Here is a 231,409-nt window from a genome sequence, read left to right as displayed (position 1 = left end):
GGACACTCTCAGCGTCGCACACACGTGAGTCTACAGTCTCCAGGACGCAGATCCCTGAGTCTGCAGACCCTGCTTACCTGGATGAAAACTTCGGTGACACCCACTTGGCTTCAAAGAACTGACTGGTTCGCTGCTGCCAAGCGATGGAATTATTGTGACAGAACAGGACGGTAGGAGGCATGCGAGGGACAGGAGTCTGAAAAAAGAATGGCAACACTCATGTTTTTATATAAATCCCTTTTATTTCTGTAGCGTACAAAAGGTATAAATATGATTCATGTGAAACCGGTCACCTGCACGATCAAGCAAGAAGGATGTGAAGCCGGGGTGTGTGTCTGCACCAGAGCGGGTAGGAGGAAGCAGGGCCAGATCCAGTCCCCCCCGGGCCCCCTTCCCCAGACACTGCATATTCTCCAACAGGAGACGAGTGAACAGCCTTCCATTTTCAGTGTCAGGCCGGTGGTCCCGCGCGCCTGGCGGGCACCTGATGAGTGAGGCACTTGAGGGGAAGCAGCCGTGTCAGGGCAGAGCGGGTGGGACTTACCCGTGGGGTGAGCCGCGGGTCTGCTCATCCCCCGGGTCTCTCTCCTTCCCGCTGCTATTTGATGTGGAGCAGGGATAGGAAGCAGGGACAGAAAGGAAGTCCACAGAAGGGACGGGACGAAGTGCAAGGCGCCGATGCCTGGCCCCAGGCTGGCAGACAGCTTGGCTGGCCACAAGGCCTGGGAGGTGACCGACGCCAATGCAGAGCTCGCAGTGTTCCTGGATCCTCAGGACTCGGATGCACGCGGAGGCCGGGAGCTAGCAGCAGAGCCGTGTGATTTGTGGGGAGAGGCTAACAATCGGAACGACTTAGCAAAACTCTTACAGTCTGTGAGGAAAAGTGACAGGACGTGATCCGCCAAGGATGAACCAGGCCTCAGGGGCTGATGACACTTAAGCCAAGAAGAGAGGCCCGAGCTCTGCCAGCCAGGCCCGGTCCTCAACGCTCCGGGCAGCGACAATGGCAAGTTGCACACACACTGTTCTCTCCCCTCCCACGCGGGCTGCAGGTGAGTCTGCACTAACGGCTCCACAGTAACCCAGCAGGGACGCACTCCTGGGCTGAAGGTGGTGAAGGCCTCTGTCAAATCCCTCAGTCGTAAGCAGACTAGGCCACCTCTAGAGGTTATGCTTGCAGCCCACCCTGCGATTAAGACAAGTACGTAAATTGCTCGCATCACTGATCACAAACTGGGCCAGAGCCACTCTGAGCCTGCAGCCAGCCAGCCGGCCCTCAGGGAAGGGGGACCGTGACACGGTGCCTCCCGAGCTGAGGGACGGTGGCTGGCTCTGGGGAACGGGCACCACACTCCCCCACAGAGACGGCAGAGAGGAGCGCTTCTCCCAGGGCCCCCCCCACCATGGGTGAGGAATGATCACCAACGGTAAATGACACTCTGGAAACCACCGTGGCCAAAGCAAAGACAAGGCTACGTCACAGTGCATGAGGCCGGGTGCCGCTTCAGATCCGACCTACAGGCCTGCACTTCCTGGAGGCACCGTCCCCACTCAGGTGCTCTCATGACACGGCCGTTCTGGAAGATGGCCAAGCCCACAGGGGGCAGAGATACCCTACAGCCGGGACCGGCCTGCCGCCCACTTACAGAAAAACTCTGCACACCTGGAGACTAAAGGTAATTCAGGGAACGTCCCTCTCTGAAAAGTTCTGCAAAAAAAGCGACCCAAGTACTGAAGTGTGAGAAGCTGCCTCTGGCTGCAAGTCTCCAAGCACAGGATTCTGACCGCTGGGCGGCGCCTTCACAGTCACCGTGAGCTCTGGACAGGCTCTCACCCGAGTCAAGCTGTGACCCCGACCAGGGCCGTGAGACCCTGAGAAGGGTGTGTGTGTACAGATATGTGTACACACATGTATGTGCATCCGTGCACGGGTACATACATACTCTCAGGGACCATTCCAAAAGGGGGGCCTGTCACTCTCCGTGTCCTGGGCAAGCGCAAGAGCGGCGGCTACGTGCTCCAGAAGCTCTGCAGAGAGAAGGCCCAGCGCCTGCTCGGCCGTCATTCACAGGCCAGCTTGCTGTCGAAGCTGGAGAGCCCGATGGCAAAGGCCTGGAGCGCGCACAGCGGGTAGCTGTAGTCCAGGGTGAACACGTCGTCGGCCACACGTCCAAACTGCATGACTATGTAGTCAGCTAGAGGCAGAGAGAGATCGGGACGTCAGGAAGTAAGGAAGACATCCTCCAAATAGGTCTCTTTAAAATGGGAAACCCTTAGAAAGATGGAAAAAGGCCTGACCGAGAGTGCCTACCGAGCACGACCAAGGCTCTACTGCGACTCCACTCAGCTCCCTGCACGGACCAGCAGGAAAGGGCAAGTTGGGGGGCAGCGCAACCTCGGGGGGGGGCCGGAAGGGCAAGGAGGGGCAGCACAAGCTCGGGGGAGCCGGAAGGGCAAGGGGGGGCAGCGCAAACTCAGGTGGGGGGCCGGAAGGGCATGAACCTTTCCTGAGGAAGGGCCTCTGCCTCTGCCTCCCCGAGCAGCACCCCCAGGACTCCTCCGGTTGCCACAAGAGACCTCACACGCTCCTGCCCTCAACTCAGCGGCTCAGACGGCTGACTGCAAGACTGTAGCTCTGTCTTTCCGAGGAGGTCATTTCTTCCTTAAATCATGCTCTCCTGAGTATAACTTCCTACCAATGAAGGGCAATGCTCATTTCCGAATCCTGTCAGAACACCTCTCTTCCTGGGGCTTACGGTCATTTTCGTGGACTATCTGGAAGTTCTTCACAGAGGCCTGAGTGACCCGGCCGTGGAAGTTCAGGACGTAGGACTGGGTGTCATCGTTCCAGACGGGGGACTTGTTGTGCAGCTCGATCAAGTTCTCCATGGCTTTGTCCTGCCACTTTGAAAGCAGGCTCTCGCGGTCCTGTAGGAGAGGGGTGTGTGCTGAGGACCATCGCAAAGCGCTCACCCTCAAGGCTGCTGAGGCGGGAAGGAGAGCAGGGGCCTATTTCCTCCGTTTCAGCAAGTAAAACAGAAACAGAGCCCAAACTAAGCCGGCTTTGTTGGATTCTTATAGAATAACTAGCGTTTCTCTTTGCAGACCCAGTGGTTGCAAATCAACCACGTCAGCAACAGCACCTACCCCGAGGTCTGGAGGGCTGGCTCTCCTGAGGAAGAGTGGCCACTCCAGGCTGGGCTCGGGAGGAATCAACACTGTTTTCTATTCATCTTGCCTGTGTCGCAGTCTTGTTGTTAGAGTCCTCTGTTGATGAAATATGCTCTTACTTACATTTCGTGGCTGAAATGGGATTCGTTCATGATTCATATTCATCCCTGGGATGATCACAGACATTTTCCTCGGGCCTTTAAATCCGAGTACATTTGTTTCCTGGAAGAGAGGGAAATAAACAGGAACTTGAAACAGAAATGAAGATGAGGCCTCATTCTTTTTTTCTTAATACCATGCATTGCCTTTCTATCGATCTACCTATCTATCTATTTATGGCTGCGTCTATCTATCTGTCTATCTATCAATCTATTTATTTATGGCTGCACTGGGTCTTCGTTGCTGTGCGTGGCTAGTGGGGGCTAGTGGGGGCTACTCTTTGTCGTGGTGTGTGGGCTTCTCATGGCGGTGGCTTCTCTTGTCGTGGAGCACAGGCTGTAGGCACACGGGCTTCAGTAGTTGTGGCACAAGGGCTCAGCAGTTGTGGCTCGCAGGCTCTACAGTGCAGGCTCAGTAGTTGCAGCGCATGGGCTCAGTAGTTGTGGCTCGCAGGCTCTAGAGCACAGGCTCAGTAGTTGTGGCGCATGGGCTTAGTTGCTCCGTGGCATGTGGGATCTTCGCGGACCAGGGATCGAACCTGTGTCCCCTGCATTGGCAGGCGGATTCTTAACCACTACGCCATCAGGGAAGCACACAAGACCTCATTCTTAATGCAAGGCCCTCCTGGGCATGTAAAACGGGGACAATATGGAGAGCGCTCAACACTATTCTATTACTTCACTGTAGTTAAACAAAGAGAGACGGAGAATCAAGCCCAGGAAAATAAGACTGTTTCCTCTTTTTAAACCTAATTTGAACATTTGAATTTAAAACACTCTCTAGGCTTGAAACCCTACTCTTACTCTTTAGCTTTAAGTGAAATTTCAGAAAATTATAAGCAAACTGTCCAATTTTGTCATCTTCAATAAATATATATTTCCCAGTGAGGACACGGCACTATATGATATAGAGTGAGAATTACAGTGTAAATTAAATAGGACCTGTATCTGGAGATAAAAAAAATCAAATGCCCGTCAAACCAGGCAGATTATATATGAATAAAATAACTACATTAAATACATGGATATATGTGTATTCATATACATACACACAAAGTCATGCATAGGTAAAATATTTAATTGATTCTGAAGCTAAGAGAAAACATCTATACATTATAAAGTGTTAAGTCAAATGATTCTCAGTCACTTAGATAAAATCTCATGGGAATCAAGTGATGAGATTAATTCCAACCGATGGAAAGCTGAGACTTTGGGATCAAAGGAACAACTGAGTCGGGTTAATTCCTTCTTGCTTCTTTGACTCCACAACTTCACATGCCCACTACGCGCCAGGTCCGTGTTCACGTGGACAGCAGTGAATGGGACTTTACAAACTGGTAGAGAAGGATGGTGCTGAAGAAGCAGTCTGGGGCACTAGAGAAAGCGCGGGGAACCGAGGGGAGCATCAAGCACATCTAGTGTCGGGAGAGACCCCTCTGCTGACGCTGGTGGACAGGCAGAGGCAAGGAGGGGCAGGGCAGGCTCTCAGGTGGGGCGCAGGGATGAGAGGAGCCGCTAGAATGACGGGAACGCACAGGAAGCGTGCCCCCGGGGAGCCGGAAGGGAAAGGTGCAGTGTCCAGGCTTGATTCTGGACTCAAGGGGCAGCCTGAGAGGATTTGGAGCAGGACAAGAGCAGCACGAGCTGGAGCTGGACCGCTCAGCAGCGGCTGTACAGGATGAACCAGGTCGAGAGGGCAGAAAGCAGAGACCGGCTTCCAATTTACGGTAACCGCTAGCCAACGGGTGAGGGGTAACAAAGGCCTGCGTTAACATGGCGGCATTGGGAAAAGAGAAGAGGAGATGAGTGAGGGCCGGCTGAAACAGTAAATACAGCTAAACCTGGCAATTCGTAAATAACTCGAGTATACAGAAACAAGCTTGGGAGGGGGACTGCAAGCCCAGGGCTGGGACGCCAGGAGGCTGAGGAAACGGGAGGCGGCACTCACGTAGCAGACGGCGGCCAGCTCCTGCCGCACACAGGCCTTTTCTACCAGACCCTGGGCCTTGGCCGGGCTGACACCATGGTCATAAACTGTAAACTTGGTCCCCATGAGGTTGGACCTAGAATCAAGAGAAAAAGCCACCACAATGATCTGTATTTTTCTCCCTTACAAACACAAGCTAGGAGAGGTATGGGACAGCCTCTCAGCCCACTCTCCAAAGGTCAAGGGGTCATCATCGCTTTCTCAAAGATCTAGCCTTAAAACAAGGAAGGGCCTTAGACTTTCTACTAACTTTATTTTTTTAGATGACATCGACCGGCTCATTGTAAAACCGATATGGACTGTTCTGAAACTACAGGAGTCAAACCACCAGAGGAGCAGGACAGGATGCAAGGCTGCTCTCACCTGAGTTTGCCAACATAACTTTCCCCCTCACGAGACAGATCTGTTGGGTCAGTGGAGATGAGGTAGTTGGATGTTTTGCTCTTTTTCCGCTTTCTACCTGCAAGAAGAAATATCTAGAAAAGGAAAAACATTTTCAGTAAAAAATGCACTCAAGAGAACTGCCATGTTTGTCCTACCTATTTAGTTAGCAAATATTTAGCAACTGCCTATCATGTACCAAGCAGTCCATCTCTGGGTCTTGTTTTTTAAAAAAACAGGTTTAATTCACTTTGACTTTTCTTGCAGAAAAACGATGTGGTGGCCACAGCTGGAGCCTGGGTCTCCCGCACGCAGACTTGGTGTGGGTCATTACAGGATGCTCAGTGAACCCGTGACAGGGACAGTCAGTGAACATGGTCTCCCTCCAGAGCTCGGGGGTGAGGCAGCCTAGGTCTTGGAGACAGCACAGAGGTGGCCTTGGCAAAGCTGCCCAGGGCAACGGTGCAACCCCTGGCCAAGGTGCAGCATCGTCCACGCCGGCCAGCACCAGCTTCTCGGGCACAGCGGCTGGGATGACGCCAGTATCCAAGGGCAGTATGAGAGGCACCGGCCCAGAGCCACAGTGGCTGGTCAGCCTGCAGGGATGGTCTGGGGCTGACCGATCCTGTTCCCCCAGTAGCCTCACCACATGAGGACTACGGAGAACTTGGCCAGAACGATGGCCTCACGATGGCAGTGGTGATCTCCTTGAAGCACTGAACACCCAGACCAGCATCTGTCCACTGCAATCCCCAATAGCAACAAATGCCTTGACGCTGGGCCGCAGGGCAGAAGGGGTTATGCTCTCATCATTGTCAAAACCTCATCCTTGAAGGAGGGATGCTTCCAGGGAAGAGTCAGTCGTCTCGGATTCCCGGATGGATGAGCAGAAGAGAAGGGTCTCCTCCAGAGCCCTGACCAGGCGGCCCAGATGGGTGAGGGGTAGCCAATCCTTGCCCCCGGCCCTGACCCCGCGAGCTCTGTGGCCTCGGGCCCGAGGGGCCTCCATGCCCTATCGTAGCACCAGTGTACCTGCCATTTGGGGTTCTCTGGGAGAAGACCAATCTCTGGGTCCTCATCACTTTTTCTAATCCTCATAATGCTTCTCAGAATTCACTATCAAGGTTTCCCTCCTGCACAATTTTTCTAAATTCACTAGCTTGATTCTCCATATCATTATTTACAACTTTATCCCTAAAGCCTCCAGTGACTTTTTTAAAAAGCTTCATCCAATTTCATGAGTAAGAGTCTTTCCACCTTTGGAAGAGGCAGGACCCTGGACCCTGTGCTTCCCATCCTCCCTTCAACGGCTTTCCTGATGCTTCTTGCTGCATTTTGTATGTTGTTGTTCTAAACTCCTGTGACTTCCGTGATATGAGTACTGTCGTATTTATGCATCCTTCCCAGACACTCCTAAACTTGGACAATAATAAGGAAGCAGGAGAGGGCGGTAACTAAGGGGAGGGGGCACTTTGGAATCCAACAGATACAGGTTTCAATCTGGCTCTGCCACTTCTTAGTGTGTTCTGGGGAACACACACTAGTGTGTTCCCTAAGCTGGGATAAGAAATCCTATCTTACAGCGTTGTCATAAGGGTTGTAGGTAATAATATACATAAAGCACTTAGCACACACCTGGTAATTGTAAACACTCAGTAGACAGTGGTTATAACAACATTAATATCTACTATCATCATCTCATTTCTAGGCTCTTTTTTTTTTTTTTTTTTTTGCGGTACGCGGGCCTCTCACTGCTGTGGCCTCTCCCGTTGCGGAGCACAGGCTCCGGACACGCAGGCTCAGCGGCCATGGCTCACGGGCCTAGCCGCTCCGCGGCATGTGGGATCTTCCCAGACCGGGGCACGAACCCGTGTCCCCTCCATCGGCAGGCGGACTCTCAACCACTGCGCCACCAGGGAAGCCCACATTTCTAGGCTCTTAAAATCATCCACTTAGACCTGGTATTATAAAATACATTGTTCATTAGCAAGTATTAACTGCCTCAAATTTATGTATAAAGTAAATTAGAATTTCTAGGATGAAAAACAAGACATTCCACTTGCATGTTTTCTGTTTTTCCAATTCCTTCTATTCCCTAAACGCTTCTTTCTTCCACACTGTCATAATCAAAATCAAAATCAAAGAGCACATGGGAAACTCCCCCACCCCAAAAAAGGGATGGAGGTAAAAATAATTACATTCAAATAGTCTCTTCCATCTTCTTACCTTCTGGATAAAACTTTCTCTTTGCGGGGTGGGTAGGTTTTGACTATTAGACTATGACCTCTTTGAAGACAGTGAGAACACAGCACTTGGGAACTAGTAAGTACAACCTAGTTCCTGTCGAATACCGGTGCTCCTCCATCCCCACCCCCCATCGTAAGACCATCAACGATCCAGCCCACAGAACTCTTCCCTCCATCTCAAGATCTGTCTTAAGAACCACTTCTCAGGACTTCCCTGGTGGTCCAGTGGTTGCGAATCCACCTTCCAATGCAGGGGATGCAGGTTCGATCCCTGGTCGGGGAACTAAGATCCCACATGCCTCGGGGCAACTAAGCCCAGTGCCTCAACTACTGAGCCCACACACCCTGGAGCCCACGTGCCACAACTAAGACCTGACACAGCCCAAAAAAAAAAAAAAAAAAAAAAAGACCCACTTCTCATACCTTCCGATTTTCATCCTTTTCCAAGTGCATATAGTAGGTAGGGAAAAGCCCCCGATCCATTCCTTTTTTATCCCGAGTTATCCGACACTTCACTGTGACACCTCGAGGGGCAGGACTGTATGCGAAGCCCTCTAAATTCTCTATTTCTCCCAGCTGATTATCAGTGTGCTGGGCTGCAGTTCCGGAAGCTCCTGTATCCTGAAAGAACAGCCACATGTGAGCAGTAGGCGGCTGGGTCAGGAAACCTCATATTCTCTTTGAGAAACACTTAAAGGACAAAATAGCTTACTGATTCACCCATATGTCTCAGTCTTCTGACAAGGTAGGGAAGAACTCTGAGAAGTTAAATAGGTATACGAATACTGGGAGTAATGAAGCAGCAAAGTATGAAAATGGGATACGGCTTCACAGAAGCTGGTTCAAGACACAAGAAATTAGGGAGTCGTGTACTTTAAGTGTAACTTCCAGCTTAACTCTTTGAAGCAGCCTTCATCCAGTAATGGCATTTAAATTCCGGAGATGTTTAGGAAGCAGTGAAATTAGCTCAGAGGAGGAAGTTTCAGAGCTACATACTGTGGCTGGCTTCTGGCTGGATGCAGAACTGGGTCTCTCTGCCTCTGAAGAGGATGAATGAGATCTTAGTTTTTTCCCTTCTCCTTCCTCCCCATCAGTCTCCTCCTCATCAAAGTTCAAACTCCCTGAGATCCCTGGCAGAAAGGGAGAAACTGTCAAAAAGGGCCAGAGACCTTTGAACCAAATATAATTTTAACTTCCTTGCTTAAAAATTCCAAGCTGTTCTGACTTAAAACATGGCTATTTAATCCAAATTTTGACAATTCTTCCTTCATATTCTCACCTAGATCCATCCCTTGTTTTCCCTTCCTGCTGTTCCCTTCCCTAATTTATCCTCTTTTGCAAATCATATATCTGATAAACAATTAATATCCAGAATATATAACTCAACAGCAACAAAAACAAACCCAATTCAAAAATGGGGGAAGAGGGCTTCCCTGGTGGCACAGTGGTTAAGAATCCACCTGCCAATGCAGGGGACACGGGTTCGAGCCCTAGTCCGGGAAGATCCCACATGCCGCGGAGCAACTAAGCCTGAGTGCCACAACTACTGAGCCTGCGCTCTACAGCCCGCAAACCGCAACTACTGAGCCTGCGTGCCATAACTACTGAAGCCCGCGCTCTGCAACAAGAGAAGCCACCACAGTGAGAAGCCTGCACACCACAGCGAAGAGTGGGCCCCGCTCGCCACAACTAGAGAAAGCCTGTGCACAGCAACAAAGACCCAACGCAGCCAAAAATAAATAATTTTTTTTAAAAAATGGGTAAAGGACTTGAACAGACATTTCTCCAAAGAAGATACATAAATGGCCAATAATCACATGAAAAGATGCTCAACATCACTAGTCATTAGGGAAATGCAAATCAAAATCACAGTGAGAAACCAACTGACAATCACTGGGATGATTATTATAAAAAACAAAATCCAAAAAACAGAAAGTAAGTGTTGGTGAGGATGTGGAGAAACTGCTGGTGGCAAATGCAAAATTATGCAGCCACTGTAGAAAACAACATAGTGGTTCCTAAAAATATATATACAGAATTACCATATAATCCAGGAATTCCATTTCTGGGTGTACACCCAAAAGAACTGAAAGCAGAGGCTCAGACAGATACTTGAACAACCAATGTTCACAGCAGCATTATTCACAGTTTTCAAAAGGTGGAAACAACCCAAATACCCACCAACTGATGAATAAACAAACTGTTGTATATACATAAATAGAATGTTATTCAGCCTTAAAAAGGAATGCAATTCTGACACAGGCTACAACATGAATGAATCTTAAAGACATTATGCTAAGTGAAATAAGCTAGACACAGAAAGGACAAATACCTTATGATTCTACTTCTATGAGGCCTAGAATAGTCAAATTCATGGAGACAGAAAGTATAACAGAGGTTGCCAGGAGCTGGGGGTGGGGCGGGGGACGAGGAGTTGGTGTTTGATGGGGACAGAGTCTCAGTCTGGGAAGATGAGAAGGTTCTGGAGATGACGGTGGTGATGGCTGCACAACAACGTGAATGTACCTAATGCCACTGAGCTGTGCACTTACGAACGGTTAAAATGGTAAACGCTACACACACTTTCCCGCAATAGATGTCTCTATCAGTTACTTCTTTGTTTTCCTACATCTTTTTCATGGTTAGTCTTGTGAACTAATTTGAGTTGGGAATGTTGTTGTTGTTGTTGTTTTGCGGTATGCGGGCCTCTCACTGTTGTGGCCTCTCCCGTTGCGGAGCACAGGCTCCGGACGCACAGGCTCAGCGGCCATGGCTCACGGGCCCAGCCACTCCGCGGCACGTGGGATCTTCCCGGACCGGGGCACGAACCCGTGTCCCCTGCATCGGCAGGCGGACTCTCAACCACTGCGCCACCAGGGAAGCCCCTGAGTTGGGAATGTTTGAAGTACTACCACCTTGGACCTTTTAAAGAAAACTTCAAACTATCTGATTAAAAACTATTTTTCATTTTATCCTCACATTTATATGAGTTTGAGGAGGAGGGACTGGCAAGTCTTATTTTTTGTTTTGTCTCTTGCTTGTTTATGGGACACAAAGTGTGCTGTGTGTTATAAAAGAAGCACGACACTCAGATTTACACGTGCGAGGATGATGCTCCAGGAGAAGCACTTCTGCCCAGGAGAAAGGGGCAGAGCTATGGGCGAGGCCCACCTCGCTGTTCTCTGAGGTCTACAAGGTAAAGCCACCCCTCATACAATAGCTGGAAGAGCCCCCAAGTCACACATGAAGGAGACTGAACAACAAGCAGTGCTGCCCACATTCATCCACCTCAGAGGAGGGACAATGATGGTCTGTTTTACATAGTTCACAAAATAAATGGTATCAAGTTTTTCCCAAGGACACCCAAGGATAAGACTAAGGCTAGTTAAAAAATTAATCTCAAGTGAAAACATATGTCCATACAAAAACTTATGCGTAACTATTTATAGCAGCATTATTCATAATAGCCAGAGTGGGAACAACCCAAATGCCCATCAACTGATAAAGGGAGGAACAAAACGTGGCTTATCCATACAAGGGACTATGATCCAACGACAGAAAAGAACGAAGCACTGACACAGGCTACAACGTGGATGAACTCTGAAAACATGACGCTAAGTGAAAGCCAGGCATAAAGGGCCACACAGTGTATGACTGATTCTGTTTATACGAAACACCAGAATAGGCAAATCTGCAGACAGAAAGTAGACTGGCGGCTGCCCAGGGATGGGGAGTTGGAGGGAAATGGGAAGTGACTGCTAACAGGTATGAAGTTTCTCTGGCGTCAGACAACATTCTAAAATTGATTGTGCTGATGGCTGCAGACCTCTGTGAATATACTAACGAACCAATCAATTGTTCACTTTACATGGGTGAATTGTACGGTGTGTGAATTATATCTCAATAAAGCTATTATTTTAAAAATTCTTTGGTTTGTGAAGGATATTTCTTTCTTTCTTTTTTCTTTCCTAAAACGTTAACTTTTGGGGACGGGTAGCAAAACGCATAAAACTCTAGGGATCTCACTCTCATATGGATACTCAGTCCTACGTTTTCTTCTTTTTTTTTTTAAATTGAAGTATAGGTGATTTACAATGTTAGTACTATGCTTTCAAATGCCATATTTGTACCAAGAACTCAGTTCATGTGAATACATGTTTTAAGATGGAGATCAAGGATTTCTCCCAAACTTGTAAGACAAGCAAACTGGATCCCCACTTGAGGAACGTTATCTTCCAAACTGACACTTCTTAAGTCTTAGTCAAGAGAGCACTTCATGGCTTCTATGGTCCAGATGCAACTTGTTCAGACTCAAAAAGGCATTAACCCATCTGGTCCTGAAAGGCCAATTCTGAGAAAGAACACAGCGGTCATTTAACAGGGCAGAGTACAAGGGACAGCTTGGTATTTACATTAAGGGATCAAGAGCTAGACTAAGACTCAGAAAATCTAGGTCTGCCGCTATTCAGCTCGATGACCTGGGGTAAGTAATCTAGCTTTTGGTTAAACTGAGAGTTCTCCTTGCTCTGGCTCCTCCACATCTTTCACTGTCTCTTGTTATAATAACGATAGGAAAGTAACAGAATTACCACGGCCACATTCATGTTACAGACAGGGAAACTGAGGCAGAGAAAAGCTGTGCTGCTTTCCCCTTTACCAGCCAGAGGTGGCAGAGCTGAGACTCCAAACCACGCTGGCTGGCCCCAGAGCTGAGCTCTAAAGCACGCCACACCCTGCCCCAGTTTCCGCAAATACATCATGCTCTATACACCTGATGCCTCTGCTAACGTCATTTCTTCTGCCCAAGTTTGCCACCTAACCAACTAGCGGTGTGATCTAGAACGAATTACTTAGCCTTTCTGAGAGCCAATTTTCTTACATGTGAAAAGGAGAGGCTGACACGTGTAACCCCTCACAGTACTGTCACAAACACTGAGATAAGGTATGTCAAGTGCCTGACAAGCAAAAGACATTCACAGTGTCAGTCTCCAGCCACTCCTGGGCTGACAGCTGTGCACAGGAGCACACGCACCCCTCACGCCTCAGCTTAGTCGCCACCTCCTTCCATGTGGTTCTTGTCCCTCTCACTGCCCCGCAGTGGAGTTGTATTTCTCCTGCTTTCTACTCTATACACCAAAATACAGCTCGAGATCAGGCCATCAGCCAAACTATCTCATTAGCCTTCCTGCTTCCAGACTTGCCCACTCCAATTCATTCTTCATAGTGCAGATTAATTTTTCTACAGCCCAAATCTGCTATCATTCCACCTTAAAATCCCACATAGGTTCCTGTTACTCTTCACAGGAAGTCCACACCCTAGCTCGGCCTGTAACACCCAATGTAATCGGAGCCCGCCCACCCCTCCAGCCCACGTCTCTCCAGGCCCCTTCCCACCTGTCACCTCGCGCTCCGCACTCCAGCCCTTCTGAGCTGCCAGCTCGTCTTCCCGCATCACACTCTGGCTTAGATGTCACCTCTGGATCAACTCTGGTTGGGCACCCCTCTCCACACTCCCTTGGCTATTTAGGTCCATGAAGCCTCAATTTAGGTGCACGAAGCCTCAATCAGAATAATTGCTCCATGAGGGCAGGAACCTCGTTCACAATTGTATCCTAAGTGCCTAGAACAAGGCCTGATATATAGCGTATCCTCAATCGTGTTTTCTAAATGAATGAATATACGAATCCATTTGAATGTGCATCTATCCTGCCAGTCTGTGGTAGAACCTCCTGACTCACATATCCCAGTACCCAGCAATGCCTATGACAAAGCAGGTTCCCAGCAAACATCCAGGCATTACTGGCCGTCAGTCTTCTCATCTGAAAAGGGGATGCTTAATTCCTTCTCGCTATAAAATTAGTTTTCTAGGAAGGAGAAGACTACAGAGGACCTCTGAAACGTACAGGAATATTTATGAGAATAACTCCAACTGGCAGAAAGCAGGCTCTCATGGAAAAAGTATTATTAGTTTAAGGATATTCTGATCCAATCTGTGTTTCCACTAAGCTGGCTATTTATCTCTCCCTTATCACTAGAGGAATATAAACCGTGAAACAGAGGCAGGGTAGGGTGCTGAGGGGCAACTCAAAGGAACAGGGTGGGGATGACAAAAATAAAATGTCAAAAGGAAGGAAATAGCCGTAATAGTAGCTAATGCTGCTGACATTACACACACACACACACACACACACACACATATATTTATATATGTATTTTGGCTGCATCGTGCAGCTTGTGGGATCTTAGCTCCCCGACCAGGGATCAAACCTGGGCCCTTGGCAGTGAAAGCGCAGAGTCCTAACCACTGGACCGCCAGAGAATTCCCTGTTTTATGTAACTAACTCACTGCCTGAAAACTGTCAGCAATGCTCACCATGTTTCTGGAGAATCTCCTGGAGATCTGGCTTGGAAGCAGGGTCCCAGGTGCCATCTCCATCAGTACCTCCTTCAGCATCCTCCTCCGCGGCAGGAGATCCTACTGAGAGGACGTGAGGTCTGGTCTCCACGTCCTGAGCATCTGGCTTCAGGAAGGCAGCGGGACCATCAATGCCTAGGGGCCCAACAGAAAGAAGAAAGAAGAAAGCGTTGTCCACTATTTGGCCGGATGGTTTTGGTGTATGTGATCTAAGAAGCGCCAAACCGTTTCACTCCTTCTTTAACATCCACGAGGACATCTGTTAACAGCGGAATCCATTCTACGATCTGGTGGTCATTTTATCAACACGCCCTGACTGCCACTAAAGTAAATGTACCTGATGCTGTGCTTTAGAAACTTAAGAATGAGACTGAAAGCCAAGTAGGTCCTCCGAAGTCCATCCAGATCTCGTCCAAACCAGGAGCCGAGGGGGCTAGTTTTAGAGTTGTTTAACCTGGTTCCTCCTTTACCCCGTCGCTGACTCAGATGTCCCTCTGAGTCCGGCTACTGGAAGAATGCATGCTCTCTACCTGCTCCTGGCTTCATGGTTAACTCTGCCAGGAGGCAACAGTCGAGCCTGGAAGCTCCTCAAGTGGGCAGTTCCGGACACTTTCATTTTGCATCTAAAACAACAGTTCCAGGACGGCTGTGAACTTTAAGGTATCCTCCACTGATCAGACCACTGCTTTTATTCCAACTCAAAGGCCCTGAATGGGATTATAAAGATAAACGAAGGTACCTGGTAACGATGCTAATATTGTCCCTTTGGTCCACCTGAGAGTCCTCCTGCCTCCCCCAGGTTTGTGAAAACCACGCAGCAGCAGGCAGAGATGCTGCCTGAGTACACACCGTGCAGGATGACGCCGCTGCGCGGGGCCTGAGGCTCCACCAGCGGAGCGCGCTCCTCGCTTCCCCTCGGCTTTGACCGACGTGGCCGGGCTTCTGGGTTCGGCTGCACCATGAGTGGCTCCAGGCGCTTCTTTCTCTGCTTCTTCTCCAGCAGCGCTCTCTGGGGAAAATTGTGATAGTACAGCCAGGAGGGTGATGATGAGATCTAGCTACTTCAACACATACAGTCTTTCATGGATCCTTACAAAACCTCTTGTAAATTAAATTTTCCCACTTAAGAAATGGGAAAATTGAGACACAGAGAGAGGTAAGGATTCATTCACTTCATTTAATAAATACTTACTAAACACCTATAAAAGATCTAAAATTATACAAATGTATTTCTAGCAAAGCTGAGACCATGATCTAAGTATATTAAAAAGATATAGTAATTAACATATTATGATCAAAGCACAATCAAGTTTAAAATATATGAACACATATGAATAGGAGAAAAGATGAAGGAATGGTGATTTCTCTGGGTGGTAGAATATGGATGATTATTTTTCCTTTTCCTAGTTTTCTAAATTTTCTTACTTTTGTAACTGGAAGAAAAAGATAAAACTTGTTATCAAAAACAAAAAAAACTTGTTATCCACCGGGTGTGGAGAAAAGGGGACCCTCCTGCACCGTTGATGGGAATGTAAATTGGTGCAGCCACTATGGAGAACAGTATGGAGGTTCCTTAAAAAATTAAAAATAGAACTACCATATGATCCTGCAATCCCACTCCTGGGCATATATTTGGAGAAAAACGTGGCTCGAAAGAATACATGCACCTCAATGTTCATTGCAGCGCTGTTTACAATAGCTAAGACATGGAAGCAACCTAAATGTCCATCGACAGATGAATGGGTAAAGAAGATGTGGTACATATATACAGTGGAATATTACTCAGCCATAAAAAAGAATGAAATAATGCCATTTACAGCAACATGGATGGACCTAGAGATTATCATACTAAGTGAAGTCAGAGCAAGACAAGCATCATATGATATAGCTTGTATGTGGAATCTAAAAAACAATGATACAAATGAACTTATTTACAAAACAGAAATAGACTCACAGAGAATGAACTTGTGGTTACCAAAGGGGAAGGACTGGGGTTGGGGGGAAGGATAGAATGGGAGTTTGGGATTGACATATACACACTACTCATATTTAAAATAGATAACCAACAAGGACCTACTGTATAGCACAGGGAACTCTGCTCAATATTCTGTTATAACCTAAATGGGAAAAGAATTTGAAAAAGAATAGACACATGTATATGTATAACTTAATCATTTTGCTGTACACCTTAAACTAACACAACATTATTAATTGACTATACTCCAATATAAAATTAAAAATTAAAAAAAACTTATTATCCTCTAAACCCCAAACTATTTTCATGTTTTTGTTTTTGTTTTTTTTGCGGTACGCGGGCCTCTCACTGCTGTGGCCTCTCCCGTTGCGGAGCACAGGCTCCGGATGCGCAGGCTCAGCGGTGGCCATGGCTCACGGGCCCAGCCGCTCCGCGGCATGTGGGATCTTCCTGGACCGAGGCACGAACCCACGTCCCCTGCATCGGCAGGCAGACTCTCAACCACTGCGCCACCAGGGAAGCCCTATTTTCATGTTTTAATCAGCTAAAAAGCAGTAAGTTTTGCTTTCTTGCTCATTTTTACAAAATTAATAATCCAAAAAATTAGCGCCAAGGATAAGATGGGAAAAAAATGGCAGTTGGAAAATTCCAATTAAAAAACAATCAACTCTATGGATAAAAGCAAGAAAGAAGAGTAGGGTAGCAGGAAGTCAGGAAAAAAGCATGAGAGACTATCAGAAAAAAATCCAATGAGATGAAAAGGAAGGTACCAGCATATATATTATTTTTAAGCCTTGGCAAATAAGAGCTTATAATACATAGAAATTAACTATGGATCTGGGACGTCTCAGAACAGGAGAGTGTCAAGCCCCAAGCTAAAAAATTAAGCCATGATTTAAAAGCAAAGATATATAACCTACTTTACTGTTTCTCAGGCAAAAAGCCAACTGTTTACTTTTTTCATTGATACTGCTTTTAAAAAGTGCCACTAGGAAGAAGAGTTAATCTAAGGGGTGAGACTATTAGTAGGAAAGGAACCATTTTTTTCCAAAACTGGCCTGATGAAAGCTTGCAGATAAATTCAGAAGACAGAAGAAATATACCTATTCTTTTTTACCCAACCTTGTGCATAAGGAAAAAGACTAGGGATGCTAAAATAATATGCCAAAGGGACTATACTGTCAAGAATGAAAAGAGAGCTTAGAGCAAGTTGGGAAAGAATAATTCGGGTTTTTGAGGTTATTTTGAGATCCATAAATTAATACGCACAGGTGGACCTTAATGTCCCAGGAACACTAAACACAGGAGGTTATAACGAGGTTCTCCCCCTGGAACTTGCTGATAAGATTCTTCTAGCAACTAAGAAGTCTGTATAATGGATAAGAAGTAAACTAACTGCCTCAAAGAGATGGTAAACATGAAGTATAAAGACATGAGAAACTGTCGCATATTATCCATGTGGCCACAGCTATTTAGTCTCAAATAGTCTCATAACTGTGAAACAACTGGGACTTCCCTGGCGGTCCAGTGGTTAACACTCCGCTCTCCCACTGCAGGGGCACAGGTTTGATCCCTGGTCCAGAAACTAAGATCCTGTATGCCGCGTGCTACGGCCAAAAAAGTGAAATAAAATAACTGTGAAACAAGAACACGAGCTACAGCGAATCCACTTTATTAAGATATGTAAAGAAAAAACTGTTGTACAGAAAAGGAGCATTCTGCTTGTGGTCTAGAAAAAAGCGGCCAAAGAGCAAGAATCTGACAGAATATGTCCATCGTGTCCGAGAAAGAGAGATACCGACTCTGGCAGACAAGCGCACCCTATCTACTGGGAAAGCTCCCTCTCTCTGAGGACAGGAAACTATCCAAGGCTTCTTCATGGTCTTGTTGAGTGAGCCCTCAGGACTATCTCCTTCTCTTTCCTCTGACTCCTTGCTTACCAATCAGCCTTCTCACTTTCAGTCTAACTTCTTGTTCTTCCCAAGAACAGAGCATCATAAACAGTAGCAATGAATACACACTGCACGAGTACAGAGTCCTCACTGTAAATGAGTAAACTGGCATCTGGCTTCATGACTGAGTGCTGTAAGTTTGACTGGTGTGCATCTGTTCCAGAGGACTATGCTGCCTGTGGTCTAGAAAAGGGGAACCAAAGAGCTAGATGTTACATCTGGGCTCACTGACAAAACCAGGTTCTGAGACCTGCAAAGGGTAGACTAGATCTGTGGCCACAGTGATCCTATTACGGTGTCTGGTGAAGCCCTTCTCTATCCAAGTCAACGCTAGTCACACCCATTCAGATCAACAACTTAAGAAAAAACAACTCTAGATTCAAACTGTGAACCTCAGGGACACAGCTGCTATATTACTGCACTGAACACACCCTCCTATTGTCCAAGTTTGTAAATAAGAAAAAACCCCACAAAAGGGCCAACTGCCATCTTGGTCAAAGCTGCCACCTCACTTAGCATTCTAATCAGCCTCACATAACTCGGACGGAGGAGGAGAGATGTGGTGGAGTTTCAATGTAATGGTGTCAACTTATTTATGCTTTACCCTCCCTGAAAAGCTAAGAGTGCTTTAGATGAGGCTATGTAAACAAAGGACTCCCTACCTTTGTAAGGGGAAGGTCAGGGCAGTCAGAAAAAGAGCCAAAGGTGACTGTTTGATGCCTAAATACAATGAAAAATGTTGACTTCAGGACTTTTAAGTATCACATAAACTAAACCTTTAAATTTCCCAGCTCCCTGGAAACTGAGCAATAACTCAAAGAATCCATCTTCTCCAGAATCTGGTGGTAGGTCCTACTATCATTCCCTGAAGCAAAATATTGAATGGTAATACCAAAATAAATGAGGAAATAAAGGAGATTATCTTCGGGGGGGGGGGTTCCATCGAAGGACTCTCTATCCAATAAAATAATAAATCCCATGCAAGCCTCAAATTAATGATAGCTTGAGACTCCACTGATTCTCAATTTTCTAAGGACTCCCAGAGATAATGGTTGGTTACTTTATGACATTCTTGGAATGGACTGCGTAACCGCAGGTACAACCACCAAGATCACAATGGTTGCCAGAGGTCTATCGGTTTGGCTAAAAATAATCAACCTTCCTGGCACACAAACAGAGATCATGGGAGGATGAAACTAAAAGTTTAAAATTGGACTTTTTTTTTTTCCTGTTGCGGAGCACAGGCCCCGGACGCGCAGGCTCAGCGGCCATGGCTCACGGGTCCAGCCGCTCCGCGGCATGTGGGATCCTCCTGGACCGGGGCACGAACCTGCGTCCCCCGCATCGGCAGGCAGACTCCCAACCAGTGCGCCACCAGGGAAGCCCAAAATTTGACTTTTTTTTTGGCCACACCAAACGGCTCTGGGTATCCTAGTTCCCTGACCAGGGGTGGAACCCGGGCCCCTGCAGTGGAAGAGCCGAGTCCTAACCCCCGGACCGCCAGGAGTCCCTGAATCAGACTTCTTCAAGGACCGATTTGACGCACTGATGGCTGCCTCCCTTCGAAGGGTACTATCCATAGATGGGGACCCAGCCCAAAGGGACTGTGCTACACTCTGATCCACTGACTGCCAGATGGCATAAACATTCTCCACCTAATGTGCATTCCTGTCTGAGTAACATCCCTGAACCAATCTGAAACTCTTTACACTCTGGAGGTAGCTAAGGTGTCACATAGCCCGAAAATATGAGTATCTAGTGACAGTAGTAAAAATAAAAGAAAATATACTCAGTGGGAATAAATAGTGGTGGGACAACTGGATATCCACGTGCAAAAGAGTGATTTTGGACCCTGCCTCATACCATATAAAAAGATTAACTCAAAACAGATCATGGCAAGTGTAAAACTCTTAGAAAACAACACAGGAGCAAGTCTTTGTAACCTCGTTTAGGCAATGGTTTCTTAGATGACACTCCAAGTGCAAGTGACAAAAGAAAAAATAGATAAAACTTTTGGGCTGAAGATGATACCATCAAAAAAGTAAAAAGACAACCCTCAGAATTGGAGAAAATGTTTACAAATAATATTTCTGATAAAGAACTTGGATCTACACTATATAAAGAACTCTTACAACTCAAAACCAAAAAGAAAGTAACCCAGTTTAAAAACGGGCAAAGGATCTGGATGGACATTTCTCCAAAGAGAACATACAGATGGCCACTAAAAGTGCTCAACATCACTAGTCATTAGGGAAACGCAGATCAAGACTATAATGAGACTCTACCTCAGACTCACTGAAATGGCTCTAATCAAAGACAGACAATAATAAGTACTGGCAGGAAAGTGGGGAAACTGGAAGCCTTATACACTGCTGGTGGGAGTGTAAAATGGTCAGTGACTGTGGAAAACAGTCTGGCGGTCCCTTGAAATGTTCAACACAGAGTTACCATATGACCTGCAAAGCCACTCCTGTTACCCAAGGCATATTACGTATATCTTGGTATACCTATACTTGGGTAGATCACCCAAGAGAAATGAAAACACTTCCACACAAAAACTTGTACACAGATGCTCAGAGAAGCATAATTTGTAATGTGGAAACATCCCAAATGTCCATCAACTGATGAATGGAGAAACATGGTCTGTCCACAAAACAGAATGTATTCAATAGTAAAAAGGAATGAATTCCTGATACATGCTACAACATGGGTGAGCCCTTTGCTAAGCCAAAGAAGCCAGGCACAAAAGACTGTATATTGTATGGTTCCACTTACACAAGATTTAAAAATCATTTGTACACTGTAACTGAGCATTAATAATATGTGAATTACATTTCAATAAATCTGTTCAAAAATCTGTATAGGACAAAAACAGCCATGTGTAAATTATCTGAAAGTCTAGGGTTTTTAAACATTCAATTCTAAGATGAACTATCAGAAAAACAGCATAGATATGAAGGAAGTGAATTTAATCAAATCAATAACACTGTAGTGGATGATAAAAGAATACACTGAGAGAAGGGAAGTGGTCTCTGTGGAAATAAGGTAAGTAGAACTGAAGAACAGGATTCACCCTGAGTCTCTAGTACGAATGATCCAAGGCAGGGAGTGTCCTGGCCAGATATCATGTATCTCATTCTGGGCAGGTACATCCCTTTAGTAGAGGTGAATTAATTACACCACCACACAATGATATTTACAATAAAGCTCATTTTACAAACTCCACTTGCTCTGATTTCGAACTCACCAGACTCTTCTAATGGGAAACCGATGACCTGATGATTCTGGTATATGGTTCACTAGCAATTAATAAATTAATCCCGACTTAGATTCACTGCTTATGATACTGGTTAGTATGAACCAATCCTCACGAGACTGATTAACTCTGGTTGCTCTCAGCAAACTACTTCTCAAGCTCAGACCAGTAACTCTCAACCACAGGGACATTCCCACAGCAGAATTCCCACACCGCAGGCGGGGTGGGGAGAGGGAGGGTCCCCAGCCCCTCCCAACTCCACTGACACTCACTGTCACGGATGGGAATGCTCCGTACCCCTCAGAGGTGGGGGGGTGGGGGGTGGGGACTGGCATGCCCTGGACTGTGAGCCTCCCACCAAGAGGCTGCCAGCCTGGAGGCCACAGTGAGAGCTACCGAGCCCTCCTCAAGGCACCGCCATCCACCCCAGCCCTAACTCCCACACTCTAAGATCCTCCCCAACAACCTGTTATTTTACCCAGTCTGACCTCGCTCCACACACGAAATAACTGGGGTTCACAGAGTTTGAGGACCTTCCTTAAAATCACACCGCTAATTAAAGGCACAGCTAGAACGGGAACCAAAGTCTGCTTCCGGGCCCAGCGCTGTATTCAGTATGTGGCGCTGCCTTTCCTGCTATAGGCTGTCTGACGGTGAAGTCCCTGACCCCCTGCTCTTCTGTTCACGGCAGCATTTCAGGGCTCTCATAGGATTCTCATACACTATTTAGCAACAAAATGTATACATCAGGTCCAAAGAGATCGCTTTGAATCTTTAAAAATTCCCATAAAATTTTACGTCTTTATATTCACTGACTATCTCTGGTAAAGAACTAGCCAAGTAGAGGGAGAAAGACTTTTCACCAAATACCTTTTTTGTATTATTTGAATTCTTCTTATTTTATTATTTTTTTTATTTTTTTGGCCATGCGGCAGGCGGGATCCTAGTTCCCCGACCAGGGGTAGAACCTGTGCCCCCTGCAGTGGAAGCACTGAGTCCTAACCACTGGATTGCCAGGAAAGTCCTTCATATGCTTTTATTAACTATGTAAAACCATAACTTAAAAATGTTTGTACTACAGAAAGGCTCACAAAATCCCCAAATCCCAAAACACCACACACATACCACACCACATGCAGCATTCTCACTGAAAAGAATAAAAATTACAAAATAGCTGGGCCGTCTTTTTAAAAATCCAGAAAATTTACCTATACACAAAACTCAAAAACTACACAAAATTTAAATCTTACGTCTTATTTCATTACTTGGTAGATGACCATAGATTTCATTTCACGTTAGTAAGGGATGTACCCCTGAGCCTTATAAAAATAAATCAAAGATCTAAACAAAAATCTAAAATCTGTGGTGTGTCTCCCTAAATACAGTCTGCCATGCAATGGAATGTAAAAGATAAAGGGCTCATCGAAATTATTCTGCTCTTGGGCAGGGGCGCCAGAGCGCCGGGGCGCCCCCCCCCCCCCCGGCTGATAAATCTCTATCTAATCAGGATCTCCCTCACAATCCCAGATTCATTTCCTTCCTGTGTTTATCTGTTTTCTCAGTACTAGGAAGAATTGTTTGTTTCACAGGCTCGGCAGCAGTTTTACGCAATCAGGTGCACAACCCGAGCTGGCTCCTCTGCTTAGAGGCCACACGCCCTGCGCAGGGAGATGCAGGCAGCCTCCTGCAACTGCTGAGACGTTTGTGGCCGCTTCCTACCCTGCTGTGCAACGCCAGATTTGCTTAAAATGTGCCCCGGTCTCCTTAAAGGATGCCAGCAGTGGTTGTGAGAGAGCCTGCCTGTCCGTGAAGCTGCTACTGCCGGGCTCCCTGGGCCAGGACACCTGGAGGTGGGCAGGGCGAACAGCGCGCACCACCACCGAGCCTCGTCCAGAGGCGGTGAGGCTGAGGCCATGATCCAGGCCCGGGAGGCCGAGCCCAGCCAGGGAGGAGGGCAGTGGGCAGAGCAGGGTGAGTGGTGCTGACCACCAAGGCGACTGCCATCACCTTGAAGCGGAGGGTCCCTGAAGACCACTGGGCCACGCTCCGTTCCAGGCGCACATGAGAAGGCCTCCCAGGTGGTGGCCTGAGAGGCGGTGGACTTGGTGACAGGCCCCACAGAGGCACCATGGACACCAAGGGCTTGGGAGGGGCCCTGGAGGCCAGATGGTCCCAGGCGCGTCCCCGTGGAGACCTCATAACTAGTTTGTAGTGATTCCACCTTTAAAGTAATTTACTACACTCCAAGTCCTGTTACGAGGTCCAACAGCAACATAAAAAAGCAAGACAAAACTTTGGAGGTATTTTTAGTCACCCACCACTCTAGACACTGACTGTTAAGGATCCTGCATCACAGCCTGGACCTACGGAATTTCCTGAATTAGAAAACATTCATATGGAAGTAATATATGTTGGGTGTAGGTTTTAAACTGACTAATCATTATGATCACATCATGTAACAGTACAAAACTGTTTATTTATTCCTTCCTTCATTCAAACATTTAATGAAGGATTACTATGGGCCCAGCCCTAGGCCAGGAACTTCTGATACAATGGTCATCATTAACAGACTCAGTTCCTGTTCTCATGGAGCTTAGTCTAATGGAGGAAATGAACATAAGTCAAATCAGTGCAAAAAAAAGATAATAATAATGCGTAAGTGAAAAGTGGGACCAGTGCTGTGAAGAAAAGTATTCTGTAGACAACAGAGGCTTTTAAGCAGCACAGTACCATTTTCAGATTTGCACTTTAAGATAAGGAAAAGGTCTTGTAGCTACATGAAATTACAGTGCAGAGAGGTGTTTAAGGCAGCAGGATCAAATTAACTACACAGAAATACAACACTAACGTTTTCCTAATTCTTATGACAGCTGCCAAGGGAGCTTCAGTGATTGTAAATCCAAGGCCAGTGTTAATGCTGATGTCCTCAAGGCATGTGGGTCTGGCCAGAGCCCGAAGTCCAGACCATCAGCTTCATGGTCAGTATAGCTGTCCTCGCCTTTCAAGAGAGGAGACTCTGCTCACCTGATTATCCAGTTTCAGCTGCCGAAGCTTCATGGTCTCATCCTCAAAGGCACTGTTAAAAAAAACATGAAAAAAAAGCATGTAAAGAGAAAATCCTTATACAACCATGTCAATCTCATCTTTTCCATGTATCTAGTCCTTGGGGCTATTTGGAACCAATTAATTCTACCTTAGGGAGAGCACAGGTTTCTAGATGCTGCCCACACTGACTGCAGGTGGACATGCCATCCTTAATGCCACACATAGTCCACAGAGGACCTGAGGAGACTGAAATACCCAAAGGATAAGAAAAAGGCAGAGCACAGACCCCCATGCATGTGGGGATTTTTTTTTTTCTCTTTAAAACCATATACTGGGGACTTGCCACAACTACTGAGCCTGAGCTCTAGAGCCCGCGAGCCACAACTACTGAGGCCCGCATGCCTAGAACCCATGCTCCACAACAAGAGAAGCCACCACTACGAGAAACCCGTGCACTGCAAGGAAGAGTAGCCCCCGCTCGCCGCAACTAGAGAAAGCCCGTGTGCAGCAATGAAGACCCAATGAGACCAAAAAATAAATAAATGAATAATCTATAAACAACAAATGCTGGAGAGGGTGTGGAGAAAAGGGAACCCTCTTGCACTGTTGGTGGGAATGTAAACTGATACAGCCACTATGGAGAACAGTATGGAGGTTCCTTAAAAAACTAAAAATAGAATTAACATATGACCCAGCAATCCCACTACTGGGTATATACCCAGAGAAAACCATAATTCAAAAAGACACACGCACCCCAATGTTCACTGCAGCACTATTTACAATAGCCAGGTCATGGAAGCAACCTAAATGCCCATCGACAGACGAATAAAGAAGTTGTGGTACATATATACAGTGGAATATTAGCCATAAAAAGGAATAAAATTGAGTCATTTGTTGAGACGTGGATGGATCTAGAGACTGTCATACAGAGTGAAGTCAGAAAGAGAAAAGCAAATATCGTATATTAACGCATGTATGTGGAACCTAGAAAAATAGTACAGATGAACCGGTTTGCAGGGCAGAAGTTGAGACACAGATGTAGAGAACAACGTATGGACAGCAAGGGGGGAAAGCGGTGGGGGGTGGGGATGGTGGTGTGCTGAATCGGGTGATTGGGATTGACATGTATACACTGATGTGTATAAAACTGATGACTAATAAGAACCTGCTACATAAATAAATAAATTAAATTATTTAAAAAAGATATAAGCAACAAGGATATATTGTATAGCACAGGGAATTATAGTCATTATCTTGTAATAACTAATATAATATTGTAAATCAACTATACTTCAATAAAAAAGGAATATTAAAAGTTAAAAACATTTGCTAATTTGATAGGTAAATTGGCCTCTTGATTTAATTTATGGTTTTGATGACTTTAAACAATTTCTAAATAATTTTTCATGTTTATTAATTACTTAATATAGTGAGTTTAAGCAATTTTTCATATTTATTAATTACTTAATAAAGTGTAGTTAAATAGGGACATTACAGTCTTGCATTTTCAGAAATAATGCTGAAGGGAATTCAGCACTATCTAGCCTCAATCTTTCATTTCATAGATAAGGACTAGTAGTTAGTCCAGGGAGGTTATATGGTTTGACCAAAGGTAAGACAGAATTATCACTGATTAAAAAAAAAAAAAATACTTAGCACTGTGTCTGGAATATAATGAGTTTTCAGTATATGTTTTTTTTTTTTAATTATTTATTTATTTATTTATTTTTGGCTGCGTTGGGTCTTTGTTGCTGTGCACGGGCTTTCTCTAGCTACGGCGAGCACGGGCTACTCTTCATTGTAGTGTGCAGGCTTCTCATTGCAGTGGCTTCTCTTGTTGCAGAGCACTGGCTCTAGGCACGCGGGCTTCAGTAGTTGTGGCACACGGGCTTAGTGGCTCCGCGGCATGTGGGATCTTCCCGGACCAGGGCTCGAACCCATGTCCCCTGCATTGGCAGGTGGATTCTTATCCACTGCGCCACCAGGGAAGTCCCAGTGCTAAGTATTTTTAATGTATTATTTTATTTATTCCTCAAAACAGTCCTATGAATTAGGTACTATTATCTTTCACACTTTGAAGATAAAGAAACAGACCTGGAGAGCCATGCAGAAGCAGACACTAATCCTGGTCCCTTTGCAAAGTCTAAATTACACCTAAAAATCAAATATATTCTACTTCTTTTTTGAAGCTAGCTCTAGGAGACAGAAAGTTAGATAGTCTATAGCATCTTACTAAGGCCACTGACTTCCTTTAGATCTAGCAAGTCATTTAACTTCCTCTTCAATAAAAGAATTAATAAAACACTATGCCAGGGAATTCCCTGGTGGTCCAGTGGTTAGGACTCCACACTTCCACTGATGGGGGGGCGGGGGGGGCCGTGTTCGATCCCTGGTTGGGGAACTAAGATCCCGCAAGCTGCGTGGCCTAGCCAAAAACAAAACAAAACAATACAAAACTCTATGCCAGTCATCACAGTAGACTGCAAGTACGGATGAACAGACAAGATTTAATACCGTCAGGAGACAGATTTGCTTGACTGACGGAAGTCCACAAAAATGGAATCAAATGACTGTCTTCAACTGATAAACCAAACCCTTCTGAATGTCTTTAAGCTCTCTCTAAAGTCTTTTCTATTTCTGACAATTTCCTAATTTAAGATTTTGTGACTCTTCATTCTTAGAAACAGTAAAGTATAAAACAAGGCAGAAGTGGTTCTCAATTATTTGTACTATAAATTTTTTACTAGGAGTTGATTGCCAGAAAAAAACTATAAATACAAAATCTTATTTAATAAGACAAATTCCATGGCTACAAAGGGAAGAATGGCTTTCCAGCATTTGTGGTAAACACCCCAAAGCACTTTCGTTTAACGGTTAACCACCACATTCCTACATTTTAGAGGTTTTATGCATTTTAATAATGCATTGCAACCTGGAATTTGTATACGACGTCCAAGGCTCTTCCTGACTACTAACGTGTAAGCAGATTTAATAACCCCTTAGATATAGATGTGGAGGTGCATTCTGGTTCTCTGACAGTCCCCTCTATTAATTCCTTTATAACCTTTACGTTTTAGAATAACAACAACATGGGCTTCCCTGGTGGCGCAGTGGTTAAGAATCCACCAGCCAATGCAGGGGACACGGGTTCAAGCCCTGGTCCAGGAAGATCCCACACGTCACAGAGCAACTAAGCCCATGTGCCACAACTACTGAGGCTGCGCTCTAGAGCCCATGAGCCACAACTACTGAGCCCGCGTTTCACAACTACTGAAGCCTGCGTGCCTACAGCCCATGCTCCTCAACAAGAGAAGCCACTGCAATGAGAAGCCCACGCACCGCAATGAAGAGTAGCCCCCACTTGCCATAACTAGAGAAAAGCTCACGTGCAGCAACAAAGACCCAACGCAGCCAAAAGTAAAATAAATAATAAATTTTTTAAAAAAAGAATAGCAACAACAACATTGAGTGTTAAATAAATCTTCTCGTTTTTCTCCCTAATTTAAAAGAGTGACAAACGACAAAAATATCAGATATGTTATGTTTCGCCTCGACTTTGTGGGCCCCTATCTAGATATGCTCCGGATTTACTTACTGTTTTTAATCCTCATTCACGTATTTTTAAACCAAGCTTTATGTATACAGTGATAGATTATTAGTATCCAGTGAACATTAGTATACACTTGAAAAAGTCCTACATAAAATAACTAAGACAAAAAGTAAACTCACTGTAATGGATTAGTATTTTCAACAGCTACTGCTATGAATCTGCTTTTCCTCCAACTCACTTGGTCCTCTTCACTAAACCAGAACTGTGAGACCCTCTAGCATGGAAAAAAAAATCATTCTATCCCCCCTTAAAATGCTAAAACCTCTTCAATAACTCTAAAATCTGAAACACAACTGAAGTTCTCAAACATTTCTCTTAAGACCTCTAACAGTGAAGAAAACAGGTGTGTCTTTAATGCCTTATCCTGACACCACTAATTCCTTTCATCAAGCCTGGGCAAGATGAACAGTTTACATAAACAGGGTGGTACAATCAAAGCATCTGACCGGAACAGAAGAGGCACTAAAAAGATGCTATATAACTGTTGCACTTAGGTACCTCCTCTAGATCAAAAGTTACACTTTCTCTGTGCTCTAGTTTTAAATTATAACTTAGCAGAAATAATAAAGATATTTTATGTACTTATAATAAATCTGAACTAGCATTTCTAGTCAGACTGGAATATGATCTTACTAAACTTGCATTTTTTCCTCTAATAGTGTCTTTCCTTCATTTGAAACGAAGTTGTTGAATAGCAAGCCTAAACAAGCCTGGTTAGTAAATCCACACAAAACAAAAAGCAGTCCTATAGAGTAAAAGAAATGAAATTACTGTTTTTCCTCCCATTTTTCTCATAGAAAATTTCCTGTTTAATTGGTACAGGAAAAACCTTAAACATGTATCTTTGAGGAACACAGATCTATCACACAAGTGTGGCCCATGGGAATGCCCACAGAACACCATTCTCTTGGACTGCTCTCCAGTTGCTGATTAGCCACAATCTAAACTGAAGATACCCACAAGGCTCTGCTGCAGAATACACACAGAGAAGTTTCCGAGAACGTGCTCGACCTGCCCAACTTTGTTTATGGGCACCAAGCTCAAAATGGATCAAAGACCAAAACGTAAGAGCTACAACTATAAAACTTAGAAGAAAACATAAGAGTAAGTCTTCATGGGACTTCCCTGGTGGTGCAGTGGTTAAGGATCCGCCTGCCAATGCAGGGGACACGGGTTCAAGCCCTGGCCCGGGAAGATCCCACATGCCGCGGAGCAACTAAGCCCGTGCGCCACAACTACTGAGCCCACGTGCCACAACTACTGAAGCCCGCGCGCCTAGAGCCCGTGCACCGCAACAAGAGAAGCCATCGCCATGAGAAGCCCGCGCACCGCAACGAAGAGTAGCCCCTGCTCACCACAACTAGAGAAAGCCCGCGCACAGCAACAAAGACCTAATGCAGCCAAAAATTAATAATTAATTTTTTTAAAAGGCAATGAATCTACGTGAAGGGCACAGGTTATCAACTGTACTTTTCTTGCAACTTTCCAGAGTATTTAAATTTTTTCAAAATAAGAAATTAGAGGAAAAAAGAAAACAGACATTTTGCTAGACGTCTATTTCACAGTCATGTACTGAGTACACTTAAAATCCACACGTCCTTTATTCTAGCACCTAAATTACATATGCAGTATTTCTAAGGAAGGCGGATGATATGAAACAATAAAGAAATGTGCCCAAGATCAAATATGTGAGAAACTCAGAGCCTACCTTAAAACATTACTCATTCGATTGCCGGTCCACAGCTGTACCTAACAGACCATGCTGCCAAACAATTTGAAGCATTTAGTAATGTATCAGTGACCTGCTAGATTCCACGATTATCCTACACTTTTAACATTCCTGTCAAGTTCTCTCAGCCTGCAAAAAATAAATAAATTTTTCTAGCTGCCAATAACAACATTCATTGCTGCTCTACAGTCAAGGAGTACTTCTTGCTGTATCCTACACTGTGCCAGATAATAGGGATGCTGTAACCAGCACCTAGCTGCAATCTGGCCCCTGATGCGGGGAGCTGAACAGGCTTCTTCTGTGGTTCTGCAGGAAGTCAACACTAATCCTACCAGGAGTGCAGCAGGAAAAGACTTGCCAGATGAAGGCTGTGCGCAGCCCATGGCTTTCCTAACAGCAGCTTGAGTGAACACTTCTTTCGCTGACTATAATATTGCTTCACAACATGACAAATGATACTTTTCAGTCTCAGAAACTAGTTACAAGAACTTCCCTGGTGGTCCAGTAGCTAAGACTCTGCGCTCCCAATGCAGGGAGCCTGGGTTCGATTCCTGGTCAGGGAACTAGATCCCACATGCCGCAACTAAAGATCCCACGTGCTGCAACTTAGACCCGGTGCAGCCAAATAAATAAATATTAAAACACTTCTAATACTCAAAAGAAAAGCAAAATTACCAAAGAAACTTACAAACCTCAGCACTTTCTAATGTCACCAACATTACTAAGGGCGTGTGGTGCCTAGAATGTGGAGGATGTAAAATAAATGTCTGATGGATGAACTTTATAAATTATTTACTTATTATTTATTTTTGGCTGCATTGGGTCTTCGTTGCTGCGCGCGTGCTTTCTCAAGCTGCGGCGAGCGGGGGCTTCTCTGCATTGCAGTGCGTGGGCTTCTCATTGTGGTGGCTTCTCCTGTTGTGGAGCACAGGCTCTAGGTGCACAGGCTTCAGTAGCTGTGGCACACGGGCTCAGCAGTTGTGGCTCACGGGCTCTAGAGCGCAGGCTCAGTAGTTGTGGTGCACGGGCTTAGTTGCTCCATGGTATGTGAGATCTTCCTGGACCAGGGCTCAAACCCGTGTTCCCAGCACTGGCAGGCAGATTCTTAACCACTGCATCACCAGAGAAGTCCCGTGATGAATGAATTTTAAAGGTACATGAAAAACATTCCTCTTACTTATGACTTAATGAAATACTCTAACTAATCATCCCTTGATTTGACTTTGAAGTAGGTAAAAGATATTATCATCCCCATTTTATAGCTGTATGACTATGGAAAATAATTAATAAAATTTTAAAGAATAACCCGTTACCTTGCCTAATTATGAGAAATAATTTCAACAGTGGTTACTGTAAGCCTAAAATGATTTTTTTAAAGGAAAAAACTGTTACTGTTTTTTAGTTTTAAGCCTCAAATGAACCTTTCACAGATTTAATAAAATAGAACCTACACTACTGGCTGAACACGTACCGTAGTCTACTATCAGAAAGGTAAATCTCTTAGAGGCACAATCAATCCAGTTGCTGGGATGATAGAGCCTTCTGCTCTGTTCTTTTGTTTTCTCATTTATTTTCCTCTGTCAGTTATGCGTTTCATTGGGACAAAGTTTCAAACTATACTGTAGTATTGGTTATATCATATAACAGACCTTTAGTCTGTTTGCTGGCCAGAAATAGTCAGTCTGAGATCATTATTCTATATGACAAAAGCTGGCAGCAATGATTTTTAAACACATCCTCAAATTTGAACTCACTGCACTGTTCATTTCTTTATCAAAATGCATTTGAGAGCCAAATGATTAATAATTGTAGCACCTCCAAGGTGGCATATCGTCCCATTACACATTCAACTATATTTTTCTAACCAGATCTCTTGCACTTGTCAATCAAAATTTATTTTATTATATACTTCCGATAAAGTTTTTGTGGCAACTCCCTATTACAATTGCCAGAAAATCTTGGACTCAACAAACAATAAGCTTTGTTTCATCTACAAAGAATGATGCTCTGTTTGCTACATAATCTTGGCTACCATTGTTCCTACTTTGATACATCAATTTGCTGTTAGCTGTTGAATACTGCTTTGACCCTTGAAGGATGTGAGGGTTAGGGGTGTCGAACCTCCTCAAGTCAAAAATCAGTCCCAAATCTGACTACAACCTTACAGCCGGCCCTCTGTATCTGAGGTTCCCCATCCTAGGATTCAACTGACCAACCAACCACAGATCGTGTAGTATTGCAGTACATATTTATTGAAAAAAAGTCTGCAAGTAAGTGGACCCACTCAGTTCAAACCCATGTTGTTCAAGGGTCAACTGTATATTCTTGCCTTACGTGATCAGCTTAAATTGACTCTGATCCAAATTGCAAATAGCCCCTACGTTTTACACTCATCTTTATCACCTGTAAATATTTACTAGGCGCCTACCTTGCACTAATTTTGTACATACAAGGGACGGAGCAACAAGAATGGACAATTGCTCCACTTCAAAATGGGCATTCATCATCTGTTAAAGAAAAACTTTATAACCTTTTTGGAGGGAAATTTAGCAGCCTTAACCAAAATTTAAACTCTGCATCTCCAAACATACTAAATTTACAAAATACTCGGCCAAACATACAAAGATACATGTAACAACAAAGATACATATAACAAGCATTACTGTCTGTTTTCAAAAGGAAAAAACTGAACATGATATTCATGTCTGTCAACAGGTGAGCAATTAATAAGATACATTTATGAAAAATGATACTTTGTGGTCATTAAAAAGAATAAGGTGAATCTAAAGTACTGAGTTGTAAAGCAATCTACGACACCTGCCTGACACCCTGCTCAGGCAGGGCTTCCCTGGTGGCGCAGTGGTTGGGAGTCCACCTGCCGATGCCGGGGACGCGGGTTCGTGCCCCGGTCCGGGAAGATCCCACATGCCGCGGAGCGGCTGGGCCCGTGAGCCATGGCCACCGCTGAGCCTGCGTGCCCGGAACCTGTGCTCTGCAACCGGAGAGGCCACAACAGTGAGAGGCCCGCGTACCGGAAAAAAAAAAAAAAAAAAAAAAAAAGGCTCAGGCAGAGACGCGGAGTGAGGAGCCCTCAGCGACTCCAGTCCAATCTCGGCCCGGGGTACCCTGGAGGAGGGTCGAAGGCTGGCCGAGGACTCTGCCCACCGCTGGCGCGGGGAGGAGAACGAGAACCGCCTGAGCCGGGTGTACTTTTCGCGCCCTGCGTTCCCAGGCTGGCCCTCAGCCCGCAGCGCTGAAAAAAGGGGCAGGGGATCAGAGTTGGAGGGGAGATCCAGGTGAAGCAGGTTCCTCTGCAGATCCAGCGCTGTTAAACCCTGCCAACGCACACTTTTTAAAACATGCAGAAATTAAGGCTTAGGGAACTAGACAGTCACCTGCAACAAGTGGATGGATTCGAAAAGTCCAAGCTCCTTCTAGAACAGCATCCAACCAGGCCGCACACTGCAGCATGTATGCTCTATACAATTCATAACACACATGATGACACTGAAAATAAAGTGGTTGCAGATCTAGGATGTGGCTGTGGAGTGCTTAGCATCGGAACTGCAATGCTGGGAGCAGGGTTGTGTGTTGGATTTGACATAGCTGAAGATGCACTGGAAATATTTAACAGGAATGTAGAAGAGCCTGAGTTAACAAATGTTGACATGGTTCAGTGTGATGTGTGCTCATTATCTAACAGAATGTCCAAGTCATTCGATACAGTAATTATGAATCCTCCCTTTGGGACCAAAAATAATAAAGGGACAGATATGGCCTTTCTGAAGACTGCTTTGGAAATGGCAAGAACAGCAGTATATTCTTTACACAAATCCTCACTAGAGAACATATTCAAAAGAAAGCTGCAGAACAGAAAATCAAGATAGATATTATTGCGGAGTTAAGATATGACCTGCTGGCATCATACAAGTTTCATAAAAGAAAATCGCTGGACATTGAAGTGGACCTAATTTGGTTTTCTTTTTAAAAGCCTCCAAAGAGAGAAGCAGCTTAAAATCTAATTAAAATGAATAAAAAATGTTTACTAAAAAAAAAAAGGCTCAACAGTTTTTCAACAAACGGTCCTAGGGCAACTGGATATCCACATGTAGAAGGATGAATCTGGACCTCTACCTCACAGCATACATAAAAATTAACTCAAAATGGATCAAAGACCTAAATATAAGAGCTACAACTTTGAAACCCTTAGAACACAGGAGTAAATCTTTGTAGGCTTGGGCTAGGCACTGACGTCTTAGACACGACACCAAAAGCAAAAGGAATAAAGAGAAAAATTAACTAATTGGACTACGTGTACATCAAAATAAAAAATATCCACATGTCAAATGACACTATCAGCAATTGAAAATACTATCTATAGATGAGAGAATGTTTGCAAAACGTTTATCTGATAGGCACTTGCATCCAGAATATATATACAACTCTTACAATTAAGTAATAAAAAGACAAATAACCCAATTAAAACTGGCGAAGTAAATGAATAAACATTTCTCTAAAGATATAGGAGTGACCAATAAACACATGAAAAAAATGCTTCATAGGGACTTCCCTGGTGGTGCAGTGGTTAAGAATCCGCCTGACAATGCAGGGGACACGGGTCCGAGCCCTGGTCCGGGAAGATCCCACAAGCCACGGAGCCCGTGCGCAACAACTACTGAGCCTGCGCTCTAGAGCCCGCGAGCCACTACTGAGCCCGCCTGCCACAACTACTGCGGCCCGCACACCTAGAGCCCAAGCCCTGCAGCAGGAGAAGCCGCCGCAATGAGAAGCCCGCGCACAGCAAGGAAGAGTAGCCTCCACTCGCCGCAACGAGAAAGCCTGCGCAGCCACGAAGACCCAACGCAACAAAAATAAATAAATAAATAATTTTAAAAACCCTTCATATTATTCATCGTTAGGGAAACAAATCAAAACCACAATGAGATGCTATTTCACATCCACTAGGACAACAATAATGAAAAAGACAGATGATAACAAGCATTGGTGAGGATGCAGAGAAACTTGGTGGTGGTCCCATAAACTGCCGCAGCCATTCTGGAAAGCAGTCTGATAGTTCCTCAAGCTGTACAACAGTCACCACATGACCCGACAGCCCTACTTGGATGTATACGCAAGAGAAGTGAGAATACATGTTCTCACAAAGACCTGGACACGAGTGGTCATATAGCAGTATTACTCGGTATAGCCAAAAAGTGGAAACAACTCAAATGCCCATCAATTAACTGAATGGATAAACAAAACGTGGCGTAGCCATACAAGAGAATATTATTCAGCAATAAAAAGGAATGAAGTACTGATATATGCAGCACATGATAGCATGAATGAACCGCAGAAACATTTTGCTAAGTCACAGTCACAGAATCCAGTCACAAAATACCACGTATCGTACAATTCCACTTAGATGAAATGTCCAGAGGAGGCAAATCCGTAGAGGCAGAAAGTACATTAGTGGCTGTCTTGGGCTAGGAGTAGGGGAGGGGACAAGGGAATGGCTGTAAATGGGCAGGTTTCTTTGGTGGGGGTGTATGATGGGAATGTTCTAAGATTAGATTTTGGTAATAGTTGCAAAACTCTGCAAACACGCTAAGAACTACTGAATTGCATACTTAAAATGGGTGTATTTTTCAGTATGTAAATTATACCTCAATATAGCTATTAAAAATAAGGTACAGTAATATATACTGTATTTTCAGTATATAAAGATTATATTTTTCCAAGTGGGGGAAAAAAAAAAAGATGTGTGTGATGTCCACAGGCACAGAACTCCAGGATATACACAAACTGTCAACAAGTCGCCTCAAAGGTAGGGTATCAAAAAACCCTTCTTTTCCAAACCAGACATTTTTGAGAGTAAAAGAGTATGAGTAATTATACATTTATAATTATAATTAGTAATTACAACAGCAGCTGTAATCAGAGACAAGAGTAGTGAAACAGGAAAGCTTTCCATCCCCCACGTTTTACTTTTGTGATTTCACAGAACCAGTCACTAGTCATTACTTCCCTCCAACTTATGGACATATAAATAGCCTTTAAAGTCTAATTTTATATCTAATAATCTATTATTGGCACACTGATGTTTATGTCGCTTTGTTCAGGCAATATTTCCATCAAAGTGCCTCTAACAGCCAAAGAGAGTGATTTCATAGGGAAAGTAGGGGAAGTATAGCCCAAAGAAACCATCTACAATACTCTATCTTTAGAACCTCAAGTTTTACCCTGAAAATTAATTTAACTTTGCATTCTACATTACATTATTACTGGCTCTATTTTAACAAAAACCCCACTTCTGTCTTATAATAATATTCATAATATGAATAAATATGACTGTCCAGGAAGAAACATCCTTATCTTGTGACTCAGCACAGGGGTCTGCAAACTACAGCCTCTGGGCCAGATTCGGCCCACTGCTTATGTCCGTATTGCCCGTAAGCTAAGAATGTTTTTTTCATTTTTAAAAGGTTAAAAAAAAAATCAGAATAATAATATTTTATGACATGCACAAGTTATATCAAATTCAATTTTACTGTCTATAGCTAAAGCCTTTCTGAAACAGCCACACCCTTTCATTTACTGCACATTCCTTTATGTATTCCCTACAGCTGCTTTTACCCTAGAACAGCAAAGCTGAGTAGCTGGGACAGAGCCCGTATGGCCCACAAAGGACAAAATATTTATCATTTGGTTCCTTACAGGATAGGTTTGCTGACCCCTGGCGCAGACCAAACGAAAGGGTCAAATTTCCCATTTAGGGAAGCACGGGTCTGTGGTTAGAGTGGTTTCTAACACAACTTAACCTCATCTACAAAATGAGGATAACTGAGCACTAAATCAGAAAGTTACTGTGAAGATTAAATGAGATTTAGCCCATATAAGCACTCAATAAATGCAACGACTGCTATCAATAAGATTTTTGCTCTACAACTTTTTTTTTTTTTTTTTTTTTTTTAGCCACACCACATGGCATGCAGGATCTTAGTTCCCTGACCAAGGATCCAACCCGTGTCCCCTGCTGTGAAAGCGCAGAGTCTTAACCACTGCACCGCCAGGGAAGTCCCTACATTACAACTTTTTTAAGCCTACAAACAAATGTATTACCTTAATCTTGTCTTCACTGACAGGACTTTAAATAATTTCACCATGATATTACCACCTCTTTAAAACTTCTTCATAGCCTTTCTAATGCTGGAAACCTAAACATTTCTAGATTTCTCCTTGTATTAAATAAATCTTCAAAATTTTGAATTTTTATTGATATTGAAACATTAATACGTTGTCACATTGCCAGGTGCAGTACAGTTCCATTTAGTAAAGAACTACTGCGTGCCAGAAACTACATTAAAAACTCTACATACCGTCTCATCTAATTCTCACAATAAACCTACAATCCCATTTCACAGGTATCAAACTCAGAGCGGGAGCTATCTGCTCAAGGTCAGACAGCAGATGAGTGGAAGAGCTAGAATTCAACCACAAGTCCCAGTGCCACCCGCCTCAGCCTGCAGACCTGCACCTCTGGACCACAAATATTCAAATGGTCAGCAGAGAGTCTGGGATTTCATTATTATGGTATTTCAGTAAGTCTACCAAGAATCTTTTCAGTCAAAATGCCAGTTCACTGGTATTCCCCCCCACACACACTGGTATTTTTAGGCAGCAGAATTTCGAAGCTAGTGAATGGATTTTGAAGAAGCCCTTGGGAGCAGTTGATTACAGTATAAATACTATTGGAAAAGAGTCATCAGATTTCATTGTGTCTGAACTGATTACAGTGTCAGGTAGTTGGGTCAATAGCTATGAATAAAGGAATTTTCTCTAAGTCAACTGACAAATAGATTCACCTTGTCCAAATCCCAAATGTCAATATAGGAGGCCATATTTTCACATGCACTGAGACTTAAGAGCACATCTGGCTGGAACAAAACATTGCTTCTGGGAAAAGGCACATAAAGATCAATTAGAACTGCCAGAAAGACTCCTTAGAAATCTAACCTCCCGCATCAGCAGAGAATTGTTAATATTCTAGGCTCAGCTGTCTTCTACTTGAATGACTGCCACAATCTGGAGCTAACTTAATTGAAGCTAGAGAATGAAGATCCATTTCCGAAGAAGCCCATTCAGTAGAGACAATCAGAGAGAAGGGAGAATTGCTTGGGGAGAGAGAGGCAATGAGAAGGAAAACTTGGCAACCGATCAGATGATTCATTTGGCCCCAGAGAATGCAGCAAGGAAAACTGCTTTACATGAAGCCCTCTCCATTTTGCATGTCCCACGGAGCAAAAGCAAAAAGCATTCTTTTAAGCGAGCCAAACAGAAAGGTTATTTAAAATGAATGACTTGATCCAGAAGTTCAAGAACCCATTTATTCTTTTTTTTTTCTTTTTGGCTGTGTTGGGTCTTCGTTGCTGCGCATGGGCTTTCTCTAGTTGCAGCGAGTGAGGGCTACTCTTCGTTGCAGTGCGCAGGCTTCTCACGGCGGTGGCTTCTCTTGTTGCAGGCTCTAGGCGTGCGGGCTCAGTAGTTGTGGCACGTGGGCTCAGTAGTTGTGGCACGTGGGCTCAGTAGTTGTGGCACGTGGGCTCAGTAGTTGTGGCACACGGGCTTAGTTGTTCCGCGGCACGTGGGATCTTCCCGGACCAGGGCTCAAACCCATGTCCCCTGCATTAGCAGGTGGATTTTTAACCACCGAACCACCAGGGAAGTCCCCCCATTTATTCTTTATAGATTTAAAAAAGGACATTACTCAGAATCACAGTGCACTCCACCTTTTGCTGGATTCTCCTTTCCTCAGGGGTTATAGTTTCTCTCCAGTAATGTTACTTATTTCCCTTCTCTCTTGTGTAAAGATGAAAGTACACTTTTTTGCCTAACAACACCAAATAAATATTTCCACTCCCATTCCATTGGATGAAATTAATACTCATTTGTACTTTGCTAAAATGTCCAATTTCTTCAACTGTTTGCCCTAAAAATAATTACTAGGATATAATCAGTATCAGTTGCTGTCATTTATGTGCACAAATGGCATCCAGAAATATCTGGAACATATTTTGATAATAATTGAGAAAAAGAAGAGAGGAGACTAGAAGTCAAAAGCCCAGTTTTACTTCTAGATTTTAGTTTTGATTACATCATTTACTTGTCTTGTAACTTAGCTATATCACACCCTTTCCCAGCCTTAATTTCCCTATCTATAAAACAAAGATAACGACAGGGGCCGTGCTCTCTTCAGAGTTGTGAAGCTCAAAAGAGATCATGTACATGAAAGCTCTAAGAACACTGCGAAGGATACACAAATGTAAGCCATCATTATTGATCGTTTCATCTTGACAGAGCTCCCTTTTTAAAAGCACAGCTTGCCAACTGCACTCAGTCAAAACATCTCCTTCTACTTTGCCCCTGGCTTATATGACATATCAAATTGCCGTAACAAAATTACACTGAAGTTCAATTGGAAAACAAGTCAACCCTCTATAAACTTGCTTCATTCTAAAACCTAAAATCAAAGGCAAACTATATATTTATTGACATTTCTTCCAGCAAATCTAAGAAGCAATGATTTATTTTTCAGGAAGGTTGGCTGAAAAATAATTCTTGTTTTCTTCCTACAAGGCTTATTTTCTACACATTAATTATCACAGGAAAAAAAACCTGAAGGAACTATAGTTCACAGTCTAAAAATATATCTTGCCATGACGAATGCAGATATCAGAGTTTAGATTATCGTATTCTACCCTAAAACTCAAAATCATCACTTTTTTTTTTCCCGGTACGCGGGCCTCTCACTGTTGTGGCCTCTCCCATTGCGGAGCGCAGGCTCAGCGGCCATGGCTCACAGGCCCAGCCGCTCCGCGGCATGTGGGATCTTCCCGGACCGGGGCACGAACCCGTGTCCCCTGCGTCGGCAGGCGGACTCTCAACCACTGCGCCACCAGGGAAGCCCTCAAAATCATCACGTTTTAAGAAGAGGAAAGGAAAATGAAGAGATTACTTAATATACAGAATACCTTTGGAAGATCCCCCTAAGAAACCTGCCAACGAACGAACTAAGTGACACAAAGACAATGAGAAAAGACATACTTTCCACTGAATATCATTTTGTACCTTTTGACATCTGAGCTATGTGCAGTTAAAAATATGTTATTTTATTAATTCAGTATAAATCATGGAGGGAATCTGAAGAAGCCCTATTATTCCAGAGGAGAAAACTGAAGCCAAAGAAGTAGATGAGTGCTTCAACATCGCACTGCTGGACAGTGGAAAAGCTGGGACGAGAGCTCAGGAACCCAGTGGAAGCCTCCAGCGCTTCCCCCTCGCCACAATGCCTTGTGGTAAAACAGCAAGGGACCTGATAAACAACTCAAGTACTAATGCAATCCCCTTCAGAACTGTGGCCTCCCAGGGGTCCTCGCGACTTCTGTGATACAACGATAATCATTAATGTTGTCACAGAAGTTCTACAGCAAAGGGTCAGAGATGCCAATCCTCATTACCAAGACTCATAACAAGTACTAAGAGTTAATAAAGACAGCACAGCCATCGCAATGTGGACAGTGTGTCTCTTCTCAGGCATCAGCAGATTCAAGCTCTAACCGGGACAGGAAAATGGCGCAGCCTTTACTAACAGTAAGAAAGTCTGATGAGGCAGCACAGATTTAGTACAAAGAGCTTCTTCCTAGTGAACTGCCTCAGAGGAAGTAAAAGCAGACCACAGGAAATTTTAGCTGGAAAGAAGCCTTAACAATTCCACTGAGAACTACTCTTGAATAGAACTAAGGATTATCAAGGCCCCTTCCAGTCCTAAAATCCTCAAACACGGAGAAGCAAGGCAGCTTCAGCTCCTCTTCTGAGTAACTCAAGCATACTTTTCCTCTTGGGAAGAAGAAATGTTAACTTCTTCTTTCAGTGGGCACAAAGGCAGGGAAAACAGCAGCATTTCCATAGGAAAGAATAAGAGAAGCCAGAAATGAAAAGTATTCCAAAAACGTCTGAGTCTGTCTGCATGGAAAGGAAATTTATTACAGGGATTCTTCTTTCCTTCCTAGGTCTCTATGTAGCCTTCATATTTGAAGAAATACATGCATGTTAGACGTTATTAGGCTTTTACTGTAGCTTTTGATATCTGCCAAACATACTGTAGTCACGTATTAGTTAATCTAAGTATTTTTAAGCACTGGGTAAGTCTGTCTGCCAACAATTAGTTCATCTGATGAAGCCTTTGAAAAAGAGAGAACTTGAGAGAGGATAACAAGCCTGGCCAAGACATAACCTCCAGCCATCACTGCTGTTTGTATTTCTGAAGAAAAATCAAAGCATATGGACAAACCATACACTAGGACTTTCTCAGTCAACCCTGGGTCACAAGGTCACATCACGCGGAGAAGTCTCTCTCATCACATCTTCAATCCTGTATCAGGAACAGAAGGCCAGAGAGGCTCAAGTTCCGGCAACTAGCCGACCACTGTCATCTCCAGGGGAATCTACAATGCAAGCACCTAACCTCAGCAAGCATCTGAGAGTGCTGTTTCAAATTCCATCTCCAATTTCCACTAAATATTTCAGATACAGGAAAAAGGTCTGAAGTAGTGTTTGTTCATAATTTTTCTACTTTGTTGAAAATAACTCTGCCTCATGGGAAAATGGTCTCATCATTCAAAGAAGGAAAAAAAAAAAAGTCACGGGAAACTTGAAAGTCAGATGCTATCCTTCACACTGAAAGGTACTAATACCAAAAACTCTATCCATGTATTTCATCAAAAACGTCCTAAACACACAACCGGAAGCCAAAAAAGTCAGAGACATTAATTCCACTCCCTCTCGGCAACAAGTCAGTTAACCAGTGACTGAACCTACAGCAGAAGAAACACTTGGTGACTCACACATTCCCCTTTGAGGTCCATTTTAAAATTAAAGAGCAGGTTTCTTTGGGAAGAAAAAGAGGGACAAACTTTAAAATTATCCATTGAAACTTCAGGTCCAAAAACTTAAAAACCTCTTTGCCTCCTGGTCTCAATTTCAAAGTCAATTCCATTTTTCCTTCCAAAAATCATGAGTCACACCATACATCTGGTAGCCGGGAAGTTTACTGCCTTAAATTCACTCACTTAAGACTGACCGAATGCCCACAAGTGAGCGAGCACCATCCGAATTCAACGAGGATGCTGAATTTTAACGGGATCTCCTCCTGGCGCTTCCATATTTATACCTGGAAACGCAGATTCTTCTTCTCTTGACTTCAGGGAAAAGAAAAAAAAAAAAAAGCAGTAAACCAACTTCACAGAGCGCTGCTCTCACGTAAATAAAACCCGATGAAAGAGAAAAACGGGTCTTGTCCGCGGCAAGGCCACCTGGGCGACAAGCTTTAGAGTGGTTTTCAGCTGCTGACCCGCGACCAGGCGGTACCGGGCAGCAGGCGGGCGTGGGCGGCGTGTACGGGCTCGGGTCCAGGCGAAGCCGTGATTCCACCCCACCCGCCCGCATCCACGCTTCGGGATCCCGGCCGAACCTACAGGCCCGGCCCGGCCCGCGCTCACCCCTCCGGAGCACCGGCCCTGGGGCGGGATGCCGCCACCACCACGGCCGCTCCGCTGGCCCCCGGAACCACCCTGCACCCCCGGCCCAGGCGGAGCAGCCCCTGACGGACACGTTCTGACGAGGCCGGACCCACCGCGCGGGTGACGGCGCGACTGGACACGAGCCGGCCCTCGACGCGGGCGGCCGCCTGCCCGCACGCCGCCCCCACTCGTCTCCCGCCGCCCAGCCGCCCGCACTCCCCTCGGCTCCCAGCCCGGACCGCCACGGCCCCCTTCAGCCTTCGCTCGTCGCCACCGCTCCTGACCTGTCCCCGCGGGGCGCCGGGTAGCGGCGCGACGCCTCCATCCCGCTGCCCCGAGAGCAGCGACCTTGTCCACACCCTCGCGGCGGCCGCTGGGGGCTAGCCTGGCGCAGCGGCCCAGCCCCGCAACAGCACTTCGCACTGTCGCCGCCGCCCATTGGCCATCGCGCTCCCGCCGCTCCGCATCCATTGGTCCGCGCGCCCGCTGCTCCCCACCGCCCCCGCGGGTGGGTTGCTAGGGGCGGTGGCGGCGCCGCGGGAGGGTTGCTACGGACGGGTTGCTGCGCACTGCTTGCTGCGCGCTGCTTGCTACGCGCAGCTGGGTTGGAGGAGCCGCCCAGCCCCCAGTAACCGCCGCGCGCCCAGGCTGCCCTCACCCAGCGGTCCATACCCGGAGGCCTCCCAGGGCGCTTCATGGGGGCCGCCCCCTCCCAACCCCGAGGACTTCCCGGAACCACACTTGCTCGCCCGGCAGCCCTTCCCAACCAAGTGCGTGTGCGCCCCCTCCCCTAGTCCAGCCCAAGCTTTTAGGGCGTCCCCGGACCTGTCCTGCACACCCGCCTGACGACCTTTTCCGTCTACCGCCCTCGGCAGCCTACCGGCCGTCTTCGAGCATCAGTATCTCATAAAGAGATCCGCTGTCGGATCCAGTAAATCTTGTCCCCAAGTTATATGCAGCATTACAGTCCCTACAGAACATCCCGTCAAAACTCATCGCGTGTTGACTTTGCGGCGTTCCATTCCGAGGCCAAAGTTGTCCCCACACTGGTTTTGAGCCTCTAAAAGGCAGAAAATTTGGCACAAGCTAGGAGAGCCGAGCACTGCTTTCTCTGGTCAGCCTCCACTCACTGCGTGACCCCGAACACGGTCATCTGTGTTTCAAATCCCCGTCTTTAAAATAATCCCTGCTTGTCTAGCTCGGGCTGGACCTGACACAGACTAGGTTCTGAAGGCTGACGGAATGGAGTTGAATGAGATGCTACTTATATGGGTGGAAGGAAAATTGAGATATTTTGTTGACCAGGCAGTCCTTCTACATGAATTCCAATAAAAAGTAGTATTTGAAAAGATTATATATTTATTTACATACATTTTAAACAGTTACAAGAAATCGTTTTCCCACCCTATTTAATATTTACAGATTACTACAGTTGGAAACAAAAATTCAAAACATAGTAACTCTAAGTAACCTATGTCCCCTTTATCTCCCTTGGTCCCACTGACTCATTAAAACAGGCTTGCTGCCCTTTCTTCATCCAGCCCTCTCAGCAGATGAGCCAAGATTGCAGAGACAGCAGCTCAACTACAAAAAGTCACAGTTTGCTTCGAGTTTTTCCGTGCATCTGGTCACAGAGGAAGCGGTCACTGAGTCGGTACTCAGACATGTGGAATGAATTAGTTTGAATGAAGTGTTTAAAAGGATGAATAAGCAGTGGTTAAAGGGAACAATTAAGAAAGACCATTTGTAGAGGGGGCAGTACTGCTGCATTAGTGACAGAAGCAGGGTTCTCTAAAAACTTTCTGCAGCCATTTATTTACAGACTTTTTAAACAGTTACAAGATATTTAAAATTTTTTAACAGCTAATACAAGGAAAATACAAAGTGAACTGTTTATGACACTAAAACTGTTTATGACACAAGATATTTTAAAAAGCAAATCTGGGAATTCAATTCCCTTTTGACTCCAGCAATCAATTTCTTGAGACCACGGATGTCCGAGAAACCCAGTCAGTTTTTCACAAGGAACTGGTTTCTGCTCAGCTTCCCCCTCTCCCTGAGGTAAGTGAACAGGTGTCGCCGCCTCCTCCATGTGACCTTTATCCCGTACTTCTCCTCAGGAGTGTCTTTAACCAGAACAGGCCCGGGCTCTGGGCTCTTGGGCGTGCTTGTGTGAAGGGAGCAGCTGGGAAGGCTGTTTTCCCTCTGCACCGAGGGAATGGGCCCTCCCTGCCCTGAGGACTCTGGGCTCTGGATATCCGGTGGAATGAAGACATAAGGGAAGTTCTGAAGTGCATGTGCTGACAGCTCCCCGCAGCTTTGGGGGCTGAGCATGGGAACCAAGGGCCTTCCAGAAATGTCCTTTTCTGGTTGACCGGGACAGTCCCTGATTAGGGGGATCCCAGGTCTGGCTGAACTGGCAGAAGGCTGTGGACTCTCAAATGTTAGGTGTGGAAACCTGGAGCTGGTAGACTGTCGACTTGAACGCCTTGCCTGGTCTCGGCAATGACGTTTCCTGTTGACCGGGAACCAGCCTTCTGCTGTTGTATCAAACTGAGGTGATACCTAAGGATTCCAAAAGAAAAAAAAAAAAAGTGAAGAGCGCCAACTACCAAATACAAACCTAAGGAAACTGCATCCCATGACCAGAATCCTAAATGGGGGCCCATAACAGCAATGGACACAAAACAAAAGCAGCTGTCTATTTGGATAACAGTATCCAAGGGATACGGGCTTTGGGCAAGTTACTCAATCTCCCTGGCTTTCAGTTCCCTCCTGTGCACGAACGGGGACAATGCCTCTTTCGCTTCATCATACCATATGGCTGCAACACGCTTAACTGTCTATGTTTCAACTCTGAGAGCGGGCCCAGCAGTCTTATTCACCATCGATCCCCAGCCCTAGCAGAGCACCTGGCACCAAGAAGGCCCCAGTGAAGGACGAAGGGCTGAAGGAAAGAACGGGGAGTGAGATCAGGCACGGAAAGCAAATAGCAGGGGGCGTGGCACAGTGAGGACTCGATACATGTTCACATGTTCATTCCTCCTCATCAACAGGGTTCTAACACGTATGTTTCTTCCCCAGTCCTGAAGCCAGGGCTCTGGTTCTCCCCAGCAATCGTGGGCAAAGCGCACTTACTAAGCTCTCTCAGGCTTTTGTCTGGCTCTTTGGCTACACTACTTCCCTGACATGCGGTAGCTGTGTTCTCTTCCCAGGGCTTTTAAACTGTCAAAATAGAACATATGCCATTTCTGAGGATTCTTCTTCAACGTTTGGTCATTTAAACAGTAAATAGAGTACTTAGCTAAAAACTCCACGTCTCACGGGAAGCTCAGGGAACAATCTCATTTTTTACTCATTCTGACATTTCTCTGGCTTTCTCACCCAGCTACTGGATAGTGAAACTTTTATACTGAACTCTTACAGAGGAATGTGGGGCACGGGAAAGAATCCAATTCCAATCAACCCACGCCTCAGTCTGAACTCAGGAAAAAAGGTAAACCAGAGAACATGGCTGAGGACAGACAGAAGGAGTACACCACCTCCTTGTCCCTGCGCCCACGAGTCTCCACGTGGCAGCGTGAGAAGCCTGGTAGAGGAAAAGTCAAGGCAAGAATCCCATGGCCTACCCAGGAAGTGATGGTGCTGTCGTCAACGGGCTTGCTGGGCACCTGTCTAGTGTGGGTGATAGGAAGCTGGGGAGACCCATAGCAGTGTTTGGGGCCCTCCAGTGGTTGTTGGCAGAATAGCAGCTGGGGTTTCTGGGAAATTTGGCGGCGTTTTTTCCTGGGAGGCATCAATGGGTGAGGGTAGGGCAGTTAGTAACTGCATGATGCTGGTTGTGGTCAGGTCCAGGGAGAGACTCCACTTCCAACCCATGCCTGTGGAGAAGAAACAAAAGCTGGGAGAAAAAAATCTGCTGATTCCCCAGCTCTTCCTCACACTCTGCCAGCCGAGTCTGCTAGCAGCCAGCAGCCCTACCCCAAGATTGTGGGGTGGTACACCTACACCACCAAGGCAATACACACTAGTTTCACACTCAACGACATTCGTTCAATGAACACTTATCGAGCACGTGTTAAGCACCATGCTGGGTGTTGGGAGTTTAAAGATGAATAACCAACCACTTATCCCATGATCATTTACTGGGTGCCAAGCACTTGTAGAGACACAGACTGCCCGTCTTCAAAGAGCTGAGAGGCTAACAGAGGGAGACAGACAATTACAATAATGAGAGCAGTGCTCCCTTGCACTCCCCCCAGGGGAGGCCTTCTGGAGAGGGTGATACCTGATCTAGGTATAGAAGGGCTAGGAAAAGCCAAAGAATGGGGAGTGGGGGGGGGGGGGCGTTCCAGGCTGAGCAGCAGCACACACCAGGGCAGAGACAGGAAGGAGCACTGCGAATCCAGGCACTCAGCCTCCACGGAGCTGGACACAGGCATGAAAAGACAAAAGGCAAGACCTGAGGAGCGACGTGGTGTCAGGCTCAGGGCAGAAAACCAGGCGGACCATCTGAGTTTGGACTTTGGCCTAAGTAGTCACTGAAGATTTTCCAGCGGACGGATATGACCAGACTTGGATTTTTTTTTTTAACTTTTACCCCAGATAATTTCGAACATACAAAAAAATAGTTAATAATATAATGAGCTCCCATGTGCCCATCACCCAGCTACAACCATCAACCCACGACCGATCACATCCCATCCACACCCCATCCACTTCCCCTACCCCTTTATTATTTTGAAAATACTATGTTCCCAGTCATGATATCATTCCTAGTAACACAACTAACATATATAAATATACATATTTATATAATATACATTAATATATATTTATATGTGTAAATTCCTTAAATAGTAAATATCAAATATTCAGGGTTGAAATTTTCAGTTGTCTCCTAGGTGCCATGCTTGGTTTTTGTTTGCTTTTGTCTTTTAGACAGGTCATCCAGGCAACAGTGTGAAAGGCGAGATCAAGTGCCCCGGAAGCAGGGGGACCAGTGAGAAGGTAACTGTGTTGCCTGAGAACCGATGAAGCCGTAACCTGGGCAGTGTCAGCAGAGGTGGGAGGCGGGAGGCAGAGGCAGGGCCAACAGGACCCACAAAGGAATAACAAGTCTGAGAACGCGTCCAGTGGGTCTAGCCCCCAGATCAGTTTTAATAAGGGTTCTGTCAGTGGGTTGGTGGGACGGAAGTTTGAGTCGAGAGGTGAACGGGTGGTGCCGGCATGCTGGAGGGAGAGGCACAGCAGGGCAGACTGGTTCCGTTATACAGCGTGATTCCTTCATTCAGTCAACAGCAGCAAAGCAACATACTCTGATTTATGTCACTGGGCAGTGGAGATACATGTAAAGAGAAATCAGGACGAGGTCTCTACCCTCAAGGAACAAACATTTTAGGGAGAACACAGGTAATGAATACATCCATTTGTTCATTCATTCATTCAGCAAATATTTACTGAGTGCCCACTGTGTTTTGGGCACCGTTACGGGTGCTAGAAATATATAGCAGATTACAAAATTAAATCCCTGACCTCATGGCGCTTACATCTAGTTGGGAAGTGATTAGAGGTACAGAGAAAAGTGAAGCAGTGTAAGGGGTTGAGCTGACCCAGTGCTACTTCAGACAGGGTCGTCGGGGAAGGCCTATCTGAAAAATGATATTTGAGCAAAGACCTGAATGAAGAAAGGAGAACAAGCAGACAAGAGAAAGATGTGAGAAAGAATGTTCCAGACTGAGAGAACAGTTAAGTGCAAAGACCACAAGATGGGAATGTGTCTGACTTGTTCAAGAAGCAGTAGGGTCAGCATGGCTGAACTGGAGAGTGGTAGGAGGTGAAGCCAGTTCACGTGACACAGGGTTAAGGCAAGGGTAAGGACTGGGCTGAATTATGCTTAGTGCAAGAGGAAGTCACCGCAGGGCTCTGGACAGGGAAGTAACACAGTCCGATTTATACTTTTCAAAGATAGCTCTAGGTGCTTTGTAGGAAAGGTGGGTTGGGAAGAGGGGGGACAGAGAAAGGAGGCAGAGAAGCGAGTTGGGAGGCTCTTGCAGGAGCCCAGCGGGGAGATGACAGTGGTAACAACCGCTCCAGGGAGAAGTGCCGAAGTTCACGCCTTGCTCAAAGTCCCCAGCCTCTTGGGGACACCACATTGTTCAGCAGTCCTACTGTGTCCTTGATCAACTCATTTTCCACAAAGGTTATCTTAAAACTTTCCCACTGTCTTAAAACTTCGGAACTCTTCTTCTCTCCAAACCAACCGCCTTACTTCCTACTTCACAAAGAACACAGGAGCCATCAAAGGAAACACTCTCATCTTCCAGAAGGCGAGCTCACAAACCTCAGTACATCTGCATCCATCCTCTTCCTTTCTGCTGTAACTAGAGGTCAGTCCCTTTTGCTACTGTGGCCTCTCCCTCTGGCTGGGCTTTGGAGCCTTCCTCACTCCACACGCCTTTCCCAGGCAATCGTCTGCTGACATGTCAATAACCACCTGGAAGTACACGAGTCAAGCATTTCTATATTTGGCTTAGAATTCTCCACACTCAGGACCCAAACATTCCACTGCCTACGCGATAGCAACTAGATGTCTCAAATGCACCTCAAACTCAAAGCATTTACACCCGAATTCATGCTCGTTTCCCCTGCACCCCCCTCCGTAAAAGTGATCATCTTCCAGGGCCCTTGCTCAGGAAATGGTATCATCATTCATCCAGCTATGCCACCAAAAACCTTGACATTTACCTTTTCCCTCTACCATCCAACCCAACATCAAGCCCTGTCAATCCTATCTCTTAAACATGTCTTCAAAAATACTCCTCTCTTGGGCTTCCCTGTTGGCGCAGTGGTTGAGAGTCGCCTGCCGATGCAGGGGACACGGGTTCGTGCCCCGGTCCTGGAGGATCCCACATGCCGCGGAGCGGCTGGGCCCGTGAGCCATGGCCGCTGAGCCTGCGCGTCCGGAGCCTGTGCTCCGCAACGGGAGAGGCCACAACAGTGAAAGGCCCGCATACGGCAAAACAAAAACACAAACAAAAAAAAATACCCTCTCTCGAGGAGGGCAGTTGGGGGGAGGTCGCAAAATGGATGAAGGGAGTCAAGAGGTACAAACTTCCAGTTGTGAAATAAATACGTCATGGGATGTAATGTACAGTGTGGTCACTATAGGCAATATTGTATTTCAAATTTGAAAGTTGCCAAGAGAATCTTAAAAGTTCTCATCACAAGAAAAAAAAGGTTTTTGTCACTCTGTATGGTGACAGATGGTAACTAGACTTACTGTGATCATTTTGAGGTGTAAATAGGTAATCATTATGTTGTACATCTGATACTAACATAATGTGTTATGTCAATTATACTTTGGGGGGAAAAACAGATTTGTGGGTTTTAGCGACAGTTCAGTATTAAATGTGGGATCAGAATCAGTGGCAATTTTTGAGACTTATTCAACTCAAAATTTGATAAAAGCATTCCTCCTTTGTGAAAAATAATAATCTTACCCTACCCCTCTTTCCCTCTCTCTCCACCACCCTTCAAGTCCCAACAGTTCTGACCCAGGGGTAATGCAATAGCCTAACTGGTCTACCCTAACCTCTGGCACCCCCTGCAGGGGGACCTTTTTAAATTGCAAATCTGATCTTGACTCACACTCCTGCTTAAAATTTTTGAGTTTTGGGTAAGGACCAAACTCCTAGTGGTGGCTGAGGTCCTGTGGCTCTGGTTCCAGCTTCATCTCACACACCCTCCAGTGCAGGTCTCTTAGCTCAAATCCCTCAGATATTCTTCAGCCTTTGTGCCGCCCACGCTTCCTCCTGCGGCTTGGCCCTGCACACCTCATTCCCTTGGCTTGGAGGGTCTCCCTCCCGTGTTTGCATAAAGGCCTCAGATCTCAGACGAAGCTTTAGTTCATCAGAAATGCCTTTCTCTTGGGAATTCCCTGGTGGCGCAGTGGTTAAGAATCCGTCTGCCAGTGCAGCGGACATGGGTTCGAGCCCTGGTCCAGGAAGAGCCCACATGCCGCGGAACAGCTATAAGCCCGTGTGCCACAACTACCGAGCCTGGCTCTAGAGACCACAAGCCACTACTGCTGAGGCCATGCGCCTAGAGCCCGCGCTCCGCAAAAAGAGAAGCCACGGCAATGAGAAGCTCCCGCACCGAACCGGAGACTCCGTAGCCTTTGCTCGCCCCAGCTAGAGAAAATGCCCCAACGCAGCCAGATTAATGAAATGCCTCTCTCACCTACCATAAGGCAAGATCCCCTTATTTACATACTCAAAAGTTATCCCTGAGCTCTAAGTTATCACTTCGCAGCTGTAATTCTCCACTTGATTAAATAAGCAATTCGCTGCGAATCTGCTCCCATCAGACCGTAAGAGCAGAAGAAAGACCCCGTCTTCCACTGCATCCCAGCGCGGCCCGGCACACGGTAGGTGCTCAACTAAACGTGTTAACTAAGTTAGTAGATAAAGTCCTTTACTACAAAGAAAAGACTGCGGGGGGCGGGAGGAGATCAAAACTCGAAGATTCAGGGTGGAGGCGGGGTTCACCGTGTAAGAATAATTTTTCAGGAGGGAACCTGAACGAGGTCGTAACTGCGCTCCAGGAGCCCTCAGGCCGCTCGGGGGCCCGCGGGCCCGCGACGGTCGCTGGTCGGAGGTCAACGGAGGACAGCGCCCCCAGCGAGGGGGGAAGAGCCCGGGGCGGCGGGCGCATCGCAGCCGGGCGGGGCGGCCCGGGGTCCCCACTGTCCCTGGGGTCCCCCGCGCCCCGCCGCCCTCCTGCGCTCTCCCCACGAGCCGCCCGCCTCGTCCGCCTCACCCGCCCGCCCGCCCGCCAGGCCCGCACGCCGCTCTGTCTGCCTCACCCGCCGCAGACCAGCCCGCCCGGCTCGCACGCTGCTCCGCCCGCCTCACCCGCCCAACGAGGCCGCCGTTCCGCCCGCCTCACCCGCCCGGCTGGGCTGCCTCGCCAGCCGTTCCGCCCGCCTCACCCGCCCGGCTGGGCTGCCTCGCCAGCCGTTCCGTCCGCCTCAATCGCCCGGTCGGGCTGTCTCACCTGCCCTTCCCGCCGCCGCCCCGCCCGCCTCAACAGCCAGGCAGGGCCCACCCGCCCGCCGCCGCCGGCGGCGTCCCGGCTGAACGCGGAGACAGGGCCGGCGCTGATTGGCCACGCCCGTCACGTGACCTCAACGCTCCGCCGGCGCCAATTTCAAACAGCGGAACAAACTGAAAGCCTCAGAGCGGGACCCCACCCCCGGCCCCGGCCCCGGCCCGGGACCCCCCCTCCCTCCCGGGATCCCGGGATTCCCCGCCCCGCAGCCGGGGTCGCTACCCGGCCTGCCGGTGGGAGCAGCGCGGAGCCGCCCGGAGCCGGCGTGTCCGGCGGTGCAAGCGAGGTGAGTGGGCGGCGTGCGAGAGGCCGGGGCCGGGAGTACGCGGAGAGCTGGCTCCGGACGGGGCTGGCGACGGTGCGCGGCGCTGCTGCATTCAGCCTCCCGGCCCTCCTCACCTCTCCCGCTGAGCGCCCCCGGCCTTCCCCCGGGAGGAGGGGCGGCCCGCTTGCTCTGGCAGACGGCGGCTGGGGTCCCTCTGAGCTTACTGCGCTGGGAGCCGAGGCCGACCTGCTCGCACACTCCCCTGAACCCCGTTGCTCTCACCTCTAGGCCTCCACTCCGCCCTTTCCCAGGACCCTCCTCCGGGTTCCGGAGACCCTCGCAGCCTAGCCCTGGTCTGGATGTGGGTGAGTCCCGGGAGCCGCTCCGGAAGTCTCCGGGCTAGAAAGTGTTGGCAGTGGTAGCAAGAGGCTGGTCAGAGTAGAAGGGAAAATTAAGCTTTAGACCAGGAAGTTATCTTTTGCGGGTGGGGAGCGACTACTAGTATCTACTGATTGATGGGTGGAGGGAGGGAGGCCGGAAGAGATAGGAGGTGGAAGTAAAACTGAGATTTGAAGGTAGAGGAAACCTAGATATACAGGAAAAGGAGGCAGAGTGGAGAGGGTCTGTGGATTCTAAGCAGATGGCAAATGTCAGGCGAGTGTGACAGTCAGTTTTAGGGAGAAGGCAGATATCCTAAAAAAGGGACAGCACATTCCTCTGTCGCTCAGAGTACCTCTCACTAGAATTTCACAACTTTACACAATGGTAGAGTATTCCACAGATCTGTTAAAATCAAAAAACACAACTTTTAAAAGATAAAACAGTTTTCCTTAACACTACAAAACCACCTTAGCACACTGAAGATAGCACAGTCTGTTAGTCAGAAGACAGGGATAACAGTCTTGGTTCTGGAAGAGAAATTAAGCGATAACAGTCACATGCTTAGAAAGTCAAAATATGAATAAGCACATGCAAGTACTAAAATGTCACTATATAAATAGTTTGCAAACTGTAAAAGAAAAATGTATTTTTTTTTTTTAAGAAAGGCAAGGATAATAGCCTGTGAAATGATGTCACCCCTTAGCGTTACCCTGGGCCTTGAGTAGAGCAGTTTCCCCCTTATCTGAGGTCTTGTGAGCTGGAAGATGATTTCTTCAGTGGTGTGACAATAATGGTACAATCTGCCTTTTTCCTCTGATTTTGTGGGCTCAGATCCTTTAATTTATAAAGTAAGTTGGTATAAAAAATATGTGGTCTACGCTAGAATGGATTATGGGATCAGAGTCTTGTCAGGATGTCCTATTCCATCATTCCCGTCCCAATAGTCACTGCAAGGGATCTGTGTTACAGTAGGAAATAAGAGACATTTCCACATTTTTGTAGCTTCCCTATTTATTTCTGTAGCTAAACATTCTTTTTTGGCCACACCGCGTGCCATGTGGCATGTGGCATCTTAGTTCCCTGACCAGGGATTGAACCCTCACCCTCGGCAGTGAAAGCACCAAGTCCTAACCACTGGACCGCCAGGGAATTCCCAAAACATTCTTAAGCTCCTAGAGCTTTGACTATGTTGACCTACAGCCAACCTAATCCCACTTTCCCCCTTTGAATTTCTTCTGTTTGCTTCAGTTTTAACTTTTGTCAGTAGAACTCATCTCCTTATTGTCTGTGGTCTTTACAGAGCCCCAAGGAGTATTCACCTGGGCCTGTGGGCTTATGCTCCTGGTCATGTGATGAGGAAGACCCCTCCCTAACAGAACCTCCTTCTCAGCCTAATAAACCTCTGACCTCCTGCTGCCCCTTGTGCTTTCCAGGGTCCATGCTTGTCATTCTCAATGGAGAGTGAAAGCACAGATTCATAATGAAAACCAGCCCCCGTCGGCCATTGATTCTCAAAAGACGGAAGCTGCCCCTTCCTGTTCAGAATGCCCCAGGTGACACATCAGAAGAGGAGCCTAAGAGGCCCCCTGCCCAACAAGAGCCTGCTCAACCGCAGGCCTCCAAGGAGGTGGCCGAGTCCAACCCCTGCAAGTTTCCAGCCGGGATCAAGATGATTAACCACCCGACCATGCCCAACACGCAAGTGGTGGCCGTGCCCAAGAATGCCAATGTCCAGAGCATCATCACAGCGCTGACTGCCAAAGGAAAGGAGAGTGGCAGCAGTGGGCCCAATAAATTCATCCTCATTAGCTGCGGCGGAGCCCCCACTCGCCCTCCAGGACCCCAGCCTCAAGGCCAAGCCAGCAATGATCCCAAGAGGACAGAAGTGATCACCGAGGCCCTGGGACCAAAGTCTGCATCCAAGGACGTGAATCTTCCTAGACCAGCTGGAGCCCTTCCCGGGCAGAGATGGGAGAACTGTGGTATGTGGTCTGTAAGGCAAAGGGCTGGGGAGCTAGCCTTCCCTCTCTGGTGGTGAGGACTGCAGTCCGCCACATTGACGCTTAGGGCACACAGGCGTCTGCCCGAACCGGGGAAAAGTCTTGCCTTTCTTCATCCTAAAACCTTGACCCGGATCCTTTGGGCACTGTCAAAGGGGTTGCAATGTAATTTAGCATTTCTACTCCCTTCTTTACATTGGAAAAGGATTTGTTTATCGTTTCTAGTTATCCCCTGCATTGACCACATAAGGAAATAGGAATCTTTCTCCATCTTAATGAAGGAGAAAGCATAAGGAGGAAAAGTGACTTTCCTTGTTGAGATGCTCAGTCTTGCTTTTATAAGGTCGCCTTGACTGAGCTCTAAGGCTCAGTGTGGCTCAGACTGAAATGCAACTTGAACCGTGCTCCTGAATTTCTCCCGACATCCTAATGGGGCGGAGTACCCGGGATGTGTTCCCTGTCCCTCAGGGCAGAGGTGATCCCTAACTGCCAGCTTCACCGGGCCTGCTGGGCTCGGGACCAGGCAGCTAAGCGGCGTCTTGGGTTGTTTCCCCCGTAGCTGGCGGCGAGGCAGCCGGCTGCACGCTAGACAACAGCTTGACAAACATCCAGTGGCTTGGAAAGATGACCTCCGATGGGCTGGGCTCCTGCAGCATCAAGCAAGAGGCGGAGGAGAAGGAGAATCGTCACCTGGAGCGGAGTCAGGCTAAGGTGAGCTGTCCCGTCACTCACTAGGGCAGTCAGAGCTGGTGCAGGGAATTTCTAAGACGGGAAATCAAGCGGCCTGTGGAGTAGAATTTCCAAGTTCTGATATTAGCACTCACTTAGTGTGACTCTATATAATTTGGAGCTCCCTTTCTACCTGGGATCTTCCCCCCCGCCCCCGCACCTCCCTCGCTCCTACCTGTGAAATTTCCTTGAGGGCAGACTCCTGTGGCTCGCTCTGTACCCCGTCAGCACGGGGTTTAGTACTGTGCCCTTAGTAGGTATTGAGTAAGTATTCAGGAAATAATGAAGAGGTCTCAGTTTGGAAAGCCACTTGAACTTTAAAGAGGTATCCCAACAGTATGAAAGGAATACAGCATTTTTAACAAGATTGTTTTATTAGAAGATAACTTAATAGCAAATAAAATGAGTTAGTTGTGAATTTTAAATACCTCTCCAGCAATCAAAATTGATTTGACCCATTTGTGTAGCCTGGGTTTGTTCTTCATGGTTGCCCTTTGTATATACCCTTTAATCCATCATTCAACAATATTTATTTTTTTATCTTTTTATTTTTTCCTTAAATAATTTTTATTTTTTTAACATCTTTATTGGAGTACAGTTGCTTTACAATGATGTGTTAGTTTCTGCTTTATAACAAAGTGAATCAGCTATACATATACGTATATCCCCATATCTCCTCCTTCTTGCGTCTCCCTCCCTCCCACCCTCCCTATCCCACCCCTCTAGGGGGTCACAAAGGACTGAGCTGATCTCCCTGTGCTATGTGGCTGCTTCCCACTAGCTATCTGTTTTACGTTTGGTAGTGTATATATGTCCACGCCACTCTCTCACTTCATCCCAGCTTCCCCTTCCCCCTCCCCATGTCCTCAAGTCCATTCTCTACGTCTGCGTCTTTATTCCTGTCCTGCCCCTAGGTTCTTCAGAACCCTTTTTTTTTTTTAGATTCCATATATATTTGTTAGCATACGGTATTTATTTTTCTCTTTCTGACTTACTTCACTCAACAGTTTTTAAAAGGGAAGATTTACGTGGATGTGTACATAGGTGAAAACTGAGCTGTTCACTTAGAACTTGTGTACTTTACAAAGTTATAGCTCAATTTTCTAAAACATGGATGATCAGATCTTTGCCTGCGACTTAGCCAGATGTGTGCCCTGCTGACATTTGTCTGTCCCATACCCTTGGGAATATTTCTCTTGTACAAACATTGAAAGGAGGTGGGTTTATTCACATCACATCAGGAGTAGAAATCAGACTAAGACCTAAGTCCCTCGACGCTCAGGTCTGAAAAATGGGTGTAGTTTTAACATACAGTTGATGCTTTAAGAGTCATAACATGTACCCAGACTTTCCTGAGAGGTTTCAACTGACAAAGACTGGACTTCTAATTATTATTGGGCAATATCTTCAAAAAAATGACTGACGACAGAGAAGTGGTTCTATGTTTGGAGACTGGATTAGATCACCTCTAAGATTCTCCCTAACTCTAAAATTTTATTCCATGGAATAGTGGTCTCAGGTGATTTGTTTCCAGTACAATTCTATGGGATAAAATGTTTCTCTAGGGGATGTTCTTTGGGGTGGGGTGGGGCGGGCGAGGTCTTGTGAACTCTCCGTGTCATCGCCTTTTCTCTTTCCCTTTGGCTTCTCAGAACGCTCAGGTTGAGGGGCCCCTGGGAGCATCGGCAACCTGGCCGGACTCCGTGTCTGAGCGGCCACCCTACTCTTACATGGCCATGATACAGTTTGCCATCAACAGTACGGAGAGGAAGCGCATGACCCTGAAAGACATCTACACTTGGATCGAGGACCACTTCCCCTACTTCAAGCACATCGCCAAGCCAGGCTGGAAGGTACCGTGTCCTGTAACAGCCACAGTCAAGGTCAGTCCGGCCCAACAGTTTGTCTACACGGAAGGGCAGTGGTCTGTGTCAGGTGCAGAGGGAGCAGTTAAGTGCCAAGGATGCTAGAACCTTCAACAACCATATCTTTTGGATTGGGACTCGATCCTGCCGAATCCAGACAAAAGCATCACTAACAGCCCTGTAACCACGTCACCTGTCGCTACCCTGGGTTGATGGAGACTCCAGTACAGCACAGAGCCCACTTCTGTGCTACACTGAACAGCAGCTGGAGTGACTAAGTAGCTTTGTGAAAATATATTAATGAAAAAAAAAATCTGTAGGCCTCACGATCCAAAGATTCACCTTCTATAAAGTCACATTTCTTCTCCAGAAGGCGGGGATCTTTTCCTCCCGCTCACGGGAACACAGATGCCTGGGAGCCATAGCTCACACGGGACTCAGAGCCGCAGCGTAGGTGCCCCAACAGATGCTCTGTCCCAGGCCAGCGGGCTTTTGTATTGTTTTCCCCACAGCAGGACAGTTAACCTCACACTCACCTCAACTGAATTCCCCAGCAGCATAATTTTTCTTTTTTTTGGCCACGCCACGTGGCTTGTGGGATCTCAGTTCCCCGACCAGGGATTGAACCCGGGCCACAGTAGTGAAAGCCCAGAATCCTAACCACTAGGCCCCCAGGGAGCTCCCTGGCATCATAATTTCTTCACTCGCCTCTCTGGCTACTGGTTGCCACCCACAGCCTCACTCCTCTTTCCCAGCCCCTGACAGCTGTCCAGGTCTCTGCTTTATCGCCCCCTCAGGAATGGCCCCAGTCTCTGTCCCTACTGGGCAGACGGGTTGATGGCTCCGGTTGCCAGCTCTGCCACGCGGAGTGTCACAGGAGCTGCCAATAGGCACGGTTACGAGGACACAAGGCCTGGGCCTGATTTCCTTGGGGGACGTCGGCGGTGGTGTTTGCAAAGCCAAAGTAGCTGATGAGTGGCATCCTCTACTTTCAGAATTCCATCCGCCACAACCTCTCCCTCCACGACATGTTTGTCCGCGAGACGTCAGCCAACGGCAAGGTCTCCTTCTGGACCATCCACCCCAGTGCCAATCGCTACTTGACGCTGGACCAGGTGTTTAAGGTAAGCATACAAATAGGCCAGTGTTGGAGGTCATGAGATCCATCGCGAAAGGAAAGAAGTCCTCTTGGGACGAGCTCATCCGATCAGGGTAGAGTTAAAGGCCAGCCAGCCCGTAAGGGATGGTACACTTCTCTGCTAGACCAGGCCACAGAGAGGACTCTCTGATCCAAACACGGGACCTCCTGGGGCAGTGTTGCCCTGTGATAAGAACTGCCTGGAACACTTGTTAAAATACAGCCTCCTGGGCCCCTCTCTTGGGGCTTCTGACTCAGTAGGCCTGGGATGGGCCCAGGAATATGTGTTTTTAGCAAGAATCTCAGGTGATTCTTACAGAGGAAGTCTGGGAAACCTGGTTTTTAAAAAACCCTTCTTTAGGCCGGAGAGCAGAAACGAAGCCCCCTGAATCTCTCATCAGAAGCGACTGCTTTGGAGTTTCAGAGCGCCCACAAGGGCGCCGCTAGCTGCCCTCGTCCTCCCGGGAGGGACCGTTGTTGAGGGTGGCCCTCGGCGTCCATCAGGAATAGGTTTACCCGGTCTGGTCAGCTTGACTGCACTGGTGGTAACTCCGTCTTGTTTCTCTCCCACGATGCCTGACCACCACCAGCCACTGGACCCAGGGTCTCCACAATCGCCCGAGCACTTGGAATCAGTAAGATTCTTTCCCTCCCGCTCGGGGCTCGGCCTTGCCTCCTTTCCACGCTCAGCATGGCTTCGGTGACAGGGACAAGACATTAGCAGGAAAGGGAGCCTGTGGCTGTGTGCCTGCCAGCCCTGAACGCAGGGCACCTGAGCTGCTGGGTGTTCAGGACACGTGACCTCCACCTCCTTCTGCTCCCGTGGGCTCATCACGGTGCCCCAAGCAGCGCGGCGCGTGGCAGGAGAACCCACCATAGTCTCCCTGCAAGATGGTGACCACGGTGCATGGCACGGGCCTGGAGGGCGGCCGTCTTTGCTCTCACTTCTCTACCTGGCTTTTCTCTGCCCCTCATAGAGCTCCGTGCTTTGCATCCCGGGGGTGAGGACACCTGGATGAGGTGGTAGGACCGCCCACTGCCGTGTGTCTGTGCCACCACCTGCCCAGGGCCAGGCGGTCGGTTCGCTCCATGCCCGGTACCGGAGCAGCTGGTGGGGTCGCCTGCCTCGTCCCCCTGCGTCTCTGACCTGGTCTCTTTCTCCCCCTCTCTGCCCCAAACAGCAGCAGAAACGACCCAACCCTGAGCTCCGCCGGAACGTGGCCATCAAAACCGAACTCCCCCTGGGCGCACGTTAGTATGGGGGAGCCTGGTCCCGGGGGGCGCACCTGTAGGGAGCAGACTCGGGGGTCCCAGCCCAGGGAAGGAGAGCAAAGATCCCATAGCCTGGAAGGGGCCTGTCCCTGGGTCCTGCTCCTGACCCCTCCCGGTCCCCCCCAGGGCGGAAGATGAAGCCTCTGCTGCCGCGGGTCAGCTCGTACCTGGTGCCCATCCAGTTCCCAGTGAACCAGTCCCTGGTGCTGCAGCCCTCGGTCAAGGTGCCGTTGCCCCTGGCAGCCTCACTCATGAGCTCAGAGCTCGCCCGCCACAGCAAGCGAGTCCGCATCGCCCCCAAGGTCAGTGCCTCGGGTTCTCTCTGAGCAGAGAGTCCAGTCAATTAGAGATTCTGCCAAGTGACCCTTGAGAAGCTTATACGTCTAGTTGGGACAAGGCACCGGCGCATAGGAAAGTGCAACAGCATCATAAGAGCTAACAAGGAACCTGCCGTAGGACGTAAGGGATGTTGGAGGGCCCACCCATGCCTGATGAGTTTACAAGAGCTCAGACAAGGGTGATTATAACAGATGGGCTGGGACGGTTCAGGAGGAGTTCACAGGGAAGGAGGTTTTACAAAGTAGATTTGGGCAGCAAGCAGGTGTGGAGAGGGCCTTTATTTTTTCTTTTTTAAATTTTTATTTATTTATTTTTGGCTGCACCACGCAGCCTGAGGGATCTTAGCTCCCCGACCAGGGATCGAACCCTCACCCGCTGCACTGGAAGCTGGAAGCGCGAAGACTCAACCACTGGACCGCCAGGGAGGTCCCTGGAGAGGGCTTTATAATGGGCATGCCCTGGAGGCCCCCAGTAACCATGGTCTAGTGATGGGCCAGTCTAGCTCTGGGTTTCTCAGCCTCCATACAGCTGACATTTAGGGCTGGATAATTCTTTGTTGGGGGTGGAGGGGTGCTGCCCTGTGCACTGAAGGGTGTTAGCAGCATCCCTAGTCTCTCCCCACTAGATGTCGGGGGCACCGCCTGGTGTGACAATTAAAATGTCTCCAGGTGTTGTCAGATGTCCCCTGGGGGGAGTTGCTCCTGGTTGAGCATCAGTGGTCTAGCCTCGAGGGCTGAGGACAGTGAGTGAGGACCGTGCCGTGATGCAGAGAAGGATTTGCGAGCAGGAGCTGGCCGGTAACAAGTACAGGAAGGGCCCCTGTGCCCCTTTCTCTGAGATGGAAGTAGCGGGGGCTCCAGATAAAGAGCCTTGGGTTTGCTCTTGTTTTTTGTTTTCGTTTTGTTCTGTTGTTTTTGGTTTTTTGGTTTTGGGGTTTTTTTGGCCGTACCACACAGCATGCGGGATCTTAGTTGCCGGACCAGGGATCAGACGCCTGCCCCCTGCAGCGGAAGCATGGAGCCTTAACCACTAGACCGCCAGGGAAGTCCCTGTTTTTGCTTTTGTTTTTTTAATTTAAAAAATATCATTTTAGGGCTTCCTTGGTGGCGCAGTGGTTGAGAGTCCGCCTGCCGATGCAGGGGACACGGGTTCGTGCCCCGGTCCGGGAAGATCCCACATGCCGCGGAGCGGCTGGGCCCGTGAGCCATGGCCACTGAGCCTGCGCGTCTGGAGCCTGTGCTCCGCACCAGGAGAGGCCACAACAGTGAGAGGCCCGCATAACGCAAAAAATATATATATGTATCATTTTAATATACATAAAAGTATACCTACGAGCATAGATAATTTTACATAAATGCATTCCTGTGGTTGTAGCATGTACACTGTTTTCGTTTCAATGCAGTCTTTTCCATCTCCTTTTCTTCTTTTTGCTTCCCCTCGCCTCACCTTCACCCATGTCGCCCCTGCTCCCCGTGATAAGCCATGTTGACAGTTTAGCATGCTTTCTCCCACTTGTTCATGCTCTTAGTATACTCTGCATACACCGATCGCCACAGCCATGTTATACACGCACACACCACACACAGCGTTGAAAATGGGATCGTATTACACTTTTTTTTTTTTTAATTTATTTTTGGCTGTGTTGTCTTTGCTGCTGTGTGCAGGCTTTCTCTAGTTGCGGCGAACGGGGGCTACTCTTCGTTGTGGTGCGCGGGCTTCTCATTGCAGTGGCTTCTCTTGTTGCAGAGCACGGGCTCTAGGCGCGCGGGCTTCAGTAGTTGTGGCTCACGGGCTCTAGAGCTCAGACTCAGTAGTTGTGGCGCACAGGCTTAGTTGCTCCGCGGCACGTGGGATCTTCCCGGACCAGGGCTCGAACCTGTATCCCCTGCATTGTCAGGCGGATTCTTAACCACTATGCCACCAGGGAGGCCCTACACACACTTTCTGCCCCAGGGAAATTCTCCCAAGTCACTTGGCATCACTTTAATTTATTGTTTTTTGTTTTTTACTTTTTTGAGGGGTTTTTTTGTTTTTTAATTTTATTCTTTGGCCGTGGCAGGCAGCATGTGGGATCTCAGTTCCCCAACCAGGGATAGAACCCGTGCGCCCTGCAGTGGAAGCGCAGAGTCTCAACCACTGGACCACCAGGGAACTCCCTAATGCATTTTTTTTTTAATTTATTTATTTTATTTATTTATTTTTGGCTGCATTGGGTCTTTGTTGCTGCACGCGGGCTTTCTCTAGTTGCGGCGAGCAGGGGCTACTCTTCGTTGCGGTGCGTGGGCTTCTCACAGTGGTGGCTTCTCTTGTTGCGGAGCTCGGGCTCTAGGTGCGTGGGCTTCAGTAGTTGTAGTACACCGGCTCAGTAGTTGTGGCTTTCAGGCTCTAGAGCACAGGCTCAGTAGTTGTGGCGCATGGACTTAGTTGTTCCGCGGCATGGACTTAGTTGTTCCGCGGCATGTGGGATCTTCCCGGACCAGGGCTTGAACCCGCGTCCCCTGCATTGTCAGGCGGATTCTTAACCACTGCACCACCAGGGAAGCCCTGCATTGTTTTTTAATGGCTACATAATATTCCATGGTGTGGCTCTGCTGTACGTTTTCCAACCATTCCGCTTTCACGGGCACATTATGTTTCTAGGTCTTTTTGCCCTATGGCGAACATTGCAATAAATATCTTTGCAAGTATCTTTCTTACTAGTGTTTTTATTTCTGTGGGAGAACCAGACATGAGATTGCTGAGTGAACAGTTATTTTAAAGTTTATTAAATATTGCAAGATTGGCTTCCAGAAAAATCTGTGATAATTCACACATCCACCAACAAGACCTATGTTTGCCAGCCATGGGTGTTATCAGTCTTTTTAATATTTGCCCCTCTGTGGTGTATGAAGGACAGCTCCTTGTTTCATTCTATCATCCTTTGCTTATCGGTAAGTCAGCACCTGCTCACTGCGTTTGGTCACTGGGAATTTTTCACTGTGAGACGATTATTTATGGACATGGCCCATCTTCCTATAGGGTTTTGCTAATAATTTGTGATTTCTTTGTTATTAAAATATTAACCTGTCTTTTAAGATTTTTTTTTTTTTCTGTACGCGGGCCTCTCACTGTTGTGGCCTCTCCCGTTGCGGAGCACAGGCTCCGGACGCGCAGGCTCAGCGGCCATGGCTCACGGGCCCAGCCGCTCCGCGGCATGTGGGATTCTCCCGGACCGGGGCACGAACCCACGTCCCCTGTATCGGCAGGCGGACTCTCAACCACTGCGCCACCGGGGAAGCCCCAATTTTACATTTTTATGGAGTCAAGTATGTCTCTCTTCTCTTTTACAGCCTCTGGGTTTCCAGTCTTGGTTAAGAAGTTCACCCCCCGCCCCTCAGATTGTACATGTAGTTTCCTAGATTCTCTTTCAGGATTTGTGTGGTTTTAATTCTTCTGTTTAAGTCTTTGTATATGGTATGAAACAGCCATTTATTTTCTCTCAGATGGATACTAATTATGCCAGCACCACAGGAAACGCTGTCTTTTTTTTTTTAATTTTATTATTATTTATTTAACTTATTTATTTTTGGCTGCGTTGGGTCTTCGCTGCTGTGGGTGGGCTTTCTCTAGTTGCGGCGAGCGGGGGCTACTCTTCACTGCGGTGCGCGGGCCTCTCATTGTGGTGGCTTCTCTTGTTGCAGAGCACGGGCTCTAGGCGCCAGGGCTTCAGGAGTTCTGGCACACGGGCTTAGTTGCTCCGCGGCCTGTGGGATCCTCCCGGACCAGGGCTCGAACCCGTGTCCCCTGCATTGGCAGGCGGATTCTTAACCACTGCGCCACCAGGGAAGCCCAGGAAACGCTCTGTGTTTTACCCCCAGAATTGACCTACCACCTTCATCATCTAGTCTCATGTCTAATAGTCTTGAAGACTTTAGAAAGACAAAAGAGGATGAGTACCCGCATGTCACTTGTCTTAGTCATGAACTTGTGTCCCAACCGCTGCCTGGTTGAATCTCCAGACCTGGCTTTCACCTTAACCTGCTTCCCTTCCAGGTGCTGCTCGCGGACGAGGGCGTCGCCCCTCTGCCCACGGCAGGACCAGTGAAAGAGGAGAAGCTCCTCCTTGGAGAAGGGCTGTCTCCTCTGCTTCCAGTCCAGTCCATCAAGGAGGAAGAAGTGCAGCCTGGGGAGGAAACGCCACACTTAGGGAGACCCATCAAAGTCGAGAGCCCGCCCCTGGAAGAGTGGCCCTCGCCCTGCCCATCTGTCAAGGAGGAATCGTCCCCCTCCTGGGAGGATTCGTCCCACTCCCCCATCCCCAGGCCCAAGAAGTCCTACAGCGGGCCCAAGTCCCCAGCCCGCTGCGTCTCTGACCTGCTTGTCATCAAACGCAGGGAGAGGAGGGAGATGAGCCGGTCTCGAAGGAAACAGCACCTCCTGCCCCCCTGTCTGGACGAGCCGGAGCTGCTCTTCTCTGAGGGCCCCGGGACTTCCCGTCGAGCCACAGCAGGGTCCTCACAGCCTGCCTCCCAGCTTGGCTCCTCCCAGGAGGAGGGCGGGCCTTTCAAGACACCCATCAAGGAGATGCTGCCCATCTCCTCCACCCCGAGCAAATCTGCCCTCCCCGTGACCCCCGAATCCTGGAGGCTCACACCCCCGGCCAAAGTTGGGGGGCTCGATTTCAGCCCCGTACGAACCCCCCAGGGTGCCTTTGGGCCCCTGCCGGACTCGCTGGAGCTGGCGGATCTCAGCGCCACCCCGCTAAAAAGCGTCCCCCTCTTTGACTCCCCCCGAGAGCTCCTCAATTCCGAGCCCTTTGACATCACTGCTGACCCCTTCAGCGGCTGTCCCTCCTCAGATATGGAGGTCCCCAAGCCAGGCTCCTCCGAGCCGCAGGTTGCCGGCCTCTCGGCCAACCGTTCTCTAACAGAGGGCTTGGTCCTGGACACGATGAATGACAGCCTCAGCAAGATACTGCTGGACATCAGCTTCCCCGGCCTGGAGGAGGACCTGCTGGGCTCCGACGACGTCGGCTGGGCTCAGTTCATCCCCGAGCTGCGGTAGAGACAGGACCGCACCGCTCAAGCCGGCGGCTCTCCGGGCGCTCTGCGCCAGGACAGCAGGCGGGGGCCGTCTGCTCCTCCAGCCCACCTGGCCTGGTGACGCCAAGGCAGGCATCACGCCAGAGCCGCCACTGGGCCTTCTGCAAGCCGCGAGGTCCTGGTGACCAGTCTCCGTGCCACCCACTCCCCAAGAGAATCTGATTCCTCCCTCCCTACTAGGAGCTGCGGGTGGGAACAGCAAAAACAAGGGTGAAAAGAGATGAGGAGCCCCCCCCCCCGCCCCCGACTGTTTGTGCCTGTGCCCAGCCACCCCCCACCTTCCCTGCTGCGGGCAGGGTGGCCCTTGTAAATGGTGTATATGTTCCTAATTATCCTCTAATTATAAACGTAAACCTATCTCCTTAGATCATTATCTAGAGACTGCCAGAAGGGGGTCACGATAACCAGGAGGTTCAGTTCGCTTCTGTTACTTGCTTTTGGTTCCTGCAGTAGGAAGGGCTGCAGTGCACAGTTCCTCCCAGGTCCCTCCCTCAAGGGTTCCTCACTGTAGGTGCCCCGATACGCGAGTCAGCCTGCCAGGATCCCTCCTACTGCCACTGCCTCCCACCTGCCCACGTTTCCAAGTCAGCTTTCCTGCAAAAAGAAATCCTGGTGAAAGGGTCTCTTATTATGGGTCAAAAGTGGGGCGGGGGCAGGGAGGCACCTGGAGCAGAGTGGGTGCCCAGATGTGCCCGAGAGACGTTTCTCTGATAAGGTCCCTGATCATGCCAGAGAGACGAGTTAGGAGGCGGAGGCCGGCTGGCCTGTCTGCCTGCCTGTCTGCGCTGGTGCCGCAGCTTTGCAGAGAACCCAGCTTTGCAGAGAGCCGCCCTGGGCCCCAGCTGACCGCGTGCACAGCCCCCAGCTCCAAAACACTACTGTAACTACCTACTCAATAAAGCCCAGGGGCACATGCTGGTCTGTGGCGCGCTGGTGTCTGGTCCCTACGGTGTGAGGGGGCTTGGGAAGGAAAGTGGGTGACGATGAAAATGGTTGTGACAGGGAAGATGCAAGGCTTGAAGCCAACACGGAGCCCTGGAAGGAGAGTGCAAAGGGCTGTGGCCCGGTCACCTCCCTCCTCCGCCCTGGCACGTCCTCCCAGCTCAGCAGTCAATTGGCAGTTTTCCCAGTGCCGGGCCTGCACAGCCAGCCTCTTTGGGGGACCTCTGAACCTGCTGGGTCACTTAGGCCTTCCAGGGCTCCCTGAAGAAAGGCCTACCCAGGGGCACGCTCCCACCAACATTAGGGAAGGATGGGCCCAGTTACAGGCGCCTCATGACCACTTCCACCCCCAACCGGAGGCCTGGGAGCCAGCCCGCCCTGCTTTTCTGCCTCCCACCTCGAAGCAGCTCCTGTTACGAGCCCTATTCCCCACCTGCCTCACCTGAAAGGCAGCCAGGGCCCAGGGACTGGTGAGCCCTCCCAGGGAGAGGTAAGGGCCTCCTCCCTGCGTCTCCACCCAGGAAGCATCACCATAGCAACCCCAGCAGCAAACAATGCTGGCAAGAAGGTCTTCCCTACAAAGCTGCCCCTCCTGCAGGGAAGCCCAGGAAAATGGCCAGCAACCGGCAGAGATCGCCCAGGGGGCAGCGTGACCCGCCCGCATCAGAGAACCTTTCCTGAAGGCGGTGGGCGGGGCCGCATCTCTGCAGCTGCCTTTCTGTACCACACTGGGTGAGGGGCTGTCCGCAGCCCCACCCCCCGCCTGCCCCCTGCCCGCCCTGGGGTGGGCCATGCTTTCTCCCCTCCGGGCCCGTGAACGCTTGTCCTACGACCCTGTGAACACGGAGCTCAGGGCAGAGGAGAGGAAATGTCTGGTTTTGACATCCAGACCCACCCCCGCGGTGTGCGCGTAGACATGGCTAAGGGGACTGGGCCCAAGCAACATGGCTAAGGGGACTGGGCCCAAGCAACAGGTGAGTTTTGGGGACAGAAAAGTCCTAGCGGCTTCCCTGGCGGCGCAGTGGGTGGGAGTCCGCCTGCCGATGCAGGGGACACGGGTTCGTGCCCCGGTCCGGGAGGATCCCACATGCCGCGGAGCGGCTGGGTCCGTGAGCCATGGCCGCTGAGCCTGCGCGTCTGGAGCCTGTGCTCCGCAACGGGAGAGGCCACAACAGTGGGAGGCCCGCGTGCCGCAAAAAAAAAAAAAAAAACAAGAAAGGAAAAGAAAAGTCCTAGTGGGACGCAGAGGCATTTGGAGGAGCCTGGTGTCCTGAGTGGCACAGACTCAGTGCCGGCTCTGCTGCCCTCACTCTGTGCCGTGGGCAAGTTATTCACCCTCACGTGCCTTGCTTCTTGCATCTTTGAGATGCAACAAGAACACTTACTCGCAAGGTGTGAGGGTTAAATGAGATGAGGATAAGTATTTCGCAAAGTGTCAAGTATATATCTGCCACTGTTTATTTCACGGGGGGTGGAGGGGCGCCAGAAAGGAAAGGAACCCACATCTGGATGCTTCCTACACGAGGGGGATGCACCAATGACAGAGCAGCGGGGGACGGGAGGGGCGGGGCAGAAAAGCTCCAGCCCCATTCCCTGGAGAATGGTTTCCCTTCTGCACTCTGCTTGGAAGGGGCGTTTTCCCTCACACTACCTCAGGTCCAGTGTGCCTGGAGAGGAGCACCAGACCCCAGGCAGGAACGGGGGCCCCAGGATGGGGGGATGGTGAAGGCAGAGTGAGGAAAGAGAAAATGTCAGCTGAGGAAAGAGCCTGGGAAAACACAACCTGATAGATGGACAGAGGACAGTCTATGAGGATGCGTGCAAATCATACCAAGCGGCCACTCGCTCTAGGCAAGAACCGAGAAAACGTCCCGTCCTGTCCCAACCCCCCTGCCCCTGGCCACCCGGTCCCGATGAGAATCTGGGTCTGGAGACCGCGGGCAGCTTGTCCGCTCCAGCCGAGGAGAGGCAGAGGGCTCCCAGGCTCCCTTGTCTCTCCCTAGATGGTCCACGCCCATGAGACCCTCCCGACGCCCCACACGTGGGCTCAACGCGAGTTCGTCCTCCCCAGGGAGTCCTCAGAGCTGCCCGGCCTCACCTGGCAAGCCTACCACCAGCTGGCCCTGAAGCTGCCACCCTGCGTGGAAATGAAGGCCAAGGTGCGTCATCGACTGGCCTGCCCCGGAAGGATGCGGCCCAGCACACCTGGGGCTTCCACAGGTGGCTGCATGTGGGACGTCTGCCGGCCACCTTCCCCGCCAGGCCTGACAGGCCCTATGACAGCAACGTCTGGCACTGGTTGACGGATTCCAGGGCCCACCGCCACCCCCGGCAGAGCCCCCGGTGCCCCCTCCGTCCTGGATGGGTCAAAACAGCTTTCTGACCTTCATCTCCTGTGCTCCTCTCTTTCTGGACGCACAGAGGAGGCAGCAGGTGATTCTCAGGACAGTGAAGGAGCTGAGAGAGGTGGGGAAGCTCACGCTGAGGAGTGAGGTCAGGGCACCCCTGCTCGATGCCAACGGCAATGTCCTGCCCCCGAAGAACTTCAAGAAGTAAGAGGAGCTCCCTCCTCGGGGAGCCCACCCAACCCACCCGTGCCCAGGGGACCCCTCCCTCTTTCCGATTCCTGTTTCTGACGTCTTACCGTCCCTCCTCTGGTCACCTGAAAACTCAACTCTGTCCAAACGTAGCTGGAGGGACCGGGTAGAGGCCAGGGAATGACAGCCAGGGGCGGGGCTTGATTACTTAACGAAAATGTAGGGGAGACAGCTGTGTATTGATACGTGATGCCTGCCAGGCCCCAGGGATACAGAGAAATGTCATTCAGTCCCTGCCCTCAAGGAGCTTCTGAAAGGCAGCTACCAACACACGTGCATGGAAAGACAGCTCTCAACACCAGCCCACGTGTGCCAAGTACCCAAAGCGTGAGACAGACAACGGGTGTTGTGAGGACGTCAATTATTAATAGAAAGAGCCGAGAGCCCGAGGCAGAAGCTTGGATTAAACTCCAGACTGTGTCACTTTGGCAAATGGCTTAGTTCTTCCAGACTCAGTTCCACGGTTGCTGAAAGATGGGTGGGGAAGGGGGGAGTGGTGAGTGCCATGCCCACCTCACTGCGTGAAGATAAAGTGGGTGAACGGGCACATTAAGTCACCATAGCAAACACAGACGTTATTACAGAAATTCAGAAGGGGGGGGGTGTCGTCTGGAGCACTGCCCCAGGAAGGCTTCGTGAGGCGGGCTAGAGGGGTAGAGGCTGGGAGGGGAGGAAGGCTTCGGAAGCGTCGAGAGGAGGGGTGGCTGGTGTGAGCAGAGGCAGGAGTGTGGAGGGACTCTCCCTCCCTGCCCATCGTGGGCATGCACGGGGCATCTCCACTCCGCTGCCCTCTAGGCTCTGGGCGTGGGTGGCAGGAAACAGGGAGAGGAATGCAAAGCGTGTCTCAAACTCCAATCCCATTGACAGAAGCCCCAAGGGACTGGAGTGGGAGGCTGCGGAGGTGTTTAATCTTTAAAAGAAAAAGCCAACAGTTGGTGATTTTGAGAGACGATTACTAGGACCTCGACTTCTCTCTGCTGTCTCGCAACGCTGACCACTGACGGCTACTCCGTACTAACTCTGGACACACGGACGTGGGGAAGACTCAGATCGCTGCTCAAACACCTCACAGCCAAATGGTTCTAATCACTTTACTATATTACTTAATCCTCCCACTACTCCCTGAATAGAAACTACTATTATCAACCCCCTTTTACAGATGGGGCATCTGAAACACAGAGAGGTCAAGTATCTTGCCCAAGTTTGCACAGCCAGTAAGAGCAGAGCTGGGATTTGAACCCAGAGAGCACAGCTCCAGGGCTTCATTCTTTTATTCTTTTTTTTTTTTTTTGCCGTACGCGGGCCTCTCACTGCTGTGACCTCTCCCGTTGCGGAGCACAGGCTCCGGACACGCAGGCTCAGCGGCCATGGCTCACGGGCCCAGCTGCTCCGCGGCATGTGGGATCTCCCCGGACCGGGGCACAAACCCGTGTCCCCTGCATCGGCAGGCGGACTCCCAACCACTGTGCCACCAGGGATCCAGGGCTTCATTCTTAACCACCACGCTCCACCTCCCCTCCTGTCGGACCCAGGAATCAGACAAGTTCACAGCCAACATAATGCTCTATAAAGGTAGCAGGAGAGAAATACAGTAGCATCCACAGAGAGCTCGGCCCAGTGCTCTGTGCACAGGGAATATGTGTGTATGCTGGCAGAAGCGGCCAGGCCCTGGGAGTCGAACAGAACTAGGCTGGAATCTACCATCGCAAAGTTGCGACACAACTTCAACATTCTTAAATTCCTTGAGCTTCACTTTCCCCAGGTGTGTATTGGAGATGTACCTGGTACCTTTCGGGGTATGGCGTCTGGCAGGGAGAAGGGGCTCAATAAATCATCTCTGTGCGAGAAGGGTCCTGGTTTCGCTGGCTTCCTGCTGTAGCCCGCCCCTGGAGCAGGAATAAAGGAGGAGGTGGCATTGGAGCTGCACCTTGAAGGGCATGTGAAGTCCACCAGGTGGCAGCAAGAGAGAGTGAGAGGGGAGGCCCGCCCAGTCTTGTGGCCCCTGCGGAGCAGCTCTGGAGGGGCTTCAGATGAACCCCGTCTAGGAGATGAAACAGCACATTCTGAGCAAGAGGACCACACAAGGCTTCCAGACGCCCATGATCATGGGGAAGCAGGACATTTACCTGCAAACCCTGCCTCCCTCCAGTCCGACAGTATGTTAGAATCACCGGGCCCACTTCAGAAAAATGTTGAGGTTTGAGCCCCACCCGGGAGAGTCTAACTTGCTTGGCCTGGGGGAGAGTCCAGGCACCGGTGTTTCTAAAAAGCTCCCCAGGGTGATTCTAACAGGCAGTCAAGCCTGCGAACCTCTGATCAGCAAACGGGAGGATACCTGCTGGGCCAGGGCAAAGCACGTTGAACGATCTGCCAATATTCAACCCTGTTGTATTGAACCAAATACCGCAGGTCTGCAGAAGAGTGAGCCATGAGACCGGTGTCACAGGGCAGCAGGGCAGAGTGGGAAGGGCTCCTGGACTGCGTTTGTGGAGAAGGTGGAGCTTGGAGGACAACTGGAATCTGGACGACCCCCTTACAGGCTACGTGTCCGAAGGATGGAAGACTGACCCACCAGATAACATGATTTCACCAGCCTAACGCCAAAACGCACACACAGGGTGCAGGCCATTGGGCACAGGTCAGTATCCAGGTGGGGAGAGAGCTAGAAGGGGCCTCCACAGTCTGATGGCTGACAGCTGGCGGAAGGCAGCATCTCCTCCTCTTCTGCCCCCTCCATCATGCCCAGGTCTCTCCTTTGACCTCTGTCCTCTCCACACCCCTTCCCCCCCACAGGTACTGGCACATCTCAGCTGGTGGAAGGTGTGAGGCTGGAGGCCTCCAGCTCATGCCCAACCCACTTCCCAGTGATTTCGCCAGGAGCTGGCCCTGCCCAAACCCGCTGCCTCATTACCGGGAGAAGACGGTCAAGTTGGCCTTGCTGCCCAGGGCGCCTCTGAGTCAGGACCTGGTGAGGAGTCACCAGACCCTGCTAGTGGACCGGGTGGTCTTGCCCCTCCATTATCTCTCCAGGGCCCATCCTGGCAAAACCTTAGCGAGAAGGAGAAAACCTGGACACATCTAGAAGAGTCTCCAGATGGGTGGAGACTGCAGTGGGCATACAGACCCCCAAGCCCTTGTGTTCTCAACCAATGTACCTTCAGCAAGAAGGCTTGGGTGGCTGAAGGGTGCAGGCTTCTGCAGAACCGAGCCCCTGCACCATCCTCCCAACTTCATCTGTACCCTAGGCTCCTGAAGATTCTACTGAAATTCTAATTTGTTCTGTCACCCTCAGAGGACCCCTCGCGGCAGGTAGGAGCACGGGTGTGGTGGGGAGAGCAGAGGGGGATCCAGTTCCTGCAGACTGCCGAGGAGTGGGGAAGGAGAAGGGGTGTGTGTGTGTGTGTGTGTGTGCGCGTACGTGAGTAGGTGTGGAGGGGGAGAGGCGCTGTAAGACATGTGGCTCTCGTAACCCATTTGGAATAAGACTGGGATTGGTCAGGATACAGAAATCTTCTCCCTGGACAACTTGACGCCTGGACAAATCTCAGAAGCAAGTCTGCTGGGCTGCAGGTCCCACACAGGGTTTGGGGGAGCAGAGGTCAGGCCAAAGCTGTGCTGGAGGATGGAGAGTCAGGTCTGAGGAAGGCTGACCAGGCTTCGGTGGAGGGACAGGAGCAAAGTGGGGACTCAAGGTAATGGTGGGAGCAGTCACCCCAGAGCATCATCTTGGGCCTGGGCCCGTGCTGCTGACCCCTCGTGCCACAGCTTTTGCACTGGGGGGTAGCGGCAGAGACACGTGGCCTCAAGTGGAGGCAGGTAAAGCGCGTGGGTCCGCAGGGTGCTGGCCGGCTGGGGCAGAGAGTGGAGGGGGAGGGGCAGCGGGGAGTGGCCAGAGAGGGAGAAGCTGCAGGTGGGGCCCACCTCACCTCCCCTGGCCCCTGGCCCACGCCATGTCGGTGACCTTCCCCATCGGGGCTGCTCTTGGCTTCTGCTCACTGCCCTCTTTGCCCACTTTCCTCAAGCTGTCAGCACCTGGGAATCAAACACCACTGGGGTTCCAGCCCTGGCATAACCACTAACCAGCTGTGTGCCCTTTGGGAGGGTCCTTTTTCCCCTCAAGCTCTCAGCTTCCTCCTCTGCACAGCGGGAGCCACTAGGGCGAAAATAAATGGAATAAATTAAAGAAACAAGTGACGCACCTGCAAAGTGCCTGGCACAGCGTTGGCCCTCCGTACCTGCAGCTGTCAATCATTACCTGTAGAATAAAAGTAATAAGTGGGTGGGACACGATTCAGCCTTATGGAGGAGTGAAGCACTGACACACGCAAAAATGTGGAAGAACCTCGAAAACATGAGTGGACGACTCCAGACACAAAAGGGTGCATATCGTACGATTGCATTTCCAGGAAGAGTCCAGAGGAGGCGAATCCCTAGAGACAGAAGGTGAATCGGTGGTGGCCAGGTGCTGGGGAGGGGGATGGGGGCTGAGTGCTTCATGGGTACAGGGTTTTCTCTTGGGGCGGATGAAAATATTTTGGAACTAGATAGAAGTGCTGCTTGCACAACATCATGAGTGAACAAGATGCCACTGGATTGTACAATTTAACATGGTAAATGCTGGACTTCCCTGGCGGTCCAGCGGTTAAGACGCCATGCTTCCAATGCAGAGGACGCGGGTTCGATCCCTGGTCAGGCAACTAAGATCCCACGTGCCACAGGGCAACTAAGCCCATGGGCCACAACTAGAGAGAAGCCTGTGCACTGCAACAAAGGACCCCACGTTGCCACAACTAAGACCCAATGTAGCCAAACATAAATGAATAAATATTTTTAAAAGGTAAAAAGATGGTAAATGTTATGTGAATTTCATCTCGATTAAAAATAATTATATAGGACTTCCCTGGTGGCGCAGTGGTTGAGAGTCCGCCTGCCAATGCAGGGGACAAGTGTTCGTGTCCCTGTCTGGGAAGATCCCACATGCCGCGGAGCGGCTGGGCCCGTGAGCCATGGCCGCTGAGCCTGCGCGTCCGGAGGCTGTGCTCCGCAACAGGAGAGGCCACAGCAGTGAGAGGTCTGCGTACCGCAAAAAAAAAAAAAAAAAAAAAAAAAAATATATATATATATATAGGGTATGTATAGAGAATTTCCAAAATTCCTTCTAGTTCCAAATCTACAATTCCACCATGGTCCTTCTCCTGGCCGCCTCTCCCTGTGGTGGGGTGGCCCAAAGCCAAGGGAGGAAGGAGAGTTTCCTGAGCTCTCTAGGGGAGGGTGGGGCTCGGGGAACGGGCGTTCTCCCCGCTCTGGATCAGGAGTGACGGTGGAAAGGACGAGGTCCCTTGACTCTGATCCTGGCATGTCAGAGCGGGGAAGGCCTCTGGGAAACAAGCGTTTGCATGGTAAACCGAGGCCCAAGGCCGAGGCGATTTGCTCCGGGCCACAAAGCCGGGTTGTCCTTGCCCTCCTGGTACAGCCAGGGCTCCAGGGCCTGTGCTGTCATCCTGCTTCTCAGCCTACTTGCCCATCATGCCTGGGTTTCGTCACCTCCAGCAAGAGAAGCCCAGGGCACACTTAGAGGGTTAATAGGAAGTTCTGGGGAGTGAGACGGAGGAGAAAGCCTCCCACTCTCCAGCCCGGAGCTGGGAGGGAGGGTAGAGGGGTGAGCTGTGCTTCCACAGACGCCCGCCTTGCAGACCCAGACCCCCTCCCCAGGCTGCCGGCCTCACGAGGGACTTCCACCCCCGCCTCCACCCTCGGCTCTGCTCTCTGGGTGGCGGCCTCCTTCCTGCTGGCAGCACTGCCAGGGGCTCCCTTGTCTATCACCAGCCAGAGATGCAGAAGCAGGATTCCTGGAATTCCTGAACTCCACCAGGCCATGGAGCTCTGGGGACAACGGCCTCCGTAGATCCTCCTGGGCCTGGGGACTCTTCAAGGCAACCCTCAGCCCAGCCTGCCCGCAGCCATGGGTATCACCCCTCCCCCACGCTCCCCCAACTGCTCAGTATGGAGTCCTCGGAAGCCTCTGCGGGGGTCTGGGGGACCCCTGCAGCCTGGGCCCACCTTCAGGACCTACTCTCTCACTGCAGCTTTCTCAAGCAGATCTGAGAGGGAAGCAGGGCTGGAGCCCGCTTGCCCCATACCTCGCACCCCTCCCCAGGGCACCCCGTGCTCTGCTGAACGACGCCAGCTTCAGGACGCGAATTGATCCCAGCACAGAGGTTTCAGAGCCGCTTCTGGGTCCTCCCCTCCCCTCCGCAGCCTGCCTCTCCCTCAGCCGGGCTCCAGCAGAGTGGGCAACTGAGACCAGGTCAGGTTGCTGAGCCACTAGGGCCTCAGGAAGGGCTGGGGCCCATAAGGCTGGAAGCTGGGGGGCTGGGGGCCCCTGGGGGAGATGCAGAGCCAGCCAGTCTCCATCTCACCTGCCCGACTGCAAGGCTGTCCCATCTAATTGCCCTGCCTCAGAAAGCCCTGCCACTGGGGACTTCCCTGGTGGTCCAGCAGTTAAGACTCTGTGCTCCCAATGCAGGGGAGCCGGGTCTGATCCCTGGTGGGAGAACTAGATCCCGCGTGCTGCAACTAAAGGCCCGCATGCCGCAACTAAAGACCCAGCACAGCCAAATAAATGGAAGGAAGGAAGGAAGGAAGGAAGGAAGGGAGGGAGGGAGGAAGGAAGGAAGGAAGGGAGGGAGGGAGGGAGGGAGGGAGGGAGGGAGGGAGGGAGGAAGGAAGGGAGTCCCGCCGCTGCTCCGCGACGACAAGTCAGAGCACGATTCCCTGCCCAGGCCGCCCAGACCCACCTCTGGCCTCCCCGGGACGCACTGGCCTTTTGTTTCCACCCCGCGCTGACCCACCTGCTCAAGCCCTTTGCCTTGTTGCGTCTCTTCCACCGCTGAGCTTCTGCTGGTCGTGCTGTCCCCTGAGCCACGTCACTTACTCTTTTCATTACACAGTATACATAATTGCTGTTTCCGGTTTATCGTTATATTTAGTGGTTCCTGTGGCTCTTCACGGAGTTGCCCATCTCATGTTAGTCTCAAGCCAACACACTGTCTGTGGGTCCCAGGGCAGAACCTCCCAAAGGCCCACCTGGAAGACACAGCTGCTGCATCCTGGCATTGTTCAGATTCCAAGGCAGGGTTTGGATGTGTGGCTTCCCCTAGGCCACCATCGTTTCCACTGGACGGTCACTGAGCACTGACATGAGACAGCATGACAGGCTTCCCGGACAACAGTCAGTGGCTTCTTCAGCAGGAGTATCACTAGAGAGCGGTGCCAGGGGTGCCCAGGGCAGGCCCGGAGCTTAGGCCAGGAGGAAACGGAGGTAAATGGAAGCAGGAAAGAAAGTCTCTAAACACAAGGCGGGGGGAGAGAAATGCTGAGGCCAGAGGGAGGGTGAAGCAGGATCCCCGCTGGCACTCGACGTTCAGGATGTCTGGAAGCAGGTGGGCAGCTTGCCAGATTCCTGAGGATCAAGATTTGGGTGCATGGCCCAGGGGTGGGGGCTGGCAAATGAGTCCCATGGGTACCAGGGAAAGGGGAGGAGTAGAAAGGGATCTGGAGTGACCGCCTATGCTGTCAGCCGGATCCTGGAAAGATCAGGTGGGCGCTCACCAAGCTGGTCTAGTGTCTCAACACCTGAGTCGTTGGTGGTAACAGCGCGTTTCCTCTTGTGTCCTGGAGTCCTGCTGGACAATTCAGCCAACGAACTTTGTGTATAAGAAGAGAGAGAAGGGAGCAAAAACAAGCAAACAAACAAGACCCTGCCCTTATAAAGCCTAAGACCTGGTGGGAAGATGGACAAGTAAACAATTTTAAATAGTGTGAGAAGTAAGGTGAGAGGTGCCTGACCCGGCTGTACTATGAGAGCAGAGGGGAGAGGCAGCTAGGGCAGAGCCTGTGTGTGTGTATGTGTGTGTGCGCGCGTGTGCACACGCTCACGCAAGAACACTCCTGTGTACGTGAATGTCAGCTCCCAGATAACAGCAGGCAGGTACCCGGGACTCACTGTGTGCTGGGCAAGGGGTTGCAAGCTCTGCATGAACCAGCCCGCCTAATCCTCCCAACACGATGAGGCCCCACGTGCTCTCCATTTTAGAGACGAGTCAACTAAGGCCCCCAGAGCTCTTAACCAGTTTGCTGTTGGGCTTCTCATTCATACTTCACAGAGATTCTGCAGATGACACGTTATTTCAGTTTTACAGATGAGAAAGTGGATTCCAAACGATTAAGCACTCCACCCAAAGTCACCCAGCTAGTAAGTGAGCTGGGAAACGTGACCAAGCTTGTCCGAATTCAACATCCTGTGCCTCGTCTGCTTTCATCAATAGCGACAAGTGCTCCTCCACCTTTCTGTGTCTTGGTGTTGTGTTTTGTTCTGTTTTTTGGTCACGCCACGCGGCTTAAGGGATCCCCTTTCCCTGACCAGGGATTGAACCCGGGTTACAGCAGTGAAAGCCCGGAATCCTAACCACTAAGCCACCAGAGAACGCCCTGTGCCTTGGTTTTGCCACCCATGAAATAGGAGCAAAGCATCCTAGTCTCAAATGTAAAAAGTGGTCCTAGCCCAGGGCTTCCCTGGTGGCGCAGTGGTTGAGAGTCCGCCTGCCGATGCAGGGGACACGGGTTCGTGCCCCAGTCCGGGAAGATCCCACGTGCCGCGGAGCGGCTGGGCCCGTGAGCCATGGCCGCTGAGCCTGCGCATCCGGAGCCTGTGCTCCGCAACGGGAGAGGCCACAACAGTGAGAGGCCCGGGTACCACAAAAAAAAAAAAAAAAAGTGGTCCTAGCCTGGCAGTCTTTGGAAGATCTACCTCTTTGGGGTGGAGGTAGGGTGAAAAATTTCAAAACTGGCCCTGGCCTTCTAGGACCCTTGCTGGAGAATTGTGGAAAACAGCTTCATTCCTGTCTTAAGCAGATCTGACAAGGCCAGAGGAGAAAGCCTGAAATAGAGCTGGCTGGCCTCACCCTCCGTGGGATCAAGGGTGCTGCTTGTCTAGCTCTGAATAACCCACTCTATGGGGAATATCCTGGGAATTTCCTTATGTGGTAGGGCTGGATGATTTCACTACATCAGATGAACTCTCCTCTCTGTCCCTAATATCAGTGACGAGAAATGGCACAATTTCACTTTCTTCTTAAAAAGAAAATGTAAAAGATATTTAAAGGCATGGAAGGTTATTACAAGGAAAGTGGGAACCAGTTCATCTCCATCTGTACTGAGGTTTGGACAAGAGGGCAGGGATTTTGAATACAGCGACAGGGGTTTAGATTAGACATAAAGAAGAACTTCCTGATGAGGTGGAGGGATGCTGGAATAGCTTATGCCAGGTTCCAGGGAGCAAGCTGTGAATCTATTTAGACCAGTGCTGTCCAAGAGAAATATAATGGAGCCATGCATGCAAGTTTAAATTTTTTAGTTGCCATATTAAGAAAGTAAAATTAAACAGGTGATGTTAATTTTTATAACACATTTTCCCAAAAAAAAAGAAAAAGGGACTTCCCTGGTGGTCCAGTGGTTAAGAAAGACTCTGTGCCACCAATGCGGGGGGCACGGGTTCGATCCCTGGCCAGGGAGCTAAGATCCTGCATGTCACTGCCACACGGCATGGCCAAAACAAAAAACAAAAACAAAACAAGCAAAGAACCAAACAAAACAAAAAGCACGTTTTACTGAACCCAACAGATCCGAAATATTATCAATATAAATAATGTGATCAACATAAAAATAATTAATGAGATATTTCACGTTGCTTTTGGTATTGTTTTCAAAATCCAGTCCGTATTTTACACCTATAGGACATCTCAGTTCAGACCGGCCACATTTCCACTGCTCAATGACCATGTGTGGCCAGTAGCCATGGCATCAGTCACCCCATGGCAGATATGAGATGTAGTCTGGTTTTACCTCAAGGCAGAAGGTTCTCCAGAAGACCTGAGGGCCTATGAGGGTGAAGGCCAAGATAGCGGTATCTCCTGGAGCCCTCTCAGCCTTCCTCGTTGCTGGAAACACAAAGACCCATCGCCCTCTGCCAGTTCCGAGAACCCACTAGGCAGGGCTCTGGGTTCCCTTTCAGTAGAGGAGCCCCTGACCCCCTGTCAGATGCAGGCTTTGGTGACTTGTTAACGCCAGTGAGTTAACGCTGTCCGGGAGAGCAAGGAAAAGGGTTCTGTCCTGGGTGGGTGAGTAGCTCTGCTCTTTCCACGTCTTGCTGGTGTGAATGACTAGTCATGGGGTGCGGGGGAGCCGGGCCGGACAGGGGGGATGGAGATCTACCCCGTCTGGGGTACAGTGTGGGAACGTCAGCCCAGGCCCAGGCTAGCCCATCTTGCCCCCGTCCGCGGCATCTCCTCCAGGTACCAGCATGGCCCTCCACCTCACCTTGTTCTCATCCTGCACGATGTCATCTGTCCCCTCCCCCGGCACTGCTCTCCCCTGCTCTGTCCCCCGGCACTCAGCACTACCCAACATCATAAATGGTCTAGAGTCTGCCTTTCTGTTTTGGATGTGAACTCCATGGGGGCAGGGGCTCCGTCCGACTCCCCACTGTACCCCCAGGGCCTCGCTCAGTGCCTGACACACACAGTAGGGGCTCCAAAAATATTTTTTGACTGAGTGAAAGGAAAACTTGTTATAATTCAGAGGAGGACCAAAGCAGTGAGGGAGCCGTATCTCACACTTCCATTTTTTTCTCACAAAATTTCTCACTTTGGATCCATTCTCTTCAACATGGACGTGAACCGCAAGATGAAATAAATGAGAAAAGTTACAGATATTTCCCAAGCGTCTCGGAAAGGAAAACCTCCAGTCCTTCTCGTCCTAAGAATGCAGATGGTTTAATCTTCCTGAATACTGTCCTGGGGAGTTTTCTCCCTACGTTTCACGATTAGAGCTCAGTGTAGTTATTCCTTGTGAACGAATCGGTTTGTTGAACTACACAACGGTTAGGTTAGAAAACGATGAGGGGAAGGAAGAGAGGTGAGTTATTGGCAAAGACACAGACAGTCCAGCCGAGGATATAAATGGGCCACAAAACATTCCCGGCATTCTGACAAAGAAGAGGTCAGAGCTCTGTATTGCCAGAACGTTCCCCTCGCAAGAGCTCCCTGCAACCTGGGGGAAAGCACAGATTAACAAAGGAAGCAGCCAAGGAACACAAAAAGCAAGAGTCTCCTTACCCCTGAGCGTGTGGGATGATGAGACAGCAAGCGAGACAATATTAGTCTGAGTCACAGACACGGGGACCAGCTGGGCCTCTTCTGCAGCTGCGTTCCAGAGGATGGCATTTCCTGAGCACGGCTGGTTCCCAGGCCTTCTCAAACCCACTGGAAAAGAGGTGATGCTGTCCCCAAGCTCACCCCATCCAAACCGCAAACACCCAGGTCTCCCTTCTACACCGCAGGAGCACCTGCTCTCCCCTTGGGTGCAGTCCATGTGCTGGGACACCCATCCAGGTGGTCAGCCCGGCCCGAGGCAACGTGGCTAAGGGCCCAAGAGTTGCCTCATTCTTGTTCACCGACAGCGGCACTCCTCCAGAGAGTGCATTAATAAAGGACTCTTGAAGATCTTGAAGACTTTTCAAGCCCAAGGAATGGCTGGCTGAGAATAAGGTTGGAGGAGATGCCTTTGGGCATGGGGCCTGCCCAGCATCCTGGTACGCAGGGCACTGGCTGATCGGTCCACGCACGTGGTTAATCCTACTGAAACAACCAGGGAACCCAGTACATGGCAGTGGGTCCTCTTCGACCTCTATCCCAGGCAAATATGCAGGTAATAGGTGTCAAGGCACAGGGGTGGAAGGCAGCTGGAATATTCCACTGAAACTGACTCTAAAGGAAGCCAGGACCAGGGGGTGCTGAGCTCGGTCAGTGGAATCACACTAGTGTTTGGTTTTCAGTCCACGTTTACCTTCTACATCGTGCTCTCGCTTCGGCATAACGGAGACCGAGCAGGACTCGGGAGACAGAACCGGAGGCTTTGATTCCTAGCTCTGCCACCCGATACCTGAATCTGGGGCGAGTTTTCTAAGTCTTGGTGTATTCGCTTCCTGGGGCTGCTGTAAGAAAGCACCGCAACCTTGGCTGCTTAAACAAGACAGATGTGTTGTCTCACAGCTCCAGAAGCTGGAAGCCCAAGATCACGGTGAGGGCCGTGAGGCAGGATCTGTTCCAGGCCTCTCTCCCGGCTGCTGGTGGTTTGCTGGTGACCTCCGACCCTCCTTGTCTTGAGAGGCACGGCCCCATCTTCAGCTTTCATGCTCACGTGCCACTCTTCCTGCGTGCATCTCTCTCTGGGTCCAGATTTCCCCTTTTAATAGGGACACAGTCGTGCTGGAGTAGGGCTACCCTGATGACCTCGTCTTAACTTGATTATCTCTGTAAAGACCCCATGTCCAGATAAGGTCACATTCTGAGGTCCTGGTGGGTGGGACGTTAACATATGAATTTGGGGGGACACAACTGAACCCCTGCCACTGAGCTAGTTTCCTCTTCTGTAAATGGGGATCATAACACAGTTGCAGTGGTTGTAAAATACCTCAAGAAGGCATGGGGTCCGCAGGAGGCCAGTGGGTGTCTGCCTTGTCTGACTGAATGTGCAGGGGCCTCCGAGCCTCCTGGATCAGACCACGCCCCGGGGGGCGGGGCCCAGGCCAGGACTCACCCTGTGAGTGTCCAACACACGTCAGCAGAACCGTGGCCAGTGCTCGCTGATGACGGTCAGGACGAAAGGCTGGAGTGGAAAATCTGATGGCAGACACGCCAGGGCTATGAAAATCTGATAGCGAGTGTTGGCGAGGACATGGGGCTGAGGACCCCTGGACGCTGCTGGTGGAGCGCACGTTAGTACAAACACTTCGCAGGGCAAGCTGTGTTGAAAGGAAGAAGGTGCATACCCGATGCCCCAGCAATCCCACTCCTAGGTATACACTCTCGAGGAATGCTTGCACGTGCGCCCCAGGAGATGGGTGCCAAAATGTCCACAGCAGCATTGTCTGTAAGAACAAAGCCTGAAAAATACCCCAAATTTCCTAAATGTGTTGTATTCACTGGAGAAATTATACTATATTGCGCCGAAGTGAACTAACTCGAGCTACGCGTAGCTCACGGGTGAATCTCACTAACAAAATATTGAGCAAAAAAGAGCAAATTGCAGGAGAACCTCTACAATGGGGCATGCAAGACGAAACGACACACTGCATAGAATACACACATATGTATGTGCATAAAGAGAGGTATGAGGGAATTCTCTGGCGGTCCAGTGGTTAGGACTCTGAACTCTCACTGCTGAGGGCGCGGGGTCCATCCCTGGCTGGGGAACTGAAATCCCACAAGCCAAGCGGTGAGGCCAAAAAGAAAAAAAAAAGAAAAGAAAAAGATGTGAGAAATACCAGATTCAGGAGGGGATGTTAGCTGGGGAGGAGGGGCCCACAAGGAGCTTCAGTTATATTTGTAGCAGTTTTTTTTTTCTTTTCTAATGAAAAGAGAAAAAAAAGTTATAACTTTCTGCATGCTTGAATTATAACTTTTTAAAAAGAAGCCAGGACTCGATGAGCCTTACATAAAGGAGAGGAGGAAGCTGGGGCCCTAACTGCGGGGAGATTCACAGCTGTTCTTAGCCAGCCCTGGAACCCAGAACCCAGCGTAAACAAGCAAAGGATGCTGAAAGGTTGAGGCCCAGGAAGGGGGGAGGCTCCTGCTGAGAGGGAGGAAAGGAGCGGGGACACTGTGATGCTGCCCCTCTCTGTTCTGAACCTAGTGTTGGCCTGTGTCCCAGCCCCGGGGCTGCGGAGAACCCCAGGTGGAGAGCACGGCGGGGCAGCCCAGGAGACACGCGCACAGAGATATGCGCCCTGCATCCCACACACGCCCCGAGCACGCGGGCTGCCACCTCCGCACAGTGACACACACTTCCTCTCTAACAACCTGGCACGGACACCTTGACAGTTTACAGCACAGATACACCCACCCTCTCAGCCACACACACACACACACACACACACACACACACCCACACCCACACCACACCCCACTCCGCGGCCGCCCACTCCGGCCAGGACCCAGGAGCTGGCGAGGCTGCAGAGCCTACCAGGGCTGGGTTTTTCCAGCCGGAGCCCCGCTCCCTCTACTGCAAGCTCTGGAAATTGGTGTCTGACGTCGCCGCTCCTTCACGTTATTTATTTACTTCCTCTTTTCTTCCCTCCGCTGAGGCCCTCCGGTTGGGAGAGCTGCAGGCAGAAAGCTGCCGGGTGGAGGAAGCAGAGAGGACGGTGGGCAAGACCGCTCAGGAGCCCCCGGCCTGCCCGCGGGGGTCATGAGCATCCGGCCGGACGCCCCGAGGGAGGAGGGAGATGCCGGGGACAGGGGACAGGAGGCAGAGCTGCGGGGCCGAGCCAGCAGCCGGCAGCGCCAGCACAGACAGGCCACCCGGTTCCTGCACAAGGACTCGGCCGACCTGCTCCCCCTGGACGGCCTCAAGAGGCTCGGCACCTCCAAAGACTGGGTGAGGCTGCCCTCCCCCCTCCCCACCCCCGGGGGGCCGGGGTCCCTTCTCTCCTCTGCCGGAGGGTGCAGACCCCAGCCTCCAGCTGCCCCTCCCTGCCCACGGGGAGGGGAGAGGCAGCCCTGACCTGTGGGTTCACCTTGACCGTTCCCGGCTCTTCACTGGCGTGTTCCCACGGCTTGGTGGCTCTGGGGGACCCTATCTATTGCTCAGCTTCCCCAAAGAGCCCCAGGCTTGTCTTAGGGGGGCAGAGAGGAGCACTTGTTAGAGCAGAGGTTTGTGGGGCCCGGGAGCCCCTGGAGCAGTCGTTTGCCGCTGGGCCCAGCGGGTTCAAGGTCGCGATTCCCTCCTCTGCCTACGCCACAGGTCCTCTCACACTGGGACTGGACCTTCGGTGCCCCCCCGCCCCATCCTCGCCAGAACACCAGGGCTTCCCGCGGCTTTTGCCTGGGCGTCGGGCTCCTGAGGGCCCCCTTGCTCCCTGCAGGTGCAGTGGCCCTTCCAGCCTCCTTTCCTTCCACTCCCCTGCAGCAGCGTGGCCTCCCGAGGGAACGGGGTCAGGGAGCGACACCGAGGGGAGGGTGAGTCAGGGGACAGCTGCATATACTCACTCCCCTCTGACAGAGGGAGGGGCTGAGAGAGTGGCCTTCCTCGGAGCCGGGATGCTTGGGTTCAGATCCTGGTTCTGGCACTTAGCAACTCAGCCAAGTCTCTTTATGTCTCTGAGCCTCAGTTTCTTCATGTGTTACATGAGGATCAAATTAACAGGATGTACCTCACAGGGATGTAAGCGTTACATGAGCTAATACCTGTAAAGGACTTAGCAGAGTGCCTGGGTAATTGGGAGCTCTGTCTAAAGGCTGTTGTCCCTCCAGCTACTCATACTATTCCACTTAGCCTGAGAGAGAAAGTAAGACCCACGAGGTCCGGAGAAGATGCGATGGCTCTGGCTCACAGAGGACGAGAGGGCTTCTGTAGAAAGGCTGCGGTACTCTGTCCTCTCTCATCTCTTGGGCAGGGGGTCTGAGAGGAGGGACTCCTGCAACCTGAGGTGTATGGGGCCATTTCCAGGCTACTCTGGCGGCCCCTTCTCCCCGGAAACCTGGAGCCAGATGCAGCCCCTCGCTGCATTTCCTGAAAGAGCCCTACCTTTCCACATTCCTCCCAGCCAAATGTTCACCCTCCAGGAGCCCGGCCCAGCAGCGCCGCAAGGGGAAAGGCGACCAGACTGAGACTTCAATTCAGAGAACCTCCTTGCAAAGAGCCAGCAGAGCTGAGACACAGATGGAGCAGGGAAGCAGGCTCTTTGGATCTCGGTGGCTAGGAAATCACAGCCTCTGCCCTCTGCGGCCCATCCCTCATCTGTTCGGCCCTGGCGAAGAGGCTCTATTGACACTGCCGCCCCAGCGTGGCAGGTCCAGCCTTCTGCCCTCAGGACCTCCCAGACCAACATGGAGCAGTTACCTTGCATGGCTTTGGGAGTGAAGACACAGCATTTGGGGGCCTGAGCCTGCATCCCTCGTGGGACAGGTGGGAGGAGAGCTGGAAGCCACAGAGCTGCCCTTCCCAGCCGCTCCCAGAGCTCGCTGCTGCCCTTTTCCCAGAGCTAGGTCTCCTGCTGGCAGCCTGTTGGCGGGAGCAGCCTCAAGGGCCTCATTAAGCGAAGGGTAGGAAAACAATCCCAGGCTCCCAAGGAGAGAGGGCAGGTGGGGAAGCAAGTGTGGAGCCCGGAGGGACACAGCCATTCCTCGGTGAGCATTTAGGGAATGCCTGCTGTATGCTGAGCTGAGCCCTGTGATGCAAAGAGGAATGAGATACAGACCTGACCTCAAGGGCAGATAACAGCTTTGAGACACGTGACAAAGGGGGCCATGGGACAGGACGCTGCCCCCGCCTGGTGTGTGGAGGGAAGAGTGGGAAGAAGTCAGGCAGGGCTTCTTGGAGGAGGTGGACCCTGCGTGAATTACAGCATGCCCTTGGAACCCCAGACATAAAATAAAAGCCTCTGTCCAAATAAAGAGTAGTTCCTGAGCCAGTGGCCCAGTCTGGCCTAGAGAAGCGTGAGAAGAGGAGTTTCAGAAGGAGGGGCGTGCAGGAGCAGAGGCATGGAGGTGACGGGCAGCCTGGTCCAGGTGGCCAGAGGGGGCGCTGGGGCCGATGAGCACAGCGGGGGTGGGGGGTGGGGGGAGATGAGGCAGTGGCCGGGTCACCTGGGCTGTCACCGCCACGTAAGCACGGCGGGGAGGGGAGGGCTCTGATGGATTTTAGGCAGGGGAGTGACAGGCTTAGTTTGACATGTCGCTTTGTGCTTTTCAGACTTTACTGTGCACACAGGTCATCTGGGCATCTTGTTAAAACAAGGCTCCAGTTCAGTAGGTCCCGATTCTGCACTTCTAGGAGCTTTCTAGTGGTGGTAAAGCTGCTGATCTGAGGACGGCACTTGGAGTAGCAAGAGTTTCAGAGACTCCCAGGCTTTGAGCAGGTGGATTTGAGAGACATGTCCTTACGGACTTAGGGAGGCGTCCCAGGGACTCAGGAGAGCCGTGCTGAGGTGTGAACGAAGCAGTAACAGAAAGAGAGGTGGACCGTGAATACAGGAGGCGAAGCTGGCAGAATCTAGACGTGACTGGACGTGGCGGGGTGGCTTCAGGTGAAGGACAGTGAGGATGACGCCCAGCTTCCTAGGCTGTTTGTTTGGCCCTGCCTCACAGCTTGCAGGATCTTAGATCACTGACCAGGGATGGGACCTGGGCCCCGGCAGTGAGAGCACCAAGTCTTAGCCACTGGACCACCAGGGAACTCCCCCAGCTTCCTAGTTTAGATTTGGACTTTTTTTCTTTTTTGTTTGTTCTTGCTACTTTGACTTCTTTTCATCACACCATCAACTCTGGGATCTGCGACCCACAGAAGGATGAGGTCAGAGGAAGAAAAAAAGAAAAAGTTTCCCCAAGAATATGTGTTGTAGACTTGAGACAGAATTCCCCCCCAGCATCACGCGAGTGCCTGAAATGTCCCGTCCGTCTAACCGAGGAGAGACCCTTCCCCCCTCCCCATCTCTCCATTACTGAGCAATACATTGGGGTCCTGGAGAACGGCATGATTTGATACTGGGACTAGCTCTGCTCTAATGATCTGACTGCTGGGATCCTTGGGGAAGCTCTCACCCCTTCTCACTCCCAGGAGACTCAGGAGCGGGGCGGGGCTGGGGAGAACGGCCTGGGATTTGTAAAGTGAGGGAACTGAGCATCTGCACGTTTTGTGATGGAAGCAGCAACCGCACAACGTGATCCAGAGGCGTCTGGTGGAGGGGAACCCGAGCCGGCCTCAGGGGGAGCACCCCTTGGTGCAGGCCGCGATCCACAGCCAGGAGGCCAGGAGGAAGACCAGCAAGACAGAGAGGCCAGCTCTTCTGGTCAACTGCAAGGTGAGACCCCCCTCCCGGGCCTGCTCCCCTCACCCACTCTCCCTTCTGCCCCAGTGGTGAGGGAGGGATGGGGGAGCCCTCTTCCCAGGCTGGGCCATAGACTGGGATCCTCCATGTCCTTTGCTTCCCGCCCCTCGCCGCCCCGTCTTTCCGAGGTGTACACGACTCCCTTTCCTTGAGCGAAGTATCACCTTTAAATGTGAGTGTGCTCCACACACACACGGTGCGCACGTGTGGGTAACGCAGCCCTCCCGCGAAAGCGCAGGTGCTCCGGATCACAGCCTTGTCATCCCCAGAGCCAACGCCGAGCCGTGCCCTCCCTTCCGCCCATCCTTGCTCCATGCTTCCTCTGCCTGTCATCCTAGGTCCACGTTCTCCGATCCTTCCAGCCTCAGCTGTCACTGCCTCCGGGAAAGTTCCCCTGACTTTCCCAATGGAAGAGCCTTTCCTCCGGCTCAACATCTAAGGCTCTAGACTCACAACCCACAGCCTTAACACTCTCCGTGCACTGGCGACCCTCCACTCCCCTGCATGCTGGGGAGCGGCCTCCCCTGCTGCCCCTGCCACGTGCCCACGCACAGCAGACCTCAGCAAACAGCGTGGAAGGAGAAAACAATGTGTTTTGCGGTATCCAAGTGCAAACCCAAACGTCTGTTTTTATCTAAGAGGAAGCGACCTTGTCTTCCTTCGCCTGCGGTGGCGAATCTGTTCCCCACATCTAATTTCCTAACCAGGTATCCCTCCTCATCCCCACCCCCGATTCCTCTAACGGGAGGCCCTCGGCACCACTGTCAACAAGCACAGGCACAGACCTACACTTGGGGCGAATCCTCCCCAAAGGACACTCTCACCGCCTGCGGCTTTACTTCCTTTCTTGATTCCGTATCTGACCAATTTCTGCTCAACTGTACGAGTCCCAAAAAAAACACCCTTAACTCACTTTTTGTGGCCCGGAGGCCGCACTCAGCGGCTTGTGGGATGTCAGTTCCCCGACCAGGGATTGAACCCGTGCCCTTGGCGGTGAAAGCGTGGAGTCCTAACCACTGGACCGCCAGGGAATTCCCAGCCCTTCACTCATTTCTGAAAGGGACCCATCAGGGGCTGGGAAAGGTGACAGAGCCAGTCCCAACCCTTTCTCCCCACTACCCCCTGGGGACTCACGGAGTCCCCTCCCCTCCCCCTTTTCTCAGTGCCAGGACCAGGTTCTTCAGGTGGCCGTGGACACGGGCATCCACTACAATCAGATCTCCGCTGGATGCCTCAGCCGCCTGGGGTAAGACGGGGGCCCAAAAGAATGGGTAGGGAGGGGGCTTCTTTTTGGGGTGATGAAAATATTCTGAAATTAGTGATGGTGGCAGAACTCTGTTGTCTACTTTATTTTTATTTATTTATTTTTGGCTGCGTTGGGTCTTCGTTGCTGCGTGTGGGCTGTTTCTAGTTGCGGGGGCTACTCTTCGTTGTGGTGCGCGGGCTTCTCATTGCGGTGGCTTCTCTTGTTGCAGAGCACGGGCTGTAGGCGTGCGGGCTTCAGTAGTTGTGGCACATGGGCTCAGTAGCTGTGGCTTGTGGGCTCTAGAGTGCAGGCTCAGTAGTTGTGGCACACGGGCTTAGTTGCTCTGCGGCGTGTGGGATCTTCCCAGTCCAGGGCTCAAACCCATGTCCCCTGCATTGGCAGGCGGATTCTTAACCACTGCGCCACCAGGGAAGTCCCTCTGTTGTCTACTTTAAAAGGGTGACTTTTGGGAGTTCCCTGCTGGTCTAGTGGTTAGGATTCAGAGCGTTCACTGCCGTGTCCTGGGTTCAATTCCTGGTCCAGGAACTGAGATCCCACAGGCCACGTGGCACAGACAAAAAAAGAAGAAAAAGGGTGTCTTTCACAGTATATGAACTGTATCTCAATAAAGCTGTTACTTTTTTAAAAAAAATTATTTATTTTAATTTATTTATTTTTGGCTGTGCTGGGTCTTTGTTGCTGCGCACAGGCTTTCTCTAGTTGCGGCGAGCGGGGGCTACTCTTCGTTGCAGTGTGTGGGCTTCTCATTGCGATGGCTTCTTTTGTTGCAGAACACAGGCTCTAGGCACGTGGGCTTCAGTAGTTGTGGCTCATGGGCTCAGTAGTTGTGGCTCGTGGGCTCTAGAGCGCAGGCTCAGTAGTTGTTGCACACGGGCTTAGTTGCTCCACGGCATGTGGGATCCTCCCAGACCAGGGCTTGAACCCGTGTCCCCTGCATTGGCACGTGGATTCTTAATCACTGCACCACCAGGGAAGTCCCAAGCTGTTACTTTTTTGAAAAGAGGTGACAGGGGCTCTGGCAGAGAAGACAGGACTTAGACCCCACGTGGGTCCAGGGTTGGCTGAGAACCCAAAGCATGGCGGGGAGGGACACTAGCGGACTAGCGGCATGGGGGGCTGTGGTGGCCATAAGCCTTGCTTCCCAACCACAGGTTAGGGAAGAGGGTCCTAAAAGCCCCATCTGGGGACCTGGCGCCTGGGCCCCCAGCCCAGGTGGAGCAGCTGCAACTACAGCTGGGCCAGGCAACCGTGGCGTGCTCGGCCCAGGTGGTAGGTAAGTCCCCTCTCCGTCAGCATCCCCGCGTCTCTGCTCTTACAGCTCTCCCTCCTGGGCGGGGCGAAGGCAGAGCCTGTCAGCTCCTGCCAGCACAGACAAGGTACCCCCAAAGATGCTCTGATTATCCCCAAGGTTCTCTGGCCTGGGGTGGTGGGGGGAGCAGAGAAGGGGCGAGTGCTGACAGGAGGACAGCAGCATTCTCAAACGGTTCCCGCAGATGTGGAGAGTCCTGAACTCTGCCTTGGCCTGCAGACTCTGCTCTCTCTCAAGGTAAGGAGGATGCTGACACCCACACCCAGGGCCTGACCCCGAGCGCTGGGAAAAAGAAGTAGGGGGCACGGGTGTGGAAGCATGGGCCAGGCTCCGATGAGACGGACTTGGAGATGTGGAATTTCACCCTCGATGCTTAGAGGTTCCTTATTTGTGAAAAATATGGAGAACTGGGTCCCTCCATGATAGTGGTCCAGGTGAGTGGCAACAGGGAGGAGAAAAGAGCAGGGTGCTGTGGGAAGGCGGAGGGGAACAAAGCAGCGTGGCTGGGAGAGGGGTTACCTGCCCAGGTGAGCTCACTGTCCCCCAACCCCACAGTGCTGCATTGACCTGGAGCATCGCGTGCTGCGGCTGAAAGCCCCCCTCCCTGAGCTGCCCTTCCTGCCTTTGCACCAAGAGCCGGACCAGTGACCGCTGCCCCAGATGGTCCCCAGGGGAAATCTCCTTGCCTGAAGGGAAGAGCCATGGGGGGATGGGGCATGACTAGAGCCAGGTAGCTGGGACAGCTGGGTCTGACCCTCTTGTCACCACCCTGGCCCCTTTCCCGTTTCCCAGTCGGCCACACTCCTCTGCTTCTCAGCACCTGCCCCATCCCGCAGGAGGAATGTTCCCTGGAGAGGGCCCGCGATCTCAGGGTTCTGGTTTCCCCATCCTCTCTCATCCCCGCCGTCCCAAGAAGAGCGGAGCTAAGTCAGGACTCAGAAAAGGACACCAGCAGAGCGGGGTCCTGGCTGGGCCCCTGGCACAGCATGGGGTGGCCCGAGTCCAAGGCTACAGGCTGCTGCTGGCCCCTGCCTGCCCCGTCCACCCCGCACACCGTCGAGGCCTTGACTCCGCGTGGCTCGCCTCACAACTAGTCTGCCCCCCTCCCCGGCCCGGGCCCCTGGCCCTGCTGTGTCCACTTCTCTGATCTGCGCACAGCTGAGCGGGAGAGAAACGGTCACCACAACAGTAGAGGAATGCCTAGCCCATGAGGGCCGGGGGTTCCTTCATCGGCTGCCTCTTCTGGGGCTGCAAACGTCTGAAGCCAGTTATTAGTCGATGCCCTGCGCAAACCTTGGGTAAACCTCTACTATTTACTCCAGATACGTACCCTCCACCTGCTTCCTCACCCACTGGGCATGTGTGGACAGCCCTGTGGGGAACTGCCCCCCAAGGCAGACAGGAATGGTGACGTTGCCAGGACCCAGACTTAACCTGACCAATATTCCTTCTTATTTCTAGAACTATCCACTTCATTAGACCTTCTTCCCACCCCTCATCTCTGGCCTCCTGAGCTTGAGCTGGTTTTTTCTGGCATCAGTGGCTACCCAACCCCCCCACCCCGGCCCTGAGTCCAGCAAAGACACAAGGAGGCTTTGCTACTTTCCCTGTGAAGAGCACAAACCTCAAAGGGCCAGGCCCCCGGGTGCCTCTCTGGCTGGTTTGAGTCTCTCATATGTTGGATTGCGGGAGAGGAAGACAGTGGTGTAACTAACCCGACCAGGGGACTAGGACACTCAGCTCGGAGTCAAAACCCTGAGCCTGGAGTAGATTAGATCTGAGCAGAATCAGGATCTGCCGTGAGCCCTGGCCATACCTTTCTCAGCTGAGTCCTCTGCACCCAGAGGAGAGGAGAGGGGCTCACTGGCACAGGTGTGAGAGTGCGCTGGTCCCTCTGGCCCTGCTCCTCGACCCCTGCTCTCCCGGGCCTCTCCCTGTCCCCCTCCCTTCTGCCTCCTTTGCTTCTGCAATTGCAGACCCAGGCCCAAGGAGGCCCTCAGCTCAGTGGCTTCCCCATTTGAATAAACACCTGTTTGTCCTAGCTAGTGTCCTTCTCTGCTTCTCAGACACTGAATGATCACTCTGCCCTTGTTCCCTTACAGAAGGAAATGTGAAGGGGGACATTCCCTCGGGCTGACCCCTCTGGCTGGGGTCACTATAACTGACAGCAGTGGCTTTCCAACTCCTCTGAACACAACTCAGCAGGAAGTGTATTCTACGTTGCACTCACTACACACACGTGCACGGACACACACAAGTATAACAAAACAATCCTTCCCTACACGTGAGCAACATACTCCCATATTTTTTGTCCTACTTAGTCTATTCTATCTCATTTATTTAAAAAAATTGCCGACCACAACCCAACAAAGGATCGCAACCTACAATTCGAAGACCACTGATTCAGAGCACAGGAAGCAAGAGAAGAAGGGATATAAGTGGCCCAGGGTATCGTTCTGATCGTGGCCTGGACTGTAAACCTGCATCAGACTTTAAAATCATGAGGGTGAACAACCAATACACTTACAACCATCCTGCTTCTCACTTCCAGTGCAGTGTTCAGTTTATTAGGTGAGATATCCCTCACTTTACTATAAAGTAGGCTTCGCGTTAGGTGACCTTGCCCAGCTAGAGGCTGATGTAAGTGTTCTGAGCACATCTGTCACAGGGTAGGCTAAGCTGTGACATTCGGTAGGTGAGGTGTGGGAAATGCATTTTCAGTTTACAATATTTTCAACTTACGATGGATTTATGAGAGTGAAACCCATCATAAGTCAAAGATCTGTGGTTCGCCATTCGTGTAACAATCACTGACGTCAGTGACCTGGAGCCGTGCCACAAAAGATGGAACTTGGGGGTGGGGCCTCACTGCCATCGCGCCACTGGCCCCAAAGTCTGGCTGGGGAGCAGCGAGAGATCTGTAGTCCCTCCTCACAAACAAGTCTGTTTCCCACACAACAAGAGTGGGGAGCTCTGGGGAGGGGGCAGTGCCTACCGGTGTGATGGGCCAGGCACACGAGGAAAGGGGCAGAGGAGCAACTCGTCTCCTCCTTCACCAGAAAGACCATGAGGTCTACAGTTCCCAGTCCCCCAGGGTTGCCGCCATCCCTCCTCTATAATGTGCGCTCCCTGTCCTGCAAACACCGTGGACAGCTTGCGGGGTGGGGAGGTTCGGAAGGGTCCCGTTTAGCCAAGACGGCGGTCCAGCTAGGAGGCATCGCGGAGGCCTGGGGGGGCACGCTGTGGCGGCCCATCGGGATGGTAGAGGGTTTGGTGAAGCAGGGCCCGGGCGGCGGGGAGGTCGTCAGGGTCTGCGGGCAAGAGGGGCTGGTGGGTCTGCTGGGACCTGGCCTCCCGCAGCAGCCCCGCCCCCAGGACTCCCCCACCCCCAGCTCCTGCAGCAGCCCCGCCCCCAGGACTCACCCACGCCCAGCTCCCGCAGCAGCCCCGCCCCCAGGACTCACCCACCCCCAGCTCCCGCAGCAGGCCGCAGAACTCCGGCTCAGCCTCTAGCACTTTGAGCAGGTTGGTGGACTCCATCCGCTCCAGCTGCACCTCCCAGTACACGTAGATCTTCTGATTGAAGGTGACGTACACGAGGCAGGGGCTGTTGCAGCCCCCTTTGCAGGCGTAGAGGCCTGGGGGAGGGGTGGCGGGGGTAGGAGAAAAAGGTCGGGGAGGTTTATGCCCGGCGCGGGCGGCATTCGTGTCAGCAGTTTCTATCCACCCGTGGACGCCAAGCAGAAAACTAAAGGCCCTCTTTCTATTTCTTCCTTGCTGGGAACTCAGTAAAGCAGGTAAAACGTAAAATATCTGGCCCATTCCAGATACGGAGAACCACAGTAACAAAGCCCAGGCAGGACAGTGTCCTAGGAGGTGACACGTGGTTTCCCATCTCAGTGACAGCCCCAGGGTAACGCGGGGCGGCTTCTCCTGGGTGGTGATCCCTCTTCCCAGGTCACTGCAATGTGGCACCAGCACGTCGTTCAAGTGTTACCATTTTAGTGACCAGAGACACCCCCAAAGGAGTTAACGCTGCTTCCCAAGGTCCCCGATTTGGAACTAAGAGAATGGAACTTGGAGAACAGTCTTCAGAGTCTTGACATGTTCAGATGGGGAGGAACTTTCCCATATCTCCACACAGCAGGCAGACAAGAACTCATCCGACTCTTTCTTTTTCTGAACAACCCGCCCCCCATATCTGATTCTTTAAAATATCCAAAGATAGACACCTCACTGTCTTTTATCTCCTCTTAGTTAAAACTGTAAAGATGGCAATCTGGTGCCCACTCACACCCTCTAACCGAAGAGCTGAAGAACTCGTTTGTTTACGAAGACTTGTGTCAGGGGCCGCAGTGAGAGTGGAAGCAAGGGGGACAGGTGTGCTTAGCAAGGGGCGCAGGGCAGGGTCCCACCTGCACAGAAGGCACGGATGTTCTCGTCCACCTGGAAGCGCACGACGGTGCGGTTGTGATCAATGATGTACGTCTGTCCATCCCAGGCACAGGCGACCACCTCCTCGTGCCCGTTGCCCTGAAAAAGGCCAGAGACAGGGATGCAGGGGTGGCCAGGAGCCGTTTTATTTTATTTTTATTTTTTCAATTTATTTATTTTTCACTGCGTTGTGTTTTTGTTGCTGCGCGCGTGCTTTCTCTCTAGTTGCGGCCAGCGGGGGCTACTCTTCATTGCGGCGCGCGGGCTTCTCATTGCGGTGGCTTCTCTTATTGTGGAGCACAGGCTCTAGGCGCGCGGGCTTAAGTAGCTGTGGCTCGCGGGCTCTAGAGCGCAGGCTCAGTAGCTGTGGCGCATGGGCTTAGCTGCTCCACGGCACATGGGATCTTCCCAGACCAGGGCTCGAACCTGTGTCCCCGGCTTTGGCAGGCGTATTTCTAACCACTGCGCCACCAGGGAAGTCCCCAGGAGCTGTTTTAGAAAGGCTTCCTGACCGGGTGGATGAAATTACGGGAGCTGTGGACTCGGCTCCGGGTGACAAACAGCTGGGAAGGCAAACCCCCTGCGTTTCTCACCGAACATGTCCCGGCACCTGGCACCAGAGGGGGCTGCTGAATGAGCCGCTCCCCCGAAAGTGCTCGCGACAACCCTAAGTAGTAGAGGCGATGCCACTCCCATTTTATATTGAGGAAGTGACGTCACTCCCATTTTACATTGAGGAAGCGCCAGCTTACAGAGACAAGCTCACTCACCCAAGGCCACCCGGCCGGGAGGTGGCAGAACTGGAACTCAGAGCCGGGCCTGTCCTGACCTGACCTCAGAGCCTCACGCCTCTTCTCCTAGACCCTCAAACAGGCACAACGGCCGCATCAGCGCAGCCTCACCTGCCGACCCAGGGGCCACAGCTCTGGTGAACACACACTCATGTGCGGACATCTGCAGATGGGCGAGCAACTCAGTTCTGGACCCTAAGAACAAGGTGCTTCTCTTTGGAGCCATCGGCTCTGCTGAAATAGGAGCTTCCCCAGCGGCACAGAGAACAGCGCTGAGCCCGTGGAGTGAGCGGAGCTCGGGGGCCAGGCCTGTCTAGGGAGCCTTGCGGTAAAGGCGCAGTCGGCGGAGAAGGGAGAATGGCCCCCAAGGGCCCCCACTCACCGTGACGTCCAGTTTCTCGAGGGCGAAGAGCTGGTGGTCCACCTGCACCGACCACAGCAGCTTGTCCGCCTCCTCCGTGAGCTTCAGCGTCCCTGCGGGGAGAGGCGGCCAGGCTGGGGGCAGAACCCTGCGCAGACCCCGGGCACACCGCTGCCCACCCTGCACGGCCCATGGCTGACCCGAGGGACTCACCATCCAGGGTGCAGAGGGCAAAGAGGCCCGAGGCGCCGCTCTTGGGGCTGCGGCCTGCGGACGCAGAGGGAGGGGCGGTAGAAGGACCGGAAGAAGGAAACGCGAAAGGCAAGGCTGTACCTCCCCTCCCCCCTCCCCCCTGCACCTCCCGCCCCGCCCCGCCCCACCTCGCTTGATGTTGCCGATGAGGTGAGTGGAGACGTTCTTGTTGTGGATGCGGCCGGACGTCTGGTGCAGCACAACGTCTCGGGCAGCGGGGGTCTCCCTGTGGTGGGGGACGGCGGCTAAGTGGGAGCCCAACAGAGCTTGGCTCTCCGGACCCGCGTGGGCCCCATCTCTGTGCGAGTTTCCAGGACGTGAATCAGCTGGGAGACCTATCGCCCACCCCACCTGGGCCAGTGGGCAAGTCGAGAGAGAGGGACGGAGCTGCCAGGCTGGAATCTCAGAACCTCTTCCAGTTGCTGCGTCAGGGTCAGGATTCCCTGAGTCCCGAAATAATCTTCCTTCATGGGGCAGAGGTGCTTGTGTCGGGACCCAGCTGAAGCTGCTCCAACCACAGACCCATCCACGGCTGTGGGCGCCCACCTCGCTGCCAGGCACCCCACCATCCACAGGCCCGCCCCCCTTACCTGGTACCCTCCTCGGGCCCCTCAGAGGTGGGAGGCGGCCCAGGGTCTGTGTTCCAGGTACACAGCAGAATCGCGTAAGCACAGCCTGGCTGAGATACCATTAGCTCAGGAAGACCCATGGGCCCTGGAGTCACCGAGAGACTGTCCACCTGCACCAGAGAATGGGGGCTTAAGGGAACTGCTGGCGAGAGAAAGGGGAAAGCCTGCAGAAGACGGGGGTAGGCAGGGGCCCTGGGACATGTCCTCAGCCTTCCAGGGCAGCAGCAGGGGGACATGCAGCGTCCACGGGGCTCCTGCTGGTGCCACCCTCTCCACAGGGAGCACCTGCGCTCCCGCGGCGCGGATCCCGACGCGACACACCCACCATCACATCCCTAATTCTTAGCGCAATGTTCCTTCCTGTCGGCCTGTTACTGGTCATCTCCCCTAAGACCCTGATTCGAAGTGATCTCCTCTGGGTCTCTGTCAACAAGGTGTTTTTCCCTCCTTCCCACCCTGAGCCCCAGCCCCCGCCTGTTCTCCCACAAGCCCCCTCCAGGAGGGAGGCCCGTCCTGCTCCTGGGCTGTGGCCCCCATGCTCAGCCTCTCACCTGACCCTCCAGCATCCACTTCTTGAGTGACACCAGCTGCCCTGTCAGATGCTCGGTACCATCACCCAGGTCCTCCCAGCGGAAAGCCCGGACTACGCGGTCTGTGTAACCCACCACCAGCTCGCAACAGCCATCGCCATCTGTGGATCCAGAAAATGAGACGAGTTTGGAGCCAAACCTGTCTTCGCCAGCTGCAGTCCTACAAGCACGCCCTCCTCCCCGCCCCTCTAGCACCACCGCCACTGGCACTTGTTATCAGGTTCGACCTCAGGCCCACCTGCCGACCTGCCACGTCACCCCTTGAGCCAGGCACCCGCTCCCCTGCCTGCTCTTGCACCCAGAGCCACACAGCTGCCTCGCAGGGCCTGTCGCTGCTTCCCCGGGTACACAACTCGAGTGCCCTGGGGCACCCATATCCCTACCAGCACCTTTGAGACAGCCTCTGGCCCAAGTACCAGCCCCATATCCAAGCGGCTCACTCTCTTGCAACCCGGAGCTGTTGATCAGCTGTCCCCTTCTCGGCAGGGACTCCCCTGACAACTCCACTTAGAACAGCCAACTCGACCTCAACGCCCTCCAGCCCCTTTCCGTGGGCGATGTCCACGGCACTCACTACTTCCGAATATACTATTTAATTTTCTTACCACATTGCTAGTGTTTATTTTCTGTCCCTTCCTAGTAAAGGTCCAAGAGGGCAGTCACTTTTGTCTGTTTTATTCACTATTGCAATCCCAGTGCCTGGAACGATGCCTGGTTTATAACGGGAGCTCAGCAGCCTGGCGTTAAATGCACGACAACTGCCCAAACACTGACGAGACCCCTGGCTCCCTCGAGATCTGCTCTGTTGCCCCTTGACTCCTATTCCCTGGCTGCCTGCAAGACAGCCATGCCCACCGATGTCGCTGATCAGCATGACCTTGGTGTTGGCGGGGATGTGCTGCTTGAAGACTGGGCGCTGCTCCTCCCCGCCGAGGGTCTCGTGGTGCCCAGAAGCATCCGGGGCCTTAGTGGGCGTAAGGTCACACAAGTGAAACCAGCCCTCGGCACTCACGGCCACCACCAGGTTCTAGGAGGGACAGAGGCAGAGGAGGGGCCGGTCGTCAGAGCACAGGAGTCGGGGACGGGCCGAGGGAGACCCGCAGCGCCCTGGGCTTCCTACCTTTCCCTTGTTACACACATCTCCAACCCCGACGCACGTGAGCTGCAAAAGAAGAGAGAGGGCTCAGGGGGGCACGCTAAGGGTCCCCAGTGCTCCCTAACCTCTGTGAAGCACGGAGCGGGCTTCTCATCACCGTCATTCACTGAAAACTCCTGCGCACGCCCCACGTCGAGAGGCCGGGCTAATCCCGTTACTGTGCTCTGGGTCCAGTTCACCAGACAGCAGTGTAAGGACCTGGGGTAGTGAAGACAAGTTGGGCTTAAACAAAACAAAAACTGCATCAGTAGAGCCGGACTCTCACACTTCTGCAAGTATTCAAATGGCTGCCCCCATTTGCTACTACACTTCGTGCGATCAGACAACCTCAGCAGATCCACGAAGAGCGAAGGGAGTCACTGCACCACGTAAAATGAAAACCAGCCCGGCTGCGTGTGCGCATGACATCTGGGAAGCCTGGGGCTTCCCTCCGATTCAAATGAACCCTTAACCAGTAGCTGGCGACCTCGGACACGCTGGGGAGCTCATGCATGCGGCCCAGCCTCGACAGTCCCTGGGCAGGAGGGGTCCCTTGCCCCTGGAGACCCAGGGAGCTGAATACTGACCATTCCCTGGCAGGAGCAGGTGAGCCACGGCCGGCTGTCATCGTTCTTATACACGGACAGCTTTCCACTGGTGTCTCCCACCACCAGTTCATTTAACTTCAAATGGAGAGAGAAGAGAGGGTTAGGCTGGGGTCCTGCTGAGCCACTCAAGCCCTTCTCGACTGGGCCCACTCTGCGGAAGTCACAAGACCTCAACCTGCATCTTCATCAACTTTATTAGCAAGATTTCGAGACCAACACAGTCACAGTCTCCCAGGTTCTTTATCTCCAGTTAGGGGTATGTGTGTGTTGAGGGCAGGGCAGGTTAGAGACGGGCCAATACAGAATCTGTGCTCCGTCTCAGAAAAGTCTGACATCTGAACAGCTCAATGCCCCACATGCCTGCTTTCGGCGTTTCTAATTTGTCCTTACACATGGGATACGTTAGGAAAATGACCCCAAATACGTAACCTTTGGAGAATTTAACTTCAGAGCTCATATTTAATCAGGGACCAAATAAAGACAACGTCAGCTCTGGGGTCCTCCCTCCCCTGGCAAGGCCTTTCGACGTTGGTGCGTCTGAGTGAACACGGTTGGTGGAGGTGCCGGAGGGGCAGCATCCCAGCTCTGGGCCTCTGGTGCCCCCTAGTGGTGGCTAAGCTCCCAGGAGGGTCTGGAGCCTCTTCGCCGTTTACATGTGGGCTCCCCATTTCCCAGTGGTTCCTCAAAGGCTGGCCGCCCTTTCAAGGGGATAACGATGATAGCCAGCTGGCTCCAAATGCCATTTCCAGAAATACTTTCATGATTCCTTCTTGGGGGGACATCTAACACCCTTTCCTGTCCTCAGAGTGAATATTAGATTCTCAAGAGATTTAATTTTAAAGGCAACAAAAACATAACAGATCAACAGTAAGAAAAAATGAGAAACAAATTGGGGTTTATTAATAATGATTTGAAGCTTACATTTATTATATTTTAATAGTTATGGCAGTTTCTGGTGGGGACATTAGATAATAGAAGCATAAAACAAGTTTATCTATTTACATCAAACCCTCTGCACCCTGGACTTCTGCAGACACACAGGAGAAAGGCTGAATAGCGCAGAGCCTCCGAGCGCAGCTGCCTGAATTTGAATCCAGCTCTCTATGCCTGAATCTTTTCATCTATAAAACGAGGATCACAAGACTATCCACCTCATAAGGTTGCCGTGAGAACCGAGCTAACGGAGGGAAGCATCTAGAAAGGTGACTGACAAATAGCAAGGATAACGGGGGTTTTCAGCTTCCAGTTAAATGCCTCCAAGGCTTGGGGATCTTGGCATCTTTCACACAATTCACTCTTTTTCTATACATTCATTCAATAAATGCCACAGTCCATGGTAGGCCCTCGATAAATGTTTACTTAATGACAAATTAAAGATTTTTTTTTAACAAAGAAAAATCAGAATGAAAGGGAATGCCCAGTCAACCCTTGAGTTTTCAGGGAAAGCTGAACAACCCGTTAGGGGCCCAAAGACAAATGCCACAGATCCACAGTTGTACAGCTGCTGAGAAGGACCTCAGTTTAACAAGGGCACAGACGAAGGAATAAAACTGTAAAACAGTGTGGTGAGTGCGGTGAGTGAGTAGATACAACTCAGTAGGTGACCTGGATGAGCACAATTCCGGGGTCGCCCATCTGCTCCCCAGCACTTCTGCTCCTCTGTGGTCCATCCTGGCTCTGGCCTCTGGAGGTTACTCAGTGACACTAAGGAACCCCGGCTGCAGAGTACACCTTCAGTCAGAAATGCTACCAGAGAAAGGAAGTGTGCTCTTTCTGTGACCTGCGTCCCCCTTCTAGACACCGTCTCCCCACTGGTTCTGTGGGGTTCTCGAGGGTGTGTATTCTATCCCTGGCTTCTCCCTCCGACTTAGCAGGAAATAAATTACTCGCAAATAACTTTAGGTTACTGGTTTAATGGGATGAAATAAGTATTTTTCCTGCCCCAAATCTCCAAAGGCTGGCCTGGAGAATCAGTACCAAATTTCTATCCATACTCATGCAGGCTGAGTGTACCACACCTGATTAGTAGCCAACTACCTCACCTACTTGCCTTTCTTTCAATTATATTTATTAATAACAGGCAAAACCCTTCAAACTGCTTTGAGATACATAATGACATTTGCCTTTAATAACAACCCTCATTTATTCAACAAACATTTACTGAGTGCCTACTATGTCCCAGGCACTATCCTAAGTATTGGGAATACAGCAGTGAAAAAAAGTTTTAAAAATTCCTATCCTTACAGAGCTTACAATGCTTACAACTAAGGTTTAAAAAAAAAAGAGGTAGGGAATTCCCTGGCGGTCCAGTGGTTAGGACTCCATGCTCTCACTGCCGAGGCCCAGGTTCAATCCCTGGTCGGGGAGCTAAGATCCCACAAGCTGCACAGCACACCCACGCCTCCCCTCCCCCCCCCAAAAAAAGTAGTGTGATATACCTAATATTGCAGAACTGAGTGTGCAATTCACTTAGAAAAGTACAATTGCCAAAAAAAGCTGACACTGTGAAGCTAGGGAAAAAAGGCACATGTGCCCTTTTAAACAATCAGGTAAAATAGAAAATAATGCACATCTAACGTCACTCTGTTAATGTACTATTTTAAAATGCCTCCCTTGATTGTCTCATAAAATTATACTGCTGAGCATATGAAGAAACGAGAGAGCCCAGAAAACATAACACAAATTTATGGGAATAACTTTTTCCTCCCTAGACAGGATAGAGCCAAGAGGCCTCATAAAATACTTTTTCCATCACAGCGCAAAGGAGGCTGGGGGCGGGGTTGGGGGTGAGTGATGGGGACGTTTTAGCCCGAATTTTTTTCCCTGGGAAGAGAGCACAGACAAGTTAGGGAGGTGAGGATGAGATGTGAGGGAGGCAGAGAAGCGACGGGGTCAGAGGGTAGGAGAGGACAGCAACCATGTGCTTTGCATACACACCCTCGAGGACCCCACGGAAGCCTGGCGACACCAGTGGGGAGACAGTCTCTAGAAGGCGGACGCAGGGCACAGAAAGCGCACTTCCTTTCTGTTAGCTTTTCATATGAAACTGAGATTATGGAAAAAAGTGTCCTACACCATCAACGGCCACCGTTCCCTTGGATGCTTCACCCCAGAACCCTCTACATCTTGTAATCAATGGGCCTCACTACATTTCCCTATTCTTCTATCACCCTTCCCCCGCCCCACGCTGAGCTACCTGCGGGATGGGGCTTTTGAATTCCCAGAACGCAGCAGAGCCCTCGGCCCATAATCAAACGCTACCGACGACGCTAACGCGTCCTGAGCGTTAACCGAATGCCAGACACAGTTCCACCTGCTCTACCTGTATTAAGTCACTTAACCGACGGGAAAAGGAAGGACCGCTGGGGGAGGAAAGGGACATGGACACTGAGCCAGTAACTCAACCGAGGTGGGCCCGCCGGGCGGAGACGCCCCGGCCAAGCGCCGAGAGCAGTCCGGTGGGCCGGGCCGAGCCGGGTGGTGCGGAAGGTGCTCCCGCAAGAGCCGCACGCGCGCTCTTAGCCTACTTCCGACGCTCTGAAAGGGAAGGCGGCCCCGGAGGAGCTGGGAACTCGGCCATCACAGTTCACAGACTCCTCTTGGGAACAAGTGACTGACCAGGCAGTGCACCCGGTACGCGAGTCCCTAGAAGGACACTGGAGCAGGGCTCCGGACCAATCCAGCCAGGATGCCGGGTACCCCAGGCGCCCACACAGCCCTTCCCGATCCAGCTCTCAGCGCCGTGCCCGCACCGCCCGCCGTGCAACGCACGCCGTCCACGCCCACACCGTACGCACTCGCAGCACGCACACGCCGCCGCGGGCGGCCTCCGCCGCTCCGCCCCACCCCGCCCCACCCCGCGGTCGCAGACGGGCTGCGTCTCTCCAGTGCGCATGCACTGACCGTGTCGTTATCAACGTCTCCGAGGCAGATGGCGTGTGGGAAGAGGCTTCCGCTGAACTCCAGGGCCACGCGCTGTACGTAGCTAACCGACCTCATCGCAGTTCCCAGGGCTCAGGGACCGGGGAGCCCCGCTAAGTGTTCCCCGAGCCCCTCCCGACGGCCGCCCGAGCGGAAACCCACCCACAGCGGGAGCTTACGTCACCCCCTGCGCCTCCAATCGCTGCCTTCCTCGCCTAACCTGAGAGGAGGCGGGCCTTCCGGGCGCGCCTGGCGTGGGGGCGGGGCTGAGTGACAGGGCCTCGGGCCGTTCCTCTTCTCCGCAGTCTCTGCGCGCCCAGGTCCGCCGACGCTGGCCTGGCCGAGCCGTTTCCTTGGCAACAGGGCTTTCGCGGCCTTGACCTAATAACCTTGACCTTGTCCTTTGTTGCCCTGGCAGTGAAGATTCCCAGCCGTCAGACCATACCTGAGAATCATAATAATCGTAATAACCGATGAGTGTGTGGTTTCCAACAGTGTTTAAAAAAAAACTGCGTAGCTCCCCATTATGAGTCTTGAAATGAGGGTAGTGAATCGGACCAGCTTTTTAAAAACCGAAATAGAATAAATGCAGGGCTTCCCTAGTGGCGCAGTGGTTGAGAGTCAGCCTGCCAATGCAGGGGACACGGGTTCGTGCCCCGGTCCGGGAGGATCCCACATGCCGCGGAGCGGCTGGACCCGTGAGCCATGGCCGCTGAGCCTGCGCGTCCGGAGCCTATGCTCCGCAACGGGAGAGGCCACAACAGTGAGAGGCCCGCGTACCGCAAAAAAAAAAAAAAAAAAAAAAAAGAAAATGCCAAGTAATCTCGAGTAGTTAAGGTAAGTATTATTTTTGTGAAACCTTTGTTTCAATTGTATATATTTATACGTGTATATACCGGCTTATCAAAAAAATATTTTTTTTGTCCCACGGTGGGTGTGCCCTGTGGGTAAAAGTTTGAAACTCACTTGTAAAGCACATTGCACAATTATTGTTTCATGTAAATAGTGCAACCACCCTGTGACCTTGTCTCCTTATTCCAGTTTTTTGGATGAATAAACGGGTTCAGCAAGATAAAGCAACAAGGCAGAAAGTGATGGAGGTGGGGCTCAGACCAGAATTGTTCGAGCCAAAACCCCACGTCCTTTCTGTCATTGACTGCCAGAGTTCCTAGCAAAGTCCTCAGGCTAGAAATCGGGGTCGCTGGGATTCTGGGTCTGCTCTGGTCCCCCCAGCACAAAACTCTTGCTTCCCTCCCTCGGGGGCCCCCCTCGGTAGCGTAAATGGGACATCGCCATCAAGGCTGGCCTCGGGGAAACCTTCCATGTTGAATCCAGTGCAGCCTTGCTTTGGGCCTCATCAATCAGGATATCAAAAGTATTATTTGTGAGATTCTACAGGTGTTCGGTATATTTTTAGGTTTAGGTTTGCAGGCCCAGACTGATCTACACGTTGGTCTTTCAGGGGTCAACATTGTAAAAATAAGGACGTCTACCTCACCTGGGGATGTTGGATCAGGGCTGGCCTACTTTCTACATCTGAACATAGTGGGAGAAGGCCCTGGAGGGCAGGACCTTTTTGTCTGGGGCCGGGGAGGGGACCGTGATTTCTAGCCTGAGGACTTTGCTAGGAACTCTGGCAGTCAATGACAGAAAGGACGTGGGGTTTTGGCTCAAACAATTCTGGTCTGAGTCCCACGTCCATCATTTTCTGCCTTGTTGCTTTATCTTGCCGAACCCGTTTATTCATCCAAAAAACTGGAATAAGGAGACAAGGTCACAGGGTGGTTGCACTAATTGCATGAAATAATATACGTGCAACATGCTTTACAAGTGATAGCTAGGGAGGGGATGGCCCCTAGAGATCCTGTGGCTCTTATGGCCAGATAAGATGGGAACAGGAAGCAGTAGGTCAGAACGGCAAAGAGGAGATAGTCTGGACAGACGCTGGGGACTGTAGGTACCCTTAGGTTTCTGTTTCTTGTGGTGTATTGTGGGGCTGGCCAGGTCCATTCCAAGGCTCTGGGTCCCATGTGTGTACCTGGTGCTTTAAATCCATCTGCGTACGGAGGAGTTGCAGCTGCTTTGTACCGCACTACCACATGTTCTCTCATCCTGGCTCAAACCCTAAGCTTCATACTAGGGTTAAGGGGTGGAAAAACAATCAATTTTAAAATGTTTCCCTCTAATAAGTATAAACTTATTTAGTTCTGAATTGTTTCTTTTCACTGTATGTATGACTCCATTGTTTTCTCTTTTCCCAGCCCTGTGAATGAAATAGTAAAATAAAATAATTAATAATCCAGGACAAAATAGATGAGGATCACCTTGCTCCTGTCTCCCAGGGCCCTGGTCTGCCCCAGCTCTCTGAAATGGGACCCTGACCCGGCGCCTACCGTGCCTTGGTTTATCCTCCTCATAACTTGGGCTTCTTGTTCTTGACCTTCCTGTGCCAGGGTGCCTGTTTTTGTTTGCTCTGTGTTTGTCATTTCATGAAGGTCATGTCATTATGACTGCAACTTGGATACAGTGCCTTTTGGCTTTTGTCAAGAGGGCCAAACAAAGTTAGAAAGGAAGGAAAGATAGGTCTCCGAGAAACATGGCGAGAATCAAGCCTCCCTGCCCCATGCCTCTGCCCGCTGCGCCAGTTACTTTAACTGCAGTGAGTGTTACGGTCCCAGTGAGTGGAACACAGGCCCAGGCATGGCAGAGCCACGCAGACAGAGCCCTGGCTCCGCAAGGAGACCCCTGTTGGCCCTTTTTAGTGAGATGGTTGGCGGGTCTCCAGCGGCACTATCTAGAGCTCGTCTCATTTAGGCCAAGCGCTCTCTCAGCGTGGATTTTGGCTTCCTCCCCAGCACTGCCTAACCAGGCGGTCTTCCTGGTGAGATGACTTGGATACGGTGTTTGTGTGGGCGTAGCCGAGCAATAGCTTCAGTAGAAACGTGCGAATGGCCGGGGAAGGGGAGGTGTGTTAAGCAGAAAGCGTTTCTAGGGAGGTTCTTCGTCCCCCTCTTTCTGCACGAGTAGACAGGGTGGGCCTGTTCAGGGTGTCGGCCTATGGTGCCCAGGGGGGAGACAGGACCTTGAAATGAATCTCTTTCTGCCTGTGAGGCCCAGAGCCACTCACCATCCTGAGGGTGGGGCCAGAGCTTCCAGTGGGCTCAGAGTGAGACTTCCACAAGTGTGGTTCACAGTGCACCTTAGCATGCTGAAGGTTCTGGAGGTCGCGAGGCGCAGAAAGCTGTCCTCACACTTGCCTGACGCAGCCGTTAGGCAGAACAGCAGTGCGGGCCCTGCTCTGAGCGAGATGGTCATTCAGAGCCCACTGCACTTTCGTGGCGTTTCCCCCGCCCGCCCCCATCAGAACCCGTCAGAGCTGTTGCCTGTTCAGGACTCTACTGGCCATTAACTGAAGCATGGACAGTCGTTCTTGTCACCGAAGCCCAAACATCAGGACATGGGCTTGAAGCGCGAAGGGCGGTGAAAATGTTTCGGGAGCGGCTAGAGGTGGTGCTTATGCAACATTGTAACCGGACTAAAGGCCACGGAATTGTTCGCTTTAAATGGTTAAAACCATGTGAAATTCACCTCAATAAAAAAAAAATACAAACGTAACCATTTTATGTGTGAGGCACTTCTAACCGTGGAACCAGAGACTGGAGATCTGAAGGGAACGTGCTTGTCTTCGGTTGGGGGACAGCGTATGGCTGGTCCTCTCTTCTAGGCAAGGAACTCTCAGTTCACTAAGGCACTGCTTTTTCTTGACCATTCGTCCCTAGAACCACTTTGTGAGTCTTTCACGTTCTCACTTTGCCCCCCACAGTGGTATATTGAGTGTTCATTACGTGCTAAATAAGGTTTTGTTGTGTTTTATAATTAAGGATAGTTGGTGCGTCCGAGTTATCTGAGGTTGGCGAGCAGCTGGGGAACTGCAGCCGTAAAGTCAGCAATAACGATTTCCAGAAAGAGGACAAGACTGTCTTCTCACACTTGCATTGGCTTTTTTTCAGCACTGCCCTAAGCCCACTGTCCTTTCAACCTAAGGGTTACAAGGCTTTGAGGAGTGCTGGTTTGGGACCGGGAAGGTTGGTCTTTAAGACAGAAGGGATAAGGCATCGAAGGTTCCACTGTTTCTCTATTTACAAGCAATAGTTTCCTAAAAAGGGACTGCCTGGTACTAGTCCTGGCTAAAATGTCTTCCACGTGTTATTTCTCCAACTGAAATGAGAGTCACAGTTCACCCTCTCACTCAGACTGGTGTGGCTGGTGGAGTCCAGTGCACCGATGCTGGGACGGCAGGCTGGCCCAGGCCCGCGGGGTGTGACCTGCAGCCCAAACGGGCTGGGAAGGTGCAGTCAGCGCTTAAGCGGTCGGAAGGAGTCGACTGGGACGCAGCACACGGTGACCCGCAGGGGCGCACACGGGAATGCGGGGGAGCCTTTCACAGGACAGGCGGATGGGGTCGGGGCACGTGGGGATGCTGGGAAAGGGCTGCTGGAACGGGGACTGCAAATACCCGGGAGATAAAAATCTATAGAACTTGACGTTTGGACCAGCACTAGGACAAGATAAACCCCATTTAAGATCTTCCAGAGACCACGTGGTAGTCTGCAGGAACAGCTCAGTTCTGGTTGCCACTGGTTCTCTTTACTCCACACATTCTCTGCATATGGAAAGATTTAAGGGTTGGTGAGGAGGGTGTGACTGACTGGGAAATAAGACTTGCACCCGACCCAAAGCAGAGTGGAGTAGGTAGTGCATTTATTTTTAACCTTAAAGACTTCTGGCCACTGTACCAAAACTTTTTTTTTAAAATGAGTATGTTGAAGTCCTAACTCTTAATTTTTGCTGTATTGTATCTTCGTTTCTGTGCGAGGGCTTTCTCTAGTTGTGGCAAGCGGGGGCCACTCTTCATCGCGGCGCACGTGCCTCTCTTGTTGTGGAGCACAGGCTCCAGACGCGCAGGCTCAGTAGTTGTGGCTCACGGGCCTAGTTGCCCCGCGGCACGTGGGATCCTCCCAGACCAGGGCTCGAACCCGTGTCCCCTGCATTAGCAGGCAGATTCTCAACCACTGTGCCACCAGGGAAGCCCAGAAGACAGTTTTAATGGTACATAAACCAAGGCTTGTGCAGTTTCCAGGGTTCTACAGATGTGCAGTTATGGTTTGGGTTTTTTTTTTCGCTATGTTTCCAATTCTTGGAATCCTACAGAAGCATCCAGAGGGGAGGGAATCTCAGGCATGCTTTTTGTCTGTCTCCATTTTTGCAGATGAGCAAAGAGGCTCAACTTGCCTAAGGTCACATGAACCTCAGGGCAGTTTGGATTTGTTCAAGAGGTCATCTCACATTCCAGGCAGGTCATCTTTCCATTTAAGTTCTGACCCTTGGTTTCCTCATCTGTAATATGGGGCAATACCTTTTTTGTAGGATAGTTACAAGATTAAGATTAAGTTAATCTGTGTGAGGCTGGGCTTACATCAGAAGTGCTCAGTGAGGGTTAGCTATTATCATGGGCTGCAGGGGCAAGTCTAATCCTGAAGTACCAAAGAGACCCAGACACAAACCCTAAGCCCAGGGCTATGATGTGAACCCAGCAGAGAGCAAGCAGTGGCACTGGGAGAAAAGAACACCCAAATTTTAGTCCTGGCTCTAGCACCAGCCATGCTGTACGACTTGAACTTTTTCCACAGAAATTCATCTTCCAGTGAAGTATAGAGAAATTTCTTCTGGAAGGAACTGTACAGGCATGTGGTGGGCAGGCTAACCGTATCACCGAGCAGAAAGGACTAGACAGCCCCCACAGACGAGGGAGAAGGGCAGACACAGGCTCTGGCCGGCAGTCAAGACCATCCGAGGCTCAGCGTGATTCACTCACGCCCCTTGGCTTCTCTCCCAGGGCCCCAGAATGCTATAGAAGCCAGGGGTCAAAGCGCGGTGAGGAAAAAGCATAAGCTTGTCCCCACTAAGGCCAAGGCGCAAGCTGGACAGTGGGCCTGAGGGGCTGCTGGTGCTGCCGGGCTTGACGACTGTTCTTCCCTCTTCCCTTGTGTAAAGGGCAACAGGCGTGGGTCACACCAGGGGTCTCACTGTTAGGAAACCAAGACAGCTTGAACTTGCCACTGGATCGGTTGGGCAGAAGTAGACAAATATAACCTCAAAGCAAGCTCAGCCGCTTGGTCCCAATGTAGTTTAGATGTTTACATATCTTCCTCTTCCCAAGTGCCAGGGAAGAAAAACCTGCCAGGCTGCTGGGGGGTGGAGTGTGGGGGACCCACGGGCAGGCTTTGAGCACAGGCCCCGCTACAGCCCGTGTGGTGCGCAGGAGGCCCTGCTCGGGGTGGGCGACTCTCTTAGTTCTGCCCCCTGGTGTAGCCGCCCACGCCCCCCACTCCGAGGCCAAACACAAAGGGCTGCCCAACACCCAGGTTTTATTGTTTCCACTTTATTGCTCAAGCACAGAACTTGAGGCGAGCCTGTACCTTCAGCAAGTGCAGGGAAGAGGCTGAGGGGGTGGGACACGCCTGGCTGAGGAGGGACACTGACGGGAGGGGGCACAGGGGTGGTCACCACACCAGCCACACCACCTGGGGCGAGGAAAGGAGAGAGTAACGGGCACAGCAGTGCTTCCCATGCCCCTAGCACCCACATCCGCGAGGAGGAACTGGGGGGGAAGGGGCTGTCCAGGGGTCCCCCCTCCACCCCGCCTTCTCATCAGACCTCACATCCCTACCGCATGCCCCCTTCTACCACCTGAAAGACAGAGAAGACAGAGGAAGCAAAATAAATAACGTTCTCGTGAGTGTGTGTGTGGAGGGACATTCGTTCACGTGGAATGGGGGAAGGGAAGGGGGTGACACCACCTAAAATGACCCCCCCGACCTCAATCCCCCAGCCTGCTCCTTTCCCCCTTCCCCCAAAGCCACCATCGAACCCGATAGAAAAATAAAGGTCTAATTCACTCAAAGTTCTTCAGTTTTTACAAAACTAACAGGGTGGAGGAGGGTAGGGAGGAGGGGGCAGGCAGCCGGGAGCAGGGCTGGGCGGGGCTAAGCTTCCGCCTCCACCTGAGGCTGGCCCCCTGCCATATCGTTCTTCTGCTCGTCCTTCATCTCCATGTCAGCGGGCTGGTTTCCCGCAGCCGTGGCCTTGGCCTGCGAGAAGGGAGAGGGGGAAGGGGGTGAATTCCAGTTCTCATTTGCCCCCTGACGGTAAAGGTGACTCTTACCCACATCCCCACTCTCACCTGCCTGCACCCAAGTGATCACCTAGCACACACTGACACCAGGTGTCGTCTGTACCCAGAAATACTCGTGCCCAAGTTAATAAAAAAATACTAACTGCTAACAGAATTATAGGGACACAGCAATTCCCTTTCCATGTACGACTTAAAGATACACCTGCTCATGTACAAAATTAATGAATTTACTTGATGGCAACACTGTATAAAAGTCTACTTGTCCACAGCAGCTACTACCATATGTGCCTACTGAACACTTTAAATACAGATGGTTCAAAACAATTTAAGTATAAAATACACATTGGATTTTGAAGGCTTAATCTGAAAAAAATGCAATTAAAAAGATTACACGTTGCAATATTCAGATACCTTGGGTGAATGAAATATTAAAATTAATTTCACCTATTTTATTTTTTTTAAAACACAGCTATTAGAAAATTTTAAATTCCAAATATAATTTGCATTCTATTTCTATTAGTGCAGGTTTAGAACACTGGGAGACTAAGAGCTAGGGACCTGGGTAAGGAAGATACGGTGCATCCACACAGTGGAAGACTGCGTGAGCCTAAGAGCGAACGTGAAGCTCCTTCACACGCTGATGTAAAATAAGCTTCCAGGTATGAAGAGAGCACGACGCACAAAGCGGCAGGCAGAGCCCGCTGCCTGTCGCCAGGGATCACTGTCTGTCCCGCCAGCACACTGGGTGGGGGAGGGAGCCTTTCCACTACACCTGTGCAGTCTGAATTTAACCATGTACGTGTGTTACCTATTTAAACCTCAGTTTCTGAAACCTGAGTTTTAAACAGGCAGAGAACGTAGGCTGGAAAGACCATCAGAGTAGCCAACTCCTGACACAGGGGGCCAGACGGGGTGGGGAGGAGACCCGGGCTGCTGCTCCAGGCTTCCAGGGTCGGCACAGGCCCAAAGGGCCCGCCCGGGCTGTGCTGGGGACGAAGGGATGCCTCTGTCCCTGTCCCCCCTAACCGCTCCCGTCCCCAGCCTCACCTTGCTCTCCTCCCCAGCCAGCCTCTCAAACATGTTGGCGTAGAGCTTCTTCTCCCGCTCGAGCTGCTTGCGGATCCGCTGCTGGCAGATAGCCAGCTGGGCCTTGGCTGCTTTATTGCTGGGGTAGAGCTGCAGGAGCTTCTGGAAATCAGCCCGTGCCAAGTCAAAGTCGTTCACCGCCAGGTGGGCCTCTCCCCGGCGGAAAAGGCCCTTCTCGTTGTTGCTGTCCAGTTCCAGGGCCTGAGACACAGGGAGCACACAGCAGCAAGACCTCAGATCCTGCAGCTTCTCTGGCCAGCACTGGTTCCCGAGGCAGCCCTCAGCGGGATGAGGCCCCACCCCAGGAAGAACGAGCCTTGGGCACCACACGGAAAGGACCAAGGGCTAGGAAGGCACCTCGTTTAGTCCAAGAGACAGACAGGGAAGACAGGTCTTTAGATGAAAGAGAAGAACCTGTGACATTTCCACGCTCTTTTTTTTTTTTTGGCCGTGCCATGTGGCTTAGTCCCCCGATCAGGGATGGAACCTGTGCCCCCTGCAGCGGAAGCACAGTCTTAACCATTGGACCGCCAGGGAAGTCCATCTCTTTAGACTAAAGTGGGTGCATAGGAGGGAGAGGCAAAGAGCCGGGGAGGAGAGAACACGGAGCCAGTCCTTCCATCCAGTGTTTCTGCCCACCGCTGCGCCACTGCCTCCGACCACTAAGGCCAAACCACTTGCTTCCCACAGCCCTGCCTCTGGGCCCAGCACCTGAGAGCCCCACGGCTCCGTCCTGCTACCTCTGCCCTAGTCACTGCGGGCAAGTTCCAGACACGCCGGCAGCTCGCCCAAGCCTGCCCGTGAACACTGCCCTCGCTCTCTCACCTTATTGCAGTTCTCAATGGCAGCTGAGAAGGCTTGCAGCTTCAGGTGACACATGGCCAGGTTGAGGTGGGAGGCCAGCCGAAGGGCCTGCGCCTTCTGTGCGTCCTCGTTAGAGAAACTCGACTCGAATTCCAGCCAGGACACAATCTTCTTGTACTGCAGCAGAGCCTGCTTGTACTTGCCTTCCTGGAACGGGAGGGAGGCTCAGGCACCCGGCACAGCTTCGGTGGCCCCCAGCTGTCGTACCCTGTGGACACCGGTGGCCCACAGGCGTGAGAAAGCCCCGCCCCGCCCAACCCCTACCGCCGGCCTGACCAGGCGGCTTGGGTCCACTTGGGGACAGGTCCTCGGGAGCGTGCTCAGGGCCACGCGGCAGGCTCACCTTGAAGTACATGGTGCCCCGCTCCTTCACTATAGTGCTCTGCTCCAGCTTCTCCTCTGAACTCATCTCCCAGGACTCCTTGGCCTGCCGTACCCCAAGGGAGAAACAAAGTTGTCAGCCACCCCAGGGAGTCACGTCCAGGGTGGGATCTGACTTCAGGGTAGGGAAGACCTTGAACAAACTCACCTTCTCAAAACTCTTGAGCTGTACTTCATACTTCAGCTCAGCATTTGGTGGGATCTGGAACTTTTCCTTCCCAACGCTGCCAAAAGCATAGCTGTGGGGCAGGAAAACGCTAGGTCATCTCGGCAGCACTTAACCTGCTCCACACTGAAAGGGCTTCCTGTTTCCTGCAAAGTACCTCCTCATCGCTTCGGTCTTGGTTCAGATGTTTCCTGCTTGGCAAAACCTTCCCTGACCCCTTCACACAATTCCTTGGGCTCTCACTTAGCATGTTACAAATCTTTCTAATAACTCACATGACACACAGGCACGATTACTAATTTAAATGGTAGCCCACAGAGCAATGAGTCACTAGAAGGTGGCAACAGTGTCTCTGAATAACTAAGGATTTTCAGCACTGTGTCTGGCACACAGTAGGTGTGTTTCAGTAAATACAGTTAATGACTGAATGAACAGAAGATGAAAATCTTGATGTCACTAGAAAAGGGAAGCTGTAGCAGCACGACTGAAAACATCAGGTTTGGATTCAAGGAGATCGTGATGGCGTGCGTGCAGGGTGCCCAGAGCCCAGTGACCGCACGCAGGGGAGGCGCACAAAGGGCCGGTTACACAACTCAGTGTGGACGAGTAGATCTGACCTTGGCCCACCCACCTGCTCTACAGACTGCCACACCTGGGCCAAAGTGTACCTCACCTGGGCCTGAGATACACGATGGAATGTTCTCCTTTTTCCATGCGCTGAATGGCTTTCTCCAGCCCACAAGGCAGATCCACGCTCTCCCCCTCGCCGACCTCAAAGCGGAGCTCCCGGCGGTCAAAGATCTGGTCCTTGTAGTACCCTTCCAGCGCAACTGGCGTGAAAGCAGGCAGGAGACTGAGGAAGGATGCCGCCACAGCCGCCCCCATTGCCTCGTCACTTCCTGCTCCCCAAACGCCCTTCGGCCTTCTCACACGTGCAGGAGTGTCAGGAGGATGTGGTTCAGCCCCTCGCTTCACAGAGGAGGGCACTACAAGGACAGGCGACCCGGGGCGTGCACACCAGAACCCGACCGAAACCCCCCCTGCCCCGCCTCACCCTCCACGAGGGCGCCGTCGTTGGGCTTGGCGTGGCCTTCCCCCCGAGCCCGGATTCTCCTGATGATCCCGCCGTCTTCTTCGTCCGTCAGGTCCTCTCCCTTGAACTCAAACAACTCCACCTGTGGGACAGGGTGCAAGGGGTCACAGCTCCTCTCTCGCTCGGAAGAGTCCCTAGTAAATGCCAGAGCAGGTCTGACCACGAGGGCAGCGACAGCGGGAGTGGCCCAAGTGGCAGTTCTGCGAGGTTCCCGGGAGCTGCCCTGGCTCAGCTTAGGCAGACGCGGGCAGGCCGCAGGGCTTCACTCCACCTCAGGAGATCACTCTGTGCGCTCGCTACTCCCGTAACAGTGTGCTCTCCAGACAGCCCCAACCCAGCTACTGGACAAGCTCGGCCCGACGGGCGTCAGCAGCCACCCAACGCCTCTCACCAGCCTTCCCAACGTTCTCCCGGCATCCACGCGGTGGGGCTCAACCACCTTCAAGTGTGAACACTGTCACGTTCCAGCTCCTCGGCAAAGGTTCTCCTCCCCGCCCCACGCAGCAGGCATCTCTCCCCTCCTATCATCCCCCGCCCCACACAGCGGGCATCTCTCCCCTCCTATCGTCCCCCGACCCACGCGGCGGGCGTCTCTCCCCTCCTATCATCCCCCGCCCCACACAGCGGGCATCTCTCCCCTCCTATCGTCCCCCGACCCACGCGGCGGGCGTCTCTCCCCTCCTATCGTCCCCCGACCCACGCGGCGGGCGTCTCTCCCCTCCTATCGTCCCCCGACCCACGCGGCGGGCGTCTCTCCCCTCCTATCGTCCCCCGACCCACGCGGCGGGCGTCTCTCCCCTCCTATCGTCCCCCGACCCACGCGGCGGGCGTCTCTCCCCTCCTATCATCTCCCGACCCACGCGGCGGGCATCTCTCCCCTCCTTTCATCTCCGGAGCTCCGGAGCTCCGATATTCTCTGCTGTCAGTCACCACTCTATGTAGATAATGACCTCCTGATTCCTTTCAGTTAGGACCCATCGCCTCTGGGCACCGCCCCAGAGATAAACAGGCCTCAAGCCCTCACCCTGCTGCTTCAAGGCTGAAAAGGGGTGCGTGGCTACCTCTTCCCACCTGAGCCCTCATCACTGACCACTTTCTGGCAGCAGCAGGTTACATGCATGGCAAAGCTAGCCGCTCTCTCCATTCCTCCCCTTCCCCCGAGGGCAGGCCCTCAGCCTTCGCTACATTGTCTCCGAGAGGCAGGAAGCGCTGGAGGGCAGCCAGGCCCTGGGCTGAGACAAGGCTGGCTCTTTGCCTTGCTCTCTGTGGCCACTCACCTCGAACACAAGCGTGGCGTTGGGAGGGATCTTGGGAGGGCTGCCCGCCGAACCGTAGGCGTATTCTGGCTTGCAGGTGATGTGGCACACTTCCCCCACCTTCATGGTCGCTACAGCAATATCCCAAGCCTTGATGACCTCCCCTGTAGGTACAGAAAACAAATAGATCGAGACTCCTCTGGTGGCGTAGTGGTTAAGAATCCGTCTGCCAATGCAGGGGACACGGGTTCGAGCCCTGGTCCAGGAAGATCCCACATGTCGCGGAGCAACTAAGCCCGTGTACCACAATTACTGAGCCTGCGCTCTAGAGCCCACGAGACACAACTACTGAGCCCACGTGCCACAACTACTGAAGCCTGTGCTTTGCAACAAGAGAAGCCACCACAACGAGAAGCACACACACCCCAACGAAGAGTAGCCCCCGCTCGCCGCAACTAGAGAAATCCCGTGCGCAGCAACAAAGACCCAACACGATGAAAAATAAATAAATAAATAAATTAAAAAAAAAGGAAGAAAGAAAAGAAAACAAACAGGTTCTCCTTGGCAGGGATCTGACTCTGAGTTCAAACAGTGGCCTCAGAGACTTACTGTCCCCTGCCCAAGGGGAAGCTGGACACTCTTTAGAAATGGGACCCGGAAGGTAGAAAACCTGCTTGCAGACCACTTTAAAAAAAAAAAACAAAAACAAACCACTCAACTCTGGAACAAAGGGGTTCAAGAAAACAAGGCAGTCCATCCTTGAAGAGGAAGCAAGGCGTTCAGAGGTGATCAGGGGAATGAGAGAGAAAAATCAATACAGTTCCAGGACCTCCCTGGTGGCGCAGTGGTTAAGACTCGGCGCTCCCAATTCAGGGGGCCTGGGTTCGATCCCTGGTCCTCGAACTAGATCCCACATGCATGTCGCAACTAAGAGTTTGCATGCCACAACTAAGGAGCCGGTGAGCTGCAACTAAGGAGCCTGCCTGCCACAACTAAGATCTGACGCAACAAGGAAATAAATAAAAATTTAAAAAAATCAACATAGTTTCAGGACAGTGGAAACAAAAAAAAAGAAAAAATTAAGATTGTAACAAAGCCTTCCTTTTTGAACTCCTGAGAATACTGTTTCTGCTTGTGACAGCTCACACACCCCGATCCCACCAGCCCGCTAACCATGCCCACCTTTCCCCAGGTCGAAGGAGAATCTGTCCTCGCGGTCCAGGCTGGAGTCAAACTTGGTGCCATCCATCAGCCAGCCCGTGTAGTGGACAGAGACTCGGTCCCCGATCATGGGCATCTCCGTGCCTGTGCCCTCTCGCTTGATGACCTGGAGGAAGGGGAGAAGGTGAGCACCTGGGCATGGACGCAGAGGCACCACGACTACCCGCACGCCTCTGACCAGAACGTAAACAGACTCTTCTGCCTCCTTGTAAGTAACTCGACGAGCCCATCATCAAATGACTGCTGTGGAGCTTGGTCAGAACCAACTGACCTCCCTGTCTTCCACTACGACGTGACTCGGTGTGAAACACTGGAGATAAAACAACACCTGAGTTCAAGTTTTTGCCGTATGCCCTTGTACAAGTCACTTTCACTCTCCAGACCTTACTTGTAAAGTAGTAACCACAATCCCTATCAGAGCTGTTACAGGACTAAACCGGTGAAAGACTGAATAACTATCAGCAGCAAAGGGAAAAGTATTTATGCTACGTTTCCTCATTCTTCCTAAACATCAGTCATCAGCTCAGGATCTAGTTTAGAGAGAAAAGAGAAATATGAATAACGAAAAGAACAGGAGCAGTCCGGGAGAGGTAAAAAAGCAATCAGCAGGTCACAGGTGAGCCCGGGCGCGCAACCAGGCCCTAAGCTCTGACTTGGGAATTGAGCATTCGTGACTAGCAGGCTACTGAAGTCCTTGGTTTCGGGGCTAGAGCATTGCCCAGGAACTTCTAAGACTCTTGCTTCTCTTCTTCACCATTTATAAAATTTGGTGGCTCTGTGGGCTCCCTGGTACGTGTGTGGTCACCCTCTAAGGGAAAGCTTCCACGATGGAATGGATGTGGACTTAAATAGCAATAGAAAAGGAAAGGGGAAGGAATGGAGAATCAAAGAGAAAGAGTCTCCCGGGAAGCCGCGTCCCCACTGGGAGAACAGCCAGGTGCGTTCTGCACCAGCTAAGAGCGCCCCGAGGTCTCGAGCTCGCCCAGGGCACACGCGCACGTGGGGCTGAGCAGTGGGAAGCCAGGAGGGGAGACGCTGGGTGAGGACTCGGCACGAATCCGGGCTAGGATTTCGCTATCCTGGACAGCGCAGAAGCAGCTCCGAACCGCGGCCGGCTGTCCTGACGTGGGTCAAGATGCCCCGCTGCCTGGGTCCCAGATCCCTCCCCTGGCTCCTTGGGCGGTAACACGGTTTCGGGCGCCCAAGCAAAGCACCTCCTCCCAGCCCCGCACCCCGCGCTCAGGAAGGCCCGGGGAGGGGGGGTGAACTACAGGTCCCGGCATGCAGCGGGGCGGGGGGGAGGGGGACAGCATGGCCGAGCGGGTGACCTAGCCGGGTCCCAGCCTTTAGAAAAGGGGTGACGAGAAGGCGGAGGGCGCCGGGTCCGCGCGCCAAGTCGCACAAAGGCCGGCAGGCCAGGAAATAACTCCTAGGACCCGCTTCGCGTCCTGGCTAATGTTTAACTGCCAGGGTCGGCGAGCTCCGCACCCCCGAGGCGCAGGCGGCCGGGGGGGCTCCCCGGTGGCGGTGGCGGCGGCGGCAGGGAAGGAGCCGGCCGCGAGGTCCCGGGTCGCAGAGAGGGGTGGTGCACGCCGCCCGGCCCCCCGCAGCTCACGCGCCCGCCCCCCCGGCGCGCCCCTCCCCGCGCACGCGGCGGCCGGAGCAGGCGCTGCGCTCCCGGGCCTGGGGGACTGGGGAGCACTCAGCCCAGACCTCCTCCTTCCGAGCGTGTGGCCGCCCTCCCGCCCCGAACCGGTGGCCCGACCAGCAAGGCGGTGCGCCCGGCCACGGCTGCAGGCCGCGGTCAACGGCCGGCCGGGAGGCTGCAGAGGCGGCCGTCCCAGCCCCGAGCCCCGGCCGGCTACTGAAGCGCGGCGGCGACGGGCTCTCGGCGCCCCCCGCCGTCCCGGGGCGCCCCCGCCCCTTACCTTAAGCACTCCCTCATCCTGCTTGGGACTGATGTCCACCCCCTCGAGGGGCAGCGGCGCCGACTGCGCTCCGCTCTCTGCAGCCTTCGTCTCCTCTGCGGTCATCGTGCCGTTCCTCGGGCAGCGGGCGCCAGTCAGTGCGCGGCTGTGCGGGCGGCCGGCCGTGGCTCGCGCACCTCTGCTCCGGCGCGGGCGGGCGCAGGAGGTGGGTCGTGGGCGGCCGGGGGAGCGATTGGTCCCACCGCCGCGGAGGGAGGGGCTGGGAGGAGCCGGGCGGCCGCGAAGGACGTGGGGGGGAGAACTTTCTAGAGACGGCGGCCGGTTCGGGCTCTGGCGCTCAGGGCGCTCCTGCGAAAGGTGGTTTCTGGTTCGTTCCTCCCGCCGGCCGCCTGGCCCCGCCCCGGTCCTGGGACCCTCGGACTCCCGGGCCAGCCCTCGCTCCCGCGGCGCGCTCTCCCGGCCTCCCCCACCCCCCCGTCCCCCCGGTCTAACCGGATTCTTCCAGATCCTTCTCGATCCTCCGCAGCGTCCGACGCCGCGCCGCCGGACGTGGGCGCCGCGCGTGCGTCTCCCCGGCCCGAGACGCGGGCGGCCGGCCTCCCCGCCTGGCTGGGCGCGCGAGCTGAACGCAGAGCGAGCGGAGAGCGTTACCCGGGCGCGCAGGGCCGGGGAGGCGACCGGGTGTCCCCGGAGCGGGGCCGGCGTGCGCCTGGGGCTCGGCGAAGTGCTGCGAGCTGCCCGTTTGCAGGAAATGGCCCGCGTGGTAAAGGGGCCTTCCCCGACAATAATAAAACTGAAAACCTAAAAACTGTTTCAGCTCACGAAGGAAGCCATTCCACCTTACTGAAAGCCCATGGGAAGAAATATTTTCTTAATACTGGGTTCCAGGTGATTCTGGACTTCCTGTGGCAAGCGCGTCTGCGCGGTGGGCCAACGCACCGCAGCGCCTAGATACCCAAACAATAGCCTTTTGACAAAAAGGTCCGTGTAGGGAGCGTCTTGATTTTGCTTTAGCGCTTAACCCCATCATGGCATAGCTCCTGAGGCGTGGTATCAAATAGTTATCGGCTGCGTGAATTTGTATTCCAATAATAATAGAAACTTTTTTTGGAGCCCTCGCTCTGTGCTTGGCGCCGTGCTGTGTGCTATGCAAACTGTCCTGTTTAGGTAGGCAACCAAAAGGGCTATTGCAGATGAAATTTTAATACCATAACGTAACTGGGAATTTCATCGTAGTCTTTTCTGTTGGAACTCGGCTGGAAAGGGATGCAGGAGAAAACTGTTTCTTGCAGTGATTTACAGCAAATGTGTTTACCCTTGACTAAGTCTCGTTGGCTGACTGGGGATACCCTCAGAGGACATGGGGGGTTGACTCAGTAGAGGCTGTCTATTTCTTTTCTACACTGTCCTTAGTAGGGTGAAAAGTACCAGTGCCAAGGCCTTCCAAAACGCCAGGGGACAGGGATGGTGGGTAAGGTGCTGGCTTGTTGCCTTGGCAGTTATGTTGCTGTTGGCTCCTGCACCTGCGTTTGGCTGGTCTCCGTGTGTGTGCTGGTTTCTTTTGATGCTGGGGCCATTGGGTATTGTCTGACAGAACAAGTTGGGATAGGAAAGGAAAGTTCCCTTTGGAGTAATGCTTTTCTGCGTCTTTTTCTTCGTTGGAAGCAAACAGTGTAGGTATGTCTTTCAGTCTGTCATCACATATTAATTGAGCACTGAAGGTGTGCCTGCTTTTGCACGAACGCATGCTGACAGTAGAAAGAGCATATGCTTCAGAGTAAGCAAGGAATTGGGTCGCCCACGTGGTAACCGATTTGGGGCAGGTTATGGGGATGGTAACATCTATCAATGAGGGTAGTTGTGATGGTTACAAAGAGGGAATGTATGTCAGGTATCTAGGCCAGTGCCCACCTTCAAACGGGTGGTTGGTAAATAATGGTCATTATTCTAATGCGGTGAGTGTGTATGGTGAGATAGGGACAATGTGCTAAGAATACAGAGGTCTGTAAGAGGGGAAAACCCTGTGGAGGGGAAAGGGGAAGGACCAGAGGGAAAGGTTTCCAGGGAGGAAGTGCTGTGCTCATTCAGTCAATGAGTGGTTGAGGGGCTGGGAGATGGAAGGGGGTGGGGAGGGGGCAGTAGGCACTGGGTTCTTGGATCCTAGAGCAGGACCTTATTGTTTCTAGAATTTTTTTCTAGTTATTTATGTTATATTTTTCAGATTGTAAAACTTACAGTCAATATAGAAAGTATACACAGGTGTTTTGTTCTTTCCCTCCTCTTCCTCCTGCCTTTCCCAGCCCGTTTAAATTAGTATTCCCATTAAAGATGTTTAACAACGTACAGTAAGCCCCCTACATACGAACGAGTTCTGTTCTGAGAGCACATTTGTAAGTCCAGTTTGTTCGTAAGTCCAACCAAGTTAGCCTAGGTACCCAACTAACACAATCGGCTATATAGTACTGTACTGTGATCGGTTTATAATACTTTTCACACAATACATAAAAAACAAACACAAAAAAATAAAACATTTTTAATCTTATGGTACAGTACCTTGAAAAGTACAGTAGTCCAGCACGACTGCTGGCACATGGGCTGGCACTGAGTGAACAGGCAGGAAGAGTTACTGACTGGAGGAGGGAGAGGAGGTGGGAGATGGTAGAGCTGAAGGGTCGCCAGCAACAGGAGACGGAGGAAGCTGCAGTTTCACTCACGGCTGGCTGACGTTGGGGGACTGCACCTTCACAGATTGAAGGCTCGTGTGTAGGGGCCTTACTGTAATTCTTTTCAGTGGTATCATCAGTCATTCACAATCCTCCCGGAACTCCCCCTTTGCTAGAGGAAGACAGCACCCCCCCCATCATCCACCTTACTCTGTAGATGACGCGTGCTGTGGTTAGTTTTGTTATTGGCAGAATGAGCCTGCGGGAACTCACGTGGTACATCTCCCTAACGCCAGGCCCATCCCTCAGACAGGAAGACCCTTTTTTTTAATTTTTGGCTGTATTGGGTCTCTGTTGCTGCACGTGGGCTTTCTCTAGTTGCGGTGAGCAGGGACTACTTTTCGTTGTGGTGCACAGGCTTCTCATTGCTGTGGCTTCTCTTGTTGCAGCACGCAAGCTCAGTAGTTGTGGCTCGCGGGCTCTAGAGCGCAGGCTCAGTAGGTGTGGCACATGGGCTTAGTTGTCCCAAGGCACATGGGATCTTCCTGGACCAGGGATCGAACCCATGTACCCTGCATTGGCAGGCGGATTCTTAACTTCTGTGCCACCAGGGACGTTCCCAGGACCCTTGGTTTTAAACCCCTTGTTTTTAAAGGTGCTGTTTTGACCTTCTTAGACTGACAATCTTCTTAAACATTAAAATAATTATGTAATACTCAATTCAAGAGAATGTGAGATGAGTATGTATGTGTGTATATACATGCACATACACATGTTATGTAACACAGCAGCATAATGAACTCTGGGAATATACCACCCAACCTAAGAATTAGAACATCACCAATATGATGAGTGTAAAAATGTCACACCAGAAATGTTAAGGACACTCATCATTTCTTGCTACTTTTGGTGTCTGTGGACTGAGAAAACAAACTATACTACTGACCAAAACAGCTACTACACGTTTCATAAAACATTTATTTACTTATTTATTTTAGAGATTACAGCTCCATTTTCATGCATTTGAAAAACAGTAGACCGCTATGTGGGGTCTGCACATAGTGGAGACTTGAAGCTTCATCACTGAACACACCATGGGTCACCGGGTGAGTTTTCCTCACCTCTGAGATGGGAATCATGATAGTGTCTATGTCACAGGATTAAATTATAAATTATTATGTGTGAAGTACTTAACGCAGTGCATCGCACATAGCAAGCAGATGAGCGGTAATGAGTGTGTGTGCCGTGTTTTAGTTGCTCAGCCTGTTGATTGCTGGAGTATGGAAACGGAAGACTCCACAGTTCCCAGCGCTCAGGTTGCAAGCTACTGAGTGGTCTGGACAGGGGTTTGAGCCAGTGTTTCCAGAGTAGTGCTTCTTCCTGATGTTAAATCACATCTGTATTTTTTTCTCTTTAACGCTCAATGATGAACCTGACTATCTAATATACTAGCTCTGATATCTTGTCATTCCAGCAAGTCTGGGAGCCTTGTGAAGGTAAAGACTTGGTCTTAATATTTCCTTGGGCTCCACTGTTATCTGAGCTCCGTGGGGTGAGGAGGTTGGGATATTTGGTGGTTGTCCTGCTGAAAGAAAGTCGTTTTTCCCTTCTTTTAAAAAATAAAGTCTAATTTCCAGCTTCAGACTAATATATATTTTTGTTTTGCTCCTCGGGGCAATAAAAAGTAGCCCCAGTCTTCATCCTTCTGCGTTTGTGGATGAACTGAAATTCGGATTTGGCCTCATTCATGGGAGGGTCCAGTAGCCAATCGCCTATTTCAGCATTGTTTTCAGCCTCCCCAAACTTGTGTGTGATCAGAGATCACATGTTTGTCCGGGTCATCATATCTAATTAGCATAACTAGAAGTAGGATTGCCTTTTGGGAAAAATCTTGCCCTGCATCATCCTCAGTGGAGAGCAAATGTGTATTTAATATGGTAAATAAATCGTGCTCTGCAGTGACCTCAGGAACAACCCAGCAGCTCTTACTACTGAGACATTAAGAAATTATTGTTCCTTCAGTATAATATCAAACTTCTGTTAAGTGGTCTGCTGATATTTGTAAACGATTAAATTGTAATAATAATAAAAAAAAACTTGTATGAAAGTTCAGATTTACTCTTGTATCCCAGAAGTCCCTTCTGAGTTGGTAACATCAAGCTTTAGTCAAATATTGACTTTAACATTTACCGTTTCAGCATTTAGCCAAAACGTGTACTTAGAGCACCTCTGAGTTTACCCCTTCCCGTGGGCCCTGCAGGTGGGTTGCTCAGCAGCCCTTCTCTCCAGATCAGTCTCCTCCAGGGGAACTATTCTGGTATTTCCTTGGGCTGACTGCCTCAGCTTTAATTTCCTCCTGGGTTTCTGGAAGCCCTAGCCAGGGTGGGAGTACTCATCCAGATTCCTGCACAGACCAGACAGAGAGAGTCTCACACACCTTCGTGGAGGGGTAAGGGGTGTCTATTTTTCTTAAAGGGGCTCTGGATTTGCCACGGGCTTCACTGGTCAAGCACTTGACCTCTCAGCTATCCCCTTCCTTTCCCGTGGAGAACAGCCCTCAGCCCCTGTCCTCAAGATGTGCGCCCACTGATGCTTGTCGCCATTACTTCCTGTAAGTGGCCAGTTGGTGCAAAGCTGTTTATTGAGTGGGTCGGGAGGCTTTGAGCCACGGAGTGGGTGGCGGCTGCTGGGGCCATAGGGCATGGGCCGACGTGCTTTCGCCGCAGGCTCTCGGTCCCTTGGGGTCCTGGGGCCGAGAGTCGGGAGCGCACCCGCGCTGGGTACTGAACTCAGGACTGTAGGGCAGTACTGCACTTGCCCTCGGTGACAGCCCTCCCTGTGGCTTCGGATTTGTTCCCAGAGCAGGTGCTGAGTTGAGTGGGCAAGGCCGCCTGCGCGCTGGCGAGGGTCGCCGGGCTCAGGCCCGGGCTGTGGGCGCGGCTGCCCCGAACTCCTGCCCCAGGGACGCGACCGCAGGCGGCTCTCGGCCCTGGACGGAGGGACGGGGGACTCAGGGACGGAGCTCGGTCTCATCAGCCGGAGCGGGGCCTGCGCCTGAGGCTTCTCTGGGGGCTCGGGGCTGGGTCGCCGAGGGCCTTGTGCGCGCCCCGGCCTCCGTGCCCGCTGGTGCCCTCTGGGGGCCCCGGAGCGGCTGCCTGGCACGCGAGAGGGGCTCAGTAGACTCGGGAAGAGGACAATTCCGGAAGGACAGTGGCCCGCCCAAGGCCCCGCCCCGGCGAGGTGGCCAGCGAGGCACGCTCCCCGGCGGCCGGTCTTCGGAGAACTCGTGTGACCGGGTCACCCGCCCCGAGCGCAGGACACCTTCCCGGCCGGCGGGGAGAGCGCGTGCCCGCGGGGGACGCGCAGCCAGGCGCACACCCGGTTCTCGGCAGCAGGGCCTGCTTTTCCGCCCAACTCTTTGCACCTTAGTTTTTGCTTGTACCTGTGTCATTGGGATAATATCAGCGGCCGGCTCTTTGGGAGCTTTTATACGTACTGCTCTCGGTGTTCACCCCCCGTCCCCTCCCACCCCCTCCCCGCTTCTCGCCTTCTCCGCCCCCTGGAATCCGGCGTATGGGCACGTGACCTGATGTTTGAACCGCGATTTTGGTTAAGACCGAGCTTGATCAAACGTACCGGGTTCATTTTTATCTACGAAGAAGAGGCATATTGATTGAGCACCTGCGAGGGCGCCGGGTCAGCCCGAGGGACTGTGGGTGCGTCGTCTGTGAGGCTGTCGTAGCCCCTTATGGCATAGACACGGAGAAGTGAGAGCAAAGGAGAGACTGCGGCTGTCGGTCTGCTTCAAAGTGCAGGGCGGTCGGGTGTGTGGCGGGGAAAGTGTTCTGGGAAGGCCTCACAGAGACCCAGAGCTTGAGGAAGCTCTTGAAAATGGATAATATCTTATTTGTTTATTTTTTAAAAAGATATAACATCACGAGTGAAATAATGTCACTTGCAGCAACATGGATGGACCTAGAGATTATCATACTAAGTGAGGTAAGTCAGACAGAGACAAATATATGATATCACATATGTGGAATCTAAAAAAATGATACAGATGAACTTATCTACAAAATAGAAATAAACTCACAGACATGCAAAACAAATTTAAGGTTACCAAAGGGGAAAGGGGGTGGGAGGGATAAATTAAGAGTTTGGGATTAACAGCTACACACTATTATATAGATAACCAAAAAGAACCTATTGTATAGCACAGGGAACTATCCTCAATATCGTGTAATAACCTATAATGGAAAAGAATTGGAAAAAGAATATATATATATATATATATATATATATACACACACATACATCTAACGAATCACTTTGCTGTACCCCTGAAACTAATACAACATGGTAAATCACCTATACTCCAGTAAAAAAAAATTTTTAAGTAAAAAATTTAAAAAGACATAACGGGCTTCCCTGGTGGCGCAGTGGTTGAGAGTCCGCCTGCCGATGCAGGGGACACGGGTTCGTGCCCCAGTCCGGGAAGATCCCATCCCACATGCCGCGGAGCGGCTGGGCCCGTGAGCCGTGGCCGCTGAGCCTGCACGTCCGGAGCCTGTGCTCCGCAACACGAGAGGCCACAGCGGTGAGAGGCCCGCGTACTGCAAAAAAAAAAAAAAAAAGATACAACAATAAATGTACAGCTTGATAAAGTTTTACATAGGTATGTACCCCCCTAACTACCAGATCAAGAAACAGAACTCGTCAGCACCCCAACAGTCTCCTGCATGGCCCCTCCCGGGCAGTAACCATCCCCAAGAGTAACTGCTATTCTGACCTCTCCCAATAGATTAGTTTTGTCTGTTTTTGAACATCATTCAGAAGGAATCATGCAGTATATACTTTCTGTGACCGGCTTCTTTCATTCCACATGACGTCTGTGAAATTCATCCACTGTCTTGCATATAGGAGTAGTTCATTACCTTCCCTTGCTATATAATACTCGATTGTGTGAATATACCACCGTTTACTTGTCCATTCTGTTGATGATATTGGAGTTGTTTCCAGTTTGGGGCTATTACGAATAAAGCTTCTTATGCACATTCTTGTACCTGACTTTCGGTGGACATAGATGCTCATTTCAGTTTGGTATATACCTAATAAATGGAACTGCTGGGTCACAGGGTTTTTCTTATATTTAGCTTTAGCAAATACTGCCAGTTTTCCAGAATCAGGGTGTCAAGTTACACTCCCACCAAGAGTGTATGAATTCCAAGTTGCTGGACATTCTTACCAAAACATGGTATTGTCAGTACTTTTAATTTTATCCCATCAGGGGGTTGTAGTGCTATGTAATTTATATTCGTTGATAGTTAATGAACACATTTTCATATACTTATTGGCTATCTGGATATAGCCTCATTTGTGAAGTACTTACTCAAGTCTTTCGGCCTATTAAAAAAATTGTATTGTCTATCTTTTTGTTATTAATTTGTGGAATTTCTTTATATATTATAGATAAGATTTGCTTTGACAGATACATTGCAATAATCTTCTGGTCTGTGGCATGGCTTTTCACTCACATAATGGTATTTTTTTTAATGTTTTTTAAATTGAAGTATAGTTGATTTACAATATTGTGTTAATTACTGCTGTATAGCAGAGTGATTCAGTTACGCATATATGTACATTCTTTTTCATATTCTTTTCCATTCACATAATGGTATTTCTTGATGAACATTTTAATTTTAATGGAGTTCAATTTATTAATCTATTTTTTATGGTTAGAGATTTTCTTTAATAGACTTTATTTTTTAGAGCAGTTTTAGGTTCAAAGCAAAACTGAGCAGAGGCACAGAGATTTCCCACATACCCCCTGCCCCCACGCAGGCATAGATCGCCCCCCACACCATTAACAACATCCCTCATCAGAGTGGTACAATGTTACAATCGATGAATCTACTTCCACACATCAAGGGCACCCAAGGTCCCTAGTTTATATTAGGGTTCACTGTTGGTGTGGTACTTTCTGTGTATTTGTACAAATTTATAATGATGTGTATCTATCATTATAGTATCATGCAGAGTAGTTTTACTGTCCTAAAAATCCTCTGTGTTCTGCCTATTCATCCCTCTCCTCCCCGCTAACCCTGGGAAACCCCTGATCTTTTTACTGTCTATAGTTTTGCCTTTTCCAGAATGTCATGTAGCTGGACTCATACAGTACGTAGCCTTTTCAGACTGGCTTCTTTCACTTAGTAATATGCATTTAAGGTTCCTTCATGTTTTCTCACGGCTTGATAGCTCATTTCTTTTTAGTGCTAAATAATATTACGTTGTCTGGATGTACCACAGTTTATACATTCACTACGGAACATTTTGGTTGCTTCCAAGTTTGGAAATTATGAATAAAGCTGTTTTAAACAGCTGTGTGCAGGTTTTTGTGTGGACGTAGTTTTTGACTCCTTTGGGTAAATACCAAGGAGTATAATTGCTGGATTGTATGATGAGTATATGTTTAGTTTTGTAAGAAACTGCCGAGCTGTCTTGCAAAGTGTTCGTCTTGCATTTTCCCACCAGCAACAAATAGGAAATCTCCTTCCTGTTGCTCCACATCCTCGTCAGCATTTGGTGTTGTCAGTGTTCTGGATTTTGGCCATTCTAATGGGTGTGTAGTGGTATCTCATGGCTGTTTTCATTTGGTTTTCCCTGATGACATGTGATGTGGAGCATCTTTTCATATGCTTATTTGTCACCTGTATATCTTCTCGGTGAGGTGTCAAGATATTTTTTTAAAAAATATATATATTTATTTATTTTGGCCTCACTGGGTCTTAGTTGCGGCGTGTGGGACCTAGTTCCCCGACCAGGGATTGAACCCCGGCTCCCTGCATTGGGAGCACGGAGTCTTACTCACTGGACCACCAGGGAAGTCCCAAGGTGTCAAGATCTTTGTCCCATTTTTTTGATAAGATTGTTTGTTTTTTTACTGTTCTGTCTTTTTTAAAAATAAATTTATTTATTTATGTTTATAATTTTTTTTTTTTTTTTTTTTTTGCGGTACGCGGGCCTCTCGCTGTCGTGGCCTCTCCCGTTGCGGAGCACAGGCCCCGGACGCGCAGGCTCAGCGGCCATGACTCACGGGCCCAGCTGCTCCGCGGCATGTGGGATCTTCCCGGACCGGGGCACGAACCCGTGTCCCCTGCATCCGCAGGCGGACTCTCAACCACTGCACCACCAGGGAAGCCCCTATGTTTATAAATTTATTTATTTTATTTTATTGTTTTTGGCTGTGTTGGGTCTTCGTTGCTGCGCACGGGCCTTCCCTAGCTGTGGAGAGCAGGGGCTACTCTTCGTTGCTGTGCACGGGCTTTTCATTGTGGTGGCTTCTCTTGTCGCAGAGCTCGGGCTGTAGGTGTGTAGGCTTCAGTAGTTGTGGCACACGGGCTCAGTAGCTGTGGCTTATGGGTTCAGTAGTTGTGGCTCACGGGCTCAGTAGTTGTGGCACATGGGCTTATTTGCACCACGGCATGTGGGATCTTCCCAGACCAGGGATTGAACCCGTGTCCCCTGCATTGGCAGGCAGATTCTCAACCACTGTGCCACCAGGGAAGTCCCTACTGTTGGGTCTTAAGTGTTCTTTGTATATTTTGGATAACAGTCTTTTATCTGATGTGTCTTTTGCAAATATTTTCCCCCAGTCTTTGGCTTATCTTTTTACTTTCTTGACACTGTCTCTTGTAGAGCAGACTTTTTTTTGAAAGTCTTTATTGAATTTGTTACAATATTGCTTCTGTTTTTTACGTTTTGGTGTTTTGGTGGTGAGGCATGTAGGATCTTAGCTCCCTGACCAGGGATCAAACGCACACCCCCTGAATTGGAAGGTGAAGTCTTAACCACTAGACCACCAGGGAAGTCTCCGACATCTTTAATTTTAATGAAGTCTAGCTTATCAATCCATTTTTTCATGGATTGTGCCTTTGGTGTTGTATCTAAAATATCATTGCCAAGTTCAAGTTCATCTAGGTTTTCTCCTATGTTATCTTCTAGGAGTTTTATAGTTCGGGATTTTACATTTAGGTCTGTGATCTATTTTGAGTTAATTTTTGTGAAAAGTGTAAGATCTGTCTAGATTCATGTTTTTGCATGTGGATGTCCAGGTAGTTCCAGCACCATTTGTTGAAAAGAGTAGCTTGGCTCCACCGTATTGTCTTTGTCAAAAATCAGTTGACTGTATTTATGTGGGTCTGTTTCTGGCCTCTCTTTTCTGTTCCAATGATCTATTTTTCTATTCTGTTGTCTTGATTCCTGCCACTTTATACTAAGTCTTAAAGTCAGGTAGGGTTAATCCTCCAGCTTGCTCTTCTCCTTCAATATTGTGTTGGCTATTCTGGGTCTTCTGCCTCTTCAGATAAACTTTAGAAGTTTGTTAGTATCAGCAAAATAACTTGCTGGGATTTTGATTGGGATTGTATTGAATCTATACACTAGGTTTGGAAGAACTGACATCTTGACAGTTTTGAGTCTTCATATCTATGAACGTGAAATATCTCTCCGTTTATTTAGTTCTTTGATTTCCTCCGTCAAAGTTCTGTAGTTTTCCTCATATAGATCCTTGTACATATTTTGTTAGATCTATACCTAAGTATTTCATTTTGCTTTTGGATTTTCTACATAGGTGATCATGTCATCTGTGAACAAAGAGTTTTATTTCTTTCTTCTCAGTCTTGGGTTAGTGATTTTTCATGTGTGTCTTGTTTAAAAAAATCTTTGCTTATTCCATGGTCATGAAGATATTCTCTTTTTTGTTTTTACTTTTCAAAATGGACGCTTTTTTGTTTTACTTTCACATTTAGGTCTATGATCCATCTCAGATTAAAATTTACATATAGAGCCAGGATTGAGGTTTATTTTTTTTCGTACGGATGTACATTGACCCAGTACCATTTATTGAAAGACTATCCTTTCCCCACTGAACTGTGGTGGCTCCTTTGTCGTCTATCATGTGTGACCATATATTTATGCCTGTTGTGGACTCTTTTTTTTTAATGTTTTTAAAAAAATTTTATTCAATCTTTTTGGCTGCGTTGGGTCTTCGTTGCTGCGCACGGGCTTTCTCTAGTTGCGGAGAGCGGGGGCTACTCTTTATTGTAGTGTGCGGGCTTCTCATTGCAGTGGCTTCTCTTATTGTGGAGCACGGTCTCTAGGCATGCGGTCTTCAGCAGTTGTGGCACATGGGCTCAGTAGTTGTGGCACATGGACTTAGTTGCTCTGCGGCATTTGGGATCTTCCCGGACCAGGGATCAAACCTGTGTCCCCTGCATTGACAGGTGGATTCTTAACCACTGCACCATCAGGGAAGCCCCTGTTGTGGACTCTTCTGTTCCATTGGTCTGTTAATTATCCTTGTGCCAATAACTTGACATCTTAGTTGCTGTAGCTTTAAAATAAGTTTTGAAATCCAGTTTTGTCCTTCTGTTTCAAGATTGCCTTGACTCTTCTAGGTTCTTTGATTTTCTGTATACATTTTAGAATCACCTTGTAAATGTCGTTAAAGAAATCTAGGATTCTGACTGGGATTCCATTGAATTTACACATCAAATTAGGGAGATTTGACATCTCAAAATATGGAGACTTCCAGTCCATGAACATGATCTATTCTTCCATTTTTATTGGTATTCTTTCATTTTTTTCCACAATGTTTTATGTTTTATATTTTTCAGTATAGAGGCCTTGTGCATCTTTTATTAGATTCATTCCTAGGTATTTTTTAGTTTGGGTGCTCTTTTTTTTTTTTTTTCTATACTGCAGGTTCTTATTAGTCATCGATGTTATACACATCAGTGTATACATGTCAATCCCAGTCGCCCGATTCAGCACACCACCATCCCTACCCCACCACGGTTTTCCCCGCTTGGTATCCATACATTTGTTCTCTGCATCTGTGTCTCAGTTTGGGTGCTCTTATAAATGCTATTTTCGAAAGTTTATTTTCTAACTGTTTATTGCCAGCATATAGAATGCACTTGATTTATTTGTTTTTATTTATTTTAATTGTGGTAAAATATACATAACATAAAATTTATCATTTTAACCATTTTTAGGTGTATAATTCAGGGGTACTAAGTACATTCAAGTTGTTGTACAAACATTCAATTGATTTCTTTTTGGTAACAGCCTTACTGAGATAGAATTCAGACACCATATAATTCACCCATTTAAAGTGTAGAATTCAGGGAATTCCCTGGTGGTCCAGTGGTTAGGACTCAGCCCTTTCACTGCTAAGGTCTGGGTTCGATCTCTGGTCGGGGAACTAAGATCCCGCAAGCCACACAGTGCAGACAAAAGTGTACAATTCAGTGGCTTTTCGTATATTCACAGAATTGTGCAACCACCACTACAATCCATTGTAGAACATCTTCGTCACCCCGTAAAGAAATCTTGTACCTTTTAGCTATCATCTCCCAACCATCCTCAGCGCCCAGCCCTTGGCGACCACGAATCCACTTTCTGCCCATCTATCCCCCACCCCACTTTTTTAGACTTAATTTTTATTGGACTATAGTTGACTTACAATGTTGTGTTAGTTTCAGGTGTACAGTGAAGTGAATCAATTATACATATACGTATATCTGCTCTTTTTTAGATTCTTTTCCCATATAGGTCATTACAGGGTATTGAGTAGAGTTCCCTGTGCTGTACAGTAGGTTTACCCCCTTCTTAGCTCACAGGTATTTAAGAGTTTGAAAGAATGGCTAGAGCTTCATCTCTAGGCATGAGTAAAGCTTTCAGAATTCCTGCAGACATCTTACCTGCTCCTGGACTTCCATTGGTCTTTTAGACACTAGTATTGTTTTGTTGATCTGCCTGCTTTTTAGCTCTTTTTCTTTCTTCTGTTCTGTTTCTTACTCATGAAAGAAAGAGGTGTATATGTGACACCCGCCACTCTCCCTCTCAGGACCTCAAGGCGAACAAAGCTGCTTCTCCTGTCGGTGGCTTCTTCCAGCCCCATCGCATGTCCTTCTCTGTGGTGTGCCTTTCCCTGGGTCATTCAGCTGCTGCTTGAAAACACCTACCTTTCCCCGTTTCTATCCTCCAATTTTTCTTTCTCTCATGCAAGTGATTTTTAAAATCAGCACTACTGAGGTATAATTTACATGTGCTAAGTCCACCACTTTTAAGCGGATAGTTCAATGAGTTTTGACAAACGCCCATAGCCATGCAACCACGACAACAGTCAGGATGTAGAACGTTTCCTAAATTTATCCCCCAAAGTTCACTTACGCACCTTCACAGTTAATCCCTAGCAACCCTCCTCCCTGGGCCCTGGCACCCACTAATCCGTCTCTTTTTATAGTTTTGCCTTTTCTAGGATGTCATGTGAAAGAATTACACAGGATGTCTCTTCTGTGTCTGGCTTCTCTCACTTAGCATAATGCTTCTGAGTTGTACCTACGTTGTGGTGTGTATGTTGTCGTCTGTATTGGTAATTTGCTCTTTGTTTATTACTGAATAGTATTACGTTGTGTGGATGTACCACAGTTTGATGATCTATTCACCAGGTGAGGTTTTGGGTTGTTTCCAGTTTGTGGCTACTAGGAACAAAGCTGCTAGAACATTCTTGTACAAATCTTTTTTTGGAGATATGTTTTCATATTGTGTGTATACCTAGGAGCAGGACTGCTAGGTCCCATGGTAACTATATGTTTGACTTCATAAAGAACTGCTAAGCTGTTTTCTAAGTTGGTTGTTCCCTTTTGTACTTCCACCAGCAATGGATGAGAGTTCCATTTGCCCTGCATCCCTGCCAACACTGACTGGTCTTTTAACCATTCTAGGGGTTATGCAGTAAAATATCATTGTGGTTTTATTTATTTTTTTTAATTTAATTTAATTTTTTTTTTTTTTGCGGTACGTGGGCCTCTCACTGCTGTGGCCTCTCCCGTCGCGGAGCACAGGCTTCGGACGCGCAGGCCCAGCGGCCATGGCTCACGGGCCCAGCCACTCCGCGGCATGTGGGATCTTCCCGGACCGGGGCACAAACCCGTGTCCCCTGCATCGGCAAGCGGACTCTCAACCACTGCGCCACCAGGGAAACCCCCTAATTTAATTTTTAATTGAAGTATAGTTGATTTACAATATTGTGCCAATCTCTGCTGTACAGCAAAGTGACTCAGTCATACACATATATTCTTTTTTTAATATTCTTTTCCATTCTGGTTTATCACAGGATATTGACTATAGTTCCCTGTGCTATACAGTAGGGCCTTGTTGTTTATCCATCCTACCTATAATAGTTTACGTCTGCTCATCCCAAACTCCCAGTCCTTCCCTCCCCCACCCTCTCCCCCTTGGCAACCACAAGTCTGATCTCTATGTCTGTGAGTCTGTTTCTGTTTCATAGGTTCATTTGTGCCATATTTTAGTTTTCACATATGAGTGATATCATGTTATTTGTCTTCCTCTTTCTGACTTACTTCCCTTAGTATGATAATCTCCAGCTGCATCCATATTGCTGCAAATGGCATGATTTCATTCTTTTTTATGGCTGAGTAGTATTCCATTGTATATATGTATGACATTTTCTTTATCCATTCTTTTTTAAAAAAATTTTTTTGAAGTATAGTCGCTTTACAATATTGCGTTAGTTTCTACTGTACAACAAAGTGAATCAGCTCTACTTATACATATATCTCCTCTTTTTCGGATTTCCTTCCCATTTAGGTCACCACAGAGCACTGAGTAGAGTTCCCTGTGCTATACAGTAGGTTCTCATTAGTTATCTATTTTTTACATAGTGTCAATAGTGTATATAGGTCAATCCCAATCTCACACCCCTCCTTCCCTCTTGGTGTCCATCTGTTTGTTCTGTACATCTGTGTCTCTATTTCTGCTTTGTAAATATAAGATCATCTATACCAATTTTTTCAGATTCCACATATATGCATTAAAATACCATATTTGTTTTTCTCTTTCTGACTTACTTCACTCTGTACAACAGTCTCTAGGTCCATCCACGTCTCTACAAATGACCCAGTTTCATTCCTTTTTATGGCTTAGTAATATTCCATTGCATATATGTACCACTTCTTCTTTATCTACCCCTCTGTTGATGGACGTTTAGGTTGTTTCCATGTTCTGGCTATTGTAAATAGTGCTGCTATGAATATAGGGGTGCATGTATCTTTTTGAATTATAGTTTTGTCCAGGTATATGTCCAGGAGTGGGGTTGCTGGATCATATGGTAATTCTATTTTTAGTTTTCTGAGGAACCTCCACACTGTTTTCCATAGTGGTTGCCGTAACTTACATTCCCACCCCCAGTGTAGAAGTGTTCCCTTTTATCCACACCCTCTCCAGCATTTGTTATTTGTAGACTCTTTGATGATGGCCATTCTGACCAGTGTGAGGTGGTTCCTCACGGTAGTTTTGATTTGCATTTCTCTAGTAATTAGTGCTGTTGAGCATCTTTTCAGGTGCCTACTGGCCATCTGTATGTCTTCTTTGGAGAAATGTCTATTAAGATCTTCTGCCCATTTTTCGATTGGGCTGTTTGTTTTTGTGTTGTTGTTGAGTTGTATGAGCTGTTTGCATATTTTGGAGATTAAGCCCTTGTGTGTCACATCATTTGCAAATACTTTCTCTCATTGTGGTTTTAATTTGCATTTTCCTAATGGGTAATGATGCTGAGCATCTTTTTGTGTCCTAATTTGCTATTTTATATATCTTCTTTTGTGTTCATCTCTTTTACCTATATAAAAAAATCAGATTGTTTTCTTATTGATATGTAAGAGGGGTGTGTGTGTGCATGGCACTGTGCTATACTGAATAATGGCCCTCCAAAGATGTTCATGCCCTAATCAGCAGAAGCTATGAATACGGTAGCTTGGACCTTGAGTTGGGGAAATTACCCTGGTGGGTCCAGTGTAACCACAAGTGTCTTTCTGAGATGGAGGCAGGAGGGTCAGCACCAGAGCTGGAGATGTGACAGCGGAAGCAGGAGTGTGTGCTGTGGGCCCACAAGCCAAGGAGCGTGAGCAATCTCTAGAAGCTGGAAAAAGCAAGGAAACAAATTCTCCCTGGGGCCTCTGGAAGGAGCACAGCTCTGCTGAGACCTTGATTTGAGCCCAGGTGAGACTGATTTTGGACTTCTGACCTCCATAACTGTAAGAAAACTGATTCGTTTTGTTTTCAGCCTCCAAGTTTGTGACAGTTTGTTATAGCAGCGGTAGCAGTATACAGACACTCAGTGTTTATTGAGTGGTTTGAAGCTAGCTTTTCTGCCTCTAAGTCCAGTGTTGCTTGTTTCTGCCATATTGTTCGGGGGGGGGGCAGGGTGCTTCAGGTGGTGGGAGCAATACGAGAAGCTGCCCAAGGTGGACATGAGCATCTCGGTACAGAAGCAGAGGAGTCTTAGGTGGAGTAGAGCGGGCTGGAGGAATGGGAGATGAGATTATTTAGTGGAGAGCACTAGATTTTGGAAGCAGAGGAACTTAGGCTTGAGACGGTAAGAAACCACTTAGGTGTTGGAGCAGGTAGGCTGTTTTTGAGTCACAGCAGGGGTGGCTGGACAGGTAGGAAACGAGCCTTGGGGAAAACATCTCTCTCCAGCCCTTTCACTCAGTTCTGATGGGAAGACCAACCTGGCATGCTGCTTGTTAGTTTAGAGCAGCGTTCTACAGTTCTTCAAGCAAGGCTGATTCTGTTAATAAGGGGTGGGGAATCTGGGAGGTCAAGGCCACCTCATCCCTTAGAGACCCTCTGGCTCAGCGTGTCCTACCCCTCAATCTCCAAACTGGCGCTGGACTCACTGATAGCATTTTGAGGTGTCCTGGTCAGCCCTTCACTGTATCCCTCTGCACAGGCATGTGATTTATTGGCATGAAAAGGCAAGGGGTTCGTTGGAGGGGGGCCTTTTGCAAAGGGGGAAAAGCATACTGGTGTCTGGGAGCTGGAAAGGTAAGGTACGTGGCTGTGTTCCTTGCTGCCCCTGCCCTGGCCCAGCTCTCAACAGTGGGCAGGTGGGCTGGCTGGCTGTCTGCTTCACGCCCACATCTCCCCACCTCTGGAGCTGTGACCGAGATCCCCATCCCTGGGACTCAGGATGCCTCCAGACCCCTGGACAAGGAATTTTCTTCTCTTTGCTACTTCCACCTAGCCTAGGGCAGTTCAAACCCACCCCGCTCCAGGACGCCTTCCCCGAGAACCCTTATTTCCTAACCTGCACATTTTCAGGGCCCAGGGATTGTCAGTTTACCGTTTCATTATTCAGTCCCTGGTTCTCTCATCATTCTGGAGCAGCAGGTGTGTCAGGAATTCCCTGGCGGTCCAGTGGTTAGGACTTCATGCTCTCACTGCCAAGGCCCTGGGTTCAATCCCTAGTCGGGGAACTAAAATCCCAAAAGCTACATGGCAAAAAAAAAAAAAAAAAAAAGTGCAGATGGATGCCTTGTCTTCCAGTGAGATTACAGACTTCTTGAGGACAGAGAGCAATCTTTCTTCGTTTGTGTCGTGTCTCACTAAACATATTGTAGACCACTGGAAGACAGTACACTCTTCAGGGAAAGGATGAGTGGACTGGAGCTGAATGGGAGACAAGGAGCACGTCTTTGGAAGCCCAGGAGAGATCCTTTGTTAGTTGAAAAAGGCATGTCCTTTCCAGTGGGGTGGATTCCTAAATTTAGGGCAAACCTATCAGGAAGCTCAAATTTTTTACACTCTAAAAAGATGCGCCTTAGCTCCTTAGTCCCTTTTGCTTTCTTGGTTTCCTCTCATCTCAATATGTCAATGGATGTCATATGTTTGCTGAGTACCTTGTGTGATAAACATGCAGGACCTCAAGATGAACAATAGGTGGCGTTTCTCCGCAGGTGGCCACCTATCTCAGAGCTTGTCACTCACAAGCCTCTGTCTCCCCAGTCCCAAGCTCCTTCCCCAAATCCATTTCTTATGTGGGTGTTAGACCCTTTTCCGTGTATGAAAATATACACAATTAGACCTGCAGCCCCAAGGGGAGCTGAGGTCATGCTTTTCCTTGCCAGGAGGGGCCACAAGATGTCCCATGACTCGTGGAAGGTGGGGACGGGGGCGGGGGGGGGGGCGGGGGAGGGGTTGGGGGGGAATCCCAACTGGCTTTTGGATTTGGGCAGAAAGCTGAGAAACCCAAGACATCAAAGCCGACTTGCTACCAGTAGGAAGCTGAGTTAAAATCAGGAGAGGCTGGTGGTCAAATTCAGTCCCTTTTTTTTTTTTTTTTTTTTTGCTGTACGCGGGCCTCTCACTGTTGTGGCCTCTCCCATTGCGGAGCACAGGCTCCGGACGCGCAGGCTCAGCGGCCACGGCTCACGGGCCCAGCCGCTCCGCGGCATGTGGGATCTCGACGCGCAGGCTCAGCGGCCACGGCTCACGGGCCCAGCCGCTCCGCGGCATGTGGGATCTTCCCGGACCGGGGCACGAACCCGTGTCCCCTGCATCGGCAGGCGGACTCTCAACCACTGCGCCACCAGGGAAGCCCTCAGTCTCTTTTATACACAAGAACCAAATACATGTTTTACAACAACGGAGGAAAAAATTAGTGGCCACCTACTAAAATAAATGAAAGCAGCAGTAATAGTAAAAACAACAACAACGGCAACAGGACAGACCGAGAAACAAATATGATACAATCCAAAGAGTTTGCAGTTTAGTGGGGGGAGGCCAGCCCACCCTAAAGAATTGACCTCTTTTTTTTTTTTTGTGATGACATGAAATGTTTTTATTGTGGTATATCTGTGTTCTGCCAGTTTTTTCTTTTTTTTTAAATTGAAGTGTAGTTGATTTACAGTGTTGTGCTAATCTCTGCTGTACAGCAAAGGGGCTCAGTTATACACATATATACATGCTTTTTAAAAAATACTCTTTTCCATTATGGTTTATCCCAGGAGATTGGATATAGTTCCCTGTGCTCTACGGTAGGACCTTGTTTTATATCCATTCTAAATATAATAGTTTGCATCTACTAACCCCAAACTCCCAGTCCATCCCTCTCTCCCACCTTTCCCCCTTGGCAACCACAAGTCTGATCTCTGTGCCTGTGAGTCTATTTCTCTTTTGTAGATAGGTTCATTTGTGCCATTTTTAGATTCCAAAGATAAGTTATATCACATGGTATTTGTCTTTCTCTTTCTTACTTACTTCACTTAGTATGATAATCTCTAGGCCCACCCATGTTGCTGCAAATGGCATTATTTCATTCATTTTTATGGCTGAGTAGTATTCAGCCACTGAGTAGTATTGTATATATGTACCACATCTTCTTTATCCGTTCATCTGCCGATGGACATTTAGGTTGTTTCCATGCCTTGGCTATTGTGAATAGTGCTGCTATGAACATAAGGATGCATGTATCTTTTTGAATTACAATTTTGTCTGGGCATATGCCCATGAGTGGGATTGCCGGGTCATATGGTAGCTCTATTTTTAGTTTTCTGAGGAACCTCCATACTGTTTTCCGTAGTGGCTGCACCAACTAACATTCCCTCCAGCAGTGCAGGAGGGTTCCATTTTCTCCACACCCTCTCCAGCATTTGTTATTTGTAGACTTTTTTTTTTTTTAGACTTTTTGATGATGGCCATTCTGACCAGTGATAGGTGGTACCTCATTGTGGTTTTGATTTGCATTTCTCTAATAATTAGTGATGTTGAGCATCTTTTCATGTGCCTACTGGCCATCTGTATGTCTTCTTTGGAGGAATGTCTATTAAGATCTTCTGCCCGTTTTTTGATTGGGTTGGTTGTTCTGTTGTTGTTGAGCTGTATGAGCTGTTTGTATATTTTGGAGATTAAGCCCATGTCAGTCACATCATTTGCAAATATTTTTTTCCATTCCATTGGTTGTCTTTTCTTTTTTTTTTTTGTGGTTTCCTTTGTTGCGCAAAAGCTTGTAAGTTTGATTAGGTCCCATTTGTTTATTTTTGTTTTTATTTCTATTGCCTTGGGAGACTGGCCTAAGAGCACATTGGTACGATTTATGTCAGAGAATGTTTTGCCTATGCTTTCTTCTAGGAGTTTTATGGTGTCCTGTCTTATGTTTAAGTCTGTAAGCCATTTGGGTTTATTTCTGTGCATGGTGTGAGGGTGTGTTGTAACTTCATTGATTTACAGACAGCCGTCCAGCTTCCCAGCAGCACTTGTTGAAGAGACGGACCTCCTTTTGAGGCACCGCCCCGGTTCTGCACCCTGGCTTGCACGGACATGGGGACAGTAGGAGCCCACAGGTGTCCCACCAACACGTCAGCCCAATTTGTCTCTTTAGACAGCTCAGCAGCACCCCCAGTCTCCAACTCATTTTTCTGCCTCCGCTTCCTCCTTTTTTTTCGGGCGGGGTGGGGGGGAGGGGAGGGAAGGCGTCTGTGGTCCAGACAGTGCCTCTCATTGCCAGGAGAGGGCAGCAGTCACCTCCCCTTCCCACAGGTGCACCCTCAGCTCGATCTAGGATTGCGTCACTTTTCCAAAGGCCACTGAGTGCCCACTAGGTGCCAGGCTCTGCGCTGGGCGCTGGGGATGCCAAGCTGACTCCCCTCTCTGGAGGAATCCGTGGTCTAAAAGAGTGAGTCAGCCACAGAAACACACGAAGTGCCGAACAGTGCGGTGAGGCGCTCAGGCAGAAGGCTCCCCCCGGAACTCCAGACTCCCAAGGAGGGGTGGGGAGAGAAGGGGCCCCAGGAGAAGCCTCATAGGAGAAGATGCTTGAATGGAGTGTTGCAAGAGGATAGTTTTTTTGCAGGGTACACGGCCTCCAGGAAGGGCATCCGAGGAAGCGGAACTGAAACCGCAGGACTCAGATGGGATTTCAACCCATGGGCCGGGACTCCAACCTAGCCAAGACTCAGACTGGGACTTGAATCCACTGTCTTTTAATTGAAATCGCATACCTGGTCTCAGGACTTAACAAAGCTCAGGTTCTCACGGCAGAAAGAATTCAGTGAGGGACAAAGTGGTAGGTAAGAAGTGGATTTATTTAGAGAGATACACATTCCATAGACAGAGTGTGGTCCATCTCAAAAGGCAAGACTGGCCCTGGGAAAAACACAGTCTACAGAGTGTGGGCCACCTCAGAAGGCAAGAGACCCTGAAGTATGGGGTGGCTGGTTTTTATGGGCTGGGTAATTTCATAGGCCAACGAGTGGGAGGGTCATTCCAACTATTTGGGGGAAGGGGCGGGGATTTCCAGGAGTTGGGCCACCGCCCACTTTTGGGCCATTTATGGTCGGCCTCAGAACTGTCATGGTGCTGGTGCGCATGTCATTTAGTTGCCAATGTGTTACAATGCGCGTATAATGAGGCTCGAGGTCCACTGGAAGTCTAATCTTCCGCCATCTTGGGCCTAATCGGTTCTAACTGGTTTATGTAGTAACCTCAATGGCTGTGTCATTCTTTTAAAGGTTGCGCCCTGCCCCCTTCCCTCGTGTTTCAGAACCAGGTGAACCTGACCCTCTATGGCCAGCTTAGCTGGAACAGAGGGTGCTGGGGAGGGTCAGGAAGACTCGGTAACTGGGACCATGGAGGGGTCCCTGGCTGCCGTGCCGAGGAGCCTGGGCCAGAGTCGTGGTGGAAACAGGAAGCCGTCACAGGGGTTTAACCAGGAAAGTAACACAATCAGATAAGCACTTTTAAAAAGTCCACTCTTGGGACTTCCCTGGTGGCCCAGTGGTTAAGACTCCACGCTAAAAAAAAAAAAAGGAGATAAAAGTGCCTGTGGGGAAGGGTTGAGGATGGAGGGAAGCTGGCATAGTGGGGAGGCCTTCCAAAGCCCTGGTGGAGGGTTTGAGAGGGGTGGAGGTGGAGGGGTAGGTCAGGGAGAGGAGGCACAGAGCAGGGAGACCACTCATTCATTCATTCGTTCTATGTAATGAATATGGACTGAGAACCTGCTCCAGGCCAGCAGTACAGCAGTGACCAAGATGGGCAAGCCTCCTGAGCTCAGGGGACTTAACGTTTTTTTTGGCCTTGCTGCCAAGCTTCTGGGATCTTAGTTCCCTGACCAGGGATTGAACCCGGGCCCACGGCAGTGAAAGCGCAGAGTCCTAACCACTGGACCACCAGGGAAGTCCTGGGAGGAGTGGGAGGAGACATACAGTAAACAAATACGATCATTTCAGACAGCGATAAGTGCTACGCAGAAGGGAAAACAGAAGAATGTAACAGATTGTCGGGGACCAGGGTAAACCTCTCAAGAGGTGACATTGACATGTGAGCTGACCGGGAGGTGAGCACCCCGCTTGGGAGAGGACACGGTCAGAGCAAAGGCAAGAGGGTGTGGGGAAGTGTGGATGCCTGGAGGGTGGCGAGCAAGGACAGTGGCTGGGGGCCAGATGGATTCACCGCTCACAAGGTAAGGCAGGGACTCAGTCCACCAGGCCTCCAGTGGGTGGACGGACCCTCAGGCCTGGAGGGGCTGTACGTCTGGAGGAGCCTTCTTAGTCTTTGACAGGTGAGGCTTGGGTTTCTGGAAGGAGCTGGAGCTGGTCTGCGTCTGGATCGGTCGGTCACTGAGGCTCTGGGAAGAGGCTCCAAGCTCCAGGGCAGCAGTTGGTAAACTACAGCCCGGAAGGCCGAGTCCTGTATTCTGAGAGCACAGCCGAGCTGCTTCATTTATGTATTGTCAGGGGTTGCACTGTCAAGATGGACAGTTGCAACAGAGACCGCATGGCCTGCAAAGTCTGAAACGTTTCCTCTCTCTGTGGAAAAGGTTTGGGAAGCCCCGCTGTACGCTGTGGCAGGCAGTTTTCTGGGACGTGGTTCAGGCCTGGCCTGGTCTGTATGTGCTGAGAAGGTAAGGCCGTGCTCCGAAGCCGCATCTCCAAAAGCTAACGTCCATCTCAGGTGCTGGAACTCTGCTTGGTCACGTGTGTGTAGTAGTGCGCCGTGGCCGTGGGCTTGTGGTCCCAGTGGTCACGTGAGGTCACGTGTGTGTAGTAGCGCGCCGTGACCGTGGGCTTGTGGTCCCAGTGGTCACGTGAGGTCACGTGTGTGTAGTAGCGCGCCGTGACCGTGGGCTTGTGGTCCCAGTGGTCACGTGAGGTCACGTGTGTGTAGTAGCGCGCCGTGACCGTGGGCTTGTGGTCCCAGTGGTCACGTGAGGTCACGTGTGTGTAGTAGCGCGCCGTGACCGTGGGCTTGTGGTCCCAGTGGTCACGTGAGGTCACGTGTGTGTAGTAGCGTGCCGTGACCGTGGGCTTGTGGTCCCAGTGGTCACGTGAGGTCACGTGTGTGTAGTAGCGCGCCGTGACCGTGGGCTTGTGGTCCCAGTGGTCACGTGAGGTCACGTGTGTGTAGTAGCGCGCCGTGACCGTGGGCTTGTGGTCCCAGTGGTCACGTGAGGTCACGTGTGTGTAGTAGCGCGCCGTGACCGTGGGCTTGTGGTCCCAGTGGTCACGTGAGGTCACGTGTGTGTAGTAGCGCGCCGTGACCGTGGGCTTGTGGTCCCAGTGGTCACGTGAGGTCACGTGTGTGTAGTAGTGCGCCGTGACCGTGGGCTTGTGGTCCCAGTGGTCACGTGAGTGTCTCTTAGCTTTCCTTGATCTACAGCTTTCTGCCTTCCTCTCTCTTTTTTTTCTTCCTCGCAATTTATTTATTGAAGAAACTGGGTTGTTTCCCCGTATGTTGGGCTTTGCTGATGATACCATGAAGTTTCACGTGTGCCTCTGTTCGCTCCTGATTTACTGTAAATTAGCAGCTTGATCTAAAGGCTTCACGGGCTGTAGGTTAGATGGGGAGGGGGCAGCAAAGATTATGCCAGATTCTTCCAACAGGAGGTAAGTAATGTCTGGGCTGGCTTTTAGTGTGTGTGTGTTAATTAATTATGGATTGAAAAATGGTATTATTACTGTATCATTCCTTCTTCACTTACTAGTTGGCATACTTCTCTAAAGAGATACTGCCCCTTATGTAAGCTATTTTGTTACCCTGTGGTACAATTATATAGAAAAGGCTGGATAATTGCTTCATTTGTTCTTTTTATTTACCATTTTTCAAATGAAGAGTTGTTTCGTATCCTTCAATGGCAACCAGTTTTTCTTTCTTTTTTTTTTTTGGCTGCATTGGGTCTTCGTTGCTGCGCACAGGCTTTCTCCAGTTGCACTGAGCGGGGGCTACTCTTCGTTGCGGTGAGCGGGCTTCTCATTGTAGTGCCTTCTCTTGTTGTGGAGCACGGGCTCTAGGCGCGCGGGTTGTGTAGTTGTGGCGCACAGGCTTAGTTGCTCCGCGTCATGTGGGATCTTCCCAGACCAGGGCTCGAACCCGTGTCCCCTGCATTGGCAGACGGATTCTTAACCACTGCGCCACCAGGGAAGTCCCCAACCACTTTTTTTTTTAACATCTTTATTAGAGTATAATTGCTTTACAGTGTTGTGTTAGTTTCTGCTGTATAACAAAGTGAATCAGCTATACGTATACATATACCCCCTCCCTCTTGGAATCTTGGTGTGGGTTTTGCTTTTTTGGGTTTTTTTGATTTTAGTGTGAAATTTATGAAGGCACTATTAGTATCAGTAAAATTATATAAATCGTAGTTAATTTAGTTCTGGCCCCAAAGTCTCGTCTTTTTCTTCTTCTCCTCTTCTCTTCCTTCATCTTCTTTTTCTTTCTTTTTTTTTTTCTTGGTATAGATTAAATTTAACTCCTTTCCAGGCTTGGAAATGAGCTGAACCCACTTAGTGCAAGCATCCTGAAATCCTCCCTTCCCATCATATTCCTGAGAGACTGGTGATGTGTTCTTGCCTAATGAAAGTGAATCCATAGTTTTGGCATTGGTACTGCTACTTCTTCTCTGCTACTTTGTTCTTATATGTGATTTGTTTTAAAACCGTTTTGCATTAGACATTATTTGCAGTTATAAAGATAAAAAGAAACATTTCAAGTATTAGCTTATTTGACCTATTTGAAATGATCACATTTTCTTCCTCCAAATTCTTTTGGATCCACAGCTGCATTTCATATTGTTTCTACCCTATCCTGGCTGACTGTTCCTTTTCAATCTCACTTATGAAGTCCTCTGGCTCTGCTTCTGCTTTACTCATTTTAAAAATAAATTATTAAAAAAATAAATAAATAAATAATTTGTTTTTGGTATAGTTACTATTTCCATATATTGCTGACCTTGGAGGGTCTCCTGGGGCAGTCGGGGGGGGCAGCTGTGGCTCTCTCTGGGGTCATAAATGCTGGTGGCGGACATATCGGGGAGTATTTATCTGAGTAAACTCTTCCTGCTGGTCTTGGAGGGTCCCCTGGGGAGGCCGAGGGCGGCCAAGGCTCTCTCTGGGGTCACTAAAGCTGGTGTCAGAAATCTCAGGCAGTGTTCACCCACCTGAACCCCTGTTGCAGGCAAACATCCTGCTTGGGCACTTAGCACCCTGGGTGTGGTTTAAATTGCTTTTCTTTTTTTATGCAGACCTTGTGATCTGCTGTCATTTTTATATATTGTTGCTGGACTTAGTTTTCTATTTTTAGAAAAGATTTTCACATCTATAGTCATGAGAAAGATTGGCCTTAATTTTCCTTTCTTGTACAATCTTTTTTAAGCTTCAGTATTAAGATTATGCTAATCTCATAAAATGGGTTGAGGAATGTTCTTTTTTTATTTAATGGAAGAATTTGTGTATAATTGGCATTATGTTTTCTTTAGATGTTTAGTAGAAATTATTGATGAGGGACTTCCCTGGAGGTCCAATGATTAGGACTCTGCTCTTCCACTGCAGGGGGCTCGGGTTTGATTCCTGGTCGGGGAACTAAGATCCCGCATGCTGCGTGGTGTGGCCAAAAAAAAAAAAAAAAAATCAATATTTATTGAGTTCTTACTATATGCCAGGCACTGTTCTATATATATTGTCTCATGTAATGCTCCTAACGACCCTATGAGGGAGCTCCTACTACTGCTGCTGCTGCTGTGAGTACAGTGATAATCATTATACAGGTGAGTAATAATAAGGCGTGTCTTTAGTGAAGATAAACCAGAATATCTAAATAAATAACTAAACAATCTGTGCTGGTAGTAAACTGAGCCCAGACTAAATCAACTTTCCATTTTTTTGTTTCCTGTTTTTCCTATCACTATTAACCAAGGCTATGGGTATAGGTAACTGTAGTTTATAGTGAGCAGTTTTTCATAATCTTTTTTTTTCCTGGCTTAAATCACTTTTTTAAAAAATTGGAGTATAATTGCTTTACAACGTTGTGTTAGTGTCTACTGTACAATGAAGTGAATCAGCTATACGTATACCTATATCCCCTCCCTCTCGGACCTCCCTCCCCATCCCACCCATCTAGGTAGTCACAGAGCACCGGAGCAGAGCTTCCTCTGCCTTATAGCGTGTTCTCACCAGCTACCTATTTTACGCCTGGTAGTGTATGTATGTCAATCCTCATCGCCCAGTTCGTCCCACCCTCCCCTTCCCAGCCCTGTGTCAGAGTGAAGTAAGCCAGAAAGAGATTTTCATAACCTTACGGACGAGCACTGTACCCCCCTCACCACACCCCGGCCCCCAACTCTCTCTCCAGCGCTCCCGCATAGAAGGCACTTTATGATCTCAAGGGGAAAGATGTGATCCAAAGGGCAGGATGAGATCTTGCAAGTTGATACCTAGTAGGATGTATCTGGTCTCTTTTGGTTCTCATGTTAAGTTTTATTATGCTTATTTTACATATGCAGAAATAGAGTCTCCAGGAGGGAAGTGAATCGCCTAAGGATAAATTGCTAGGGAGGGCACGGTCTGAATCAGGAGCTTATACCTTGCAGAGATATTTATAGTTATGGTAGGTTCCTCAGAGCCCACTGAAAGGGACATGAAATGTGATGTCTCAGGAAAGAACGTTATGGAGGCGCTCCAGGTTGCTGGTCAGGTGAGGACACCTCAGACATCTTCCTGGCTTCCAGCCGGGTAGGACCACCTCCATGGAGGTAGCTGGTTGGGCGCGGTCCCCTTGTGCCAGGAGGGCGGGAAGAATTTCCAGTCAGCAGAGCACTACGTGGTACCGTCCATTCACAGCTCCACGTCTGGCTCCCGTGTCCCTAATTTGAGCCATTCCTTCCCCCCCGCACCCCCAGTCCAGCTTCAGTCCTCTCCCTAGATTCACTGCTCCTCTTCCCTTCTCTACCAGGGATCGTTTTTCTCTGCATCATCTCCATTCTTCAACTTTCTTTCCTTCCCAAGCCCCCTCTCTCCTATAGTTGTCAGCAGACAATATCTTACGAGCCCTCAAGTTGCTGGAAGTCAAAATCCTAAGTGACGAGACGGCACCTCCATTATGCCAGAAGGTGACAGCCATCGATGGTGACGAGCTCGTGCCTCTGGGTTGGGAGCTGTGGGGGAAGAAAGGACCCCAGCCCTGGAGTTCCTCTCTGGTGGATGATGACGTCTGATAGCTAGGTGGGACCTGGGATATGAGTATCTCAAGTTTCTAAACAGTTTGCTAGAGCTCGTGTCTTGTACCCGGAGCATCTCTCAGGAGCTGTGATGTAGGCAGAGTTGAAGATACAGGAATGAAGGGAAGGGGTGAGGCGGGAGGAATGAGATGGAAAGTGGGGAAGGATTTGGGGTGTTGGCCCTCAGAGTTTACCTGGTCCTCAGACTGTGTCCAAACCCTCCTCCTGGGATGTTTTAGGCAGTCACCTTCGTCACCTTTGTTGTTGCAACTCAACGAATTGTCTCGATCTATTTACGAATCCACCCACCTGTCTGCTAGTGCACCTTTACACTAAGCATTCATGACATCCACCTGCCTATCCACATGCTTTTGTACTTGCTTTTCTGACACTGGGTTCATCTGGTGTCTTGTTTTCTTGGTTAACTGCCTACCTAGGAGGTGTCTTTCTTCCAGTTTCCCGGCCTTCCTTGGCATGCCTGACTTCTGATCAAGACCCCTGATCTACCAGGGACTTTCCAAAGTGGCTTCTACAACCTACCCACCTTCCTGATGGTTCACTTACTGCTGCAGAGGAAGCTCTGCGCCCTGGAAACCCTAATCCCCGCTCCCACCCCAGCACACACTGCAGTGACTTTGCACACTTCTTGTCTGTCTGTCCTCTTGCACGCTCTAGGAGGCTCTTGCCCACCATCATTTGAAGGTATGTGTTGGATGGGGTGGTAGGATGAGGTAGGTGAATTCTTGCCCTCTGGATAGAAGAGAATCACTTATTGACCAAAGCTGGTTCTCAGAAGCTGGGGGGTTCACCTTGGGGATTAGCCTTGGAATAGTCAGTCTTTCCTTTTATAGAAGCCAGAGGGAGACTTGGAGGGGATGTGTACTTCAGTCCTAATGGCGCTGGGGTCCCAGTCTCCAGGAATGTCATTGTCAAGCTGTGGGACAGATTGCATCTGCACGACCTGCCCCCAAGGAGCCTCTCGGTCGCCGTGGGGAAACTGAGCCTCGGCCAGGGTTAGTGGGAGAAGAGGACGGGGCAGCAGGGGGCGCTGTGTGGACTCTGGACTAGCTTCATCCTCCCAGCTCTCACTGGACATCTCCACTAAGTTCAGTCGTGGGCGTGTTTGGGGGAGGGGGGCAAGCCAGGATCCCTGTGGGCTGATGGGAACCCAGGAGACCAGGAATGGCTCAGTAGGGCATATTAGGGCATGGGAGACTGTGAGGCTGGGGAGAAGACTTGGAAGCAGAGATGGAGAGAGAAGGCGGAATAGAAGCCCCCCATTCAAGAGTGGTGGGGAGGGCTTCCCTGGTGGCGCAGTGGTTGAGAGTCCGCCTGCTGATGCAGGGGACATGGGTTGGTGCCCCGGTCCGGGAAGATCCCACATGCCGCGGAGCGGCTGGGCCCGTGAGCCATGGCCGCTGAGCCTGCGCGTCCGGAGCCTGTGCTCCGCGACGGGAGGGGCCGCAACAGTGAGAGGCCCGCTTACCGCAAAACAAAAACAAAAACAAAAAACTGGCTAAACAAATTCTAACATGTAGTGTGGAGTTTATAACATGTAGAAATAAAATGTATGACAAAAATAGTGCGTGGTGTAGTGTAAATACACTTTTACTCGCTGCACATAAAGTCTTACAATATTGCAGTTGCCTGGGATAAGTTAAAGATGTTTTCATAGTAATGTGTGTTGGCGTGGCTCTCTTTGGGTTCATCATATTGGGGAGTCTCTGGGCCTCCTGTACCTGGATGTCCGTTTCCTTCCCTAGGTTAGGGACGTCTTCAGCCATTATTTCTTCAACTAACATTTCTGCTCTTTCTCTCTCTCTCCTCCATCTGTGACCCCAATAGTGTGAATCTTATTCCACTTAGAGGTCCCTTACGTTGTCTTCGTTTTTTTAAATTCTTTTTTCTCTTTGCTGCTCTGTCTAGGTGAGTTCCATGGCTTTATCTTCCAGCTTGCTGCGCCGTTCTACTATCCAGTCTGCTGTGAACCCCTCTCATGTATTTTGCAGTTCAGTTATTGTATGCTTCAGCTCTGTGATTCCTGTTTGGTACTTTCTTATGTTTTCTATCTCTATTGACGTTCTCACTGTGTTCACTCATTCCTCTGAGTTTGGTGAGTATCTTTATGACCATTACTTTGAATTCTTCATTAGATAGATTGCTCACCTCTGTATCACTAAGGGCTTTTTCTGAGGTTTTGTCTTGTTCTTTGGTTTGGAACATATCTCTGTTTACTCATTTTGCTTGATTCTCTGTGTTTGTTTCTATGTATTAGGGGTTGCAGCTACCTCTCTGTCTTAAAGGAGTGGACTTGTGTATGTGATGACCCTTTTTGTTCAACTCAGCCCTCTCTCTTTGTTGTCTCTCGAACCTTTGTGATTATGCAAACTGCCTGATTTATTATACGCCCCTATTGTTGATGGTGTGCCAAGATCTGTCAGTAATCCAAGGGGAATCTCACTTAGCACCTAGTTTCAGGCTTCTTGGATGCCAGGAGATCTAGAGGTGTTCCTTGGGCGACAGTTGCAAAAATAGTATATAAGCTCCTTTCCAGGAGGTCTTGTTGAGCTGTAGCAAGGCCAAGGGATTGTGTAAGGATGGCGTCTCCCTGCTTACGTTCCCTGGGATTGACTCCTTAGCCTCTAGATGTGTGAGAAATATGAAGCCTGTCCCTCAGGCTAAGCTCCAGGGTAAGTAAATCTTTTTTTCACAGAAAGACTGGGCTTGTGTTTTAGTCTGCTGTCTGTGCAGTGCCCTGGGAGTGGAGGCCTGGCATGAGCTGTCTTTCTAACTGTTACACCCCCATGAAGCTCAGGAATGCCAGCCCTCTTGGCCACCAAGCCAGGTGATCAAAGGACCTCCCCTGTGTGGATTGCACGTGCCCACTGGCTTTAGCAAGGTAGCTGCAGGGTGAAACGGGTGAGGCACACTCATTGGCTTCAGCAAGGCAGCAGGAAGATGACTTCTGCAGGTGCCCGGGGGCTTCAGCAAGGCAGCAGGAGAGCACCTTGCCTGTGTGCCTGTGTTCACCAGCCCCAGCCAGGGGCAGGGTAGTGCTGCCACCATCTGCACTGTCCAGCTTCAGCAAGGCAGCAGGATAGGGCGGCAAACACTCACCCTGCCACCCCCGCATCTCAGAAAGGTGGGGGAGGGTGTGGTGTCCGAGCTCACATGCCTGGGCCAGCAGGTAGGTTGAGGGTGCAGTAATGGCTCTGTTTTCAGGGAGCATTTTGACTGTCCCTCCAGCCAGTGTTTGTAGATTAGCAAATGAATCTCCTTCATACATGGTCTAGGTACTTTTTAAACTGTCTTTTTTGCTGGGTTTTGGGACAAGGGAGGACCTTTAGGAGGGGTATCTTAGTTTCCCACAGCACTTTGGGTCCTTTGGACATTGGCCTTGTTGGTTTTCTAAGCCAGACATTTTGGGGGCTCTTCTCTCTGGTGCAGATCCCAGAGGTTGTGGTGCCTGATGTGGGGAACCAACCCCTCGCTCCTTCAAGAGAAGCACCTCTCTGGTGAGATCCCTCTCCATTGTGTGTCCCTGTGTCAGGAATGGGTTTTTTTGTGGGACTGTGTCTCTGCCTCTCCTACCTGTCTCAATGTGGCCTTTTTAAGCCTTTGTTGTGGAGAGCAGTTCATCTAGTTTTCACAGGGAAATGATCCATGTGTAGCTGTAGGTTTGGTGTGTCTGTGGGAGGAAATGAGTTCAGGATCCACCTATGCCATCATCTTGGACTCTAACGTTAAAGATATTTACTATCTTTAGCAACCTACAGCAGCCACTAAAATAACAAAGAGTTATAGCTAACAAGCCAACAAAGGCTATAACAGAATTATAAAAAATACCCAGTGAATTCAAAAGAAGGCAGAAAGAGAAGGAAAGGGGAACAAAGAATTGGTACCAATAGAAAACAAATAGCAAGATGATAGATTTAAGCCTAACCATACATAATCACATTAGATGTAAATGGTTTAAATACCACAATTAAAAACCAGAGATTGTCAGATGGATAAAAAAGCAAGGGGCTTCCCTGGTGACGCAGTGGTTGAGAGTCCACCTGCTGATGCAGGGGACACAGGTTCGTGCCCCGGTCCGGGAAGATCCCACATGCCGCGGAGTGGCTGGGCCCGTGAGCCACAACTACTGAGCCTGCGCGTCCGGAGCCTGTGCTCCGCAACGGGGGAGGCCGCAACAGTGAGAGGCCCGCATATCGCAAAAAAAAAAAAAAAAAGCAAGACCCACCTATATACTACCTACAGAAAATACACTTCAAAGATAAAGATACAAATAGGTTACAAATAAAAAGGTTAAAAAAAAAAAAGATATACCATGTTAACCCTTTCAACAAAATGGCTGTTTTGGCTATATTAATATCAGACAAAGTAGATTTCAGAGCAAAGAATATCATCAAGTATAAAGAATGTTATTTTATAATGGTAAAGTGGTCAATGCATTAAGAGCACATGACAATGTTTATGTACCTAATAACAGAGCTTCAAAATATATAAAGCAAAAATCAATAGAACTATAAGGAGAAAGAGACAAATCCATAATTACAATCAGAGATTTCAGCACCCCTCTTTCAATTATTGATGGAACAAGTAGATGATTAGTAAGTAAAAGTACATGATCAGTACGAGTTGAACATATCAAACAACTTGACATAACAGGCATACAAATCAGAAAAGAAGTATAACTATTGTCTTTATTCACAGGCAACGTGATCATCTGTGTAAAATATGAAATACTTAGGAACAAATCTGAAGAGAAGATAGGAGACACATGTACATTGGTGACTACCAATCATTGCTGAGATAAAGAAGACCTAAATAAAAAAATAAAAAAAAAAAAGAAGACCTAAATAAATGGAAATACATGTAGTATTCATGGATCAGAAGATTCAATATGGATAAGATATCAGTTCTTCCCAAGTTGATCTATACATTCAATGCAATCCTAATCAAAATTCCAGCAGGATTTTTTTTAAATATAGGAATTAACAAGCTGATTCTAGAATTCATATGGAAATGGAAATGCAAAAGACCCAACATACCCAAAACAGTTTAGAAAAAGAAGAAAGACATAAAACTACAACAATGAAGACAGTGTGATATTGGCATCAAGAAAGACAAATGGATCAATGGAACTGAATAGAGAATCCAGAGATAGATGTAGCTACACATGTACTGTCAACTGATCTTTGGCAAAGGTGAAAAGACAGTTCTTTGGAGAAAGGTTAGTCTCTTTCAACAAATGGTGCTGGAACATTTGGATGTCTACACATGGAAGGATGCACTTCAATCCATACCTCGCACCATGTACAAAAATTAACTCAAAATGAATCATACTTAAATGTAAACCCTAAAGCTATCAAAGTTCTACTAGGGGCAGGGCAGGAATAAAGACGCAGACGTAGAGAATGGCCCTGAGGACACCGGGGGGGGGGGGGGAAGGGGAAGCTGGGACGAAGGGAGCGAGTGGCATGGACATAATACACTACCAAATGTAAAATGGATGGCTAGTGGGAAGCTGCTGCACAGCACAGGGAGATCAGCTTTGTGATGACCTAGAAGAGTGGGATAGGGAGGGTGGGAGGGAGGCTCAAGAGGGAGGGGATATGGGGATATATGTATATATATATATATTTATATGCACAATTATTATCCTGATCCAGGAGGATCTCAAACCAGTGAGCAGGAAGGCTGAGTGTTTGCGCTGGGAGGGCTTTCCCAAGACCTTGAGGTCATATAAAATGGAGAGGGAGAGGGGGCTGGGGATGAGGAGAGGGGTAAGGCACCCTTACAAAGCCAGCTGTGGCCTCAGACCGCTGCCCATCCATTACATTCAGGCTCTTCAAAGCCTGAGATCGGTTTGCAAAGCAGACAGGTGGCTTCTACCTATTTTCAGAGCCTTTTCTGTGAGCAGCACTGTGGTGTCCTGTGGAGACATGGCACTCTCTCTGAAAGATACTAACTCTGCCCTCTGAGAATGCAGTTTGCTTGGGGAGTGAGGACCCCGAATAGCACATCTGGAGTGGAGTCTGAGAAACCATATTTTTATAATTTTTTTTAAAAAATTCATTTTATTTATTTATTTTTGGCCTCATTGGGTCTTCACTGCTGTGCGCCGGCTTCCTCTAGTTGCGGCGAGTGGGGGCTACTCTTCGTGGCAGTGTTCGGGCTTCTGACTGCAGTGGCTTCTCTTGTTACGGAGCACGGGCTCTAGGCATGCGGGCTCAGTAGTTGTGGCACATGGGCTAAGTAGTTGTGACTCGCAGGCTCTGGAGCACAGGCTCAGTAGTTGTGGCACACGGGCTCAGTAGTTGTGGCTCGCGGGCTCTAGAGCGCAGGCTCAGTAGTTGTGGCACGTGGGCTTAGTTGCTCCGTGGCATGTGGGATCTTCCCGGACCAGGGCTCAAACCCATGTCCCCTGCAACGGCAGGCGGATTCTTAATCACTGCACCACCAGGGTAGCCAAGGAGACAGTTTTGATCTTAGCAGATACAGGGTTTCCTGTCCTTTATCTCCCTAGGGGATTGTTGGCTGTCAGCATATACATTTGTCAATAAAACTTAGTTTCTCATCCTAAGACAAACGGCTTCCATCCTAATTTCTGGGGACTGGGGATAAACCCAAGTGACAGGAACAACTCTGGAAGCGTGTCCTTCGACCTTCAGGTAGTTTCATGTGACAACAGGGAGGACTCGGTGGGGGAGGGGCGGGAGGGGGCAGACCCACGGCACCTGGCATTCAGTCTTTCTTTTCTGTGTCCTCAAGTCGGGTGAGACCCGTGGGCCTGATGTGCTTGCCTGCGTCTGTTGAGATTGCAGGTCAGAGCTGTGGACTGTACACGGTGCAGCAGCAGAAACTCCAGCCCTACCGCTCCCTCAGGGAAGTAGGGGACATGCTGTTGGGATAACCTGGGGTCCATTCTAATTTAGTTTCAGAAAAACATTCTAAAACTTGGGTCTGAATCCTTGCTGCACATAATGTTTCCCACCATCTGGTTCTTTCGTGCTACATGCAAGTGCCTTGCTTCCCTTCCCTGTGGCTGGTTTCTCATCTACCAAATGGCCTTTATGATAACTTCTGTGGTATTGCTGTCCCCCAACACCCATTCTCCCCCCCTCCTATTTTATTTATTTATCTTTTGGCCACATGACGAGGGGTCAATTTATCTTTTGGCCACATGACGAGGGGTCGAACCCGTGCCCCCTGCAATGGAAGTGCGGAGCCCTAACCACTGCACCTCCAGGGAAGTCCCAGCCCCTCTTACTTTTTTTAACTGTGCATTTGGATGCCTAGAGTAAAGGCAATGTTTCCCATCCTCCCTGCTGCTGGCGTGGCCGCGTAACCATGTTCGGACCAAGTGGGCGTAAGGGAAGGTGGCCTGTCTGACTTTCTGAGAAGTGCTGTAGTAGGACAGGTGCACCCACTTTGTCCTGCCTGGCTTCCTGGTGGCTACAATGTGGACATGGTGCTGGAACTAAGCAGGTCCTGGACTGTCAGGAGGAAGTGGCATATTGATGATGGCTGAGCAGAAAGATGGAAAGAACCCAGGTCAGTTATGATAGCAGAGCTGCTCACCAGCTTGGATAACCTACCTTCAGACTCTGTCTGTTGGGGGAAGGGGGGTAGAAGTAAAATTTCATCTATTTTAACCAATGTTATTTGAGTTTTCTGACACAGGCAAACCCAAACCTGATGGATTTACTTAGTCTTTAAACATTGCTGCAGGATAAAAGAGATAATGAACATAAAAGTGCTGAGCAGGGACTTCCCTGGTGGAGCAGTAGTTAATAATCCACCTGCCAATGCAGGGGTCACGGGTTCAAGCCCTGGTCCGGGAAGATCCCACATGCCGCAGAGCAACTAAGCCTGTGCGCCACAACCACTGAGCCTGCGCTCTAGAGCCCCCAAGCCACAACTACTGAGCCCGCGTGCCACAACTACTGAAGCCCACGTGCCTAGAGCCCATGCTTCGCAACAAGAGGAGCCACCGCAATGAGAAGCCAGTACACCACAACAAAGAGTAGCCCCCACTTGCTGCAACTAGAGAAAGCCTGCACGCAGCTACGAAGACCCAATGCAGCCAAAAATAAATAAATATTAAAAAAAAATTTTAATTGTGGTAAAATTCACACAACATACAATTTACCATATTAGCCATTTTTAAGTGTACAGTTGAGTAGCATTAAGTACATTCGTGTAGTTGTGGAAACAACGTCCAGAACTCTCTTCCTTTTACAAAACTAAAACTCTATACCCATCAAAAAACAGCTCCCGGGCTTCTCTGGTGGCGCAGTGGTTGAGAATCTGCCTGCCAATGCAGAGGACACAGGTTCGAGCCCTAGTCTGGGAAGATCCCACATGCCGCGGAGCAACTAGGCCCGTGAGCCACAACTACTGAGCCTGCGCGTCTGGAGCCTGTGCTCCGCAACAAGAAAGGCCACGATAGTGAGAGGCCCACGCACCGTGATAAAGAGTGGCCCCCGCTTGCTGCAACTAGAGAAAGCCCTCGCACAGAAACGAAGACCCAACACAGCCAAAAATAAAAAAATAAATTTAAAAAACAAAAACAGCTCCCAATTTCCCCCTTGAATCAGGCCCTGGCAACCACCATTCTACTTTCTGTCTATGAATCTGACTAAGTAACTCATATAATTGGAATCATACTGTGACAGGCTTATTTCACTTAACATAATGTGATGGTTATTTTTATGGTGCCCAAATATTTGGTCAAACATTAATCAGGATATTTCTGTGAAGGTGTTTTTTAGATGAGGTTGACATTTACACCAGTGGACTTTGAGTAGAGCAGGTTACTCTCCGTAATGTGGGTGAGCCTCTTCTAATCAGGTGAAGGCCTTAATAGAACAAAGACTGATATCCCCAGGGCAAGAAGAGATTCTGCCAGCAGATAACCTTTGTACTTGAACTGCCGTTGTTCTCTGAGTCTCCAGGGTGCCAGCTCTGGTGCCAGTCTCCTTCAGATTTTGGACTTACCAAGCTTCCATAATTGTATGAGCCAATTCCTTAAAATAAATATCTCTGTAGATACATGCTGTTGGTTCTGTTTCTTTGGAGAACCCTGACTAATACATATAATGCCTTCAAGGTTCATCTGTGTTGTAGCACGTGTCAGAATCTCCCTCTATTTTAAGGCTGAATAATATTCCACCTCAGGGAGATACCACACTTTGTTTACCCATTCATTTGTTGATGGACACCTGGGTGGTTTCCACCTTCTGGCTACTGCAAATAATGTGGCTATGGACATGGGTATACAGATATCTGTTTGAGTCCCTGCTTTCACTTCTTTTGGGTATATACCTGGAAGTAGAATTGCTGGATATGGTAATTCTATTTTTAATTTTTTGAGGAACCTCCATACTGTTTCCATAGTGGCTGCACCAATTTACATTCCCACCAACAGTGCACAAGAGTTTCCTTTTCTCCACAGACTTGCCAACACTTGTTGTTTTCTGTTTTTTTAATAGCATCCATCCTAATGGGTGTGAAATGGTTTCTCACTGTGGTTTTGATTTGCATTTCCCTAATGATTAATGATGTTGAGCATCTTTTCATGTGCTTGTTGACCATCTGTATATCTTTCTTGGAGAAATACCTATTCAGGTCTTTTGCCCATTTTTAAATTGGGTTGTCTTCTTTTTTGTTGATCGGTTGTAGAAGTACTTTATATATACTAGATATTAGCCTTTTGTCAGATACATGATTTGCAAATATTTTCTCCTATTCTGTAGATTGTCTTTTCACTCTGTTGATTGTGTCTCTCGATGCACAGAAGTTTTAAATTTTGTTGTAGTCCAACTTATTTTTACTTTTGCTGCCTTTGCGTTTGGTATCATCCAAGAAATCATTGCCAAATCCAACGTCATGGAGTTTTTCCCTTATTTTTCCTTCTAAGACTTTTATAGTTTAGCTGTTAAGTTTAAATCATTTTGAGTTAATTTTTATGTGTGGTGTATGGTAAGGGTCCAACTTCATTCTTTTGCATGTGGATGCTGCCTGGTTTTTTTCCTTTTTTTAACTCTTCATTCCTTCAGAAATACTACTACTTACTATAGCTTTAGGGGTGATCAAATCCATATATCCAGCTCCTACTTCTGTCTGAACTCTAGTCCCCCATTTTCAAACACCACTGAATACCTCATCGAGACAGTGAAAGTGGGGCCCTTGAAAATGAAGTTTGACAAATTAGTTCAACCTATTATGTGAGGAAACAGACTGTATCCCACACCCACTAGAATGTGGCTTAATGAGCAAAGTTAATCTAGCGAGATATATACTGAACATAGTTATCAAAGAAACGGATTCAGAGAAACAAGTATGATTAGGGTGCATCTGGCACTATTCCAGGGAGAGGCACATGGGGTCTGAGAATGGGAGCAAGCTGGTCTCTCGAAAAGTGTTTTCTCTTATAGGACAGGCACAGTTCATGGGACTTGCCCAGTGCATAGGAAATGCATCTCACTCAAATTCGTATGTTTTCCTTTTTTTGACTTAATGGTCACCAAGCAATCTTGCAGTTCACATTGGCTTCCCAAATAGGAAGAGAAAAATTAGCTTATGTTCACCGGAAATGACTCCTTTATAAATAAATCCTTTATAAATGAATTAGTGTGAATGTAAATTTTGTGATCCTGCATTTGTAATGAGCCTGATACTTTCTGAGCTTACTAAGATAATTCAGCTTTGGGACTGATGCTCAGTTAATATTTATTGAATGAATGAATGCCAAGGCCAGGCTATACCCTGGAATAAGATGCCTTTGAGAGGTCCTGGTCCTGCCTGTCCATGGATGACCCCCTCCCTCCCCCCCGACACAAACAAACACACTACAGTGTGCCCCATCAAACTGCATAACTTTAAATATCTCAGAAACTGAATATTCTTGCTCCGTCTCGAAATATCACTCCTGGCCTCCTTATTTCTGCTCTTCCAATTGCCAAAGACCAAAATGTAAAAGTTTACACAGTTAGTCAGGACCCAACTTTACTTTTATTTTATTAGATTTTATTTATTTATTGTTAGGTTTATATCACAACTATTTCTAAAGGGGATCTAAGGAAATATAATAAAAGCGTAGAGACACTAAAACTAAACCCAATCAATATTAGTAACAGTGTGGGGGGGAGGGATAAATTAGGAGATTGGGATTCACATAAACACACTACTATATATAAAACAGATCATCAACAAGGACCTACTGTATAGCACAGGGAACCCTACTTCATACTCTGTAGTAACCTAAATGGGAAAAGAATCTGAAAAGTAATAGATATATGTATATGTATAACTGAATCGCTTTGCTGTACCCCTGAAACTAACACATTGTAAATCAACTATACTCCAATATAAAGTAAAAATCAAACAAACCAGAATATTAGTAGTAGCTAACTTTCGTTGAGCTTTTATAATGTGGCATGCATGGGGCTGAGCCCTTTACGTTACCCAGATGATCTCGTTTCTTTCACAAGAATCCTATAAGGTGGGTCCTGTTATTATCTCCATTTCCTAAGTGAGAAAACTGAGGCTCAGAGAGTTAAAACAACCTGACAAGGCCACCCAGCTGGTTAATGGTGGAGTCGGGATCTGAATCCAGGTGGTCTGATTTTACTAGGGCCTGTACTTAGAATTAGCAAGAAGCAATGAGAACAGAAAAAAAGAAAGTATCAAAAAATGCTTTCCACTGAAATGCTAAAACAATGCACACCATGTAGCTGAGATTACTAGCAGCGAAGGCAAAGAGGAATACATAATGAGTTTAAAGAGCTCTCACGGCCAAGTTATAGAAAGCATATTCGTACATAAGTAGAAAAACTTTTCTCCCTGGCCTTGAGTTCTGAGAGGAGTTTGTTAAGGTGTTTGAGTTCATTCAATGAATGCCATTAGCAAGAAATGCAGAGGTGGTCCACGTGGGGCAAACTGCTGATTTTACCTTTGGGACAAAGCCCAAGGCCTTAGGTTAGAAGCGTCGTTCTCTAAATAAACCCTTGGGGTGAGGATGAGGGGAGGATGGAGGGACATAGTCTGGGTTTACATCCTGGTTTAACCGCATCCATCACCCATTCCCATCGCTACTCTAGAGGGCCAAGTCCCTGGCATTGTCTGGTTTACTGCGTAACCTGACTTGTTCACTTGTTTCTGGTCTCTCCCGGGCCAACATTCTTCACACTGCTTCTGGCTTATTATTTCCAAGGCATTGATTTTGCAATTTCACTCGTCTGTTCAAAAGCCATTTCAGTGATGTGCAAATTGCTTATAAGATAAAGTCTGAACGTATTAGCTTACTGTTTAAAGTCTTCTACATCCAGACTCCAAGTCTTATCACCTTCTATTCCTCTAATGGTGCGTCTTAAATTAGGGATTTCATACCCTAGGAGTGTGTGTGTGTGTGGAGAGCGGGGAGGAGGAACTCTGAAGAAATAGACCCAAGTCCAATGCATCTTCTTGAAGTGTCAAGTTTACCAGATGACAATTACTTTTTTTTTTTTTTGGCGGTTCGCTGGCCTCTCACTGTTGTGGCCTCTCCCGTTGCGGAGCACAGGCTCCGGATGCGCAGGCTCAGCGGCCGTGGCTCACGGGCCCAGCTGCTCCGCGGCACGTGGGATCTTCCCGGACCGGGGCACAAACCTGTGTCCCCTGCATCGGCAGGCAGACTCTCAACCACTGCGCCACCACCGACAATTACTTTAAAACAGCTTTTTAAATGCTAAAACAAACAGTGGTTGTATAGTAAATGCAACATTTACATGAACTTAAAACTGAGGTATCAGAGACCTTTTCAGGATTTTGGTGGGCCACCTTCCAAGACCCTGAAGGGTGTTAGTTCTTTGCCCTTTTCAAACTACCCCAGTCACCGATAGTTGGAAGTACTGACAAAAATACCGACTCTGGAACCATCCTTTTGTAAATTCCCACCCCCAAGTTTTTACACAGCTTGTAACACTGGCTCCTTTCCTGGAAGGCCTTTCCTTTAAGCCCCAGAAACTGTCCAGAATGTTTCTTGATCCTTCTGGGAAGTCACACCAATTACCAAGGTCATTTCCAGGGAGCACTTACCATAAAATGCCCCCAGTTGTGATTTCATAGACCCATCCTGTGATATTGTGATAATAATTATATTTTTGGTCTTAGTCCCCGATCCTAGCAGAGCTCCTAAAACCCTAGAAACTTCCTAAGTGAGGAAAGCGATAGAGGTGTCTCTTGCTATGTTAATGATGTGATTATTGGAAAGCCCCTAGGTAACCAGCCTAAGGATGGGGGCTGGTTGCCAGGGGAACCAACTGAGTGATTGGAGGGGAGAAGGGCTGGAGACTGAATTCAGTCACCAATGACCGATGATTGAATCAACCTTTGTCTATGTAATGAAGCCTCCATTAAATACGCGGAAGGGTGAGGTTTGGAGAGCTTCCGGGTTGGTGGGCATGCGGAGGTGTGGGGGAGTGGAAGCTCTGTGCCCCCTGCCACACCCTTGTCCTGTGCATCTCTTCATCCTGCTGCTCCTGAGTTATATCCTTTTACATAAACTGGTGATCTAGTAAGTAAAATACTTTCCTCAGTTCTGTCGACTGAAGAAAAAAAGTGCAATGTGAGAGTTGTGCGTTAAGTTTTATTGGGGGAAAATGAGGACTATGGCCTGGGAAACAGCATTTCGGATAGCTCTGAGGAACTGCTCCAGAGAGGTGCGGGGTGGGGGGGGGAAGGTGAGTGTTCTGTATGATTTTAGTGAAGGGGGGACATGCAGTCAAGCACACATGTTGGCAGAGCCTGGCTGCTAGTCAGGAGGAGGCGATGTCCCTGTTGATGACTTTAGTGCTTTTCTGGATATGAGGAGATGCAAGAATTGGGCTCATAAAATCTTCTCCTGAAAATTTCTATCTAAAGACCTGTTCTGCCAGTTTTTCCCAGAGCACAGAGGGCCTCATTCCTGACCTCTGCCCTGAACTCCTTTCAGGGGGCGTTGAAGGTCAGCAGCTGCAGCGGCTCGTGATTTAATCCTCGTAGAGGTAGATGGCAAGGGCCAATTTGTAGCTGGCAATTCCGTCAGCTACTCTAGCAAATTAATCAAACCCAAGGAGGAGGTCGTGGGAACCTCTTGACTTACAGCCAGTAGGTGAGCAGCACAGGTGACAACCTAGTGACTGGTGTCTCACGTCGCAGTCATGTGGGACTGAGCTCCTAACGTGTGGGATCCCAGTTACCTCCAGATAGATAGTGTCAGAATTGGGTTACTGGGTGGTGTTGGAAAACACACACTGGATATGCCTTCAGAAAAGCTCACAGGGATCATGCAGTGCTATCCCCTGCTGGACAAAGGAGAACCCACGTCCAGGGAGGTGAAGGTGATGTGCTTTGACACCGACCAGGTGTGCTCCTCCAAGCAGGGCTGGTGCCCAGGAGCAACAATCCTAAACTTGGCTTCCAGAGTGCTTTCCCTCACCTGGTCTCAACCCTGCAGAGGTGGGCAGGGCAGGTACTGTCCATTATAGAGGTAAAATAACCAATATATTAAGGTCTGACAGGAGCGAGGACTATTAACCAGACCGAACTACACACAGCAAAGTGAATTTCCTGACACTGGGCTGTGGTGAAAGAAAGTACAGCGTTTACTGCAGGGCCAAGAGAGGAGCACAGCGGCTCAGGCTCACAAGACCTGAACTCCCCATGGCTTTCAGGGAAGTGTTTTTAAAGGCAACCTTTGGGGTGAGCGCTTCTGATTTGTCAGTGGTGAGGTAGCAGGGTGGTGTTTCAGGAATCTTAATCAGCAACCTTCTGGTTCCTAACCGTCTGGAGTCCACATGCTTGTGCTCAGCGTGTAGTCACCATCCTCCACCTGGGGGAGGTGTCTTAGTTTCTGCAGAAAAACTCAAAGATAAGTGTCAGATTGTTAGGTATATGCCTTGAGGAGGCATATACATAAGAGTTTATCCCTGAACTATTGTTGTTACTTCTCTTGGTTAACTGCTTTCCTTTGTTTCTGCATTGCCTCATTTCCCTCGTTAGTAACTATCTGTGCTGTCCCTTGGAACTTAGGGAACCGTCGGAAGCTAAAGTCTTTTTCTTTTTTTTTAAAGAGATTCTAATTTCTTTTTAAAAATTTATTTATTTATTTTTGGCTGCGTTGGGTCTTCGTTGCTGTGCGCGGGCTTTCTCTAGTTGCGGGGAGCGGGGGCTACTCTTTGTTGCGGTGCGCGGGCTTCTCATTGCGGTGGCTTTTCGTTGTGGAGCACAGGCTCTCGGCACACGGGCTCAGTAGTTGTGGCTCGCGGGCTCTAGAGCGCAGGCTCAGTAGTTGTGGTGCAGGAGCTTAGTTGCTCCAAGGCATGTGGGATCTTCCCGGACCAGGGCTCGAACCCATGTCCCCTGCATTGGCAGGCAGATTCTTGACCACTGCGCCACCAGGGAAGCCCCTAAAGTCTTTTTCTACGAACAAGAAACGGAGGACATAGGGGGGCTTTTGGGCGGGAGGGCCCTGCTCAGTTCCAATTCCCCCATTTTTCTTTTTGTTGATACTTCTCAATCCTGAGGGGAACAGGCACGGAATAAGAAAGGGAATAAAGTTTTGGACAGAGAGGTTAATCATAAACTGAGCAGAGGAAACTGGTTTTACAGGGGCTCAGTTTCAGGACCAGAATACAGGCTTCCTGAATCAGCTACAGCACCTGGCCCCTCAGGTGTTTGATAAACACGGCCAACTGAAGTCAAGCGACTGCTGAGCTCCCAGGATTATGGGCGCCAGCTAGCGGAGGCGCGAACATTCCACAGCTGGCGCGCGGCACGGGTAGGAAAAACACCCTGTCGCGACCACAGCCTCCGACGGCCCCTCCCTCCCGCGAGCCAGCCGCGAAAGCGCAGTGACGCAAAAAGGGGAGGTCCAGCCCCAGCAAGACACGGAGTGCGCACGCGCAGCGAAATGGGCTGTGCAACGCAGGTCGGTCTTCCGGGTAACGCAGACCGAGGCCTGGACGAGCCCGCCGCGCAAGCGCAGTGGCACAACAGGCAACCGGCCCCCGCCGAGCCCCGGAGTGCGCACGCGCACTGGCGCGGGGCGTGCATCGCGACGGGCTTCCGTGGGGGACGCCGACACCGGCGAGCCGGGGTTTCAGGTTCAGTGGCGTCCGCTCGGACTCCTCGCCGGCCGGGTTTCGGCGGAGCAGCCCTCCCGCCGAGGAAGGTGAGCGCGGTGCCGAGGACGCGGAGCAAAAGGAGAAAGGGCAGGCTCCGGGAGAAATGCAAGGGGGCGGGCCGGCCGGTGGCGGGAAAACGTCCCCGAGCTGGGGCGGGCTTGACATGTGATTGACAGGCCAGACACCAATCCAAGGGCTGGGGAGGCCGCGGGGCGGGACCTGGCCGTGAGCCGCCGGCCGCGGGGCGGATCCGCCGGCCGTGCGAAGCTTGAGTTCCTTACGTTGTAGTGCCTGCTGGTCCCTGCAGCGCTACCGAATGTGCCGTTACCTGTCCCCCGCAGGTGAGGAAACAGGCTCAGGGATGTGGACTTTAGCACGGATACAGCCGGGATCCCACATTGGGCAGTCTGACCCCAGAGCCCTCCTGCCGCCCAGGGGACCAAGGTGGAGCAGGAGGAGTGCGATGGCTGGAATGGACCAGCGTGTGGGAGGCAGTGCCGAGAAAAGTGGAGAGAAATGTTAGCCCAGTGTGAGAGCTCTGCGGGCGGAGCTGGGAGGGGGACAGAAGCAAGATGCGAATATGGGGTTGGGGCCAGCTCCGGATTCCCAGCAGGTGCGCTGGAGCCGGGTCGTCTCCCAGGTGTGTGACGTTAAAGCACTTTAGGAGGGGGACAGTAGGATGGTACCTGGACATGGATGTCTCATCGGCTCAGGCTGCCATAACAAAACGCCATATACTGGGTGGCTTAAACAATAGAAACTTCTCTCTCCCAGGTCTAGAGGCTGGGAATTCAAGGCCACAGTCCTTATAAGAGTTTAGGACCCCACTCTTAGGACTTCATTTAACCCTGATTACCTCCTTCATTTCATGTTAATTACTCCCTAAAAGCTCTCTCTGCAGATACAGCCTCACATTGGGGGTTAGGGCTTTAACGCATGAATTTGGAGGCGGGGCGGGGGGGGGGGACACGATTCAGACTGTAGCAATAGTTTGTACACAGGCAAATAAATGATCATCGAAGACTGAAGAAAATGAGCACTTTCAGGACTAACGTGAGATGCTCTCACGTATCTTAGCCCATTTAATGAGCATGAGATTTGCCTTCGCATTGGTGGGGAGTTCTAGGGAGAACTTGGGTGGGAGCTCGTGTCCACGCAGCCAGCCTGAAGAGGTCGGGAAAAGTTCCACCAAACATCCTTAATAGCACTTAGTATATCCATTATTCATGGATTTAGCTAAACCCTTCTTTTAACTTACGGTTTAGCTTGTGCTGCTCCTGGAATAATGAGATCCGTAATTACCACCCACGGAGAAGTGGAATAATAATTACTTTTGTTCTGTATTGTTTCGTGTTGTCATTCTAAAGTTTGGTAACTGAGTCTTTCCACCCTACTTACCCTGGTGGGAGGAAGATCAGAAATCTACAGCTTGGAGGCAGATGTGCTTTCAAATCTTGGATTCAAGCCCTTGCTGAGTGACTGTGGGCAAGTCACTTAACCTTTCTGAGGTTCAGTTATTTCAGCTGTAAGATAGAGCTAATAAAAATCCTGGCCACATAGGGTTGTGAGGTTATATGGAAGCAGTTTGAAACCATTAAAGAACTGGCCCTCGGCCTAAATATTTAAGTCATAGACTTCTTCTCCCCACCCCTCTGAGGAGCAGAAACCCGCCCCACGGCTCCCACCTCAAGCTGGCCATTCATTCATCAAATTGTTCCTGAATGCCTGCTGAGTGCCGAAGCACCTGTTCTGAACGCTGGGGGAAGAACAAGGCGGACAAGGCTCCTCCTTTTATGCTATTCATATTCTAGTGGGGGAGGACAGTAAATAAGTTCGCACAGCGCTAAGACCTATGAACAAAAGAAAGAGTACTTCAGATCAACGAGATAAAAAAGTGACTTCAGCCGAGTGGGTGTGTGTGTGTGTGTGTCTGTGTGTGTGTGTCTGTGTGTGTGTGTGTGTCTGTGTGTGTGTGTCTGTGTGTGTCTCTGTGTGTCTCTGTGTGTTTGGAGGGGGTATTTGACCACTGGAGGGTGCCACATACAGGGAGAGGCCTCTCTGAGGAGCTGAGCTGAGTCCTAAACGTTGAGGACTCCAAGCAGGCGGGGACGGCAGGTGCGAGGCCCAGGCTGATTGGGTCAGGGTGGGGTCCTCACCCAGCCGTCTCTAGGCTGCCCAGTGATCTGTCTTACAAGGAGAGGAGGGACGGGTCAGATTTTTCTCTTGGGATTTAGAACTACGAAACAAGAAAAGACTTCCCTTGGCAGTGGGAGCTGAAGCCAGAGGTCGAGGGGGCTGCAGGCAGAGGTGGCGTGCAGGCTGACTTTGGGGTAAAGCAGAAGCTGCCAGGCGAGCAGAGGAAGCCGGGCAGGCTCCACCTGGCCCGCGACGACGGAGCAGGAGAATGGGAGTCCGCGGGGCATCCGCGGGTGTTTACCATTGGTGGGCTTCCTGGATCCATCTTGAAACCTGAACCACTTTGCAGTTCTAGTCTGCAGGGAGTCCCACCCCGTCCGTGGCTTCTGCTCTTGGTTTTTCCAGGTGGTCTGTATTCTCAGTCTCTCAATATGTATCTTTTCAGTAAATCTCCCTTTTATTTATGCTAGTTCTCTTTTGCAGACACGTGAGTTGGACTCAAACAGAGCCATGTGGACCTGGGTTTGGATCCCTGGGTTTCCTTTCTGAGCTGAGTCTTTGAAGAGTTACTTAATTTCTGTAAGCGTCAGGATCCAAAGACCATCTGCTTACAGCGTTGTACAGATTAAACGAGACACCAGAAGTGGAAGGGCCTGCAGAGCGTTTAACACAGGGCAGGTGCTCAGAGTTTGTTAGGGCCGTTCTCCTTTCCCTTCACGTTTTACTGGGTTTCTGATTACACACTTCTCTCTTGGATTGAATTGTCCTGGTTTTAAGTCATCCTTCTTATCGTCATCCCTCCACCTCGGTCCTCGTTTTAACTGCCCCTAAACTCTTAACTGGAAGAACATCACGCAACTCCCTTCTCTGATACATGAATTGACGTGGTCACTGGTCTTCCTGAGGCCAGTTATGTAGCAAAGGCATAAATGGGACTTAGATTTATTCATATTTGTAGTGAGGTGAGCTGGGCCTGCTTAAATAGCTCAGAGCAGTGACTTCCAAAGACAGAGTGGGGCCCGGATGGAAAATGGTGACTAAAGGAAGAAGGGGTGTGTCCAAGCTGTCTCAGAGAGATCAGGGTCAGAAGAGGAGGGAAAACGTGGAGTAAGTGTGGAGCAGAGATGTTTTTCTTAGACCTGGGCCTGCAGGGGCAGACAAGTGCCGAGGCCTCAGTTCTGGGAAGCCCTTCCAGCCAGGGCTCAGCCGCCTGCAGAGGGCCCTCCAGGCTGGGGCCCAGGGAAGGCTCTTAGGGGGCGGCTCTGGTTTGTACTGGAAGTGGCGGCTGGGATGAATTAGATGCAAACGGAAGATGCCTGTTGGGTAGGGATGGGTGTGTGACACGCAGAAAAGCTGTGCTCGGGTTTCTCCGCCTGTGGGTCACGACCTCTTAGGTCTTCACAGCAGGGGCAGGAGAAGCAGTTTTGTCCTGCGATGTTGGAAGACATGGCTGGGAGATGTGGGAGAAGAGAAATTAATGACTACAGAAGTAATTACGGGCTCTCCAAAAGAAATCTCCAGGCCCTTAGAAAGGTGTGCACGCGGGCGGAACGGCAGGGGTTTCTGGCAGGGCTTCCTGGGCCGCGTCCCCCTGTATCCCGTTGTGACGAACGTTCCTGGATGGACAGCGACCGTGGCCAGGCCTCATGGGGAGGCACGTGAGGGAAGGAGCATAGCCTCTGCTTGCAAAACATGTCCCTCCTGGGGAGGAAGTCCATGACTAGTGTTGAGGCCCCTCCTAGGAACCGTTCAGGATCTCGGGCCAGTACTGCCTGGCCCATCAGAGAGCTACTAGATTTTCTTTTTACCCCCCCAGGACCATGGCTGACAAAACGGAAGAGGCTGGTGGCGTCCACTTCCCTTTTCCCTTCACACCCTATGCCATCCAGAAAGACTTCATGGCAGCGCTGTACCAGGTGTTGGAGGCTGGCAAGATTGGGATATTTGAGAGTCCAACCGGCACCGTAAGTATTTGGGGCCTGAAGAGGGTCTAGGGAGACTCTGATGACAGGTCAGAGGCAGCGTGCTTGTCTGCATATGCAGAGAGTCGTGGTTTGAGGTTGAGCAAAGTCGTTCTTTCTGAGTAGTGGCCGTTTCTGTCTATTAAGCCGTTAAACACAGGCCCGGGGTCTGAGAAAAATTAGGCTAAAGGCAAATGAGAATTTTAATGGCCATGGAAACCATGACCGTAGCACTGAAACCTTCCGGATTTTCTGGGCGCATGACCGCTTTGATGCTGAGAAACGTGGAAATTACTCTGGCTTATCCACAGATCCGACATATTGGTTTACTCTCCAGGAACTGGGTTACTGAGGGCCGGAGGGGTCCAGTCCAGAGCCCCTCAGTTTTCCTTCCTGGCCTGGGAGGAGGGGGTTTGTTAGAGGTTGGCCGCGGAGGACTGTTAGGTTCCCACTTCTCTCTTGCCCTTTATTACCTTCTAGAGCAAGTGTCGCGTGAGAGCTAGCTGCCTGTGTGGGTGCTGCTGTGACCTCCTGGAGGACGAGGACCTCGAGGTCCTCTCCTCTGTGTCCCTGTCATCTGCGGGGAGCTTGGCACGGTCGGCCTCGGGCCTCTTAAGCTGTGTGTGTGTAATGAATGAACGAAGGAAAGTGACTTATTCCTTCTCATCCACTGACGGGAGTGTGTCACTCTCTCCTGGGATGACACGATCTGCTGGGGCAGGAAGAGGGCGGATGGGCCGCTCTCTTGTTCCGTTTTGTTCCTTCAGATACAGCGAGTGGGAGAGGCTCCGTTCCGCCAGTTCACACAACATGGGTCATGAAGATACTGTGCAGAGTGAGGGTTTTTTGTATTTTTGGTTTTTTTGGTTGCGTTGGGTCTTTGTTGCTGCGCGCGGGCTTTTCTCTAGTTGTGGCGAGCGGGGGCTACTCTTCGTTGTGGTGCGCAGGCTTCCTATTGCGGTGGCTTCTCTTGTCGCGGAGCACGGACTCTAGGCGCGTGGGATTCAGTAGTTGTGGCTCACAGGCTCAAGAGCGCAGGCTCGGTAGTTGTGGCGCACGGGCTTAGTTGCTCCACAGCATGTGGGATCTTCCCGGACCAGGGCTCGAACCCGTGTCCCCTGCCTTGGCAGACGAATTCTTAACCATTGCGCCACCAGGGAAGCCCGAGGGGTTTTTAAAGTAGCATCTTTCTACCAGCATCCGACCTTCCATTTACACCCAGTGCACGTGGGGACTTCACTGGTGGTCCACTCTGCGCTTGCACTGCACGGGCTGTGGGTTCAATCTCTGCTTGGGGAACTAAGATCCCGCGTGCTGTGCAGTGCAGCCAAAAATAAATAAATAAGCCCAGTGCATGGGACGTCTGCCCTCCTGACCCCCCCACCGAAAGACTGGTTAGGGTCAGGAGCAACTTCCTGTAATTAGATCTGAGGAGCTCAGGTCCCCAGCCGACCACCTGCCACATCTGACATTGTTAAGCATCTCATCTTCCTCTCTTTAAAGTCACGTGCAACACTGAATCAAAGAACAGTGCCTATCATTTAAAAAGTCACATTTATCAAACGTTGTTCCTTGGGCAGGTGCTTTTAAGTCTTTTAACTGTTTCTTAAGAAATACTTGGGGGCTTCCCTGGTGGCGCAGTGGTTGAGGGTCCGCCTGCCGATGCAGGGGACACGGGTTCGTGCCCCGGTCCGGGAAGATCCCACGTGCCGTGGAGCGGCTGGGCCCGTGAGCCATGGCCACTGAGCCTGCACGTCCGGAGCCTGTGCTCCGCAACGGGAGAGGCCACAACAGTGAGAGGCCCGCGTACTGCAAAAAAAAAAATAAAAGAATAAAAGAAATACACTTGGATAGAATATGTTGAAATTACAAGCTTATGCCGCTGTTTCTCGCCTTATTGATCTTAGTCGTTGGGACCTTCTTGTGGTAGATAAGGTGAGCTTCCTCCCTGGTGTGGTTACATATTTTTAGTCTCTTTTTTTTCTTGAATAATCTTTTGTCTCTTTTTTAAGAGTCGATAGTTGTCTTTTAAAGGTTTGTGTAGTTTTTAAGGTACTTATGCCTGTTGCGCTCACAGCATCCAGTGATCTCTCAGTATCACACTTCATCATAAAATTATTACCTTCGTCTGCCCGGGCTGCCATCACAAAACACCACAGATGGAGTGGGCACAATGGCGGGAATTTATCGTCTCACAGTCTGGAGGCCGGAGGTCCCGAATGAGGTGTCAGCAGGACTGTCCAGGCCCCCTCCTCCACGTGTGGACGGCGGGCTTCTCCATGGCTCTTCCCATCGTCTGCCTTCCTTGCCTTTGTGTCCACATTTCCCCTTTTCACAAGGGTACCGGTCTTACTGGGTCAGGGCCACCCTCCTCTTAACTCAGTACATCTGCTATGACCCTATTTTCAAGTAGGGTCCCATTCTGAGACACTGGGGGTTAGGACTTGAACATGTGAATTTGGGGGGACAACAATTCACCCCATATCAAGGACCTATGGGGAGAATTCTGGTCTTTAAACCAACAGTTGTGCTCCGCAGAGCAGTTGGCTTGCTTTAACGTTTCCTGACACTGGGACTCACGGGGCTGGTCACCTCCTGTCCGCACGTTGGCTGCAGCTCCCCGCCAGCAAGTCGTATCCGGGATTCCAGGCTGTGCGTTGTTTTGGCTTTATTTTCTGGGCTGTTGATTCAGTTTCTCCCATTCTTCTGATTATGATGACCTGCAGTACTTATATACAACTTGATAAGCCGCTTTCATTCTCTGAGGACCAGTGAGCCATATAAGTAAAGAATTTCACTTTTATTTCTCCCTTTTTCCTATTTTTTTCCCCCAGCCGTTCTCTTGCCAGTCCCCTTCTTTTTCCTTCCTTTCCGAGGCTGGTCTTAGAGCACCCTCTGATATTTAAAGTCAGACCTCCCTCGAAGGCTTTATTAAAACGGGAAAGGTGGGCTTCCCTGGTGGTGCAGTGGTTAAGAATCCGTCTGCCAAGGCAGGGGACACAGGTTCGAGCCCTGGTCTGGGAGGATTCCACATGCCGCGGAGCAACTATGCCCGTGCGCCGTAACTACTGAGCCTGCGCTCTAGAGCCAGTGAGCCACAACTACTGAGCCCGCGTGCCACAACTACTGAAGCCCGCGCGCCTAGAGCCAGTGCTCCGCAACAAGAGAAGCCACCGCAATGAGAAGCCCGCGCACCGCAACGAAGAGTAGCCCCTGCTCGCCACAACTAGAGAAAACCCGCACACAGCAACAAAGACCCAACACAGCCAAAAATAAATAAAATAAAATACATTTTTAAAAAAGCTTTAAAAAAACAAAACGGGAAAGGTCATTAGGGAAGCTTCGTTTCTCATCCTCTATTTCTGAGCACGTTTTTCTTCCCGTAGGGAAAATCCTTAAGTCTCATTTGTGGGGCCCTCTCCTGGCTCCGCGACTTTGAACAGAAGAAACAGGAAGAGGAGGAGCGTCTCCTTGAGGCCGGAGCCGACCCCTTAAACAATGGGAAGGGCCAGGCCCCGTGTCCCCCACCCTCCTGCCAGCAGAGCCCAGGCTCCCCGAGGGCCGCTGGAGAGCCCGACTGGGTCACTCAGTTTGTGCAGAAGAAAGAAGAAAGGGAGCTGGTGGACCGGCTAAAGGTGAGATCGGGTTACGAGAGGTGGGGTGATCCGGAAGCGGGGCCTCCGGGAGGATTTCGGGTGGATCCCGAAGCAGGACAGCTCGTGTCCTCACGGTGCCCCTCAGCCCCCCGGCCACCGCCCTGGTGGAGGGTGCTGTGCCCTCGCTGTCAGTAGAAAGCCGATGTCACCAGGCCTTCCCTAGGTTGGCGGTTCCCATCCTTTCCCAGGAAAGGAACCGCACCGTTGCCATTGGCCACAGGCTTCCCTGGCTGCAGACTCGCTTACGGGCTGCACTGGATGGAGAGCGTGGGGCTTCGGGAGGGAGGCGCGCACTTCCCGCAGCAGTGAGCTCGACAGCTTGGCCGACAGGAGGCTGGCAGGGCAGGGAGGTGCGCGGGGGCCGTGGGAGGCTGGGGCTTCCTGCAGGGGTCTCCTTTCTGGCTCCCTCCCCTCTAGGAGGGGCAGGTCAGGAGGAAGAAGCGAGAGGAGCGCCTTCGGCAGATCCGTCACAACGCGTCGCTCAAGTTCGCAGCCAAGCGCATGGTGAGTGGCGGCCCGTGTCAGGGGGGCGTCCCCCTGCATGGGGCCTCACGGTGCAGCGGATGCGGGCGAGCGCCGGGACCTCAGCCCCTCCCGGTGCCCTCTGGCTACGAGCTCCTCGCCCGGTAGCAGGGCAGCCTGTGCTGAGGGACTCATCCTGGGGCCTTGACACCCGTCGGGTGAGGCCCGTGTCGATGGTGTGTGTGTCGCTGCCCTTGGCCTGGCCCCCAGAGGCTGCCTCTCCAGGGGGTGGGCTCTGGCGCTGAGGTTTCTTTCTCTCTCCCCACTGGCCACGCTCCTCCGCAGAGACAGGAAGATGAAGAAACTGAGCGTCTCCTCCGCCTGAGCAGGGAGATGCTGGCAGCAGGCTCGGGGCCCGAGCAGCTGGCCTGGGGGGAGGACGAGCTGGTCCTCGCCGAGTACGAGAGTGACGAGGAGAAAGGCTCAGCCAGCGGGTGAGAGCGCGTCCCCTGCATCCCCTGCCCTGGGGTGGCTGCGCGGGGCTCCTTCCTCTCGGGCCCGGCTTCTTGGTCACTCGTGGGGCACCGACGGGGCGGAAACCCGGCTTCCTGCCCTCTTCCCCCGGCGAGGCCTCTCCTCGGGGCGCAAAGGATGACGACAGGGGCCCTTTCTCTGCCAGCTCAGGCAGGTGTCACCTCCGTACCCTCCGTGGTATTCTTGTCTCCACTCTGCACCCAGGACACCGAGCCCAGCAGGATGCTGTGCCTGGCCGAGGCCGCCAGCCGGCGACCTGAACCTCCGCTGGCCCGGCTCTGAGTCTCAGGCTCTTAATAGCAAACTGGGCCGTGTGAGGCCTGTGACGTAAGCCCTCGAGGTGTCCTCAGCCCGTGTTTTTCTTTGCACCTAAGGCTTGGCTTGGTCTAGGTTCATAGGTTTCTAGTTTGTGAGCTGTGACTTCCTGGGTGAACTAGAAACGCTGAAGGTAACACCTGGGCCGTTTCTAGGCCCCGCCGTCCCCGTGAAATCCTCCCCGTCATTCGTGCTTTAATTTCACAAATGCTCTTTGAGCCTCTGCTGTCGGCGTGGCGCGTCCTGCCTCAGTGTTGGTGGCAGCTGACTGATGAGGGTGATGGTTGCTGAGGGCTGGGGGGGCCACGCAGGTTCTTGAAATACGGCGACAGTGAGGTTTGCCCCGTGGATTGACTCCCCCTCTTACAAACAGTTTCTCTGTAGCAGCGACGCCATTTGCATTTTACCTACAGTAGAGTTTCTTTCAAAATCGGAGTCAGTCCTCTCACACCCTGCTGCTGCTTTGTCAACTAAGTGTATGTAATTTTCTAAACCCTTTGTTGCCATTTCAAGAGTCTTCACAGCATCCTGGCCAGGATTCGATTCCATCTCAAGAAACCGCTTTCTTTGTTCATCCGTAAGACGCAACTGCTCATCCATTAAAGTTCGTCATGGGCTTGCAGCAGTTCAGCCCCATCTGCAGTCGCCACTTCTAATTCTAGTTCTCTTGCTGTTTTCACCACATCTGCAGTGACTTCCTCCACTGAAGTCTTGAACCCCTCAAAGTCATCCATGAGGGCTGGAATCAGTTTCTTCCCAACTCGTGTTCTTGTTGATATTTTGACCTCTTCCTGTGAACCACACATGTTCTTAATAACATCTAGAAGGGTGAATCCTTTCCAGAAGGTTTTCAGTTGACTTTGCCCAGGTCCGTCTATAGCTAAAGCCTTACAAATGTATATCTGAAATAAGGAGACTTGAAAGTCAAAGCTACTCCTTGAGCCGTGGGCTGCAGAGTGGATGTTGTGTTAGCAGGCATGACACCAGCGTTCGTCTCACTGTCCGTCTCCATCAGAGCTCTTGGGTGACCAGGTGCGTCCTCAGTGAGTATTAATATTTGGAAAGCAACCTTTTTTTCCAGAGCAGTAGGTCTCAACAGTGGGCTTAAAATATTCCGTAAACTGTGTCATAAGCAGATGTGCTATTATCCAGGCTTTGCTGTTTCATTTGCAGAGCACAGGCGGGGCAGATTTAGCATAATTCTTCAGGGCTCTAGGATTTTCGGACGGTAAATGAGCATTGGCTTCAACTTAAAGCCACCAGCTGCATTAACCCCAGCGAGAGAGTCAGCCTGTCCGCTGAAGTTTTGAAAGCCAGGCACTGACTTCTCCTCTCTATGAAAGTCATAGATGGCATCTTCTTCCAATATGAGGCCGTTTCGTCTCCACTGAAAATCCGTTGTTGGGTGTAGCCACTTTCGCCGCATCTTCCGGGTAACTTGCTGCAGCTTCTACCTCAGCACTCGCTGCTTCACTCTGCACTTCAGTGTTGTGCGGGCGGCTTCTTTCCTGAAACCTCACGAGTCACCCTCTGCTGGCTTCAGACTTTTCTTCTGCAGCTCCCTCACCTCTCTCAGCCTTCATAGAAGTAAAGAGCGTTAGGGCCTTTCTCTGGATTAGGCTTTGATTACAGGGATGTTGTGGCTGGTTTGATCTTCTATCCAGACCACTCAGACTTTCTCCATATCAGCAATAACACCGTTTTACTTATTATTCCTGTGTTCACTGGGGCAGCACTTTTAATTTCCTTCAAGAACGTTTCCTTTGCACTCACAGCTTGGCTAACTCTTTGGCGTAAGAAGCCAAGCTTTTGGCCTGTCAGCTTTCAATATGCCTTCCTCACTAAGCTTAATTCATTTCTAGCTTTCTTTTTTTTTTTGTGGCCTCTCCCGCTGCGGAGCAGAGGCTCCGGACGCACAGGCCCAGCGGCCATGGCCCACGGGCCCAGCTGTTCCGCGGCCTGTGGGATCCTCCCGGACCAGGGCACGAACCCGCGTCCCCTGCATCGGCAGGTGGACTCTCAACCACTGCGCCACCAGGGAAGCCCCATTTCTAGCTTTTGATTTAAAGTGAGAGACATGTGACCCTTCCTATCACTTGAACACTTAGAGGCCATTGTAGGGTTATTAACTGGCCCAATTTCAAGACTGTGTCTCAGGGAATGAGGAGAGCCAAGGAGAGGGAGAGATGGGGGAATGGCTGGTCAGTGGAGCAGTCAGAACACACACAACATTCAACAGTTATGTTTGTCATCTTGTATGGGCGTGGTTCGGGGCACCCAAGACGGTTACAATAGTAGCGTCAAGGGTCGCTGATCACAGATCACCATAACAAATATAATAATAATGAAAGTTTGAAATATTGCTAGAATTACCAAAATGTGCCACAGAGACACGAAGTGAGCAAATGCTGTTGGAAAAAGGGCACCGATAGACGTGCTTGATGCAGGGTTGCCACCACAGACTTTCAATTTGTAAAAAAAAAAGCAGTAAAGCAATGAGCAATAAAATGAGGCCTGCCTGTACTCGACGTGTAATATGCCTAAGTGATGATTCAGTATATGTGTATGTTGTGAAATGATTACCACCGTAAGGTTTAACACGTCCATCACCTCACATACTTAACATTCTTTTGTGTGGTGAGAACGTTTGGGATCTGCTCTTAGCAGCTTTCAGGTTTACAATACAGTATTATTAACCATAGTCACCATGCATTACATGCCCAGGATTTGTACATCTTATAATGAAGTTTGTACCCTTTGACCACCTTCACCCATTTCTCCACCCTCCCCCTCCGAGTCCCTAGCAAATCACCAGTCTACTTTGTTTCTATGAATTTGGTTTTTTTAGATTCCGTACATGAGATCGTACAGAATTTGTCTTTCTCTGACACAGTTCGCATGCCCTCAAGGTTCATACATATTATTGCAAGTGGCAGGATTTCCTTCTTTTTTTAGTGGCTGAATAATATTCCGTTTTGTGTGTGTGTGTGTGTGTGTGTGTATGTAAAACACACCGTATTTTCTTTACCCATTCATCTGTCAAGGGACGCTTAGGTTGCTTCCATGTCTTGGTTTTGTAAATAACATTGCAGCGAATGTGAGGATTCAGGTATCTCTTTGAGATGGTGACTTCATTTCCATTGTATAAACACCCAGAAGTGGGATTGCTGGATCAGACGGTACTTTTATGTTTTGAGGAGCCTCCTTACTGTTTTCCATAGTGACTATACCGATTTACATTCCCACCAACAGTGCACTAAGGTTTCCCTTTTTCTCTACCTCCTCACTAGCATTTATCTCGTCTTTCTGATCATAGCCATTCTAACAAGTGTGAGGTAATATCTCACTGTGGTTTTAATTTGCATTTCCTTGATGACTAGTGATGTTGAGCACCTTTTCATGTACCTATACCTGTTTGCTATTTGTATGTTTCTTTGGAAAAATGCCTATTCAGTTCCCCTGCCCATTTTGAAATTGGATTATGTGTGGCTTTTGGTGTTTTTTTTGTTTTTTGTGGGTTTTTTTGCTATTGAGTTGTACGAGTTCCTTACATATTTTGGATATTAACCCCTTATCAGCTATATGATTTTCAAATATTTTCTCCCATTCCATAGGTCGCCTTTTCATTTTGTTAATGGTTTCTTTTGTTCAGAAACTTTTTAGTTTGAAGTAGTCCCACTTATTTATTTTTGCTTTGTTGCTTGCACTTTTGGTGTTGTATCCCAAAAATCATTGCCAACACCAATGTCAAGGAGCTTTTTCCCTATGTTTTCTTCTAGGAGTTTTATGGTTTCAGGTTCCTTCCATTTAAGTCTTTAATCAATTTTGAGTTAATTTGTGAGTGGTGTAAGATAGGTGTCTAGTTTCATTCTTTTTCATATGAATATCCAGTTTTCCCAGCACCATTTGTTGAAGAGACTGTCTTTTCTCCATTGGGTATTCTTGGCCCCCTTTTCAAATTAGTTGACTGTATACACAGGGGTTTATTTCTGGGCCCTCAATTCTGTTCTGTTGGTCTATGTGTCTGCTTTTATGCCAGTACTGTACTGTTTTGATTACTATAGTTTTGTAATATAGTTTGGTATCAGGAAGTGTTGATACCTCCAGCTTTGATCTTCTTTCTCAAGATTGCTTTGGCTATCTTTCCTGGTTCTGTATGATTTTTAGGGTTGTTTTCTCTATTTCTGTAAAAAATGCCATTGGAATCTTGGTGGCGGTTGAGTTGAATCTATAGATGGCTTTGGGTAGTATGGGCATTTTAGTAGCATTAATTCTTCTGATTCATAAACGGGCTATCTTTCCATTTGTGTCTTCATCAATTTCTTTTATCAAAATCTTGTAGTTTTCAGCATACAGATTTTTCAGCTCCTTGGATGAAGTTATTCTTAAGTATTTTATTTTTTTTAATGCCATTGTAAATGAGATTGTTTTCTTTATTTCTTTTTCAGATAGTTTGTTGTTAGTCTATAGAAATGCAACTGACTTTTGTATGTTGATTTTTGAATCCTGCAACTTTACTGAACTTGTTTATTAGTTCTAACAGTTTTTTGGTCAAATCTTTAGGGTTTTCTACATATAAAATCATGTTATCTTCAAACAGACAATTTTACTTCTTCCTTTCCAAATTGGATGCATTTTATTTCTTTTTCTTGCCTGATTGCTCTGGCTAGGACTTTAGTAGTATGTAGAGGATGAGTGATAAGAATGGGCACCCTTGTCCCTGATCTTAGAGGAAAAGCATTCAGCCTTTTACCACTGAGCGTGATGTTAGCTGCAGGCTTGTCACATATGGCCTCATTGTGTTAAGGTATGTTCCTTCTCTTCAATTTGTTGAGAATATTTATCATGAGAGGATGTTGAATTTTGTCAGATGCTTTTTCTGCATCTGTTGAGATGATCATATGATTTTCTGTCTTTCATTTCGTTTATGTGATGTATCACATTTATTGATTTGCTTATGTTGAAACATCCTTGCGTCCCAGGGATAGATCCTCCTTGATCGTGACATATGATCTTTTTAACGTGCTGTTGAATTTGATGTGCTTTGGTTGAGAATTTTTGCATCTATATTCAGCAGGGATACTGTCCTGTAGTTTTCTTTTGTTCTGGTACCCTTATCGACTTTGGTATCAGAGTAACGCTGGCCTCATGAAATGAGTTTGGGAATATTCCCTGTTCTTCGGTTTTCTGGAAGCATTTGAGAAGGATTGGCATTATTTCTTTAATTTTTTTTTTTTTTTTTTTTTTTTTTTTTTTTTTTTGCGTTACGTGGGCCTCTCACTGCCCTAGCCTCTCCCATTGCAGAGCACAGGCTCCGGACGCGCAGGCTCAGCGGCCATGGCCCACGGGCCCAGCCGCTCCGCGGCACGTAGGATCTTCCCAGACCTGGGCACGAACCCATGTCCCCTGCATCGGCAGGCAGACTCCCAACCACTGCGCCACCAGGGAAGCCCTTCTTTAATTATTTGGTAGAATTCACCGGTGAAACCATTTGGTCCTGGGCTTTTCCATGTTGGTGCTCAGAGTCCTGCCCTGAGGCACCGGTTCCAGGGCCTGAATTAGAACTAACACTTGTGATCCCGCCCAGGGCTGAGATGCTAACTGCTCTACGCGTCCCCCATCTCTCTCTGGCGGGGGACAGGAGCAGCCAGTGCCCTGTGGCCTTTCCTGCTCTTCTGTTCCTCCCCAGGGGACGAGGTAAAAAACTTTAGTGGAGTTTGCGAATATTCAAGGAAAAAGTACTCGCTAGGGTCCAGGCCAGGGCCGCCAGTCCTGCAGCTTGGCTTCCGACGCCCTGGGTTCGGGGGACAGCAGCCTCCGAGGACACACCCACCTGGTTCTGAACACAAGATGTTCTTCACTCCCTCCTACACGCAGCCCCTCATGGGGTCCTGCCGACTTTGTCCCCACGTGGCATGTGATTTAAATCCCGGCCTTTCACACAGAGCTGCCTGAACAATCCTCTGTTGACCAGGAGGCCGACCCTGTTGATAACTCCTCTCTGAGAGCCCTAGACAGTGCACATTTCTGCCTTTAAAAATTGAATTTCCAGGTGAATAAAAACAAAACACAAAAGTCCGAGAAGACTTTTTCCGTGCTGTGTGTTTTTTCCTCTCTCAGAGTAGACGCGGATGAGGATGACCTGGAGGAAGAACATGTAACTAAGGTGAGACACCAGGTCCTGGGTCTCCTGTGACTGACCTGGGTCCAGGGAGGAGGTGGGAGCCCCCGAGTCTCCAGGTGCTTGGCAGGGGGGCTGGGTCCCCGGGAGACGCCTGCACCCCAGGGCGTCGAGGGGCGGCCTTTCCACCGGGGGTGGCAGGAGGTGGGGGACGGGTGCTCTGCCCCTGGCTCTCAGTGGCTCGTCCCCTGTCCTCTGGTCTGAATTTGCATTTGCCTGGGGTGCTGGGAGCTGTGTGTGGTTCTGACGCGGCTCAGGCTTCGTGTGTGTGGGACTTCGGGTTTTCTCTGTTGACATTAGAAACCCCCCACCCCCCTTTTCCTCTCTTCCTCCCCGGCTCTCCTAAATCTTGGAGGGGCGCACAGAGAGGTGAGCTCAGCCTCCTCCTGCTTCGCCCCCCAAGCCCTGGGAAGTGCATGGGGGCCCGCCCGCCCCGCTTCCCCCTACACCCTGGACTCTCGGAGTCCTCCCTGTGTCAGGAGCCACCACTGAGGGGAAACTCCCTTTCCTGAGATGACCGAGCCTCCCAGAGGGGCAGGAGCAGGGGCCCAGCATGACCCGGGTGGGGGGACGCCCTGGCCTGAGGGCTCTCAGAGGTCTGCCCGGGGGCAGTCGCCTTCCTTAGGTCTGTGTCCCGGGTGTCCTCTCCATTCCCTCGGCCTCTCAGGCCCCAGCCCTCCTTGCTGTGCCGGGAATGTTTGGGGCTGACAGTCTGCCCTGAACCCCGCTACCCCGAGCAGATTTACTACTGCAGTCGGACGCACTCGCAGCTGGCCCAGTTCGTGCATGAGGTACAGAAGAGCCCCTTCGGCAAGGACACTCGGCTTGTGTCCCTGGGCTCTCGGCAGGTAAGCGCAGGGCCGGGCAGGCGAGCAGGGCGGGCGGGACCGGCCCCTGTGCCTTGCTGGTCCTTGGAAGGAAGGACCTGCTCCTGGAAGGCGGGCAGGCCCGGTGGCTTGCTCTGTGTCGCTTAGCCAGCCCCGTGTCCTTTACCCTCTCCTCTGTCTTGTAGAATCTTTGTGTCAATGAAGATGTGAGAAAGCTAGGTTCTGTGCAGCTCATCAATGACCGCTGTGTGGAGCTGCAGAGAAGCAAACACGGTAGCCTCCAGCGCCCCGAGGCTGTAGGGAGGGCCTCTGGGACCGTGTGCAGCCCTGGGACGGGGAAACGGCGGGAACGAGGGCAGAGCAGACCGGGCTTCCTTCCTAAAGAGCCTCACGTGGGGAAAAGGTCTTTTTGCTTTTTAGTCTGGATCTAGTCCAGTACCCTGGCTAGGAGGCGATATCATAGGCCTCTTCTAGAGAAGACGAGGTAAAATGCCAGGATGTTTCGAAGAGTCCGTAAGCAGCAGTTCCGGAAGGGTTTAGCGGCCCCGCCCCGTGGTACAGACCCCTTCTGGCCCCGCGGTCAGAACCTCAGCTGAGGTTCTTTCTGCCTTTGCCCCTGTGCCTGCGCCCCTCAGAGAAGAAGAGCGTCGTCGAGGAGGAGAAGCCCGGGCGGAGGAGGAGGCTGGAGCCGCGGGCCACCTGCCCCTTCTACAACCATAAGCAGCTGCAGCTCCTCCGGGACGAGGTCCTGTTGGAGGTGAAGGACATCGAGCAGCTGGTGGCCCTGGGGAAGGAGGCTCGGGCCTGTCCCTACTACGGGAGCCGGTTCGCCATTCCAGCAGCCCAGGTGAAGACCCCGGAGGCTGGGCGGTGGCTCTCGGCTCTGAGCGGGGCCCAGGAGGGAGTTCTCACTCCTCTTTTGGTTCAGGAGGGTGTCACTGGCCGTGGTTGTCTGCCCGACACACCGCCCACTGAGGACACGTCACCCACTCTCTCCTGGTACATAGGGTTGGAGGAGGCCCCAGGTGCCTAGGTGGCTCTGGGCTGCAGGGACAGTTGGCGTCCTGGGGGATGGCGCATTAGCGCCAGGGCAGAAACTAGAGTGCCGTGGGGAGCTACGGGACGCAAAGTTCTTTCCAGGTGCCCTTTGGGTGCGTGGTCGTCCCACCTCGCGCACCTGCCTGCAGCACAGGTGGAGACCCTTCCCTAGACTTGCTGTATGGAGTCAAAAATGATATCATTGTTATTTGGTGGTATGATTTAACTGTTTTCTTTCTACTCCCTTAATTTGAATGACTTTTGGAAATAACGTATCGTTTATGGAGAATTTCATATAATCAAGAGAAGACTTCCATAGATTTTTAAAGATGCAGGGAACTGTGTTAGTAATAACATTACCTGGCAGTTAGATGCTTGTCAGTGTGCTGCCCGGAACTGAGTGTGAGGGTCACTGAGAAACTGGGGAGCCCACCCAGCCTCACGGTGGTCTCAGCCCTCCTGGGGTCTGGACACACTTGGGTGCCAATGTAGTGAGATATCCTGAAACTCTTATGATCTCGACTTTTTAAGGCACTTTGCATGTCGTTTTTGTTTATAGTAGCCCACTGAAATAGCTAAGGCAGGTATTATTCATATTCTACACGTGAGGACCCCCGGGGCCTAGAAGGGTTAAGTGATTGATCTGTTTTCTCACAGCAGATGAGTAGCGGAGCCAGTGTTAAAACCTGGGCCTTAAGTTTCCAGTTTTTTGGATTTTCACTTTATCGGTATCCTTTTAACTGGAAAATCGTCATAACAACACGGCACCTAAGAAATTGACAGAGTGCTTTCATTTTTGTTACCCCGCCTCCCCCCCCTTAACCCTCATTTGAGATAGACTTCCTCAAGCCCGTTTTGCAGACGAGGAAACCGAGGCTCAGAAAGGTTGCCTGTCCCAGAGTCAGACAGCTGGGAAGTGGCGGCCCCAGGGCCAGAACCCGGGGCTGCTTTCTGGGCCCAGTGCTGTCACAGCGTGTTGAGGGACCTTGGTGCGTTGGGGGCGCAGAAGGGGTTCTGCAGCAGGGGCTCCAGGCCCCTCCGCCCTTCCGCCCTTGGTCCACTCGGAAGTGCAGTCGGCTCCAGTTTTATCTGTTCTGTAGCTGACGTCTCACATAAGACTTTCCGGGGAAGGTTCTCCAGCTCAAAGCACAGTGCACTGCTCTAGCTTTCTCTCCGGAGTGCCCGCCTACGCGTGTTCCGGGGGCTGGGCCCGCCCACTGTGGGACGGGTCCTGCTCCCGCCTCAGGCCGCCTCTCCCCCTCCAGCTGGTGGTGCTGCCCTACCAGATACTGCTGCACGCGGCCGCCCGGCAGGCGGCGGGGATCCGGCTGCAGGGCCAGGTCGTGGTCATCGACGAGGCCCACAACCTGATCGACACCATCACCGGCATCCACAGCGTGGAGGTCAGCGGTTCCCAGGTGGGTCGGCCTCTGCCTTCCCAGGCCAGGGCCTGCCGTGGGGGGCAGCGGGCGCGCTGAGCCGAGGCCGGGGACCCCCAGCGTGACTGAGGACGGGACCCAGCCCAGGCAGCGGGCGCTTCGCTTGCTTCTCCCCAGCCTGTGTCGCCCAGAGTCCTCCGGGCCAGGGTGCTGCTAACTAGGTCTCCGTGAGCCGGATGGTGGGATGAGAAGCAGGGGTCCTTGTGCAGCTGGTTGTTACTGTTGATACTGCTTTGAGGGATGCTCGAGGTTTCTGAAAGCCGCTGTTCATTGCCCATTATGTGCCCCGCACCACGTCTTCACGCTATGTGCCCTGCACCACATCTGCACGCTGACTCTGCGTCGGGCTGGTGGCTGTTTTACGTAGAGACTCGGAGGCTGAGAGAGGGTTAAGCGCTGCCCCTGAGGTCAGCCTGGGATTTGACCAGCGGTTTCTGACCCTCAAGCCCACGTGACACCCACCCCCTGGACTGCCCAGTGCCGGCTGGCCTGGACTGAGCCGTGATGGTTGCCTGGAACCGGCTCTCCCAGCAGACAGCATGTCTTTCCCACCCCAGGAAGCACTAGCAGGGACGTTCGTTATCTGCAAGTCATCGTCTTCCCCTTTCCCTGACCCTCCGCGGATGCCACTGCACCAGCGCCCCTTCACCTCGACTGCCCCCCAAGTGTCCTCGCTGGCGTTGTCCAGGCATCATCGAGGGCGTCTCTGGCACGGCCCCAGGCTGCTGGTCTAGGGCCTGCTCTGCCATCACATCGCTCTCTGTTCTCCCTCCAGCTCTGCCAGGCCCACTCCCAGCTGCTCCAGTACATGGAACGATATGGGTGAGACGTTGCCCCCCGAGGGGTTGGGAAGGCCCCGCTCAGCCTCGGCACCCCAAAGCCAGCCTGCGAGAGGAGGCACCGGGGTAGCATCTGGCCGGGCCCAGCATGATGGGGGCCAGCGTGCTTTCGCCTCCTGTTCGTTAGGCGTGCACCCCAGGAGGCCGTGCAGGCCCTGGGCCACAGTGAGCCGCCCTTCTGGGAGAGTGTGTGTAGCTCGTGAGCCGGTTGGGAAGACAGCAGACAGGAGGGCCTCAGCTCAGCACCGGGAGGGGAAGCCGGGGTTCTCCCGCCGATGTCCACTGGCTTCTCCCCAGGAAGCGCTTGAAGGCCAAGAACCTGATGTACATCAAGCAGATCCTGTACGTGCTGGAGAAGTTCGTGACGGTGCTGGGCGGTAAGGAGCATCCCCGCCCCGCGGCCAGCTGCTGAGCCTGCTGGGCTCCGTTCCCCGGACGCCAGTCGGGACCCCTGGGGTTTCTGTCTCTCAGGAATCGCCTTGGCCATTGACTTAGAGAATTCTTATTTGTCCGGCCTTAGACCTTTGTTTAGAGCCCTGGTTGATTTGCCCCTGTTCTGAGTCCTTTTTATTTTGCCAGGCCCGACCCCACAGGTGGCAGTAATAATAATATATTGTGATAGAAATGTGTGTATGACACTTTACGTCACAGTGATGGGACTCAGGACTCGGGTGCTCCTGTGAGGAAGGCGGCGCAGGCACGGTAACCCTCAGGCCAGTAAACTGAAGCCCGGAGCAGAGGTGACCGGCCTGTGGTTCGTGAGCCCGGTGAGAGGGACTGGAGTCTTCTGGCTCCGGGGCCCACACTTCTTGGCATCATTCGGAGCCACACGACTTCCCTCTGGCAGTTCCTGTGCAAGCTTTTATAGAAGCTGAAGGGCAGAAAGGCAGCAGGGCTTTTCGGGGGCATCTGTCTCACGTTGATGCTCTTCACTGGGTCTCTGCCGTGCAGCCTGGGTGTCTCCTGCTGGCGCCCGTGTGGAGTGGGGTGTCCCTATCCCCGCCTCCTCGGAGGATGTGGGAAAGGATGACATCGCCAGGCTTGGGCTGCGTGTGCACGTGGGTCAGACCTTGAGTCCCCCCCTCCCCCTTCGTGGGGCCTTTGGGTGCTGTAAATGGCAGAAGACCCCTTCAGATAGGAGCGTTCTTACTCGATAACTACAGAGCAGAGGGGGAAGATGGGGGCCAGAGGCCCACCGTCCTGACCTGTTTGATTCTCTTTTGTAGGGAACGTTAAGCAAAGCCCCAATACCCAGAGCCTGTCTCAGGCAGGTAAGAGCAGGTGGGAGCCGTTTCTGAGCTGCCCTCTGGGGTGCGGAGGCCACGGTCCTCAGAGCGAGGGCTTCAGGGCCCTTCGCTTGTTTGCCCTTAGGGACGGAGCTGAAGACCGTCAGCGACTTCCTCTTTGAGAGCCAGATCGACAACATCAACCTGTTCAAGGTAGGTTTTCACCTTTGTGTGGCACATCCAGGTTCCTTTTCTGCCCGCCCCCCGTGGGCGGAACAGCGTTAAGACGGTGGAAGGAATAGAAAGGAAATTCCTTCTGTCCTTGAGCAGCCTCGAGGTCCGAGGGTCTGTAGAGTTACTGTACCTGACCCTCACACACAGCTCATGTCGCAGGAGGGCAGTCTTCAGCCTGGGGCGGAGGGTCACGGGGAGCCGTGCCTTCCTCTCTGTGTAATAAGCGGACGCTCGCAGGTGCCTCCCCTCCACCTGTCTTCGGGCACAGTCTTCCCGGGCGCTGGGCAGAGCACGAATGACTTTGCAATCCAGCTGTCGGGCTGAGGTGCCTGAGAGCGCGGCTAGGGTGCTTGGCCTGGGTTGGGCCCAGCCTCAACCTTTGCTCCCTCCAGATGGGGCACAGGCTCTGTCGCTTGACAGACCACCTTAGTGAGTCTGGTTTGCTGACGACACAGAGCACCGTGTCCAAGGCAGCGCGTGGGTCCCGTGACTCCAAGGGAGGGGCACCACGTCATTCAGGCTCCCCAGCTGAGGAGGACAGCACGCCGCACACACGAGGGTGCTGGTGGTGCTCGGTGGAGCCCAGGGCAACCCGGCTGTGTGGGCTCAAGGCCCCGCTCCCCCTTCCCCTTCACACCAGCTGCCCCCTGGCCTGGTCGCTGCCATCCCCCACCAGGCGGGCGGCAGGCCGAATGGCCTTGGACTCCTTTCCCCCTCACCTCGCATCCACACGCTGCCAGGCCCTGACCCCGTGCTCTCATCCCACAGCTGCTGCCCCAGAGCAGGCGCTTGCCCTCCTCGCTCCTTTCTGGTCTCTGGTCCTGTTCTCTGCCTCGTGTCTTTTTTACAGACTACAGTCCGGTGACGTTTTTTCTTTTTTCTCTTTGGCCACACCACGCAACTTGCAGGGTCTTTAGTTCCCTGACCAGGAATCAAACCTGCACCCTCGACAGTGAAAGCGCGGGGTCCTAACCACTGGACCACCAGGGAGTTCCCCAGTGAATCTTCTTTTTTTAACATCTTTATTGGAGTATAATTACTCTACAATGGTGTGTTCATTTCTGCTATACGTAACACATATCTCCATATCCCCTCCGTATCCCACCCCTCTAGGTGGTCACAGGGCACCGAGCTGATCTCCCTGTGCTACGCGGCTGCTTCCCGCTAGCTATCTGTTTTACACTTGGTAGTATATATAAATCCATGTCACTCTCTCACTTCATCCCAGCTTACCCTTCCCCGCTGTGTCCTCCAGTGTGTTCTCTACGTCTGTGTGCATCTTTATTCCTGCCCAGCCCCTAGGTTCATCAGTACCGTTATTTATTTATTTATTTACTTATTTTTTGGCTGTGTTGGGTCTTCATGGCTGCACACAGGCTTTCTCTAGTTGTAGCGAGCGTGGGCTACTCTTTGTTCCGGTGCACAGGCTCCTTGTTGCGGTGGCTTCTCTTCTTGCAGAGCATGGGCTCCAGGCGCGCGGGCTTCGGTAGTTGTGGCACATGGGCTCAGTAGTCGTAGCTCGCAGGCTCTAGAGCACAAGCTCAGTAGTTGCGGCACGCGGGCTCAGTAGTTATGGCACGCGGGTTCAGTAGTTGTGGCTTGCGGGCTCTAGAACGCAGGCTCAGTAGTTGTGGTGCACGGGCTTAGTTGCTCCGCAGCATGTGGGATCTTCCCGGCCCAGGGCTCGAACCTGTGTCCCCTGCATTGGCAGGTGGATTCTTAACCACTGCGCCACCAGGGAAGTCCCAGTACCATTTTTTTAAAATTCCATATATATGTGTTAGCATGTGGTATTGTTTTTCTCTTTGTGACTTACTTCACTCTGTATGACAGACTCTACGTCCATCCACCTCACCACACATATAACGCAATTTCGTTTCTTTTTATGGCTGAGTAATATTCCATTGTATATATGTGCCACATCTTCTTTACCCATTCATCTGTCGATGGACACTTAGGTTGCTTCCATGTCCTGGCTATAGTAGATAGTGCTGCAAGGAATATTGTGGTACATGACTCTTTCTGAATTACGGTTTTCTCATCCCCAGTGAATCTTAATGGAAGATGGCCCCTTTTCAGAGATCTTCAGGGGCTCCACACCCCTCATCTTGCACATTGTGCTCACAACCAAGCTCCTCCACATGCCCCTGACGTAGCCCAGCTCTCCCTTTTTTTTTTTTTGCGGTACTCGGGCCTCTCACTGTTGTGGCCTCTCCCGTTGCGGAGCACAGGCTCCGGATGCGCAGGCTCGGTGGCCATGGCTTACGGGCCCAGCCGCTCCGCGGCATGTGGGATCCTCCTGGACCGGGGCACGAACCCACGTCCCCTGAATCGGCAGGCGGACTCTCAACCACTGCGCCACCAGGGAAGCCCCAGCTCTCCATTTTGGGTCATGCTTTTGCTCATAGGATTTTTTAAAAACTACCTCTTAATCCTCAAGGTCCAGCTTTGCTGTCATGGTGCAGGAGAGCAGAGGGGACGTGGCCGTCACCAAGCACCATTAGAGAGGAGAGGCTGTGCTGTGCTGCCGAGTCCCTTCTGTGGCAGGGCACCGTGTGCGCGCGCACGTGTGTGTGTGTGTGTATATGCGTGTGTGCGCGCATGCGCACGCAGCGGGGGGGGACAGTGGCAGAGGGGAGGCCTCAGGCAGGAGGGTGATGCGACCACAAGAGGCGCTTTGGGCACCTAGGGGGTGGCGTGGGCCTGCTCCTGTTGTTTGGAAGGTGGCTTTCTCCAGCTGGATTTGTTTTCCCGGCGCCTCTGGCTGGGTTTGCTTTCGCAGGTGAAGCGCTACTGTGAAAAGAGCATGGTCAGCAGAAAGGTACGTGTCCCTTTGCGCGGGCCCCCGTCGCTGTCCTCCGTGCGTCTCTTCTCCTGGCCTGCCGAACCTCCGAACGCCCTGTCTCTGTGCTCACCATGCGGCAGCTCGCCAGGGGCGGGGAGGGGCCCGTCCGGCTCCCTCTCACAACCACTGCTCTCATCCCTGTCCCAGCTCTTCGGCTTCACAGAGAGGTACGGGGCGGTCCTGGCGCCCTCCAGGGAGCAACCCAAACTGTCCGGGTTCCAGCACTTCCTGCAGAGCCTGCAGCCGGGGATGACTGCGGGTGAGTCAGAGGGGGAGCCTGGGCAAGAGTTAGCCTTACTCACGCATGGTCTTCCCGGAGGATGGCTTTAGCCCAGGTGCAGGGAGCCCCCTGCTGTCCGGGCTCCCAGACCCTCCTCCTTCCTCTGCTCTGTGCAGCTCCTGCAGCCCCCGCGGAGGAGGGGGAGGACAGGGCACCGCGGCCCGCTTCCCCGCTGATGCACATCGAAGGCTTCCTCGCAGCTCTCACCACTGCCAACCAGGATGGCAGGGTCATCCTGAGCCGTCAAGGTAACCCCGGGAGGAGCCAGCCTGGGGCCAGGCTGCTTTACTTCCATCTGGTACCCCACCAGCTTGGGACGCAGAAATGGGTGAAAACTGGCCACCTGTGACCCACGCCAGTAGTCGAGGGGGTGAGGAGGGATGAAGAGGTGCTGGGCTGCTGGCTGGTCTCGGGCGAGGTTGCCAGAGACTCCGCGTAGCCCAGTGCGAAGGTCAGGTGGGCTTTGTTGGAGTCGTGGCTCCATCACCTATGAGCTGCATGACTTGGACCAGTTTCTCCCTAAATCTCAGTTCTTCATGTGAAAAGGGAGACAGTCCTGCCATCTACCTCAGGGTTGTCCTGGAGATGAGATGGGTCTAATTTAAAGAGAAAGTCGTATCTCTTATGGCTTCTACATGGACCCGACTGGACATCCCCTTTGTCTCAGGCAGATGGAGGTCTCTGTTGGGCCTGCACCTGCCCTTCTCCATGTAGCTGTCTTTCTCTTTTAGGCAGCCTCAGTCAGAGCAGCCTCAAATTCCTGCTCCTGAATCCAGCCGTGCACTTTGCCCAGGTGGTAAAGGAATGCCGGGCGGTGGTCCTCGCAGGGGGTACCATGCAACCGGTAAGGACACGGCGCAGCCTCTCGCGCCCAGCTGCTGGGATGGGGAGGATGTAGCATCAGGCCTCTTCCCATCCTGTGAGTCCCCCAACCAGAAGGGGGTTAGCTTGAGCCAGCCACGCAGTGTCCACTAGGTGGCGCTGCTGTTCTGTGTCGTGGCTGGGTCTGGGGTGGGGTGGGCACTGCCCTGCCCTGGTGTTCCTGTAGCCACTTCTCCAGAGAAAGCCATTCTGGAGCTTCAGACCCAGAATGGAGTGCCTTTCCATTCCTGTACCCACCATAGATACAACCTTCTCTTTCTTTGATAAATTTAAGTTTTAGTATACGTATTTAGGAAACTGTTATATTTTCATTGTAGGGAGCAGAGACAAGCAAAAACAGGGAATAGATCATAATTCCACCAGCAAAAATTCGTTTTGGCGTATATCGTTCCAATAGTCTTTGTACTCATAGTTTTTACAAATACACATACATATTTAAAAAACGAAAACAAAAATGGTATCTCCACATGCTGCTGTTGTAATTTGCTTTTCTCATTCAGCAGCAAAGCATCTTCAGCATTTTTCCTTGTCAGCGAATATGCATTTATCCTGCCCAACTCTGGCTGCACTTCATTCCGTATGTGAATATGTTACATACGATCACCCTTCTTTTGTCAGGTATCTAGGCGATTTGCAGTTCTTCTGTTTTAACTGGTAGAGTGGGAGATACAATTGCATCTCTGCACAGCGGTCACTTCCTTAGGATGTGTCTTAGAACCAAGACTTACTGGCTGAAAGGCAAAGGCTCTTCAACCTCCTCAAGCCGTCAGCTCCCAACCTCAGCTTCCTGTTAAGAGTCACCCCTGTAGCTGTATTATTTTTCCATTTTTCTTTTTTGTGTATAGAAGTAGACTTTTATTCACTGGTGTATTAGAATCATTTATAGTTGCTGTTTTTTGTTGCTGTTGTTTTTTAATTATTTTTGGCTGCGCTGGGTCTTCGTTGCTGCACGCGGGCTTTCTCTAGTTGTGGTGAGCGGGGGCTACTCTTCATTGCAGTGTGCAGTCTTCTCATTGCGGTGGCTTCTCTTGTTGCGGAGCACGGGCTCTAGGCACGTGGGCTCAGAAGTTGTGGCTTGCGGGCTCAGTAGTTGTGGCGCGCAGGCTCTGTAGTTGTGGCACACGGGCTTAGTTGCTCCGTGGCATGTGGGATCTTCCTGGACCAGGGCTCGAACCCGTGTCCCCTGCATTGGCAGGTGGATTCTTAACCACTGCGCCACCAGGGAAGTCCACAGTCGCTGTTTTTGACGCTCAGATTTTCTGAGACTTGGCCTGTGGGAACCCCTCATGCTGCTTTGGTCCCTTTGACATGGCCCCCTTAGTCTTGGGATGCTTCCCTGCTTTCAGCACAAAAAATGTCCCGGGCTCACCTTAACACTTTCCTTGCCCCAGACCTGGAATCATTCGTTTGTCCAGGGTGCCCTGGTTTCTTCAAAGGGGGATTGGTACTTAGAAACCAACATCTGGGAGCTAGGGCGTTCGTAGTGCTCCTGGGTCGTCACCGTTTATAGGCCATTTCAGGGGACAGGCCTAGGGAGTAGTTTTCAGACATTATGAGTCCACAGTGACATCTCTGTATCAAAGTCAGTCATTTTACTTGACCTTACGTAGTATCTGTTCCGCTGCAGTTTGATTTCTTATCACATTAACATAATTACTTATTTGCTCTACCTCAAATATACTTAAAATAGTTTCAAAATTATACCAGTATTCTGGGACTTCCCTGGCGGTCCAGTGGTTAAGACTCTGCACTCTCAGTGTAGGGGGAACAGGTTCGATCCCTGGTCGGGGAGCTAGGATCCCACATGCAGCACAGTGTGCCCCCCAACAACAAAAAAAAATATACCAGTATTCTAACAAGAAACTACTGATTGAATTCATTTACATGCTTTTTTTTTTGCCTTTAAAGTACCCCACTAAGGATATGTGGTCATTAGTGATACAAAGTCACTTGAAGTCAAGCTTTTCTCTGTGTGGCTATATTCTGAGTTTGATAGGGAGGTAGGCTTTCAGTTTTTGTTTTCAATTTTAGTTTGTCTTTTTACTTTATGTTCTTAAAAATGTCCACATCTGTATGGTTCAAAAGTCGAAACTATATAGCAAGACGTATTCAGAGAGTCTCACCTCTGTCCCTCTTCAAACCGTTCCCCATTCCCAAAGGTAATCATTTTTATTAGCTACTGGTCTATTCCTCCAGTGTTTCGTTCTAATTTTTTTTTTTGCAAAGATGAGCAAATTTTTTTTCCTTTTTAATTTTTTTTTTTTTTTTTTTTTTTTTTTGCGATACACGGGCCTCTCACTGTTGTGGCCTCTCCCGTTGCGGAGCACAGGCTCCTGACGCGCAGGCTCACAGGCCATGGCTCACGAGCCCAGCCGCTCCACGGCATGTGGGATCTTCCCGGACCAGGGCACAAACCCGTGTCCCCTGCATCGGCAGGCGGACTCCCAACCACTGCGCCACCAGGGAAGCCCTCCCTTTCCTTTCTTACATTAAGGGGAGCTCAGTCAGCTTTAACTTCCCAGCATGCTCTGGCGATCACACGTTAGCAGTGCACAGGGTGGTCTGCGTTCCTTCTGTTAGCTGCATGGTCGTCTGCTGGGGGAGTAGCTCCTTCGGCCAGTCTCTCTTGAAATGCAGAATGTTACGGATAACCTCACAGGGACTGTCCTTGCGCATATGTCTGGTTTGTGGAGCTGTACTTCAGGGGAGATGCCTAGATAGGGGATTGTGGGTTAAAAGTAAACATATGTCTACTTTGTTAAATAGTGTCAAATTCCCCTTCCACAGGAGTCGTGCTATCCTGTGGCCCACAGGCAACATATAAGAATGCCTGGTTCTCCAGAGAGCAGTCAGACCTTGGGATTTTTGCCAGTTTGATAGGTGAAAACCCGGAGCTCTTTAAAAATACAAATGCACATGTCTTCCCACTAGAGATTCTTATTCAGTAGTTTGGGCTGGGCCCTGACCATATATATATGTTTTAAATTCCGAGTGGTGATTTTGTTGCATAGCCAGGGTTTAGAACCACTGTTTCAAATTGCTGAATTTCTCTTGCTGTTCCCACAAGTGGTTTAAATGAGGCTGCCAACACTGGGTATCATTATTTATTTTTTTTCTTTTAACGAATCTGTTACCAGCCTTTCCTTTTGCCTCTCTTTTCTGTTCTTACGTACTTGTCGCCTCCTGGCCCAGGCCTCTGGGAGGTGACAGAGCTGGCTTTGTGGTCTGCAGGTGTCCGACTTCCGGGAGCAGCTGCTGGCGTGTGCCGGGGTGGAAGCTGAGCGCGTGGTGGAGTTCTCCTGTGGTGAGGACCCATGCCCAGGGTGTCGAGGCTGGGCCTCGTGTCACTGTTCAGCCGTGTGCTGTTGTCAGGCCCGGGGGCTGAGGCCACAAGAGGGCAGCTTCCTCGCGAGCTCCCCATCTCCAGGCTCTCCTGCTCTGCGTCCCCGGTGTCTGCACGGAGAGGCCTGGGCATCGCTGAGTCGGTCCCGTGTGGAAACGGGGTGGGGGGCGGGGGCTGTGAATTGCTCTTCCTAGTCTGGAAGACAGGGTCGGGGGAAGCTCTTACTGGACTCTGCCTTGCGGGACAGTCGACTCCACTTCAGCCTCACTGGGTCTCGCCAGGTCACGTGATCCCTGCAGACAACATCCTGCCCCTCGTCATCTGCAGCGGGCCCTCCAACCAGCAGCTGGAATTCACGTACCAGAAGAGAGAGCTGCCTCAGATGGTCCGTGCCAGGCAGCCTGCCTTCCCACGGTCTTTGCGGGGGCAGGAGGCAGACTTCGGGCTGGGGGCACCCTGCCCCGGGCCGAGCATTCAGGCGCTGGGCTCTCCCATCACAGCTGGCACAGGGTGGGCAGGATCTAGAAGTTTACCACGGGAGGTCTGGGCCATCTCCAGCCTCATGCCTTCGGCTGCTGAGGACGTTTTCTTTAAACGAAGCTCACGAGCAGGCTGCTCAGTGCCTTTGGTTCTCTTGCCGTCTGGCTTTGCGGGCTCCGCCTGGGCAGGAATGCGGGTGTTGGGGGCACACCTCTAGTGGCATGCCTGGGGTTTTCAGTGCCTGATTGGTCACAGACGGGGCTTAATCCCCAGCAGGATGTTGGGAGTTGGAGAACAGTGGACTGAGCGGCATCCCACAGTGGGTTTGGCTCTGGTGTGCCAGCACGTGGTGTGTCACAGATGCTACCAGGCGCCAGAAGCATCATCGGGTGTGTGGTAGGGAGGGTGGCACATTCCGCCCCGGGGAGCCACCTGGCCGTGCTCCCCCGCAGTCACCCGTGGGTCGCTGTACTTGGCTTTGAGCCTTTTTGGGGGGCTTCAGGAATGGCTCCGTGGCAGGTTCCTTGTCTTCCCTCCCTAGATGGATGAGACGGGTCGCATCCTCTGTAACCTGTGCAACGTGGTGCCGGGAGGGGTGGTCTGTTTCTTTCCCTCCTATGCGTACCAACGCCAGGTCCACGCCCACTGGGACAAGAGTGGCCTGCTGGCCCGCCTGGCTGTCAGGAAGAAGGTGAGTGGCTGCTCTGCTGGACTTCCCACTCGAGAGGACGCTGGCACCCAGAGCTCCTCCTTGCATTTCTTGTGTGCGGGGGCTTCCGCTAGTTCCTTACCTCCGCTTCCAATCCCTGATAACCATCCAGGGCATCTCCCCAAGGGCCCTGGCCCTGTGGGCTTCTCCAGTCCCCAGTCTGGAAAACATAAGGCCAAGAGCCACCCAAGACCCAGGCATTCTGAAACCCTTTTCTGGGAGACATTATATGTTTACCTTCAGATATTTCAGGAGCCCCAGAGAGTGAACCAGGTGGAGCAGGTGCTGCTGGAGTATTCCAGGTGCATTCAGGTAAGAGGTGTGGTTCTGAGGCCTTGGGTCCAAAGGGCACGTGGCGCTGGCAGCTGAAAGTACCGTGGCTGGCATCCACGCCCTGGCTCTGCAGCTCTGGGCTGGGTGTTTCCTGCAGCACTGTGGCCAGGCAGGGGGCATGGTGACAGGGGCCCTGATGTTCTCCGTGGTCGGAGGGAAGATGAGTGAAGGCATCAACTTCTCTGACAACCTTGGCCGGTAAGGGGTGGGCTTCCCATCTCCCGCGGCTCTGACACCCACCCATCTGGCACCTTCGGAGTCCACACCCGGGCTGACTGCTCAGGCCCGTCACCCGCGAGGTGCACGGATGCAACAACTCTGGACTTGGCCCTTTGGGGCCAGGTGGAAAATCAGGCAGCCCCTAACTTGATCAGGACTCAGTTCCTTGGTCTAGACTGGATATCTCCGCTGAGAAAACCCTCTCCAGGTGGTAGGGACGAGGGGAGGGAGAGGCGGAAGGAAGTGGAGTGGAGGTGTGGGTGAGGACGGGCCCCTTGTCCTGGGCACCGCGCAGCTGCCGTGACTCGCGTGTGCCTCCGCCCTAGGTGTGTGGTCATGGTGGGCATGCCCTTCCCCAGCATCAGGTCTGCAGAGCTGCAGGAGAAGATGGCTTACCTGGACCAGACCCTCGTGAGTACCGCCAGTGCCTCGGAGGTCAAAGGGAGGGGGCACCCCACGGCTGTGACTCCCCCTTGCCCTGGGACGTGTGTGTCCCGTTTGCTCCAGAGCGATGGGACGCCCCCTCCACAGCCCCTGAGCTTCTCCATGCCATCACCTATCATGCCGGCTGCTGTGCCCATGAGGCCCACGGGTCCCGCTCCAGAGCCCGGCTATGTCACTGTCACTGAGAACACTAGGAGGAGGCAAGAGTCCGCTCTGACGGGTCACCTCCTTTCCCCTTCCCAGCCCCGAGCCCCAGGCCAGGTGCCTCCTGGGAAGGCGTTGGTGGAGAACCTGTGTATGAAGGCCGTCAACCAATCCATAGGTGAGCCTGGGCTGACGCTGCTGGCAAGATGGCTGGAGAGTGAGGCGACAGGAAGGAGGGCTTTCACCTGCCATCTCTCCAGCCCGAGTGCTGAGCAAGGGGAAGGGGACACAGTAGAAACGCACTGTGGGGGGAGGCAGGTTTAACTCAGACCCCCCAACTTCTGTCCCCATCCAGGCAGGGCCATCAGGCATCAGAAGGATTTTGCCAGCATCGTGCTCCTGGACCAGCGGTACGCCCGCCCTCCTATCCTGGCAAAGCTGCCGGCCTGGATCCGGGATCGCGTGCAGGTCAAAGCCACCTTTGGCCCTGCCTTTGCTGCTCTGCGGAAGGTCAGTCCTGCCTTTCTCTCTCGTCCCCAGAACCTCCCACCCCCCCAGCCCCACCCCGCCCCGCCCCCAGCCGGTGTCTCCCTGTCTTTCCCTCTCTCCGCAGTTTCATAGAGAGAAGTCTGGCTCTTCCTGACAGATGGCTGCACCACTGCCTGGTCACCAGGCCCTCCTTTCACCCCGCCCACTAGAAATGTTGTCTTGGGCCTGGTCTGCAGCGATCCTGCCTAAGAAGTTGTGAAGCCCAGGTGGCGAGCGCGGTAGCCCCCTTTTGGAATCAGTGGGCTGCCGGGACCTAGGAATAGGTGGAGAAGCCAACAGGAGAAAATGAGGCTGATCCTGAAGGAACAGTGCCCCGCCATTCCTGGGCCCGTCCCAGGGCAGGTGCCCTCCCTGGAATTGAGCCTGTCTTCCACTCGGCACGGCCCGGAGTCCAGCTCCCTGACCTGATTCCCGGCCAGCCTTTGTGCGCGACTGTGGAGGCCACAGCACCTCCGCCCTTGCTTGCTTCTCAGTATCCACATTCTTAGAGGTGAGGTGGGGCAGGCCTGCCCTCCCTCTCCTTTCTCGCTAAAAGTAGCTGTTCTAGGCCTTTCACCCTCTCTCGGGGCTTCTGCTCACCCTAACCACCTTCTTGCTCTGAGTTGCTAAGAACTGCTCTCCACTCCTGCCCGCTGGTCTTCCTGCAGGCCCGCTCCTGGCCCTGCAGCAGGATCAGCTTCCCGGCTCGGCTCTAGGTCCTCCCAGGCAGGGGCCCCTCCCTCCCCACCAGCACCAGCACTGGAGCCCACGCGGAGACTCCGCTTTGCCTGACATCAGCAATTATGCTGAGGGCCATCAGGCTCTCAGCGAGGCTATTTTTAGCGACCCCGTGTCTGTCACTGAGACATATTTTCCTGCGTGGAAATGTCCCTCCCCCCGCTGGCCCCTGCTGACCGCACCTCTCCCTGCCCCCGCTGCCTGAGACCCGGCCTGGAGGGACATCACCTGCATTTTGTGCAGCTGTGGTCTCTTAATTAAGAGGGCGCTGTTGGGTTATGCTCGGTTCTGGCGTCGTACTTCTTTATTGACTCACGTACTGTTTGGCCGCAAAGTGTCTCTAGGGAAAAGGCACGCGCGCCGGCCGAGGGGGTGGGTGAGGCACAGGCAGAGCGCAGCCCCTGAAGCAGCTCCAGGCAACAGAGCTGGCCGGTCCTCCGTGACCCCCTTCCCTCCCAGGAGCCTGTCCGTGATGAAGTCGGGGGCTTGGGGAAGGCGGAGCGAGCGAGCCCCTAGGATTCCCAGTCATCCTCGTCCTCCTCTCCTGGGGCTGGCTGCAGGGGAGGCAGGGGCGGGATGGAGTCCGACATTCGGGCAAAGGCCCCTCCTGGCCCCTCGCTGGCCCCCGGCCCGGGTCCTTTCCCGGAGATACCTGGGAGGGCAAAGGTGGAAGGTGAGGGGGGCTGGTTTGGGGCACCAGTCCACCCGGGCTCTAGAGACTTGAAACAGTGAGGAAAAAAGGATGTGGACGACCTCAGCCAGGGAGGCAGCCGGCGTCCTGCTTCCTACCTTTGCGCCTCATGGCCAGCTTGTTGAAGAGATCCGACATCAGGTCTCCACCTTGGCTGGTGGCTCTCACTGCAACAGGAAAGCCATGGGGAGAAGATGAAGGGGCCAGGGGTGGACCACATCCAGCCTGCCTAACACCCTGAGGGCTCCATCAGTGTCCTCTGTGCTCTCAACGCACCCGGCCCCTCTGCAGCCACGAGGCCGCCACGGCTCACACCCGGCCCCTCCGCGGCCATGTGTCACCACAGCTCTTGGAGCTCTGGTCAGTGCTCATAAGAACACAGGTAACCTCTGAGTAACAACAGTCACAGCTACCCTGTGAGACAAGGGCACAGACGAGCAGCCTCGCTGGACAGATGAGGAATCTGGCCCAGAGAAATTAGGCAATTTGCTTGGGGTCACAGTGCAAAGCTCAGAAGCAGAGCTGGGACTCAAAACTCAGGACTGGACTCCCAGGGCATTGCTGCTTTAGGCCCAGGTGTGGTATTTATGTCAGCCATGGGGATTCACGGCTGACGTAATCCAGAGTCTCAGAGGCCTAGAGAAGCAGGACTTAGCCAGGTCTCCGTCCCTAAAAACATCCCAGGTCCCTGCCCGTTTCCTGGACAACTGGCAGAGTCTAAGAAGGCTCTTGCAGTTTGAGTGGCCGCGGCTCTGGCCCCCGCGGGCGTAGAGAGCACAGCCCCACCGCAGGCCCCAGGAGCAGGAGGGGCCTCGCGCACGGGCCCGGCCGCACCTTGCTTCTGCTGCTTCTGCTGCTTCTTCTCCAGCTTGCGCTCCTTGACGCTGCGCAGCTTGGCCTTGCCGATGCCCCCGGCCTGGCGGATGGACTCCAGCAGAGTGGCCCGGCCACCGGAGGGGTCAACCACTTCCTTGGGCGCTCCCTGGACTGGGGTGGGAAGGGTGCAAGAGGCTGCTCAGGCAGGGCCTGGCCGTGCGGCCCAGAGGCGGCCCTGGGCAGTGTCTGAGGAAGGGCTCTTCCTCGGCGAGGAGACTCGCGGCCTGGACGCTGCCTGCATCTGCCCAGGCTCGGCCGGTCCCTCTCCAGCCCCACCTGCTTTAGGTGCCACGCTGCACAGGTGGACCCTGGGAATCACCAGTGTGTTGAGTGTCTGAACTTAACACAGGAGCCAACGGGATTTCTGTGCCACTTCTGGGTGCTGGAGATGGACTGGGAGATACAGGAGTAAAACCGAAACCCTACAACTTAAGGGCCACGTGGATACTTTGTTGCTGTAGTTTTCCATGTCTATTAGTTGCCCCCTTTTCACGGCTCCCCCTGTCCAGGCTCCAGAGACATGGTTTGAAACTGCTGTTATGAACCCAGTAGAACAAGATTTTGTAATTAGAACTACTCTGAAAATCTAGCATTTATGACCACTTAACTAAGCTACAGAAAATCCTTCAGGGATCCAGAAATGAGGGGCACCCTCAGAGAAAGCACCCCTCCCTGCCCCGCGTGCCCTATGCCGCTGCTACCTGAAGGAGATGCGCCACCGCTGTCATCCTCCCTGGCTGGCTGTCCCAGCGGGGCCACGGTCTGGGCTGGGGGCGGAGGTGGGAGAGCGCTGACCAGCAGGGCCGGAGCTGGTGGCGGCGGCGGTGGCGGCGGGGGTACTGCCAGCACCCCATCTTCTAGGTGGGAAAAGTGTGAGAAGGTGCCTGCGCAAGAAAGTGGCCAAGCAGGGGTGCTCCCGCCCAAGTCCGTTCCCAACTCTCGGCTCACCAGGCTTGAAAGGCTCAGCCACCTCCGTGTGGAAGGCAGGCAGCTCTGGAATGGTGCCAGGGGCCGACGGGGCAATGCCGGGGCCTAGATCTGCACTGTACATGAGGTCGTCAGCCACGCCCGGCAGGTCGGGCAGGTAGGACGGCACATCGATCTCAGGCACTTGGCCCAGGTCGGGCACGTAGAAGTAGTTCTCTGGGACCTGTGGGACCGGGGGATGTGGCGGGCCTCCGGCAGCCAGCGGCCTCGCCCATCCCCGCCACAGCCGGCCGGGGCGAGGGGCTCAGCAGACCCCTGGCCAAGACCACACGGCAGGACCACGTCCCCTGCCCCACCCAAGCGTCACCCCTCCCCACCTGCTGCCCCAGCTGCCCTCTCTTGCTGATGGACAATGGGGCATCGAACAGCTTCTCCCCCGTCTCCGCGCCCAGCATCACATGGGTCTTCGTTGCGGCGCCAGCCAGGGGGTCCAGGAAGACATACTTTTTGTACCTACAGAGGAGGGGTGGGGGTCAGGAGCTCAGGCGGTCTGACATCTGTTCTAGGCCCGTGGTCTGGGCCACCTTTCCTACCTCATCGGGGCCACCATTAGTTTGTACCACGGCCTCCCGGGCCTTACCAGGCAAAACCAACTGGTCAGGAGCCTCCTGGCTCCCGCGTTGCAGACTTCTGCGGCACCCAAGTCTGGTGCCCCTGGCCCCCCACTAAGCCAGGCCAACCCCCCCGCCCCCCCCTTACAGGTTCTCCGTGGTGTTGAAGAGCAGCAAGGAGCTGACAGAGCTGATGTTGCTGGGGAGACCCCCCAGCCCCTCCTCGGCTTCATCTTCAGGCTCTGGCTTGGTGCTCACACACACGGGGAAGTATTTCAGCTTCTCCTGCGGTGGGGTGACGGGAAATGACCGAGGGATGGTGGGTTTCAGCACCAGGCCAGAGTGACCTCCCCCACTGCAGTCAGAGTCCTCAGGGGACAGAATCCTGGGGTGGGCCTCAGTTCCTCCCCAGGGCCCAGGTCACCCCCGTCAGACCTGCAGGGCCTGCTCGTCCAGGGGACGGTGCTTGCTCTGGACCCTGTGGCGGGCACGTCTCTGCAGGCCAGGGTCCTGGGCCCCCGTGAAGATGGAGCTGTACTCCTGCAGGCGCTCCGGGGCAGGGTACTTGGCACTGGAGAACACCTGTGTACATGGGGAGTCTGAGCACTTCCTCAGGGGGCCTGAGAAGCTCCAGACAGCCTGGGCAGGAGGAAAGCTTGCCGAGTGGCTGAAGCAGGGAGCTGGCAGCCTCAGAGGCATGGGGAGAGGGGAGGAAAGGGGATTTCTGGGACTGCCGACCAGCCAGAGGGACAGGGCCACACACGCTACCTTGATGGCTTTCTTGCTGCCCTTGATCTTCTCAATCTTGGCCTGGGCCAAGGAGACCCTCTCCCCAATGGCCTGCAGCTGGCTCCGGCTGAGCTCTACTCGCTGGGAGATCCTGCCACCGGAAAAAAAAGTCACAGGGGCTGAAGGCTGCTCCCCAAGCCCCTGCAGCCTCCTGTACCCCTTCTGCTTTTAACGGCAAACCTGCGAAGCCAGGGGCTCGGGTAAGGGCTCTTGCCTAAATTTTTGTTTGTGTTTGCGTGTGTTTGTTTTGGCAGTGCTCCAAAACAAGGCATGCGGGATCTTAGTTCCCCGACCAGGGATCGAACCCGCATCCCCTGCAGTGGGAGCGTGGAGTCCTAACCACTGGACCGCCACGGAGGTCCTCGGGTAAGGGCTCTTAAAACACAGCAATACCTGCTGTCAGGCCCGATCTTAGAACTGCCCAGGTGACCTCTTCCAGGACCATCCAACCTGAAGTGTCTAGGAACAGACTGTATTAAGTTCCTTGGAGCTCTGGGTAGGGATGGGCAATCACCTTGGCCCCAAGTTGGCACCTGTACGTGCCACCTGAAGGGACGTGGTTCCTGCCTGCCGGGGTTCTCAGCCTCAGGCCCAGGTGAGCAGAGGCAGAATCGTCATGACTTACGTGGAGGAAACCAGAGCGCAGCAGGGCTGTGTGACAGGCAAGAGGGCCTGAATTCAAGTCCTGGAGCTGTCCACAAGGAACTGCCTGGCACATAAGAGGCAGCTTTTGGTAAATCCAAGTCCCCACCGTGGTTCTCATGGTTGTGGTCGGGCTGCCTAGGGGCTGCCACTGCCCCCTCCCCGGATTACGGCGCCCTGCTACACTCCCTGAACATGCCACACACCGCCTTGTCACGTGGCCTCTGCCGTCTCCTTGGATACCCACACGGCTAGTCCCTCACTTCACTGAGCCCCTCGCTGAGGCCTCCCCGACCACGGAACCTAAAGCTGCACCTGTCACTTTCCAACCCCCAGCCAGTTCTTCCATTACACAGAGCCACCTGTCACCACACATCTCCTGTGCACTCCTAGGCTAAGGGCTTTGTTCCCCGCTGTGTTCCCAGAGCCTGGAACAGCGCCTGGCACCTGCAGGGGTCCCTCTGCAGTTACTGAATGGCTAACACCACGTGCCCCAAAGGTAAACGCACACGAGCCTCGCTTGCGTTACTCAGCAACACGAGGTACCTCTCACTGCACGGGGACTCCGGCTCCCCTGCCAGGGCGGCCTGCGCCTGAGCGCTCCCCTACCTCCAGGGACACCTGCCCGCGGCCACCGTGTTCCACATCCACAGCGGTGGTCACATCTCCACGTTCACCGGGCAGGAGTGAGCACACAGCGAGGCACGAGAGACGAGGCAGAGTTGCAAGCTCAGCTCCCGGGGAACGGCCAGAGGACACAGTGAGTGGATGGCCGAGGAGTGCCGCGGTCCCCGGGGTCAGAGACCACGCGGCCAGGGAACTCTAGGATTCCTTTAACGGGTTGAAGTGAACAGTCAAGACTCTGGCCCAACCTTCTTAAACCACCCTCACCAACTTTAGAATGTTTTAGCCCCCAGAGAACACACCTGATCGGCCAGCTTCACAACCCAGGGGTCTCCACCCCTGATGAAATCTCCTTGGTTACTCCTGGCCCCTCGTGTGCAAGGGCTCGGGGATGCAGGGGCTGGCCTATGAGCAGGGACCCAAACCAGCTTAGTTTTCCTTGACAGGCTGGTCTGAGTGGGGCAGCAAGGCAGACAGAACAAGAGGCACGGTTTCCTTCCGGGAGAGACGCAGAACCAGCACCCTGTCCGAGCCCCAGCTTTCCGGCAGGGAGACCGGTCTCCCTGCTTGCACACAGGCCAGTTCCTGTGGCTCCAGGCTCAGCCCTACGCTGCCCGGGGCTGAAGCAACCTCACAGTTATGTAACCGCTCCACTCAAAGGTGCCACGGAGGGTGGGAGTGACGTCGGAACTGGAGCCAGACACAGCCGGCTCTGTCTGGGTCTTCCATCTGATTTCTCCAAGTTACAAACATCAAGCTTAACAATGGATCCTGGCAAATTTCCGGAATGGGTTATTAAATAGAGGGTCGTAAGCAATTTGAAATGGAAGAGGCAGGTCCCCGGGGCCAGCACTGTTCTAAATTCATAGCATTTCTTTTCTGACAAGGTTATTAGACTGGCGTATCAGGGGAAAATCTTAACACACAGTGCAGGTTGAGTCAGCAAGGATTCTGACGGCTTCTCACAAAATCCCGTGGACAAGATGGAGCTATGCGGGCCGGAGGAAAGCACATTTAGGAAAAATCAGAGCCAAAGAACAACAGCGCCCCAAAGGCACGGCTGAAGAATGGACTGATCTCAGCCTTGCACGAAGGTCTCTGGCAGGGCGCCGCGCACTCATGCGACACTTGATTAGTAAGCTGGGGGCATCAAATGGGGAGGCCCCAAAATGGTCTGCACGATGGAATCCAGACTCACAGGATCTTGAAAGGCCAGGAGGCCAGAAAAGATGAAACTGATAAGGAATGAATGCGAAGCTCAACATTCAGGTTTAAAAGGTCAAGGGTACAAACACAGAGGATGGAGGTCTAGCAGGAGGTTTCGGTTACCTATGAGCTAAAAGCACGTTAAGCAGCTTGGAAGGGAAGTGAGATCTCAGAGCACACAGCTCCTGAGATCTTTCCCACCTTCTTTCAAAAAATAGGGAACGTCCACTCTCGAGGCACTACAGAGAAAACAGAGCTCATCTACGCCAGGCGCCCACCTCGTCCACAGCCGTGTCCCCTTCAAACTGGTTCCACATGTTAAGAGGACTCTGAAGTCCCTTCTAGACCACAGGGTCTGTCTGATTCACAGCTGCATCTCTAGCACCTGGGACAACGCCTGACATGTAACATACTGGCTGAATGCAAAATGACAAGCTAACGAACAACCAGAGGAGGGTGATGAGGAGGGTGATGAGGCAGGTGATGGTGGGAAGCTCACATCACACAAGATAACTGAAGGATGTTCTGGCTGAAGATGAGATGACTTCGAGAATATGAAAATCCCCTTCAGATATCAGAAAGATCACAAGTGCTGTCAGGCGGAAAAGCGATTAGACTTTCTGTCACCCCAGAGAGTGAGCTGCATTACAGCCGGTGGGAGGAGTTACATGGAAACAGACCTCTCAGTTCTGCATAAGGAGAACTTTCCTGTAAACAGCTGCATGGCTTTGCAAAGCAATCAGATTCCAGCTGGATGCCCACCTGTCAGCGATGCTCCAGGGAAGATTCCTGTGTGGGACAGGGGGAATGGAAGATGGGATTTCCAGGGTTCTTTTCTTATCCAAGAGCCTAGGATGGCTAAGTAACGCCTTGCTTGTTGACAAAGTCCCCAGGCAGCCCAATCTCAGGCCAAGGGTGAGAAGGAGGTTTCAATTTGTGTGTCATCTCTACCGACTGGCAGCGACAACAGCCTGGAAGGCAGTGTTAGGATGGCCTGCTGGGCCACATGGGGCCTGGGACCAAGAGTCAGGACTGATTAGCAACACCCACCAGGAGTGAGCGGGGCTGGTGGCAAGAGGGCGACTTGTTTGCCGCTATTTATCTAGAGCCCCTGGCTTGGTGGCTGGCTTCAGGCAGGTCAGCTTCCAGGCTCATCACTGGAGCCACGTCCCTATAGCATGTCACCAGGACACCAGCAGGGAAGGAACTGGCTCAGTCAGTCTGCTGAGAGCCTGGGACAGAGATGCATCAGATAACACATATCTGCTCTCAAGGAGATAAACAACTACAATGTCCCAAAGACCTGGGGACAGCAGCAGTGTGGCCTTCAGCCAGTCACTTAACTGATCTATGTCTCACCTTCTTCAGCTGAAAAACAGGAATTGTAACTTCTACATCGTGGAATTGCTGTAAAGGTCAAAGTGAGAGACTGGATGTCTCATGAGCTGTACAAGCCGACATGTCCCAAGAACTTGGTCAACATTTACCTTTACCACCCACAGACTAGGAGGGGTGAGGGGCTCCAGGCAGTGCTGAGCAGACACGGAGAAAAAAGTTCCAGATGAGGAAAAGCACTCTGCAAGGGAGCACTACAGAGAGTGGAGCACAGAGGGCTCTTCTGGCTGGGGCCTGGGGTGTGAAGTGGTCAAGGTCAATGACACACCTAGGGGGCCAGGACAGTGCCTGGGCTCCGTGTCCCCACCACCTCCAAAGCTGACCCCCATGGCCGTATGGGAGGGTTTCCTAGGAAGCCGCAGGCCCGTGGCCCCTGCAGGGCTGCCACACCCTCCAATCATCACACCAGTCAGCTGCTGTGACAGGGCCACTCCCCTGGCCCTAACTGCTGCTTCTTCTCCCCTTGCCAGCCCTACCCCGTGCACCCCCCAGCCGGTCCCCTGAACAGCTCTTGCTTTCCCCTTTATCTTCTCCACTCACTGGGGTAATTAAGAATGATCTGCTAATTACGCAGGCAGCTGATTGAGGCCTCCTAACCTTGGAAGGCACCAGGTGCGGATCAGCAGGGAGAAGGGGGGGCGGGGGGGAGCGGGGAGATGGGAGGAAGGGCCCAAGGAGAGGAAGCAGGAAGTGAGGAGGAAGAGTGGGGAGGTGAAAAGGGAGGAAGGGGGGAAGAGGGGAGAAAGGAGGAGGAAAGGAAGAGGAGAGGAAGGGAAGGAGCCTTGCAAAGGCCAAGTGGCCGGGCTGGGGCCGCCGGGGAGGGCAAGCCCACACACAGTCCTAGTCTGCCCTGCCCCCACTGCTGCCCCTCTGCCCTCATGGAAGTCATGTGCAGCAGGGGACATCTCTGGGCGGGTACCCTGTGGATGGCTTCTCCCAGGTGATGATGGGCAGGTGAGGGCAGGTCTGCTAGGCAGGAGGACAAGCCAGGGAGGGGCTGCAAGGAGCGGGAGGAAGGAGCCGGCTGGGGACACCGACCTTCCACACGCTCACCTGCCTGGGGGCCCAGGCTCCGGGTGGGGCTGAGGGGCTGGGCCTGCGCCTGAGCTGGGGGGGAGAGGTGGGGAGCAGAGACATAAAGCATTTCTTCTCCACCCGCCGCCTCTCCTTTGCGAGAGGAGCACGTTCAAGGGGAGAGGTTCCAAGCTGGGGTCACATCTCTCAGCAAAAGCAAAGGAGAGGAGCACGTTCAAGGGGAGAGGTTCCAAGCTGGGGTCACATCTCTCAGCAAAAGCCCGCGAGAACGGAGGAGCCCCTGCTGCAGAATGGGGGGCGGGGCTTGGCACTCCCCACTCCCTGTCGTCCCCGACCCCTCCCTCCCCTTCATCCTGTTCCCAATCTGTCATCTGGTCCTGTCGTTATTCCATTTGCAGTGTCTCCTATCCGCCTCCCTACCTGCAGCCCCCCCCACCCCCCGGCACCCCGACCGCAGCCTCTCCCTGCCCACAGCGCAGCTCCCCTGGGACGGCTGCCTGATGAACCTTCCCCAAATGCTTCTGTCCCATCACTCCTGGCTCAAGAACCTATCCGGGCTCCCAAAACCCTGGGCTCAAGCTCAAAGCCCCATCCAGCTGGGCGAAGCCCCACGGCCCTGACTCACATGTCCCAGCTCTCCCCTCAGCCACATCCTCTTGCCCGCTCCTTCCACCAGGGACCGTCCCCAGCGTCGTAGGGACGTAAAGCAGCGGGAGGAGGGCTCCCAAGGGCATAGACACACGGAGGGCTGACTTTCAGCCCCGTCCTGAGCGAAGGAGTGGACCTTTGAGACAGGCGGCACTCAGGTACTCAGGGCCCCGCGGCCTGGGGCGCACCGCCGTCCAGTCAGGCCTCAAGGCTTTGGCACTCATTTCCGGGCCCCAGCGGAGGGCCCTCAGGCGGCGTTCCCCACCCGGCCTCGCCAGAACCCGTTCGCGTGGCCCCATTCGCACCCCTCCTTCAGGAGGCCTTCCCTGACCTGGGGGAGCAGGCGCTGGTTTTCCTCTCTAGCATCTGCTCCCTCCTCGTTCCGTAACAGCCTGCTTCCTATGGGGGCGCCATCGCTCCCACAGGCTCGGTCCTGCACTTTGGGTGGCGCTAAACCCAGGGCCTGGGGGTAAGGCATGTGACCGAGGTCTGAGCCAGCTGCTGTGTCACCCTCCCCACCAGCGCGGCCCCAGCCACTGGCTCTGGGATGGCCATGAGAACCAGGCCAGGCCAGTGGGAGGGCGGGACTTCCGAAGGAACTGCTGCAGAGGAAGACATTCTTTCCTGCTGGACCTGAGCCTGAGTATGAACCCTGGGCCCACTGGTTACCTTGCAAGAGCGAGGCCTGTCTGGGAATGGGGCCAACCCAGAAGTAGCGAGCAGGGATGGGATGAGAGCAAAACCAGGCCCTGATGACAGCATTTAGCCCTGCAGCTCCAAAGCCTGCTCTATGCACGGGTTACTTCTGCTTATTGGTTTGGGGAGTCTGACTGATGAATGTGCTGCCAGTTCTTGTCTCTCTCTCCTCTAGGCCCCTAGGAGCTCACACAGTTCATGCTACGCGGCTCAGAATCAGCTCAGATGGCTGTTTTCCCATCCTAGACGACGACGTCCCTGAGGACGGGAACCCCATGCCACACACCATTAGTATCCCTCTGACCTGAATGCTGGGCACGTGGTGGGGGGTCAATGGGGGGACCTGGAACCCAGCGGTGAGGGAAGCATGGATGCAGGTGCCAGGCTCCTGGGAGCATCCTACCATCCCTAGGCCATGCCGAGCCTATGTTCAACCAACTCGCCACTCCCTCCCCATGAGATGGCCTTCCTGCCCTCTGCTCACCCCATCCAGGGGCAGAGGAACGTGAAAATGTCCACTGGTGCCAAACACCAGGAAGGGAAAGGAAAGTATGCTGAAAATCCAATGCCCCCTTGCAGAAAGGCAAGCGCGCAGTCACAGTCTTGGTGAGGAAACACGAGTATTTCTGAGGGATCGTTTCTAGCATCCGTTCCAATCACGAGGTATGGGGTGGCCATCATCTGGGACCAATGGCTCTTAAAGGCCTGTGTCCTCTGGCTTACGTGTTCCTTGGGCATATTTAGCACAAAAATTAGCACAGAAGGGGCACCTAACACTTCCTATAACTACTGATAGCAGGTTAACGGAGGGCCAGAATAGGCAGCAAATGAGCAGAGATGATGTCACCAGATAAGAGGAAGGAACATGTCCTGAATGCTTACTATATGCCGGCACTTCAAGTCCTTCCTCCTCAACTCATTTCATCTTAACAATCCTCCGAGGAAGGTACCATTATTACTGCCAGGTTATAGACGGGAACACTGAGACTTAGCGAGGTTAAGTAACTTGCCCGAGGTTACAGAGCAAGCAAATGGGGAGGCCAGACTGGAGCCCAGGAAGTCTGCTCCAGAGTCAACCCCCTTAACTACTTCGGGGCACCGCCCTCGGGTACATTTACATCCGGGATAGGCGTGAGGCAGGCAGGTGCATTAGTGGGCAGCCCAGAGGCAAAAGAGTCAGGTGGATCTAATGTTTGGACTGTGTCCAGCTACAGACAATGACTCCATTGTCTGCCCCCATTGGGGAAGGCTTCTGGGAAGAGGTGGAATTCCAGTTGGTGGGGGAGGAGACTGCATGCTGCAGCGTCACGGTTCCTGGTCTGGGGTACAAGCAGGGGACGGTGTAGGAGACCTGACCAGCAGAGGGACCTGAGTCAGGCAGTCAAATACTCCAGCCTTCAGGGGGCACGGTGTGGGCACCCAGGAAGGAGAAGCTCTATGCCCCTCTCAGCTTGCTCATGGCCAGAGAAAGATAGGACCCGTACAGGACAAAGGGTTGAATGAGTGAATACACTCAGGTCCGTGGTGGCACACAGTTAACGTGATGCAAATATTAGTTGTTACAAAAATATTAAAAATAGGTTTTGCCACAATTTTAATTAACTAACATGCAATTAATCAATTAGAGTCTGTCTCTGCTGCTGGAGTATATCCTCTGGCTGGGCAGAGATGCTGCCTTAGTCGTTGCTGTAACTAAAGAGAGCAGCGCAGAGCCCTGCACACAAGAAGTGCTGGGCGAATATTCGCTGACTGCGGGAATAAGCGAAGGAACAGGGCCCCCCAGTGGGGGGAAGAGCGTGAGCTGGGAGAGCTGTACCACCACTGGGTGGATGCACAAGGAACCCAGGGGCTAAGAGGGACAGGAGGTAGTGAGCTCTTATGATAAAATTCGAAGCTGGGCACCCAGCTTGGCCCCTTGGGCACAAGAAAGCCAGCTGGGTCCCCCTCAGGACCAAGAATCACCAAAAGGGGTGCTCTGAGAGGGTGCATTCTGGGATTGGAGAGATGACTGCCCAGGGCGGGGAGCAGCCCCCAATCAGGTGAGGGTGGCAGCAGCACCCACCTGCTGAAGATGTCTCCGGAGACCTTCTGTAGGTGCTGCAGGGCATCCGCCACCTGCTGGATGGCCTCCTCTCGCCGCAGGTCTGGCTGTATGAGGGGCACCGCGTAGGTCTGATCGGCCAACGGACTCTGGGTCCCCGTGGGGGTCATGGTGCCTGGGGGTGGGAACTGAGCATCAGGACTACCCGCACACCCACCTGCCACGGGGCGAGGTGACGGGTGCACAGCCCCCCGCCCAGCAGTCTGCACAGAGTGGCGCGGGGGGACACAGCACTGGGTGGGAGGCTGGGCGCTCACAGGAGCTGGTGTTCTGCTGAAGCTTGTTGGGTGAACGAGGGAGGGAAGTTGCTAAGGGCCAGAGACTGACATGAAGCATTCAGAGGAGGTGCAACGCTGACTGGCTGCCGGGAGGCACTTGGAACCCAGCTAGGCACCCCTTCCCCACCTCATCTCACTTCAACCTCCAAAGCCTGGATGAACAAGAAAGAAACCCTGGCTGCAGAGTGAAAAAGAGGGAAGGGTTTGGGGGGGAAGTTGCCTGTGTCAACTCCCAAACGGAACCCAGGTCTGGGAAGCACAGACAACGTGGACTCGAGCGTCCTGCTCCCAAGACAGGACAGGCAGTGGCTGCAGACTCCAGGGCTAAGGATGTCCGGGCTCTGCTCTCCCAGGCCAGAGCTAAGGGGGGCCAGGAGGAAGGCGGGGCACATGAGGGCAGGGGACAGGGGGGCAGTCAGCCTATTTATACTGGGTTTAATTAACTCTGCTCCCTGCTGCCACCAAAGCAGCAATCACACTGCAGATGGCACTGATTTGATTGGCGAGAGGTACCGGGCAGAATATCAAGGCACCAAGCCCCTATAAACAGGCCTAGTCGCAGCCCCTCGGCAGAAGAGTGAGGAAGACACTAAGCAGGCCTGGCACTGTGCCCCAGACCTGCTCTTCTAGGCACCACGCTGGGGTCCCTGGTTGCAACAGAGGTGTGGGTGGGGCTGGGTAAGTGTGGCATGGAGGGTTTAGGAGGCTTCATTTGAGTTTCAAGTGCTGTGTGACCTGGGGTAAATTGTTTGCCTTCTCTGAATCTGTTTCTTTCCATTTCTCATCCTACAGACTGAGAATGGCACTGCCCTTCTCAGTGGGCAGTGGTTATTCTCAATGTTTCACGCCGATCTCCTCAGCAAGCTGGAGCTTATCCTCTGTTGGCCTCCCCTGCCCTTCCTTCCACCCAACTTGTTCTCGCCTACCCTTCCTAGGCCAGCACTTCTCCTGGTCCGAGATGACCATTCTGCTCTCCAAGTTTTTCTCCAGCAGTGAGCTCCTCAGCTTCCTAGACCTGAACCTGCAGAGAATCCTCATCAGGGCCCAGGAGTAACTCACCTCCCCGCTTCTCTCCCCGCCCATCAAATGACCAAAGCGGAGCCAGCTGATCCCAAACCACCTGAGGAACCTGACCCTCTGGGAACTCGCTGCCTTTCAAAAACCCCACCCCCATCCCTCTTTGCATTTACACTGATGCAAATCTGCCTGGAGTCCTAACTTAGCTCTGCACCTCAGGTTTCCCATCTGTAAGACAGAGAGGGAGTAAAAGGCAGAAAGAAGGAACTTTCTGGGCTCATCTTGTGACGTATTCCTCATGGTCAGGCACCACACCCTGCGTGTGTGTCCATGCACGACGGGGTACAACAGGCACAAAGCTCCTAAGCGAGGAAGGAGCAGGTCTGTTCAGGGATTAAGAAACGCTACAGCTTCGTTTAGCACTTTACTCATTCTGTCTGCTGACAGGTGCTCATCGACTGTCAGGTGCTGGCCATGATCACAACAAAGATGAAGAGGAGGCTATACTAGCTGTGAAGACAGCCTGGAAAGCAATTAAACAGCAGGTGATAAGTGCTCTAATCCAGCCATGAATCCAGTGCTAGGGGACACTGAGGAAGGAGTGAGTGACAAACCCCTTCTGGGGTCAGGGGAGTCAGGAATAGCTCTTAGCAGAAGCTGTACCTCCCTGCCAGACCCAGGGAGACAGGGCAGGGCGAGCACCCCAGGCAGAAGGGACAATTGAACAAAGGTGTGTAGGGGAAGGGCAAGTGGTTTGGGCAATGAGGAGGAAACCATCCTTGGCTAAGTAGCAAAAAAAAAAGAGGCCAGACTGTGAAAAACACTGAATACCACGGCAAGGAGTGTGGCCTCGAGCCTGCAGGCCCGGAATGAAAACCTCAGACCTGTCGTCCAATACAGGAGCCACTAGCTACATGCACTATTGAGCACTTGAAATGCAGTCTACGTGTAAACTATACACCAAATTTCAAACTTCCTAGTAAAAAAGGAATGTAAAGTATCTCATTAAAATTTTAAATATTGATTACATGTTGAAATGACCGTATTTTAAATACAGCGGGCTAAATAAAACACATCACTAAGTTAATTTCGCCGTTTCCTTTTAAAGTCACATATGTGGCTCGCATAATATTTCTATGGGACGGCGCTACCTTAGAGAATCTGGTAAAAACTGTGGATTCCCCCAGAAAAGTGAACATAGAGCAAACCCGCTCTCACAATGCTGTTGATAAATTTCGAAGTGCTCGGGATCCCTCCCGCGACCCACGCCCGACACCCAGCTCGGAGGCAGGCAACGGGGACCCAAGCAGGGTTAAAGCGGTGTGGGGTCATCCAGGGGCCGGGAGGGGTGGCCGCAAACGGAGGGTCTGAGCATCCACTGCAGCTCGTTCCGAGAGCCGGGCCCTCCCAGCGAACCGACAAGGGCGGGGGGCGCCGACCCTCCTACTGAGGCCCAGGCCGGCCCCGCGGGTCCGCCAGCCAGCCGGCGGCCGAGGCGGAAGTCACCGGGCCCGGGCCTCCCGCCTCGGCTCCCGGCCCGGCGGCGTCCCCCGGAGCCGCTCCCGCCTCCTTCCGTCCCCTCCGCGACCGGCCCCACCCCCGCCCCGCGCGTCCCGGCCAGGCCCGCGCCCTCACCTGCGTGACGCCTGCCGCTTCCGCTCCGCCGGCCGGGCCCCGCCGCCGCCCGCTCCGCCTCCCCGGCGCTCCCGGCCCCGAGCTCTGGCCCCGCCTCCAGCCGCCAGTTCCGCTCGCTCGGCGCCGCGGCTCAGGGGCCCTAGCCGCCCGCGCCTCGATCCCTCAGGCCTCAGCTCGCCCCCAGCCCCTCAGCGGCTCCTCGCCCCGCCACCGGGCACGACCCCGGCGCCCTCTGCCCCTTCTCCCCGCGCAGCCCCGCCCCTCCTCGCGCAGCCCCTCCCCTCCCTCCGCGCCCCCTCCACCCACAGGCTCGGAGGCGTACTTGACTGACTGCCCCTTCTCTTTCAGCCCGGATTTTCTGGGATTGGGATCTAAGGGCCGAGCTCCCCGCAGAGTCCGCCCGGTGCCCGCCCCGCCTTAAAAAGTAAAAATAAATGCCGGACACAGAAGGACAAAAGCTGTACGAGTCCACGCTGTGCGAGGTGTTCAGAGCCGTCAGATCCAAACAGCCAGAACGGCGGTTACGAAGGGGGCGTTATTGTTTAGAGGGTACAGAGCTCGTGACGGTTTTCTCCTGGACCACACTTTAGTCGGGCTCCTTTGAATCCTCTTCCAACTAGGCCTCCACTTGCGTCGCCCCGTTTTAGCGAGAATCCTGTTACTCGTTTTAGCCAGAACCTCCCCCCACCCCACCCCGCCCTCTTATCTGACCAAATGCCTCCCTCCCCCGTCCCCAGGTGACGTCCCATCCCTCACCTGCCTGCCTGCAGCAAGAATCCTAGCCAAGAGTTACCCAACCCTCTTAGTAATTTTCCATCCCCCCCAATCCGGCTCCTTGGCTAAAAGTCCCCACTTGTCCACGCTGTATTTGGAATTGACCCCTGTTCTGTACTGACCTCTCTTTTCCCCTGTTGCAAAGTCCTGAATAAAATCTGCTTTCACCCCTTTAATGAGCGTGCGGCTCTGGTTTGCTTTGACCTGTCAGTTTGCGATGATGACAGAGTTCTGGAGATTGGTAGCAGTGATGGTCGCACCACGATGTGAATGTGCGTAATGCCACTGAACTGAACATTTAGAAGTGGTCAAAATGGTAAATTTTATGTTACGTTTTTGTTACGCCAAGAAAAGAAAAACTCAATGGTTTTTAAAGACTTTTAAAAAGTTAAATATATAAAGCAAGAGTCTGTCCAGAGACCCTGTGATAGTCCTTCGTGGGGCCCACTGGCCTGCCTCAAAATTCTTGGCCCCTCTCTTTTAGGGTTGCCGGATAAAAATACAGGACACCAAGGTCATTTGAATTTCAGATGAAAAAAAACAAATTGTTTTCTATTTTTTTTTAGTATAATGTCCCAAACGAAGTATGGGACACATTTACACTAAAAAAATCATTCCTCGTTTATTTGAAATTCAGAATTAAGTGTTTATATTTTTATTTGCTAAGTCTGGCAACCCTACTCTCTTCCTAATACTCTCCGAATTTTGTCCTCTTTCCCTGCCCTGCCTCTCGCGTCCATCCCTGGGAGACAGTTAGGTTGAATTGTCTCTTTTGATGAGAACACCCCAATGACTTGCAGGCCGTAGCACATGGTTCCCACCAATGATGGGTAAGAGATGGGTTTGCACATGTATTATAGACTGAATGTGTCCCCCCACCCCAAATTAATACGTTAACACCCTAACCCCCAGTGTGACGGTATTTGGGCCAGGGCCTTTGGGAGGTAATTAGGGTTAGGTGAAGTCATGAGGGTGGGGTACCCACGATGGGATGACAGCCCTTATGAGAAGGGGTACTCTCTTTCCACTACTAAGGACACAGGGAAAAGGCAGCCATCACAAGCCAGGAAGAGAGCTCTCTCCAGGAACCAAATCAGCCGGCACCTTAATCTTGGACTTTCCAGCCTCCAGCACCGTGAAAAATAAATTTATGCTGTTTAAGCCACTCTACGGTATTTTGTTTCTCACTAATACAACCTGCAAGCTCATTTCCCCCTCACTCCACCTGAGCAATGACTAAGCAGCTTAAGGTATCTGGACAGAAAGCTCGCAGGCTTGGGGCTCCGCCCCTCGTCCTCTGTGCGACCTTGGGCAAGTCATCCGATGGGGCCTCAGCTGCCCCATTTTATAAACTGCAGTTAAGAGTGCTTGCCCTGCCTCCTTTAGAGAGCTGCAGATAAAGGGCATCTAAGTGCTCTGTGATCTGTAAAGTGTACTCGAACACAAAAGGCTCCAGGATGTCTGTCTGTACATAGACACGTGCCCACATACCCCACATCACACATCCAACCTGGCTGTGTTTTCTCACAAAAGTGCGGCAAGACAGCACCCCCAGTCCAGAGCAGCCAGTTCACCCTCCAGACCGTTCACCCACACTTCATCAAAGATCTCTACCAAATCTACTGGTGACAGGCTCATCCCAGACTTAATTTTAAAGATTTCCTGGGACCTCCCTGGTGGTGCAGTGGATAAGACTCTGCACTCCCAATGCAGGGGACCCGGGTTCCATCCCTGTGGTCAGGGAACTAGATTCCACATGCATGCCGCAACTAAGAGTTCTCATGTCACAACTAAGGAGCCCGCCTGCTGCAACTAAGGAGCTGGTGAGCCGCAACTAAGGAGCCCTGGAGCCGCAACTAAGGAGCCCACCTGCTGCAACTAAGACCCAGTGCAACCTAATTAATTAATTTTAAAAAATAATAATAAAATAAAGATTTCCTAGGAGCTGGACTGCAAAGACATTTAACCTCAGCCACTCGAGCTACAGTGGGAACCTTTGACCTCAGTCTGGATAAAGAAAAGCTAAGTGTCATCTTAACATGTGGACACTGGGGCCCCACCTGCCTCTGCTAGCCCAGCATGTGATGCTATTCATATGAAACATCCAGAAAAGGAAAATCCACAGAGAATGCAGATTGGTGGTTTCCAAGAGCTGAGGGAAAGGGATAATGCGAAATGGCTGCTTAACGGGCATAAGGTTTAATTTTTTAATTTTTGGCCACACTGCACAGCATGTGGGGATCTTAGTTCCCTGATCAGTGATCGAACCCGCGCCCCATGCAGTGGAAGCACGAGGTCTTAACCACCGGACCGCCAGGGAAGTCCCGGGTATAAGGTTTTATTTTGGGGGTGATGAAAGGTTTTGGAGCTACACAGAAAGAGCGGCTGCACGACATTGTGAATGCACCAAATGCCACTGAATTGTTCACTTTAAAACAGTTTTACGTGGCTTTGACCTCACTGTACAAAACAAAACAGAAGGACGATGCTGGGGCATAAGAAGCGCTAAGTACTAGTTGTGAGTATCCTGCATTCCCCGACCTCACCCACGTGAGGGCTGAGCCTGCGTCTTGTACTTCTGTACTCTCCTTGGTGTGGAGCTTGCACTAGAAGGGGCAGGGAGGCCACTGGCCGAGGGCCTCTTCTGTGTGTCCCCTAGGGATTCCTTTTTTTTCCTTCAGAGGAGGATGAGGAAGCCACAACATTGTCCCTTGTCACTGTTCTCTCAGCACGTTTATTGAGTGCTTGCTCTGTGTCTTCAGACAAGTCAGAGAAACAGCCCCTTGAGTGGATGATGGCCAGCGTGTGATGGAGTTTTGAGAGCAGCAGAGTGGGAGCACAGGCGCTGGGAAGCAGGGGCAGGGGCCCGCACGTTCACTTAGGAGTGCGTTCAAGTGTGCCAAACAGGAACTTCACCGCAGGGCTCTAAGCCTTAGGAGTTTCATTTTCCATATATGGACCACACCGTCTTTATCCAGTCCTCTGTTGATGGACGCTTAGGTGGCTTCCATGTCCTGGCTCTTGTAAATAGTGCTGCAAGGAACATTGGGGTGCATGTATCTTTTTGAATTATGTCTTTCTCTGTGTATATGGAATATTACTCAGCCATAAAAAGGAATGAAATTGTGCCATTTGCAGAGCCGTGGATGGACTTAGAGACTGTCATACAGAGTGAAGTAAGTCAGAAAGAGAAAAACAAATATCATATAATATTGCTCATATGTGGAATCTAGAAAAATGGTACAGATGAACTTATTTGCAAAGCAGAAATAGAGACACAGATGTAGAGAACAAACTTATGGATACCAAGGGGGAAGCGGGGGTAGGACGAATTGGGAGATTGGGATTGACATATATACACTACTATGTATAAAATAAATAACTAATGAGGACCTACTGTATAGCACAGAGAACTCTACTCAGTGCTCTGTGGTGACCTAAATGGGAAGGAAATCCAGAAAAGAGGGGATATATGTATACGTATAACTGATTCACTTTGCTGTACAGCAGAAACTAACACAACATTGTAAAGCAACTATACTCCAATAAAAAGTAATTTTAAAAATTAAAAAAAAAAAGAAGTTTCATTTTCCACGTTACAGGAGAACTGGAGGTAAGCAGAACGGGGCTGATCCGTGGTGCCTTTAGGAACCTAGACTCTTCTTTCTACTGTGCCTTAGCTCGTGGCTTTCATCCTCATGCTTGTAATATGTGTGCTCCATTCTGTACACTACATCTGACTTCCAGGTGGGAAGAAAGGAAGGACAAAGCAAAATGGTAAAATGCAGATGTGGGCCCAATCTACTTCTTTTTTTTTTTTTTTTTTTGCGGTACGCGGGCCTCTCACTGTTGTGGCCTCTCACTGTTACAGCCTCTCCCGTTGCGGAGCACAGGCTCCAGACGCGCAGGCTCAGCAGCCATGGCCCATGGGCCCACGGGCCCAGCCGCTCCGTGGCATGTGGGATCTTCCCGGACCGGGGCACGAACCCGTGTCCCCTGCATCGGCAGGTGGACTCTCAACCACTGCGCCACCAGGGAAGCCCCCAATCTACTTCTTTTTAGGAAAGATTCCCTAACAATCTCCATCCAGCAACTTCTTCTTACATCTTATTGGCCAGGACTGGACCACGTGACTGCAGCCAGCTACAGAGGAGTCTTGGGACGTGAGTATTTGTAACTGGGGATACTACTTCCCTGAACAAAATAGGGATTCTATTAGGAAGGAGAGGATAGAAGGAGGGTAGTCAACTGTGCAGTGTCTGCTGGAGACACCCAACCTGTTTTCAAGTTGAAGGATTTCTGAAGGATGCAATGCCAGAGATGAAGCTTAAATGATGAGCAGGAGTTACCCCAGGGAAGGAGGGTGGGGTTACAGGCATTCCATGAACACAAGACAGCAGGAATCTATTCATTAAGGTAAGGCTAGCTGCTGCAACAAACTGAAGACAGTTCCATCACTTCTCACTAATGGAACACCCAAGTCCATGGATGGCTTTCCTTCACGCTTTAACTCAGGCACCTGAGTTCTTTCCACCTATGGCTCTGCCGCCTTCACCATGGGGCTTCTGGGGTTGGGAAGGGAAAGAACATGAAGAGCACGTGGGAGTTTTGATGCAACAGGCCTGGCAGCAGCATGGATTACTCTTGTGCCTCTTCCACGGGCAAGACCTTGTTCAAATGGCCACATCTAAGTGCAGGGGAGGCTGGGAAATACAGTCTATGTCTAGATGAGCCAGTTTCTGCTACAGTGATCAGGAGGTGAGAAAACGTGCAGTTGGTGTGGAGTGGGACGTGACACAAGACCATGAGCAGTTTGGTGTCGCTGAAGTTCAAGGCAGAGGGGAGGGGGGGATGAGATTAGAGAAGTAGTAGGAACCAGACCACAATACCGGGTACCGTTTCTGGAGCTCCTGCTCTGTGCCGGGCAAGGCACCTAGCACTTCACATCTATAGTCTCAGTTATGATAGGGTCTCTGACCTGTGGAGAAGAGGTGGGAGATCTCCTGTGTATATTTGCTTTGTATAACAATCCTATTTCCTAACGAGTATATAGAGTTTCACTGTGTGCAAAGCACATGTATGCATACGATATTTATAAGAATTTGGTGAGGAAAATAGTCCCGTCATTCCTATGTACATGGGGGGGAAAATGAGGCTTTGAGAGGTTTAAGAACTTGTCCCAAGTTCAGCCAGGTCCACCTGTTAATAAACACTCTCACTCATTCTATTATATCACCTCCCAAAGAGGGTCTCATGTGTCATAGTAGGGAGTTGGGACTTGAGTCTGAAGTCTAATGGCCGATGGGCTCGGAAGAAGCCATCCCTTTCTGATGCTAAAATTGGACTCCCTCAGATTTGCTCAGACTTACCTGTCGTCGGTGGCATCGGCGGGGGCAGGGAGGGCGCGGGGGGGGGGGCAGGAAGGACTCCGTGAAACCAGGAACTCGTCCTTCCTGGGGCAGCACCTGGCTCTCCCAGCTGAGGAAGTTCTCCGTTTTCAGAGGGAAGGGGGCAGGGAGAGTCCACGCCTCCCTGAGTCCAAAATGACCCACCTGCGGACCTCACGGCTCTCCTGCCACCCCCAATCCCAGCCTCCTGTGCAGCCTCGAAGGACCAGGGCTGGGAACAGAGGGCGGGGCGCAGGCAGGGCCAACAGTAACACAGTACTTTCAGAGGACCACAAACGTATTTTCATTAAAATCAGAAGAAAAGTGAACTTCAGATTGAAGAAGATATTTTAATATATAATATTAATATAGTCATCTGGGTACCAACATAGAAAATATGATTTTTTATGGAGTAAGGTCCCCACGAAGGCAAAAGGACCCACCTAGTCTATGAAAGTTGTCATGAGGTTGGTGTGTGTGTGTGTGTGTGTGTGTGTGTGTGTGTGTGTGTGTGTGTGTGTGTGTGTGTGTTTCAAGGCAGAGACTGAGGGCCTAGGGCTTCGGGCTCTGACTCTCCAGCTCGTAGCCTGGCAGGCTGCCTGCCTCTTCCTGCTAAACTCCACACGCCAGGACGTGCTCTAAGGAACCTGGAACCCACAGCCTGGTGCTCACCACCCTGTGTGGATCTGCATTTCGGGAGCCGCACCCCCTTCCTGGCACGGTGTCCACCGCTCTGAAATCCCACCGTGTGGGAGCTGGACACAGGGCAGCAGGACTAATCCTTGAAATAACTCAGGGAGGATTATCCCAGCCTCTCAGCAGCAGCGAGGCCGGGTTGGTTCCCAGGGAGGGGGAGGCCAGAGCAGGGGGGCTGCCCACAGTGGGAAGACGGGGAAAGGTGAATGCCCAGCAGAGAGGCTTCCAGACTGGACCAGGCAAGAGGGGTTCCGAAGGGGCGGGGCTAAATCTAGGAGGTGGGATTATGCAAATCAATTCCAGCCAGAGATCTGAAGCTTGAAAAAACCCAGACTGGGGGAAAGAATTTAATTTATAAAAAGTTAAAAGTATGAAATATAAAATAATCCCTTAAGGTGCTTATTTCACAACCAAATCATTCCAACACAATGAACCATATGTAAAATGTACCTCCCCCCAGCCCCTCACCTACACCCCGAGGAGCCCCTCTTCTCTCCACCATCCTACCACCCAGGCTTGGGTGCTTTTCCCGTCCTCCTTTCCGTCTCACTGACCCAGCAAATTCTGAAAGTCCCACCTCCTCCAGGGGGTGACTGGAGGACAAGGCCCGGTTTCCTGGGCCCCCAGTCTGTGGGGGGAATATGTCTCCAGATCCTGAATTTGCCTATGCAAATTGGCTTTCTGGTATGCTGATGTCTATACGTGGAGGCTGAATCTTTGTAGGAGGACCAGGTAGGGGAAAGTGTGCCAGGGGAGCAGGGACGCATGAGTCATGGGTGGCTCCCACAGGCTGGGGTGTGGGTAGGAAGGGGAGCCCCTTTTGAATGGAGATGTGCGCACAGAGGGTCTGGGTAAGTCTGGGTGACTGGAGAGAGCCCGAAGTGGGTGCTGGACCTGGGGCCCAGACAGCAGAGGCTTACACTCTGGTAGCCGCCAGTCACAAGTGAGTGTCCGAGCACTGGAAATGCAGCTTTTGTGTGCAACTGAGGAACCGAACTGCTAATGTGCTTAAGTTTCACTAAAAATTAATTTAGAAGTTGTTACTCTCTCCATTTAGTTATTGGAAAACATAAGTATTGGTGAGATAATTTGAGTATGTGAACTTACTTTTCAATGTGAACATTGTGAAATCTGAACACAGGCCACATATTTCCAATAAAAATTTAGCATCCAAATTGAAATGTGGTATAAGTGTAAAACTACGCGGTACACCTCCAGGACTTAGTACGAAAAAAAAATTTTTTTCAAGGATCTCAGTAATTTTGTACATGATTACATGTTGAAATGATAATATTTTAGATACAAGTTAAATAAATATATTATTGAAATTAATTTCACTTTTTTAAAACTTGTTTAAGTTTAAAAAAAGTTTTTTTATTGGAGTATAGTTGATTTACAATATTGTGTTAGTTTCAGGTGTACAGCAAAGTGAATCAATTATACATATACATAGATCCACTCTTTTTTAGATTCTTTTCCCATAGAGGCCAAAAAATATGGAACGCTTCACAAATCTGCATGGCCTCCTTGTGCGGGGGTCACGCTAATCTTCTCTGTATTGTTCCAATTTTAGTATATGGGCTGCCGAAGCAAGCACTTTTTTTTTAATTTAAAAAATATGGTTACTAGAAATTTAAAAATCATGCACGTTGCTCACATTGTATTTCTGCTGGACAACTCTTCTCTAGAGGGAAAGGCTGAGAGAGACCTAACTGGCTTCAGGTGGCAAGGCAGGGTGGAAGGCTCTCTGGGGCAGGGCCAAAGGTAGCTTGATGCCCGGGGTGGAGATTGCGGGTACGAGGGGAGTGGGGGCTGGAAGAGGGCAGAGACAACTCGACCTGGCAATGTTGAGAATGCGTTTCATGGGGCCGGCCGTGTCTGCTGTGTGTATCGTAAGGCTCAGGTGTCTCTGCACCCCTCCGTACCCTCTGTGCCCTTCTCCCCCGTCTTCCTTAGGTGCTGGCAGAGTGGGTCTCACCTCCAGCGGTATAACTATCACTGGACCGGAAGCTTCTCCAGCTCACAGATTGTGTCTTCTTTCTCTTTGTAGTCTCAGTCTCAACATAATGTATAAAGAAACTTAGCAAGTTTTGCTGACAGAGGGACTGGCAGTCCAAATGCTGTTTGCTTTAGTGGGCTGACACGTGTGTGTGGGGACAGGCCCCCCGAGGGGCAGGATGTGAAGGGGAGCAGCTACAGCCTGCTGGGGGAGGGGAGTCCTCATCCCCTCATCCCTGGGGAAGTGCAGGGGGTGTCCCTCGGAAACGGACAGGAGCCTTGTCTGTGTCAGTTCCCGCAGCATTGTCTGTGTCAATCTTGGGTCTAACGAAGATGCAATGCAGCCAAAAATGAAATAAATAAATAATTAAAACAAACCAAAACAAAACCTAAGCAGGGGACACCCAACATTGGCTCAGTGAATTTCAGAACCTCTATGGACCAGCGATTCCTCTGTACCTCTCCTGTTACCCTGCCCTGTTACTTTTTGAGCAGAAATGTCTGTAGCTGTTGTCCTGCGTGGTGTGCTGTGTGTGGGCAGGCAGATAACTTGCATCTTTAGTTGTACAGACCAGTTGAGAGGAATACCTAAAGGAAACTCACCTACACCTAAACCTGATTTAGATGAAATGCTGGACCCTGAGCTTTAGGGTGTCTTGGGAGGGAAGTGAATGTATTTTGCAGGTGCAATGGACATGAGTCACTGAGGGACAGAGGACAGCGTGGACAGACTCTAAGGTGACCTGCATGATCCCACCTCCTGGTACTCACACCATTGTATAACCCCCCCCCCCGCCCTAGGGTGTGGGCAGGGCCCGTGCCTTGCTTCTAATCAATAAAGCGCAGCAAAGATGACGGTATATATGTGATTATGCATGCAGAGTATGTGACATCCATGATCGTTACACTGGTCTTGCTAGAGCACTGACTCCCTTGCTGCCTTTGCAGGAGGCTGCCGTGTTGCGAGCTGCCATATGGAGAGGGCCATACAGCAAGCAGCTGGAAGACACGTCCAGCTGACGTCCAGCAAGAACTGAGGCCTTCCGTCCAGCAGTCGGCAGGGATATGAAGGCTGCCCCTCGATGAGGACCCAGCCCTGGCCCACAGCGTGACTGCCGTCTTACGGAGGACCCAGTTAAGCTGTGCCCACGTTCCCGATCTTCAGAAACTATGAGCTGATGTGTGTTGTTTGAAGCTGCTAAGTTTCTGATCATTTGTTCCTAGCAGAAGAGAACGGACACCGTCTACCAGCCGTCCTCAGTCTGAGCCTCACCTGCACCTCTCTGACCTCATCTCCAGCCACTGTGCCCTGGCTCACTCCACACTAGCCACAGGGCCCACTTGCTGATCTCCAAAACCACCAGGCAAGCATCTGCCTCCCAGCCGCGGCATTTGCTGTTCCCTGTTCCTGGAATGCTCTTCCTGCACTTGAAAGCAGGACTCACTCCCTTGCCCCCTTCAGATTATTGTTAAAGTTTTGCCATCACAGTGAGGCCTTCCATGGGCACCCTTTTAAAAATTGCAATTCACCTCTGCCCCAACTCCCATACTCCCTACCCCTCTTTCTTCTTTATTTTTCTCCAATTCTTTTTAAAAATCATTTTTGCTTGGTGTTTGGTTTGTTTTTTACTGTTGCGTCCCCAGATCATAGGAGCTGCTCATCAAATACTAGCAGAGAAGTTAAATGAACCAGGGAGATTGGTGGAGGCTGCAGTAAGGATAAGGTTAAAGTTAAGATAACAAAAGAAGAGACGGAGGCTGGAGGGCATTTTCTGGCTGTCAGATGTCTGCAGACTCCAACTTCGGACATGCTTTTCTCGGAAACACTCCTCATTATATAAAATATGATCCTGGGAATTCCCTGGCGGTCCAGTGGTTAGGACTCCGCACTCTCATTGCCGAGGGCTGAGATTCTATCCCTGGTCGGGGGAACTAAGGTCGCACAAGCAGTGCAGCGCAGCGCGGCCAAAAAAAAAAGAAAATAGGATCCTGCAGGTGGGGAATGGACTGCATAAAATAGCTCTATGAAATAGCAATGACTGGATACATCGAATTACTCCAGGTATGTGAAGAGGCTGACATAACGTTACCCCTGGTAAGTGGTCTGTAGTGAAGGAGGTGCCCCTCGTCAGACCCTCGTTATGCTCGTGAGACACCCAGATTCTCACGTGACCCAGGAACTTAATCCGGGTCACTCAGGTATTTCATTCCAGATCTAGGAATCAGAAAGGAGGTCTCCGGACTCCGCAGCTGGAGAAAGTGTCTCACGGGAAGTTTCCCTAGGAGCCCGGTCCCCTGGAGTAGGAAGCGGCAGCTGTAGGTCCAAATCCAGCTCTGCCACCAAAGTGCCACATATCCTGGGGCATATGCTGCAGCTGGGAGAGGCGCGGAACGCGGCCACTTTCTGACCAGGCAGCGATGAGGGAGCTGCTGTTTGCCAGGTGCTCGGGGCCCCGGGTCGACACACAGAAGGGAGGGCAAGAGGCTCCCACCACGGAGAAGCAGGCCCCCTGCAGCTGGAGATTTTCCGCCGCAGCAGATCTCACCGTGCTCTCTGGGTGTCTGACGGGCCCAGGCAGAACCCCCAACCCTGGCCTGTCATCTTGCGATGGCTCCCTTGGGTACCGTGGGGAGGGGGGCTGGTGGAGGCAATATGGCTGGTTTAGGGCGGAGCCAGCGCAGCGATCCCAGACCCTCGGGGATCGGTGATGGGCGAGAAGCGTCATTTTCATATGCGGAGAACAGCACACGGTTTTTCAGATCCGGGCCCAGCCCTCAAGGTCACTGCCTTTCTTCCTCAAAGAATAGGATTTGGGGTGCTTCTCCTTGCTTGGTGACCCCGCTCAGCCATGGGCCCAGGCCTGGTTGATGGCTCTGGGTTCAAGCCCCAGCTTTCCTCCTCAGTACTGTGTGATCTTAGGGAAGGCACTCCACTTCTCTGAGCCTCGTTTTTCTCACATGCAAGATGGCGGTAATGACACCTGTTGCCTGTAGGTAAGATTAGCAGCCACCCACCCTGCCACACACATTCTCTTTTCTTCTCACTCTATCCTTTTCACTTAGTGAATCTTATCTATACTCATGGCTTCAGTTTAGAAATTGTGGGTTTTTTTTTTTAAGGTTTAAGTTCCATGCAGTAAAATTCACAATTTCCGTGTACAGCTCTGAGAGTTTTGACATGCGTATAGCTGTGTGACCACCATCACAATCAAGGTACAGAGCAGTCCCACCGCTCCCGCAAAGCCCGTGCCCTCACCCCCACCTCCTGCAGTCAGTTCTCCCCCGCTCTGTGCTCCAGCCTGCACTGATCTCATTTCCATCACTAACGATTACTTTCGCCTGTTCTGCATGTCATGCAAGTTGAATTACGCATATGTACTCTTTTATATCTGATTTCTTTCCCTAAGTGTAATGCTTCTGAGATTCATCCATTTTGTTACACGTAGCTGTAGTTTGTTTCTTTTTGTTGAGAGGTAGTATTTCATTGCGTGGATTCCATTGCACGGATCCCAGTTGCATGGATGCCCACAATTTGTTCCTCCACTCACAACTGAAGCACATTTGGTTTGTTTCATTTTGGGGGTGTTGTGAATAATGCTGCAGTGAACATTACTTGCAAGTCTTTGTGTGGACAAATGTTATTTCCGTAGGACAAATATCTAGAAGTGCAACTGCCAGGTTGTATGCTAAGTATATGTTTAACTTTTGAAGAAACGGCCTGTTTTCCAAAGTGGTTGTACAATTTCACACGTCCACCAGTAATGGGCGAAAGTTCTGGTTGCTCCACATCCTGGCCAGCGTTTAATTTTGTCAGCCTTAAAACATGTTTGCCATTCTAGTGAAACGGTATCTCATTACGGTTTTAATTTTGCATTGCTTTAATGACTAATGGTGTTGAGCTCTTTTTATGTACATACTGGCCATTTAGAGAATTTGTGAGCTGCCTATTCCAGCCCTTTGCATGGCTGTAGTTTTTATTAGCTGTTCTCCAGACCTTACTTCTGGGTCCTGGATGAAGATGCCAGTGGCATTCTTGATACCCTGCTGGGACGCCTCAAAGGGAACTTAACTGAACATAAAGGTAAACTCATAACCTTCCCCCTCACCCGTCCTCCATTCTCCAACCTCGCGCTCCATCGCCGATACACGTCTTAGTAAATGACCTCACCGCCCACACAGCGGCACAGACCAGAAGCCTAGGAGTCATTCCCCGTACCCACTCTCCTCTATTCTCCCCGCCTCCGTCCACGCCATCACTTTTCCTCCTCCCTGCCTCTTAAATCCATTCAATCCTCTCTCCCCACTGTAGCCTAAGCCACCATCCTCCCTCCCCTGGATTATTGCAGTAGCCTCCTTTCTAACTAGTTTTTCTCCCTTCAGGCTGTTCTAACATTTGTCGATGAAAATTCAATTATCAAGTTAAGAAGAAAAAAAGGGAATTTTATTCGAGCCAAACTGAGGCTTATTAACTGTTATCATTTTGGTCGCACTGCACAGCTTGTGGGATCTTAGTTCCTCGACCAGGGATTGAAGCCAGGCCACAGCAGGGAAAGTGCCAAGTCCTAACTAGTGGACCACCAGGAAATTCCCCAAACGGAGAATTCTAACCTGGGAAGCAGATTCTCATAAAGCTCTGAGAACTGCTCCGCCTGCTAGAAGTGGAAGGCACGCAAGCACGTTTTCGGGATAAAGGCCGTACATCAAAATGACACACTGATGTTCTACCTAAAGCGCACCAAGGATACAAAGTCCAGGTAAGTGCATACAAAGCGAGCAGCAAGTCGCCATGACCGCCTGCAGAGCTGGGAAAGAACGTTCTTCTTTTAAGAAGTTACATTGCTAGCATCAGAAGAAATAAAAAAAATTGATCTCCACAGCTAAGAAGGCGCTCCCATCTTTGAAAAGTTTTGATTAATGTGTAATGCAGGTGCACACTGCACATGAGGGAAGGAGAGAGAAGGCCCAAACAAACCCACAGAGAGAATTTTATGTTTAGTTTTTTCTTGTCCTGCCTTAAAATATAATTTTTTTTTTTTTTTTTTTTTTTTTTTGGCCGCACCGCATGGCATGTGGGATCTTAGTTCCCTGACCAGGGATCGAACCTGTACCCTCTTCAGTGGAAGCACGGAATCCTAACCACTGGACCGCCAGGGTTTTATTTCATCACACGGTAACAGTGCAAGAACTTTTCAAAAACAGATTTGAGGGTTTCCCCGGTGGCACAGTGGTTAAGAATCTGCCTGCCAATGCAGGGGACACGGGTTCGAGCCCTGGGCCAGGAAGATCCTACATGCCACAGAGCAACTAAGCCTGTGCGCCACAACTACTGAGCCTGCGCTCTAGAGCCCACGAGCCACAACTACTGAGCCCGTGTGCCACAGCTACTGAAGCCCGTGTACCTAGAGCCTGTGCTCTACAACAAGAGAAGCCACTGCAATGAGAAGCCTGCGCACCGCAACAAAGAGTAGCCCCCGCTTGCAGCAACTAGAGAAAGCCCGCGCACAGCAACGAGGACCCAATGCAGCCAAAAATAAACAAATAAATAAATAAATTTATTAAAAAAACCCAAAACAAAACGATTTGATCCCATTTACTCTCCTATTTAAATACTTTGTGTGTGTGTGGGGGGGGAGGAATTCTATTTAGATTTTTTGTTTTTTAATTTTTATTTTTTGGCCATGCCATGCCGCCTGCGGAATCTGAGTTCCCTGGCCAGGGATCAAACTCGCCCTCCATGCAGTGGAAGCTCGGAGTCTTAACCACTGGACCGCCAGGGAAGTCCCCTATTTAGATTCTTAATGGCTTTCCATAACTTCTAGGAGAAAGATCAATTCCTAATGGGATTTATAAGACTGGGCCATGTTCCAGCCAGGTGGCTTTCTTTTCCTGGGATGCCAGGCTCTCTCCTGCCTCAGGGCCTTTGCACATGCTGTCCCCTCTGTCTGGAACAGTCATTCCTTGTTCTTTACTTCACTAACACCTGCTTATTCTTCACATTTCTGTTCACACATCACTTCCTCAGGGAAGTCTCCCCTGACCCCAAGGCTAGTTTAGGTCCTGCTACTACATGCCCTGAGGGAACCCTATAATATTTTTACTTAGCACTGATCAGCTTATAATGATGTATTTCTAGGATCATTAGGTTAACCTATGTTTCTCTCACTAGACTCGTAGGCTCTATGAGGACAGAGACTGTATCTTGTAGATCCCGTGTGCCTGGTACCTCACCCCAGGGCCGCTATGTAATGTGTGGGCCCCATGTAAAATGAAAATGCAGGGCCCTGTTCAAGAAGTAGGAAGAAGTGTCATTAAAGGTAGTAAAATATACAGCTTTTTCTTTTCTTCCGTGTTCTCTTTCTCTCTCGACTTGTCATAGTATTTAAAAAAAAAATTGTTTTTGATCGTAGTTGCCTTACAGTGTTGTGTTAGTTTCTGGTGTATAACAAAGTGATTCAGTTATATATATCTAATGGAAAAGAATCTTAAAAAGAATATATCTATATGTATCTAGATATATTCTTTCAAGATTCTTTTCCATTATAGTTTATTTTAAAAAATATTTTATTGAAGTATAGTTTGTCATAGTACTTTTATTTGCTCTTTCATGTTATCCTAAGTTAAAAGGTTAAAAAATAAATTCAAATTATCGTCACGAATTTTCATTCATCTTCACACTGTATGTTGCAAATTTTAAATGGAAATATGAGCCGTTAGCTGCTGTGTGGAATCACCAAAGTCACACAGTTCACGGCGGGTTCATGTGTATGTATTTCATTCTTACGGGAGCAATGGACGTGCTGCATGAACGAACTCGGACGTTTCTCTGTCCCTCCTGACATGCGCCATTCCACCCCAACACTCTGCCTCGGGTCACTGATGACTCAGGCAGGGCTGCAAGGAAAGGGAGCTGGCGGCTGCTCTGTCTTTTCCTTTCCTTCCGTGTAACCATTTTTAGCCTAAGTGTTGGTTAATAGGGACATAACATTAGTAGCAAAGGATGTGATAAGGTTCCTTGGTCATTTGTGTCTCTTCGAATGTCACTGCCTTCTTTCTGCGCACAGAGCCAGCTCTGCGTTGGATGGGTGGTGTGGCCTCTCCAGCCTTTGGGCGCCCCACCTGTCAGTCGTGGACCTGACAGCCCTCCCCCCTATGCTGACTTGAGTCTCCCTGCACTGACCCCACGGTGTGTGTCCCCCGGAGCTCCCTGCTCATGGGGTGTCGAGAAGGCTGCACGGGAGTGGGCTGAAGGAACAGGACACACTCGCATGACTCATCTCCTGTCCGTGTGCGCGCTCCCCTGCACTGGGCTTCCCTGACAACCTTACAAAACAACAACGTCAAGGTAAAATGATTAACGATTTCAAGATGTTGACAGCAGAGCATTAAACCAAATGCAGGGTCCTTCTGAGCATAGGACCCTGTGTCATTTCACAGGTCACATGCTCATGAAGGTGACCCTTCAGAACATACATAGTAGACACTCAAAAAACGTGTTAAATGAATGAGTGAGGGGTGACACTTGATATAAGAGAAACAGTTCATTTGGTTTTGATAAAAACTAAAGACCTCCCTCCTCTATCACCTTGGAGATGCAACATAAATGTCAGAGGGGCACCCCTGCCTGGAACTGCCTGTTTGGGGAGAGATGCTTCCTCTCATGTTTCAGAGTGAGAGTGAGAGAGGAGGGGAGAGGGGGCGGAGAAAGGCTGATGGGTCTCCAGACTCGCCTGTCAATTAATCACTGCATTTTGCATGTACAGCATGTAACACCTTGTAGCCTGTGCTCTTAAGACCTGGCCTCTGTGTGAATTAAGCTTCACAGCTCACTGCCTTCACACACCTCCTCCCCACCTTTCAGCCTCCACCCTTACTCCAAGAGACCCAAAGTTGCTACTTCATCTGCACAGGACCTCTGGGAGCCAGCCTGGAGGGAACGGGGAGCAGAGCAGCTCAGCCGAGGTTAGACCTGCTGGCTGCTGGGTGATGCTGATTCCTTGTCTCTGGCTTTGACTTGGGTCCACAGCTCGGCTCGTGCAGAACGATATTTGAGAATTGCAAAGGCCAGGAGACAGGAGACCTCAGCTCAAGATCTGGCTTCATTCTACAGCACTCCATCGTGTGACCCTTCTCTAGGTCTCTGTCAAATGAGAAAATGAACTAGATAAGTGGTCTACAAGCAGTGTTCCCAGAACCTCCAATGTCTCAAGAATTACACTGGTTGGAGGAAGGGAGAGTCTCCCCACCTTCAGTCATTGATCATCATCACCATCATCATCACCATCATCACCACCACCATCACCACCACCACCACCATTATCATCACCACCACCACCACCACCACCATCATCACCATTATCATCACCACCACCACCATCATCACCACCACCATCACCATCAACACCATCGTCACCACCACCACCACCACCATTATCAACACCGCCATCACCACCACCATCACCATCACCATCAACACCACCACCACCATCACCACCATCACCACCACCACCATCACCACCATCAACACCACCACCACCATCACCACCACCACTGTCACCATCACCACCACCACCACCATCACCACCACCACCATCATCACCATCATCACCACCATCACCACCACCACCACCACCACCACCATATCATCATCATCACCATCATCATGGCAGACACTCACTGCTCCAGGGGTTATCTTAAGGCTTTAGATGCAGTAACTCACTTAGTAGTCACAATATTCCTATAAGATGGGTTTTAACCATTATGCTCATCTTCAGATGAGGAAGCTGAGGAGCTGAACAGTTAAGTGACTCACTCCGGGTCGCACAGCTAGTAAGTGGCGGAGCAAGGACTTAAACCTTGTAGCCTGGCTCTACAGTACACCTACGCAACCACACCAGTCCCACGTCATCTACCTACCTGCCTCTCCATAGTCTGGCTCTACAGTACACCTACGCAACCACACCATTCCCATGGCATCTAACTACCTGCCTCTCCATTCATCCACCCATCCGAGTTCCACGCAAGAGTCTATTGGATAAAGAAGAATTCTTCTGAAAAATTATTAAAAATGATAAAGAGGTGAAAACTACTAAATATTGTCATTCAAAATGGAGAAGCCCCAGGGGGTGGTGTGCTAGGATTGCTTCCCACTTCCTGGGTCATTCTCAGAGCAGCTTCTGTGGGTGGGGCGGGGGGGTGGTGAGGAAAAGTTGGCAGCAATCAGAAAAAGAGAATATTTCAAAACAATTTGTCAAATGTTACACCCACAGCTTCTGTGGAGACGATGCCATGTGAGAAAGTCAGGCAGTTTCGCTGTGGCTTCCTCCCTCCTCCCTCTCCCTCATCTCTCCCTATTCCTGGAAAGGCAGAGCTGCAAGGGGTTAAAAGGGATTGGCTGGTATAATGAGACTTCAGAGGGCTGAACTTGACCCATGGGAGAAAGGTCAAGGGAGGCAGATCACAGCTCAACGTAAGTAGCATCTTCCTAGCCATGCTGTCATCCTGAAATTAGACAACATCTTGTGATGCAGGGACTTGCTTGTCCTGGGAAATCTGGGGCAGAGCCTGGTGACTAGGGACGACACAGTGGGATGCTTGCATTTTGGGGGGAGGGTGTCCTCAGGTAGGTGAGCGCCCAGGCCGTTCTTTCTCCTGGATCCAGTGATTCCACCTCCACCCCGACTCCACAGCGGGACTCCTGAGGTCTGGAGAAAAGCAGACCTTGGCCCCAGCTCACAGGCTTGTCAGGGGCAAAGAGGAAGGATTTGAACCAGTAACCAGGGTTCTCAGACCTGTGGCTCCAGCTGAAACTTCTCAAATGTTCTCAGTGACACCGCACAGCACTCCCTCAAAGGAGGAGGACAGTTCTCTCCATGCCCTTCTCACTCCAGAGCTTTCTGGAGCATCTCTATGCATCTGCTGTGGAGGCTTATGACCCTCTCCAAATTCAAGGCAGGCCTTTTGTTGGGGCTGGAGATGGGGGGACAATGGCGGAGGGGGGTTCCCACCCTCAGCTGGGCCCACAGGTTCTGTTTGGATCTGGACTTCCTCCTAAAACAACGTATTCACCACTTGCCTGTTCACACAGGACATTCACAGATGTGAGCTCAGGGGATACCGCTACTGACCCCTTCACAGATGGAGGTGGGGATGCGCAGAGACAGCGACCATGACTCCGGGGAAACCTGTACTGCTCCTACTCCGGAAGCAGGCAGCGTGCACTCTACAGCAGGTACCGTGTAACCACAGCACCTGCATGAGGTTCACCGTACGGGTGAAGGAACGCAGACTCAGAGAACGTGAGTAATTTCCCCAAGGTCTTATGGGTGGAAAGGGCAGAGTGAGGGTTCAAACCCACAACTGCCTTGTCCAGAATCCATGTTCTTTTTCCATTCCTAAATCCAGAGGAGCCCCAAGGAAATGGTATCTTGGAAGAATGAGTGTGCAGCTCTCTTCAAGTCAGAAAGCCTGGGATGCCTTCGGAATGGCCCGGAACCTGGCAGGACTGGCCTGATCCATTGGGGGGCAATTAGGGTGACTAGGGCTTCCCCAGCTCAAACCCCGACTGCAGGATGACCTCGGAGGCTCCTTCTGAGGCCCATGCCATGAACCGCACACCCTCAACTGAACTACACTCTGTGAGACACAGAAATGCCAGCTCCTGGGCTGCATTTGAAAGAAGCCCTGTCTGAGGAGACCCAGGGCAGCCCGGCCTGAGGGGGGTCTCAGGCTCTGGTACCTACTAGCCTTGGGAAAGCCACATTATTCCCGTGTGCCCCTGCACCCTTTTCTGTAAAATCAGGTTAATACAGGTACTCCATGGGCTTTCTGTGAGGACTAAATGGCACTGTGTATCTGTGAAAGTGCTTTGTACATGGTATAGCATTACTATATTTATTTCTGTATTATATAAGCTTTATTAAAATAAAGCTGATTTTATTGGACACGTGCTCTGTGCCAGACATGGCTCTAAGTGCTTTGACGCTTCACCTCACTTAAGCACACATACAGGTATAAGGTCATTGCTGACCATCCCCTAAAGTATTCTCTCTACGTCCTATCAGGATGTCCGAATATGTGGTGCAGAGGAAAAGGAATAGGGGCTTAGAATAGGAGACCTGGGTTCCAGTCCTGGTTCTGCCATCATTGGCTGTGTAACGTCAGGAAAGCCACTCACCCTCTCTGAGCCTCACTTGCCACATCTGAAACATGTACTTGTCTTGCTAACCACTCGCTGAGAATCAAATAAAATGAATACGTGTGATTGCACATCTTACGCACTATTTATCCTTACAATATTCTTACAACCTATGATGGGGATTCAGTTATTATGCCCATTTTACAGTTAAGAAAACCCAGGCCCAGAGAGTGAAATACAAATTCTGGCTAGGACTATCGTCACGGTTATTATATAATAAGGCAAACACCTGTGAAAACAGACCCAAAAGGTCAATGGAAGTGGCTGTGTTTGCTTCACTTCCCTGTAGGCTGATAGCCTGATTTATTTCCAGTCCTGGCAACGAAATACACGAGAAGCATGTGTGAGCCCGAGTTCTGGTTTGCATGGAGCCCAGAGGCAGAGGGTTGGACGAAATGCTCCCGAATGCCCCCTCTAGTTGTCTGGCATCCATTGAACCTCGTGGGCCGGAGCAGACACCGCCACCGTTTCTTCCCCAGCCCCACCTGCCCATCTGGCGAGCTGTCCAGTCAGAGCTATGTGTGAAATCTGTGGGTCTTCTGTGCTGAAGTGAGAGGATTCCCACCCCACTCATCCCCCACCGTGCGAGGCATCGTGTGGACAGAGGTGGCAGCACCTTCTGATCTTGTCAGGTTGCTGAGGGAGAAGAAAGGCACAAATTCACACCCTGGGCCAGAAAAACTGAATCCCTTGCTGTCCATTGGGCATCAAAGCCCTCATCAGTATTCCTTCTGCTCTTACCAAGTTACCCTAGAATTATAATTTTACCAACATATATGTCATAGCTAAGAAGGAAGTCTTAAAACCCCACCTCCTTCAGGAAGTCTTCCTGAACTGATCTCAATGCTGAAACATTTTATTGTTGATTATGCATACATGTAGAAAAGTACACACACACACAATTTAACCAAGTGTTCTACCATGTCATTTTAAAAGAGACATCGGAGGGACTTCCCTGGAGGTCCATGGTTAAGACTCCGTGCTTCCACTGCAGGGGGTGTGGGTTCAATCCCTGGTCCGGGAGCTAAGACCCCACATGCCGCGCGGCGTGGCCAAAAAATAAAACAATCAGTAAGAAAACAAAAGAGACATTGGAGGCTCAGGGGGTAAAGTGCCATTTCCTGTGGCTGGATTCCTCCCTAAGACTAAGCATAACGGCGCACTGTCCTCTCTCTCACCGCTCCCAACCGCCACCTGATTCTTCCATTGAACACATATCACTGCAATATTGGCCCAAGGCCCTGGGATGAGGGCAGATCGGGTGTGGGGTGGGTGCCCAGATTTATAAGACGCTAATTCTTGCCCTGGAGGAGTCTGCAGTCTAGGAGGAGAAGACAGCTACACGGATAACCAGGTAACAGAGAGAGTGGTTAAGGTCAGAGAGAGAGAGACGTCAAGGTGCTATGAGAATCCAAAGAAAGAAGAGAGGATGCAAGATGCTCACGGTGTAAGGGGTCTTTATACTGGATCTTGATGGGATGGGATCTGGACACGCAGGGATTCAGAGTGAGGAAGAGCCCTTTACACAGAATAGAAAATACCAGGAAGATGGACTTCCCTGGCAGTCCAGTGGTTAGGACTCCGTGCTTTCACTGCCAACAGGTTCCAATGTCTGGTCGGGGAACTAAGATCCTGCAAGCCGCATGGTGTGGCAAAAAAAAAAAAAAAAAAAAGTGTCCTGAAAGTGGAATAGTAATCTCTTCCCAGCCATCCTCAGAGGGTGGATTGAGGATGACATGATAACGAACATGAAGGTGTCTTGGGAACTGGAAAGGCATTCCCTTTATTGCTCTCCAGCCCAGGAGCTCTCCACGTTAAGGTGCATCAGAATCACCTGAGGTGCTCATTAAACATGTAGTTTTTGGCTTCCGGCCATAAAAAATTGGCCAGAAGCCAAGAACTGGGACTGCATTTGCCCTTCTATCGGCGGCTAGAAAATTGTTATATTCCAGTATACACATACATTTAAAAACCAATATTCAGACATTGGAAAACTAGCTGCACAAGGGCTATGGTTCCTGAGAAAAGGAATGCAAACTACATGAGCCCTGATCGCCCTGGCTTGCCACCTGGGAGATTGCTATGCAGGGAGGGGGACCACAGCAGAGCACGACAATCTCTCTGAGTTCAGGTCACAGACACTGGAGCTTGGGGAGGCTCAGGTGGCCGGAATTTACAGGGCAGAGTTAGAGAAGAAGGAGTCACGCGAAGAAAGAGCTCCAGGAATCCGCAGAGAGCCCCCTTGAGTCTGTTGCTAAACACTGAACTGTACACATCCAGGGTAAAACTCTACAAGACTCAGCAAATAATGACGGGGTTTAAGCTGAACAATTCTCAGGGCTCACACAGGCTGGAAGAGATTAGAGCTCTGACCAGCCAGACTGAAGAGACCTTGATGGTGTTCAATCAGATGACAGAGTGATCGCACCATAGCAGTAGGGATAGATTAGCCCTAGAATAATGATTACTCTAGACTGGCCCTTCAAAAAAGCCTGAAAAGTAGTCTTGAAAGGACCAAGTGGATCCACAGGTAACTTAACTACTTGCAAAAACAAAGCGCAACACTCTTTAAAGGAAAACAACAAAATCCAGCAGTCGACAAAGTCACATTCACAATGTCCAGCATAGCATAAAACAATTACTAGATATGTGAAGAAGCAGGAAAGTGAGACCCAAACTAGGAGAAAAACATAATGAGGTGAGAAATGTAAGATATAAACAAGAACTAAGTGGCACTTCTAGGGGTAAAACTCTCCTCACAAAGCTCAGAGGGAAAGAAAGACTGGGGAAAAAAAAATAGAGACTCAGTGACTTGTGGAATAATATCAATCGGTTTGGATAGTTTCTGTTGCTATATCTTTAAGTTTATTGATTTTTAAAATTCTGTAGTGTTTATCTGCTTTAATCCCATCCAGTAAAACTTTCATTTTAGATACTGTATTTTCACCACTAAATGCTATCTATAAGAAAAAAGACTTTAAATTTAAAGACACAGATAAATTTAAAGGATGGGAAAAATGTAACGTGCTGTATTAGTTTTCTGGGGCTGCCATAACAAATGATCACAAATGTTGTGGTTTAAGCCATTCAAATGTATTATCTTACAGCTCTGTAAGTTAGAAATCCAACATGGGTCTCACTGGGCTAAAATCAAGGCATTGGCAGGGCTGCACTCCTTTCTGAAAGCTCTAGGGGAAAATCAGTTACTCTGCCTTTTCTAGAGATGACCCACATTCCTTTGCTTATGGCCTCTTCCTCCATCTTCAAAGCAAATAAAGTAGGTCTAGTTCTTCTCACATCACACTACCCTGACCATTCTTTTGTTGTCATGTCTCCATGTGCCTACAGCCAGGAAAGGTTCTCTGCCTTTAAGGAATCAGGTGGTTAGATTTGGCACACCTGGATAATCCATGACAATCTTCCCACCTCAGGGTCTTAATTTCAATGGCATCTGCAAAGTCCCTTTTGCCATGTCAGGTAATATATTCATAGGTTCCCAGGGGTAGGATATGAACATTTTGGGGAGCTATTAGTCTGCCTATCACACATGCAAACATTAACAATGAGAAAGCTG

General features: G+C 50.8%; 9 protein-coding genes, 4 long non-coding RNA genes, 1 other non-coding gene and 2 pseudogenes across 40 annotated transcripts; 7 read left to right on the top strand and 9 right to left on the bottom strand.

Annotated features, from left to right (window-relative positions):
* Nucleotides 1–222: 222 nt before the first annotated feature.
* TULP3 (TUB like protein 3) lies at nucleotides 223–51,566 on the bottom strand. 5 transcript variants are annotated; one of them, XM_067756132.1, is made up of 12 exons: nucleotides 42,785–42,971; nucleotides 42,152–42,179; nucleotides 24,566–24,617; nucleotides 15,208–15,367; nucleotides 14,317–14,493; nucleotides 8,940–9,073; nucleotides 8,367–8,564; nucleotides 5,680–5,792; nucleotides 5,278–5,392; nucleotides 3,295–3,393; nucleotides 2,757–2,928; nucleotides 223–2,195 (listed from the first exon to the last, which is right to left on the bottom strand). In XM_067756132.1, exons 1-12 carry the CDS (start codon nucleotides 42,969–42,971, stop codon nucleotides 2,062–2,064), a joined length of 1,569 nt encoding a protein of 522 aa, XP_067612233.1. In that variant the 3' UTR covers nucleotides 223–2,061. The 5 variants fall into 5 exon arrangements, with proteins under 5 accessions (XP_067612233.1, XP_067612235.1, XP_067612236.1 ...); XM_067756134.1 differs by having other exon boundaries at nucleotides 42,051–42,179; nucleotides 42,785–42,879; XM_067756135.1 differs by having other exon boundaries at nucleotides 42,062–42,179; nucleotides 42,785–42,879.
* Nucleotides 5,799–8,062, bottom strand: LOC137202666 (small ribosomal subunit protein uS5-like; annotated as a pseudogene).
* LOC137201497 (rRNA N6-adenosine-methyltransferase METTL5 pseudogene) lies at nucleotides 33,216–33,983 on the top strand (annotated as a pseudogene).
* Nucleotides 43,840–52,335, bottom strand: RHNO1 (RAD9-HUS1-RAD1 interacting nuclear orphan 1). Of its 8 annotated transcripts, none has more exons than XM_067756147.1 (4): nucleotides 52,159–52,335; nucleotides 48,844–48,996; nucleotides 46,130–46,381; nucleotides 43,840–45,065 (listed from the first exon to the last, which is right to left on the bottom strand). In XM_067756147.1, the coding sequence occupies exons 3-4, from the start codon at nucleotides 46,295–46,297 to the stop codon at nucleotides 44,511–44,513; spliced, it is 723 nt and encodes a 240-aa protein (XP_067612248.1). In that variant the 5' UTR covers nucleotides 46,298–46,381; nucleotides 48,844–48,996; nucleotides 52,159–52,335; the 3' UTR covers nucleotides 43,840–44,510. The 8 variants fall into 8 exon arrangements, with proteins under 8 accessions (XP_067612248.1, XP_067612247.1, XP_067612246.1 ...); XM_067756146.1 differs by lacking the exon at nucleotides 52,159–52,335 and adding an exon at nucleotides 51,558–51,664; XM_067756145.1 differs by lacking the exon at nucleotides 52,159–52,335 and adding an exon at nucleotides 51,493–51,628.
* Nucleotides 51,712–64,643, top strand: FOXM1 (forkhead box M1). Of its 3 annotated transcripts, XM_067756128.1 has the most exons (10): nucleotides 51,712–51,897; nucleotides 52,165–52,241; nucleotides 53,691–54,239; nucleotides 54,817–54,968; nucleotides 56,639–56,839; nucleotides 57,847–57,975; nucleotides 58,580–58,624; nucleotides 59,171–59,240; nucleotides 59,388–59,563; nucleotides 63,633–64,643. In XM_067756128.1, exons 3-10 carry the CDS (start codon nucleotides 53,738–53,740, stop codon nucleotides 64,641–64,643), a joined length of 2,286 nt encoding a protein of 761 aa, XP_067612229.1. In that variant the 5' UTR covers nucleotides 51,712–51,897; nucleotides 52,165–52,241; nucleotides 53,691–53,737. The 3 variants fall into 3 exon arrangements, with proteins under 3 accessions (XP_067612229.1, XP_067612230.1, XP_067612231.1); XM_067756129.1 differs by lacking the exon at nucleotides 52,165–52,241; XM_067756130.1 differs by lacking the exon at nucleotides 59,388–59,563 and having other exon boundaries at nucleotides 63,633–64,089.
* Nucleotides 64,644–66,235: 1,592 nt separating this feature from the next.
* Nucleotides 66,236–68,179, top strand: TEX52 (testis expressed 52). Its single transcript, XM_067695425.1, is given in 5 exon segments — nucleotides 66,236–66,272; nucleotides 66,275–66,306; nucleotides 67,627–67,798; nucleotides 67,801–67,944; nucleotides 67,947–68,179. Coding segments are annotated over 5 exon segments (618 nt in total).
* LOC137201499 (uncharacterized) lies at nucleotides 67,719–76,936 on the bottom strand. The gene is made up of 4 exons (XR_010932194.1): nucleotides 75,072–76,936; nucleotides 72,420–72,475; nucleotides 70,002–70,106; nucleotides 67,719–69,130 (listed from the first exon to the last, which is right to left on the bottom strand). It is a non-coding gene; the product is annotated as an uncharacterized lncRNA (long non-coding RNA).
* A 1,544-nt stretch (nucleotides 76,937–78,480) lies between these two features.
* On the top strand, nucleotides 78,481–90,784 carry NRIP2 (nuclear receptor interacting protein 2). The gene is made up of 7 exons (XM_067698600.1): nucleotides 78,481–78,502; nucleotides 82,424–82,716; nucleotides 85,988–86,140; nucleotides 87,331–87,413; nucleotides 88,586–88,707; nucleotides 88,928–88,980; nucleotides 89,299–90,784. Exons 1-7 carry the CDS (start codon nucleotides 78,481–78,483, stop codon nucleotides 89,389–89,391), a joined length of 819 nt encoding a protein of 272 aa, XP_067554701.1. The 3' UTR covers nucleotides 89,392–90,784.
* Nucleotides 90,785–91,277: 493 nt separating this feature from the next.
* Nucleotides 91,278–101,686, bottom strand: ITFG2 (integrin alpha FG-GAP repeat containing 2). 5 transcript variants are annotated; one of them, XM_067756124.1, is made up of 12 exons: nucleotides 101,447–101,686; nucleotides 97,523–97,618; nucleotides 96,921–96,962; nucleotides 96,656–96,827; nucleotides 95,762–95,901; nucleotides 95,172–95,320; nucleotides 94,710–94,807; nucleotides 94,543–94,596; nucleotides 94,351–94,442; nucleotides 93,159–93,276; nucleotides 92,212–92,381; nucleotides 91,278–92,070 (listed from the first exon to the last, which is right to left on the bottom strand). In XM_067756124.1, the coding sequence occupies exons 1-12, from the start codon at nucleotides 101,540–101,542 to the stop codon at nucleotides 91,951–91,953; spliced, it is 1,347 nt and encodes a 448-aa protein (XP_067612225.1). In that variant the 5' UTR covers nucleotides 101,543–101,686; the 3' UTR covers nucleotides 91,278–91,950. The 5 variants fall into 5 exon arrangements, with proteins under 5 accessions (XP_067612225.1, XP_067612222.1, XP_067612226.1 ...); XM_067756121.1 differs by having other exon boundaries at nucleotides 91,278–92,054; nucleotides 101,447–101,685; XM_067756125.1 differs by having other exon boundaries at nucleotides 91,278–92,054; nucleotides 92,208–92,381; nucleotides 101,447–101,684.
* DDX11 (DEAD/H-box helicase 11) lies at nucleotides 101,395–194,627 on the top strand. 6 transcript variants are annotated; one of them, XM_067756115.1, is made up of 27 exons: nucleotides 160,718–160,869; nucleotides 164,775–164,922; nucleotides 168,306–168,554; nucleotides 168,993–169,079; nucleotides 169,383–169,531; nucleotides 176,007–176,052; nucleotides 176,808–176,915; nucleotides 177,080–177,167; nucleotides 177,530–177,741; nucleotides 179,198–179,350; nucleotides 180,147–180,193; nucleotides 180,508–180,587; nucleotides 181,437–181,481; nucleotides 181,582–181,649; nucleotides 184,453–184,491; nucleotides 184,663–184,774; nucleotides 184,912–185,043; nucleotides 185,527–185,639; nucleotides 188,909–188,981; nucleotides 189,302–189,405; nucleotides 190,042–190,191; nucleotides 190,453–190,521; nucleotides 190,640–190,740; nucleotides 191,088–191,172; nucleotides 191,449–191,527; nucleotides 191,705–191,859; nucleotides 191,963–194,627. In XM_067756115.1, exons 2-27 carry the CDS (start codon nucleotides 164,779–164,781, stop codon nucleotides 191,990–191,992), a joined length of 2,718 nt encoding a protein of 905 aa, XP_067612216.1. In that variant the 5' UTR covers nucleotides 160,718–160,869; nucleotides 164,775–164,778; the 3' UTR covers nucleotides 191,993–194,627. The 6 variants fall into 6 exon arrangements, with proteins under 6 accessions (XP_067612212.1, XP_067612216.1, XP_067612213.1 ...); XM_067756112.1 differs by having other exon boundaries at nucleotides 184,453–184,774; XM_067756111.1 differs by lacking the exon at nucleotides 160,718–160,869 and adding an exon at nucleotides 101,395–102,301 and having other exon boundaries at nucleotides 184,453–184,774; nucleotides 191,088–191,527.
* On the bottom strand, nucleotides 108,419–117,034 carry FKBP4 (FKBP prolyl isomerase 4). Its single transcript, XM_067756127.1, has 10 exons — nucleotides 116,655–117,034; nucleotides 114,688–114,832; nucleotides 113,527–113,669; nucleotides 112,211–112,331; nucleotides 111,830–111,986; nucleotides 111,139–111,229; nucleotides 110,953–111,036; nucleotides 110,571–110,756; nucleotides 109,707–109,946; nucleotides 108,419–108,615 (listed from the first exon to the last, which is right to left on the bottom strand). Exons 1-10 carry the CDS (start codon nucleotides 116,757–116,759, stop codon nucleotides 108,511–108,513), a joined length of 1,377 nt encoding a protein of 458 aa, XP_067612228.1. The 5' UTR covers nucleotides 116,760–117,034; the 3' UTR covers nucleotides 108,419–108,510.
* Nucleotides 146,651–149,553, top strand: LOC137202735 (uncharacterized). The gene is made up of 3 exons (XR_010932759.1): nucleotides 146,651–147,513; nucleotides 148,116–148,183; nucleotides 149,385–149,553. It is a non-coding gene; the product is annotated as an uncharacterized lncRNA (long non-coding RNA).
* LOC137233464 (uncharacterized) lies at nucleotides 183,261–191,735 on the bottom strand. The gene is made up of 3 exons (XR_010947423.1): nucleotides 191,497–191,735; nucleotides 190,447–191,395; nucleotides 183,261–190,037 (listed from the first exon to the last, which is right to left on the bottom strand). It is a non-coding gene; the product is annotated as an uncharacterized lncRNA (long non-coding RNA).
* On the bottom strand, nucleotides 192,892–207,994 carry WASHC1 (WASH complex subunit 1). 5 transcript variants are annotated; one of them, XM_067756116.1, is made up of 12 exons: nucleotides 206,366–206,394; nucleotides 206,061–206,155; nucleotides 204,818–204,971; nucleotides 196,489–196,600; nucleotides 196,156–196,302; nucleotides 195,869–196,005; nucleotides 195,487–195,622; nucleotides 195,131–195,332; nucleotides 194,884–195,039; nucleotides 194,141–194,293; nucleotides 193,405–193,473; nucleotides 192,892–193,267 (listed from the first exon to the last, which is right to left on the bottom strand). In XM_067756116.1, the coding sequence occupies exons 1-12, from the start codon at nucleotides 206,377–206,379 to the stop codon at nucleotides 193,128–193,130; spliced, it is 1,515 nt and encodes a 504-aa protein (XP_067612217.1). In that variant the 5' UTR covers nucleotides 206,380–206,394; the 3' UTR covers nucleotides 192,892–193,127. The 5 variants fall into 5 exon arrangements, with proteins under 5 accessions (XP_067612217.1, XP_067612218.1, XP_067612219.1 ...); XM_067756117.1 differs by having other exon boundaries at nucleotides 194,884–195,036; XM_067756118.1 differs by lacking the exons at nucleotides 206,061–206,155; nucleotides 206,366–206,394 and adding an exon at nucleotides 207,787–207,994.
* LOC137233463 (uncharacterized) lies at nucleotides 202,078–207,205 on the top strand. The gene is made up of 3 exons (XR_010947422.1): nucleotides 202,078–202,217; nucleotides 202,931–203,046; nucleotides 205,927–207,205. It is a non-coding gene; the product is annotated as an uncharacterized lncRNA (long non-coding RNA).
* An 8,139-nt stretch (nucleotides 207,995–216,133) lies between the features above and the next one.
* Nucleotides 216,134–216,240, bottom strand: LOC137203118 (U6 spliceosomal RNA). The gene has a single exon (XR_010932947.1). It is a non-coding gene; the product is annotated as a U6 spliceosomal RNA (small nuclear RNA).
* Nucleotides 216,241–231,409: the final 15,169 nt, after the last annotated feature.

The sequence above is a fragment of the Pseudorca crassidens genome, chromosome 11 (genome assembly GCF_039906515.1).
Source record: "Pseudorca crassidens isolate mPseCra1 chromosome 11, mPseCra1.hap1, whole genome shotgun sequence".
In the NCBI taxonomy this organism is placed as follows: Eukaryota; Metazoa; Chordata; class Mammalia; order Artiodactyla; family Delphinidae; genus Pseudorca; species Pseudorca crassidens.
Note: the sequence above shows the minus strand (reverse complement) of the source record. Positions and strands in the feature narration are given on the sequence as shown.

Excerpts from the sequence above, each read along its gene's own strand:
- TULP3 (XM_067756132.1), bottom strand. The coding sequence starts at position 42,971 with ATGGATGCGGAGCGGCGGGAGCGCGATGGCCAATGGGCGGCGGCGACA. Across the intron at positions 24,618-42,151 it reads AGAAGAATCTGCGTTTCCAG|TGCCTTTGAGGATGAGACCA; the intron begins GTATAAATATGG and ends TTTTTTTAACAG. Across the intron at positions 8,565-8,939 it reads CCAGCCAGAAGCCAGCCACA|GATACAGGAGCTTCCGGAAC; the intron begins GTATGTAGCTCT and ends CTGTTCTTTCAG.
- RHNO1 (XM_067756147.1), bottom strand. The coding sequence starts at position 46,297 with ATGCCTCCCAGGAAAAAACGCCGCCAAATTTCCCAGAAACCCCAGCTG. Across the intron at positions 45,066-46,129 it reads ACAGCACCATCACTTCCTGG|GTATCACCTCAGTTTGATAC; the intron begins GTAGGCCATGGG and ends TGGAATCCTTAG.
- FOXM1 (XM_067756129.1), top strand. The coding sequence starts at position 53,738 with ATGAAAACCAGCCCCCGTCGGCCATTGATTCTCAAAAGACGGAAGCTG. Across the intron at positions 54,240-54,816 it reads GCAGAGATGGGAGAACTGTG|CTGGCGGCGAGGCAGCCGGC; the intron begins GTATGTGGTCTG and ends TTTCCCCCGTAG. Across the intron at positions 59,241-59,387 it reads CGAACTCCCCCTGGGCGCAC|GGCGGAAGATGAAGCCTCTG; the intron begins GTTAGTATGGGG and ends GGTCCCCCCCAG.
- NRIP2 (XM_067698600.1), top strand. The coding sequence starts at position 78,481 with ATGGAGATCTACCCCGTCTGGG. Across the intron at positions 78,503-82,423 it reads GGAGATCTACCCCGTCTGGG|GCCCTCCGGTTGGGAGAGCT; the intron begins GTACAGTGTGGG and ends CCCTCCGCTGAG. Across the intron at positions 86,141-87,330 it reads CTCTTCTGGTCAACTGCAAG|TGCCAGGACCAGGTTCTTCA; the intron begins GTGAGACCCCCC and ends CCCTTTTCTCAG.
- ITFG2 (XM_067756121.1), bottom strand. The coding sequence starts at position 101,542 with ATGAGGTCGGTTAGCTACGTACAGCGCGTGGCCCTGGAGTTCAGCGGA. Across the intron at positions 94,808-95,171 it reads GGGCCCGAGGAGGGTACCAG|GGAGACCCCCGCTGCCCGAG; the intron begins GTAAGGGGGGCG and ends CCCCCACCACAG. Across the intron at positions 94,443-94,542 it reads TGCCCTCTGCACCCTGGATG|GGACGCTGAAGCTCACGGAG; the intron begins GTGAGTCCCTCG and ends CTCTCCCCGCAG.
- FKBP4 (XM_067756127.1), bottom strand. The coding sequence starts at position 116,759 with ATGACCGCAGAGGAGACGAAGGCTGCAGAGAGCGGAGCGCAGTCGGCG. Across the intron at positions 114,833-116,654 it reads AGGATGAGGGAGTGCTTAAG|GTCATCAAGCGAGAGGGCAC; the intron begins GTAAGGGGCGGG and ends CCCTTCCTCCAG. Across the intron at positions 109,947-110,570 it reads CCATTGAGAACTGCAATAAG|GCCCTGGAACTGGACAGCAA; the intron begins GTGAGAGAGCGA and ends CCTGTGTCTCAG.
- DDX11 (XM_067756111.1), top strand. The coding sequence starts at position 164,779 with ATGGCTGACAAAACGGAAGAGGCTGGTGGCGTCCACTTCCCTTTTCCC. Across the intron at positions 169,080-169,382 it reads AGTTCGCAGCCAAGCGCATG|AGACAGGAAGATGAAGAAAC; the intron begins GTGAGTGGCGGC and ends GCTCCTCCGCAG. Across the intron at positions 177,168-177,529 it reads GCTGCAGAGAAGCAAACACG|AGAAGAAGAGCGTCGTCGAG; the intron begins GTAGCCTCCAGC and ends TGCGCCCCTCAG.
- WASHC1 (XM_067756116.1), bottom strand. Across the intron at positions 196,303-196,488 it reads GCAGCAAGAAAGCCATCAAG|GTGTTCTCCAGTGCCAAGTA; the intron begins GTAGCGTGTGTG and ends CCATGTACACAG. Across the intron at positions 195,333-195,486 it reads GAGGGCAGCTGGGGCAGCAG|GTCCCAGAGAACTACTTCTA; the intron begins GTGGGGAGGGGT and ends CCGGTCCCACAG.